General features: G+C 38.4%; 10 protein-coding genes and 1 long non-coding RNA gene across 24 annotated transcripts; 4 read left to right on the top strand and 7 right to left on the bottom strand.

The window, feature by feature from the left end:
- Nucleotides 1–4,670: 4,670 nt before the first annotated feature.
- Nucleotides 4,671–10,506, bottom strand: Gbeta13F (guanine nucleotide-binding protein subunit beta-1). 2 transcript variants are annotated; one of them, XM_067786165.1, is made up of 2 exons: nucleotides 10,279–10,506; nucleotides 4,671–9,868 (listed from the first exon to the last, which is right to left on the bottom strand). In XM_067786165.1, the coding sequence occupies exon 2, from the start codon at nucleotides 9,106–9,108 to the stop codon at nucleotides 8,086–8,088; it is 1,023 nt and encodes a 340-aa protein (XP_067642266.1). In that variant the 5' UTR covers nucleotides 9,109–9,868; nucleotides 10,279–10,506; the 3' UTR covers nucleotides 4,671–8,085. The 2 variants fall into 2 exon arrangements, with proteins under 2 accessions (XP_067642266.1, XP_067642267.1); XM_067786166.1 differs by having other exon boundaries at nucleotides 4,671–9,877.
- A 31,692-nt stretch (nucleotides 10,507–42,198) lies between these two features.
- On the bottom strand, nucleotides 42,199–159,810 carry Ranbp16 (Ran-binding protein 16). 3 transcript variants are annotated; one of them, XM_067786167.1, is made up of 20 exons: nucleotides 159,500–159,810; nucleotides 159,105–159,334; nucleotides 158,877–159,042; nucleotides 115,111–115,340; nucleotides 114,833–115,049; nucleotides 114,661–114,759; nucleotides 114,452–114,598; nucleotides 113,905–114,378; nucleotides 113,646–113,851; nucleotides 99,546–99,690; nucleotides 99,329–99,476; nucleotides 87,220–87,779; nucleotides 85,514–85,652; nucleotides 85,377–85,454; nucleotides 78,716–78,777; nucleotides 78,522–78,661; nucleotides 77,414–77,533; nucleotides 77,281–77,351; nucleotides 75,835–75,941; nucleotides 42,199–42,721 (listed from the first exon to the last, which is right to left on the bottom strand). In XM_067786167.1, the coding sequence occupies exons 1-19, from the start codon at nucleotides 159,500–159,502 to the stop codon at nucleotides 75,859–75,861; spliced, it is 3,318 nt and encodes a 1,105-aa protein (XP_067642268.1). In that variant the 5' UTR covers nucleotides 159,503–159,810; the 3' UTR covers nucleotides 42,199–42,721; nucleotides 75,835–75,858. The 3 variants fall into 3 exon arrangements, with proteins under 3 accessions (XP_067642268.1, XP_067642269.1, XP_067642270.1); XM_067786168.1 differs by lacking the exon at nucleotides 75,835–75,941 and having other exon boundaries at nucleotides 159,500–159,809; XM_067786169.1 differs by lacking the exons at nucleotides 158,877–159,042; nucleotides 159,105–159,334; nucleotides 159,500–159,810 and adding an exon at nucleotides 153,232–153,374.
- On the bottom strand, nucleotides 155,412–157,875 carry LOC137251492 (uncharacterized). Its single transcript, XM_067786170.1, has 2 exons — nucleotides 156,627–157,875; nucleotides 155,412–155,443 (listed from the first exon to the last, which is right to left on the bottom strand). The coding sequence occupies exons 1-2, from the start codon at nucleotides 156,940–156,942 to the stop codon at nucleotides 155,427–155,429; spliced, it is 333 nt and encodes a 110-aa protein (XP_067642271.1). The 5' UTR covers nucleotides 156,943–157,875; the 3' UTR covers nucleotides 155,412–155,426.
- An 8,761-nt stretch (nucleotides 159,811–168,571) lies between the features above and the next one.
- por (Protein-serine O-palmitoleoyltransferase por) lies at nucleotides 168,572–170,511 on the top strand. The gene has a single exon (XM_067781177.1). It carries the CDS (start codon nucleotides 168,977–168,979, stop codon nucleotides 170,453–170,455), a length of 1,479 nt encoding a protein of 492 aa, XP_067637278.1. The 5' UTR covers nucleotides 168,572–168,976; the 3' UTR covers nucleotides 170,456–170,511.
- A 35,118-nt stretch (nucleotides 170,512–205,629) lies between these two features.
- On the top strand, nucleotides 205,630–206,581 carry amrt (amaretto). Its single transcript, XM_067786184.1, has one exon. The coding sequence runs from the start codon at nucleotides 205,734–205,736 to the stop codon at nucleotides 206,379–206,381; it is 648 nt and encodes a 215-aa protein (XP_067642285.1). The 5' UTR covers nucleotides 205,630–205,733; the 3' UTR covers nucleotides 206,382–206,581.
- On the bottom strand, nucleotides 206,430–214,557 carry CtsB (Cathepsin B). Of its 5 annotated transcripts, none has more exons than XM_067786177.1 (5): nucleotides 214,402–214,557; nucleotides 214,151–214,288; nucleotides 213,845–214,093; nucleotides 207,086–207,253; nucleotides 206,430–207,021 (listed from the first exon to the last, which is right to left on the bottom strand). In XM_067786177.1, exons 2-5 carry the CDS (start codon nucleotides 214,274–214,276, stop codon nucleotides 206,548–206,550), a joined length of 1,017 nt encoding a protein of 338 aa, XP_067642278.1. In that variant the 5' UTR covers nucleotides 214,277–214,288; nucleotides 214,402–214,557; the 3' UTR covers nucleotides 206,430–206,547. The 5 variants fall into 5 exon arrangements, with proteins under 5 accessions (XP_067642278.1, XP_067642281.1, XP_067642277.1 ...); XM_067786180.1 differs by having other exon boundaries at nucleotides 214,427–214,547; XM_067786176.1 differs by having other exon boundaries at nucleotides 214,383–214,540.
- A 2,241-nt stretch (nucleotides 214,558–216,798) lies between these two features.
- On the bottom strand, nucleotides 216,799–218,655 carry LOC137251497 (uncharacterized). 2 transcript variants are annotated; one of them, XR_010953260.1, is made up of 5 exons: nucleotides 217,884–218,080; nucleotides 217,665–217,836; nucleotides 217,235–217,603; nucleotides 217,032–217,160; nucleotides 216,799–216,966 (listed from the first exon to the last, which is right to left on the bottom strand). XR_010953260.1 is itself a non-coding variant. In XM_067786185.1 (5 exons), the coding sequence occupies exons 1-3, from the start codon at nucleotides 218,544–218,546 to the stop codon at nucleotides 217,429–217,431; spliced, it is 435 nt and encodes a 144-aa protein (XP_067642286.1). In that variant the 5' UTR covers nucleotides 218,547–218,655; the 3' UTR covers nucleotides 216,799–216,966; nucleotides 217,032–217,160; nucleotides 217,235–217,428. The 2 variants fall into 2 exon arrangements, 1 of the variants encoding a protein (XP_067642286.1); XM_067786185.1 differs by lacking the exon at nucleotides 217,884–218,080 and adding an exon at nucleotides 218,459–218,655.
- Nucleotides 218,442–229,952, top strand: Syx16 (syntaxin 16). Of its 5 annotated transcripts, none has more exons than XM_067786174.1 (4): nucleotides 218,443–218,716; nucleotides 218,779–218,912; nucleotides 218,975–219,779; nucleotides 229,485–229,952. In XM_067786174.1, the coding sequence occupies exons 1-4, from the start codon at nucleotides 218,633–218,635 to the stop codon at nucleotides 229,524–229,526; spliced, it is 1,065 nt and encodes a 354-aa protein (XP_067642275.1). In that variant the 5' UTR covers nucleotides 218,443–218,632; the 3' UTR covers nucleotides 229,527–229,952. The 5 variants fall into 5 exon arrangements, 4 of the variants coding, with proteins under 4 accessions (XP_067642274.1, XP_067642275.1, XP_067642276.1 ...); XR_010953259.1 differs by lacking the exon at nucleotides 229,485–229,952 and adding an exon at nucleotides 220,813–226,275 and having other exon boundaries at nucleotides 218,444–218,716; nucleotides 218,975–220,738; XM_067786175.1 differs by lacking the exon at nucleotides 229,485–229,952 and adding an exon at nucleotides 220,536–226,275 and having other exon boundaries at nucleotides 218,444–218,716.
- On the bottom strand, nucleotides 219,763–228,095 carry l(1)G0004 (lethal (1) G0004). 2 transcript variants are annotated; one of them, XM_067786183.1, is made up of 4 exons: nucleotides 227,882–228,095; nucleotides 226,999–227,263; nucleotides 226,850–226,943; nucleotides 219,763–220,331 (listed from the first exon to the last, which is right to left on the bottom strand). In XM_067786183.1, the coding sequence occupies exons 2-4, from the start codon at nucleotides 227,190–227,192 to the stop codon at nucleotides 219,918–219,920; spliced, it is 702 nt and encodes a 233-aa protein (XP_067642284.1). In that variant the 5' UTR covers nucleotides 227,193–227,263; nucleotides 227,882–228,095; the 3' UTR covers nucleotides 219,763–219,917. The 2 variants fall into 2 exon arrangements, with proteins under 2 accessions (XP_067642284.1, XP_067642282.1); XM_067786181.1 differs by lacking the exon at nucleotides 227,882–228,095 and having other exon boundaries at nucleotides 226,999–227,340.
- A 1,865-nt stretch (nucleotides 229,953–231,817) lies between the features above and the next one.
- Nucleotides 231,818–235,024, top strand: ric8a (ric8 guanine nucleotide exchange factor A). Its single transcript, XM_067786186.1, has 2 exons — nucleotides 231,818–232,061; nucleotides 232,131–235,024. The coding sequence occupies exons 1-2, from the start codon at nucleotides 231,981–231,983 to the stop codon at nucleotides 233,718–233,720; spliced, it is 1,671 nt and encodes a 556-aa protein (XP_067642287.1). The 5' UTR covers nucleotides 231,818–231,980; the 3' UTR covers nucleotides 233,721–235,024.
- Nucleotides 235,025–247,708: 12,684 nt separating this feature from the next.
- On the bottom strand, nucleotides 247,709–253,253 carry LOC137251499 (uncharacterized). The gene is made up of 3 exons (XR_010953261.1): nucleotides 253,178–253,253; nucleotides 252,663–253,109; nucleotides 247,709–249,497 (listed from the first exon to the last, which is right to left on the bottom strand). It is a non-coding gene; the product is annotated as an uncharacterized lncRNA (long non-coding RNA).
- Nucleotides 253,254–280,825: the final 27,572 nt, after the last annotated feature.

Consider the following 280,825-nt stretch of genomic DNA (forward strand, 5'->3'; position numbering starts at 1 on the left):
CAGCTGTTTTGTCAATTGAAATTTCGTTGCGCATTTCTTATTTTGTTTAAAAAATTTAAAAGTTTAATTATTGTTGCGAATTTGTTTGAAATTAAGAAATAAGGTATAAACAATGCACATTATTACATTTCATGTGGTATACACTGAAATGAGTAATGAATTGGTGCCACAGCAACATCAACAGAGGAGCATAAGAAGAAGACGGCGGGTTAACACAAATCCGCCGGAGTTACCTGCTTTCATTCTGCAAAGCAATTTTCTGGCGGCCACGTCGAGTTGAGTTCGCCTTTCGCCATATGCCAAAATCTAATTAAGCCTTCTTAAAAAATCCTTGCGCAATTTTTGGATGGCTGCATCAAATATACAAAGAGCTCTTCCGTTGCTTATGATATAATTTTCGACTTAAATTAAAGAATATTGTGGTTGCTGTTGTTGTTGTATTAACAGTGAGAATATTGTGGTAGAATGTATACACATATTTTAGCGAATATAACTCGCACGGAATTTTCGTTTCAAAAACAAGTTTCACAAAAAGTTACGGGTTCTAAGAAAATAACCAATTTCAATATAAAATAAACTAAATAAGTAACCAGCTTAATGAAAGTAAAACGTTATGAAATAGTAACCGGTTCTAAAAAACCAAAAACAATTGAATGGATTTAAACATGTTAAGGGTTCCAAAGAAAAGTAGACAAGGTTGAACATTTGCGGGGATAAAAAAGTATCAAAGTACGATCTTGTTATAATGAACTTGACCGTTTTGAAACAAAATCCGTCGGCCCAATTCTTAATAAATTATCAGTTAGTGCCTTTCCGTCCAGACGATTTTTTCTGTGACGGACACCAAATGGAAACACCAAGAACGTATTTTTTTTGAAATGCTGCCAAAAGCGTTTTAGGCCGGAGGGTCTTTGTACTCTGTCCATTCGCATTCTTTGTACTGTTAAAAAATCTGCGTAAAATTCACAGAGCTCGGAGTGAGAGAGAGGACTTTTCTTCTCAATTCCCTACTCAGTCCAAAGTAACAATTCCTCGCAATGCTAGTTGTTAAAACTCTTTCCAAAATATATACAGACCAATTCTAAATATTCTCGCGGAATTTTGTTCTCGCGGATTTTTTTATTCCTGCGGAAAAATTCCTCCAATTCTTTTCTCCTAGGGAGAAGAATAATTGGGGAATAGGAATTTCGAATTTTCGAAGTCAGCTATTTTGTCAATTGAAATTTCGTTGCGCATTTCTTATTTTGCTTAAAAAATTGTAGTTTAATTATTGTTGCCAATTTGTTTGAAATTAAGAAATAAGGTATAAACAATGCACATTATTGCATTTCATGTGGTATTCACTGAAATGAGTAATGAATTGGTGCCACAGCAACATCAACAGAGGAGCATAAGAAGAAGACCGGCGGAATAACACAAATCCCCCGGAGTTGCCTGCATTCAATCTGCAAAGCAATTTTCTGGCGGCCAAGTCGAGTTGAGTTCCCCTTTTGCCATATGCCAAAATCTATATAAGGCTTATTAACAAATCCTTGCCGAATTTCTGGATGGCTGCATTAAATATGCGAAGATCTCTTCCGTTGCTTATGATATACTTTTCGACTTAAAATAAAGAATATTGTGGTTGTTGTTGTATTAACAGTGAGAATATTGTGGTAGAATGTAAATACATATTTTAGCACAAATTTGTACAAATAAGTGTTCTTTCTTAAAATAACCAATTTCCTTTAACTATTTATTTATTTATTTTGATGCATTCCCTTTAACTTAACTAGTGAAAAAACTCCCATGAAATGGCAGAGAAATCTCCATCTCCATCACATTCATAATACCTACTTTTCTCCCATAACCGGTTTCCGCTTTTTCGAACATTGTTCAGAATAGGAGGAAAGGGAGAAGTGAAAAACTCACAAGGAATTTTTATTTAGAATACGAGGAATGGGAGAAGGGAAACAATTCGCACGGAATTTTCGTTTAGAATTGTTGATATTCGTTGATAATAATCCTTCACAGTTTCTAATTTTCAATATTTATTCACTTTTCCTATATCTCGTAATATGAAAATGAAAAATACAGATGCACGCGGAAGTTCTTTTAAAATTGGGCTGTTTGTTTCTATTATTTTACTAGCAGGTGTATAGCCTTTATATCCTAAGCGGACGCCGTGGTGTGGTGGTAGCGTTCTTCGCCCACCACGTCGAAGGTTCTGGGCTCAAGTATTTAGAAAACAACTTTTTCAATTACAGAAGAATTCTTCTAAGGGTCGCTCCTCGGCAGTGATTTGGCAAACACTCCGAGTGTATTTCTGTTATTAAAAGCTTCTCAGTGAAAATTCATCTACCCTGAAGATGCCGTTCGGAGTCGGCTTAAAACATGTAGCTCCCGTCCCGATAATTTGTAGATAAAATTAAAAGGAGCACGAAGCAAATTGGTAGAGGAGCTCGGCCTAAAATCTCTTCCGAGATTAATCGTGTCACTACAATATGTACAAAATCCTTTGTAACATGAAATATTTCACAAAAAAATAGCAGAACAAACAAAGAACTATTTAATCTGTACGATAGAACTTAACAGCTGAGTATATAATGTTCGGTTACAACCGAATTTCGTATCTAATACCAATTTCAACCAGAGGCTTATTGAAATAATTAGCCAAGTTTTCTACATTAAAGCCCTAATCGAACTCAATCTTCCATACAAAATACAAATTCTTAATTATGTCATTATTGCTTTATTGAATGCTGTCGTATAGGATTGCCGCATTTTATTTTGATTGTATTTATAGTTAAGAAGCCGTTTTCTATTTAACTATTTAACTAATTTTTTTGGGGCTGCTGACAGATGGTCGCTTAATGAAGAAAAGGTCCTGTGTAGTATTGTTATAATAAACATTATTTGGACAAAATTATAATCGCGAAAAATGTTGGTCAAGACTTGACGAGGTCGGTTTCCTGATGACAACCTGGTGGAATTATTGCTGCTTTGTCTATCGGTTCCGTTTATTTCGATTTCTAAAATTGCAGGGTACTCAGCATCTTTGATTGGATCTGGATAATTTTTTAATCGGCAAATGTTATGTTACTGCAGTAGTTATTATTCCAGGTATTTTGCTAATATGAACTTGTATTCCCCTGGACAAAATCGGGAATCTTCCCTTCCAAATTCCAAAACTCCGTTCAAACGTATTTCTGCTTCTTATATGGGACTCGTTATAGAATGATTGAGGTGGTGAGGTAACACTGCTAAGTGGTGTCATCATGAAAACAGTTGGAGCATAACCACTATGCCCTAGTACACAATAGTTTCTATAAGAATCCTGAAAAAAATGTGTACGCTGATGGCAGTTAGTTATTCCAAATTGGCGAATAGTGTGCGGACCAATGCCACCTCGCAACATTATCGTTAAACATCAAACTTGCAGAGCATATTGTCTGGGTATTAAAAGAAGAGTATGCCTTCCTGTTGCGGTATGTGTCTACGTATTCCTCCTGAAAGAGTCGCTAAATGAAGACATTATTAGGCACAGTACACTAAATTTCCCTAACAAACCCTAAAATATAAAATATAGTGGTAGCGAAAACTTTCCTTGGCAGCCAAATTACTGTTAACGGATGTAAAATCGAAAATGTGTGGGACTTTGCCAACCTGGAAACCAGTATTAACCGCTAAAAATTAAACTAAATATAACTCTTGCCAACAAGAGCTAAATTGGACTAAAGGCAATTGAAAAGTAATGGAACAAAAATCAAGTTCTTAATCATGGAATATGGAGAGAAAGGTTTTTCGAAGAATTAAGATCCTGCGTGTGATGTCAAGAGTGTGTATAAAAGGAGATTTAATGTTGATCCGTGTGATCTTTATGCATACATGATCATGTGCAACGAATAAAAGCACAAAGGGTTCGCTGTCTCTCAACTGGCTTTAGTTTTCGCAAAACAAGAATAGCTTGTGTGACAATTTTGCATTGCATTGTAGACTTGTAGACATGTGTTCATTAAAAAAGCATAAGTAATCATCAATGCAATGGAAGTAAACCATGAACTAATTTTTTAAACCTGGCGATTTTATTCCTACATGAATGCAATCTATAGCTCCAATAATTCGTGGAAACCTCACGATATCGTAAAATTTCACAGCAGCTTCGCTTAGGTATTCTGGGCTATAGGGCATTTGTATGAACTCTCCGTATAAGCGAGCTATTGCGCAGTAACTTGGTGAATCGCAACGCACACAATATCTGGTTCATTGGGGATGGATGGATGCTATAATTAATCAGATATTACTTGTTAAAATAAGTATATGATTACAAAGGTATACATCCTATGGGAGCTCACTAACTGGGCACGTATTTTCGGTAACAGGAACAGGACACTCTCTTTTTCCAAACGAATTCTTCTTTGGAAGTATTTATTTGGTTGAGTTTTGAAGTGACCACTTCGTTCTTCCACTCTTCTATCAAACGATAGAGATCTAATATGTTCGATGACCTCCTCATCATCGTCCGAAAGCATTATGTTGTTCATCATCCTTATTTTTGCTTTTTTATCACAGAAAAATATTTAAAAAATTTAACTCTTGAAAATTAATATTAAACTTTTTGACTTCAATTTGTAAATTTTATAAATACAATTTCCAGTTTTTTTTTTGTTTACACTAACTAAGCAAATGTATTTTTTATTTAAATTTCAGTTTATTTTATTATAATTACAGATTTAAATATGAGTTGAGATGTTTTAAGTTTTTTATTTCATTTACGTTACATCCACCGATTTCTTTTTTAATGGTATCATTCCTTTAGGTATGTATATAAGGATATTTTCAGCTTTTTTTTACATTGCATGCTGGATTCTAAACGCAAATGTGTAGATACTAATCTCACGTTTCTCTGAGCTAAAAAAAAATTATACATATGTATTCAGATTTTCTATTTTTCTTTTCTTCTAATATTTAAACAATTAGACAAAATAATTTGCAATTATTACTGTTGTTTTATTTGGATTTTTGTATTGATGTGAGACTATAAAAAGTTGAACTTTAGTCAATACTTGGGGAGGATAAGATTATGTACTGAAAGAAAGTAGCACAGTAAAAGCAAAATTTATTTTAATATTTAAAATGGCACAAAAAGAAAAAGAAGAAAAGTATGACAAAATCATTTACGAAAGTTTAAGAATGAGGCGGCGACATCACTATTTTTTGTGATAAAGTATACTGGAAATTAAAAGCAGAAAACTTCAGAGCCCTCGTAAGCAAGTGCAACACAAAGGACAATATTACAGTAAATGCAATCAGTTTATTTTTTATTGTTGTCCTACTGTCAACGAGTTCAGTCACATCTAAAATACAAGGAACAAAACAAAACATAAATAAATAGGTTACAAGTATTTAAAGCTCAATTTAATATAGTATAATAGATACAAATTATAAAAAGAGAAAAAAAAATATATAACACACAAATTTGAACCCAAATTTATACATACATATACACATGTACATATGTGGTATGTACTAAGAATGTAAAATTCTGCTTTATATGAAGTATAAATTTTTTCACAATTTTTAAATTTAGTAATGTCTGTAGTTGTTTTCGGGTTCGTAGCGATTCGTAAAACATACATAAATACATATGCTTGAATAGATACACATATGTACATTACCCCATTTTAAAATTTTTATCAACAAAATTATCTTTTTTAATAAGTATATATACTTTAAACAAACAAAAATAAATTTATTATTAATGTTTTGTTGCATATAGTATGTGTGTGTGTATATAAACATATATATTTTCTAAACCAGTATAAATAATATATATAATTGCTATCAGCTTAAACTCATGTACATAGATTTTTCTTAATCAATTAGCAACAATAGGATCATACAGTTGAATGTGTGCGTATCAAATGTTGTACCTTTTTGCAAGTTTTGTTTTTATTTTGCATGTTTTCTGTGCGTTTGCATTGTTGGGGTGTAACATTGTTTTTTTGTTTATTCGTAAGTAAATCAGATAAATACTTTAGTTTTGTCACAAACTTGTAAAATTGTTTGTGCATGTGCTGCGATTGTGTTAAAAACTCAATACATGTATAATAAAATTGAGCTTGGACCATAAATTTATTTCGAAATTATATTACAAATTAATTCAATCATATCATAGCACTTTAGCCTTTGCCTTGTGCAAAAATCCAATGTGAAAGTTACTTCAGGCTCTTAAAATGTATGAAACATTTTTTGCATCAGGTGCAGCTACTTTATGTATGTTTCGGTATAGCGATGTGAATGTAATGTCAACATTGAAGTATACTAGTATAATCAAAATACGATAAGTTCAAATGTATGTTAGCGCAAGTACAGGGACTAAATAATTTAAGAGACCTTGAGTAGGCTTTTTCGTCGGATAGATAATATTCCACCTTTCCACTAATATTGGTACCGTGGTAACGTTATTGTATTGCTGCCATGTGATCATGAGGTGTTGTTTGCTAATTATTATACATGGTTAATTTGTATCCTCGCAAATGTGTTTGTCTGTATGTATGCCATTTCTACATCTTTTACATTTACAAATCACAGCAAGCCTAAAAAAGCAAAATTAATTATATGTATATGATTATACATTTATCTTGTTGTTGTTGTTGTAGCAGTGCTTCGCCCCATCCAATAGGTGTAACCGATCACAAATTGTCATCAATGTGCAGTGTAACCCCATGCATTTCTCTTAATAAAGGTCGGTGCATGCACTGCTATTGCTTTGTAGTGTATACATGCATACTGCATCCAGAGTCAAAATCGGATGATCGTTTTTATTGATCTGAAGTATGTGTACGTTGTGTTGTAGTACATTTTACATACATACGATCTTTTTGTTTTTAATGAGGATGTGCAACAAGTTACTCGAGTTAAGCGCTCTCTTATTGAAGTTTTATTTAAATGATTTAATCCCATTTTGTTTTTGACGTACTCGCTAATCGTGATGCATGTTATTGTTGCTTGCGTTGTGATAATAGTAATTTTTCTTTCTTCTACTTTTGCCGCTGACAATGTAATTATGTATGTCCTAAATACTTTGAATATACAAATTGCTTAACGCTCATTTTATTAGTTTTCATTCTATTTATTTTTTATTCTTGTTTTGCTCCGTTTGGTTTGTATGTATGATTTTTTCCTGTTGCATAGCTTAGATGGTCATATATAAAATTTATTTATATATTTTTTTTTGTTTAATTTTGAGTCGTATATAAATTAGGGCTTAAAATTAATAAGACAAACTTTATAAATCTTATTGTGTTTTACTAAACGTTTTCTTTGCTCCTTAAATTTTAGTGTAACTTATGTAGCTTATTTCAACTTGATTCATTTCGATTTAAGTTTCTTGCTGTGGTTTTGTAAATGCGTGTTCAACAGGTTCTTCTTTGACGTATATTTTGTCATATGTAGCTTGTGCTTTTTCAGTGGCATTGTACATTGTTTTTTACTCTCTGATCTTTGCTTTAATCTTATTTTACTGTTCCATCATGATCATATATTATTCTTAATTTCTTTATCGTTCGCTTGCTTACATATCTTTGCATATGTGGATTTATACTTTTGTTATTTTTTTGGTTCAATGCTTCTCTTATCATTTTTATCGGTCTTGCTTGTTTTCTTCTTTTTTAAATTTATTTTTCTTTAAACTTATATGCTTTGTTTATGTATATATTTTATATAAATAATTTGTTTAATGTAAGCTTGTATATAAATCGTGTTTATGTGTCAGCGTGAGCTTCCGTCTTATGTCCAATGTCCCGATGTTCCCTATCCCGGGTGTTCGATTGTTCGAGTGTTAAATTTTTTATGTATTCGTGTATTCTAGTTGGGTTTTGTGTATCATATATACGTAAAAATCTAAATTTAGTGCCGCAAAATGGAGAATAATGAGGATAGGAGCATTGGAAATGGCCGTTTTGATGTTTCTCGGTGAGTTGAGAAAGCACGTCAGTCATTAATGCCGGAATTCTATACTACATTTACATTCCGCTGCGTCCACACCTATCTCCCACCACACCACATCCACTTTTGGCTTGGTAACGCACAGTTGCCAACATCTTAATTCCACACACGCAAAAATGAATCCCAGGAACCCGTTGCAACGGCCATGCCATTTTCAGTAACACCGAGACACGAGACACGATTATCATGACCTGCTAAAATTCCGGACCGTTCTGCTTTCATTGTATCCCACACATTACAGTTGAAATCGTCGTAACCAGCAAGCAACAAGCGACCGCTCTTTGAGAACGCAACGGATGTGATACCGCAAATAATGTTGTCATGAGAGTACATAGCCAACTCCTGATCCGCGCGTATATCGAAAAGGCGGCATGTGGCGTCATCCGAACCTGTGGCAAATGCTTGTCCATTAGGGAAGAAGGTCACCGCATTAATATCCGACTCGTGTCCTGGGAAAGTTTGTTTGCATACACCTTCGCGTATATCCCATAATTTAGCTGAAGCATCGCAAGCGCCTGAAACAAATGTTTTGCATCCTGGCGCTAAAGATAATGCCATCACATCACCAGTATGACCTAAGAAAGATGTGACTTGCTGTCCAGTTTCGATATCCCAGAGTCCGCAAGTCATGTCACCTGAACTGGTAACAATTTGATTATCATCCAGAAAACGACAGCACGATAGATAACCACCATGTCCAGGCAACTCTCGCGAGACACGCACATTACCTTCGCGCGTCTTTAGGTTGTAGATTGAACACATATTGTCAAGGCCTCCACAGGCGACGTAGCTACCCGAAGGCGCATATGCGCACGTCATTACCCATGAGGACCGCAATGGTATGGCGTGCACCTTATTGGTGGTGTGTGAGTCCCATACGATCAGCTTACCATCTTGTGAGGCAGACACCAAATTACGAGAGTCGCTGCCCCAATGCATTGCATAAATCTTTGCTAAATGCCCACGCAGAGTGCGTCGGGTGCGCATCTGAATACGGCCTATTGGTTCCAAAGTGGCTGCGGCTTGCACCAAACTTGTGTCACATGCAGCCTTACGCGCATCACGTATAGCATTTTTAAGAGATTCGGCTTCTTGTCTTAAGCTATCTAATTCATTCATGTCGATGATCTTGTTGTATACGTTACTGTAGGGAAATTTTGTGTAACCTCGTCTTTTTCGAAGCTCTTAGACGAGTAAGGGTAAAGCCGAATTTACTTTTATACAAAAGTTAATTATTTGATTTTGTTTTAATGGAAATAATGGCAACGTTAACACTTAGCTTATCTCTGCTATATGTGAAAATGTATGTCATAGAATATACCTATTTTTATATCTACGTTCCCCTCACACGACGTTAGAAGGGTGTATTAAGGGTGCGGCTTGTCGCCTCTGTTTATAGGCTGCAACTTATGTGGTCGCAATCAATGGTAAGCGAAGAGGCAGTATTATATCCAGTATTAATTGGAAATTTGTGCGTGTCACTATTATTCTTGACGTAAGCTTTTTTGTTAGCGGCCTTAGGTTTTCATATATTGCTGATACCCAAATACTTTAACTTCAGTTATATTCGCTACTCGTTTATACTTTTGCAGCTGCTGTATGTATATGTATATTTCCACCTCCTGCAATTTTCTATTCTTTCGTATTGAAACGATGGTGTGGCGGTGATAAATTTTTTCTTTCCACTACTCCGTCAATTTATGCGGAACAGTATCCAACTCTTTGCCAACCCTTCAGCGATTTCGACCAACACGTTTTTTGATATATTTTCACTACACTTCTATAATTTTTAAACGTTTTTCCTTTTCCAATCGACAAATTAAAAAAATTTTTCTTTGCTGTTTCTTTCTCTTCTACTTAGCTTTACTTTTTTGGTACACTAAAATCGCTTGTAATTTGCACCACCAATAGCAGATGATAGTCGAATATGACAGTAGGGGCAGAGCCAGAGAGGATAGATATAATAAATTGTTGAACACGAAGTCGGGGCGATTTCATCGAAGAATTAACGAACAAATCAGCAATTAGCCATCCCAGTCACCCAAGTTTATTCAGCAGATGTGAAAAAGAGAAGAAAAGATTGAGAAAAGAAAAATCAATTTTGGATATCTTTTCGGACCGCATATTTTGTTTGCTTCTTTCAACTTTTTAATATGGAGTGCAATAAATATCTACTACACACCACAGGATAAAAATAAATTATTTATAAATAAAATCTATCCTTTGTGTTCACTAGAATATGCTTTCTCCTTTTGGAACAAAGCTCATTTTTCATGGATTTTTTCTTACATTTTTTCAGCTCGTTTACTCTCCACTGTCCTATGTATGATACTTAAAACACAATTCGCGATTACACACATCAATTCTTTCAACTCATTTGTGTATTAATGTAATATATGGCATATTTTCGATTTTGTAAAATTGTCCAAATATATTTTCACATTAAATAAAGTCGCACACAATTTTTATCTCAGCTTTAATTTTACTACGCTGGAAGAGAGCGGCAATATACCAAGCATTGTTTACTATATAGTTTGGCAGCTTAAGTAGAGGTTATGTTGCGAATAGAGTGGAAGGCAGTGGACTAGGCAGTCGAATGTCATATAATGAAGGAATGGTGTTCGGAGATTTTTCAAAGTTAAAAAAAAAAATGATAAAAGCTTTAATATAAATAAAAATATTGTTTTAATAACAACAAAAATGCCATATATATTCTGTATACATAAATTTGTAAGTATTATCTCACTTGAAAATTTGAATTAAATAATCTAAAGTTTTGTTTTGAAACTGAGTCGAGAACTGTGCGTGTGAATGTGCGAATTTTCACCGATCAGCTGTTAGTTGCGCTACTTGGTAAAATTTACAATGATACCAAGGATGCTGCCACTGATTTTCGCATTTTGCTGAAATTTGACAATTAAATTCGGCCAACACCTATAAAGCATGGCGGAACGATACAAGGTGGGAGCATGGCGACATACCTACAAACATAAATAAAAATTCCATGTACTTTGTTTTTGTAAATTCGATGGACAAATGTCAAAATCGTACTGCACCGGAAGTTTATGTATCAAATCAAATAAAAAAAGTTTATAATCAGCTGTCCCATGCTGCCACCTTGTATCGATCCGCCATGCTATAAAGAAGTAAACACAAGCAATCATGCGGTGGCAAAGATCCTGAGCCAGATAAATAATTTTGCATGTAAATGCAACAACAACGATTTGAGCCAGATAAATCCAGATAAAAGTCTGGTTCAATTTGTGAGCCAGATAATTTGTTAATTACTTCTTTTCTCGAGAACAATACTCCGAAGGCGGAAAAGAAAAATTGTATCTCTGTCCGGAGATATTAGTTACGTTCCATTGAGACTTGAGCGAGATACGGATAGACATTTAACATGCAAATGCAACAACAACGTTGTGATCCTGATATTTATCTGGTCCAATTTCTGATCCGTATAGCAGTTCTGTTCGTTTCGTTTTCTGTAGTAGATTTTTTGACAGCTAACCACTTTTGAGTTGGTAGCACTCATGGCTCAACTATATGGTTGGTTCATCTCTACAGCAACAACATACATTTGTTAACATTACCAAAATCAGAGTGTTGCTGTTAGACGAATGGAATGGAATGAAAACATAAAACTTAGCAGCATTTGTATGTAATAAGAAAATCTTGTAAATTAGTTGGTTTCATTTTAAGTTTGCCATCTCCTTCTGACAATCCCTACTACAGTTAAATGAAAAAAATAAAATCAGCTGGTGAGATGAGCCAACCATATAGTTGAGCCATTGTAGCACTGAACTAAATAGGGCCGTTCCATTGGTTTATCGAGCTCTCGTTCTGGCTCAAATCTCATTGGAACGATCTGGATCAACTTTATGAGAGCTGGCAGCACTAATATAAAACATCTATTTTGTTGAAAATAAGAAGAAACGTACACAAAATTTTAAGATACAGATAGAATTATTAACATTTAAATAGTTTCGCACGTAAGCAAACTATTTATTTTCCTTACATCATCTTCAAGTTGTTTACTCTTTCGGTGTTTTTGCTTTTAAATATGGCGAAATCTTTTATGTATATACAAATGTACACATATTTAGTTCAGTGCTACAATGGCTCAACTATATGGTTGGCTCATCTCACCAGGTGATTCTATTTTTTTCATTTCACTGGAATAGGGATTGTCAGAAAGAGATGGCAAACTTAAAATGAAACCAACGAATTTACAACATTTTCTTACTAACATGCCAACCTAATATAAACGCAAGCAAGTCATTTTCTGTTAAAAATGTCTCATGCACATTCAACTTATATGAGAGCAACCCAAATTGAATCTGCTGCGTGAAAACCTAACTCGATTTCCACTTTTTGTTCTGCGTGACATTTAGATTTGACGTTTGCACACATGCTTTACATTGCCGCAACGCATGCTTATTTGGGTTAGGGCAAAAAACGCTGGTTGATTGCGTGCGCTAAAAAAACGCAGTGCGGTTTTATTATGTTGGCATGTAACAAATGCTGCTAAGTTTTATGTTTTCATTCCATTTCATTCGTCTAACACCAACACGCTTATTTTGGCAATGTGAACAAAGGTATGTTGTTGCTGTAGAGGTGAGCCAACTATATAGTTGAGCCATGAGTGCTACCAGCTCAAAAGTGGTTAGCTGTCAAAAAATCTATTACAGAAAACGAAAGGAACGGAACTGCTATACGGATCAGAAATTGAACCAGATAAATAACATTTGCATGTTAAATTTCTATCCGTATCTCGCTCAAGTCTCAATGGAACGTAACTAATATGTGTACATTTGTGTATACATAAAAGAATTCGCCATATTTAAAAGGAAAAACACTGAAAGAGTAAACAACTTGAAGATGATGTAAGGAAAATAAATAGTTTACTTACGTGCGAAACTATTTAAATGTTAATAATTCTATCAGTATCTTAAAATTTTGTGTACGTTTCTTCTTATTTTCAACAAAACAGATGTTTTATATTAGTGCTGCCAGTTCTCATAAAGTTGATCCAGATCGTGCCAATGAGATTTGAGCCAGAGCTCGATAAACCAATGGAACGGCCCTATTTGCAGTTGAAAAAATATTGTGCATCGCCGGGGCGGTAGCCACGGTTATACCACACACCCGGACTTGGCATGGCGTAGCCCAGGGTTATTTTGTATAAGCGCAGCCGAAGGCCGCCAACGCAGAAAGGTGTTCTGCGCAAAAATACTTTGGATCCCACCCCCGGTTTCGGAGGTACCCGCGGGTCTTTTTTCGGTGTTTCGTTAATATCTTTTGAACGAGTTAAAATTTTTCTTTTCCACCTTCGGATTATTGTTCTCGAGATTAATACGCGTCTTTTGACAGCTCTCTTGATATTTTTTGACGCGTATTAGCAGTCGACCTCTCAACTAGACTATTACCCTGTATTCATACAAAAAATGTGCTCCAATTAACGTTGCGATGTCCTAGGAGTAGGTGCTCCCACTCTCGCTTTGTTTGTAAGTATTCCATAGAGTACATACGTGAGAGTACTTTCCGAAGTACTTTCACTGTAGTACTCCATGGAGCACCCACAGAGGATCATATGCCAAAGTACTAAAGAGGAATTGTGCCGGAAAGAAATTAATTTAAAATGAAAGTAAATGAGGATCGAGGGACAATACAACTTTTTTATTTTATACTACGAATATTCTTATCATTGTGCATGATAACTAAGTGTGATATCTTCTGCATAGACGTCAAAATTCCAAAGTGATTGGATCACCTGATTTGTAATTGACTATCTCTGTCTCATTCTGTATAGGCGACGCCATATTGAAATATCTGTCAAAACGCTAAAAAGTAGCCATATTGAACATCCTGTCAGGCAGTTGACAGATAAGATATCACACTTAGTCATCATTCACAATGATTCTTATGTTAGCATTTGCGTGAATAAAGAAACTGATATATTTCTATACATAAAACCAGTGCGCGGTTGCATTTATCAGAGTTGCCATAGTAAAATTTTATTATCAGTTATTTGTATGCAATATTTTACTTTTGGCAACTCTGTTCGATCGTCATCGTGTCGTGATCACGGTCGTTAAAAAACGAGCAATGATCGGCTGATGGTGGTCCCCAAACGCATTACAAAGGAGCATGGCGGAACGATACAAGGTGGCAGCATGGGACAGCTGACTATAAACTTTTTTATTTGATATGATACATCAACTTCCGGCGTAGTACGATTTTGACATTGGTCCATCGAATTTACAAAAACAAAGTACATGGAATTTTTATTTATGTATATAGGTATGTCACCATGCTGCCACCTTGTATCATTCCGCTATGCAAAGGAGTATTGTTAGAGTACTCCAACATGAAGAAAATGGAACACGTAATCCAACAATTTTGCAGGGGCGCTCACCCATCGATATGGGCTGTTAAGCGTCACAATTCACACACATAAGTTTGTGCATTCACGAGTTCAAAATTGCTTCGTTCTGCGTATAGTAAACAATGGTTCTGCGCATCTACGTCACACTTGACTTCTTCAGCGTCAACCTTAAAAACCGTCCTTCAAAAACAACGAATCAAATTTTAATTCTTGTATGCTGTATGAAATAATAACGCCACCAGTTGATGTTCAGCAAAAATCGATTTATTCTCTTCCTAGTTATATATTATGCGAGTGGAAACCATATTGACTTCCGAAAACGATACCATAGTTCTGTTTACTATATCCAACTTATTACGTTTTTATCAGCAAATTCTTAAACAAATTGTTAAAGGTGGTGCACTTGAACAAACTTTAATTGATTTACAAAAGACCAGTGAAGAGATTTATTTAAATTCACTTTCAAATAAAGTGCGTAACATCTTGCAACGTCCAGCTCTAACTCGCTAAAAGTTTTGTAATTCGTACCTTTAAACTAATGTGAAGTGTCCTCACTACTCGAAGAATTATCTGAAAAACAAGTTGAAAATATATACCAAATATATCGTGAACATCACAAGAGCCCTCTCTAACGCGTATTTGACGTAGATGTGGTGGTCCAAAAACTAGATTCACTTCTATAAAATTAGTTTATTTTCAACTGCACGACGTCGTCTTCGTCGTATTTTTGGATTGTCATTATTTCAGACGTTACCGCTGCATCATTAACATCAGCCTTTCAATCAAACATTGCAAGAGCAACAACAACAAAAGCTACAAATACAAAACAATTAAAGCCATTGCACAATACATTGTCTAATTTCATCAAGAGCTGTATCTAGTATTAATATTATTTATATGTATCTGTATATGTATCAAAATAGATTAATAATTTGGGTTTTGTAAACGCTCCTTTCCGGACATTTTTATTTCTTCCTATAATATAATTTTTGTAGTTATTTCTATTAACAATGTTTCATTCACCATCAAATAATATACGTACATCTACACCACGAAATCAAGTAAACGATTCACTTATTGATTTAGATAATGAAAATTATCAAAATGATTTACCAAATCCATATGTGAATCAAAATAATGAATTTTTTGCTACATCGGTAAAACTTCCCCAATTTTGGACTAATTGCCCTGAAGCATGGTTCATCCATGCTGAAATGCAATTTAGTCGAAAGAACATTACTCAGGAAGGGACAAAATATGAATATGTCATAACTGCACTTCCACAGGATGTAATTATGACAATTCTTGATTTTATTCAAAATCCTCCTGAAAATGACAAATTTTCTGCATTAAAGAAAATTTTAATTGAACGGCACTCATTAAGTGAGAATGCCAAATTAGATCGAGTGTTATCCGATTCAGAAATGGGAGATCGTAAACCTTCTGAGTTTTATCGGTCTCTAGTGCTACTCTCTGGAAACAATTTTAGCAAAGAAATTCTTAAAAAGCTTTGGATAAGGAAGTTGCTCAAAAATTTAAGTATTATTCTTACTAGTTCGAATTTGAATGAAATAAGTGAATTAGTTAAATTAGCCGATAATATTTGGGAAGTTTATAATAAAAATGAAATAGCCTCAGTTAGTAATTTTCCAAATTCTAAAAGCGAAAATGCAATTATTTCAAATTTGGTCCAAACAACTCACATGATGTGCAAAAATTTTGAAAAATTGTCATTAGAGATCAGTGAAATTAAAAATCAGATGAGTCAAAATTATTCAAGGTCCCGATCTTTTAGTAGGAATCGTTTTAGAAGTCCTTCTAGATATCGATCAAAGTCTCGTGACAACCCAAATTGGCTCTGTAGGTATCATTAAAAGTTTGGTAATCAGTCTTTGAAGTGCGAACAACCATGCGCTTTTAAAAATAATAGTTCGTCAAACTAAAGTTATCCGTTGTTACGGCGACAAACAACGGACATTTAGACACCTTTACACGTCGCTTATTTATTTTTGATAAAACAAACAAACTTAATTTTTTAATAGATAGTGGAGCAGAAATTTCAGTGCTTCCGGTTTCAAAATCTTCAAGTTCGAAAAAGTCATCTGATATTATTTTAACTGCAGCTAACGGTTCAACGATTTCGACATACGGTAAAAAACTTTTAAATATTAATTTAGTACTGCGTCGCGAATTTCCGTTCACGTTTGTAATAGCGGATATAGCTAAACCAATTATCGGTGCTGATTTTTTGTGTAAATATGGTCTCTTAGTTGATGTTAAACGCAAATGCTTAGTAGATCCGATAACAAGTCTTTCAGTTAACACAATTTCATGTGTTTGTAATGTTTCGCTACCAAAAGTTTTCGCTGTTGATAACAAATTTACAAAGTTACTAAAAGAATTTCCTTCTTTATTTTCTGAACCAGATTATTCACAACCAGTTAGACATACAACAGTTCACAGATTAGTCACTGAAGGAAATTTGCCATTTTCTAAACCAAGACGTTTAGACCCCATTAAATTCAAAGTAGCTAAAACAGAATTCGATTTTTTAGTAAAGACAGGGATATGTAGACCTTCTAATTCAGCAGTAGCATCTCCTTTACATCTTGTACCCAAGAAGGAGTTAAATGACTGGCGTCCTTGTGGAGATTTTAGAAGATTAAATGTCGTAACAGTTCCTGATCGTTATCCTTTGCCCCATGTTCATGACTTCAACATGAATCTAAGAAATAAGAAAATATTTTCAAAATTAGATTTGGTAAGAGATTATCACCAAATTCCAATGGCAGAAGAGGATATCTATAAAACTGCAATCACTACGCCTTTTGGCATGTTTGAATTTGTACGAATGCCTTTCGGGCTTAGGAACTCCGCGCAAACTTTTCAACGATTTATTAATGAAGTAGTTAATGATTTAGACTTTGTTTTTACATATATTGATGATCTCTTAGTGGCAAGCGAAAATGAGGAACAACATTTCAAAGATCTTCGCGTACTATTTCAGCGCCTAACGGAGTACGGTTTAAATATAAAACCAAGTAAATGTACTTTTCGCGTAACAAATGTTGACTTTTTAGGACATAATATTTCTGAAACGGGAATTAGACCCTCAGAAGAAAAAGTTTTAGCCATTCGAAATTTTGATCGTCCAAAATGTATTAAGCAGGCACAAAAATTTATTGGTATGGTTAATTATTGCCATCGATATATACCAAAATTAGCAGAGTTTACGACAGTTATCTATGATTTAATTAATAGAACAAATAAGAAGCGAGACAAGATTTTAATTTGGGACGATACATCTAATAAAGCTTTCGAATGCATTAAAGAAAAGTTTGCATCTGCGATATTGTTAAATCATTTTAACAAAGATGCAAAACTTTCTTTAAATGTAGATGCATCCAATACGGCAATAGGTGGTGTCATACATCAAATGTTTAATAATAGCCGTGTTTTTTAACACGCGTATATCCGTTTACGCTTAAACTTTATATTGACTGCTAAGAGACAAACTATAAATACACCTCTGAAATTGCTGCGCATAAATTTTGTCCTACTAAATTTCAATACGCATTATACTCAGATGTAACTGAAATATGTGTCTTTGTTTCACCCTGTACACTAATTCTATGTATTATATGTGTGTCCACAATTCATCGCAACTGATTCAGCTATATGTTATACCCTATGGCCATCAGAGCGTTGCGTCTCCGCTTTTCGCTACACCCTGTTGCTGTAGCTAGTTGTTTTACCACAGCCGCTAGATGGGTCTCCTAAGCATTATCTAAGCGAAGATAGGCGTTTTTTAACACGCGCAAACGAAACGTATACGCGCGTGTTAAAAAACACGGCTAATAAGTCAGAACCACTTGCATTCTTTTCAAAGAAATTGTCTCCATCCGAAATTAAATATAGTGCATTTGATAGGGAACTATTAGCTATTTATTTGAACATTAACATTTTCGTTACCTTCTAGAAGGACGTGAATTTACAGTTTTCACAGATCACAAGCCTCTTGTATTTGCTTTAAATTCAAAAACAGAACGCAGTACAAGACAGACTAGACATATGGAATTCGTTGCTCAGTTTACGAATGACATTAGGTATATTAAAGGACAAGAAAATGTTGTAGCTGATACATTATCTCGTGCGTTTGAAGTAGAAGCGATTAATAATTCGGACATTAATTTAAAAATTTTACAAAGTGAACAACAACAAGACAGTGAATTAAGCAAACTTACCTCAGAGCAAACATTTTTAAATTTGAAACTAATAAAAATTCCTGTTCTTAACTTTAATATATGGTGCGAAGTGTCAGGAGAAAATCCTAGGCCTTTCATTCCAAACAATTTAAGAAAAATAATATTTGATATGTTACATGGGATTTCACATCCTGGTAGTAGAGCTACACGTCGTTTGATAGTTAAGAAATATTTTTGGCCTAAAATGAATAAAGATATTAATACTTGGTCTAAATAATGTATAAGTTGTCAAAAATCGAAAGTACATCGTCATACAAAATCTCCAGTTGTGAAAATTCCAATTCCAAAATCTAGATTTGAACACATTCACTTAGATATTGTTGGACCCTTACCTGTTTCAAAAGGATATCGTTACATATTAACTATAATTGATAGATTTACACGTTGGCCAGAGGCATTCGCACTAAGAGATATTTCTGCAGTTACGGTTGTAAATATATTTTTTAAAGAATATATTTCACGTTTTGGAGTTCCATTAGAAATAACAACAGATCAGGGATCTCAATTTACTTCAAACTTGTTTTCAAAATTAACGAAACTTCTTGGAAGTCATCAAATAACAACTTCTCCTTATCATCCCCAAGCTAATGGAATGATATAACGTTTTCATAGACAGCTTAAATCTTCAATAATGGCTAGGAATGGATCCAGAGATTGGTATGAAGAGTTACCAATAGTACTAATGGGTTTGCGATCGATTTTTAAAGAAGATATTTCAGCAACACCGGCTGAAATGGTTTATGGACAAAATTTAATATTACCTGGTGAATTATTTGTTTCAACTACAGAGAATATATGTAACTTCAACGGATGTTTTAAGTAGTTTGCGTGAACATTTTAAAAATTTTAAATCAAATTTGGAACATCATCAAAATTCTAGTGGTATTTTTGTTCCAAAAGATTTAAAAGATTGTCATTTTGTTTTTGTACGTGTAATAAACAAACGTTCCTTGCAACATCCGTATGAAGGTCCTTATAGAGTTATTGACAAAGATATTAAAAACTTTAAAATTGAAATAAACAATGAAATTAAATCTATTCCTATTGATCGTTTAAAACCAGCAATGATTGATAAAATACAGATACCTAAGACAAAAACAAAAAAGAAAGTTACTTTTAATTTATTTAACATTAAATCTCCGGAAGGGGGAGTATTGTAGGGTTATATTTATATTCAACTTTAAATGTACCTACTTTAAATAAATTGAATTTTTTTGTTCTTGTTAATTTTTATTTTTCAATTGTAAAATATTGTCTTTCAAAAATTTTCATTCGGTTGAAATATTTAAAAACGTTTTGTAACATACTTTTAGGAGCGGTTAAATAAAAATATTTTATAAAAATAAATAGTGCTTATTATTAAATAGTGATTTATATATTAAATACCACAATTAGTACTACAAAATTTCAATAATTTACAACAGGGGTCGACTGCTAAAGGCGTCCAAAAATTGGGCGCGCGATATACGAGAAAAATAGCACAAAGCGCCCACGCTTTTTTCACAATAATACTCGTATTTTTCATTCATTATTGGTTTAAACATATTTTTAAAATTATTTTTAACTTTTTAGTTCGATATTATTTAATAGCGTGTTTTTTAGGTTTTTAAACTATATTTCTTCTTTAAATTTGTTTTTCGCCGGCTCTAGGTCAAATTTTTAATAAAAACACGTCAGTATTTTTTCTTGTCTTTCCAATATATTTCGGTTACTCAACGGTAACCGTCCGGGGGCGATTTTATTTACACGTCTGCACCGTGTGACGTGGAGTTCTGGAGTATTCAGTAACTGTGAGTTTTAAAATGTACACTTTTTCTTCATATAATTTGTATGAAAGAAAAATGTACATTTCAAAACTCATAGTTATTGAATAGGGCCTCTGTACTCGTCACCCACGTCACACGGTGTAGACATGTTAATAAAATCGCCCTGAAGACGGTTACCGTTGAGTAACCGAAATATATTGGAAATACAAGAAAAAATACTTACGTGTTTTATTAAAAATTTGACGTAGAGCCGGCGAAAAACAAATTTATATAACACAAAAAGGTCGCTAAACACTTTAATTATATTTCTTCTTGTATTTCGTAAGTTTTTTTGAATATAGCTTACACACTTACACTAATACTGAAACCGTATTAGGAGGGAGGGTGACAAAAAGAGTAAGAGAAAATAAAGATATAAAGATAGGTATGACTTAAAATCAAATTTAGCGGGGTTTGGAATGTATTATATAAAAATACATATATCGACTGCTGGGTGGAATATCACCCTAAGGAAAACTTCCTCCAAGTTGTTAAGATGTTCCTCAAATTTCTTTCCCAATACACCAAGCACGTTTTCTAATGTAGTCCTTTCAGTACCAGATCCATAAGTCTCTCAAAAGTAGCTGGTGCATTACAAAGTCCAAAGGGCATTACTGTAAACTGCCAAATACCATCTACGACACAGAACGCTGTTATGTCCTTGTATTCCTCCTTCACCTTCACTTGCCAGTAGCCACTTTTTAAGTCCAGTGTGGAAAACCATTTCGTACCAGATTGCGAGTCCATCTTATCGTCAATTCTTGGCAATGGGAAGCTATCCTTTTTCGTGACGTCCTTTAACTTCCGGAAGTCCAAGCAAAACCTCATTTTCTACCCTTCTTTTCACAAGTACTACTGGTGAGCTCCATGGACTAGCTGCTTCAATTACGCCGCTGTCGCTAATTTTTTGCTTGATTTGACTCACAACTTCCCGCTTGTAACACTGCGAGGAGCTTGACGGATTGGCCAGAGTTAATTTTATGTTGTATAACATTGGTGCAGCCTGGTTTGGAACCATACTGGTCAAATGTGCTTGCGTACTTCAGGAGAAGTTGTTTTTCTTTACTCTGATAGTCTTTTTCTAGCCCTTCTGTCCATGCAGTGATGTCATCTGAAATATACATCTTGCTATCGGGAACATTGTGTTGAAGTTGCTCGCAATTGATAACTTCCTCAGCCTCTTGGCATCTTCTTAATATAGCTTTTTTGGTAAGTTTGATTGGTGATTTGAATTTACTTTTTCAGTGAGACGTCCGTTTGTTTTGTCATAGCCAGGGTTTCTCCTACAAATATATTCGGTGTTGATGTTTTTGTTACCTCGACAACACAATTTGTTTGTCTCATAATCTCCCTTAAACTTTGGCCAGATTACTGCCCCAAATTTTGATGGTATTTCCTGAGATTCCTCCACCAGCACTCGTTTACTGCTGTAGCCTTTATCGTAGGCCAGACTTAGTGGCACATCCATTTTCTTATAACGCATGATCCGGCTTTGCATGTCGATTTTGATACCTTGGTCGGTTAAAAAGTCGACTCCTATTATGATATCATCAGTATTACCTGCCACTATAAAATTGTGTAGTACCGTCCACGACGTTACCAATTGTGAGTTCACATGTTACTTTTCCCAGAACTTGGGTACCACCGCCAATGGCCGTGTGTAATCTTGCTCCGTGCTTATCTCCTTGTTGATTAAATCGAATGATGGAATGAGATGCGCTCGTATCCACAGTCAGTAAACTTTTATTTCATTGAGTTTTCTTGGACATTTGCTTAACTCCGTCAGCTCTGCATTTACGACCACCCCCCCTTGTTGGAACTATTATGGTTGGTACTGCAATAACGTGCAGTGTGGCCTGCATTTTCACACTTGAAGCATTTGACTGCATCATTTTTCTTCTGCTGCAATCCCTTCCTTCAATGCTTCCAGAATTGTGTCTACCCTCTCTGGCCTTGCCACTTAGACTCGATTGGCTTTGTACGCTGGCTTACTCAAAAGTGAGGCTGTATCCTGAGTCAGTGCATGTTATACCGTTTCAGCAAATCTTGGCTTTGGATTTGCGTAAGTAGCTCGTTTCGTTTCGACGTCCATTAATAAAGCTCTGAATTTTTACCCTCTCGGTGTATTCCAAGGGAGCGTCCGCATTTGCGATATGAACCAATCATTCAATTCCGACGCAAACTTCTACAATGTTTCATTTGCTTTTTTGGTAGTGGTTTTGCTGTTAAATTTGGTATATCTGTATCCTATGCTCGCTTCCGTAACGTCTTTCGACAGCAGCTATCAATGCCTCATGTTCCTTCTTGATAAAAATAGTGCAGCAACTTTATCTTCAGGATTCTAGTTGTTAACTGCTGCGTTCTTCTCAACCTATAGCTTGAAGACATGGAAAGGAACAGAAGCGTCAAAGAATGGTGTTTTTACCTTTGGATTGCTCGCTAAAAGAGCTGGGCGATTTAGTTGCAACTCTTGTATACGACCTCTCAAAGCTTGTATCTCGGCATCAGTTTTGTCCTCGATTTGTACAACTTGTGTACCTTGTACCTCCAGCTTAGAAGATACCCTTGACTCCTGTGCCTCCGACTGCGAAATATGCTAGCCTTTTATGCTTTAAACTGCTTGGTCAACTGAGATGTTATACATGTCTTCTGTTCTTCCAGTTGAGATGACATTTGTGACGATATTTCTAAAATACGCCTCTCCCTTGTTTCAATCTTGGATGTTATGCGTGGTTCCTGCGATTGCAGTTGGGACGCGATTGTCAAGGTTTGTGCGGATATTGCAGCCAATATCATGTTTAAGTCTGTGCTCGTCACTGCCTGCGGTGTTTCGTTTTTCTCTTCCATTTTTGTTGTTGCCCCTTCCACTTCAGGATGAAAAGTGTGTTCATCAACGTTGATTCCTTTCGATTCCAATGCCTCTCGTAGTCGTGTTTGTAATTTGGATTTATTGTCGGTTGTATTCAACCCACGGCTCCCATCTCCTTTATGAGTTGTTGGATCTTCAAATCACTTAATTTTGCCATGTTCTTGTTGTCCTCTGGAAACTATTCAACAATTGCTTCACTGACACCAATTGTAACGAATTTTAGAGAGTTCTTGAGTATTCTGCAACTTCTGTTATCGTTCGAATTGGTAAACTGTCGAATAAATCACTTTTAATAACTATTTACCACACTACTACGGTAGTAGTACTTCACACTTAATGTACTAGCGTACTTCACTTATGACGAGTTAAATCAAACTGATTGACCATCACGTGCACTGCGCTGCTTTAATTCTCTGTTTTCGCTTCGTTCTCCTATTTCCCCCAGAGTCTAGACTTTTCACGAACAGCCGTCACGAATAGTTGCTTATTTGTTTCTCGTTTATGTTCCTCTTATTGGCTTTGGCTACATACATGTATATCTGTAGTTTAAAGCTCTGGAAAAGTTTACATACCCATATCCATATAAAACAGCTGATCCAGCCAACCTTATGGAAATCAATATTATAGGGCAATGGTGCCATACCACAACGCACTAGGCACAACCATACCATTCCAGCCAATTGGTTTTTGGTTTTTCGACATATCCATAACCTATGTATTGTGCCGAATATTACCATCTCTAAGGTTATTAAATAAAGCCACAACAGAAACATTAAGCAAGCTACATAAACACATTAATCATCATTTACCCACATACATACAAGGTAACGAAGAGATAACTTACATACAGATGTAGTCATCAGTGGAAGTAATACTCACATATACACGCGCATTTGGCTATGCGAGAGGCTATAAACGTGTATCTGTAGTTTATAGCTGGTAGCGTATAGCTGGTAACCAAGTAGAAAATTCTAGCAGAAGAAACGTCTAGACATTTGGGCACAGAGTATAAAAGCAGCGAAAGCTGGGTAATCTGTAATCAGTTTGATTTAACCATGCTATCAGTTGCGAAGTGAAGTTTAATTGCAAAGTACTTTCAAAGTAGTATAATAAAGACCATTTTGTATTACAGAATATTGGAGTGTTTTATTCAATAGTTTAGCGATACGAACGTAAGAAGAAGGTTGCAAATAAGCGGAAGTTCACTATTCGTTACGGTATAAATATTTAATTTGGTGAATTCATTAATTTTTTGGATATTGTAATTTTTGTTTTGGATACGTTTTGACTAATTTTAATTGTATATGTGGAATTTGTTTGTACTGTAACAAATTTACTGAAATTCCGCTTATTTGCAACCTTCTACTAACGTTCGTATCGCTAAACTGTTTAATAAATAACTCCAATATTGAATAATGCAAAAATGGTCTTTATTAGACTACTTGAAAGTACTTCACAATAACACTTATACTTCGCAACTGATAGCTTGCTTAAATAAAACTGATTGGTCCTGCCTCAGCTGGTACTGCTTTTATACTGTTCGTTTCCTCGTTGGCATATTTCTAGGCGTTTCTATTTATAGAATTTACTAGTTCGCTGAAGAAGGCATACTTTTGTGAGTATCTCAGAAATATGCATGTGTATGTGTGAGAACTACTTTGCTGATGATTGCATACTTTTGTGAGTAACTCTCCACTGCTGTATGTACATATGTGTAGACATAATGATTGATTTGTTTAGGTAGATACAAGTGACTGCTTAGTATCGGCTTAGAGATGATAGTATCCCTTAGAGTTGCTAATATTCGTCACAGTATTTTATTTTTTTTCATTTTCTTATGAAATTGTCACATATAATAAATAGTTTAAGGCATGGTTCCATCACTACAGGTTTGTTCTCCAATGATGACAGAACTTTGACACTCCCAAATTGAAAAATTTTGACGGGTTGCTTTTATGAAGTAAGGAAAACGGGGAATAATTCAATCCCCTTCAGTGAAAATTGTAGTAGAAAAATACCTTTAGTAGTACATTAGTAGTGATAATAAATTTGTAAGTGCCAACAGGTTTTGGGGAAAATAATTCAGTTTCTACTAAATATTTCGTGAACTGATAAAGAGCTATGTTGGTTTGGTCATTCTTTCAGAATTTGTTGATCGTAGCAACTGATGAAGACACTACGTATGTGTCGAAACAATTGTTTTGCTCTTGTATTTTTAATTTAATAAAGACAAAAACAATAAATATATTGTTTAAACGACTTTAAGGTGTATCAATTTTATATTGTCGTGTGTGTGAGTCGTTTACCGCTCTAAACTAACTATTTAGTTTTGAAGAATGACGTTAGAATTTTATTTAAAAATTCACTATCTCAAAATTTGTTTCAAAAACTCCCTATATGAGCATAAGTTCAATGCATTTTGACATAAGATGGAGTTAATGAAAAGCATTCTGAGATAAGGTGTCCTTCAATCTAATTATAATATAAGGTTTTTTTGTGATAAATCCTGAAATGGGAAATTTTTAAAAAATTTTTGGGATAGGGCAATTTTGAACAGGCAGCCGACATGGGGTTATAACCCACTCAGCAGCCGCAATAAACTGACAAAAACATAAAAGAAAATTGCTTATTTCCTTGGAACTTTATATTCCGGCCTTCACTTTGACATAAGAGTTCAGAATTTTCGCGGTCCTGCCACACACGGAGTATTCACCTTTTTATTCTGAAATTTCGGAAATCTCTTTTCCGTTAAGTATTCATCGAAGTGTTCCGGATAAAACATTAATTTAGAATATTCGGAACACCTTCGTTTGATACTACCTCACGAGGTCCGAAAATATCAAATTATTGATGTTCCGAACATACGGAATGAAAAAGTTAACATGCTCAATTAGTCCCTTTCGTTATGGCATCTCCATAACTTACTAATAACATTTTTACGTGAATCGATTTACTACTGGATTTTTTGACGTTGAATGATGAATTTTGAATTGGTTTAGGTTTCGTATGTGCATAGGTTTACGAAAGTGCACGATTCCTTGGTGTCCGTACTTTTCATAAAACCTATGTTCAGCCACACTAATAGATAGTGGCATAGTTAATTAATTCATCATAAAAATTAAAAAAAAAATTATCTAAGGAATTATGCAGTTCAGTACTTATCGGGTATTAGTAAACCGATTGCTACCTATTTCAACTACTAATATTTTTCGAAAAATCGTAAAGAAACAACATAGTTAACGGATGTCAGTTCGATTTGAGAGCAAAATGGCCGCAATTGTCAAAAAATGTGTCAGTCGAGCAAACCAATTGTGATTGAATTATGAGTTTAAGGCACCATTACCGATGCCAATTGATATGTATAACTAAAAATATGGTTATGGCGATGGGATTATGGTTAGGCCCTTTATGTAAGGCCAGCCACATACGCATTTTATTGCCGTCTTCATAAGTGTGAAATATCCCTGCAAAAACTAGTGCGACTAATCCCTAAAGAAAGCGGCCTCCGATTGATCTCTTTTGTCTATATTGGGGCATAATTAGCCCCCTCTAGTCCCTTTTGGGTACAGTTGGCATTAGTCCGGTTGAAATATACAGACATACTTAGCCCGTTTTAAGATAAATAAAAAAAGCGGCAACGAAGTGAGTTAAGAAAAATTCGGATACCTTTGCCGAACCTAACCCCGCAAAAAATGCGATTGGTCTAGGATGAGTCGTAAAGAGTATACGACTAATGTCAGTTTTGATCTCTTTGTATGCGTTGAACTGTTCTCTTTTGTTCTATGAAGAGATTAATTGTACCTATTTATACCCGAACGGGAACGATAGGACCAATCCTCTTTGTACCCATATGGGAACGAATGAAGACTAACATCTTTTTTCATCAAAAAGTGTTGGTTTTCGTATGGTACGAGGTTATGTACATTTTAAACGCAATATTAAAACTTGCAAAAAATTGACTAATACATCTATGAAAAAAAATTATTAAGTCGCCAACTCATTCCTGGATATATGTCTGGCGATAAAAGAACATATGGTCCAAGTCATTTAGGTTCGGTATAGGACTCCGCATTTTTCTTAAATAATTTGAATCAATCACCTATAATCTTTTTTATTTAACTCACTTCGTTGCCGCTTTTTTATGTTTCATAAAATGGGCTACATAGATTTCAACCTGGCTAATCCCAACTGTACCCAAAAGGGACTAGAGGAGATCAATTATGCCCTAATATAGGCAAAAGAGATCAATCGGAGACCGCTCTATTTAGGGATTAGTCGCACAATTTTTTGCAGGGAAATAACTAGGACCATATGTTTCATTATCATCGACCCATATCTCTTGGAATGAGGTGGTGACTTAAAAATTTGTTTACATAGATGTATCTAACAATTTATTGCAAGTTTTAATATTGCGTTTAAAATGTACATAACGTTGTACCATACGAAAACTAACACTTTCTGACGAGAAAACTGATGTATCGAAATTGCTAATATTCATCACTATATCGTCGCTGCGCTAACGAAAACAGTTATGTGTTTTTCTTCAAATTTTTTTTATTGCATATTTTATTATCACTATATAGAGCCCACATTTCTGCATATGCAGTTTTTTATATCTCTTTTGGTTTAGAAGTGATCGAAAACAGCTATATGCTCACAGTACTAGAAGTACTGTGAAAAACGGTTATGTACTTACTCACTGGCTTATAAGTTTTTTTAATCGCTGACGAAAGTGCTTTGATTTCAATGTAAAAAATAAGTACAAACCATCTCGCTTCCCAAGGCAGCCGGTTCTATGAACCGGAGCGACTCGGAATTTTTCCCGACCAAGGGCTGTCATTTCAGTGTAACCCCATTAAATTTGTTGCTTCCCTCCCACAAATTTTTCGACTTTGATTTCTAAGGTTTTTTTCATGGCCTACTAAAAAAATTTTCATATGTATACCCTGTCCGACCCAAAAATGTCCGCTAAAAACGTTGTCGATAACAGTTTTTTGAAAAAAATTATATTTTTTTAAAATTTTTGATATATGTATATGTTTTATATATATGTATATGTTTGCAACATCTGCCCAATGCAGCTCCTGCCTTGTACGGTGCCACTTTCCTAGATGTTCTAGTCTCAGCGTCGGCAACCCCTCGATGGGTTTCATCGCACCATACTGCCAAGCTGCAAACGCAACTACACCGGGTACCCAAATGCTTTCCCAGGGACGTCTAGTCCCAGGGCCACAACAGCAATTGCGTCCTGGCCTCCCTCAATTCAGACGTAGTAACCCATCACTTACCTCCTGAGTGACGACGTCTCCCCCCGTTGTACTTCAGAATTCTGCAGTTAAACTGTTATGGGTTAACTGGAAAGATCACAGAGATAGTTGATTTCATGAAGCGGCATAACATCCGCATTGCAGCGATCCAAGAGACCAAACAAACAGTAAGATATGCTCTGCAGACCTGCTCTGGACATAACGTCCACAGAAAAGATCGCGAGAGCGGAAATGCATGCGGTCTCGCGTTTATCACCAACACACAGTGCAATATAACCTATTTGATCCCGACATCGGCAATACGCTACCGACTGTCTTACATCCTAAAATCTAGGGTGTGACGTTCGATCAGGATCTACATTTTGGATTGTACCGAAAATCCAGAGCCGTAATAAAATCCTCAAACCCCTTTCCGGCAGCAATTGGGGTAAAGACAAAGAATCGCTCATTACTACTTACAAAGCAATTGGCCGGCCGGTTGCATGCTACGCGTCCCCGATATGGTCGCCAAGCCTAAAGGTTACTCACTGGAAGAAAATACAGGCCTGCCAGTAACGTACTTTCCATAAAATATTTCAAAAAAAAGACATTGCAAAATTTTGCAAATGGATACCAGAAATAAGTTTTTTTGATCTCCTGAAAAGTTACTGAAAAACACATAACTGTTTTTGTGAGCGCAGCGACGATATTGTAACGAATTTACTTGCAAATCCTCTTATTTGCAATCCTCTGCTAAGTTCGAATCACTAAACTGTTGAATAAATAACTCCAATATTGAATAATGGAAAAATGGCCTTTATTAAAGTACTTCACAATGACACTTATACTTTGCTACTCGCTGGCTTAATAACCAAACTGATTGATAATTCAAATTGAACTCTACTATTGGCCGCCAGATCGCGTGCTTAATCAATAACTGATTGATTGCTCAACTCAAACTGAATTACAGCGCCTCTTCATCTGTTGCCTTTTATACCCTTTGGTTTCCTCGTTCGCATTTTTCCAGAATGTACTAGCATTGTCCATGAGCTCTCAAACTTCTCAGCTATAACTAAAATTGCACAATTTTATACATCTTTTAGGCGCTTCCAGAATCTACTAGTCCATTAGCTCTCAAACTTCTCAGATATATGCATGTGTTTGCGCATTGACTCCCCGCTGCTCGTATTCGTACATGGTACATATGTGTAGACGCAATTATTTATTCGTTTATGTAGGTACATAAAGATTGAAGTATTGATGTGAATGTTTGTAGTTTACAGTCTCTCGCGCGCATATAGGCGTATAAGTAAATGCATCTGTGTGTGACATCTCTCTGGGCTGCCTTATATATGTGTATACTTGATTTGATTATTAACGTAAATACTGCTTGGCATGGCCTTAGCATCGCCTTAGTGATGGGATAATTTAGTGATGCTAATATCCGTGACACTGTCCTCCACCTAAGTCTGATCGTCCCGATCAGACAAATCTCTCGATCTAAACGTTGCCAGCCTTTCCAAATGGACCACTTTCATTTTGGTTCGTGGTTTACCAATGGTTTGTATGCGGTACACTACATCGTTGATCCGTTTTACAACTTTGTATGGGCCTTCCCAATTACACTGCAATTTCGGGGACAAACCTTTTTTTACGTTGTGGGTTGTATAACAGCACCAAATCTCCTTCCTGAAAACCTTCCGAATTATTTTCCCTGTCGTACCTGTGTTCCATCTTACTACTCATTATTCTGGATCGTTCTCTCGCACTCTGTTGCTTGGCCAATGAAGAACTACTTTGTAGAGCTTGTTCTTGACGGATTGGCTTCACATACTCAGTATCGTTCCGACGTTTCCCAACAAAAGTGCGCGCTGGCTTGAAACCATCCTTGCATTCTTTCTGAAAAATTCTTTCAGTCATTTTAGTGCGTCCATTAGGGTTTGTTGATGACGGTCTTTTCCTCGCAGGTACTTTTAATTTCGCTTTATTTGGCACATTCGATCCATCAACCTTTGCTCGATCTACTTTCCTTGACTTTCGTGGTCTCTGTCGAATCTCCTCCACCAGCACTCGCTTACTGCTGAACCCTTTTTCTAAACTGAAGTTAAGTGGCACATCTTGGTTCTCATAATGCATCACCCTTCTCTGCATATCGATCTTGATGTCATGGTCAACCAAGAAATCCACTCCCAATATAACTTTATCAACAATCTCCGCCACAACAAATTTGTGTAAAACCATGACCTTCCCAATCAATACTTCACATATCATTTCTCCCTGAACTTGGTTATACTCGCCAGTGACCGTACGCAACTTTGCTCCAGGTAACGGTTTTACTCTCCTGTTGACCAAGTCAGATCGGATCAAGGAATGAGATGCGCCCGTATCTACAGTCAGTATTCGTTCGTTGCCATCCACATTCCCTCTGACGGTAAGACTGCTCGATTTTCTACCAATTTGCGACACAGATATCACAGGGCATTCAATAGCTGGATCTAGCTCTCTACCTCTTACTCGCTTTTGCTCATCTCCTCCAGCTTTGCGTTTACGCCCACCCACATTGTTGGAACTATTAAGGCCAAGATCGCAATGACGTGCAATGTGACCGGACTTCCCGCATTTGAAGCATTTCATAACTCCGGCATTTTTCTGTTGTGATCCTTTCAGAGCTTCCAAAATTGCGTCTACCCACTCTGGCCTTTCTACTTCCACACGGCGTGCTTTGAAAACTGGCTTACACAGAAGCGACGCTGTTTCCTGAATCAGGGCTTGTGACACCGTTTCTGCGAATGTTGGCTTTGGGTTTGCGTATGTAGCCCGCTTCGTTTCCACATCTCGTATGCCATTTATGAAACTCTGGATTTTTACCCTTTCAGGGCGAGATGAGCCAACCTTTCAACATCTGAAGCAAACTCCTGCAAAGTCTCGTTAGCTTTTTGGTAGCGGTTTTGCAATTCTATTTGAAATATCTCTTTTCTGTGTTCGCTTCCGTATCGCCGTTCTACAACAGCCGTCAATGCGTCATAACTGTTCCGCTCTCCTTCGGGAATCGTCTGTAGGATTTCCGCTGCTGGCCCCTTCAATGCCACGAACAGTGCAGCAACTTTATCTTCCGCATTACAGTTGTTCACTGCTGCGGTCTTCTCAAACTGTAGCTTGAAGACCTGGAAAGGAACAGAACCGTCAAAGGATGGTGTTTTTACCTTTGGATTACTCGCTGAAACTGCTGGACGATTTAATTGTAACTGCTGAATCCGATCTTTCAAAGCATCCATCTCAGCTTCCATTTTATCTTGTCGTTCACTAAAACCCTCCAACTGCGATGATATGCGATCCTCTTGCGCTTTCAACTGCTAAGCCAACTGAGATATCATATATGTCTTCTGTTCTTCCAGTTGCGATGCCATATATGTCTTCTGTTCTTCCAGTTGAGATGACATTTGCGACGACATTTCTGAAATACGCGTTTCTTGTGCTTCCATTTGTGGACATATACGTTTTCTGTTCTTCCAGTTGAGTTTCCATCTTGGATGTTATACGGGTTTCCTGCGATTCCAGTTGTGAAAAAATTTGTGTCGACATTTCTGAAATACGTGTTTCTTGTGCTTCAATTTTCGATGTTACTGTCGACGTTTGTGCAGATATTGCAGCCAATATCACGTTCAAGTCTGTGCTGGTAACCGTTTGCGATGTTTCGTTTTTCTCTTCAATTTTTGTTGTCTCCTCGCCATCAAGATGAAAGACATACTCTTCCACATCAATTCCTTCTGCTTCCATTGCCTCTCGTAGCCGTGCCTGAAGTTCAAGTTTAACGCCGCTTGTATTCAATCCACGGGTCTCCAACTCCTTCTTTAGTTGTTGGATCTTCAATTCACTGAACTTTGCCATGTCCTTGTTGTCCTTTGGAATTTATTCAACAATTCCTCTTCTGACACCAATTGTAACGAATTTACTTGCAAATCCTCTTATTTGCAATCCTCTGCTAAGTTCGAATCACTAAACTGTTGAATAAATAACTCCAATATTGAATAATGGAAAAATTGCCTTTATTAAAGTACTTCACAATGACACTTATACTTTGCTACTCGCTGGCTTAATAACCAAACTGATTGATAATTCAAATTGAACTCTACTATTGGCCGCCAGATCGCGTGCTTAATCAATAACTGATTGATTGCTCAACTCAAACTGAATTACAGCGCCTCTTCATCTGTTGCCTTTTATACCCTTTGGTTTCCTCGTTCGCATTTTTCCAGAATGTACTAGCATTGTCCATGAGCTCTCAAACTTCTCAGCTATAACTAAAATTGCACAATTTTATACATCTTTTAGGCGCTTCCAGAATCTACTAGTCCATTAGCTCTCAAACTTCTCAGATATATGCATGTGTTTGCGCATTGACTCTCCGCTGCTCGTATTCGTACATGGTTCATATGTGTAGACGCAATTATTTATTCGTTTATGTAGATACATAAAGATTGAATTATTGATGAGAATGTTTGTAGTTTACAGTCTCTCGCGCGCATATAGGCGTATAAGTAAATGCATCTGTGTGTGACATCTCTCTGGGCTGCCTTATATATGTGTATACTTGATTTGATTATTAACGTAAATACTGCTTGGCATGGCCTTAGCATCGCCTTAGTGATGGGATAATTTAGTGATGCTAATATCCGTGACAATATGTTATTTTTCACAAAGATATTGTCCATTAATACTGGCTATGGCGCTTTTAAGATTCTTGTTTATAAAAGTGGACGTGATCCTTAACAAGGCTAATCCGTTTGCCTAAATTTGTGCAGACAACGGTTTTTGTTTCGAACTTCCAAATACCCTTGCCTAAATACTCTTCCCTAAAATATTAAATATATGTGTAAGTAGGCTTTCCAATCTATATTTTATGTGCGAATAAAACTAAATTATTCCACTGTTTTGCCAACGTTTCGCTAATATTTTTATTTTTAGCATCATCAGGGGAATATTTATTAATTTATCTGTTACAAACATATATAAAAATTATGAAAATTATCAATTAGTTTTCAAAACAGACATGAAAAACAACAAAGAAAAACAATTTGGTGAATAGTTTAACATTTAACAAGATAAACTTACGTTATTTTGTCATTAAATCAAAACTGTTGTAAAAAACATTAAAAACATAAATCATCACAATATAATCATTACCATCTGACTATCATGGTAGCTTTGTCAATACTAAAAATTATTGTTTTGTAAACAAACAATGTAAGCGGCCGCTATGTTTTCCGTATCTTCGCGTTTATTGATCGTCTTTTCTCGTCTTTCCATAATTCTCAGGCTCTCAAGTGTATATCTTGTTGCTTCTCTCTTTTCCTTATCAATAATTTTCGTGTTGGTAAAGTCAGCTGAGTGTCCACTTGTTAATATATGTTGCGCTAGTGCTGTACTTGTTTTTTGTTTTCTGATGTCCGCTTCATGCTCGCCTAGTCTAACCGAAAGAGGTCGTTTTGTAGTACCAATTAGTGGTGGGATTATTTTCGAATTATATCCGAATAAACGAATAAATTTATTAGTTTCAAATAATCCGGATAATATTTATTCGGATTTTTTATTCGTTTATCCGGATAGTACTATCCGGATAATTTTTATTCGGATAGTACTATCCGGATAGTACTATGTATGTATGTAAGTTGTATGGAAATGTTTGTTTTGATATCGTTTGGTTTGTATAAACATCTAATTGGTCACCATTAAAAAAATAAGTTTACATGTCATTGTCAACATTTTTTGCGAAGTCTGATGTATCAAAAGTTATTTAAGGTCAATGTTAACTTAATGAAAACTTTTGAAAAAATTTCCTAAAATAAAGTTTGAAGCAATCAATTTTAAACGTAACAAAATTCTAGTGGAATTAGTGACTAGTTTCAAAAACGGCTGTCTGTCTGTTTTTGTCGCTCCTTAAAATTTTGATTGTCCTTGAACGCGTTAAACGCTGTAATATAAATACCCAAATGTGCATATAAGCATATTCTAACATATGTACATGTTGTATTCTTGCAGATTCCTTTGAAATTAGATTCATATACAAGTGCATGTGTGTATCTCTATGTGTATGTATATGTATTCAAGAAAATGCGCAAAGGGTGATATGAAATAAGAATCCCACCTACTTTTACGGTTAGTGTGGGTATTATGTTTATTTTTTTTATTTAATTTTGTTGATGCTTGGACTAGCTGAGTATTTTTGCTTGCGAATGAAATTCTTTTCTTTTAAATCTTTTGGTTGTTGCAATACTTTTATGTGGGCATACTCGTGTATTCTACCTGCTACTGACTGACCTAACTACTGCTACTGACTGATCACAGTCCTACAACCATAAATACATACGTGTAGGTAATTCTAAAATAAATTTGCATATACATAGATGGAAATATTCAGGCAAACTTTTCCTTGGGTTTTTAGTTGTGGATTTTTAATCGATTATGTATATGTTCTTTGTCTTTCTTTAAATGCCGCGCTTGGAAATTTCGTTAACAATAAATATTAACCAGCATTGTCCTTTTATATCCTGCATCGCGTAACTTATTCATAAATAAAAAACGTAACAATGGAAAGTATAAAATGAGGATACCATCTTCTTTTTGTTGATGGTGTGGGTACCTATACTCCGTATTGAACAGAAGACAAATCACTTATCACAAATAATCAGTAGTATTTTGAGGCTTATTTCGAGTTATAAGACATTCAAAAAGCAAAAAACCTCAACCTTTGCCCTTCAAAGTGAACAATTTTTTTTAATTTCATGATAAAATTTTATTTATTTATTTCTTTTATATACATACTTACAATAAAAACAATCTTTGCTTAATTATTCATTTCAGTGTCACATAAAGTTGATTTTCTTATTTATATATATGTAGATGATGACTTAGTTCTAAAATCTGTGTAAATATTTAACTTTTTTTATTTTGGTGTAAAAATATTAAAGCTGATACAAGATATGGTCTAAGTTTACTTCTTGAAGGCTTAACAATATTACCAGCACTTGAGAAAACTCGCTCGGAACTTGCTGAAGTAGCTGGTATGGCAAGATATTTCTTTGCCAGCATAGAAAGTAAGCGATATTGCTTTTCATGATCCTTCCACCAAATTCTTGCCTCTAAATTGTGGTTTATCTGAGGCTCTGAAATATATCTTTCGTACTCATCCTGCATTTCGTTTATGTTGTCGCCACAAAGAAGTATATCCATCACTGTTGGTGCGTCCTGAGCGACCGAAGTTGACGGCGTGTTTATGCCGGATTTATATAGTTCTTTTGCCGTTGCACATATCTTCGCTCTGAACTCCTCTGAACTTTCAAAAAGTAAATTCTTATATCGCGGATCTAAGAATGATGCGATGTGACATGGTTCGACGGATCGTGTTTCCAACGTTGTATAAAGCCCAAACCGTTGAACCAAGTCATCCGAAATTTTGTTTTTGATATCCATTACAAAACTGGAATCATTGCAGTTTGGTCTGAGGTGTTTGTATACTAAACTATTTATAATTGGCTGAACTAAGGATATTGTTATAATAGCTTCAGAGCACAACACAGTTGTTGCTTTCTCTAAAGGCTGCAACAAATTACAGACGTCACTTAGCTTCAGCCATTCGCCCTCAAAAACTTCCATTGTTTGGGCCGTTCGACCATCAAAAAATTCTCTATCTGCGAGCACTGCTTCCAATGATGGTCTCAGGTTTATTAACCGCTCGACCATATAAAAACTGGAATTCCATCTTGTGGGGCAACTTTGTATTAGAGACAGTGCGGGTTTTCCAAGTTGCTCAAGGTGTTTCTCTAGTGCTGCAGTTATTTTCGATGAATGGTTGAAGGCACTTACTAAATTTGATGACTTTTTTAAGAGGTTGCTACAGTCTTCCATCTCCATGGCTTTTTTAATGCTTAACTGCAGCGTATGTGCTGCACAAGCCACGTTGCCTATTTCCTTGCTTTGCAAATTCCGAACCGCGTTTGTCACATTTTTTGCATTATCGTGCACTACAGCTGATATTCTTCCGGAAATTCCCCATTCCTCTATGGAGTCCAGAAGAAAGTTGTGCAAGTTTTCCGATGTGTGACTTGAACCCAATTCATCTGTTTTCAAATTCATTGAATGTAGGATCCAATCAGAATCAAAATAATGCGCTACAGACAAATATTTTTATAAAAAAAATGTATATATATGATATAAATTTTTATTTTTCCAAAAGAGTTTTTCAATTACAATATAAAAAATTTTATTTTAAGAAATTATTTTTTGGCATAACTCTTAGAACGCTCGAAAAAATGCCACGTATGAAAAAAATTATTTACATAAGACTGGCCGCAAGCCAACCATAAATAGATATATTGTAGACAACTAACCTGTTATTGTGACGTAGGAATCTAACGCCCTTGAAGTCCAGCCATCTGTGGTTAGGGCTATATATGCATTAACCTTGCCAATGACATCTTTAGCTTTGGCTAATTCGTCAAAGTACAGAGCTTCAATTCGTTTCCGAATAGTTTTCCGACAAGGAACTTTGTAGCTTGGCTCCAAAGTACTCATTAAGGACCTAAATCCTTCATTTTCAACAAACGACGTCGGCAGCATATCCAATGTCAACATTTTCGTTAACGCCTGTGTTATCAGTTCCTGCCGGTCTTGACTGATATTGCAGGAATTGCTGATTGATGTACTAATTCGTGACTGCCGTTTCCGGTTTGGTGGCAAAATTTCTCTAAAATCATCAGTAGCATTGCTGCTTGAAGTTGCTTGCTGATAATCAACTCCATAACTGAGTTTGTGCTTGAAGTTTTAATGGTTCCATAAACAAGTAGTGGATCCCATGTGTTTTAGCACAGCATTACAATAATTGCAGGCGGCTTCACCAGTGTTTTCCACGATTGTAAAATGTTGCCAAACTTTGCTTCTGGGCATTGTAATTTTTTAAATGTCTTGATTTATGCTTGGATCAACAGAACGTTCTTGCTTGAGGTGTAAAACTCTTTTACTTTACGCATCTTTTTTTTAAGCGATCTGCTGTAACGTTCGTAGTTAGGTCAGTCAGTAGCAGTTAAAGTTTTCTATTCTATTCGATGAAATACGTACATACTTATGTACATATAAACAATGCGATGCAGGATATAAAAGGACAATGCTGGTTAATATTTATTGTTAACGAAATTTCCAAGCGCGGCATTTAAAGAAAGACAAAGAACATATACATAATCGATTAAAAATCCACAACTAAAAACCCAAGGAAAAGTTTGCCTGAATATTTCCATCTATGTATATGCAAATTTATTTTAGAATTACCTACACGTATGTATTTATGGTTGTAGGACTGTGATCAGTCAGTAGCAGTAGTTAGGTCAGTCAGTAGCAGGTAGAATACACGAGTATGCCCACATAAAAGTATTGCAACAACCAAAAGATTTAAAAGAAAAGAATTTCATTCGCAAGCAAAAATACTCAGCTAGTCCAAGCATCAACAAAATTAAATAAAAAAATAAACATAATACCCACACTAACCGTAAAAGTAGGTGGGATTCTTATTTCATATCACCCTTTGCGCATTTTCTTGAATACATATACATACATACACATAGAGATACCCACATGCACTTGTATATGAATCTAATTTCAAAGGAATCTGCAAGAATACAACATGTACATATGTTAGAATATGCTTATATGCACATTTGGGTATTTATATTACAGCGTTTAACCCGTTAAAGGACAATCAAAATTTTAAGGAGCGGCAAAAACAGACAGCCGTTTTTGAAACTAGTCACTAATTCCACTAGAATTTTGTTACGTTTAAAATTGATTGCTTCAAACTTTATTTTAGGAAATTTTTTCAAAAGTTTTCATTAAGTTAACATTGACCTTAAATAACTTTTGATCCATCAGACTTCGCAAAAAATGTTGACAATGACATGTAAACTTATTTTTTTAATGGTGACCAATTAGATGTTTACACAAACCAAACGATATCAAAACAAATATTTTCCATACAACTTACATACATACATATGTATATATGTATGTATATGGGAAACAAAAATCCCTACCATATTACCATTTCCACACCTGTTTACTAATAAACAAAGTTCTATGACCAGTACAGTTGTAAACGACCCCGATAACTATTTCTAGCTTAAGCCTCAAGCACAACTGTGGTTACGTAAATATATGTAACTAAATAAATGATATTAACAAAGCAACCCCAAACAAACAAAAATATATGCATATATGCATCTATACACACATAAATATATGTACGTATAAATATATATGCATGCTCATCTGCACAAGCGATGAGCGTAACATAAACGCAATGTCTTTTATTTTACTATTCCAAGTATCCGGATAGTGCGCACTATCCGGATAGTACTATCCGAATAAAAATTATCCGGATAGTACTATCCGGATAAACGAATAAAAAATCCGAATAAATATTATTCGGATTACGAATACCTGGCGAATAAAAGAGTTTATTATTCGGATAATTTTTATTCGGATAGTCCCACCCCTAGTACCAATATATATTCTTCTACATTTGTCGTTGCCATCGCCTTTGCATGTTACCTCGTATATAACATTGTTTTGTTGTTGGTGTTCTAAGGGATGCTTTGTTCTTGTATATATTGTGGACATGGTTTGGTTCGACCTGTAAGCTAGTACTGTGTTAGGTGTTTTTGCTATGCTGTGGTAAACATTTTCGGTGAGTCGTGGTATGTATGTTGCGCTGAAGAATTTCTTTTGTGTTTGTGGTTCCGAATTTGTTATTATTTGGTTGTGGCAGTTTCTTTTCATGAGCTCCTGGTCTATTAATTCGCGTATTAAACTTTTTGGATAATTATTTTTGCTTAGAATGTTGTTTAGTTTTTCTAAGTTTGTTTCGTGAAATTTATTGTGGCTTATGGCCAACACTTTCCTTATAAGGTTCTTAGCCGTGTTAATTTTGTACTTTTTTGGTTGCGATGAAAGGTAGTTTATCAGCCGCCCGGATGAAGTGGGCTTCGCATACCAGTCAAGTAAAAGATTATGATTTTCCCTGTGTATGCAAACGTCCAGGAACGGAATTTTGGAATTCACTTCCATTTCCATCGTAAATTGTAATTTATTGTGGTACTTATTTAAAATTTTTAAAATTGTGTTCGCATCATTTCGTTTGATTACCGCGAAAATGTCATCCACGTATTTGCATATAAATTTGATGTTTACGTTGAATTGTTGTTTAAGCTCAGAAATTGTATTGTCCAGTATGTCGTCCATGATGATGTCCGCAATCGTGGGAGAAATGGGATTGCCCATGGGCATTCCAAAGGTTTGTGTGTATAAATCACCGTCAAACATAAAATAATTGTTTTCTTTCAAACAAAAATCTAAAATTTCGTTTTTGGAATATTTGTATTATCTTTTATTATGTCCCATTTATTTGTGATTATTTTTGAAGCTAACATTGTTGGTATATTTGTAAATAAAGAGATGACATCGAAAGACACTAGAACTTCTTCTTCACACACTTGTATGTTTGATAGCCTGTCTTTTAGAATAAATGAGTTTCTAATATTATATTTGTCTGAAATCAACGATTTTAAAATTTCGCCAATGTGTTTGGATAGTTTATAGCAGGGGATCATAACTGAAGAAGAAATCGGACGTAAAGGAATTTGTGGTTTGTGAATTTTCGGTAATCCGTAAATTCTTGGCGCAGCGGCTGCAGAACATACAAGCTGTTGTTTTTCCCTAAAGGTGATGTGTTTACTTTTGTACAGATCATCGACTATTTTGTTGTTTTTCTTTTGGAGAAAGTTTGTTGGGTCAATCCTTGTTTTTTTGTATGTGTATTTGTCTGAAAGGAGTTGGTTCATTTTTTCTTTGTACTCACTTTTATACATTGCCACCATTTTGTTGCCTTTGTCTGCATCGGTTATAATGAGCTCGTTTTTGTGTATTTGTATAAACCTTTTTGCCTGGTGGAAAGCTGCTAATATAAATTTTTCCGATGTGTTATGATTTATGCTGCGTTTGAATTGCATGATTCTATTGCTTACTCTGCTTCTCGCTATTTCTTTTTCTTTTTCATTGGTTAGTAATTGGATCAGTTGTTCGAGTTCGGCTATCAGGTGTATTGGTGAGAAATTTGATCTTGTTGTTGGTAAAGCAAATTTTCTTCCTAGTGAGAGTATCCACTTTACTTCTTCAGGGAATTCTAGAGTAGTTTTATTAACGAACCAATCATCGTTAGTTGTAACTCTCAGTTTTTTCATTAGTTCGTATTTTAGCTTTTTGATTTTGCCTTTTAGCGTTGATCTCTTCTGTTCTGCGATCCTTTGACTAAGTAAATTTTGTTTAGTTACGAACGAGTTGAGTTCTTCTTCACTTAACGTATATTTTAATTGTTGTTGCGCCCGAGTTAGTGTATCTTTTGTAATTTTTAAGTTTATGTTCGTTTGCGTTATTTCCAAGTTTAATATTTTTAGAAGGAAGATTTCTTTGAATTTATACATTTGTTGTATTATTCCTTCAGAGCTGGTTTTTATTTGCAAATGCTTGATCGAGTTTGTTTGTTGCAAATAAAAAACCACACAGCATAGCAAAAACACCTAACACAGTACTAGCTTACAGGTCGAACCAAACCATGTCCACAATATATACAAGAACAAAGCATCCCTTAGAACACCAACAACAAAACAATGTTATATACGAGGTAACATGCAAAGGCGATCACAACGACAAATGTAGAAGAATATATATTGGTACTACAAAACGACCTCTTTCGGTTAGACTAGGCGAGCATGAAGCGGACATCAGAAAACAAAAAACAAGTACAGCACTAGCGCAACATATATTAACAAGTGGACACTCAGCTGACTTTACCAACACGAAAATTATTGATAAGGAAAAGAGAGAAGCAACAAGATATACACTTGAGAGCCTGAGAATTATGGAAAGACGAGAAAAGACGATCAATAAACGCGAAGATACGGAAAACATAGCGGCCGCTTACATTGTTTGTTTACAAAACAATAATTTTTAGTATTGACAAAGCTACCATGATAGTCAGATGGTAATGATTATATTGTGATGATTTATGTTTTTAATGTTTTTTACAACAGTTTTGATTTAATGACAAAATAACGTAAGTTTATCTTGTTAAATGTTAAACTATTCACCAAATTGTTTTTCTTTGTTGTTTTTCATGTCTGTTTTGAAAACTAATTGATAATTTTCATAATTTTTATATATGTTTGTAACAGATAAATTAATAAATATTCCCCTGATGATGCTAAAAATAAAAATATTAGCGAAACGTTGGCAAAACAGTGGAATAATTTAGTTTTATTCGCACATAAAATATAGATTGGAAAGCCTACTTACACATATATTTAATATTAAAGAAGAACCAATCGGAATATATATAAAACTCTTCCCTAAATTTTGAGCAACTCTTTTTCAAGGGATTTTATAGTTGGGAGAATTTATTCTTGGGAGAAAAAAATTCGAGAGAAAAGATTCGAAACCACCAATATACTTGCGTATAACCGTACAAAGCCACTTAAATTATTGAAAACCAAGGGAACCCCTTATTTATATACATAGTAATGGTTTAAGTGTATATTTTTATTGCGCCCACTTAAAGGATCCTTTCTGATTGATGTGTATCTTAAAAATTAGTTATAGATTATTTCAAAGGTTTTTCTTTCATTGCAAAACATATTCATAAAATATTTTATTTTTTAAGCTATTCCAGCAACAAAAGCTATTCAAATAATACTTAAACTTGATAATATTATTTACATCAATTATGTTTATTAAAATGTTACTTTGTTCATGTACAAAATAATCAGTTACGCACAACATACGACATACTTTTTTGTTGGCAACGACTAGCGTTTTGCCAATATCTTATCATCGGTGCCACATAATTAAATGCAGCAAATTAAGGTATACATAAATATAAGTATTTCTTATTAATCTTCTTATTGTAGTTAAATTTTCCATTTCTATAAGCTTTAATTTCTGAGCCGATTAAACATAACCAGCAAGTGCAGGGCTGTCAGTGTATCAATTGATGATTTTCTTTACACAGTTTTAAACTGAAACTGAATAATTTGTCTCCGAATACACTTGGTAAGCATTATCTAAAAACAAAGAAGATGATTGTAAAATAAATTAGTTTTCCTAACATATATAAGAATTTAAGACTAAAGAGGTTATCTGTAATACGATGCAAAAGTCAAATACAATGCACGGACTTTACAGCGTAATGGTTTTACCGACTTTTTAGCTACAATTTGTTTTCTACCACTGTAGTAGCAGTATTTACGCGCTCTTTTGTGGAATGGATTTTCGGAGTCCCGAGGACGAAATCTTAAAGAGACTTTGATAAATTTTTTTAGTCTCATTTCTAAGTACCTTAATTCAAAAACCATAACAAGATAACGTAACTTTGTTATACACAAATGAAGACGCGTTTTGACGTCGGTATCAATAATCCGAAGACGAAAATAAATATTTTCCTTCTGTGTAAAATCGGGGGCCTGTTAAATAGTTTTTTTGCATAAACCCCTTTCTGCATAGGTGTCCCTTCGCCCGCGTTTTGAAATATAGACCTGGTTGGTTCAATAGTATTTCGGCAGAAAAACCATATATGTAATACTCCTATATTGCTACAAAAGGCTAGGTACATTCCCAAACATCAGAGTGCCGATATATTGCTGTTTAAACGTTTTTGTTTTTGTATTCAATAATCGAATGTACCTAAATTTAAATTTTTGCTTGTCACACTTATGCTGCTACAATCACAAAAATTTTATAGGCTGTCTTGTTTTGATTTCGAATTCAAAACACATTACGAGCATTTTCTATTAGCAATATAAGGAGTATTACATATATGAGAAAAACTCTCTTTTTGCATAAATGTGTGTGTGCACAGCAAAATCATCTATAATATAAAAATAAGTCGCTGAATTGTGAAATAAGAGCGAATCTCGAGAACGGTTGGACCGATTTCGCTAATTCTTTTTTTAGAATATTCCTTGAGGTATGAGGATTGTTTCTACGGAGAGAAAATTTCTAAAAATTGCCTAAAAGTCTAAAAACTCCACTTTTGCAGTAAAAAATCATAAACATTTTTCTTTACACAGCTATAAACTCAAAACGGATGGATCGATTGGAATACTACTTCTTTGCAATAAAACTTTGAAATATTTACCTTCGTTTTACCAAAAAATTTAGTGGTGTGGCTATTTGCGGTCAACTGCGCGCAAAGTGCTTTTGAGTGAGGCATGATGCGACACATACGTACATACATTCAGCATTCTCTGCGTTATTTAACTTAGGGCGTAGGTTTACAGCAGACATGTTGCGCTCTTTGCTTACAAGTGTCGTGTGTGGCTATCGCATGTTTGCGCAGCGAATGTTAAAATATGCATGAATGTACATATAATTTTTTTGGTTAGCATAGAAAATTGTTCGCTTTGCATATTGCGCATCAAAAAAATAGAAGTCTTTGTTAGTTGCTGTCTAACAAGTGACTGACATGAAAACTAATTGGTTCACGCAATCAATGCGCTCTCACTTACCTATACACTTGCATTTACAAATCTGCCTACGCTTGGTTTATAGCAGACGTCGGCAAATAGTGGCACAATTGTGCACACTCAGTTCACACGTATTCTTATTCCCTTTAAGCTGGAGACATTGGTGTTTTATCGGTAACCGTATCGGTAACCTTATAACGGCTGATTCGACCAACCTTATGAGAATCAATGCAATCGATTATTGGTGCCGCTAAGGTCGTAATCGTATCGTAGCCAACCAATTGGGTTTTGGTTTACCGTCGTAACGATAAACAGCTGATTACGTTAGGGATACGGATACAGCGATACGACATAGGGCACCAATGACTCCGGCTTTAAGCTGGAGACATTGGTGCTTTATCGGTAACCGTATCGGTAACCTTATAACAGCTGATTCGACCAACCTTATGAGAATCAATGCAATCGATTATTGGTGCCGCTAAGGTCGTAACCGTATCGTAGCCAACCAATTGGGTTTTGGTTTACCGTCGTAACGATAAACAGCTGATTACGTTAGGGATACGGATACAGCGATACGACATACGGCACCAATGACTCCGGCTTTAGTTTAGTAGTCGCTGAGCATTTGGCGCAGCAACATCGATTGTGTGCGTCGCTCGCAATGTTGACGAATGTTGTTAGCAAGCAACAAGCAAAGATCGTTTGTTAGTTTCTTTCAATGCGCACAACGAAAAATATTTTATATTTTTGCGCAAATGCAATGTATTTTATTGTATAAACCTTTTGCTTGTCATTGTGCGCATTAAAAAAATAATAACAAACGATCTTGTCTTGTTGCTTGCCAATTAGCGAATGAACTACGCAAAACGATGCATCAAGTGATGTGCGCGATCATCGCGCTCTCACGAACACTTCTGCATTTTCATTTTGCCGACGTCTGGTTTATAGGTATATATGGATGTATGTATGCATTTTAATTTTGTATGCATTTTAATTTTGAGATATGTATGTACATATTTATGCGTGTTGCCAAGTTAAAGCAATATACGTCAAGATGCATACATCTATTGAAAAATACTCTTTCGTTACAAATTATAAACAAAAATTATATTTTTTGGTATATTTGTATGTATATGCTAATGCTTAGTGCACAGGCGACTTAATTCTCCAATATATTTTTTTTTGCTAATTGGTATGCTGATCGTAAAGACAAAATTTCTGAGTATTTTTTTATATGTATTTTTTCATGGCAGCCCTAAATGTGTTTTGTCACGAATTTTCTTATTGAAATTTGTTCGTAATTTGTGTAAGCTGTGCTCATAGCGAATTAATTTTATCATAACAAAAGTAACAGAAATAAATAGCTCAAACGAATTGTTTACAAGTGATCAATATTTTTCGTAAATAAAGCTGAAATTATCGCGTACATTTATCAAAATAGTTGCAAAGGTGTTCAGTGAGCTTTTCTGAAAGGAAAGGAAAGGAAAGGAAAGAAAAGAAAGGGAAGTAAAGGAGCGGAAAGGAAAAGAAGAGGAAAGGAAAAGAAAGGAAAGAAAGAAAAGAAACTGAGAAACAGATCGAGTTGATGAAGAAATACAGATAGAGATAGATGGAACGGAGGAGTAAGGAGAGGGAGGTAGAGAGAAAGGAAGGGTGGGAAAGCGGAGGGGGAGAAAGAGGCTCAGAAAGAGAGAAAGGCAGAGAGAGGAGTGATAAAAGGATAGAGAAAATGGGGAAGGAGATTAAGAATAAAAACTTCCTAAAAGTTATGCATATAGATCAAAGTTAGGGTAGAACAAAGTCTGCCGGGTCTGTTAGTCCATAATATAAAAATGAGTGGCTGCTAAGCGCAAAACTCGAGAACGGTTGGACCGATTTCTTTCTTTTTTTAGAATATTCCTTTAAGTACGAGAATATTCTTACGGAGGGAAAAATTCTTTCCAAGGAGTGTACCAGAGACCGATCCATTCGATTTCTATTGACGGTTCGATTTGCCTTTTTTAGTATATAGGTAGACCTTTGCCTAGATTAGTACTAACGAAACTTTTTTTCCGGAAAGTGGAGTTGGGATTCGTTCGATTTGCCTGAAATTTAGTATATAGGCAGCCCTTTGCCTAGAACTGTAAGTGGGATTGCGACTGGAACTGAGATTGGGACTATAACTGGGTGGGGGGTGAGGTAAGAGTTAAAAACTTCTTAAGAGATATGCAGATAGACCAAGGCTAGGGAAGAACAACGTCTGCGGGGTCTGCTAGTGCAACATAAAATACATAAAAATGTACAACTTTTCTTTACAAATATTTCTTGAAAAGTAACATGAAGCAGATGTGGAAGTGTCTAAAAGATCTTGCAGAGCTTACAAATAACAAAAAGATATCACTAAAATTGTAATGGTGAATACCTAGAGAAGGAATATAATAGGTATATCATATTCCCTTTAACAACTTTTTTGTACAGCTCATGAATGAATTTAATGATAGCATCGAAGAATTACCCAGAACGGACGAAATATTCACAAATCACTCTAACACATAGTAGCATTTCATTTCATTTAATTTCAGCGATGTCGTGTTAGATGATATAATATATAATTTAAAACAAATATGGCGAAGAAAAACTTCCGGAGGAGCTACGCCCAATGTAAATAGTGCTGAAAAATAAACTGGTGGCATATCTAGGCAAACTAAAAATGATTATACAAGCTGGATTCAGATAAATCTATTCATGTGAAACGGCGCTAAACATGGGAATTGCAGAATATCAGACAAAAAAGCTGTGGCGTCTGTCTTCTTACACTTGAAACAGGCCTTCAAAACAGTTGATAGATTGGGATTGTAGGTGTATATTGGAACGATTTTCCGTCATCCCTTGTCAAATTTGGTTTTGAGACAAACGGGTTTCGGCGTTGTGCCATCATCAGTATCGATTTTCGTTCTGATCTGTTGTTGTCGTTTGTCCTGTATTTATAGTTCGTAGGTACATGAGCAGGTAGTGTCAAAATTGATGCTTGTGTATATTTAATTATGTGTATGTGCTGTGTGTCCATTCACAACCGAGGGTGGTTTACTAATCGATTTGTGTGGCTGACTGGGGTAGGTAAAAATCCGTAATTTTAGTCGTTTGACCTTCTTTGTGGGTTTGTTGTTTTGGTGTGTTAATTGTTTTGTGTTTATTTATTGTTGTGTGTTTGTCTGTTATACCTGTGTGATTACTTTGTTTCTTGTAAACAAGTTTTAAAGGCTCGAATATTGTGTTAGAAATTGTGTTTATCTGTTCTTTTATTATTCTGCCGTCGAATGTCTTCTGTTTGTAGATTTCCATGTTTTCGAGTACGTTGAGACGTCGCGCTTTTGCTTGTATGTGAAGAACCCCAACTGTTTTATTGATGTTTGCTGGGGAACATTCATTCTCGAACATGTGATTCGCGAAGTTAGACTCGGGTAGAATGTTTGGATTCCGTATTTTTTTGTTGAAATCTCTAATATGTTCTCTGAACCTCGTTCTTATTTGCCGTCCTGTTTGTCCTATGTAACTATGCTGGCATCCGCAGATAAGCTTGTATACGCCGTGGCTGCTAAACGATTCGTCTGAGTTAGTGTTAGTTCTTAGTTTTCGCCCTAGATTGTTCGATGTTTTGAATGCTGTGTTAATGTTGTTTTTAAAGAAGTTTGCCAATTTATGTGTTGCTTTTCCAGTATATGTCATAGTTGTCCAGCTATTATTTTCCTTTTCATTGTTTCTTTTTGGTTCTCCTTCTGAGCTTATCTACTAGTGCTTTTTTATATCCGTTGTTTGCAGCGATATTATATATGACCTCAAGTTCTCTCTTATATGCCTCTTGTGTAAGAGGTGTTCTTTCAAGTCTATGTACCAAGTGCCTTAATGCTGCATTTTTATGCTGTTGGGGGTGATTTAAGGTATTATGTATTGTAACGAATTTACTGCAAATCTTCTTATTTGCAACCTTCTGCTAAGTTCGAATCACTAAACTGTTGAATAAATAACTCCACTATTCAATAATGCAAAATCGCCTTTATTAAAGTTCTTCACAATATAACGTATTTCACAATAACACTACTATTGCTCGCCAAGTGGCTTCTTAAATCAAACTGATTCTCGCGCCTCTACTGTTGCTGCCTTTTATAGTGTTTGGTTTCCTCGTTGACATTTCTAGGCGGTTCTGTTCTAGAATCTACTAGTTGGTTATCTGCTATAATTATAACTATAGATGTACGTGTATAGCTCTCATACGAGCGTGTATTTGTGAGTGACACTTCCACAATTATTATTGCATATCTCAGATAAGATATCTGCATGTGTTTGTGCGTTGCTTCTCCGCTGGTTGTACGTACATATGTGTAGACATAATGATTGAATTATTGATGTGCATACAGGTACTGCTTAGCATCGGCTTAGATATGGCAGTACCCCTTAGTGTTGCTAATATTCGTAACACTGCCCTCCACCTAAGTCTGATCGTCCCGATCAGACAAATCTCTCGATCTAAAAACTGCTAGCATCTCCAAATGAACCACCCTTCTATTTCGTAGTTTCCCAATGGTTTGTATGCGGTAGATGGTATCACTGATCTTCTTCACAACTTTGTACAGGCCTTCCCAACTTCACCGAATTTTGGATGGAACACCTTTCCGCCGGTGAGGGTGGTAGAGCAGTACCAAATCTCCCTCCAAGAAACCTTCCGAATTATAGTTCTTGCCGTACCTGTGTTTCATCCTACTACTCATTACCCTGGGTCGTTCCCTCGCACTCTGTTGGCCAATGAAGAACTACTTCGCAGAGTTTGATCTTGACGGATTTACTTTGCATCATCAGTATCGTCTTGACGTTTCACAACAGTAGTGCGCGCTGGCTTGAAACCACCCTTGCATTCTTTCTGGAAAATTCCTTCATTCGTTTTAGTGCGTCCATTAGGTTTTGTCAATGCCAGTGTTTTTCTCGCAGGTACCTTTGGTTTTGATTTGTTTGGCCCATTCGTTCCATCAACCCTTGCCCGATCTGCTGCCTTTGACTTTCGTGGTTTTTGTCGAATCTCTTTCACCAGCACAGCTAAACCCTTTTTCCAAACTGAAGTTAAGTGGCACATCCTGGTTCTCATAGCGCATAATCTTTCTCGGCATATCGATCCTGATGTCATGGTCAACTAAGAAGTCCACTCCCAATATGACTTCATCAACGATCTGCGCCACAACGAATTTGTGTAGAACCATGACATTCCCAATTAAGACTTCACAGATCACTTCTCCCTGGACTTGGTTATAATCGCCAGTGACCGTACGCAACCTTGCTCCAGGTAATGGATTTACTCTCCTATTGACCAAATCAGATCGGATTAAGGAGTGAGATGCGCCCGTATCTACAGTCAGTACACGCTCCTTGCCATCCAGCCTTCCTTTGACGGCAAGACTGCTCGGGTTTCTTCCAATTTGCGAGATAGATATCACAGGACATTCAACAGCTGGAGCTAGCTCTCGATCTTTACATCTGACTCGCTCTTGCTGATCTCCTCCAGCTTTGCGTTTACGGCCAGCCAAGTTGGAACTACCAGGACCGGTGCTGCAATGACGAGCAGTGTGACCTGGGTTACCGCACTTGAAACATTTGATTACACCATTATTCTTCTGTTGCGTTCCTTTTAAAGCTTCTAAAATTGCGTCTACCCACTCTGGCCTTTCTACTTCCACACGGCGGGCTTTGAAAACTGGCTTACACAGAAGCGACGCTGTTTCCTGAATCAGAACTTGTGATACCGTTTCTGCGAATGTTGGCCTTGGGTTTGCGTATGCAGCTCGCTTTGTTTCGACGTCCCGTATGCCATTTATAAAACTCTGGATTTTTACCCTTTCGGTGTATTCCACGGGTGCGTTCGCATTTGCCAAATGAGCCAACCTTTCAACATCCGAAGCAAACTCTTGCAAAGTCTCATTAGCTTTTTGGTAACGGTTTTGCAATTCTATTTGATATATCTGTTTCCTGTGTTCGCTTCCGTATCGCCGTTCCACAGCAGCCATTAATGCGTCATAACTTTTCCGTTCGTACTCTGAAATAGTCTGTAAGATTTCGGCAGCTGGTCCTTTCAATGCTGCGAAGAATGCAGCAACTTTATCTTCAGTATTCCAGTTGTTCACTGTTGCGGTCTTCTCAAATTGAATCTTAAAGACCTGGAAAGGAACAGAACCGTCAAAGGATGGTGTTTTTACCTTTGGATTACTCGTTGAAACTGCTGGGCGATTTAGTCACTCCACCTCGGCCTCGATTTTTTTTTCAAACTGTAAAATTTTTGTATCTTGCGCCTCCAACTTCAAGGAAATACGTCCTTCTTGCTCTTCCAGTTGAGCAGAGATCTGCGATGATATCTGTGCTGAAATTTGCGCCGACATTTCGGATATTCGTGCCTCTTGTGCTTCAATCTTCGCTGTTATTTCAAATGACATTTCTGCAATACGTGTCTCCTGTGATTCCATCTTGGATGCCACATATGTCTTCTGTTCTTCCATCTTGCACGTTATGCGTGTCTCCAGCGATTCCAGTTGAGATGCAATTTGCGACGACATTGATGTTACTGTCGATGTGTGTGCAGATATTGCAGCCAATATCATGTTCAAGTCTGTGCTCGTAACTGTCTGCGATGTTTCATTTTTCTCTTCAATTTTTGTTGTCTCCTCGCCTTCAAGAGGAAAGACATACTCTTCCACGTTAATTCCTTCTGCTTCCATTGCCTCTCGTAGTCGTGCTTGAAGTTCGATTTTAATGTCGCTTGTATTCAATCCACAGCTCTCCAACTCCTTCTTCAGCTGCTGGATCTTCTATTCACTCCACTTTGCCATGTCCAAGTTGTATTCGAAGTCTTCGGAATTTATTCAACAATTCCTCTTCTGACACCAATTGTAACGAATTTACTGCAAATTCTCTTATTTGCAACCTTCTGCAAAGTTCGAATCACTAAACTGTTGAATAAATAACTCCACAATTCAATAATGCAAAATGGGCTTTATTAAAGTTCTTCACAATATAACGTATTTCACAATAACTACTATTGCTCGCCAGGTGGCTTCTTAAATCAAACTGATTCGCGCACCTCTACTGTTGCTGCCTTTTATAGTGTTTGGTTTCCTCGTTGACATTTCTAGGCGGTTCTGTTCTAGAATCTACTAGTTGGTTATCTGCTATAATTATAACTACAGATTTACGTGTATAGCTCTCATATGCGCGTGTATTTGTGAGCGACACTTCCACAATTATAATTGCATATCTCAGATAAGATATCTGCATGGGTTTGTGCGTTGCTTCTCCGCTGCGTGTACGTACATATGTGTAGATATAATGATTGAATTATTGATGTGCATACAGTCACTGCTTAGCATCGGCTTAGATATGGCAGTACCCCTTAGTGTTGCTAATATTCGTAACAGTATTATTGTGTCGGTGGCCGTTGGCTTTCGATATATGTCATAGTTAAATCTTTTGGCTTCTTTATCAATATTTATCGTGAGGTCTAGATAGTTGATTCCTCCGTCTTTTTCGGTTTCCATTGTAAATTTTATATTTCCGTGCTGCTTGTTGAGGTACTCCAGTACAAGCGTTATTCGTAGTTAAAACGCATATTATGTTATCCACGTATCTAGCATAAAATGACACGCCTAATTTGGACTTCAGCTCCTGTATGTACTTTTCTTCGAGATTTTGCATGAACACTTCCATAAGAATTGCTGATGTGGGACTTCCCATTCCAAGACCGTTTGTTTGTCTATATATTTTATTATTGAATTGAAAATAGTTTTGACGTAAAGTGGTTCTTAGCGTATTTGTGATTTACATACTTTTCACTTTGTTTTTTGTGTTATGAACTATTGTTGAGCTAACTATGTCCAAAGTCTCCGACAGTGGTATTGATGGGTATAAATCTTTTATGTCAAAAGATACCAATTTGCTGTTCTTTGTTAGCTCTACGGTCTCAAGTCTCTCTATTAGTTGTGTTGTGTTAGCTATTGCATATTCGTTCCTTAGCTCCAGAGTATCTTTCAATATCGTTTTTAAATATTTGGACAGTTTGTAACATGGTGCCGATTTAAAATTAATGATGGGCCTCATTGGCGTGTCCGGCTTGTGGATTTTTGGTAGCGCAATCAGTGGAGGAGCCGAAGGGTTCATTTGGACCAATATATTTGCCATGTTAGAATCTACTATATTTGTTGCATTTTTTATAGCAACTTTGATTTGTTTTTGGTATTCATCTGTGGGATCATCTCTCATTCTACTGTAATGATTTGTTTAGAAAAAGAAAGTGTTGCTGATACGCTGATGGATAGCGTTACAAAGCAATTGCCTTTTATTTTAACATTGTCTTCCCTTTTATACAAATTTGTCTAGTCTACACATACATAATTACACTAACACTAATAAATTGCATTCTAAATATTTACATACTGAGTCAGCATATTAGTTCGATCTATTTTTACCAATTTTAACTGTGAATATTTTGGCAGGCGTATTGACGAGTTGTCATTGACACTTGGTCACGCTATTAGCCGGCTCGTCAATACGCCAGTGTATTGTAACTAGATACGGGTCTTGCCGTCGGGGAAAATGAAATGTATTTGGGTCAACATTGTAATGTGCATACAATATGGGTGGTCTGCATAGACAGTATTAGGGTATTACAATAAACATATTGACATAAATTGGTATCATGCATAATACCACACTACGACATTTCATTTCCTCTATGAGATCTTCGGTTTTGGATATATATTTCTCTTTTTCGATTAGCACAGTGGTGTTGGACAAGGTCCGCTTTCGTTGTGACAGTATTGTTTTTCCTTAGTTTATGCCGTAGATTCTTTATTGTTTTCACCTCCCTATTAGATTTCTGTCCTTCCTGTGCTTTCACCTCCTTTTTTATGATTTCCCTGCACATGTGTCTTGCGTGCTCCTGTTCTTCCTGTGGTATCAATGATATTGCGATCTCCGCATCTACAATCGCTTGCTCCATTTTTCTTACTGTATTTTGGTCCATGATATTGTGCTTCAGGCAGGATTGTTGGAAGTTATTTCCACAATTTGCATCAAATGAAAGACCTTGCAATGGTTCCGAAGTAATTTGAGCTACAGAAAGCAAAGGACGATAATCGAAAAAGCAGTTTCATCGGTTGTGGATTTCCACAAGGTTCGATACTTGCACCAATGTTGAGTTTTGATCGATGAAATTAATATTTTGGCGAGCATATAAACTATTTTGAGAGAAAAATTACTATGAAAATAGTATTCATGTATAGAACGTGCAAACAAGTGGTTTAAAATGCTATTTTACTTTGGTGTTTTTTTTTTGCTATTTCTCCTGCTCTAAACATGAACAGAGCCAAAGCATATACAAGTGATAGCAGATTGTTTTTTCTCCCGCTACTTCTTGTCTACAACAACTTGCAATGCAACGTCGGAACAGAGGTTAGAAGCTACAACCACTTAAAGCCCGATAAATAAAACCAAAGTACATTACTCCAACAACAAAAATAAGAGAAACGACAAAGCTCTGCATAGCAATACCGAACTGAGAAAATAGCATTAAATTTTTTTTATTGCTTATTTTTCTTTGCTACTGCTGGAGTAGCAAATGCAAACGCTGGTGTAAACATATGTACTACATACAGCCAACGTCACAAAATGTTGGTGTATCCAAAGATTTTTGAAAGATAAAGATGTTGCATGCGCGAACTTCAGTGGAAAGCAGTGGAACTTCACAAAATTCTAGTAGGTCACTTCTACCACAACACAAACTTTAACACAATTTTTAACATAATTTAAGCACACAAAAAACACTGATTGGAGTTTAAGAGAGTCAAAATTAAAATTCTGAAAAGATTAGCTGAATAAAAAGTGTACAAACAATAACAAATACAGACAGTGGTAGTTTAACACATTTCAAAAATCTTTGCCTGCTGTTAGCGAGTGATATGCAAATTAAATATTAGCCACACTAAGGGATACTATCATATCTAAGCCGATACTAAGCAGTCACTTGTATCTACATACACAAATCAATCATTATGTCTACACATATGTACATACAGTAGCGGAGAGATATTCTCAAAAGTATGCAATCATTAGCAAAGTAGTCCTCACACATACACATGCATATTTCTGAAATACTCACAAAAGTATGCAATCTTCAGCGAACTAGTAAATTCTAGAAGAAGAAACGCCTATAAGCATGCGAACGAGGAAACCGAAGAGTATAAAAGCAGCACAAGCTGAGGCATGAGCGAATCAGTTTTATTTAAGCACACTATTGGTTGTGAAGTTAAGTGTTATTGTGAAGTACTTTCAAGTAGTCTAATAAAGACCATTTTTGCATTATTGAATAGTGGAGTTACTTATTCAACAGTTTAGCGATTCGAACGTTAGCAGAAGATTTGGAATAAGCGGAATTTCACTAAATTCGTTACAATATATAAGACTGCCTAGAGTAAGAACTGAGTTCGAAAAGAAGACTCTAGAAGGGTAGGTAGGGTATAAAATATACTGCGATAAAAGACTGTAAAAATATTGTGACGAATATTAGCAACACTAAGGGATACTATCATCTCTAAGCCGATGCTAAGCTGTGACTTGTATGCACATCAATAGATCAATCATTATGTCTACACATATGTATGTACACGCAGCGGAGAAGAGACGCACAAACACATGCAGATATCTTATCTGAGATGCTCCCAAAAGTATACAATTATAATTGTGGAAGTGTCGCTCACAAATACACGCGCATATGAGAAGCTATACACGTGCATCTGTAGTTATAATTTGATAGCAGTAACTAAGTAAATTCTGGAAGCGCCTAGAAGATGCAGCGGAGAAATCACAGAGTATAAAAGGCAGCAACAGTAGAGGCGCAACAATCAGTTTGGTTTAGGCAAGCGATTAGTTGCGAAGTATAAGTGTTATTGTGAAGAACTTTAATAAAGACCCTTTTGCATTATTGAAAAGTGGAGTTATTTATTCAACAGTTTAACGATACGAACGTTAGTAGAAGGTTGCGAATAAGAGGATTTGCAGTAAATTCGTTACATTTGGTGTCAGATGAGGAATTGTTGAATAAATTCCGAAGACTTTGAATACAACTTGGACATGGCAAAGTTGAGTGAATTGAAGATCCAGCAACTGAAAAAGGAGTTGGAGAACCGTGGATTGAATACAACCGGCAATAAGATCGAACTTCAAGCACGGCTACGAGAGGTAATGGAGTCGCAAGGAATTGATCTGGACGAGTATGTCTTTTATCCTGATGTGGAAGAGCCAGCAACTAAAATGGAGGAGAAGATAGATACCCCGAATCCATTGGCAAGTGTTGACACTAACGCGATACTAGCAGTGTTGAAGCAAATGTCGTCACAAATATCAACCGAAATGTCATCTCAACTGGAATCGCAGAAGACATATATGGCATCCAAGATGGAATCACAAGAAACGCGTGTATCCGAAATGTCGTCGCAAATGTCATCTCATCTGGAATCGCAGGAGAACCGTATAACAGCCAAGATTGAAGCACAGGAAACACAAATTTCATCACAGCTGGAAGAACAAAAGACATATATGGCAACTCAACTGAAAGAACAAGAGACACGCATAACAGTACAACTAGAAGCACAAGAGGCGCGTATATCATCCAAACTAGAAGCGCGCATGAACGAAAAAATAATGCAGTTTGAAGAAAAATTCGAGGCAGAGGTGGATGTTTTGAGAGATCGTATACAGGAATTGCAACTTAATCCCCCGGCTGCTTCAGCGAGTAATACGAAGGTAAAAACTCCATCTTTTGACGGTTCTGTTCCTTTTCAGGTCTTTAAGCTTCAGTTTGAGAAGACGTCAGCAGTGAACAACTGGAATGCTGGAGATAACTTTGCCGCGCTGTTCGTGGCATTGAAAGGGCCTGCAGCTGAAATCTTACAGACAATTCCAGAGTAAGAACGGAACAACTATGAAACATTGATGAGCGCTCTAGAGAGACGTTACGGAAGCGAACATGGGAAACAGATATATCAAATTGAGTTGCAAAATCGCTACCAAAAAGCGAATGAGACGTTGCAGGAGTTTGCGTCGGATGTCGAAAGACTGGCCTATCTAGCAAATGCGGACGCACCCGTGGAATACACCAAGAGGGTAAAAATCCAGAGCTTCATAAATGACATACGAGATGTGGAAGCGAAACGAGCTACATATGCGAATCCAAAACTAACATTTGCTGAAACGGTATGACTCAGGAAACAGCCTCATTTTTGAGTAAGCCAGCGTACAAAGCTCATCGCGTGGAAGTGGAAAGGCCACACTGGGTAGACACAATTTTGGAAGCACTGAAGGGGTTACAACAGAAAAATGCCGGAGTTATGAAGTGTTTCAAGTGCGGTAACCCAAGTCACATTGCACGTCATTGCAGCACCGGTCCTGGTATTTCCAACTTGGGTGGCCGTAAACACAAAGCGGGAGGAGATGAGCAACAGCGTGCCAGATGTAAAAATCGAGAGCTAGCTCCAGCTGTTAAATGTCCTGTGATATCTGTCCCGCAAATTGGAAGAAAATCGAGTAGTCTTAACGTCAGAGGAAATGTGGATGGCAAAGAACGTGTACTGACTGTCGATACGGGCGCATCTCATTCCTTGATCCGATCTGATTTGGTCAACAGGAGAGTAAAGCCATTACCTGGAGCAAGATTGCGTACGATTACTGGCGAGTGTAACCAAGTCCGAAGGAACGAATTTTCCAGAACTAGCACTACTGTTGTGAAACGTCAAGACGATATTGATGATACAAAGTCAATCCGTCAAGATCAAGCTCTGCGAAGTAGTTCTTGATTGGCCAAAGAACATAGTGTGAGGGAACGGCCCAGGGTAATGAGTAAGATGAAACACTGGCATGACAAGAACTTTAATTCGGAAGGTTTCTTGTAGGGAGATTTGGTACTGCTATACAACCCTCACCGGCGGAAAGGTGTTCCATGCAAATATCGGTGCAGTTGGGAAGGCCCGTACAGAGTTGTGAAGAGGATCGATCAGTGATGTCATCTACCGCATACAAACAATTGGGAAACCACGAAATAGAAGGGTGATTCATTTGGAAAGGCTAGCAGCGGTTAGATCGAGAGATTTGTCTGATCGGGACGATCAAACTTAGGTGGAGGGCAGTATGACGAATATTAGCAACACGAAGGGATACTATCATCTCTAAGCCGATGTTAAGCAGTGACTTGTATGCACATCAATAGAACAATCATTATGTCTACACATATGTAGGTACACGCAGCGGAGAAGAGACGCATAAACACATGCAGATATCTTATCTGAGATGCTCCCAAAAGTATGCAATTATAATTGTGGAAGTGTCGTTCACAAATACACGCGCATATGAGAAGCTATACACGTGCATATGTAGTTATAATTTTATAGCAGTAACTAAGTAAATTCTGGAAGCGCCTAGAAGATGCAACGAGGAAATCACAGAGTATAAAAGGCAGCAACAGTAGAGGCTCGACAATCAGTTTGGTTTAAGCAAGCGATTAGTTGCGAAGTATAAGTGTTATTGTGAAGAACTTTAATAAAGGCCATTTTGCATTATTGAATAGTGGAGTTAATTATTCAACAGTTTAGTGATTCGAACCTTAGTAGAAGATTTGAAATAAGCGGAATTTAAGTAAATTCGTTACAATATTAATAAATTCAAAGAAAATTTTTATTTTACTTATATAGTAAAGCACTTAATATGTAATGAAACAATTTTTTATTTAATCCAAAGTAGGTCTTAAGAACCGTAATAAATAAAAAACTATAAAAAGGAAACTCAAATGAATGCACATTTCAAACGATACTTATTAAGTTATAGCAGTTATGGAAGAATACACATGCAGCCAAAAAATCGCATTTATCGGACAACTAGATTTGATGTTAAGAGCAAGGCTGCGAACCAGTTCGATTCGAACCATCATGTGCAACTATTTCCTTTTTAGCTAGCTCACCCGCTTATTCATTTTCATCTATTCCCATTGTACCGGGGACCCAAAATAGATGTGCATTTCTCCATATCCCGACTCTGTTCCGCTCTGCGAGATTATTTAAATAATTGCGGTTTGGTAGTCAATATGAAAGTTCACGCGGCTGATGTTTAAGCTTTAACCTTCCTTCCTACTACTTCCGCCTGAAAGGTACTATAACCGCAAACCCTTTCATATCCATTAGTTTGGAACCATCGGAGTATACGTATATTGACGCGTTCCGCATTTACGGCCCTTGGCGCCATCGTTCCACCTCTACCTATTAGATCCTTCCCACCGAAGCGCTAGTTAGGTATACATTAGTCTGTTCGTCGAATGTGTGATGGCGCTATACTACTATACCCGTATGGTCTCAAGTCGTCGAACTGGCCTATAGGCTTTGAATCGCGTTGCATTTGTTAACACTATGTTCTTCACCACCAGGTCTACAGGTGGAGGATGTAATATTCCTGCCATTCAACATGCAGTCGATCGATCTTGCTAAGGCTGGAAGTACTTAGATGAAATTAAGACATTCTATGGTACCTGGCTTAGAGGGATTTCTTAAGCCCCAGCAATGTCCTATTATATTTGAAAAGAGGTTAAATCCGAAGTACCTTAGAAACAGCGATCATCTGAATGCAATATTTTCCATTAGATATCACATTAATAATGTACCACTTAGTATAAAGGCTTGAACCATTTGAACCGAACCAGTTCGGCGGCTGCCACGGAACCGGTTAAAGTTTTGCCAAAGTGGTTCAAACCACTTAACCAAACCGTTTCAATTTTCTGCAGGCGGTTTTCAGCCCTGGTTAAGACATATAGGTGTTGGTAATTATTGCGTTGTGGTCTGAAAAAATTTATTTATTACATTTTGGTTTGAAATCTTTTGGAATTATTGAGTTTTAGTTTGGATGTTATTGGATTTTATGCACTTTGTTGTGAATAATATTTGCCATTTATAGAATAGAGGGTTTCATACCATTATTTCAGCGACCCTGAAAAAATCGTTGGATCATGCGTACCATTTTTGTCATATTAGTTATCCAATATGAAGTACATAGCCCAGCTCTGGCGTTGATTGTGAGTAGTCCATTAAGTTTTTCCTAAGATTTTCTGGAAAGTTCTCGCCCGTAGGTGTTCCGTTGTAATAGTATTCCGAGCTGAAGTGCGTGATCTTGGGCCAGACATTGCAATGCACTCATATACCCCTTAAATATTCTTAAAGTACTCCTTAAATCGACCTTAAGGAGTATACATTACTAGACAGCTTATCTCCATTTTGATATTGTACCGATTTTAGTGCAATTCCCCTTATTTGCTACCTTCTGCTAACGTTGGAATCACTAAACTGTTGAATAAATAACTCCACTATTCAATAATGCAAAATGGTCTTTATTAAAGTACTTCAGAATAACACTACTATTGCTCGTCAGATATCGTCTTAAATCAAACTGATTGTCGTGCCTCCACTGTCGCTGCTTTTAAACTGTGCGGTTTCCGTTGACATATTTCTAGGCGCTTCTATTTCCAGAACTTACTAATTAGTTATCAGCTATAAAATTACTCAGCTGTAACTACAGATGCACGATTTTATAGCTTCTCTCATTGCATACTTTCGGGAGTATCTCAGATATATGCATGTGGTTGTGCGTTGCTTCTCCGCTGCGTGTACGTACAGTACGTAGACATAATGATTGATTCGTTTATGTAGATACAAGTGACTGTCTGCTTTATTGTTGTTGTGACTTCATTTACTTAGCATTAGACTAGTGATGTGTGTATCACTTAGTGACACTAATATTCGTCACACTGCCCTCCACCTAAGTCTGATCGTCCCTATCAGACAAATCACTAGATCTAAACGCTGCCAGCCTTTCCAAATGAACCACTTTCATTTTGGTTCTTGGTTTGCCAATGGTTTGGATGCGGTACACTACATCGTTGAGCTGTTTTATAACTTTGTATGAGCCTTCCCAATTACATTGCAATTTCGAGGACAAACCTTTTTTTCGTTGTGGGTTGTATAACAGCACCAAATCTCCGTCCTGAAAACCTTCCGAATTAATTGCTTTATCGTATCTGGCTTTCATCTTGTCACTCATAATCTTTGATCGTTGCCTTACAAGATCGTGTATCTCTCTCATCTCTTCTTCCAAGACACCAGTGGATTTCTTGACATTTCTCTCCGCATCGGCATCTATCCGAAACTTCAAATCAGCTGGCAGTCGAAGGTCATTGCCAAAAATTACCTTTGCGGGAGTTTCGCCCGTTGTCTCATGCACTGCCGATGGGTAAGCCATCAAGAATAATGATATGTGTGTATCCCACTCCTTATGGTATTTGTGTACTACTTTCCTTAAATGCTCTCCAAGGTTCTATTGAAACGTTCCACTATACCATCGGACTGAGGATGCAATGCAGTTGTCCGTGTTTTTCGAATGTCCAACTTCTTACACATTTCTTGGAATACAGCTGATTCAAAATTCCTGCCTTGTTCAGAATGTAACTCCATTGGTACACCATACCTTGCGACCCAATCGTTTGTAACCATTTCTGCTACTGTTTCCGCTTCTTGGTTTGGGATTGGTTATACCCCTGGCCATTTACTGAAATAATCCATAACCACCAGCACGTATTTGTTTCAGCGGTTGCTAGTAGGAAATGGATCTGGGACATCCATGGTGATCCTTTCAAATGGTGCACCGGAAATATACTGCTTCATCTGGTCATGACTTCGTGTTTCGCTCTATTGCAAACCTCGCAGCTGGCAATCCACTCGGTGACCGACTGACGGCAACCAAGCCAATAGGATCTGTGCTTAATCTTCTCGAGCGTCTCCGTGATTCTAAGATGACCTCCACTTGGATCATTATGCAGCTCGCTGAGCACGTCAGGAATCCTCTTTCTGGGAACAACTATCAGTTTCTTCTTGCATTGACCATCCTCACTCTCCCATACTCGATGCAAGCAACCGGATATCAATTCTAAATTGTTCCACTGTGCCCAATGTGACTTCGCAATGTGACTCTCTGCTGACATCTCCTCTCTGTTTGGTCTTTCGTTTCGGTCGAGCCCTTGCATAACATGTGACAGATCTGTACTTATAGCTGACACTTTCTTAGTTGTTCCTTGTCCCTTTCATCCTTACACGTTATAGTCATTAGCCGGCCATCTATAATGTCTTCTTTAGCCTCGGCCTTTGAATAGTGCTTGCATTCCAAACTACATGGTCTTCGTGACATTTCATCAGCATTTCCATGGGTACTACCTTTTCGATGCTCAATGGAAAAGTCATAGCTTTGTAGTCGCTCGATCCACCGTGCCAATTGTCCTTCCGGATGACGGAACTGCAGAAGTCATTTCAACGCTGCCTGATCTGTCCTGACGCGGAATCGCTGGCAGTAGAGGTATTTGTGAAAATGTCCAATGCCAACAGCTCTCTCCGTGTAACGCAATAGTTCCTCTCTGGTTTTCCAATCGAACGGCTGTAATATGCAACTACCTTCTCCTGTCCATCGACCAGTTGTGATAAAACGCCTCCTATAGGATATCCACTCGCATCTGTATCTAGAATAAATGTTGCTACTGGAATCAGATATGCCAACATTGGGGCAGTGCACAAACGCTCCTTCAATGTTTGGAAAGCCACTTCTTGATCCTTCTTCCATTCAAAAGCTTTATTTTTTCTTGTAAGCTCATGTAGGCTATGGGCTACGCTGGAAAAGTTTGGTACAAATCGGCGGTAATATGTGCACAGCCCAAGGAAACTTCTTAATTCATGCAAGTTCTGTGACCTTGGCCAATCCTTTACTGCCTCTATCTTTTCATTCGCTATACAGATACCTTCTGTCGTTACCTTGTGACCCAAATAATTTACTTCCTTTTTAAACAGCGATACCTTTTTGGGACTTAGTTGCACAAACGCTCCTTCAATGTTTGGAGAGCCACTTCTTGCTCCTTCTTCCATTCAAAAGCTTTATTTTTTCTTGTAAGCTCATGTAGGCTATGGGCTACGCTGGAAAAGTTTGGTACAAATCGGCGGTAATATGTGCACAGCCCAAGGAAACTTCTTAATTCATGGAAGTTCTGTGACCTTGGCCAATCCTTCACTGCCTCTATCTTTTCATTCGCTATACAGATACCTTCTGTCGTTACCTTGTGACCCAAATAATTTACTTCCTTTTTAAACAGCGATACCTTTTTGGGACTTAGTTTCAGACCAGCGCCAGCTATTCTCTGGAAAACTTCCACCAAGTTCTTAAGATCTTCATCAAAGTTCTTGCCCAATACGATGATGTCGTCCAGGTACACCAAGCATGTTAGCCAATGTAGTCCTTTCAGTACCTGGTCCATGAGTCTCTCAAAAGTAGCTGGTGCATTACAAAGTCCAAAAGGCATCACTGTAAATTGCCAAAGACCATCACCGACACTGAAGGCTGTTTTCTCTTTATCTTCCTCCTACACCTCAACTTGCCAGTAGCCGCTTTTCAAGTCCAGCGTGGAAAACTATTTCGTACCAGATAGCGAGTCCAGAGTATCGTCAATTCTTGGCAATGGGTAGCTATCCTTTTTCGTGACGTCGTTCAACTTGCGGCAGTCCACGCAAAACCTCATTTTCCCATCCTTCTTCTTCACAAGTAGCACCGGTGAGCTCCATGGACTAGGTGATGGTTCGATGACGCCGCTGTCGCTAATTTCTTGTACGATTTGACTCACAACTTCCCGCTCGCCAGTGGAACACTACGAGGAGCTTGACGTATCGGCCTCGCGTCTCCAGTGTCAATTTGATATTTCACAACATTGGTGCGGCTTGTTTTGGAACCACCCTGGTCAAATATGTTTGCGTACTTTAGGAGCAGTTGCTTTGCCTAACTCTGATAATCTTGATCCGTCCATGCCCTGATGTCATTTGAAAGATCAGTCTTGCTAGTTGAAACGTGTTCCCGGAGCTGTTCACAGTTAATAACTATTTCAGCATCTTGGCATCTTCCCAATATAGCTCCTTTTGTCAGTTTGAGTGGTGACTTGAACTCATTGAGTACTCTTACCGGAATACGTCCATCTTGTTTTGTCATAGCCAGGGTTTTTCCAACAAGTATGTTCGGTGTTGATTTGTTTGCTGCCTCGACAACCCACAATTTGTTTGTCCCACAATCTCCATCAACCTTCGCCCAGATGACTGCTTCGGATTTTGGTGGTATTTGCTGACTCTCTTCCACCAGCACTCGTTTACTGCTGTAGCCTCTCTTAAGTGGCACATCCATGTTCTTATATCGCATCGTCTTGCTTTGCATATCGATCTTGATGCCTTGGTCGATGAAGAAGTCCACTCCAATTATGATTTCATCAACAATCTCTGCCACTATAAAATTGTGTAGTACCGTGACGTTCCAAATTGCTACTTCACACGCTACAAGCAATGGTCTTATCTTCTTGTTGACTAAATCTGATCGAATGATGGAATGGGATGCACTAGTATCTACAGTCAGTAAACGTTCCTTTCCATCCACATGTCCTCCGACAGTAAGATTGCTTGACCTTCTTCCAATTTGCGAGATAGAGAGTATGGGGCATTCAATTGAGGGAGCCAGCTGTCGCCCCTTGCGGCTGACTCGCTTTAGTTTAACGATTGAGTAGATTTGGAGATTTGCTCATCCCCTTCAGCTCTGCGTTTACGGCCACCCACATTGCTGGAACTGTTAGGATTGGTACTGCAATAACGTGCAGTGTGCCCTGGCTTTGCACATTTAAAGCATTTGACGGCACCATCGTTTTTTCTGCTGCGTTCCTTTGTATGCGGGCTTACTCAAAGGTGACGCTGTTTCTTGAGTCAGTGCATGGGATACAGTTTCTGCGAATGTGGGCTTTAGGTTTGTATATGTCGCTCGCTTCGTTTCTACGTCCCGTATGCCATTTATAAAACTCTGGATTTTTACCCTCTCGGTGTACTCCACGGGTGCGTCCGCATTTGCAAGATGAGCCAATCTTTCAATGTCCGAAGCAAACTCCTGCAAAGTCTCGTTAGATTTTTGGCAGCGGTTTTGCAATTCTATTTGGTAGATTGTTTCCTGTGTTCGCTTCCGTAACGTCGTTCTACAGCGGCCATCAATGCTTCATAGTTGTTCCGCTCTCCTTCGGGAATCGTCTATAGGATTTCGACTGCTGGCCCCTTCAATGCTACGAATATAGCTGCAACTTTTTCTTCAGCATTCCAGTTGTTCACTGCTGCGGTCTTCTCAAACTGTAGCTTAAAGGAACAGAGCCGTCTAAAGATGGAGTTTTTACCTTCGTATTGCTTGCTGAAACAGCTGGGCGATTTAGTTGTAACTGCTCCATACGACCTTTTAAATAATCTACTTCTGCCTGAAATTGAGCCATTTTTGCATCCTGCGCTTCCAGTTTTGATGATACCTATTCCAAAATTTCTGCCGACATTTCAGATATACGTGCCTCTTGCGTCTCCAATTGAGATACCATATATGTCTTTTGGTCTTCCAGTTGAGATGACACTTGCGACGTCATTTCTGAAATACGTGCCTCCTGTGATTGCAGTTGGGATGCTATATATGCCTTCTGTTCTTCCAGTTGAGTTTCCATCTTGGATTTTATGCGTGTCTCCTATGATTCCAGTTGAGTTTCCACGTTATCCGTGTGTCGACATTTCTGAAATACGTGTTTCTTGTGCTTCAATCTTCGATGTTACTGTCGACGTTTGTGCAGATATTGCAGCCAATATCATGTTCAAGTCTGTGCTGGTAACTGCCTGCGATGTTTTGTTTTTCTCTTCAATTTTTGTTGTTGTCACGTCCCCATCACGATGAAAGACCTCATCGTCCACATTAATTCCTTCCGACTTCATAGCGTCTCATAGCCAAGCTTGAAGTTCGATCTTATTGCCGGTTGTATTCAAGCCACGGGCTTCCAACTCCTTTTTCAGTTGCTGGATCCTTAATTCACTTAACTTCGCCATGTCCTTGTTGTGCTCTGCAACTCTGGAATTTATTCAACAATTCCTCTTCTGACACCAATTGCAACGATTTTAGTGCAATTCACCTTATTTGCAACCTTCTGCTAACGTTCGAATCACTAAACTGTTGAATAAATAACTCCACTATTCAATAATGCAAAATGGTCTTTATTAAAGTACTTGAGAATAACACTACTATTGCTCGCCAGATAGCGTCTTAAATCAAACTGATTGTCGTGCCTCCACTGTCGCTGCTTTTATACTGTGCGGTTTCCGTTGACATATTTCTAGGCGCTTCTATTTCCAGAACTTACTAGTTAGTTATCAGCTATAAAATTACTCAGCTGTAACTACAGATGCACGATTTTATAGCTTCTCTCATTGCATACTTTCGGGAGTATCTCAGATATATACATGTGGTTGTGCGTTGCTTCTCCGCAGCGTGTACGTACATATGTGTAGACATAATGATTGATTCGTTTATGTAGATACAAGTGACTGTCTGCTTTATTGTTGTTGTGACTTCATTTACTTAGCATCAGACTAGTGTTGTCAGTATCACTTAGTGTCACTAATATTCGTCACAATATGAATAAAACTTTGAACTCAAAAATGTAAAAATTGTATGAAATTATTGCATTTTCCTATGAAACGTATTTTTTGAAACGTTCCAGGTTAGCTGTTTTTTACTTCATAGATTAGAAAGTGAAGTGAAGGTTTAGAAAGTGAAGTTAAATCCCATCTCAAAAAAAGTTTTTATACAGAAAACAATTGTTTTCAAAATTTTTTTTCAGCAAAATGTTATTTCTATATATCGAAAAATTTGTAACTTCCAATTTTCTGTATTACTGTCTTTGGATCTAAAATAGCTTTGATATAGGATTATAATTCGAGAAGATAGATCTTTTAATTTTCATCTACGATCCCTATAAAAAACTTTCAATTAAGTGGTCCTGGTCCTCAAAACGAACCCCCCCACACACACACATTACCTTTTATAACAAAAAACTGGTTGACGAGTTTTTGATGATAGCTTAACGCATTAATAGAAAGTGGTCGTGGTCGTATCGTCCGATATTTCATATATAAAATATCGATAGGATATGAGTGACAACAAACCTATATACCAAATTTAATTAAAATACCTCAAAGTTTATTCAAGCTATCGTGTTCATGCCGGACGGACGGGCATAGCTTAAAGGTTTTCTGGCGCCAGTTAGCAGAGCGAAAGAGCGACTGGCGCTCTTTTTTGCACGGCCATAACCCTTTAAACGGTTAGGTGCTAATTAAGAAACAATTTTTTTCAATTAGAGCAAATTGTTTCTAAGCGGGGCCGCGCCCCGGCAGTGATTTGGCAAGCGTTTCGAGTGTATTCCTGCCGTGAAAAGCTTATCAGTGAAAACTCATCTCATCGGAGTCGGCATAAAACATGGGACCTACCGGCCAATTTGTAGAAAAAATTAAAAGGAGGACGATGCTAAGTAGAAGAGAAGCTCGGCCAAAAATTTCTTAGGAGGTTATCGCGTCTTAAATTAATTAATTTATTTTTAAATCAATTCTCATCAAATTCCCATTATTAAAATTAAGTTTAAGGAAACCACTTCGGGGAGTTTTGGATTTTCTGAATACTTTCAAAACTCTTCATTCATTTTAACGTAGGTGACCAAGAGATTTCTTTAATTTTTTTTAAATTAACTTCATAAAGAATTTGAATTTTTAGCAAAGCTTATGTAACGATATTGTCAAGTCCAACCAATTTTAAAGTTTTTTATAGTAAATTTCACACCTTTACTTCTGGGTTTTTAAATTTTATTCTAAGCTATGACTGAGAACCAGTGTACGAACTTTTATATTGGTCGAAGTTGATAGATCTTTTTTTTTTTTCTAGAAAACAGAGGACCGTGTTAATAAAAACTGCTTAAATTCCAGACCTTTTATTCAATATTCGTATTTTTTTTCATGGTGACATACCTACAAACATAAAAAAAAGTTCCATGTACTTTGTTTTTGTAAATTCGATGGACTAATGTCAAAATCGTACTGCGCTGGAAGTTGATGTATCAAATCAAATAAAAAAAGTTTTAAATCAGCTGTCCCGTCAGCAAACTTGTAGAGTTCCGCCATGTTATTATTATTATTATTTATTAACCTTATTAAAATAAATTGTTAATATGTCATAATGTCAATTGTTAATATGTCAAATGAGCATTAGCTGCCAGGGCTATCCGCTCGATGGGAATTAGTTATATCGAATAATTTTTTTTTTTGTAAGTTTTTAAAGTAATGTTAGATGTGTGCTTTAATGGCTTTGACGAAGTTATTGATTGAAGTTACGTTCGCTTTCGTGGGTATTTTTAGTAGCTCGATCCCTTTGCTTTTTAGGTAGCGTCTTCTGGCTTCTTCGAGGTCGGGGCATTCGGTGAATATATGTTTTAGTTAATTGTATATTCCGATCAGTTCTCTTTTTAAAATAAAATCTATCAATAACAGGCTTTTCTGATCTAAGTCCAGCGTGCAAATAAAACTAGATTATTCCACTATTTTCCCAACGTTTCGCTAATCTTTGTTAGCATCTTCAGGCGGGTATTTATTTTAAAAATCCCTGCCACAAACAAAAGTTAAAATTACAAGATAGTTAAATGAGTAAAAAATTTTAACAAGAAACACTTACACTATTGGATTTCGTATCGAAAACATGAGCATAAAACAACAAAAACATTAGTCACTTAAACATATACATGAATAAACTATAATCAGTACCATCTAACCATCATGGTAGTCTTGTCAATACTAAATATTCTTATTTTTATATTTGTAAACATGCTATGTAGGCGGCAGCAATGTTTTCTGTATCCTCGCGTTTGTTCATTGTCTTTTCTCGTCTTTCCATTATTGTCAGGCTTTCCAATGAGTATCTTGTTGTTATTCTCTTTTCTTTGTCTATAATTTTCGCGTTTTTAAAATCAGCTGTATGACCCCTTGTCAACATATGCTGTGATAACGCTGTGCTGGTCTTTTGTTTTTTTATGTCAGCTTCATGTTCTCCCAGTCTAACAGCTAAGGCTCGCTTTGTTGTGCCAATATATATTTTATCGCATTTTTCATTTTCTCTTCCTTTGCATTTTATCTCGTATATAACGTTGTTTTGTTGTTGAGGCTGAATAGGATGTTTTGTTTTTGTATATATTGTAGAGACGGTGTGGTTTGATTTGTAAGCAAGGGTTGTGTGTTGTGTTGTTGCTATATTGTGATGAATATTTTCTGTCAACTTTGGAATGTATGTAACGCTGTAGAATTTCTTTTGTGTTTGTACTTAAGTACTTGTTCTTTTATCGGGTTGGTTGTTGTTTTTCATGGTCTCCTGGTCTATAAGTTCGCGTATTAAGTTTATCGGGTAATTGTTTTTTCTTAGGATTCTATATATTTTGTCTATATTAGCGTCGTGGAATTCATGGCTTATGGTCAGTATCTTGTGTATTAAATTTTTGGTTGTATTGATCTTATATTTTATGGGTTGTGATGATAAATAATTTATTAGTCGTCCAGAAGAAGTAGGTTTTGTATGCCAGTCAAGTAGAAGATTTTGATTTTCCCTGTGAATGCCTGCGTCAAGAAATGGTATTTTGGAGTTTACTTCAATTTCCATAGTAAATTTTAATTTGTCATGGTATTTATTTAAATTTTCAAGAATTGTGTTGGCATCGTTGCGTTTAATTACAGCGAAAATGTCGCCCACATATTTGCATATAAATTTTATTTCTATATTGTGTTCAGGCTTTATTTAGCTTTAGAATCGTATTGTCCTATACGTCATCCATGACGATGTCCGCAATGGTGGGAGAAATTGGATTGCCCATGGGCATACCAAAGGTTTGTGTATACAAATCGCCATCAAATATAAAATAGTTGTTTTCCTTTATGCAGAAGTCTAACATATCTTGAAATTTTGTTTTAGGAATATTAGAAATGGCTTTTATTTTATCCCATTTGTTCGAAATTATTTTAGAAGCTAACGTCGTTGGTATGTTTGTAAATAAAGATACGACGTCAAATGACACTAAAATATCTTCTTCACATACACATATTTCAGACAACCTATCTTTGAGGTTAAAAGAGTTTTTAATATTATATTTATCCGAAATTAATGTCTTTAGAATCTCTCCAATGTGTTTGGATAATTTATAACAGGGGGCCATGAATGAGCAGATAATAGGACGCAACGGAACTTCTGGCTTATGAATTTTTGGCAACCCATAAACTCTCGGTGCTGCTGCCGCTGAACATGTAAGTTGTTGCTTTTCCTTGATGTTTATGTGTTTATTTTTATACAGATCATCTGCTATTTTATTGTTTTTCTTTTGGAGAGTCGTTGTCGGGTCGTTTCTTGCTTTTCTGTATGTGTTTTTGTCTTCAATAAGTTGTTTCATTTTATCTATGTACTCACTTTTATACATTGCCACAGTTTTGTTACCTTTGTCCGCGTCAGTTATAATTATTTTGTTTTTGTATACTTTGGTAAAAGATTTTGCTTGGTAAAAAACGCGAAAATTATAGACAAAGAAAAGAGAATAACAACAAGATACACATTGGAAAGCCTGAGAATAATGGAAAGACGAGAAAAGAAAATGAACAAACGCGAGGATACAGAAAACATTGCTGCCGCCTACATAGCATGTTTACAAATATAAAAATAAGAATATTTAGTATTGACAAGACTACCATGATGGTTAGATGGTACTGATTATAGTTTATTCATGTATATGTTTAAGTGACTAATGTTTTTGTTGTTTTATGTTCATGTTTTCGATACGAAATCCAATAGTGTAAGTGTTTCTTGTTAAAAATTTTTACTCATTTAACTATCTTGTAATTTTAACTTTTGTTTGTGGCAGGGATTTTTAAAATAAATACCCCCCTGAAGATGCTAACAAAGATTAGCGAAACGTTGGGAAAATAGTGGAATAATCTAGTTTTATTTGCACGCTGGACTTAGATCAGAAAAGCTTGTTATTGATAGATATGTTTTAGTGTTAGATCCGTTTGACAAAATGGGCAAGACGGTTTTGGTTCTCCAGATAGGAGGTATTGGTGCGTGTGAAGTGTGTGACCAAGACGAATACGTGAAAAGGTTTTTATGTGCCCTTTGGGAATATCTGTTGGATAATTTGGGGTTTCCGATATTAGGTTAATGCTGCTGTAGTGGTGGTGGTGATAGTGTTGCAATTCTTGCGTGCGTTTATGGCGTAGATGATTTAAGATGAATCGCCGGCTATCTCCTTTCTCTATGATGTTGCATGTCGTTACAGGTGCCATAAGTACTGATTTAGCGGCTAGGTCTGCTGCATCGTTGCCGGGGATACCTGCATGTCCAGGTATCCATAATAGCCTGATTTTTTGCTCATTATCGATTAGCATATCTCTTATTTTGTTTATTGTCTTTGAACTAGGGATTGGATTTTGGACTGCTTTAAGAACCGAAGCACTGTCGGTACAAATCAGGATCTTAGAGGCTTTTTCTTGCGCAATCGTAATTGCGTTATAGATAGCGATGGCTTCTGCTGTGAACGAAGATGAGGTTTCTGAAAGGGTTTGCATCTTTAAAATGAGACCTTTTGCGTCGACGACGGCATAACTGGCCGGAGTGTTGTTAGTTTTGGAACCGTCTGTATACCAGAGAATCCATTCAGCCGCTTGATAATAGGCTCTGCGTTCTTGGAATTTTTGGCGGAATTCGGCGTCGGTGGTGCAACTCTTTTTTTGTGCAGATAAACTAAGATCGCAGGATATTTTTTTAATGGCCCAAGGAGGGTTTGCTGCTTGGTAATTTTCACCAATCCAGGATAGTCCCAGTTTGCTTGCGGTGTCAAGGACTAAATACAAGGTAGACGGTATTCTCGGCGTTTTATTGTTAAGAATTATGGAAGATATGTCGTCATCGATGACCGAGTTTGAACAGAAAGTTACCTTTGGTACCAGCCTAGTATGAATATCGTTTGTTCTATCCTCTAATGAGGGTATACCAGCTTCTATCAGGATGTTTTTTATTGGTGTTGTTCGGAAGGCGAAGACGCATGCCCTTGCTGCCTGGTGATAAATGGAGCTAAAGATATTCAGCGTTGATTTTGGAGACTTGCCATATAGATACAATCCATAGTCTATCTTACTTAATACTAAAATTTTTGTTACGTATCTAAGAGTGTTTATGTGTACTTGATATCTTGTACTTGAGAGGTATGTTATTAAATTTACCCTGGCAGCTAATGATTTCTTTAGTTCAATACAGTGATCTTTCCAACGGTAATCATGGGAGAATATGACACCTAATATTTTTAATTTTTTAACGTTCTCAATTTCTGAGTTGTTAACAGATATTTTGTAGTTGTGATAATCACATCTACGTCTTCTACAGACATGAAAATTTTTTGTTTTACCAAAAGATATTTTGACTCCAGAGAGGTCAGACCATTCTGATATGTTTTTTAAAATATCTTGGAATATTATTTTTGTCTCATCTTCTTTATTCCTCTTAAATAGAATATACAGATCGTCTGCGTACAGACAGTGATCTACCGAGTTGTGAAGTTTTATGATTTTGCTTATCTCGTTGAATGCTATGGAGAATAGAATAACTGACAGGGGGGAGCCTTGAGGAACTCCATTGTGTAAGGGGTAAATATTGGAGAGTGAGTTTCTAACTCGAATTCTGGAACGTCTGTTCGATAGAAAGGATTTTACAAAGTTGAAGATTTTTGGCCCTACTTTCCAGTTGTGGAGACATTTTAATACCACGTGTGAACCGATACGGTCAAATGCCTTTTCGAAATCCACGGAGAGAATTGATACATGTTGACGTGCTGATAGAGCTTTGCATATGTAGTGGTCGATGTGGAGAAGAGCGTCGGTGCAACCTTTTCCTGGCTTGAAGGCGACTTGGCAATGGTCGGTAAGTTGGAGTGTTTCTAAAAACCATGCAATGCGGTTAGCTATTATACGCTCTAAAACTTTGGATAAGCAAGGGAGCAGGGATATTGGCCTGTATCCGTTTGTGGAGAGGGGGTTATTATTTGGTTTAGGTATTGGGATTATTGTTGCAACCTTCCAGCTTTGCGGTATGACGCTGGAGTCAAAAATGGAGTTATAGAGGCTTAACAACCGGGATTTAGAATTAGGAGATAAAGACTTTATCATCTTATAGGATACACGGTCGAATCCGGGAGTTTTTCCTTTAGCTTTCCCTAGACATACATTTAATTCCGTACTAGTAATGGGCATTTCGATAAGATTTGCTTTAGGATTAGTATTTGAAAGCGATATTGACATATCTCCAATGTGGGATTTTGAGTGTCTAAATGAGTGTGAAAAATTATGATCTGACGAGTACTGAGACCAGTCGGATGCAAATTGATTCGCGATTATTTTTGGGTCAGAGGAGGTCAGAGGAGGTTTGTTGGGTTTGAATACATTTCTATTGTCAAGTCCATTGATGTTGTTCCATATTTTGGGGATTGAGGAGTTTGGGTTGATAGATTCTGTGAACTTCTCGAAGCTCTGTCTCTTTTCTATTTTCATTTCTTTTTGAAATCTAGCATTGGCTTTTTTAAAAGTTCGTAAATTTTGTGTAGTGGGTTGGGTTTTAAAATTTTTCCACGCTTTAATTTTTTCTGTTCTGAGGTTTGCAAGGTTTTTGTTCCACCAAGCAACGTTTTTTCTTTTTGAATTAGTTGCTTGTGGGATAAATTGATTTGCAGCCACTTTAATAGATTTGACTATGCTGGTGGCATTGTGGTTGGGGGATTTTGTGGGCGTACGAGCTTCTAGTTCGAGATCAACGAGTTTAGCAAAATTAGGCCACTCCCCGTGTTGTAATAGAAATTTTGGCTGAGATTTATCACTTTGGCCAGTGTTTCTGCCTAGCGAGAAAGTTAAAAGAATAGGGAAATGGTCGCTATTGTATAAGTCATCTAGAATTCCCCATGAGATTGAGGGAGAACAGAGGGATATATCTATATGAGAGTAGATCGGGTGGAGAAGTGGGTCGCACTACCATCATTCAACACGCACATGTTTGATGATGTATGATTGCATTTTCGATAAGCCGTCCGCGGTGATTAACCGTTCTTGATCCCCACAAATTGCTCCAACCATTGAAGTCACCCAGAACAATGATTGGGGTGCTAACTGATGAGAATATGTCACTGAGCTCTCTGCTGGGAAATGTTTGACTGGGGGGGATGTAAATAGACATTATGGTAAATTTTATATCCATATCTATCTCGAGTGATATTACTTGGAGGGGGAGGGAATGTGTATTCTTTTATGTCGTATGTGAGCTTTTATCAGAATGCCGGCGCCTTGTTTTGATTGAGTATTTGTTGTTGAGTTGCAAAAGTAGCCGTAGAAATTTTTTGGGAGTATTGGAGTGAAATTATTGGTGCAATGGGTTTCTTGTAGGGCGATAAAGCGTGGGTTGTGTTGATTTATAAGGATTTGAAGTTCAGAATAGTTATTTATGAGACCTTTAATATTCCACTGAAGAATACTGAGGTTCATGTTAACAGAAGTACTTAATACAATTTTTCGGTTTTACAAGAACTATATAAGAAAAGGAGGGGTGATATATAATATATATAGTATAAAAGGAGAGGGGGGAAACGAAATCAGACCTCTTCTTGCGAAGAGTCCATGGATTCGTCTAGGTTTTTGGAGTTATGGATATAGTAATTATTGCTCTTGAGCAATTTTTGTGTGAATTGAGAAATAGGAGATTAATACGATACGTTAGTGTTGGAGTAGGTTATGCTCGTTGGTTTGGAATGTGGTGCACTAGTAGTTGACGTTGAGATATATGTGGACGTTGGTTCGGTGTAAAGGTAGTTGAGGATAATTCTTTAGAATGTCTTTTGTTTAAAGAGTTTGCTGGGAGAGTGTTGTTTGTTATGTTGCTATTTGTTTCCGCTCGTGGAGTAGAAAGGGGGATTCTTGTTGTATTGGCGTAGGATGTTGCTAAATGGTTAAACGGCAGTCTTTCTCTCTGTCTACGACGAGCTTCACTAATGCTGAATTTTTCTAGAGTAGTAATTTTAAGTACTTCTTTCGCTTGAATGAATTTTGGGCAGTTTCTATCAGAGGCTGGGTGTTCACCTGAGCAATTGGCACAGAATGTTCTGCTACATATATCAGGAGTGTGTGGGGGAAGGTTGCAGTTGCAGCAAGATGGATTATTCGAACATCTTTTCAGGGTATGGCCTAGTTGCTGGCAATTCTTGCAGCGCATGGGATTGGGGACATAAGGCTGGACTTTGACCTTGTACCAGGCAACATCTACCGACTCTGGGAGGCGATATAGGTCAAATGTGAGTACCATGAGACCGGTGGGGGTTGGTTTGCCGTCAATTTGGCGGGAAAACTTGTAAACTGCGGTGACATTTTGGTTTTCCATTTCGCTTACAATCTCGTTTTCGGGCACGTGTTTAAGACAGGGCGCGTATATTACGCCTTTCACAGAATTTAGATTTTAATGTAGTTTAACATTAATTGGGCACAAGTTGGACAGGACTTTGGTTTTAAGGAATTTTTCGGCAATACGGGCATTTCGTGCTGGAATTAATAGACTTCCGTCTCTTATTTGCGAAATAGAGTCTACTTCAGTCAATATGGCAATGCATTTTTTGATAGCGAAGGGGTTTAGTTGTGAAAGGGAAATATTGCTGTCAGCAGATGAAATTAATATGAACTTTGGGCTGTTGGTTGGAGCGGATTTTTGTGGAAGAAGGGGAAAGTCGTTTGATTTAGAATTTGGTTTTTTCTTTTTTTGTGGGTTTGCGTCGAAGACCTCCAATTCAGAGAATCTGTTTGGAGGCCTATCTGGCCACGGCATGTTGAAAAAGAAAATGCACTTTACTCTAAATAACTATTTTCTTTGTTTTTAAATTATATAAATGATCAGATCCACGTGGATAGCAAAAAAGAAACGAATATCGTGTAAAGCATAATATGATTGTTTAAGGTAACGGAACTTTTCTCACTGAGTATCACTTTTTGACAAAACACGTCTGATTGCTTTGAATGATAGTCGGCGACTGTGTCCGTCATGTTATAAAACAAATCAATAAAGCTTAATTTTCCTAAAAAATATCTTTAACAAAACACGTAAACATTAACATTAATGTTTTGTTTATTAAGTACAGGGAACAAAAACCCCGTTAAACTTATAATTTATATTGTATTTAATTAAATCAATAGAAGGTTGAAATGAATAATGAATATATGTAAATAATAAATTTAATACGCACTCGTTGTGGTCAGTGTTAATTTTATTTGGGTGTGTTCAGCAATATTTGGCTTCATTTCGATTATATATTGGTAAATTTTTGGGCCTTGTTGGGCGAAGACAAAGTTTAGCTAACTTTACCAATAAAATGGTAAGGTCCGTGCACTGTTCTTAACTATTTACCAATATGTAAAATGGAAAACCGATTGAATATCCAAAAACAAATCATAAAATTTGTGTGGCATGTCGTACCTCAGTATGATCAGCATTCGAATCTGATGAGAAAACCCCCTTGGGGATTGAAATTAAACCCAATTCAGCGCACTCATTTAACACAAATTTGGTCTGATATTTAAAATTCAAATTGTTAACCGTGTTCGTTGGTCGATTTCAAGTTCTTATAACTGTTATTATAGATTTAAGTAATTAACATTTACCCTCCCAACAGCGCTGGAAAGCGTTTAGTCATCATCTCTCATGTTTTCTTTCTCGAGCTCGTTAAGCAAAAAATCGTTGATATCGATAACAGAACTGAACACATTAACTGAAAGGAATAATAAATAAACATAGATTTTCAGACCATGAAATCATGTGCTAAAAGAAGTAAATACATATGTTCGTGAATGACATTTCAAGAATTTTTACATATTTGCTTTACATTTCGCCGATGCTTTTGTAAATTCCGCCTATCTAACGGCCATATGTAGCGGGGATATGTCGCTTATTCTCACTCGCATTTCTCACATCCCTACTACTTAGGAAATAGAGCATAGCAACCGGTTCATGGCTAGCAAAGCTTGTCGGTTCGATTCTTTAATATTTCAAATATTTAAATAGGTAATACAAAATATCTTATTCTGCAAACTCAAAGTGAAACTTTTAGAAAACTGAAGAGCCCAGCTGTAAAAAAGTGGCAGCAACTTACTGTTTTTAGTGTAACTGACTAAGAATATGAAATTGAGTTTCATTTCCTTTGGATTAATATTGGGTTCCGAATTCAGATTATTAACAGTGATCTCAAAGCCTCCCAAAGATAACTTTTTTGCATTGATCTCTCTTCTTATATGTATGCAGCTTCTTTTTTATAAGATAGAAGTTCAACTATTTTAAAGTTATTTTTTTTTTTTTAATAGGATTATGTTAATTAATTTTAGTTGTTGTCCTTTTAAAAGAATGTTGTCTTACACGTACAACCGCTGTTTGTTATTAAATAAATGAATAAATAAATTGTAAGGCTCGTCGCAATACCTAGAATGACAGCGATTTTCTCCCTCCAGCGGGTTAGGGTGCTAAGAATATACCCGCAGCATTATTAAATGGGTTGTGTGGAGCGCAATCCTTTTAAGCGGTCGCCAGCTCTCCAACCCAATTGTCAACCTAGCCTACCCGTGGCGAATCTATTTCATTAGCAGGCGATGCTCTGGCGACCCAAAGTTCCTCATTAAACTATGGGGTGAGGGGCGGTATGGCTTAAAAGGTTCAATGTGGTTATATTATATCGTTCCCGAAATGGCCCCGCCTGTACCTTAATGGCGCTTGTTACCCAAAACCTTCAGGGAGTGTCCTGACCGCTACAACAACAACAGAGATTTTCTTATAAGAAAATACAGTTTTTTAAACTTTCTGTGTTATGATGACACTATAGGTTTTCTTTTCAACTTAGGATTAAATTTACAAGGTTGTTCCGCTATATTAATATATCGGAGTAAAAATTTTATTCTTATTCGTCAGGAAGATTTATAATAATGTAAATTGATGCAGTTTCTGTAACGTCCTGGATCAATATCAGGCAAAGAAGAATCAACATGCTCCCGAAAATCTTAGTGAAGTGTTTTTTATCGCTAATCAATCAATCAATCCAAATACATACATATGCAACTAACCTGTGCTATAGCTCGACGATTTTGGTAAATTAACCACATCACGACGGAAAGAGGATAGATTTTGTGTAAATCTGAAAGAAACATGAATTATAATAATAAATGTTGAATATAAAATTTGATAACCTAAACCCACTTCTCTTTATTTTTGCTTGATACGTTACGTTCGATGCCGACCATAAGATCGTCGAACCATTGGGCCATTGTTTGCTGCTTGTCTAAAGGTTGTGAACGTATTATATTGTCCTTCAATGATCTATAACAAAAACACAAATATTATACTTGATAATCTTACATATGTACATACATACATAATGAACCTCAATTTTAAATGCATTTAAAAAAATTTGTTATTTTTAAATCCCAATCGATAGTTCTCAAATGCATCTCAAATAACCGGAGATAGCATTCTCGGACTTAAAAACTCATTTTTAATATGGGATTTGCGCTGTCTCCTAAATCCATTTCAACCATGGCCGAAACTGAGCTCAAGTTGAAAATTAATATTTAAGAACTCAATTAGCCCGAAATGATAAACACAGCTGGGACTGAATTGTTACGTAAAAACATGGTTTTCGGATTAGAACTTACACATACATCATTAGGGCGGGTCGATTTAAAAATCGCTCATTGCTCTGTGAAAATCGTATTCTAGGGATCAAAATAAGAAACTTTGCCGAAGGAACCATACCTCTAAAACAAATGCCCCTACGACCCAAATTGGGAGACATCAGAATTCGTTTTAGAGGTATGGTTCCTTCGGCAAAGTTTCTTATTTTGATCCCTAAAATATGATTTTCACAGAGCAATGGGCGATTTTTTTGCCTCCCCACAAATCGACCCGGCCTAATGATCATGGTACTTAGTTGGTATTCGGCATTATGATACATGAACGAGTAATTGAACGGTATCGCTGAATTGATGATTTTTTGGTATTTTTACAACCCGAACGACGTTTTTATATCTGTTATGACTTTAAATTATGTTCGAACGTTCTTTTGGTCCGAAAAAGAGCAATTCATAAAAAATAAATCGATATGTTACAATCCAATTTAACTTATAAAAAAAAAAAAAAAAAACTTACATATCGCAATATCTTCGACTGGCGTATCACGTAATTTTCCTTCTCGATCGGTGATCGAACGTTAGGATTCCGCCCCTACTAATAAAATTGAGAGTTCACTTTTTCTCCAAACATTTGAGAATTTTTGTGTATTGGGTTATTTCATTTTAAATGCACTTACCTAAAATAATCCTCATAAAGAAGTATTAGAACTAATAAAGGTCGTGACATTGACCATTGATTTCTGCAATCCTCTGCCATAACGTTATTCAGTAATATAGACATCATGTTCTGCAGCAAATCAGAGTTCATTTCCACAACCTAAAAAGACGATATTGTATTAAATGACATTTTTAGTTAATCAATTACTGATACCTCAAGGAACTGAGCGTTTTCGGGAGTTATATTGCGCAATTTTTTATTTGGGAATGTCGAAACTGAAAGGTTTAAATAAAAAAATTAATATTGTTAAAATTAATATTGCTTTGTTTAGTTTTAAACATAATACTATAACTTAGAGCTTTATTCGAGATTTAGGCCTCTGAAAAGATTTAACGTTAAAGTTTGTTCAATCATTACAGTATTTCATATGTCATATTATTATTTTATAGGAAAATATTTAAAGAAAGGATGGCCTTTTAATGTCATGGATGACAGATGTTTTTTGAGAATGTTCAAGAGTTCCAAAGACGGATCGAAGTAACGAATCAAGCTCATACAATTTCGCATGTTCTACAAAGCAGAAACATATTTGAATATTTTATTTTCATAAATATTTTTTAAGTTTACTCACGTTTCGCAATAAAAATCTAAACTTGAAAATCTTTAAATAAACAATGTCATCCATGATTTTAAGCATTGCTCCCTAGATAAAAACACTTACGAGGTGTTGTTGTTGTATTAACGATAAAGACACTCCCTGAAAGCTTTGGGGAGTGTTATCGATGTTGATGGTCCTTTGCCGGATATAGAACCTTTACGTTCCGGTAACACAAGTCCTTAATGGGTACTAGCCCGACCATATCGGGAACGATTAATATGACCACATTAAACCTTCTAGGAAATCTCGCCCGCCCCACCTCCTGGTTCCATTAGGAACTTGGGGTGCCAGAGCCTCGGCTACTAAATATGTGTATCATACATTCATATTTGTAACAGGATTCCCTTCGCGTAGGTGATATTGACAATTGGGTTGCGGAAGCTTTGAAGCTATATTGCTTTGTATTGCGCTCATGAACCGCTTGATCCCCACTCTTACGAGGTACAACCGCTCATGATTTTTATACCTTTCATGAAAATGAAATGGTATATTAATTTCGTCACGAATCCCAAAATTGTAAGTCCTTAAAGGAAAATAGATAGACCCACCATTAAGTATACCGAAATAATCAGGATGAAGAGCTGAGTTGATGTAGCCATGTCCGTCTGTCCGCCTGTCTGTTTGTATGAAAAATAGGCCCTCAATTTTTGAGATATCCTGATAAAGTTTGGTGAGCGGGTGTATTTGGGTGTCCGATTAGACATTTGTCGGAACCGGCCGGATCGGACCACTATAGCATATATCCTCCATACAACCGATTTTTCAGAAAAAGAGGATTTTTGTCATATCTTCCTCAATTTATCAGATTGAAGCTTCAAACTTCACCATATACTTTCGTATATTGCACATATTGTTGTCTGAAAAAATTGATGATATCGGTCGTATATATAGTATATATCCCCGCAACCGATTGTTCAGATAAGAAACTTTTCGTAATTACTGCCCTATTTTAAGAGCTAGAGGCTTCAAATTTCAACGAATGCTTACGTATATAGCATATATTGTTGCCTGAAAAAATCATAAAGATCGGTGGTATATATAGTATATATATGGTAGTATATATAGCATATTCACAATTTCAGCCCCATTTTAACAGCTAGAAGCTTCAAATTTCACCAAATGCTTAGGTATGTAGCATATATTGTTGTCCGAAAAAATCATAGAGATCGGTGGTATATATAGTATATATCGCATACAACCGATTGTTCAGATTAGAAACTTTTCGCAATTTCTACCCCATTTTAACAGCTATAAGCTTCAAATTTCACCAATTGCTTACGTATATAGTATATATTGTTGTGTGAAAAAATCATAGAGATGTGATATATATGTATAATATATATATGATGGTATATATAGTATATATATATAGTAGGGCGGGTCGATTTAAAAATCGCTCATTGCTCTGTGAAAATCGTATTCTAGGGATCAAAATAAGAAACTTTGCCGAAGGAACCATACCTCTAAAACGAATTCTGATGTCCCCCCCTTTGGGTCGAACTTTTGGGTAGGGGCAATTTCAATTCTACCTGCTGTGTCTTGTGGTGGCTTAAAAAAAAACAACACAAGCAATTTTACGATTTGCAATTGTGTCACAGTGATACCTTCATTTTTTAAAACGGTTGAATAAAAACCCCACACAACTATGTTTACGACATGCAAATGCATCACAGTGATGCCTTGGTTTTAAAAGGGGGTTGTAAAAACGCTAATTTCTAATAATTTTTTTTAATTTCTTTTCTATTACCAAGTTAAATTCATTTTTGCATTTACATATGTTCTGACTAAATAAATTTCTAAAGAGAAAAATAAACTCCAAAAAGAAAAAACATAGGCATTTCAAAGTGGGATTTTTCAAAATTTGCCCCTTCGACCCAAATTGGGAGACATCAGAATTCGTTTTAGAGGTATGGTTCCTTCGGCAAAGTTTCTTATTTTGATCCCTAGAATATGATTTTCACAGAGCAATGGGCGATTTTTTTGCCTCCCCACAAATCGACCAGGCCTAATATATAGTATATTTTGTTTTTTGCAATTCCAGCCCCATTTTTACGGCTAGAAGCTTCAAATTTCACCAAATGCTTACGTATGTAGCATATATTGTTGTCCGAAAAAATCATAGAGATCGGTGGAATATATAGTATATATCGCATACAACCGATTGTTCAGATTAGAAACTTTTCGCAATTTCTACCCCATTTTAACAGCTATAAGCTTCAAATTTCACCAATTGCTTACGTATATAGTATATATTTTATGTTAATAATAATGAGCTTAAAGGCCGTGGTTAAATAAAATTAATTTGTCAATATTTCGTCTTCAGTCTGAAGCCATCTTCAGGACTGTAAGTAAACACAAATGTACAAAAGGGGGACATTCATTTCAGATACATGGTCATTAAAATTTACGTTATGCAACTAGGTATACATATAAACGAGACACAACTTACACTTGGGGTTATTCTTGATCGACTGATCATATGTTCGGAAAACAAAAGTAAAATAAACATCAAAAATTTATACAATTTTAAAGTACAGTAAGTGTAAACAAAAATATGCACAAACAAATATATAGGGATACAAACAATAGAACAAAGAATATGTCGTCATCCAACATTATGATTTGTTAATCCTAAATATGCTGCTAGCGGAATAATTTCTGTACGCTGCTTTCTTTCATGTGCGCCGTGAGACTTGCATTTTGTGTTGTTGCTTAAGCAATAAATTGCGATATGCATATGCGCATTGGTCTGTGTCACTTTTAAAATTAATTCTCTTATCATTAGGCGTGTTCATAATGTGGAGCATTTCCATGGTGAAGCGCTTATTATATTGTTTCTCTATGTCCAATATAGTAACATTCTGGAAATCGGGATAGTGGCCCGTATGCTTACAGTGGGCCGTTAAGGCCGTTTTATTTTCCGAAGCGTTGTGCCTAAGTTTAATATTGGACTTATGGCCGGAAATCCTTGTCTTTAATTTTAACCACGACCTTTAAGCTCATTATTATTAACATAACATAAACGCATAAGGCTATAAAAATTACCAAAAATATAGTATATATTGTTGTGCGAAAAAATCATAGAGATCGGTGGTATACATAGTATATATCTCATACAACCGATTGTTCAGATAAGAAACTTTGCGCAATTTCTGCCCCATTTTAACAGCTAGAAGCTTCAAATTTCACCAAAAGCACATGCAGACCACAAAAAACGTGAAGCTTTGCATACTCACACAAAGCACCTACCTATTTTTATTTTATATTTATCTTAAAAATCGTTTAGATATGTTCAAATTTCACCAAATGCTTACGTGTATAGCATATATTGTTGCCTGAAAAAATCATAGAGACCGGTGGTATATGTATATAGTATACATCTCATACAACCGATTGTTCAGATAAGAAACTTTTCGCAATTTCTACCCCGTTTTAACAGCTATAAGCTTCAAATTTCAACAATTGCTTACGTATATAGTATATATTGTTGTGTGAAAAAATCATAGAGTTCGGTGGTATATATGTATATTATATACCCCATATAAACTGTCATTTTTGTCCCTTTTTTACGGCTAGAAGCTTCAAATTTCATCAAATTTTATCAACTACTTACGTTTACGTCATATATTGTTGAAATACGTGATTCTTAGTCATAGTTTTTACATGCAGACCACAAAAAACCTGAAACTTTGCATACTCACACAAAGTACCTACCTATTTTTTATTTTATATTTATCTTAAAAATCGTTTAGGTATATACATCTGTTCACTATATATTTCTCATCTTATACATCCCATTATTTGGAGATTACGAACGGGATAAGATTATTGTTCAGCCCCATTCATGAAAGGTATGAAGTCTTCGGCACAGCCGAAGACAGTTCCGTCCTTACTTGTTTTTTTTAAACACCTGCAAGGTATAACCGTTTCTGATATTAAATTAAAAGAGTTTAAAATTTCGCAACTGCACACATATGCACATATTTATTTTTTTCTCAAACAAAAACCTATTTGAATATTTTATTTTGTTTATTTCCTTGATTTCCTTTTGTTCTGATATTGATTTTTAAATATTATATTGCGCAAAAATTAAAAAAAAAATCGTGGCCGACCAGAAGAGAGAACGGTTATACAATGTAAATGTTTTTATCATGATTGCTCCTACCTCAAAATATGTTCCTAACAAAAATTTTAATTCTTCGACCTTTCCCTTCCGACTAGAACAAGGCGCAGTGGCGTAGTGAGGGGGGAGGAGCAAGGGCATGTTGCACCGGTCGCTACTCACAGGGGGGCGCCAAATGGTCCGCAAAACAGAACTTCCTGGATAATTTGTATTTTTATTAAAACTGATTTCTGGAAAATATTGATTTCTGGAAAAAATTTTCTATACTAAAAATGCATGCATATATCCGGAACAAGTAATGGAATAATTGAAAGCATATATCTTTTTTCCTCACGTTCAACGTTACGATGGAAATTATTAAATAATGCTTTAACAAAAACTGTCAAACCTGAATCTGAAACACTATGGAACGCCAGAATACAAGCGGTTAGCGTTATCATCGATGGGCAAGGGAATGTAGTAGAACAATTAGCAGAGGACACTAACACCACAAGTGACACCAGAAGGGAAGCTACAATTCTGTTGCAAAATATACTAAGTTTTAGTTTCATAACATTAGTTCATTTCTTGTATGAAATCTTAAGGAGGATTGATCGTGTGCAGCTCAGATTACAAGATCCGGGGATGAATATTAGAGACGCGTATCATGATCTGAAATCATTAGCGACTGAACTTTCCGAAATTCGAGACACGCTCTGTGAAGAAGCAATAGATATTGATATAGTCTTGATATAGTAAAACGTGTAAGAAGGCGCCGCGAAATACCCGGAGAATTGACTACAGATGTTGGTCTTTCCGCAGAATGTGAAACTTCTCGCGTTACCGATCGTCTCCAACAAGAAATACGTACGAGATTTACACGACTAAATGACCTTAATTTTAAATTTGGATTTCTCTTAGACGTTGGAAATTTGTTAAACAAGGATAATGCTGATAACGACTTAGAAAGAAGTTGTAAGAACTTGGGTGAATTTTTATAGAACAGATTTCGATGGAACAGAACTTTTTATCGAAATATTTGACTGCAAAATATTACTTCGCAGTAGAAAATAAATTGAACCTAAAACTCTGTTAGAATTACTTACTTTTATAATCTCGTATGGAGAAGATGTTTTTCCAAACTTGCGAGTGGCACTTCAAATACTCTTGACTATGTCAGTATCAATTGCTAGATGCGAACGTTCATTCAGCAAACCAAAACTGATTTTGACATTATTAAGTGTGGAAAAGGAAAAATTTGAAATGATAAATTTTGCTGATATCATTGATGTATTTGCTTACTCAAAGGCAAGAAAAATTTGCACATAGATATTAGTTTTACTAATGTAATACTAATGTATATCAGCCTACGACTTTATTGGTTTATTAATTTTTGAGTATGTAAAATTATATTGTTTTGGTAATATAGGGGCGAATAAGTAATGCATTGCATTTGCTTTCATAACTTATGTACCTTAACGATTTCTTATCCTGTAATCCTGTTTTCTCACCACCTCCTATATTCTCTAGCGATTATAATCTATGTACATATATATATGAAAATTAATTGCTGTACGTTAGTCCCGCTAAAACTCAAAAACGGTTTGACCGATTTCGATATTTTTTTTTTCGTTCATTTTGATTAAAGGATGGTTTGAAAAAAAAAAAATTGGAAAAGTGGGCGGGCCGGCCAATATAAATTCTATTTCGCCCAAAATCAGAACCGGCTTGGGCGGGGTGGGAGCGGGAATGGGTTTCGGACTGGGGGAAGAGATAAATGGAATAACGGACGGACAAGACCAAGAAGAAAGATAGAAGATAAAGTAGAAGAGAAACGGATAGATAGGGAAGAAGGAAAGCGGGGTTAACTGGTTTAATGCACGCAAACCAATTGTCGGGCAGGACGAATTCTGCCGGGTACGCTAGTATAAAATACATATAAATGGTAGCTTGCCATACCTGAAATATTGTATTGATTGAGCAAATGAATTAAGATTAAATGAATATTTATATTAATCTTCTGCGTTTCGAGATTTAATTTTGTATGATAAAACTTGCAAAAGGCATAAATCTAGATTGAAGCTCTAAGTGGAGTTGGGGTATGATATAAATACCTTTTAATTGTAATTGTTTAAATATGTACGATACGATACTATCCAATATGGAACAACAGCTGATGTAAATCGTCGAATCTATTTCAATGCAAATATTTTGAATCATGTGGAATATTATTATTTAAGTTTGTGCTTACCTAACGCAGAGAGACCTTTTGAAAGACTTTCCAATATATAAACAAATGCACGTGGTTCCAAACTAGCTAGAAAGGTTATGTGATCTTGTGACAAGCAGTTCAGCAGTCCATAGTATGCCGAAGACAATTTTGGATATTCCTATTATTAATTATAATTTTTTCATTTAATTTAAGGTAAGCTGGAAAACATGGAATTTTGTCTAAAAATAAGTTCTAATAAATAACGCATAGAATTTAGGTAAGCGAACAAAAAAATAAAATAGATATCACCAAATGATAAATTTCAAAAAGAAAAATGTGAAAACATCAGTTTCTTTGATACGGATGCATTGATCAAAACGTACACAACTTATTTTTAGACGAAAAGCCGTATTTGTACACCTCGCAAATGAAGTTCTTTCAGAATGAATCTATGCAACTAAAATATTCGTGCTTTATTTCTAAAAAAATACGATTGTGATATTTTTTTTAGATATCATGAAATTGTACTGCGTTAATAGCAAAGAGGCAGTGCCCTTTAGCAATTTTAATGCCAATAAATTTCAACGGGTACAACAAATACTCATTCAATAATGTATAGTGAAAGATAAAGCAGGGTTTTAAATTTGATGTTTACTTGAAAATTCGTAACTTTTACAAATAAAAATTTAATTTTCTCCAAATTAACTTTTTACACTTTACTACCTTTTTGCTATGGACGGCAGTGTAGGTACGTGTTTTATGATCATCATAAACACATATAAAAAATAAATAAATAAATACACGCGCGATGACCTCAGAAGAGGTTTTAGGCCGAGCTGCTTTTCCAATTTGAGTCATGCTCCTTTTGAATTTTTCCTTCAAATTGGCGGGACGGGACCTACATGTTTTACGCCGACTCCGAACCGCATTTGCAAGCCAGATGAGTTTTCACTGAGAAGCTATCCATGGCAGAAATACGCTCGGAGTGATTGCCAAAACCTTTTCTTCTAATTGAAAAAACCTGTTTCTAAATTTTTGATTTTGCTTTGGCCGGTGATCGAACTCAGGATCTTCGGTGTGGTAGGCGGAGCACGCTACCACCACACCACGGCGGCCGCCACATATCAAAAATTAAATTAATTGACATTTACGAACCGAACACTTCAACCTAACATATATGCAATATACCTAGTCTTAAAAGAGTGCAGAGAAATTTTCTGAATTTAAATTTGATTTCTTAAATTTGAGATGGAGGTTCTCAACGTATTTTTTATTGTAATTTACTGAATATTAATAACCTTAATTTAAATTGCAAATGCTGAACTTAAATTGTAATTTTCCGAGTTTGAAATAAAAATTCGAAACTAAACTACAATTTTTGACTTGATTGTAATTTTCTGAGCTTAAGGTTAAAATTCCGAACTTGAATTGTATATTTATTAATTTTATTTGCAAAATTCTGAACTGGTATTATAAATTTCTGAATTTGAAATGCAACTTTGTGAACTTGAAAATGAAATTCTGAACTTAAATTTTAATGTTCTGGAAAAAAGAACTTGAAATTTGTATAACTGCGCTATACCAGCCATATTACTAATTTGTGAGACCCTAAGTAAGCTCCATATACACTCGATAAAAAAATGTATGGGCATATTGGCGTTTCAGAAAAATTCGATTTGAAATATCCCAGTTAATTTTAGTGTAAAAACAGCGTTATGCGCATATATAATTAAATTTAAACTAACCAATAAATCATTTTGCTGTATTGACATAATAAGCTTTGCAGCAATATTAAGAACATTGTCAAGTGTATCATCGCCGTACAGCTTAAAAACACCAAAATTTACGTAATTTCCGCCCAAAGCATTTTTCAAAATCAAAAAACATATCGAAATGCCTTTCAAGCGCATCGGATATTGTTGATCTCTGGGCACATCGATGTGTAATATACGATTACCGTATATGCATATAAGTTTTGACGCTTCACGAAATAAAAGAATTCCCATCGGGCTTGATACGTTGCCTTGAAGACGTTGTGTGCGGCAATGTACAAGCTCAGCAAATAATTTCAGTACAGGCGTTGTGACGGCGGGATCGTGGGCCCATAATTCCACAGCGCGTATTAATATAGGTAAATAATCAGCGTAGTATAACCACTCAAAAAGCATGGTATATGGTATACGAGCATTTAATGGCTGAGCTAACCCACGTAAATCTCGCGCTAAACCAATTATTGCTTTTTTGGCTTCCTCATTAGGAAAACTATTAGCATCCATTAGTACGTTGCCTAGTGACTCAAATTGATCTGAAAGTAAAAAGGTGTTGTTAATTGGTAGTTTGTTATAATCGCAATTTTAGCTTGAATGAGAAATTTCAATTAATTTACACACATGCAAAGATTCTGGTTATTATAGTACAGGAAGGGCGTAACTTCCATTTACAACATTTAAATGATAGCTATCAGGCATATTCTCAAAATCGTTTTTGATCAATATTTTCGTTTTTTTTTTTTTTGTTTTTTTGTTTTAAAGTCATTTAACATGTTCTGTAAATCCTTAAATGTTTTCTTGTCCCAATAAACCTCAAAAAAGTGGACTTCAAGAACATTTTCAAATAAGTACCGAGTTGTGTCAAAGCAATTAATACTTATAATTTTACCCAGGTACCCAGGCATTACCATTTGTAAATTATAAAGCTACAATGCTAAAACTACTATGCTCGCAAGGACGACTAAAAATATATATTTAACAAATTAAAAAATGGGGTGGCAACGCCTACCTAGGCAGCTCAAACCTTTGGAAGAAAGCCTTGCGTCGACTTAAGTTAAGATATCTCAAGACAGATAGATAGATTAGATTTGCTATGCACTTTTTTTGACAAGGGAACCGATACACAAAAAATCGGCAAATGAGAAGTTGCGTGCAAAAAGCGATCTTCTTTGAAAGTTATGTTTTGAGGTTTTCGTCTTTTAAATATTTGAGGTGGTATGGCATTTTCGTTGTTATAGTTTTTGTAACATTTTCTTAACATAAAGTTTATTTCATATATAATCCTTCCAATGTATATGTTGACAAAATCTATTTTTCACAAAAATGGCGAAATAATTTGGGATAGATGTTACCTTTTTGCATATAACATAGAAGCTACAGTGGTACATCAATGAAGTTCTTGTATTTCTCACTTCCTATGTAAAAAGGGTCAAATATAGAGTTTCAGCGAAATCGGGAGACATTTACATAAGTTGTTTGAGAAGATACACTGTATATTCGTAACTAAATTTTTTTTTGTAAGATCGAAACAAAAGCCAGCACAGAGCTCGACATTTGCGACATCACGAACTCCGTTTCAGAGCTATACAAAAAATATTTGGTGTGGGTATTAAACTGGACCTATTCTTCCTATAAGGATCTTCGTCCCTTGATTCCTTTTTGCATCCAACTCCTCAATTACGATCCAGTGAATATTGGTGAAGAACTAGATCGGAAACTTCGCAGTAAAGAAGATATTGTGACGAACATTAGCATCACTAAGCTGATACTAAATAAATAATCACGCAACAATACAAAAAAAAACATGAAGCGAGCCACTGGTGTACATGAACACATAAATCATCATTTATACACATACATTAGGCCGGGTCGATTTGTGGGGAGGCAAAAAAATCGCACATTGCTCTATGAAAATCATATTCTAGGGATCAAAATAAGAAACTTTGCCGAAGGCACCATACCTCTAAAACGAATTCTGATGTCCCCCCTTTGGGTCGCAGGGGCAAATTTTGAAAAATCCCACTTTGAAATGCCTATGTTTTTTCTTTTTGGAGTTTATTTTTCTCTTTAGGAATTTATTTAGTCAGAACATATGTAAATGAAAAAATGAATTTAACTTAGTAATAGAAAATAAATTAAAAAAAATTATTAGAAATTAGCGTTTTTACAACCCCCTTTTAAAACCAAGGCATCACTGTGATGCATTTGCATGTCGTAAACATAGTTGTGTGGGTTTTTATTCAACCGTTTTAAAAAATTAAGGTATCACTGTAACACGTAAAATTGCTTGTGTTGTTTTTTTAAGGCACCACAAGACACAGCAGTTAGAATTGAAATTGCCCCTACCCAAAAGTTCGACCCAAAGGGGGGGGGGGGGGGGGGGGGGCATCAGAATTTGTTTTAGAGGTATGGTTCCTTCGGCAAAGTTTCTTATTTTGATCCCTAGAATACGATTTTCACAGAGCAATGAGCGATTTTTAAATCGACCCGCCCTAAAATACATACTAGGCAACGAAGAGATACTCACAGACTCATGTAGCCATCAGCCGAAGTTGGTTCTCACACATGCACACGCATATATGTAGCTCAATTACCAAGCAGGAGATACAGCAGAAGGCGAAACGTCTAGACTTTAGTAGAAATATGCGAATGAAGCGACGAAATATGCGAATTATAAGTGTTATTGTGAAGTACTTTCAAAGCAGTCTAATAAAGACCATTTTGCATTATTGAATATTGGAGTCATTTATTCAACAGTTTAGCGATTCAAACGTAAGCAGAAGGTTTGGAATAAGCGGATTTTGCCAAAATTCGTTACAATATTAAACATCTGTTGTTTGTTTCTGATAAGCTGTTAATATCAAAATTCATCAACATTATGTCTGTGTTCAAGGACACATTTTTTGCTGAGCTTTGATCCACTTTTGTGAAGGAAGTGTTTAAAAAATTTTATGTTCTTTTTATTTACAGTTTAAAAGCGCTCATAAATATGAGCCCAATAGGACTCTGCAATATAGACGAAAATGAGTTTCAGAATTTAAAAAAAGTATATATCATAAATGATAACAAATTTTGAGCCTCATGCAAAGAGCGTACCAAATCCAAAATGAATCAAAAGTGGGTCCTAAATCGGAGCGTTTACGTTCTTTATGAGCTCATTTAAGAGTCAGAATTTCATATATGAGCCTGAATATGATTCATATATGACACATACTGGCGTCATAAACAGCTCATTTTCGAAACTTTTTTTTTAACCATTTATGAATCTTACAAGTCTCATACATATTTAATTCCCTCAAACATTCTAGGAGCGCTCATAATTTAGGAATCCGTTTGAGTCCGAAATATGTGAAAAATGTGAGCATCAGACATTATCAAATAGGAGCAAGGCGAATCTATACAAGGTGATGGCAAAGCGAATTCAACCAATTCGCCGTGCAGAAGAATGTCAAGTCAAAAGAAAATTGTCATTAATTTCGATTAACTGACATGTTGATGTACGTACAAAGGCGTTGTATGGAAAATAATCAAGAAGAAGCAATCAGCTGTTGGGATAGCAACACCTGGAATTGAATTCGCCTTGTATAGGAGTCTTTTATAACCCGGAAATGATGAAACATTCGAGCCTTATGCCTAGAGTGTTCAGCAAAGAAAGTAACTTCAGAAAAAGTTACTTCGCCCCCCCCCCCCCCGCGGGTTAGGGGGTTAGAATAAATCGCGGCACACCTACCGTAAGAGCCGTCGTAAGAGCCGACTAAAATACCAAATAGATTCAAGGGGTTGTGTAGCGCAACCCTTTCAAGGTGTTGCCAGCGTAAATGAAAGAAGGCGGATACCGGACGACCATTGTAAGAAAAGAAATACACTCATTTTCGGCTCTTAAATAAGCTCATAACGAGTGTAAGCACTCCAATTTAGATGTTTTTTATAACACTTTTTTAAGTCGGAATGTTTGCTGGCTCTCATTTTCGTTTCGAATTACAATTTTTTTACGTTCGGAAAGGGTTATTGAAATTAGGGAAGCATATACGAAGCGTTGATTGGAACAATGCTGCTTAGGAAAAGGCTTAAGTCTCTATATGTATGTCATAATGAGGAGGCAGTTACGCGGTCAAAATTCATCAAAAATGTCCGGAGCATTTACGCTTCTGAGAAGTAAGCAACAATAAAATGAACAAAGAATATGTCCATGTTGAACAGTGTTGCGGCCGGGGTATGCTTGAAAATTAACAGGCGTTCGAACTCGTGTTATTGACCTAATATGCCCTGAATATGCTCTGTTTTATTTCCTAAATAATTATAATGTTACAACATATGTATAAAATACAAGTACTGAAAATAAACTTACGTTTTGGTTTTTCGCCTTCCGTCTAGCTCGCCGCTCAAGTTCGTTTTAATCGATTGCAATGAAATACAAAACTTTGACAAAGGCGAAGGGAGTTGCCAGATGGGCCAAATTTATAAGATTGTTTCCATTAGTACAAAGTGTAGAGAACAGGGTAATACAAATATGAAAACAGGTAATACAAACATAAAGAACAGAATAATGCAAACATAAGTAACGACTAAACTACTTCAACGATTCTCGCCAACAAACAGGAAAGCAGGAAACGCTACAATCAATGATGTACATATTCAATTTTTATTCAAATGAAACATTTTCCATAAAAATAGAATAAAAATCTGTTCCAAACATGCTTTGTTAAATATACATTCTCAGCTATTTGCATACGGCTCATAATTTGTATCATTTTGGTGTCAGAAACCTCAATTCTTGCTCTACGATTCATGGAATAACTATATTTTCTGTTTATTACGCCTTTTTTTCCAAATTCCCAAATTTTGAGAGTGTGATATGGGGTTAAATTGAAATTAACAAAAAAAGCAAATACAACACAGTAGTCCAGCGGTAAGGAGACTGTAAGTTTCAGCAAGTTTAAAATCTTGGTGAAACCTTTGGAAAAAAATCATTACGTAATTGCCTGACGTTGAAATGGTACCATCGCAATATGCCAGTAAATGTTTCCCGGCTTTCAGTTTTCCGCAGTAGAACAAATATAATAATTGAATAACAACTATTATTAACCGGTGTTAAGCTCGTTAATTATTGAATATTAAGTAAAATTGAGCACACCATTTAACATATAAAGCAGTTATTTTCCTTTAGTCGTCTTATGATGATGTGATTGTTTTAAATTCCACACCGGCCAATATTATTGATTTTATCATTCACAAGTTTTAGTATATTTACATACATTAGGGTGGTCAATATAAACTAAATAAACGATTCCCAGTCACACCGCTTCTGCATTACTGAATGAATAATGAACTATTAAAGTCTAGAATAACTTGCGATCTGCCTTCAACTCTTGTGAATGTAAAGGCACTAAAATGAGATTTACTGCTTTTTAATTGTTTTTTCATAGAAAATTCTTTTGCTTTGAAATCTTTTTGATCGTAAAATTTTGTTATAATGGTAGTATGTTTAATGATAACTCTTATTAAGGATATTCGAAATATAAAACAGATCTTAGATGTTGTTTTATCTTTTAATTTCAATTTTTAATGATTAATTGCATAGTTAATGAGTAAATTAAAGTCACAGGAATGTATTGGCATCAAAATTCATAAAAGGCGGTAACTAAACTATGGGCGGTATAGAAGAAAATATCCAATATAAATTTTGGTCCTTATCGGAAACGTGGCAATCACGCGGACTAAAATTTATATAAGATAATTTTGATTTAGGTTTCACCGTCTGAAGTGGTGTGACTGGGTGAAATGGTTTATTGAATTTATAAGAACCACTCTTATATATATAAACTGCCGTCCTTAAAAAGAATGTGGGTATCTATATTCTTACTCAAACTGACATGTTGAACTTAACTTGATTGTAACTTTCCAACATATGCTGTTTTTTTTGTTTCAAATAAGCATAATGGACTCATTTGGATGTGATCTTTCTATTTATGCAAAAAAAATTTCAAATTTGAACACCTCATGCGCAGATGCCAACATTCTTTATTAGGACGGCGGTATACGAGTCAAAATAAGCAGGGATAATGTTCAACACAAAAAGTTATCTTAATACTTATGAAAAAAAGATTTTAATATTATTGAATTATTTTGATCACTTTTGAATTTTGAATCAAGTAAATTTTTTTGGCTTGTCTGATCTAAAGAAGAGCAAAACTGTAAAATAAAATCTTTTATTTGCACCTTAAATATACATTAGATCAGACAGCTAGAAAAAATTTACTTGATCCAAAAAGATTTTAAATCCAATATATCCTCAGATTTTTTCCTTTATATAATTATGATAGTGCTGTCTCCATTTCAAAGCACAGCACTGCATGTTTTTGGGAGTTTCCATTGTAACGGTCGCAATGTTGTGGAAATCTTTTATAATTTTAAAGAAAACTGTCAAAATTATGGTTGGATTATTATACGCAAGAATTACTGCAAGAAGTAAGAAATATATACAGCCTAATTTAAAACAAAAATTTCTTTGTGATTTTTTCCCAGCTCCCATTGCCTTTATTCTGAGTACAGCCTCCTTGGGCATTTTTTCACTTTCCCCTTTCCTCTTAATCTGAAAAATGTTCAAAAAAGTGAAAACCGATTAAGGGACAAAGTAGGTATTAAATGTGAGTGAAAGTAAGCTGTCGCTGCGAGTTTTTAGAAGTTTTTTCACTTGTTAAATTGAATCGAACGCAGCAAAAAAAGCAAATTTGTTTTATATTTAATGAAAATACACTAAAATACATTTCTATTCTAATATAATACTCATACTTTAAGGTCAGAAAGTAAACCTAAGCAACAGATAGAGCTGTTAGTTAAGGAGGGATTTCTTTTAAAGAAGGTGAAGAAAATATTTAATGAGATTTTGGCCCACAGCTACAGAAGAGCTTAACTTGTCAGGGCCGCCTGCAAAATGCATTGCTGAATGGAAGTAATTGATGCTGATGAGCATATAATTCATCATTCATTCTATCCACAACCATATAAAGCGCAATACTAAACGTTGTTTTTATATTTCTTCAATTTGATACAAAGTCGTCATAAGAATTAAACTTTTGAATTTTTTTAAACAAGAATAGAAATGCGCTATGAAGTGTCATTTGGGAAAACAGCTAACTTCGAATTTCTATTCTCATATAATTTTTCTATCTTAAAGAAAAGAATTGGAGGATTCTTCCAGCGGGAATGAAAAAAAAATCGTGAGAGCGAATGTTCAGAATTGACAGTCAGGTAAATTAAATTAAAAAAATTAATTAGTAGTGCCCGGAAGAGAGAACAGTTTCGACATTATAAAATTGATAAATTGTGGGGAACTCATTTCCATACGTACCCTGCACAATTTTTCGACTAAACTCATAACTAAATCATCCTTAACATATATTAATTTCAAATGGTTCCTATGATATTGCGTTTAAAGAAACGACACTTTTTGATCGTTTTTGTTTTATAAGCATTTTAAAATGTAACAGTTCCTTTTGTGAGATATCCATATTGGCGTAAAATATCTTTTCCTTTCACGGTCGCCACAACATGTATAGATATATAGAATATTATGTTTATTATTCTATATTTATTAACTCAAATAAAAACTAAAACTAAAAAGAACAATGTCTTATCTTAAAAGGGAAAGTCCCAAATTATATATGCGTTGAAATTCAAAGTATTACTAGACGTTGGCTGAAGTTGCTAAAACTCAGCTGTTCTATGATGTTGCCACATATTGCGGCAGTGTTCGATTTGGGTAACTACACCACCACCTTTCCAGAAAATCCGCCGATGTGCTGGCATCAATACTTGTGGCTTGTGTTATTGCTGCTAATTCATCTCTAGGGAAATAAGCTGGTTTAAGTCTATCGATGGATACGGTTACCGGCCTCGAACCAATCATTATCGTGTATGTCTTGGGGTAGATATCTGTTAACAACCAGATATGGCCCGTCGTAACGTGCTTTCAACGGCTTTTTAATTGTATCGTCGCGTAGAAAAACATGACTACAAAAGCGCAGATCCTTGGGGACAAATACTGCAGGTTTACCATGCTGTGACGTTTGTATTGGTCGAACGGTCTCGAAATGCTGTCGTAGTTCTCGTAAAAAATTATGTTGGTCCTCCTCCGAGTACATTATGTCACAAGGAAGCCGAATAAGTTGGCCATAAATCATCTGTGCCACAGATACTCCCAAGTATTCCTTAACAGCTGTTCTTAACCCCAGAAGGCAGAGAGGCACAGTTCCACCCAGTTTGCATCCGCTGCATGACATATAAGGGCTGCCTTTACAACTCGGTGCCATCTTTCCACCATACCGTTTGCTTGTGGATGGTAGCTGGTGGTATGTATAGGTTTGACTCCTAAAAGTTTGGTCAACTCCCTAAACAAAGCGCTTTCAAATTGACGTCCCTGGTCTGTGGTAATAAACTTCGGTGTACCGAACCGGCTTATCCAACCATTGAGGAACTCTCTGGCAACCGTCTCCGCTGTCATGTCCGTCAAAGGAATCACTTCCAACCACCTTGAGAACCGGTCCACACATGTGAGACAGTATGTGAAACCTCTTGACTGAGTGAAGGGTCCAACTATGTCCACGTTGACATGCTCAAATCTTCCTTTTGGAAATGCGAATTGTTCTACCTCTGCTTTCGTGTGCCGTGAGATTTTGCATCGTTGACACGCTGGGCAACTGCGTACCCAACTGCGTATGTCCGAACCCATTCTCTTCCATACATAGCTTTTCGTTATCAATTTAAAAGTTAATTTCGCTCCTGGGTGGGCCAAACCGTGACAAGCATTAAATATCACTTGTCGTAACACTTTTGGCATGTATGGTGTTGATGTCGGTGTTCCACTAACTGCAACGAGGTTTGTTCGCCATCAAGTAATCCTTTAAGTTCGTTACATTTTGTTTGCTCGTCATGCAATTGTTGTATATCTACTGGCGTCGGTAGTGAAAAGGTCTCGACCCTTGAGAGCATATCGGCTACAATATTATCCGCGCCGCTGATGTGTCGTATGTCCGAAGAAAACTGACTAATGAAATTAAGCTGTCGTGTCTGCCGTGGTGAAGGTTTCTCCCACTTCTGTTCCAATGCATGTGTCAACGGTTTGTGATCCGTGAAAATAATGAAAGCTGTTCCCTCTAAATGATAACGGAAATGCCGTATTGCCTTGTAAATTGCTGTTAGTTCACGATCGTAAGCGCTATAGCGTTGTTCTCTTGGGGTAAACTTTTGTGAGAAAAAACCTAATGGCATCCATTTACCCTTAACTAATTGCTGTAGCATTATTAAAGCTATTGTGGCACCTTTCATGGGGAACGCAAGAAGGGCCGCTTCTGACAATTGTTATTTCAGTCTCTCGAATGCTTCTGTTGTTTCTCTCGTCCAACAGATCTCGGTTTTATCTCTTTTCTTACATGGTCCCATTAATTCCTGTAAAGATGCCTCGGTGGCCGCAGCGTGGGGCAAAAATCGCCTATAAAAATTTACTGTCCCCAGAAACCTTCTCAACTCGTGCACTTCCTTCGGCTTTTTGCACTGTAGAATACCTTTGACCTTCTGTGGCAGCCGTCGGCTAAGTGTCCTAAAAACTCCACTTTTTTTAAACCTAGTTGACATTTTTCGGCGTTGATAACTAACCCCCTCTCGCGGTAACGATCAAAAAGCTGTTTGAGATGCTCCGCATGTTCCTCTAGCGACGTGGAAGCTACGAGTGCATCATCTAGGTATGGAAATACAAAAGATAAACCTTTTACTGTTTCGTCAATGTAGCGTTGGAACGTTTGGGCAGCATTCCTTAACCCGAAAATCATATATTTAAACTCAAATAGTCCGAACGGCGTTAGAATAGCTGTCTTTGGCACGTCTGCCGGGTGCACTGGGATCTGGTGGTATGCCTTCTTGCAATCTATTGCCGAAAAAAAAATTTTCCCGAACAATTCACCACTTAAGTCCTGTATATGCCGCACTGTTTTCGCGTTCAATCTCCTATAATCGCCGCAAGGCCGCCACGTCCCGTTTGATTTCTGCACCATGTGCAACGGGCTCGCCCATTGACTACTTGAGCGCTGACAAATCCCGCGTTCGATTAGGTACTCAAACTCTTTCTTCGCACATTCCAGTTTTAGAGGAGAAAGTCGCCGCACCCCTCGTGTCTCTATATGGTGATGGACTGCTTTCGTGGGTCTATTGGCCTTGGGCAAGTCATTAGTAAGATCAGGATAACGTGATAAGATCGCATGATAGGGATTAGTTCCCTTTAAAGAGAGTACACTATGTGACGGCAGTATGATTTGGCAAAGCGCCCGAGTATGCGTTGCTTGATCGATGATAGCTTTGTTTTTTAAATCCATCAACACGTCGTAGAGTCTTAGGAAATCCGCACCTTATGAAACACCACTTAAATGGCCGTTGTAGGCCGAGATCTAATGTTATCTGTCGTTTGCCAAATGTATTAATTGTGGTATTGTTCGCAGCAACCAGTTGCATTGCTTTTGGTTGCATACTCTCACCGTGACGTTTGGGTACAACCGAAACTTCGGCGCCCGTGTCGATGAGAAATTTCATTGAGGGCGTTCTGCTTCGAATGTAAAGGCGGCTGGAGTTCATATCCTCCTCCGACATAGCCGCTTTGTACGGAGGGCTGACTAGTTTTCCCAAAGCTTTTGTATGAAAGCGCATGGTGGCCGACACCGTGTTGCGTTCTTGCCGAAAATATGATGATATCAACAGATATCGCGGTTTGTATCCCGTGTGTCCTCACTGCGTGAGCTGGTCGGTCGTGCTTGTTGCCGAGGCGCTCCGATCCGTTGCTGTATATACGTTACCTCCCGCTTCTCTAAACGATCTAGCCTATCCACCAACTCTGAAATGGCTGCTGTTACATAGTCACTTGGTTTGCAAATAGCCTCGACGCTACTACTCATAGTTGGAATTACCACTATGTCGTCAGCTTTTTTGCCAACTCTTCTACTTCACCCTCCATCGTTACTAAAATTTGCTGCACATGGAGGGGCAGTCGCCGCAGCCATAAGGATTTCAACAATTCTTTACCTAGCTGCTGATTCGCCAGGTCTTTCATCTCTCGTAACAAAGCTGTAGGCTTCCTCTGGCCCGATTCACCCAACTCGCATAATCGCCTAAACTTTTTTTCTTTGATTCGCTAAATTCTTCGATCAATCGCTCTTTCAATATGCCGTACTTGTTTGCAGTGGGTGGCGAGGAAATAATGTCGCTGGAATGTGGCAGTACAGCTGAATCGATTTCGGCAATGACCGTAAAATATTTGGTATCGTCTGTAGTAATTCCCGCTCGTGCAAATAGAGCCTCCACCTGCGCAAACCATAAATGCGGATCTGGTTTCCAAAACGGTGGCGGTTTTACTGCCAACCGTGCCACTTGAAATGGAGCTACTACCTCGTGAAATGTTTCTTCGTTCTCGTTGGCCATGATGTGGAAAATGCCTCAGCAATGCTTGGTTGTACTATTCTGTTGTCGTCGGGGTCACCACTTATAGAATATTATGTTTATTATTCTATATTTATTAACTCAAATAAAAACTAAAACTAAAAAGAACAATGTCTTATCTTAAAAGGGAAAGTCCCAAATTATATATGCGTTGAAATTCAAAGTATTACTAGACGTTGGCTGTAGTTACTAAAACTCAGCTGTTCTATGATGTTGCCACATATTGCGGCAGTGTTCTATTTGGGTATTCACTACAGATATTTACTGTGAGGCGTACATACTTCCAAATATCGTGAGATTTATTTATTTCGAAATTTTAATGTTTGTAAAAGAAGGGCAACTTTGTACATAATCTTTGCAATTTCGATTAAGATTATAAAAATGACTTTACATTATCTTGATATCAACTTTAAACCGAGCTTTCGACTTTGTCACAATATCCAAATGAAAATTAATGTTAAATTATAATGGAGTAGCCTTACGTGAAAGTATATAAATTTTTTAATCGTGCAAGATTCAATTTATTTATTAGCTTAGAGAGGTCAGATTTGGTGGAAACTCCCTTATATACATAAGGTATGCATTTATATCAAAGAATTATTACTCGTAAGTGGTGTTAGAAAGTTGTAAAAACGCTCCTCATCTTCACCCAAATCAAACATGAGCAAACGTCCAAGCGATATATAAAACATTGTGCGACAACGCATCTCCGAAAGCGATGAGTTCGTACCCAAAAATGGAAAATGTTCACTCTAACAAAATGTATAAGTTAAATTAGTATAAGAATATATAACATAGAATTAATAATCACAAATACTCACTGTATGATGAGTTAGCATAAATTGTACCTCCTCCAATTTAGCCAATTTTCTAACAGAATTGAAATGCACTGATAAATCCGAAAGCAACATTAGTGTTTTAGTAATGATTTGTTCAGAATGGCCCCAAAATTTTAGATTAGTTATGCTGCAATGAAAGTAGTAAAATATTATATAGAAATAACAACCCAAATACCAAAATTTGATTATTCCAATATTTTTATGGTTTATGGACAGCATTAAACGGATTTTTTTAATATCATATTTATGTATATATATTTCATGCGATTTTTTTTACCCTCGAAGTCTCGTATCTGCCATGCCTTACAGCGGGAAGGTTCTAACCCTTGGCCCGCTGGGCAATTTACTTTCCCCATAAATCGCATGTTGACGTTGAGCCGTTACCGAACCAAATTCGAGTGCAAGTGAAACACAGAATATGTCCATATACGTTTATATATTTTGTGAGCAAGCTTATTTGTCTTTTTTGTATATCGAATTCTATTTTTATTTAACTGCCATTTTAAATGCATTCTAGCAAATTTAGATAGTGGTTCGTAATGCCGTGATGCCGACTTTATTTTATATCTCAATGACTTCATCACTGAATATGTAAAGGAATCAGAAAATAATATAATGATGGGGGATTTCAACATAAATATGAATGTATCGTCAACATACTCAAATCAGCTAACAAGTTTATTTGCCCAAATGGCTATGTTGCAGAGGATTACTTTCAATATGAGAATAATTGAGTACTTAGCTACAAAAATTTATTAACTGTTTAGTAATAACGACCAAATACTGACTGAAAATTTGAGTTATCATAGAATTTCAGATCACGAGACAATACATTTCAAGATACCAACAACAAAATTTGTCAAAATAGGAAATTCGACACCGTAACTAGTTGGGAATTCTATAGTGAGGAAAATCTGATAAGTCTGCTGCGAGCAAGCGATTTAAGTTCTTTGTATAATATTGGAGTAGAAAATAGAGTTATACAACTGAACGATATCCTTGCTGATGCCATGCAAGCATTGACGTACGAGAAGAGAATAAAAAATCGCTTCCCAAGGCAGCCGGTTCTATGTACCGGAGCGACTCGAGATTTTTCCCGACCAAGGACTGTCATTTCAGTGTAACCCCATTTAATTTGTTGCGTCCCTCCCACAAATTGTCATCCTCCCAGCAGCTTCTTGCAGCGGGACTGCTCCATATTCTCTTGCTCCGGGAAGGTAACGAACCCAATCCGGGTCCGTCTCCTGACCCCGGTCCAGAGAAATGGTTTTGCTGCGTCTGCCGGAAAATAATCTTTTTAGGACGGTCATACTCTTGTCAGTGTGACTGGTGTAAGGGATCGGACAGGTTGTTCTGGCCTATATCCCAAAACCAGACGTCCACGTAACTTCTATAAATCTTTTGTGGCTCCTTGCTGTTCACGCCCAAGGGCGTCCCGTAGTCTACGCCTTAGTACCCCCCCCCCCCCCCACACACACTACCTTCCAGCAGCCCCGCTGCTCAGCAAGCCACAATAAGTACCCGCTGCTGCTCCCACTCACGCCTGCAATCTCCATAGTAGAGTCGGTAGCAATGCCAAGAATCAGCCCCTGCCCCCGTCTTCTTCCCCCCTCTTTTCCGGCAGCAATCGTATAGGTCAGGGAAACATACTCTTAGTGCCTACCTCCTTTTGCGCCGTTTGCCAGCACAGAATATATATGTTTGCGACATCCGCTCAATGCAGCTCCTGCCTTGGACGATGCCACTTTCCTAGATGTTCTGGTCTCCGAGACAGCAACCCCCCGGCGGTTTTCATTGCGCCATGTTGCTAGGCCGCATACCCAAATACACCGGGTACCCCAATGCTTACCCAAGGACGCCCAGTCCCAGGGCCACAACAGTAGTTGCGTCCTAGCCTTTCACAAACCCGTCACTTACTCCCAGAGTGATCACTTCTCCCCCGTTGCACTTCAGAATTCTGCAGTTAAACTGTAATGGATTAACTGGAAAGATCACGGAGATAGTAGATTTCATGAAGCGGCACAACATCCGCATTGCTGCGATTCAAGAGACTAAACTCACAGCAAGATCTGCTCTGCAGACCTGTTCTGGGTATAATGTCCACAGAAAAGATCGCGAGAGCGAGCGCAGGACTCGTAAACTGCGTCAACTGGCAGCCGATGGTAACATTGGCATCTGACCACCTGCCTATACTTATTTTGTTCGAGCGTACCGCCGACTTCATCGTCACAGAAAAACGCACTTTCATAAACTTTAAAAAATGAAAGTGGGACGAATACAAATCCTTTACAGACAACCGCTTTGCTGCCCTGCCTATCCCGACTGATGCCCGCCAAGGGGAGCGTGCTTTCCGCAAGGTCATTGAATCCGCCTCGGCTCGCTTCATTCCCGCCGGTAGAATTCCCGAAATTCGGCCTCACTTTCCGGCGGAGGCCGCAAATTTAGCGAGAGAACGCGACCTTATAAGACAGCACGATCCCGGCGACCCCCAAATAAGGGATATAAACCAACGCATCACATTGCTTGTGGATGAACACATGCGGGCGAAATGGGAGGAGCACCTAAGCGGTTGTAAACTCTCTGCCGGTGTAGGTAAGCTTTGGTCCACCGTAAAGTCCCTATCGAATCCGACTAAGCACATTGACAAATTTCCATCGTCTTTGGCGATAAAGTGCTGTCGGATGCGAAAAAACGCGCGAGCGCTTTCTGCCGACAATATATGATGCATTCTACGGTCGACAAAGATAGACGGAGGGCCAACAGACACGCACATAAACATAAATTCAGCGCGTCTCCAATTACCATCACCGCCAAAGAGGTTGAGCATGTCATCGGTCATGCTAAACCATCCAAAGCAGTGGGCCCAGACAGCATAGGCATGCCGATGCTTAAAAGCCTAGGGAAAGAGGGGTTAGCACATGTCTTCAACCTGTCTCTTTCCACCTTTGTCATTCCCGTAAAATGGAACATGGCCAAGGTGGTCCCGCTACTAAGGCCTGGGAAACCAGCTAACGTAGGAGTTATATCGCCCGATATCTCTCTTATCGCCAGTAGCCAAGACGCTTGAAGCCATTTTGCTCCCCTACTTCAAAGCAAATTTGCAGCAAGCCTGTCATCAGCATGGCTTCAGAAAACTCCATAGCACCACCACCGCGCTAAATACCATTAGCACCCAGATAAATTGCGGTTTAAGTCAAAACCCAAACCATAGAACAGTAGTCGTTGCGCTAGACCTATCAAAAGTTTTGATACGGTCAACCATGGCTAGTTACTGCAAGACCTGGAAGGGTCTACCCTTCCCCCATGTCTTAGAAGGTGGACCGCAAACTATCTGGATGGTCGGCAGGCATCGGTCCAATTTAGAAAGGAAACATCAAAACCAAGAAGAATTAAACAAGGGGTGCCACAGGGTCAGGCCCGACGAGAGGGGAGGGGGAATGGGGGGGGATTCCCCGGGCCCGTGGTTTCTCAGGGGGCCCGCGATTTAGAGGTACTAAGACATTTTTTTTTAATTCAGGGAAGTCTTTAGCTGTTCCATGTTCAAATTTTAAGCCGAATTTCAAAAGCAACGAATATTGATCATGATTTTTTGCCTGGGCCTTCGAACAGTGAGGAGACAATAAAAACATCAAGTAAACATGTATGTTTACATGAATCCGAAATCGTAAAGCTTTCGTGGTGACACTGATGAAGGTTCATCTTCAAAAGTCTTTCAACAATACCACCAACTCTGTATCAAAGCCCAGATTATTTAAACGACGTCGATATCGGTACCGTGAATAATGAGTTTTTGCGATCTGAAGAAGTCAGCGAAATAATTCGTCGAGGTCATCAAAAGTGTCCTGTTGTTTTTCCACGTCATCGTCATGACGAGGCATTTCCTTCCTCGTTGTTAAACAGAATCTTGCCAAATGGAGAGAAAGTGGAGCGTGACTGGTTAGTGTGGAGTGCCAGTAGCAATGCTTTTTATTGTCGTCTGTTAAGCACCAATACTTTAAATCGACCTAAAATTTATTGTCCTGGCGGATATTTGAAATTCCAGGTATTGAACAAGCTATACGATAAACTGCCATTACACGAAAATACTCAAGATCATATTAAATGTTTTATTCAATGGCAATCTTTACAAAATCTAATGCAAAAGGAGGCTACAATTGATACACTTATCAATGAACAGCTATCCCCTGAAACTCAAAATTGGAAAGAAATTTTTTATAGAATGTTGGACACTATTTTATTTTTGGGTGAAAGAGACCTAGCTTTGAAAGGCGAAAGTATATATCTTGGTGATCGAAACAATGGACATTTTTGGGCATCTAAGATCTCATAAGCCATTATGATCCGATACTTAGAGATCATTTGGAGAAAGTTAGGATTACCCAACAGCAGCACAAATGTTTGCAAGTTCACTATCTTTCCCCAGACATTCAGAACGAGTTTATAGAAATTTGTGCTAAGCACGTGAGGGAAACTATATTAGATCAAGGCAAGAAAGCCAAGTATTTTGCTATTATCGTTGATGCTATGCCTGATGCTAGTCACGTTGATTACGTTCATTTTGCGCTAACTCCATTTCAATTCGAAAGCAACAAGTTTTACAATTCAAGAAAGGTTTTTGGCTTTCGTGATTTGTAACCACAAAACTAATCAGAAAATCGCTGATCTAATTTGCCATACTCTAGGTAAACATGAAATCCCATTAAAAGATTGTCGTGCACAAGGGTACAATAATAACGGAGCCAATATGAAAGAAGCTTACAACGGAGCACTACGTCACATTCTCGACAAAAACTCGAATGCTGATTACTCGCCTTATGCAACCAGCAGTCTCAATTTATGTGGTGTTGATGCTGCAGAATGTTGTACGGCTGCAATTAATTTCTTCGGAGTTGTACAAAAGTATTTTACAATTTTCAGCAGCACTCCACAACGATGGGACATCCTAAAAAAAAAATGTACCGAGCTCTCTTCATAGTCTTTCAGACAAAAGCCAAATTTTTACTGCGCAAGCATACGGAGATGTTACCAGCATTCTCAAGTAAATCAACAAGTTCGAATGTATATTGCTGTCCTTAATTTGGTTCAAAATACTGACTAATGACAGAAACGTGGTACTCCAAGCTAGAAACGCCAACATAGATGTTGAGGTCCGACATCTAGGTGCCTTATTAGCTGATTTGAAGTTGATCAGGAACCAATGGGAAACAACTTTAAACGAATGCAAAACAGTAGCTATTCAACTGAACATCTCGCCAAAGTTTCCGGTCATTCGAAAGAGAAAACCCAAAAGAAGTTCTGAAGATAATTTAAATGAGATGATTACGGATGATTCAGAGTCTGATTTTAAAAACAATACATTCCTGGTGATCGTTGATTCGGTAATCACTGGCATTACTGAACGATTTGCAGCTATGAGAAATTTGAGCGAGACGTTTTCCTTTTCGTGGAAATTTGAAGACATGGATGAAACTATGGTTCGGGCGAGCGCAGCAAAATTTGTCGAAAAATACAAGTCGGACATTTCTCAAAGCTTAGAGTGCGAAATAATTCACTTGAAACACATTTACGACGCGAATTTTCATAAAGGTCTGTCACCATTGGAATTGCTAAATGCCATCTATGTTCAAAATCTGTATACAATTTTTCCAACATTTGTGTTGCTTTACGTATCTTTTGCACTATACCTGTCACTGTAGCTAGTGCAGAACGTTCCTTTCAAGAACCAAAAACATTGATAGATCGTGTTCATCTAAAGAGCGAGTTTTAGGACTTGCCACGCTTCGTTTTGGCAAGACAGTTAAATTTTGATATTATTATAAAAAATTTTGCAGCGAAAAAAGCAAGAAAAGCCACTCTTTGATATCCGAACCTTCTATATTGAATAATTAAAATTTATAATCATCTTTAAATTTATCAGAAATGTATTAAAATGTTACCAGATAACTAGAAAAGATTATTTGAAACAATATGTGGCTGATTGAAGGGAATTTTGTTTATACGTTACAATAAAATAGTGTAAATAGTAAATATTCTGGGTTAATTTTATTTTCAGCTCTTAGTCCAAAAATCATTACTTGATGTGGCAAATTTTTTTTTTTTTTATGTAATCCACCAGTAATGATTAATGAATGAGACGTCATTAATTCGAATTAATGTTGTTGTTGTTGTTGTAGCAATGCTCGCCCCACCTAATAGCCGCGACCGATCACAAATTGTCATCAATATCCTCTAACGGGAGTCCAAGGAAACTTGCCGTTTCAACAGGGGTGGACCATAAGCAAAGGGGTGTTAGAGGCGTTGGTTCCACATTACAATTGAAGAGATGGTTGGAGTCATGTGGGGACACGTTGCAAGCGGGGCATACATTTTGTATGTCGGGGTTGATTCTGGATAGATAAGAGTTTAACCTGTTACAGTATCCAGACCGAAGTTGAGCAAGAGTGACACGCGTTTCCCTGGGGGGTATGCGTTCCTCTTCCGCAAGTTTTGGATAATTTTCGTTAAGCACTAGATTCACCGGGCAATTCCCGGCATAAAGGTCCGACGCCTGTTTATGGAGTTCACCAAGGACCTGCTTGTGTTTTTTCACTTCATACGGCTGGGTTATCAGGTGCCGTATTTCCTCAAAATGCTTACGGAGATGACTCCTTAAGCCCCTAGGCGGTGCCGGTTCATCAATCAGATGTCTGTTGGGATGCCCAGGTTTCTGGGTATTCAACAGGAACTGTTTGGCCAGCATCTCATTTCTCTCCCTGATGGGGAGTATTCTCGCCTCATTATGCAGATGGTATTCTGGGGACATAAGAAGACAGCCCGTGGCGATTCTGAGAGCAGTATTTTGGCAGGCCTGTAGTTTCTTCCAGTGGGTGATTTTTAGGCTTGGCGACCATATGGGTGACGCGTAGCACGTAATCGACTGGCTAATTGCTTTGTATGTAGTCATGAGCGTTTCTTTATCTTTTCCCCAAGTACTGCCAGCGAGGGATTTTAGGATTTTTTTACGGCTCTGAATTCTCGGAACAATTGCGGCTGCGTGCTCACCAAAATTTAGACCCTGATCAAACGTCACACCCAAGATTTTGGGGTGTAGGACAGACGGTAGCGTAGTGCCATCGACGTGGATGTTCAAAATGGTCGACATTTGGGGCGTCCATGTTGTAAATAAGGTCGCGGAAGATTTAGTCGGTGATAATGCCAGGTTTCGCGAGGCGAAAAACTGGAGAGATCAGGGAGGTAGCCGTTTATTTTATTGCATAGCGCATCGATCTTTGGGCCTGGGCCTGTGGCCATTATTGTGCAGTCATCGGCGTAGGAAACGATTGTGACTCCTTCCGGTGGTGAAGGTAGCTTATATATGTAGAAATTAAACAAAAGTGGGGATAGGACACCACCCTGTGGCACCCCTTGTTTAATTCTCCTTGGTTTTGATGCTTCGTTTCTAAATATCACCGATGCCTGCCGACCATATAATTTGCGGTCCACCTTTTAAGACATGGGGGAAGGGTAGACCCTTCCAGGTCCTGCAGTAACGAGCCATGGTTGACCGTATCGAAAGCTTTTGATAGATCTAGCGCTACGAGTACTGTTCTATGGTGGGGGTATTGATTTAAACCGCAATTTATCTGGGTGCTAATGGCATTTAGCGCGATGGTAGTGCTATGGAGTTTTCTGAAGCCATGCTGATGAGGGGCTAGCTGCAAATTTGCTTGGAAATAAGGGAGCAAAATGGCTTCAAGCGTCTTTGCCACTGGCGATAGGAGAGATATCGGACGATACGACTCACCTATGTTAGCTGGTTTCCCAGGCTTTAGTAGTGGGACCACCTTGGCCGAATTAATCAAATGTATTAGTGGATTTTTTATAGGGGGCCCGTAAATTGTTTAGTCCCGGGCCCGGATTTTCTCTCTACGGCCCTGCACAGGGTGGTGTCCTATCCCCACTCTTGTTTAACTTCTACATATCAAAGCTACCTTCGCCACCAGCAGGAGTTACTATCGTTTCCTACGCCGATGACTGTACAATAATGGCCACAGGCTCAGGCCCACAGATCGATGAGCTTTGCAACAGAATAAACGGCTACCTCCCTGATTTCTCCAGTTTTTTCGCCTCGCGAAACCTGGCATTATCACCGACTAAATCCTCCGCGACCTTATTTACAACATGGACATCCCAAATGTCGACCATTTTAAACATCCACGTCGATGGCACTACGGTACCGACTGTCCTACACCCCAAACTCTTGGGTGTGACGTTTGATCAGGATCTACATTTTGGCAAGCATGCAGCCGCAATTGTACCGAAAATCCAGGGCCGTAATAAAATCCTCAAATCTCTTGCTGGCAGTAATTGGGGAAAAGACAAAGAAACGCTCATTACCACTTACAAAGCAATTGGCCAGCCGATTGCATGCTACGCGTCCCCTATATGGTCGCCAAGCCTAAAAACTACTCACTGGAAGAAGCTACAGGCCTGCCAAAATACTGCTCTCAGAACCGCCACGGGCTGTCTTCTTATGTCCCCAGAACACCACCTACATAATGAGGCGAGAATACTCCCCATCAGGGAGAGAATTGAGATGCCCAGAATACCCAGAAACCTGGGCATCCCAACAGACATCTGATTGATGAGCCAACACCGCCCAGGGGCTTAAGGAGTCATCTCCGTAAGCATTATGAGGAAATACGGCACCTGAGAACTCAGCCGTATGACGCCAAAAAACACAAGCAGGTCCTCAGCGAACTCCACAAACAGGCGTCGGACCTTTATGCCAGGAATTGTCCGGTGAATCCAGTACTCAAACAACAGTACCCAAAACTAGCGGAAGAGGAACGCATACTCCCCAGGGAAACGCGAGTCACTCTAGCTTAACTTCGATCTGGATACTGTAACAGGTTAAACTCTTACCTATCCAGAATCAACCCTGACATACAAAATGTATGCCCCGCTTGCAATGTGTCCCCACATGACACCAACCATTTCTTTAAATTGTAATGTGGAACCAACGCCTCTAACAACCCTCTCATTATGGTCCCCCCTGTTGAAATTGCAAGTTTCCTTGGACTCCCGTTAGAGGATATTGATGGCAATTTGTGATCGGTCTCACCTATTGGATGGGGCGAAGCACTGCTACAACAACAACAACAACAATAAGAGAATAAAAATACAGCTAAGAAATAAGTGGTATTACCGCGAGCTGAGAATATTGCACAAAATAAAACTCGACTCCTATAATGTTGCTAAAAACACAGGATACTGGGATGATTATAATACAACTAAAAGAACATATTGTAACGAATTTACTGCAATTCCTCTTATTTCAAATCTTCTGCTAACGTTCGAATCACTAAACTGTTGAATAAATAACTCCACTATTCAATAATGCAAAATGGCCTTTATTAAAGTACTTCACAATAAATAACACTACTATTGCTCGCCAGATAGCGTCTTAAATCCAACTGATTGTCGCGCCTCTACTGTTGCTGCCTTTTATACTCTATGATTTCTAGGCGCTTCCATTTCCAGAATCTACTAGTTGGTTATCTGCTATAAATTTCTCAGCTATAACTGCAGATGCAAAATTTTTATAGCTTCTCTCACAGCTCATGCGCGTGTTTGTGAGTAATACTTGCACAATTATTGCATACTTTCAGGAGTGTCTCAGATATATGCATGTTGTTGTGCGTTGCTTCTCCGCTGTGTGTACGTACATATGTGTAGACATAATGATTAATTTGGTTATGTGCATACAAGTCACTGCTTAGCATCGGTTTAGAGATGAAAGTACCCCTTAGTGTTGCTAATATTCGTAACACTGCCCTCCACCCAAGTCTGATCGTCCTGATCAGACAAATCTCTTGATCTAAACGCTGCTAGCCTCTCCAATTGAACCACCCTTCTATTTCGTGGTTTCCCAATAGTTTGTATGCGGTAGATGACATCACTGATCCTCTTCACAACTCGGTACGGGTCTTCCCAACTGCACCAAAATTCGGATGGAACACCTTTCCGCCGGTGAGGGTTGTATAGCAGTACCAAATCTCCCTTCAAGAAACCTTCCGAATTCTTGTTCTCGTCGTACCTGTGTTTCATCGTACTACTCATTACCCTGGTTCGTTCCATCACACTCTGTTGTTTGGCCAATGAACTACTTCGTAGAGCTTGCGCTTGACGGATTTGCTTTGGATAATCAGTATCGTTCCGACGCTTCACAACAGTAGCGTGCCCTGGCTTGAAACCACCTTTACATTCTTTCTGCCAAATTCTTTCGTTCGTTTTAGTGCGTCCGTTAGGGCTTTTCAATGCCAGTGTTTCTCTCACAGGTACCTTCGGTTTTGATTTGTTTGGCCCATTTGTTCCATCAACTTTGCTCGATCTACTTCCCTTGACTTTCGTGGTCTCTGTCGAATCTCCTCCACCAGCACTCGCTTACTGCTGAACTCTTTTCCAAACTGAAGTTAAGTGGCACATCCTGGTTCTCATAACGCATCACCCTTCTCTGCATATCGATCTTGATGTCATGGTCAACCAAGAAGTCCACTCCCAATATGACTTGGTTAACAATCTCTGCCACAATGAATTTGTGTAGAACCATGACCTTCCCAATTAAGACTTCACATATCACTTCTCCCTGGACTTGGTTATACTCGCCTGTGACCGTACGCAACTTTGCTCCAGGTAACGGTTTTATTCTCCTGTTGACCAAGTCAGATCGGATTAAGGAATGAGATGCGCCCGTATCTAGAGTCAGTACACGCTCCTTGCCATCGACATTCCCTCTGATGGTAAGACTGCTTGATTTCCTTCCAATTTGCGACACAGATATCACAGGACATTCAATAGCTGGAGATAGCTCTCGATCTCTACATCTTACTCGCTCTTGCTCATCCCCTCCAGCTTTGTTATTAAAACCACTCATGCTGTTGCAACCACTAGGATCAAGATCGCAATGACGTGCAATGTGACCGGGCTTCCCGCATTTGAAGCATTTGATAACTCTCGCACTCCGCTTTTGCGATCCTTTCAGCGCCTCCAATATTGCGTCTACCCATTCTGGCCTTTCTACTTCCACACGGCGTGCTTTGAAAACTGGCTTACACAGAAGCGACGCTGTTTCCTGAATCAGAGCTTGTGAAACCGTTTCTGCGAATGTTGGCTTTGGGTTTGCGTATGTAGCTCACTTTGTTTCGACGTCCCGTATGCCATTTATAAAGCTCTGAATCTTTACCCTTTCAGTGTATTGCGCACGGGTGCGTCCGCATTTCCCTAAAAGCGGTTCAGCAACTCCATTTGGTATATCTGTCTCCTATGCTCTGTTCCGTATCGTCTCTCTAGAGCGCCCATCAATGCTTCATAACAGTTCCGTTCGCCCTCTGGAATGGTTTGTAAAATCTCAGCTGCAGGCCCTTTCAATGCCATGAACAGTGCAGCAACTTTATCTTCAGCATTCCAGTTGTTCACTGCTGCGGTCTTCTCAAACTGTAGCTTAAAGACTTGGAAAGGAACAGAACCGTCAAAAGATGGAGTTTTTACCTTCGGATTGCTTGCTGAAACAGCTGGGCGATTTAATTGCAACTCCTGTATACGACCTCTCAAAGCTTCTATCTCAGCATCAATTTTGTCCTCGAGCTGCACAATTTGTGTATCCTGTGCTTCCAGTTTTGATGTTACCCTTGCTTCCTGTGCATCCAACTGCGAAGACATCTGTGTTCGCCATTGTCTGCGGTGTTTCATTTTTCTCCTCCAATTTTGTTGTCTCATCGCCATCAAGAGGAAAGACATACTCTTCCACGTCAATTCCTTCTAATTCCATTGCCTGTCGTAGTCGTTCGTGAAGTTCTAGTTTAATGCCGGTTGTATTCAATCCACGGCTCTCCAACTCCTTCTTCAGTTGCTGGATCTTCAATTCACTTAACATTGCTATGTCCAAGTTGTATTCGAAATCTCCAGAATTTATTCAACAATTCCTCTTCTGACACCAATTGTAACGAATTTACTGCAATTCCTCTTATTTCAAGTCTTCTGCTAACGTTCGAATCACTAAACTGTTGAAAAAATAACTCCACTATTCAATAATGCAAAATGGCCTTTATTATAGTAATTCACACTAAATAACACTACTATTTCTCGCCAGATAGTGTCTTAAGTCCAACTGCCTTTTATACTCTATGATTTCTCGTTGGCATCTTCTAGGCGCTTCCATTTCCTGAATCTACTAGTTGGTTATCTGCTATAAATTTCTCAGCTATAACTACAGATGCACAATTTTTATAGCTTCTCTCACAGCTCATGCGCGTGTGTTTGTGAGTAATACTTGCACAATTATTGCATACTTTCAGGAGTGTCTCAGATATATGCATGTTGTTGTGCGTTGCTTCTCCGCTGTGTGTACGTACATATTTGTAGACATAATGATTAATTTCACAGACATAGTATTAGATGATATAATAAATATCACTAAGAAATTTAAAAACAAATATGGCGGGAAATGGCTTTTGTCGGAAGGTGTATTTAAAGTTGCCATGATATTTACTGCTCACTTCTACAAAGAAGTCATAAACGTTCATTAAACAACAGCATTGTTCCTAATTTCTGGAAAGTATCTCCAATAGTACCTGTGAAAAAATTTAAAAATACAGTGAAGCCGGACGAGCTACGTCCAATCAATACGTTACCTGCAGATGAAAAAATAATGGAAACAGTGGTTAAATATCAACTAGTTGTGTTGTGTGTGACAAAAAAGTTGTGTTATCGGTCCTCCCAGACTTAAAACGGGCTTTCGAAACAATTGATAGAGATATTCTGTTGGATGTCATGTTTAAAATTGATATAAGGGGAAAAGAGTTGGAATGGTTCCGAAGTTACTTGAGCAACAGGAAGCAAAGAACGATAATTGGAAATTCAATATCATCGGTTGTTGATGTAAACATTGGCCTACCGCAAGGCTCAGTACTGACACCAATATTGTTTACAATATACATTAGCGATATTAAATCATGCTTAAAACATAGTAAAATTCGTCTATTTGCGGATGATGCATTGATTATTATCAGTGAAAGAAATACGGATTGTGCTATGTCAAAGATGAAAGAGGATTTGGAAACTTTATACAAATGGCTGTTCCTAAGAAAGTTGAAAGTAAATGTGTATAAAACCTAAGTACCACTGTTATCAATTATCCCGCAATGTTAACTTGAAAATAAGGAACAGTGAAATTCAAAGAGTCCTCAAAATGAAGTATTTAGGAGTATTGATTGATATGAACTTGAACTTTGGAGAACATATAAGTAATTTAGAAGCTAAAATCGCAAAGAAAATAGGCTTCATGTACCGAACATGTAAATATATTAACCAACGTCATAAAATATTAGTATGCAGATCCATCATTAAACCACATTTTATCTACTGTCCTATTAGCAAATGATACACAGATAAAAAAAACTTCAAATACAGCAAAACAAGGCAATGCGATTAATTTTAAAATGTTCGAATAGAACACCTAGAAGTTCAATGTTAAATATGTTAAATTGGCTTAGCATAAAACAGTCCATAAGTTACTTTACATTGTAATTTATTCATCATGCGAAATTAGGAATACTTCCGAAGTATCTGGGCAACAAAATACATTTTAATCATGAGATTCGCAACAATGAAACTAGAAGTAGTAAAAATATAAGACTGCCTATGGTAAGAACTGAGTCCGCTAAAAATACTTTAGAATATATAGGTTATAAAATGTATAATGAATTACCAAATGTGATAAAAGGCTGTAAAAATATTAATGAGTTTAAAGAAAAATTATTTGTATAGTGTAAATCATTAAATTTGTAATAAAATTTTTCTTTTTTAATTTAAACTAGGTAAGACCGTGAATAAATACAAAAAAATTAGATACACAAAAATAAAATGAAAAGTCCGAAGTAGTTCCAAAATACATATTTCTTATTTCTGCATTTGGGACCGGTCTGTTACATATACTACCTATGTAATATTTCGAAATAATATATACATATACATATGCGATGTTAAGGTAATTTAGGTATTTGCTTCTGCTTATTTTATATGAATGAAATTCTATTAACTCACATTTTTCGGTTTATAAAACTCAAGAGCATTTGTTCATCATTCAGTCCGAACACTTCACTAAGTCGTTTGTATACATTTGCTTTCTGCGTTTGTTCGCTGATGTGCATTTTTCGCACTTGCTCCAAGAAACTTAATATAGCTAACTCAAGTTTCTCACATCCCGCTTGTGGTAATCTTGCATCAGTTAAACTCATTAGTTGTAGCACCTATTTAATATAAATTAATGTAGAAATATATATACAAACTAGGTCAAACATACCCTTATAACTAGTTCTGCATCCATTGTGTCATGATCATCGTTGGAGTTGACAGTTAGACGTCCCACAATTGCTGAACCTATTATATAAACTAACCAGGTCAGCTGTAGTTCATGAACAGTGATGTCCATAGGATTTGCGTTGGGTGTCTGAAGTAAGTTTTCGTACTCTCGAGCCTTTTGATCGAAATGTTGAACAAGCAATGTACATGTTTTGTCATATTCACAACGTTCGATCACAGACAATTGTTCCAGTTGTTGTTGAACCATACATAAATCATCTAAAGGATCTTCCATATTATCACGCACGATAACTGGAACAGCATCTAGACGGGACTCGATATAAGCTTTGGTCACTTCAGGTGTATATGTGCCCAACAAATGAGGCTCTGGAGATTTTACGTATGGTACAGAGGCCACCATACGTTGCCACAAAGTGAGCAAATAATGCACACTATTTGGTGCAAACTGCCACATCTAAAGCATTGAAAAATTAAAAAACCATTTTTGTATAACTTTTCAAAAATAATCTAAGTTTTTTAGTATATACTTGTAACGATTGCACAGTAAATTTTGCAATCAACTGGATGGCTTCTGGATAACATGGAACGGCTATGAGTTCGCCCAGCTGATAGTTAGATTTAAGCCGAGCCAAAAGGCGACAAAACTCATGATAATTATCAGGATCACTGAGACCCTACAAACAATATTTTAAGGTATTAAAAAAAACGTATGTTATTAGCATAAAAACAAATTTACATGCAGGTTCACTAGTATATTTTTTACTCCTTCCACCAAATGTGTTAGAAATTTTGTTCGCTCAGAATTGTTAAAAAGGGACCGACGCACAGAAGTCATCTATAAAAATCGAATAAACCAAAAATAATTTAATTAGTTATTGTATATGTTAAAAATATATTTTATTACTTACCTGTACAAGACATGATAGTGAATAACTAGCCAAGCCATTCGGTAGTATATGATACAAATCGAAAAACAACTTTAACGTGTTAGAATCCAGGAATGCAGGTCTCCATGAAGTGGGTATTTGCACACTGTTCATATCATCGGATGATTCATCTGTTGAGCTCCCAATAAAATCAAAGCTCAAACAATTCTTTGTTAATCGTAGTACATGTGAAATTAATCTACAGTGGCAAAATGAGTTCATATAAATAAGTGTGGAAGGAGAGTGATATTAATACGCACGCCTGTTGTGGTTCATCCATGAAATTTAAATTTTTACTATTGTCACGGGCGGTAACTAATAACGAGCAAGATAATAGGAAAATATCGTAAAGTTGCTGGTCACGAAATGAAGTGGCAATTTTGCGATTCTTTGAGAAGGATAGATTTACATCAACCTCAATTATGGAGTTCATTTCTAAAACAAGCTGCGATAAAATTTGAACGCCAATGGTACAATGTTCCACTGAGCCCTGTAAGGTAGATTTGATAAAGTTCATTTACTCCATAAGTTATAAAATACGAGGATTTTCAATATAAACTACAATAAGTGTACTTGGTAGTTTTTCGGGATAATTTCATTGAAATTACAATTAAAAATGTGTACCAAGTCATAACAGTTTTTGATTAAAATTTCTCAATTTTCTAGAAACTTCGATTGAAATTATTGCGTCTTGCCAAGAAGCTCCTCTTTGTACATACTATGTCGGTAAATCTACACCATTTTCAGATTAAAATGAGAAACCTTCAATTAAAAATCAGACTATTCAGTTTAAAATGGGGAAAATTTCAATTAAAAACTTCAACTTAAAATGAGAAAACTTCATTTAGAAACGAGAATATTCCATTTCAAAATTGGATTGTTCACTTGAAAATGAGAAAATTTCGAGTCAAAATAAGCAAAACTCATTTAAAAATCAGATTAGGAAATTCAAAATAAGAAACCTTCATTTCAAAATAGGAAATATTCATTTGAATATAGGAATAGTCATTTTAAAATGAGAAAACAACATTTAAAATTAAGAATCTTTAATTTAAAAATAAGAAAGTTTTGTTTTAAAATGAGAATATAATATCATATGTGCTTAAGTTTTAAACAAAAACAAAATACATCAAGTAGGCAACGAAAAATCAGAGTTACCTATGCGAAATATGACAGGAAACGAAAATAATAATATTATTGATCGAGTAAAACAGAGCAGCAGTAATAATGCAGTTCCAGGAAAATTGTGCTATTTGCGTTGAAAAAATTGATAGAGGAGCGATTTCGCGTATTCTACCATGTAAGCACCTATCTAACGAACACTGCATCCGTTCTGTATTGAACAGGGATGACAAAATGTGCCCAATTTGTCGCCAAGAAATACATGGTATGGTCAAATGCAGACAAGCTAAAATCTTTGTATTTGTATTTGTATTTGCATTTTATTAAATTTTTCCTAACACAACAATTTGGCAAACTTATTTTATAGTGGTAGTCAGAACGGTAACAGAGAACAAAAGCGAAAATTCAAAAATATTTCAATAACTTAGATAAACATTAGATAATTTGTAAACTAAGACATAATGGCTACAATCAATTTTATAGAGCTTAGCCTAGGGACGCAGAACAGAAATAAGAATAATGGAGACTTTGCAATGGTAGTACAGTAATAATTATTAGGTGCTGTCCTTAGAGAAAATAGGAGGTGGCAAGAAAACGGATAGAAGATCAGTAAAGAGAGTCAGTTGAAGAAGGAGAGGTGAGTCAGTTATAAAACAAGATTAATTCTTTTTTGAAATGTGCATTACTTATTTGTCTTACTCTAGCTGGAAGGGAGTTCCAAAGACGGATCGAAATAACGAAGAATTGTCGTGCAGAAATTAGCATACGGTGTTTAACATGTGCAAGAACCATTGTCCTCGTAGAAAGAAGAAATTGAAGCCTTCGATATAGGTAGTAAGCCTCCTTCGTGTAAATTATCTTATGTAAGGTAATAAGTGTTCTAACCTTTAAAAGGTTGTCAAAAGAAATGTTTAGCAACTTTTCAGAATAACACGAAACGTGATCAAGTCTATTCAGCCTGTAAACGTATCTAGCAATGTTATTATGTATGTTTATGTATATGTTTATTAAGTCTATGATCGAAAATAATCTTACAGACTAGATACAAATGAGTAGAAAGATATAAAAACTATATAGTCAAACTTATATATGTAATTACCGTGAAAATAATAAAAAAGAAAAAAGATAACAATGAGATGAATAAATAATAAAAATAAATTACAGCCGCAAATCCAGAGAAGACTTGAACGTACTTCTCGGCAAAGAGAAATCAAGAAGGAAACTCCCTGAGAGTCTATTAAATACGGTAAGTGCGCGGAAAATCGGGTCAAACATGCAATAGTTAGCTCTACCGACACGCAAGTAAAAGGGCAAGAAAGTACGAAGACACCTATTAGGTACATTAAAATTAACTTTAGCTAGAAGAGCTGAACAATCCAAAGAGCCAGTGATGAGATCATAAACAAACATTAGTAGATGCGCAGTTCTCCGGATTTCAAGAGACTGGAGATTGATAAGTATGCATCGCGAGTAATAGGATGGGGTTGGTTAATAAATAATAGAAATTAAGCAAAATCTAATGAATTTTCTTTGAACCCTCTCTATTCTGGCAGAGTGGCCACTATAGATAGGATTCCATACAACTGAGGCGTATTCTAATTTTGAGCGAACTAAAGAGATAAAAAGTGCCTTCCTGGTATAGGGATCCTTAGTCTTTTGCATATCTGCGAAGGAAGGCAAGGTTTCTGTAAGCCTTCGGAAGGACATAACAGATATGACTAACGAAGGAGAAAGAGGTGTCGAAGACAACACCAAGATCAATAACTTCTTTGACAGAAGCCAGTGGAACACCTGAAATACCGTAGGGCGTGGTATGCAGGGTAGACGACTTGGAAAAAGACATTTGAAAGCATTTTTTGACATTTAAGTAGAGACTATTGGCATTACACCAAGCAACAAGATTATTTAGATCATTTTGTAAGAGCACTGCATCTGACGGGCCATTAATTCTACGAAAAATCTTAAGATCGTCTGCATATAAAAGGAAATCAGACGAATTAAAGCAGGAACCAATGTCATTAATAAAGAGCACAAATAAAAGAGGACCAAGAATGCTACCCTGAGGTACCCCGGATGTTGCCAAGAAAGGTGGGACTTACAGTCTTCAATTTCGACGCACAAGGACCTATTTGACAAATAAGATTTTAACCATGATAGGAAAACAGAGTGAAATCCAATGCATTCCAGTTTAAATAATAAGATTTTATGAGATACTTTATCGAAAGCCTTCGTGAAATCGGTGTATACAGTATATACCTGGCAACCGTCCTGAAATGCAGAGATGCAGAAATCAGAAAACGACACTAGGTTCGTAACAGTCGAGCGACCAGCCACAAACCCATGTTGGCACGGCTCAATGACGCTTTTGATGACAAAAGTTAGCTTCTCTTTTATAATTTTCTCAAAAAGCTTCGAGCAAACTGTTAGTTTGGCGATAGGCCTATAATTAGAGACGTAATTTTTATTGCCAGCTTTAAAGATTGGACAAATGGAACTTTTTTCCACCTATCGATAAAAGTTCCGGAAGACAGGGATAAATTGAATATATGCCGAAGAGGTATGCACAAAGATAAACTACAGAACTTCAGGACAAAGGCACAGAGGCCGTCACTGTCACATTTTAACGAGGGTTTAAGGGAGGACATAGCATTGCTGACGTCATCGCCGGAGATCACGAGGGAGCCAAAATCTAGACGATCATAGAGCCCGGATCGCGAATAAGAGTCATTCAGATCTACAGTAGCATTATCAAAGTTTGATTTAAAGAAATCAGCAAACAGCTCAACTGTTTCTAGTAGGGACTGGGAGCGTACACCATTAAAGCTCATGCAGATCGGTATATTCGTCGAACCACGTTTGGATCGGATAAAGTTCCAAAAGGCTTTAGGATTTTCTTTAAGCTCATTTTCGAGCCTACCCATATAGCGATTGTAACGGAATTTGTCAAGGACATTAAATTGACGCACACTGGTAGTGAACTGTTCTCTGAGAAGGATATTATCTGAATCTGCCTTGAATAAGTTATTGAGTTTGTTACGCTTATTTTTCAACCTCTTAAGAGTTTTATTATACCATGGTAATTTATGAAGCCTGGGCCCAAAACGAGGCACTATACTTTGAAATGTTTCAGTCAAATTCGATAAGAAAATATCATAACAAACCCTGACGTCATTAGAGGAAAATATGTTTTCCCAGTTAATTTCAAATAATACATTGTTCAGCTCGCCGAAATCAGTAGATCGAAAGTTGAAAGAGGAATTATCTAAAGCAGGTGACATAGGGATAGCATCAAAGTTATGTAGATGAATACCTATTGGTATATGATGCCTATCAGATAGACATACAGGAAAAGTACTCTCAGAGAGTTGATATATTAAATTCTCGTCGACGAATATAATATCAAGTAATCGAGAGAGTATTAAATAAATTATTGATTTGAATCAAATTACAACTTAAGGTATTATCCATAAGGCTAATTTCATTAGAACGCGTGACATTGGTAGGTGTCAAAATTCCATTATATTGAAAATCTGACCAGACAATATCTGGTAGATTGAAGTCTCCAAGTATGCAGAAGTTGGCATCAGTATGAGTTTCGCATTAATGTGGGTTTTAATTAAAACACAACCGATTTCTTAGTTATTTTAACTGTTTAATTGAATTCATTTTCTTTTTAAAAAAACTGTACATTGTAATTTATTGCAAACTTATTATTACGCGGCCATATTAGCGTACGGTCGATTCGGTGGTTACATTAAAACTAACTTAACTTAATCGCCGGTATTGTTTGAACCTGCCAACCGACGCTTCGATATTTCTTCGACCAGTAACAAGGTTACCGCTTGTCTTCATTTTCGGCACCTTTTAAGAAGGTTGCCGCGTTTGAGTATTTTACTCTCTTCTGTTAATCCTATTCTTATTACTATTCCTACAATCGGCCATCCTGATCTATGATTCGACCTCGAATCCCGCCTTATGCCCATCTTTTCATATTTTCCGCTACGGTCGTGGTTCTACGCGGTCCCTCTTATCTCCTATCTTTTCGACCTCGTATCTGTCATGGCTAAGTTTGGCGACTATTTTATATGGCCCCAGATACTTCGGCCTTAGCCTCATTGCTACCCCGAATTGTGTTCTTTTAATAGCTACGAGATCATTTATCTCGTATTTAGTCCCTTCTGTTCTCCCTTTATCAAAGGTTTTCTTGTTCTCCTCCTGTATTTTTTCTATGTTTTCCCGAGCACTCTGCCTGACTGTGTCACGCTCAATGTTCAACTCTTCCACTTCTATTTCATCTAAAATTTTCTGTAAATCTGGGTAATCCGAAGTTCGCATATCCAATCCCGTTAGGATTTTAAAGGGTGTCACCTTCGTGCTACGAGGTGCGGTATTATTTAAAATTTGTTGCACTTTTGCGACTTGATTGTACCACTGGGTTGAGTTACTTTGACATTTCTTAGCTAACATTGGAACAACCGTCCTGTGAACGCGCTCTACCTGGCCATTTCCCCGAGGTATACCAGTAGCGATCAACAAGTGTTGAACATCTTCTTTCGCGCAGTAGTCCCTAAACGCATTTGCCGTAAACGCCGCCCCTCTATCCGTAATAATCCGTTTTGGGTTCCCAAAAATTGCTGATTGCTTTTCCAGCCTGTCTACGACTTCTTCTACCCCAGTTGATTTCGTTGGGTACAACCATACGAATTTTGAAAAGCCATCTATAATGACTAAGATATAGTTGTATTTTTTACGAGTTTCAGTTAGTGGACCAACATGGTCTATGTGGTAAGTCCCTAACGGTTCAGAAGCTTTGTCGATTGGCGTCAACAAACCCTCCTTTTTGCCTCTCTTAGCCTCAACTATAATGCACTCTATACACGACTTTACTACATTGTGTACCTTTTTGCTCAAATTTGGTATGTAATAACTCCTCTCAACCATCTCCTGTGTTCTTTTAGCACCAAAATGACCTTGAGTGTGTGCTAATTTTATAATTTCATCTTCCATGCTAGAATGCACGACTAATAGTTCTTTGATTGAGTCGTTGTACAAAAGGTCATTGCTTATAAAAAAGTCCTCGTACGATCCCGCTTCTAACGCTTTTCTAACTGCCCTTACCCAGCCATCCTGCATTTGCGCTTCCCTTATTCTAAACTTTAACGAGTCTTCGACTAAGAGGCAATAAACCCGACTAAGAGCGTCAACGTGCCTCATGCGCGTTCCCGACCTATGTTCCACCGTATAGTTGTACTCCTGTAAGTACATCGCCCACCTCATGATCCTATCTGGTACGTCTTGTTTCTTAACCGTCATAGCAAAAGCATTACAATCGCTTACGATTTTAAATTGCATGTCTTTTAAGTATATGCGCCACTTCTTCAATGCGTTAATAACTGCTAAGACTTCGAGCTCAAACGCACTGTACCTTTCTTCTGCTGGTGTTGTTTTGCGGCTCATGTACTCCACCGGATGCAAAAAGCGATCCTCTGAGTCTCTTTGAAGCAGCACCGCCCCATACCCAAACTTAGACGTATCCGCGTGCAGTTCTGTTTCCGCCGAAGGGTTAAACAATTTCAATGCCGGCGCACTTACCAACGCGCGCTTAAGTCCCTGGATTGCCAACAAGTGTTCGCTCTCCAGCTTGAACTTCTCATCCTTCCGCAGTAGATCTGTGAGTGGTTTAGCGACCACCGCATAATCTTGAATGAACCGCCTGAAAAAAGAAGTTAGCCCTAAGAATCGCTGTAACTCCTTCTTCCCCACGGGTACTGGAAAATTCCTAACCGCCTTAGTTTTCTCCTCTGAAGGAAGAATCCTTCCATTTTCTACTAAAAATCCCAGGAAGCTTATTTGTTTCTTTAGCACCTGACACTTTTCCCACCTGATATGTAATCCATTTTTGCTAGCATGTTTTAGCACCCTTTCCAATTTGTCCCTACCTTCTGCCATATCCTTAGCGGGAATGACGATATCGTCCATGTAGATTATAACCGTTCCTTCTGCCAACATCTGCTGGAATATTGCGCGTATGTAACGACAAAACACCGCCGGAGACTTAGTTATCCCGAATGGGACATAACAAAACTCATACTGTCCGTTTTGGGTCACGAACGACGTGTACTTCCTCGAGTTCTCGAGTTGGGTTCTACTGGAACATGGTAAAAGCCATTTTTTAAATCCAGCGTGGTGAAAATGTTCGCCCCCTCTAACCTATCCAAAGCCTCGTCTACCAACGTCATCGGAAAATTGTCTCTCGTTATCTTTTCATTCACCTTGCGGAAATCACAACAAAACCGCTTTGTCCCATTTTTTTTCGTTGTCAGTACCACTGGCGATGCGTACTCCGATACGCTGTGTTGAATGATTCCATCCTTCAACATATTTTCTACCTGTTCATCAATATATTTTTGATCCGCATAAGACACCCGACGTGGTCGTTGAAACACCGGTTTATCGTCCGTTAAAGTCAACTTCATCTGTACAGGTGTGCTACTGGGGTTTTCAGGATTATAGCTCTTTATCAAGCCCCCGACCGATTTAGCTAAGTTATCACTCAAGTGCGATAGATCCACCTCATCCTCTTCTCCGCAGGCCTCGGTTTCAACCGCACATAGTATTTGAAACTCCTTTTTAAATTTTGTCATGTCCTGCTCGACCATTCCCGTATGACCACACGCACCAGTAGTACCTATCGCAGATACTATTTCCAGACTGTCTTTGTTCTCGTGGACTGACATAACCGCTTCAGTACCACCACATGCACCAGCCATATCCATTTCAGATAGTGCGTGCTGACTTTCACTATACTCATCGTGGATTGGCACAACCACTCCAATACCACCATACGCACCAGCAATATCAGATACTACGCGCTGACCATTCTTGTCGACAGACTCATCGTGGACTGGCACAACCACTCCAGTACCACCATACGCACCAGCAATATCCATCTCAGATACTACGCGCTGACTATTTTTGTCGAAAGACTCGTCGTGGACTGGCACAACCACTCCAGTACCACCATACGCACCGGCAGAAGCTTTCTCAGTTACTGCGTGCTCAGTATTCATTTCCACTTCTCTTTTAGGTTTTCTAAACTCCACGCTACCTTTTCTAAAGACTAGCTCCACGTCTTGCAGCACATCATTTCCAATGATTGCTGCATATGGTATGTCACGCTCCTTAACCACCTGAAACGTTACCCTCATCGACAATCCATCTACTATCATATCGGCTGTAAAGCTACCTAATGTCGTAAGCTCGCCATTGCCGATACCGTGTAATTTTTGTTTATCCCTAGTTAGCTCTATATCCCCCAACGTGAACAATGTATCGTACCTCATGATGCACGCATTACATCCTGTGTCTACTAGCGCGTTAAATTTGAACCCTTCAATAAACGCATCCACAAAAATCATTCCGCCAGTTTCCAGACTTAGCTGACCCAATTGTATTTACTCGCTCGCTTTTTATTTCTTTGCCTTTTTATCTTGGCATTCGTGTGCATAATGTCCTTTCTGCTTACACTTGAAGCATGTTATACCTTTTGACCCCGACCCTGGACAATCCCTTGCTATATGCCCTTCCTTGTCGCACTTGAAACATTTTTTATTTGAGGAGCCTTTCGCCTCCGCGGAAGCTGTACCCGAACTATTTTTATTGCCAGATGTCTGTATGCCTTTTACCTTTTCGTATACGCGAATATGCTCTTTTAATTCGCTTAATGTACGAGCCTGGTACAACATGCTCTTGTTTGCCCTAACATCTGGTATACCCTCCACGAAGTATTCGACTATACTCCTTTCGTCTAATGAAATTTGTTTCCCTAACTCTACTAGTGCATACAAATATTCTTGAAATGTTTCTTTTGGCTGTTTCCGCCGGTTTCTTAGCGCACGGTGTACCTCGGACGCACATAGTTTTTTGCCAAACTCGTTGATAAGCGCTTGTTTTAAGCTGCACCAATCTCTTACTCCCACTAATCCCCTAACAAACAATTTTGCCGCTCCCTTGAGCAATTGTTTCCCATATACAAATCTTTGTAAATCATTCCAACTGACCGTGTCAGCTGTATCGTCAAACTCCTCAACCCAGTGTTCAACATCATAAGTGCCGTCACCAAAAAAGAACGAAACGCTATCTTTCACGTCGCGCAACGTAAATAACACCCTTTGCGCACGCGAGTTAGTTGCAGCTGCATCAGCGTATACCGAATTTGTCGATTCATTCCGGCTTTCAGCAGCTTCTCCTTCTTCTTCATCATCCCCCAGAATTACATGTTGCAACAAACGTAATTGCAATTCTTTTTTCCTGCCTGATACGGCTAACCCTAGCTCCCTTAACTTCTCCTCTAGCATCTCTACTGTCATCGATTTGATTGTATCCGCGTCCATCTTTTCTCTTTACTACTTCTATCAATTGCAATATCACCAACTGATAACACACTATCTTTATACTGCTCTAAACTTATATTTGTTTTAAACTGAAACGCTTATGCTTCCACCTATACTTCTCATCTTCTCTAACCGTGTTGAAAATTTAAAACACTCATGCAACTGCTTAACATGTTAACACAATGCTTGTCACTTTCTCTCTTTGCTTTTACATATATGAAAATTGTCGTTTATAGACGGCAATCATAAACTGACGAACACTGTATTTCACTGCAAGTGACTTCGGATTTTGTATTTTCTCTACGTGATCAATTCCTCTTGGTCACGAATGCATACCAGCACACATGCAACTGCTGTACATACGTATGTTTCAAACAACTTATACACTATTAATTAAATACTTTGTTTAGAACTACATACGCTAGCAAACAAGCAAACAAACTAACTATATATGGATGTGTATACGTATCTTATATTAGAAATCCTTCTGCTACGCTGCTGCTGCTCGTCATATGTTGTTGTTGTTGGTGTTGCTCTTGCTTCGCATCTATTTTGGTTTTTATCTAGTGGCTTCGTTTAACTTTGCCGTATTTGTTTTGTCTTTTTATTCAAAGATGATCTCTTTCGTTGTTGTTGTTTTTCTTTTCTTTGTAGATATAGTATACTTTCCTTTCACTTCTCATTCGCAATTATACCAAATTTTGATTTCTGTATTTCTGTTGATTTCACTTCGTGGCCTTTACTTTAATTTCTAATTTCTTCACTTCTGCTGTTTTACTTCTAGTGCCCTCTTTTTATGTATACTGTTCACACTTTCCTCTCACTTTATTTCATTGGACCTTATACCCAATTTTAATTTCTGTATTTCTCTTGATTTCACTTCGTCTCATTTACTTTAATTTCTAATTTCTTTACTTCTGTTGTTTTATTTCTAGTGCCATCTTTTTCCCACCTCTCTGTTTTCACTTGGCTCTTTGACCTCTTGCTTATATATCTTTCTCATTTTTATATTTTTAATTTATGGTTTCATCACTCTTGCTCTTCGTTTCTTTTGCCATGTAACGAATATTTCGTCGTGTCGTGTCGGATACTGTCGCGAATTATTGCCTCGGCTTTTCGAAATAACCGGCGACTTAAACTTCTCTGCCCACGCTGGCGTTGTGCCCGTTGGAGCGTTTCTTGTGAAAGCTTGCCGGGTGATCCCTTAGTGAATGCTTACGTGCACTTTTAGTTCACCATAAATTGCCAATTTTCTCTTTTTCAAAATTCTTTTGTTTTTTGGGTAATTTTCACCTTTTTCACCACATTTCTTACTATGCAGTATTTTACTTTGTGGCATTTTATTTGCATTTCACCGCCATCTTTAAAACCTTTCTGTAAAATTTCATTTTTCGCACTTAGTTTTTGTCGCGAAGTCCCGGACGAGCCGCCAATTGTGGGTTTTAATTAAAACACAACCGATTTCTTAGTTATTTTAACTGTTTAATTGAATTCATTTTCTTTTTAAAAAAACTGTACATTGTAATTTATTGCAAACTTATTATTACGCGGCCATATTAGCGTACGGTCGATTCGGTGGTTACATTAAAACTAACTTAACTTAATCGCCGGTATTGTTTGAACCTGCCAACCGACGCTTCGATATTTCTTCGACCAGTAACAAGGTTACCGCTTGTCTTCATTTTCGGCACCTTTTAAGAAGGTTGCCGCCTTTGAGTATTTTACTCTCTTCTGTTAATCCTATTCTTATTACTATTCCTACATAAATTAACGATGTTCTCCACATGACCATTATATAAGCAATCACCACTATTGGGCGGTATATAAGAGCAACAAATGAAAGTAGAGCCAAACGAACTGGAAACACAGACACACAGCTGATCGAGCAGCGTATCCTGATTATGTAGTTGAAACTTTAATGAATGCAGGCTTCTGTTAACTGCGGTGTTCGCGAAGTCTCTGTCTTTACGGAAAGTTAGGAATAACTTAGGGTCAAAGTACTCTTCATCAAAGAAGTCTTCGCTGAGCCACGTTTCAACGATGACGTATACGTCGTAGTCCAAACGAGACGTAGCTAAAAGAAAGTCTTTAGATTTGGTGCGCATGCCGCCAACATTTTGAAAGTAGACTCTCAGGCAAGACTCAGGCAACATTAAGCTTCTTTTTAAACACAGTGTCACAGTTAGAAAAAATCTCACAGCAGTAGAGGAGCGTAGGTATTAAGTACGCTTTGGATAGAAGTAGTCGAATATGTAGTGGAGTGAAATACTGTGGCAACCACAGTGTAGGGAGCATACCGTACACTTTTCCTACGGTACTAAAGATATGGTCTTTCCAGGTCAATGTTTTGTTAAAAACGATGCCAAGATTTCTTGCCGTGTCAACATATTCTATAACAGAATTTGCAAACGTAATATTGTCTAAGCCATTTGTAGCTAGCGGCTTTCTGCGAATGACAATACACTTCGAATTTCGAGGATTTAGACATAAGCCGTTCATAGAAGCCCATACACCTATTTGACTAAGGTCTTGATTCAAATTACTTATAGATGAACTCATACAATCGACAGGACAGCACGTATACAATTGAACATCGTCAGCATAAATGTAGACGTCACAATATTTAAGGACACGAGGCAGGCCATTAATGTACAGTACAAATAACAAAGGACCAAGGATTGACCCTTGGAGTACACCTCGCGAAACATTTAACAAGTTTAACTATCTACTGTCTATACAAACTGCCTGCGTTCTGTCGTCTAGATAAGATCTGATTAGGTTGGTTGCATGACTGGAAAAATTAAACATGTTTTCCAGCTTTTTACATAGTAGGGTATGGTCAACAGAGTCAAAAGCTTTGGAGTGGTCAAGAAGGGTTAGGAAAGCTGTAAAGTTGTCATCTATGCGCTCCCGTATATCTTCTACCACAGAAATAAGTGCCGTAGTACAGCTTCTTTTTGGTCTGAAACCAGGCTGATGGTTCGTTAAAAGTTTATTTACGTGCACATATGTGGCGATCTGCCCATGTAGGATGCGCTCAACGACCTTCGAAAGAAAAGGCAATATGGCTATCGGCCTGTACTCTTTGCTTTGTTTGGGAATAGGGATAACCTAAACAGCTTTCCAACATTTTGGAAAGACACAGGTGGTTAGGATAGAGTTTATTAAATAGGTTATGTGGGGAAGGATAACGGCTAGAATAATTTTCACAAATTTTGCACAAATTCCGTCTAAACCTATAGCGTTGAACTTCACAGAAAGTATGGCTTTCACAACATCACAGTCATCGACACGAACAAACTCGAGAGGACTTGCATCAGCATTAACACGATCACAGTAGTTGTCAATATTTATTTGAAAATTTGTTCCTAGCACAACAATTTTGACAAATTATTTAACAGTGCTAGTCATGAATAGCATGAGTTATAAAAATTTAACATTTATAATAATAATAAATTAGATTAATCAAATTAAATTAAATATAACGGATAATAGTGAAATATTTATGTATGTAAATGTAAATCTTAAAACTAAAGAAAAGTAATTAATAAATATTAAAAGACAGCAGTAGTGATGATAACCTTTGGCTGGTTATTAATCGAAGAAGACACAGAGAAAGGAAAAGGACTTAGAAATGAACATTTTAACAACAACAATTTGAGATCCAGTTTAAGAGTCGTTAAAAAATGATGTTAGCTCTTTTTTGAAGTGCAGAGCATTACTTAAGAGTCGAAGACTTGTAGGTAGGGAGTTCCAAAGACGTATTGCAGTAACAAAGGCTCAGAGGTTAGCGTGCGGTATCTAATGTGCTTAAGAAGAAGCACCGATCTTGATGATTGCAGAAAAATAAGCTTACGATATAGATAGTCAGGTTCCTTCGTGTGTATCAATTTATGGAGGAAGGACAGTGTTTTGACTTTTAAAAGATTTTCGAAAGAAATGTTTAGCAACCTTTCAGCATGTTGTGATACGTGGTCAAGTCTTTTCAACCCATAAACATATCTAGCAATGTTGTTGTAAACAACATTTAGTTTGTTCTTGCACAGATAGTCACAGTTTGAGTCAATCACACAACCATGGACTAGCGTAGTTATTAAGTACGCTTTAGCCAGAAGTAGTCTTATGTGCAAAGGCGTGAAATACTGTGTTAACCATAGTGTACTTTTCCAACCGTTCTAAAAATATGGTCTTTCCATGTCAATGTTTTGTTAAAAATTACACCTAAGTTTTTCGCCGTATCTACGTATTCTATAACGGAATTGTTGAACACTACATTCTCTAAATCATTAGTGGGAAAAGACCTTCTATGAATAACAATACATTTTGACTTATTCGGGTTTATACATAAGCCATTCATATTAGCCCATGAAAATATTTGATTCAAATCGTGGTTTAAGTTACTTATGCACAAGCTAGTTTGATCACGAGGACAACACGTAAACAACTGCACATCATCAGCGTAGATATGAACATTACAATACTTAAGGACATCGGGTAAGTCATTGATATACAGAACAAATAACAGAGGACCCAGGATAGAGCCTTGAGGGACGCCTCTTAAGACATGTAGGAAGTCAGACTATTCACCATCTATACATACTGCTTGAGTCCTATCGCCAAGATATGATCTTATAAGGGCAACTGCATGACCAGAGAAGTTAAATAAGTTTACCAGATTCCTACAGACCAGAGTGTGGTCTACAGAATCAAAAGTTTTAGAGTGGTCAAGAAGTGTTAAGAAGGCAATGTAACTTTCATCCACTCGCTCACGAATTTCTTCTGTCACAGATAATAGTGCCGTTGTACAGCTCCGCTTTGACCTGAAACCGGACTGACTGTCTGACAGGAGCTTGTATTCATGTACATATGATACGATTTGCCCATGTAGAATACGTTCAACGACCTTAGAGAGGAAAGGGAGTATGGCTATTGGTCGATACTCATTATTTTGTTTACGGATAGGAATAACTTTTGCAGCTTTCCAGTATATTGGGAAGACACCGGTCGTCAAAATTGAGTTGACCAAGTAAGTAATGTGGGGAAGAATTTTGGGAAGAATGACTTTTAAAAACTTTGAATATATACCATCAAGCCCCATTGCGTTAGACTTCACAGAAAGTATGGCTTGGACAACATCACAATTATCGACACAAACAAACTCGAAAGGGCTTGTGCCAACATTAACACGCACGGAGTAGTTATCAATACACACATTTTCGGCTGAGTTTGGTAGTCTTACAAAAGTATTATTTATTTCGTTGATGTCGATATCAGGGGGATAAGACAGGTCACTTTTGGGCTTACCAATTCCTATTTGTTTGATTTTGTCCCACTTTTCTTTTGTATTCAAAGCAGAACTAAACTTGTACTTAAAATAATTTGCCTTGGCCAGCCTTATGGCTTTGTTTGCAGTAAGCCGAGCTGTTTTAAAGCAGCTATGCGCTTCGACTGTTTTGTACCTTTTCCACCGTGAGTAGGCTTGAATACGAAGGTGGATAAGGTGTTTTAATGTAGCATTGAACCAAGAGCTATTCTTGTATTTAGGTGTTTTTATTTTTAGTGGAACGTGATCATCGAATAACTTATTTATGTTATCCTGCAGAAACTTTGTCTGGTCATCAACCGATGTTAACGTACGAATCAAGCTCCATTCAACCGACTCAACGGACTCAGCAAGAGAATAATAATCTATACTTCTGTAATCCAGATACGCGAACGAACTTGGCCTACATGATGTTTGGAAGTTGCAGTTTAGGAATATCAGGTCGTGTTTTGAGAAGCAGGAGGCGGATAGTTGCGTGTAGTGAATCATTTTATGAAGATCATTGGCAAAAAATAAATCTAATAAGTAGAGAAGAGTTAGTATTTGTGAACTGGGTTGGTATAGCACAGTTTGTGGGAAAAAGTTCCAGAGATTCCATGCTTTGTTTTAAAGTGGCATCCACCACTATTAAAATCTCCAGCGATTATAATATTGTCGTAGTCTATTAGTAACGATTGAAGAAATTCAATAAACGTGGAAAAATCTACTAGTCTATTCGGTCTGTATGCACAGCCGATACGAAGCTGAGAAAACATATGAACAAACACATATTCCACAGGATCACCTGGACTAGAACAACAACACAATAAACAGGACATACTACTGTTTACATATATCGCAACACCACCGCCATGACCACTTGAAACCATGTTTCTGAAGAAAACCATGTTTCTGAAACACATATGACATCAATATCGGAGCCTTCTGACAGAAACCTCAACTCGTCAAGCTTTTTATAAAGGCTTTGCGCATTGATATGAACAACTTTCAGCCCGTTGGCTTTTTTGCTGACTATGCGCAACAAAGTAGATAGACAGTCTTTGGAACTCGGGTTTCCTTTGAATTTAAATCGGTGCTGAACTTATTTTCGTAGAAATGTACTTAAGCCGATCTTATGGCTTTATTGGCAGTGAGTCGTGCAGCTTTGAAGCCCATGTGCATTTCCACTGTTCTATATCTTTTCCACCGAGAGTAAGCTAGGTTATGCAAATGAATTAGATGCTTGATACTGGCGTCAAACCATGGATTGCCATTGTGTTTCGTCACCTTAAGTTTCGTTGGAACGTGGTCGTCAAAGAGCTTATTTATGCTGTCTTGAAGGAAATTAGTTTGCCCATCCACCGATGCCATCGTTTGAATCATTCTCCAGTCGACAGACTCCACTGCTTCAGCAAGTGCACTATAATTAATACTTTTAAAACGAGCTGTAAACAAGCTCGGTGTACGCAACGTTTGAAAGTTGTAAGTAACGAATAGGAGGTCGTGTTTAGAAAAATTGGGAACGAACAGCTGGTCGTAAAGAAGTACTTTCTCTGAGTCGTTTACAAAGAAGAGGTCTAGCAGCGAGGAACTAGTGTTGGTAAAATGTGTTGGTGTAGTAATGTTAGCTGGGAAGAGTCCCAGAGATTCCATACTTAGCTTAAGACTAGAATCTACGAGCAGGTTGCTGTTGAAGTCACCAGCTAGGACAATATTTTCGTAATTTAAGAGTAGAGGTTTCAGAAAATCAGTAAAGCCAGCAAATTTACTTGGCGATTAGGTCTGTATGCACAGCCGACAAGGAGCTTATCACCTTTTGATGAAAAAACATCAACGAACACAAATTCTACAGAATCACCGGTACAAGAACTACAACATAATTTACAGGACAAACTACTTTTAACGTATATAGCGACACCACCACCATGACCACATCTGTCAGCTCTGAAATGTCGATAGCCATTTAGTTTCACTAACTCATCGTTATGGCCTGAAGAAAACCATGTTTCGGAAATGCAGATAATATCTATATTGGAGGCCTCGCAAAGATATCTTAACTCATCAAGTTTTCTATAGAGGCTTTGCGCGTTTATGTGTATGATATTTATACCTTTAGCACGCCTGCTAAGTATGCGCAGCAACGTTCGAAAGCGGTCTTTGAAACTCGAGGACTTATAATAATTTAGCACCAGAGTAATAAAAAGGTTTGGAAATCAGCTTTGCACTGCCCTCACTAGGGTAGGCACCTTGTCGTTGGTGTGAGTGCTTAGCCGAACTCCATAGCGCCCGACTATGAGGCGGAGCTGTTAAGGACTGACATCTAGGCCATTTTGCCTCATTGGAGGGCGGCGGGATGTCGGTGACCAAGAACTGTCAACCCCTAATCCAGGGAGTTATGCGAACCGTGCCTATTGGACGATTTGCAGCCAGGGGATAAATTCGGCTGTATTCGAACGGAGCCTTCCCGATACCGGGCCACCTCGGGAAGTATTTATGGCCTTACCACAGTAAGGGGCGCTGCTGTGGCGGACGGTTCTTTCCCCGTATATAATACTGGACCGCTGAGCCCGCCTTGTCGGGCAGGTGGTCGTACGACCAAGATGAACGACTCATTACCTGATTGTAATAAGGACGATGTAAAGAGGAGGACTGAGTCGCAATCCAAGGACGACAAATACGAATTAAGCGATGCGTCGGACTCGGGGAGCGAGAGTAGTGCTGATTCAATGAACTCCGTGTTGGAGAAGCACACAAATGAAAACGGAGTGGAAGAGTGAAGGGTACGGAGCAGAGGAAGTAAAAGAGCCCTCTCGCAGTACCGTGCAGCACTAAGAATTGCACAACGCTTGGGAGCAGTGGTCGACCCAACAGAAGTGGATATCGAGCGCTTGGAATGGGCCAATGAAGCGGTAGAAGTAGGTCGAAGGCTGTTCAAAAGGTTTGCTGCGAGAAATCCTCAGTTCTGCAACCGGTACGAGGAGGAAGAAGCGTTGAATGGCAGAATGAAGAGGCAACGTTCGGCGGAAGGCGACAAGCCTGCTTTCAAGAGGCAGAAAGGACCCAGTCCTAGAGCATAGACAAGACAAGTAGGCCCAAAGCTGTAAGACAGATGGGCTCTAATAGCGAGGTAGCAACTATCTCGATAGCTGCGAGTCAGAGGGAAGTTCCAACTACGGAAGTAGGAGATAAGCCATAGGGAGATAACGCTAAGACTCTGGCTTTCTCGGAGGCGCTAAAGGGAGTTAACGCTAAGGCTCCGGCTTTCTCGGAGGTGCCAAAGGGAGATAACACTAAGACTCCTGCTTTTTCCCGAGAAGATGAGTGATGTGGCAAAGCAGTCACTGACTGTGGCGCTGGTTGATCGTAGCAGTCCTTTCGGACAAATGACTACTGAAAGGTGGAGATCTATTATTATTTTTATTTATTTTATTATTTATTTTTATACAGTCTTGTAGACCTAAATATTTGTATATCTATGAGATCATTATCTAAAAGGTAGTGCTTTACAGTAATTATACAGTAGTTTCTTAAATTCATTGATGTTTTGCCATTGTTTTATTTCAATTGGAAGATCGTTATATTCTCTCAATCCTGCGTAGTATATATTTTTCTTGTCGAACTCCGATCGTACTGCTGGCAGGCGAAAGTTGTTTCTGTTTCTTGTTTGGTAATCGTGAACCTCGTTATTGTATATCAGTCAGTGTGGAAAGGGAGCTTATTAGCTTAATGCTAAAGATGATGCGGGAACAACCAAGTAAGCCCCTTCCAACCTTTGATTCGGGGGGATGGTATAATGGTGTGAAGATGATAGCGTGCGACAACATCGCGAGCTTGCGGTGGCTGGAGGAAGTGGTTCCAAACCTCCAAAGGCAAGGCACGAACGCGTGGTTTGAGGTGGTGGATAAAGCGCAAATCCCTACGGTACTAAAAGTTAAGGTATGGATACCATGCGTGATGAAGTCGAAGGATACACTGCGACTTCTGCAGAATCAGAATCCGAACATACCGACACAGGATTGAAAGGTACTTACTGTATCTCGGCCTACCGAGGATGGTCAGTTCTACATCTTCCAAATAAACTAGCAGGCGGAGGATATTTGTCCTTTGTCACTGGCAAAATGTACATGCGACTTAGGAAAAGAAGTCCCGAGGATAAAAACCCTAACACGCTAGAGGTGGGCGAAGTCGAAAAGGACCTCAAAAGCCTAAGGGAAAAAAGACTGGTGGAGGTCCCTGACGTCACCACGAACTAGAAGAAGGAGCTAGAAGAGGACCAACCGCTAAATGATGCTGTGACTCGCACAGAGGAACACCCGGCGCAACAGTTACGAGAGGCTGAAGGGGGCCTCGAATACTCTAAACCAAAAGGGCAAGGGGAGGACGACGACGTCAAGACGAAGGTGCTGGAGGGGGACAAACAGCCCAATGGTGCTGCGAGTCCTACAGATAAACCTCCAACACAGTAAAGTGGCGTTGAGCGAACTCCTCCTAACCCTTGAGGAGGGTTCGTTTGACGTGGCGCTGATCCAGGAGCCGTGGCTCTCATTGGGAGGAAAGGTTTCTGGACTTAGCGCGCGCGGGTTTGGCGTTTACTACGCGCAAACGGAAGGACGGGTGCGAGCTGTAGTAATGGTAGGGAAACAACTGCATTCATATATGCTTCCTAATTACACCACTGAGGATCTCGTAGCGGTGGCCGTTGAGCAAAAGAATAAGCAGGCATTTATCCTGGCGTCCTGCTACATGGCCCATGCTGCGGAGGTTCCACCGATGGAGTGCAAAAGGCTAGTACAGGAGGAAGGGCGCAAAGGGCGGTTGGTCATAGGCGCAGATGCAAATGTGCACCACAATGCGTGACGAGGAGCAGATACGAACGAGAGAGGCGAATCTCTATTTTGTTACATCCTGCAAACCAATTTGCAGATAGCCAACAGGGGAAATGTCCCTACATGCATTGGTCCAACATCCAGCAATGTTCTGGATATTACATTGAGCTCCGAGCGTGATATATCAAGGTATGATTGGATGGTTCTTGATAGACCATCCTTCTCCGACCATGCGTATATCAGCTTCAGCATCCCCCTAAAGAGGGTAGAGAAGGAAGGAACCTTTAGAAACCCTAGGTCAACGAACTGGACTAAATTCCAGAAACATGAAGAAACAAAACTGGGACAACCCAAAGAGGTTGCTAATGTAGAGGAACTGGAGGAGTCGAATGAATTCCTAACAAGGACGCTTATGACTGCGTATAACAAAGCTCGCCCTCTAAGAAGATTCAGAGGAAAAGCAAAGCCGCCATGGTGGAGCAATGTGCTGAGTCTTCTAAGAAGACAGGTAAAAGAAATGTTTAAGCTCGCAAAGACCGCAGAAAGCGAAGCGTGTCGGGACGAGTGCAGGGATCTACTGAGGATCTACAAGCGTGAAATTACCAGGGTGAAGAGAAACTCATGGAAAAGTTTCTGTACGGACATAGAGTGTTCCAGCGAAACAGCACGGCTGAAAAAAGTCCTAGCAAAGGGAAACATAGTCCAGGGACTAATAAAGAAGGAGAACGGTGAATGGTCACGTAATAGTGAGGAATCCCTTGAGGTGCTTCTCGATACTTATTTCCCATCGGGAGACGGTTTAGAAGAGCCAGCAGACATCACTCACACTTCGATCACGGAACTAGTAGTGCCGGGCTTGGTGACCGATACCAAGATCGAGTGGGCAGTGAAGACGTTTTCTAAGTTTAAATCGCCGGGCCCAGATGGTATATTCCCGGCCATGCTGCAAGTCTCAAGTAGGGCGGTCGTGGAATGGCTTAAAATAATATTCGATGGGTGCATAAGACTGAATCATGTACCGCACTCTTGGAGAACTGCTCGTGTAGCTTTTCTACCAAGGGCGGGGAAGATCGGTCACGTGTATCCCAAAGAATATAGACCCATTAGCTTAACATCATTTCTGCTCAAAACCTTTGGGAGGCTGATAGATGTGTACATAAAATCCAACGTGGATGAAAAGCTGCTCTCCACAACACAGCATGCGTACACCAAAGGCAAGTCGGTAGACACCGCATTGCATAGGGTGGTAATAAGCATAGAGAAATCCCTGGAATATAAGGAGTATGCTCTAGGAGTCTTCTTGGACATTGCCGGGGCTTTCAATAATGTTGCAAAATGGGCGATTATGGATGGTCTTAATTACATTAAAGTACATCCTGCCTTAATCAGATGGATCGGCTGCATGTTAAATTGCAGAAAGATTACATCACAATGGGGATTGTACGAGGCCACGAAATCAGTGGACATGGGCACGCCGCAGGGAGGGGTGCTATCTGTGGACGCTGGTCATCAACCAACTGCTCAGGCAATTCGATGAGGGACCCATAAAACTTACGGCTTACGCAGATGACGTTGCAATTGTAATAAGTGGAAAGTGCCTTCCAACTATTAGTTCTTTAATGGATCGGGCGCTTCGGGATATTCATACCTGGGCACCTAATGTCGGGTTGAAAGTCAATGCGGAGAAGACGGATATGGTCTTGTTTACAAAGAGGTACAAGGTCCCAAATTGGACCAGGCCTAATTAGGGGTGACCTTACAGGAGAAACCTTGCACAAAATATCTAGGTATCATCCTAGACAGTAAGCCGTCATGGAACCTCAACGTGGAGGAGAGGGGCAAGAAGGCCTCAACGGCACTCTATGCATGTAAAAGAATGCTGGGGTGTACGTGGGGCCTATCGCCCTCTCTTTCTCATTGGGTTTTTACAGCGATTGTAAGCACTATTCTATACTATGGAGTTCTTGTTTGGTGGAAAGCCACACAAAAAACAACATACCTCAAAAAATTAGAGGTGGTATGCAGACTATCGATGCTTAGCATTACGGGAGCCCTGAAAACAACCCCGACGGCTGCACTGTATGCCATTCTGCACATTCCACCTGTAGACCTGGTAGCAAAGAACAAAGCATTAACGACCGCAACCAGGCTCGGTGCTTCGGGGCAGCTTGAGCGCCGACCATATGGACATAGTAGTATAGCGTCATCAATCACAAGACAAACGCTTCCCAAGGCATTCGGTTCTATGTACCGGAGCGACTCGGGATTTTTCCCGACCAAAGACTGTCATTTCAGTTTGACCCCATTTAATTTGTTGCGCCCCTCCCACAAATTGTCATCCTCCCAGCAGCTCCTTGCAGCAGGACTGCTCCATATTCTCTTACTCCGGGAAGGCATCGAATCCAATCCGGGTCCGTCTCCTGACCCCGGTCCTGAGAAATGGTTTTGCTGCATCTGCCGGAAAAGAATCTTTTTAGGACGGTCATAATCTGTTCAGTGTGTCTCGTGTAAGGGATGGTTGCATCGGACAGGTTGATCTGGGCTTGATCCCAAAACCCGACGTCCACGTAACTTTTATAAATCTTTTGTGGCTCCTTGCTGTTCACGCCCAAGGGGTCCCGTAGTCTACGCCTAAGCGCCGCCCCCCACTACCTTCCAGCTGCCCCGCTGCTCAGCAAGCCACAACAAGTACCCGCTGCTGCTCGCGCCCCACGGCGCCAACAACTCAAACAGCTGCTACCACTCATAACTACTACCTTCGTAGTAGAGTCGGTAGCAATGCTAAGCATCAGCCCCTGCCCCCGTCTTCTCCCCCCCCCCCCCCCCCCCTCTTTTCCGGCAGCAATCGTGTAGGTCAGGGAAACAGACTCTTAGTCCCTACCTCCGTTTGCACCGCTTGCCAGCACAGAATATATAGTTTTGCGACATCCGCCCAATGCAGCTCCTGCCTTGGGTGGTGCCACTTTCCTAAATGTTCTGGTCTCCGCGACGGCAACCACCCGACGGGTTTCATCGCGCCATGTTGCCAGGTCGCAAACCCAAATCATCCGGGTATCCCAATGCTTGCCCAAGCACGCCCAGTCCCAGGGCCACAACAGCAATTGCGTCCTGGCCTTCCACAACCCAGGCGTAGTCAGCCGTCACTTACCCCCAGAGTGGCGGCGTCTCCCTTTATGCACTTCAGAATTCTGCAGTTAAACTGTAATGGACTAACTGGAAAGATTACGGAGATAGTCGATTTCATGAAGCGGCACAACATCCGCATTGCTGCGATTCAAGAGACTAAACTCACAGCAAGATCTGCATTGCAGACCTGCTCTGGGTATAATGTCCACAGGAAAGACCGCGAGAGCGGAAAAGGAGGCGGCCTCGCGTTTATCATACACCACTCTGTGCAGTATTATATATTTGATCCTGGCATCGACCGCAGGGACAATGTCTTAGATCGTCTAGGCCTATCTGTCCGGTCAGGCGATGTAAACCTAGAGATCATCAACATCTACATCCCTCCTGCCACCTGTTGCCCCAGTGGATACCGCCCTAATATCAGAGCCTTACTCACTGGCAAAAATCGCATTATCTTAGGCGATTTCAATGCCCTTCACGATCTATAGCACTCAAACTTGTGGGCGGACAGTAGGGGTGAGATGTTGGCGGATCAAATAGAAGAAACGACGTTCTGCACAATAAACGGAGACGCCCCCACACGTATGGTAGGAAGCTGTCACAGTTCGCCAGATATCTCAATCGTGAGCGCAGAACTCGTAAACTGCGTCAACTGGCAGCCGATGGTAACATTGGCATCCGACCACCTGCCTATACTTATTTCGCTCGAGCGTACCGCCGATTTCATCGTCACCGAAACACGAACTTTCATAAATTTCAAAAAAGGAAAGTGGGAAGAATATAAATCTCTTACAGACAACCGCTTTGCTGCCCTCCCTATCCCGACTGATGCCCACCAAGGGGAGCGTGCCTTCCGTAAGGTCATTGAATCCGCCTCGGCACGTTTCATTCCCGCCGGGAGAATTCCCGAAATCCGGCCCACTTCCCGGCGGAGGCCGCAAACCTAGCGAGAGAACGTGACCTTATAAGACAGCTTGATCCAGGCGACCCCCAAATAAGGGATATAAACCAACGCATCAGATTGCTTGTGGACGAACACAAGCGTGCGAAATGGGAGGAGCACCTAAGAGGTTGTAACCTCTCTACCGGTGTGGGTAAACTTTGGTCCACCGTAAAGTCCCTATCGAATCCGACTAAGCACAAAGACAAAGTTTCCATCGCCTTTGGCGACAAAGTGCTTTCGGATGCGAAAAAATGCGCGAGCGCTTTCTGCCGACAATATATAATGCATCCTACGGTCGACAAAGATAGACGGAGAGCCAATAGACACGCACATAAACACAAATTCAGCGCGTCACCAATCACCATCACCGGTAAAGAGGTTGAGGACGCCATTGGTCGCCATTGGTCGCGTTAAACCATCCAAAGCAGTGGGCCCAGACGGCATAGCCATGCCGATGCTTAAAAGCCTAGGGAAAGAGGGTTTCAAATATTTAGCGCATGTCTTCAATCTGTCTCTTTCCACCTTTGTCATACCCGAGAAATGGAAAATGGCCAAAGTGGTCGCGCTACTAAAGCTTGGGAAACCACCTAACATAGGAGAGTGGTATCGTCCGATATCTCTCCTATCGCCAGTAGCAAAGACGCTTGAAGCCATTTTGCTCCCTTATTTCCAAGCAAATTTGCAGCTAGCCTCTCATCAGCATGGCTTCAGAAAACTTCATAGCACTACCAGCGCGCTAAATGCCATTAGCACCCAGATAAATTGCGGTTTAAATCAATACCCCCACCATAGAACAGTACTCGTAGCGCTAGACCTATCAAAAGGTTTTGATACGGTCAACCATGGCTCGTTACTGCAAGACCTGGAAGGGAATACCCTTCCCCCATGTCTTAAAAGGTGGACCGCAAATTATCTGGGTGGTCGGCAGGCATCGGTGCAATTTAGAAACGAAACATCAAAACCAAGGAGAATTAAACAAGGGGTGCCACAGGGTGGTGTCCTATCGCCACTTTTGTTTAATTTCTACATATCTAAGCAACCTTCACCACCGGAAGGAGTCACAATCGTTTCCTACGCCGATGACTGCACACTAATGGCCACAGACCCAGGCCCAAAGATCGATGAGCTATGCAATAAAATAAACGGCTACCTTCCTGATCTCTCCAGTTTTTTCGCCTCGCGAATCCTGGCCGACTAAATCTTCCGCGACCTTATTTACAACATGGACGTCCCAAATGTCAACCATTTTGAACATCCACGTCGATGGCACTACGCTACCGACTGTCCTACACCCCAAAATCTTGGGTGTGACGTTTGATCAGGATCTACATTTTGGTGAGCAAGCAGCCGCAATTGTTCCGAGAATTCAGGGCCGTAACAAAATCCTCAAATCCCTCGCTGGCAGTACCTGGGGAAAAGATAAAGAAACGCTCATGACTACATACAAAGCAATTAGCCACCCGATTACGTGCTACGCATCACCCATATGGTCACCAAGCCTAAAAATTACCCACTGGAAGAAGGTACAGGCCTGCCAAAATACTGCTCTCAGAATTGCCACGGGCTGTCTTCTTATGTCCCCAGAATACCATCTGCATAATGAGGCGAGAATACTCCCCATCAGGGGGAGAAATGAGATGCTGACCAAACAGTTCCTGTTGAATACCCAGAAACCTGAGCATCCCAACAGAATCTGATTGATGGCCCAGCACCGCCTAGGGGCTTAAGTAGTCATCTCCGTAAGCATTTTGAGGAAATACGGCACCTGAGAACGCAGCCGTATGAAGCGAAAAAACACAAGCAGGTCCTTGGTGAACTCCATATACAGGCGTCGGACCTTTATGCCAGGAATTGCCTGGTGAATCCAGTACTTAAAGAAAAGTATCCAAATCTCGCGGAAGAGGAACGCATACTCCCCAGGGAAACGCGTGTCACTCTTGCTCAACTTCGTTCTGGATACTGAAACAGGTTAAACTCTTACCTATCCAGAACCAACCCCGACATACAAAATGTATGCCCCGCCTGCAATGTGTCCCCACATGACACCAACCATCTCTTTAATTGTAATGTGGAACCAACGCCTCTAACACCCCTTTCCTTATGGTCCACCCCTGTTGAAACGGCAAGTTTCCTTGGACTCCCGTTAGAGGATATTGATGGCAACTTGTGATCGGCCGCGGCTGTTAGGTGGGGCGAAGCCAGGCATGCTTAACGAACGAAACGATATCATTTCGTTACGATAATCAACGTTAATAAACGAAACGAAGTCATTTCGTTTCGTTTATTAACGTTAAGAACGCCAAATTAACGTTAATTTGACGATCTTAACGTTAATAAACGAAACGAAGTGACTTCGTTTCGTTTATTAACGTTGATTATCGTAACGAAATGATATCGTTTCGTTCGTTAAGCATGCCTGGGCGAAGCATTGCTACAACAACAACAACAACAACAACAACAAGACGAACAGACTGCGGTGCGCAAATGGCAGACGAGGCGATACATGTATACACCGATGGTTCCAAAGTAGTGGAAGGAGTAGGGTCTGCGGTATACTGCGCTGATCCGGAAATAAGCAGATCCTACAGGCTGCCGGATTACTGTAGCGTTTTCCAATCGGAAATATTAGCCGTAACCAAAGCAGTAGAAACCCTGGAAGAGAATAGCTTAAGCTGCAACCGTGTTAACTTTTATATTGACAGTCAAGCAGCAATTAAGGCAATAATCTCGCATAGCACAGCATCTAAATGCGTGTTAGAGTGTAAGCAGTCTCTGGAGAGAATCGGGACAGGGAGAAGCATACATCTATATTGGGTCCCGGGCCATATGGGAATAGATGGGAATAAAAAGCGTACGAACTAGCTAAAAAGGGAGCATCCCTTGAAGCTTGCTCCGTAGACGTCCCAATTAGATTGGGCGAGATTAAGCGAAGGCGAGAGGTGCACATGATCGACCAAGCGGGAAAGGCGTGGGTTCAAGCGCGGGGCTGTAAAGTGTCGAAGATTATGTGTAGGTCTAACAACCTTAGACTAACACAGTTGCTTCTATCATTAAAAAGAGAGGACTGTAGACTCATGACGGGTATTCTGACTGGACACTGCCTTATGGCGTCACATGCCTTTAAGTTAGGCTTGGTCAGTGATAGCAGATATAGGAAGTGCGGGTTGGAGGAGGAAACGATCGAGCACGTTCTGTGCTCGTGCCATGCACTTGCCAGGCTAAGACTCCAGCTATTAGGAGTGATACAGCTGTCAGATCTAGAAGCAGCAAGTGGCTTAGTCCTAGGAAGCTTCTAGTATTTGCCAAGAGGACGGAGTTATTTTATAACATAGGTCCTGGTTTTTGATAGGATTTTCAGTTTGGTCGTTAAAACAAACTTCTGGTAACACTACGGACTCAATCAGTCTATGTGAGGTCCTCATGGGCCGGCCAGTTCAACCTAACCTAACCTAACCTAAGCTTTGCACTGCTGTTGATTAAAGACAATTTGCTATGGCATATGAAGGTGAAAGATGAAAGACTGAAAGGAAAGAAATAAATTAAATAATATACTTAATACACTAAATACGTAGAACGATCTACGAGCACTCTTGTAGCCCGTTCTGTGCATTAATAGATTCATCTCGAAAGGAGCTACCATCATCTGGGCTTGAATTCTCAAGGTCCTTGAGTGAATCCAAGCTAAGGATTGTTTCGGGGTTATCGTTGGCTTTACGCTTTATGAGAACTATGCCCTGATAGTGAACACCGGGCTTCTTTTTTCCTTCTTTTAAGGCGGATCGCTGCCTTGAATATTTCATAATTCCGTTTCGTATATTTATTATTATTTATATATATATAATATATATATATAATATACCAATATTTATTATTATTTATGTATATAATTTTTCAGATACCGAAGAATGTTCGAGAAAAGTTTATAAGAAAAACTCAAAGGAAGACCGAAACAGAGTTGTGATCACTTCTGCACGTGGGGAAGACTGGGTATCTCTCGCAGCACAATTAGCTGTCTCGTACAAAACTGCTTGGGGCTGGATAAAGTCTGGACGCACCAAACATGAAGCAAGAGGCGGTTACAAACCCAAACTTCTTTCTCGGTCGATGTCATGGTTTGGTGGTTAGAGCAGAACTGCAGTATTACCCTTACAGCAGTTCAGACGCGAGTTTGTGCTGAGTCCAACGTGTCCCTGGCTCTGTCAACGTTTAGCAATTACCTTGACGGTAAATTGTACACACAGAGCCAATAACCATGAACAGCAGGGAAACAGAGAGTATTCATCGACGAAAAGAATTTTAAATTATTTTGTCGTCATACCAAAGGTCGCTCCAAAGCAGCAACATCCTGCAGCAAGATGGGCAAATATTCTTCTCGTTGCAGCTATTTCTGCATCTGATGTTGTTGCAATGAATAGGCAGCGGGTCCGATTAGAAAAGAGACTTGTGGCGCATGGATAGCTAATGTATTACAGCGAAGAGAAAGGCAAGGCAACAACTTAGCAGACTTAGTCCTAATTTGCGACAATGCTACATGTCACTCTACAATAAAAAGCTTGGAAGTACGTGGAAAATTTGGTGGACGAAGCTAAAGTAACCATAACTGGCGGTGATTGTGCACGAGCGTTTCAACACTCATCCTCTTTCCATACAAATGCTGCAGCTTTAGAAAATATGCCTGTAGACAATTAGTTATAATATAATTGTTATAATATTTTTTTCTTATTTTCAATTGGTGGATTCCTATTTTAAAATGAAACATTCTTATTTTGAAGTGACTATTCTGATCATCAAATGAAAGTGTCTCATTTTAAACTGAAGTTTTCTTATTTTAAATTGACTAATCTGATTTTGAAATGAAATTTTCTTACATTAAAATGAACCTTTCGCATTTCTATTCTGATGTTCAAATGAAGTTTTCTTATTTAAAGTTGAAGTTTTCTGATTTGAATATGAAAATGGTGTAGTCGTACATAAGTATCTACACCATTTCCAGTTGTAAATGAGAAAGCGTCATTTGAAAATGAGAATAGTTACTTTAAAATGAGAAAGCGTCAAATGAGAATAGTTACTTGAAAATGAGAAAGCGTAATTTGAAAATAAGATTTGTAAATTGTAAATGAGATTAATCAGTTGTAAATTAGAAAGCGTGAAATGTAAATGCGAAAGCGTTATATGGAATTGAGAATAGTCAATTGTAAATGCGAAAGCAGCACTTCGATATGAGAATAGTCACTTGTAAATAAAAATAGTCAATGGTAAATGCGAAAACGACACTTGTTATTGAGAATAGTGCGTTGTAAGTGAGATTAGTAAATTGGAAATGCGAAAGCGACACAGGGAAATGAGAACAGTCGCTTGTAAATGAGAAAGCGTTATTTCAAAATTAGAAAGAGTCAATCGTAATTGAGAATAGTCACTTGTAAATGAGAATAGTCAAATGTAAATGCAAAGGCGTCATATGTAAATGAGAATAGTCCTTGTAAATGAGAAAGCATTAAGCTTGAAACACAATGCCCTGACGCCGCGAAATAAACGCGACGAACATCGCCTTGTCAATAATAGAATCCCCATAATTACATGATTCACCTTCACCACAATGAACGCCAATAGCGAAATTTACGCAACGACATTTTGCGACGATAGATTTATTTCTATAGTCGCTGCCGGGCGATGACGACAAACATCCCAAGGGTTGCTTCTGTTCAATTTTTTAAGTATAAAAAAAGTATTATTTTTTCTTTTTACAAAGACAATTTTTTTTCCTTTACATATAATTTTTAATTTAATTTCTTAATAGTTTTGTTTTCTTTTGTTAATTTCTTAACATTTTGGGTGTGTTTTAGCAGTCAAGTGCTAAAGCAGAGAATTAAAAAAAAGTTTTGTTTTCATCTTTATTTCTAATCTTGGCCACTTAATAATGGCCACTCTGAATAAACAGCGTCAATTTCGCCCGGCATTGTGTGTGGGCGTAATTTGAAACAGGTCATCGCCCGACGCAGCGTATATCGTCATCGCTCGGCATTGTGTTTCAAGCATCAAATGAAAATGAGAAAGCGTCATTTGTAATTGAGAATACGTAGTCAATTATAAATAAGAAAGTTTCACTTAAAAATGCGAAAGCGTAATATAGAAATGAGAAGTCAATTGTAAATGCGAAATCGTTATATAGAAATGAGAAAAGTAAGTTAATTTTGAATGAGAAAGCATTAAATGAAAATTCGAAAGACTTATTTGTTGTAAAGAATAAAATTTGTCAATTTTATGTAAAAGAATAATGTAATGGTTCCCTCTAATTACCCATTTCCCACCACTGGACAAGAACTTGGACCTCTCGCCCCAGCTGGTTAGGGGGCTTAGAATATACCCGCGGTAGGTATGCCTGTCGTAAGAGGCGACTAAAATACCAAACTGATTCAAGGTGTTGTGTAGCGCAACCCTCTCAAGGGGTTGCCAGCGCAATAGATTAGATTAGATTAGATTATTTATTTATTACGGCCAGAAGCCTAATTCTTAAATTTGAAAATATTACAGTTTTTTATCTTATAGCTAAGGTTTTACAATATTCATATAATTTTGTTTTAAATACTGTTATTTGGTTGCAACTTTTTATATCCATAGGCAGTTCATTGTAACTTTTCAGACCCTTGTAGAAAATGTTCTGTTGATCAATTTCAGTTCTAAAAAACGGTAATTTGAAATTATGTTTGCTCATCGTATTTATGTTGTGAGTTTGCTCAACTAATGCTATATTTTTATTTAAATACTCAGGTACATTTCCATGTTTAATATTAAATATGAATTTCATGGAGTGGAAAAAAATATTTTGTTTCACACTTAACCAGTCTAAAGTCTTCAACATGTCAGCCGTTCGTGTATCTCTAGGATTCTGAAGAATAAATCTCATGCATCTATTTTGAAGCTTTTGGAGCTTGTCTACTTCTTTATCCGATATTATGAATAGAATGGACGGGCAGTACACGAAGTGCGGTTCTATAACTGATTTATATAAGATTATTTTGTACTTTTTCTGAATGAATTTCGTTGTTCTCTGCATCACTCCTATTTTATTAGCAACTTTTTTAATTGTATAATTTATATGATCTTCAAATTTGAGTTTATTATCAATTATTATTCCTAAGTATTTTATACTGTTAACTCTTTGTATGATTTCATCATTTATTTTTAGCTCGGCTATATCCTCTTCATTGATATTCCTCCTTGTTATTATCATATATTTAGTTTTATTTATGTTTAGTTTCAGTCTATTACCACACAACCATTTATACAAGTTATTTATTTCATGTTGCATTTTGGCGAGTGCAGTATTAATATTATTTTCACTTATCATAATTAATGCATCATCCGCAAAAAGTCTAATTTCACAACCTTCGATAGCATTGACTATGTCATTTATGTATATAAGAAATAATATAGGTGCCAATACTGAGCCTTGAGGTAACCCCATGGGTACCTCTAATTCATCCGACGTCACAGCATTTATTTATAACTGTTTTCTGCTTGTTGCGGAACCATTTAAGTTCAATATCAGTTATGCCAATCCGCTGCATTTTTTTTTATTAATATCTCTCTATCCACCGTTTCAAAAGCTCTTTTGAGGTCAAGGAAAACTGAAACCACTACTTTTTTGTTGTTTAGCTCTTCTTTCCAATCAGATATCACCAAGTTCAGCGCTGTCTCACAGGAGTGTTTTTTCCTAAATCCTGACTGTTGGTAGACTAGTATATTATTTACTTCAAGATGATTCACCAACTGATTCTTAACAACGACTTCGAGAATTTTAGCATCACTTGGCAGGGTATTTATGGGTCTAAGCTCTTCAGGTTGCATTGTCTTTTTAACTTTTTCCACAGGTATTATTGTTGACGTTTTCCACATTTCAGGTACTACACCATCTTCTAAGCTGTTATTAATTATTTGAGCATAGAAATATCCGGTATACGATATACAATCTTTTAGTACACCTTCGGATAGCAGTTTTCTTCCACCTATTTTATATTTAAAGTCTGTTAAGATATTAATAACATCATCGATGGTAATTTCAGCAAACTTTAATTTTGAATGGACTTGTGTATCCTCTAGTGCTACTTGACAGGTTTCGATGTTATTATTAATTTCAATCACACTGTTTATGTAAAGTGGCATTCTGATGCCACTTATTTTTGGGCATTTAGCCACACGCACACACACAAACCTTCTTTACTTTCTTCTTTAGTTTTTAAATTAGTAAACTTAGTTTGTTTTATTGTTCAATTACACTTTATTTAAAATTCTTATTTCCTAACAATTTCGTCTCTTGTTAAGTTTCACTTTCATTTTTAAAATGTATAATTTTTTATATTTTACACGCGCGGCTCAAGTGACGCGTTTGCCGGCTCATTTCAAACTCAAAACTGTAGCAAAATACTGACGCTTCAAAGCGGCCCTGCCGCTATGCCAAAAGTGCATAGCGGTAAAATCGCATGATGCAGTGGCGTGATAGAGTCGAGTAACGGAAGATTCAGCCAATCAGAATTCTCTCCGTCATTCGACTCTCTCACCCAGTAACACCAAGTGCATACATGCATGGTTGCATGTGGGGGTGATGCCAGCTATTTTAGTTTTTAGTTTTATTTTTAGTTTTTAGTTGGCTGGCACTACATGACGCTACATCATCCCCCTTTGGAAAAGAAGAATTTGGCAAGGTGATCAGTCTTGCCACATTCTTCTTTAGGCTTTACTAGGGTTAAGATATAAATTTATAAGAAAATGAAATATGTAAAAAATAATGTTTTTAGTTTGAAGTGAACCGTTACTATTTATATGCTTATTATTAAATTGAGTAAATATATATTTATTAAGTATTTCAATCTAACATATGAATTTTGTACATTAGGCCGTATTAAGAATTAACATTAATAGTTTGTTTAGTTTGGCCTTCATTGGCGTGTTCTTAAAGTAGGTTTATATTTAAAGATTATTTTCGGCTATCAATTTAATTAATTTTTTGTATACGATTTTTGTGTACAATTTTTTCAATTTTATTAGTTTCATCAAAAATTTTTACATTTGGTCCATCGATATTCTTTATTATGTAGGGACCTTGATATATATTTCTATGTTTATTTCTCGGTTCTGTTTCCACTAAAACCCTATCATTAATTTTAATTTCTAAAGGCTTAGCAGTTTTATCGTATAATTCTTTATTTCTAATTTTATGTTTATTAATCAAATTTCTTGCCATTTTATGAGATTTTTGCATTCTATATTTTAGTTCTTTTGTATAATTTTCTACATTATAGATCGGATCGATTTGTTCCTTTTGTAATTCATGTGGCATTGTAGATTTTCTGCCAAATATTAATTCGAAAGGAGTAAATTTATTATCAAAAACCGAACTACTTGTAGTATTATGTAAAAATGTAAAATACTTCAAATACGTATCCCAATCTGAATACGTTTCATCTAGATATGCACGTAAATATTCGTTAAAGACTCTATGGTTTCTTTCAACAGTACCAACAGTTTCGTGGTGATAAGCTGTTGAGAAATCATGATTAATTTTTAAAAGTTTTGTTAATTCCGAGAATAATTCATTTTTGTATTCCGTCCCTAAATCGGATCTAATGGCTCTCATTGTACCATATGTTAGTATAAAGGTTTCAAAAATAGCACATGCGATAGTTTTTGCTGATTTATCTGGTACAGCTACTGTTACCAGGTATTTAGAAAAGTCACAAATCATAGTAACAGCGAACTTGTTACCATAGTTTGATTCTGGAAGTGGACCTATTGTATCGATAATCACTATGTCAAATGGTTTACAGGGTGTTGGAGTAAGGACAAGATTTTCTTTTGTTTTTGGTCTCGCTTTATTTAAAAGACATTTATTGCAATTTTTCACGAATTTCGCTATATCACCTGTCATGTTTTTCCAGTAATATTTAGTTCTTAATTTGGCATATAACCTTTTTGTTCCGCAATGGCCTCCTAACAGTGGATCTTCGTGATAAATTGTCATAAGTTTTTGTTTCTGTTCATTGTCTGTTACGGTCTCTACAGGGTCCGTCAATATTATTTGTAATGATTTTAAAATTTCATTTCCGCGGATTTTAAAATTCGTAATTGAAAAATTATTGAAAAATATATCATTTTTTGGCCATTCTAATTGTTTAATATTGTGATTGTCGGCTGCTTTTTCCAGCCTCGAAAGTAACTCATCTAAATTCGTTATTTCGTTAACAGTCACGAGATTAAGCAAATTGTATTTTTTGTGTTTTAAATGCGCATAAATTTGTAAATTGAAGATCTCCTTATGTTTATTATATTGTATTGTTGATTTTACTCGCGGTATCTTTTTTGAAAAATCGTATGAAAATTTATCATAAACTTGTACTTTATTATCGTTAGAGGTCGTATCATTTAAACTTATTTTTTCATTTTGTAATTCTTGTTGTTTAATTTGTGATCGCGTTTTAACGGCTAAAACGTGTTTTGTCGAATCTTTAATCTCGTCTATACTTATATGCGAAAGAGCATCAGCCACAACATTCGATTTTCCTTTAATATATTCAATTGTAAAATTGTATTCTGATAAATCTAATCTGATTCTAGAGAGTTTCGAGGAAGGATCTTTCATATTGAATAGATAAACTAATGGTCTATGGTCTGATTTTACCGTGAAATGTGTACCGTAGACATACGGCCGAAAATGTTTTATAGCAAAATGTATTGCTAAAAGTTCTAATTCTATGATTGCCTTTTTCTGTTCGGCTTTATTGAAAGATTTTGATGCAAAGCAAATCGGTAAGTCATTATCTCCATGCTTTTGGCTTAATATAGCGCCACAACCACTCTTAGATGCATCTACAGTGATAATAAATTCTTTTGAAAAATCAGGGTATTGTAATAATTGAGGAGACATTAATGATAATCTTAATTTTTCGAAAGCATTTTCGCAAGCATCATCCCAAACAAATTCAACTTTTTTCCGATTTAGACGATTTAAAGGGGCTGCCAGTGACGCAAAGTTAGGTATAAAACGCCTATAATAATTTGCAAATGCAACGAACCGCCTAACAGCGTCCTTGTCTTTAGGCTTAGTGTATTTTTTAATTGCGTCTATTTTTGAGTCATCTGGCAGCAGGCCTTTGGAGGTGCATTTATGGCCTAAAAAAGTTACTTCAGAACGAAGGAAATTGCATTTGTTGGGATTTAACTTTAAATTGAATTTTCTACAAGTTTCGAAAACTTTTTCTAAATTTTTGAGGTGATGTGTCTCGCTACATCCGATGACGATAACATCGTCAATGTACATAAAAGCTTGATTTGGCGAAATGCCTGAAAATGCTAATGACATCATACGTGAAAAAGAGTTTGGTGCTATATTTAAACCGAAAGGTAAAACTTTCCAACGAAAAGCTCCTCGATCTGTACTGAAAGATGTAACGTCTCTAGAATTAACATGAAGTGGTATTTGGTGAAAACCAGAAAAAAGATCTAAAGTCGAAAAATATTTGGCTCTGCCAAGATTGTCGAGTATGTCGTCTACGCGTGCCAACGGAAATTTGTCTGCGATAAGCTTTTTGTTGACTGCTCTGAAATCAACACACATACGGTAAGACTTTTGGCCTGTAGGATCCTTTTTCGGCACCAAAATTAAAGGGCTGTTATAATTAGAAAAGCTGGGTTCTATTAAATCATTTCGCATTAAATTTTCGACTTGTTTATTAATTTCTTCCCGTTGTGTATATGGTAAACGATAATTTTTTATATAGACTGGATTTTTATCAGTTAAACGTAGCTTTTGTTCGTAAAAGTTATTTAAAGTCATACGATCAGTTTTTAAAGCGAATACATCGGCATATTTTAAGCATAAATCTAGTAATTGTTTTTGAGCATAACCCGGCATTTGATTTTTCAAAATTTTCGTTAATTCCTCTAAGCGTTTTTGATCTTTTGAAGTTTCATTGATTTTGTAGACATTGTAGTTGGTGATATCTTCCGTTACGATATTGCAATTGTTGACATGTTTTACTTCGTCAGTAATATTTAAAATTTTTATAACTGGATTATTTGTGTCAACAATGCACTTTGCCGTAAAAACACCATTACAGATTTCTTGCGAGTCTACAAAAACAGGATTATCGCATTTTGGTAATTTAAATAACCGATAAACTTCACATCTCGGAGGAATAACTAAAGAATCGGTACTTGTGCCGTGTAAAATTGGTATATTTGCGTTATCTAATCCGGTATTAATAGTTATGCTATCGCTCGCGTAATTAATAATGCATTTATTTACTTTTAAAAAGTCTTTGCCGAGTATTCCGTCTGAAGGTATATTGAAATCGTCGTTAACTACATGTAAAGTATGCGGTATTAAGAATTTATATGCAATTAAGTTGGTTTTTAAGGTTCCTAAAGTTGAAATTGTTTCAGGCGTTACGCCTGTTATGTTTGTTATTTCGTTAGTATTAAAGTTACAATTTTGAGATAAACTTGAAATTTTGATTAAAGAAATATCTGCTTGAGAATCTACTAGAAAAGTACATGGTTTGTAGGAATCGCTACATTGAAGTTCAATAAAATCTGAATAATTAAGGTTCAAGCAGTAGATGGATTTTAATATTTTTGAAGAAGATTCGTTTAATTGTCTAAATCGTGATTCCGATCCCCCAGTGTTCGCTCCTGAGGGTCGTTCACGTTTAAAGCGCGTACATTGGCATTACTTCGTGAATTTGAACGTCTATTATTATTAGCCAGATCGTTACTACTACTAGGCTGATTGTTTCTATTAGTGCTATATCTGTCATTATTACCTCTATTAGAATTATTGTACCCGTAATTATTATTGTTGTAATTATTTCTATTTTTATTGTTGAATCTCGCGTTTGGATTGTTGTATCTATTATTGAAATTATTACCTCTATAATTTCCTCGAAAACTATTTTGCCAATTACCACGAGTACGGAATGCTAGTACTTGTCTCTCCTTTACCTCATTATTACGTTCGACTATCATTTTTGCAACTACGTCTTTTGAATCACTGAAGGTAGTTGAAGCCAGGATGGATTTGACCAATTCTGAACGAGTGTTCAACCTGCACACATTCACTGTTTGCTCTACGGCCATTTCATGTGCCTTGGCTTGTGTCATACCTTCAATAATCAAAGAACGTTCCAATGCGTCGGATAGTTCTTCAACGCGCTTAGCAAAGTCTGAGTAATTATTATTGATGACATGTAAAGACGCGATTTTACCAGAAACAACTTTCGAGTTGTCGGGTTTTATTCTATTTCTCAAGGCAGTCTTTATGTCATCGACTGAATTTATTACGGTTGGTAATGCTTCGCGTGCTTTTCCCTCAAGTTTGGATTTCAAAAATGCAATAAAAGTACTATTTAAATTTTCATCTGAGAAGATTTCAATTAATTTTATTTTGTCGATAAAAGATTCTAATGCCAGTGGATCGCCGCTGTAGTTGTCCCTAATAATTGAGGCGCAACTGGTAATGAACACCTTTTTCTGTTCTGAGGTTGCCATGATTGAAATATTGTTATTCGATTGTAAATCTGAAGAATTATTTGTTGAAGGCAAATTAGAAGAATTTGAAGTAGAGTGAGAATTGGAAAAGTCAGTTCCTGACTGAAAATTGGAAGTGCTAGTTAGTAGGTTGTCTGAATTATTAGACGAATTTGCTGAAGGCTGAGTGTTTATAATATTAGTTACTGAGTGAAAATTTGAAGTATTATTTTCTGCGATATCTGAGTCATTAAATCCTAAAAAATCTTCTTGACGAGCTAGTGAACACCTTCCTTTAGGGCTTGATTTATCGCTGGAATTGCCCTCAGAATCGGACATGTGTTTGAAACAGGGTAATTTTATTGAAAATTATTTTAAAAGAGAAAAAAAAATTTTGTAAATCAGGTAAATATTTTGTAAATATTATTTGAAAATCCGGTTAATATTTGTCGCGTGTATTTTATAAAATGGTAAGTCTGGTTAAGAAAATTATATAATTAGTTTTTTTTTGAAAAGAAAGGAACATCCGCACCGCTTCTAATAAAATTTCCAAAATGTTTCTAGAATTCCCATAGCAATCGAACAAAATGAATGAAAATATTTTATTGTTTCCAAGTTAAAATCAGTTTTTGTATATGAAGGCAAAAATTTCATTTCCTGGCATGTCAGAGGACGATTTTATTATAAAAATAATAAATTTTTGATTTAAAGAGGCTTAGAAACGGATTTGCTGTGATAAATTCAATATTATTTTAATTTTTCTCAAAACCATTTCGTAGGCGTTTCTAAATGATTTATAAACAAAAATTCACGGTTTTATAAGCTTAATGCAATTTCCATATTATTATAACCAATAAATTTCAAATATTTCCGAAAAGTAACTGATTTAAATATTGCCAAAACACTAAAGTTTCAAGTAAATTTGCAACGCAAATCAATAGCTGAATATTTGTATCGTTAGGGCATTTGAAATTTATTAGTAGGCACCTTAAAATATATAGTTGTTTATTGCTATGATCGGCCTTATGGCAAAACGCAAAACTCGAAATTTAAAATTTAGTTTACTTTGAATTATTATTCAAATTTTAATCAATGTTGGTAGAAATATATGTAAGAATAATTAGAAATAGAAATAAATGGTTACATACATACATTGACGGCAGTTACCCCTTCCTGCTGCCGTTCTGGTACTGCTTTTTCATGGTGCTGCACTGCTGCCAATATACCTTCCGCTGCTGCTTTTTTGTTGGAGATGCCTCTGTCGGCGTTTGCTATCCCGGATTTTTCTTTCTCTGCTGATAAAGTTGATTTCACGGCTTTAGCGCCGTTATTTATTCGCCGTTATATTAAATGGTTTCTGGCGTGATTATGTGCCGTTAACCATGCGATTGGCTTTAGCGCTTTTGTTAGCTGTACACACCAGCATATATGTATATGTATATAAGCCAAAACTGCCGTGGCTTTATTATATTTAAAAGTTTTACGAAAATTTGTTTGTAGATAATTTTTTTAAGTAGTTTGTATAAATTTCGTGATATTTATGACATATTTGCATTTTTTTTGCGTAGGGTTAAGTTTCCATGTATTTAGTTGAAAATGTCGAAATTTGTTAGGATTTAATATTAAGTAATGTAGTAAATTTTCGTAGTTTGAGTAGAAATTTTGATTTGTTTTCGCCAGTATTTCGAACTTGAACAATTTTTGTAATTTATTGATTTTATGCTTTTGTAGTAATTTTTTGAATTAGTTGAAAAAAATGTTTGAATTTAATGTGTGTATTTCGTAAAGATTTGTTTTGCAAATACTTAGCTTAAAATTGTTTGTGGTATTTTTTTGTTCAGAATTAATGGTGTTTACTAAATTTGTCCATACAGTTATGGTTCTTCACTTTGAAAAAAATTTGTGTTTAAAGAATTTTAGACTTTGAATTTTTATGTAATTTTTTCATTTCGTACTTTTTGTAGTTTTTCCTTCGTTTTAACATTTTTATATTTTTCTTTTATTTAAAACGACCCATGCACTATAGACTTTTGCCTTTTCACACTTATGCTGCTTCTTCCAGAATTTTGTCAAAATGGTCCAATAAAGGAGTCCAATGATGAGGCATATACCCACACATTTTGGGTTTCACTCTACGGCACTTCATAGTGTTTTTTTTTTTTTTTCAGCAAATTTATTACAATCTTCACGCATTTTACATATGTAAAATTTAGACTGTCCAATTTTTCCACTATATTACAATCTGCAGATTGTGTCACGGTCGCCATGTAAAGTGGCATTCTGATGCCACTTATTTTTGGGCATTTAGCCACACGCACACACACAAACCTTCTTTACTTTCTTCTTTAGTTTTTAAATTAGTAAACTTAGTTTGTTTTATTGTTCAATTACACTTTATTTAAAATTCTTATTTCCTAACAATTTCGTCTCTTGTTAAGTTTCACTTTCATTTTTAAAATGTATAATTTTTTATATTTTACACGCGCGGCTCAAGTGACGCGTTTGCCGGCTCATTTCAAACTCAAAACTGTAGCAAAATACTGACGCTTCAAAGCGGCCCTGCCGCTATGCCAAAAGTGCATAGCGGTAAAATCGCATGATGCAGTGGCGTGATAGAGTCGAGTAACGGAAGATTCAGCCAATCAGAATTCTCTCCGTCATTCGACTCTCTCACCCAGTAACACCAAGTGCATACATGCATGGTTGCATGTGGGGGTGATGCCAGCTATTTTAGTTTTCAGTTTTATTTTTAGTTTTTAGTTGGCTGGCACTACATGACGCTACATTTACAAAAAATCTATTTAAACCATTCGCCAGATCGGTTTCGTTTTCAACCAGTATGCCATCCAGTATCACCTTTTTTATCCCTTCGTTATCTTTAGTTTGGTTGACCGTTTGTTTGAGATATTTCCACATTTCTTTAGCATTATATTCATTCAAAATGAGTTTATTCTCCATATACTTTATTTTTTTCAATTTGACTAATTTTTTGTAAGACCTATTTATATTTTTATATTCATCCCACTCTCCAGTTTGTAACGCACGCGTGTACATATTGTATTTATATTTATTCATTTGTGCCAATTCTCTATCATACCATTTATTCATTAACTTGATATGCACTTCTTTCTCGTAGGTTAAACTTTCCATAGCCTGAATCATTATATTATTAATTAATTCGACTTTTACATCAATTGATAAGTTTATAGTAAAGTTGAAGTTAAATGATCTAAGGACGCTTATTAAAATATCACTATTATATTTGTCCCATGCTATGATTTTCTTGGTCAGTCTCATCTTGTATACTTTGGACGTTATAATATTAAATTTTATAGTTTCATGATCAGATATTTTGTATTCCTGCAAATTATTACAGAGAATTTCATCCGAGTTTGAAAATAATAGATCAATTTTCGATTCACTTGTATCTGTGATTCACGTATTAAATTCTATTTTTTGGCTCATCCCCATCACAGCAAATATCTCATTTAATTTAGTACTATATGTTGAAATGCAGTTCATGTTAATATTAAAATCACCGACTACTATATTATGGTTACTTTTTTCATATTTATCAATTAGAATTTCATTTAGGTATTCATCAAAAGCTGCATCACTAGTGCTCGGCGAGTGGTACAGAACTCCAATCTGCCACTTTTTATCAACCTTCTTCAGTTTTTTACAATGCACCAAACGTTTTCATTTATGTTATCATTATAGATTACTTTAACATCAATTGTACTATGTACATAAACTAACATACCCCCTGTGTGCCTACTATGGGAATCACATCTTATCATTTTATAGGTTACTATTTTTAATTCATTGTCTAGAATATCTTTGTTTGTACAAGTTTCAGAGCACAGTATAATGCCTGGTCTATGAACTTCCGCCAACACTTCCAACTCTGATTTGTCAGCTACTAGGCTATTTATGTTTAAATAGATGCATTTAAAGTCATTGTTGATGTCCTTTGTCGATCGTTTTTGGTACTTTGATACTCTACGTTGCATAACATTAGCATGGTCCAGGTGAGCCAGTGGCCTGATTGTTAGTTGCTAGTATCCTAGCCTTTGTTTTTTTACATTTAAGTGTTTTAAGTAGACAGGGCAATGTCTGCTATTGCAAGGGTGATTGGTATCAAGCCCTAGATTTAATTTCTCATTAGCCCTAATACAATTTATGCACATGTTTTTTGGTTGTTCCTTGCACTCCATGGGTTTATGTTTACCCACGCATTTGCTACAAACATCTTCATTTTTGCATTCACTAGCTTTATGGTTGTATCCTTTACATTTAAAACACATGGTTATATCAACACCATCGTATACTTTGCACCTTTCCCATCCTATATTCAGTTTATCTAATTTTAACGCTTCAGTGAATATTTCCACATCCACCTCAACTATTGCATTATAATAATTTTTGTGACTAACTTTAACATTATATTGCTTAATAATTTTTACTTCACCCTGTTCAAAGCATTTATTTTGTTTTCGTAGACATTCAGTTAATTCATCACCATTCTTTTCAAATTGCATACCTGTTATAAATAGTCTTGGTTTATATTCACGAGGTATCTTTATCTCATATTCATTGCTAATTTCTTTGTCCATTATTTCTTTTATTTTGTCTCTTTCATTTTCATCAACACTATCGATCACCATAATACCATTATTACCAGCTTTAATATATGTTATCTTTAGTTCCTTAGGATTAATTTTATTGTTTAAATCTTTCTTGGTTTTTTCACACGATTGTTTTACTTTCGGTTTAACAATAATAGGAGTACGTTTCTTTAATTCAGGCACTGTAGTAACTTTGCTTTTGTTTTCATCTTTTTTATTATTATTTTTCATTACTTCTGCATATGACAGCCCTTTTTCCTTATTATTACTACTAATTTTCTTTATTTCGTTGCATGCCTTTACCGATTATTTCAGTTTTATTTTTCACTTCTTCTATCATTTCATATAAGCTTTTTATCTCACCAATTTTTTTCTCAAACAGCTTTTGTGATCTTTCCATAGTTGCTACTCTTTGAGTATATCGACCCTCTACAGCTTCCAATAAAGCCTTTATTTCATTTTGGCTTTTCTTCATCACCTCTTCAAACTCATATTTATACTCATTTAATATTGTATTGTTTTTCTTCACACTCATTTGCATTTCTTGTAGCACCAAGTCTACATTCTGAATATATGTAACACATTCATCACACATAAATCGTGCCATAGGTTTTTCCTCAAACATTTTAACACAATATTTATCAACACCTGCACATGCAAGGCTTAAATGGTACACTTTATTACACACACCCTCGCATCGTATACCTGTCTCTCATCTTATAGAGTGATTGCATTTCGCGCACATACCCATTTTGCTTTTGCCTTATTTCGATTTACGTTTATTAGTATATGTATGTGTTTAAATTTGTTTATTAAATAAATTTATTTGAGTCTTTTTTCTCAAAGTTAACTCCTATTATATTAGGAATTCAATACCGTATTATTACATTATTTGTTACATTTTGTGAAGCGCGAACAAAACACTTTATTTTGCACAACTTTTTATTAATTTTTTAAAATGTTTTACCACAATTTTCCTGCTCGAAAAATGTGCAAAAGGTTTTCACGTCTGCTCACGTCAACTCACGCCAATATATAGCTTCTCCAACCCAATTGTCAACCTCACCTACCCATGGCGAATACTGTTTCATTAACAGCCGAGGCTCTGGCGACCCCGAACTCCTGATGGATCTAGGGGATAGGAGGGCGGGATAGCCTAGAAGGTTGTATGTGGTCATACCAAACCGTTCCCGAGATGGTCGGGCTAGTACCTTTTTGTGGCTTGTTCCGGAACGTACCTGATCTGCATCCGGCAAAGGACAATCCACATCGATAACACTCCACAAGACCTTCGGGTAGTGTCCTTATCGCTACAACAACTTGGACTTCTCCTCAAAAAATGCATAAGGAGTCCGAAGTCCGAGGGACACAATGGGAATAATCAATAAATCCTTATTAATACCTAGGTTTATTTTAGTGTAGTAAATAGTGGTTAAATACCATCCTAAAAGTTAACCATGGTTTCAAGTTATTTAAGCAATTAGTTTGGATCTGCTTTCTCATTTACAAGTGACTATTCTCATTTCCATATGACGCTTTCGAATTTTCAAGTGATACTTCCTTATTTATAATTGAGTAAGTCTTCTCAATTACCAATGACGCTTTCGCATTTTCTTTTCATGCTTTCTCATTTACAAGTAAGTGACTATTCTCATTTCCATATGACGTTTTCGCATTTACAATTGACTATTCGTATTTACAGCCGACGCTTTCGAAATTTCATCTGACACTTTCTAATTTTCAAATGACTCCTTCTCATTTACAAGTGACTATTCGCATTTACAATTGACTAATCTCATTTGCAAATGACGCTTTCGCAATTGCAATTCAATGTTCTCATTTACAACTGATTATTCTCATTTGCAAGTGACTATTCGCATTTCCATATGATGCTTTCTCATTTACAATTGTCTGTACTCATTTCCAAATGACGCTTTCGGACTTTCAATTCACTATTCTCATTTAAAACTGACTATTCTCAATTACAATTGACGCTTTCGAAAATTCATATACAGTTTTCTCATATATAAGAAACTATGCTCATATCGAAGTGTCACTTTCGCATTTACAATTGACTATTCTCATTTCCATATGACGGTTTCGCATTTATATCTGAGGCTTTCTCATTTACAACTGGAAATGGTGTAGATGTAGAAAATATTTACCTGTAAGAATTTTTTTACATCTTCGAATAAGTTTTGAAAAATTAACTCGCTCTTGTACATGTCGAACCATCCATATTTTGTTATCTTTGCAAGCAGTGTCACAAGTGCTTGCACTACAAAATGCTGCAAGCTGGGCCGATTGGCTAAATAATTCAACACATAGCTTCTACAAAGGAAACAAAAGGTCCTATATTTACATATAATAAGGGTTATTATAAATTACGATACCTGATATCTATACGCTGTTCTAAATTCAGTCCTTGTATTAATTTTGTCAGCGTGGTTGCAGCTAACAGCTGTGCGTAACTGGAATCAGCCCGTTCTAAGAGCATTTGACATTTGGGCAGAGCATCCTGGCTACTGACAAAAGCTACCAACGCCTTTTCAGCATCAGAACGAATCACTGAATCAGTGGCTTCATACAGTTGCTTACAAAGTATTTCTAGCTGGTGTATTTCCTGCGGTAAACATTAAAGTCACATATATATATACACAAATAAACGATACGATACACATATACATATCCAAAACGCAAACATAACCTTAAGTCAATCTGAGGTTGGAAAAACAAAAATACCACCTACTAAGCTTACGAAATATGTATGTAACCCCACAAAGCTTACCATTATTTTTTATAATTACAAATAAAAATGTTATCCCCTATGATGATTTCTAATTTGGTTTCCAACGATGAGGTCCACCGCTTGTCAACTTTATTTCAAAGCACAATTCTATTCGGCTTTAACTAACGAACCATTCGAAATTATCCTTCTACGACTAACTAAAGCTCTTGAATCAATGTCGTGTGGTTTATTATTAGAAATTTAAAAATATGCGGCGATTTTAGCAAATTTCTTTTAAAAATCGCAAATTTACGCTTCTCTGTATTTTTCTTGTTTTTCAACAGCGGCCATTGACAGCTAAAATGTGGTTGCCACACAAAAAATATAGCGTTGTCCTGAACATCCCGCCATTAGAGTGTCCAAAAATTTTAAAATCATGTTGCGAAAAAGTTACACCACTATTATGAATTTTCATACGATAGCCGATAAACGCTTGCTAGCGTATCGTAAAAAATCAGCTTTCATATTGCGATTTCCACACGCCCGATAAATGTACTATTGTGAATGACGGCAGAGTTTTGTTTACACATTTTTGTGAATCTATACGAAACAGATAGCAAAACAAAACGCAAATACTAACGATTCATTTGTCTTGTACGTAAAGTGGCAAAAGTTTTTAAAAGCTGTAACAAAGAGGATAAATATAATAAGAGCCGTCACTCGTTATTTTTTAGGCATTTACTCGATGTAAACTATGAGGGTAGTCGCTACTTTTTTTTTGGCGAGATGTTTATAAATGTCTTCTATACATTTGCATGGGGTACTTGTGTTTATTTTTCCGACTGTATTTTATTAATTATTTAATTCTCTTTCCAAAAAACACGATTGCATAAAGTGACAACACCGCATGGATAAAGGGAAGGCAATTCAAAAATGTCCCTCATAAAACAAAAGTAGCAACTACCTCACAGTTTACATCGAGTAAATGCCTAAAAAATAACGAGTGACGGCTCTTATTATATTTATCCTCTTTGGCTGTAATAATAAAATGTTTTTTGCAACCTCTGTTACCTTTTATATAAACTTAAATGAACAAATTGACGAAACTTGCATAGATGCCACAAAAAGAAAAAAATTGAGCGATGCTTCCAATCTTATTGAAATGAACTCTACACTGTAAGTACTTGATATACTAAAAGTAAAGAAAAAGTTGAATAAACAAAATTGATGTCAGAGTATGTCTTAACAGAGATAGAAGGCATTTTGCGCGCCCGTAAAAATAGGTCACCCATCCCAAATATTTTGAAGGTTTGTGCCACTTTAAGGCTTCTTGCCCAGGGTGTTGCAACAGAGTGTTGGGCTATAGTTAGATTCTTTTGGATTATGTAATAGATTTGTATTTACTTTTATTAAAATAGTTCCCAACGTATCGTGGAAAAATTTATCAACGATAGCTAGCGTAGAAAATTTAACAGATTATGCGATAGTTAGCGTATGGCAATACCACGATAAACGATAAACGCTAACGATCGGGTTTCACACGATAGAATTAATTTCATAATACGATAGAACAGATTGCAAGCGTTTACCATTTATCGTATGAGTTCATAATAGGGGTGTTAATTGGTTTATTTTCGAGACCTATTATCCCAACAAAGCCATTCAGGCCGTTTTCGATATCTTCGGTTAATGCTAACTGGCACTTCATTTGGCAGCTCACCGAATGGTTTATGCTAACGTCAACTGGAGATGGTGACGAACCAAGACCGCATCTTTTTTTTATTTTATTTTTTTTTGCGGGGAGGCTGAAAAATGCCTAATGCACCATAATTTCTGCCGTCGCAGCAACCGTGTGTCCGTAGACTAAAAAACAGCCCCGTTCTGGAACCGTCGCCCACCCCGGCACCACTTTCGCATTACTTTAGGGTGGCGTTCCATATTTCTCATTTTTTAAGAGCTTACTGTTTGTAACCGCCATGTCCACTCATTATCTGCGTGAGATGGTAGTTCAGTTCGCCGTGCTTCCGCTCATTCCATTGAGCTACGTTCCAAACTAGTGTGAAAGTCCAACGCCCTTTACTCGAGGCCTCCCACCGTTCTTGCCACTTAGCTATTGTTTGTGTCCTTGCTCTTTTCTTGTCTTCTTCAGATGGTCGCTCGATATTAGTGTTATACAGATCGGCCATTTCGCTTGCCAGTAAGTCCACTGGGATTTTCCGGGTTAGAACCAGGATCGCGTTGTCGGACACCGTCCGATAAGCACTTGCTATTCTTAAAGAAGCAAGTCGGTACGCTGCTAATATATATTTTTGATGGGTCTGTTTAGATCCATACCACGCTGGTGCTGCGTGTAGTATTATTGAGCTGGTTACTGTGGACAATAGCTGACGTATAGCTTCGCTCGGACCACCAATGTTAGGCATTATTCGCATAAGTGATCCATTAACTTTGGTAATTTTCTCCCCACCGCTCTGAAGTGCTCTTTGAAAGTTAACTTAGAGTCAATGTGCACTCCTAAGTATTTTAAGGAATCCTTTGAGGTAATTTGATGATCCCCGACAGTTAAGACTAACTCGTTCGCCGACCGTTTGGAGCTTACTAATACCACTTCCGTCTTTTGGCTAGCCAACTCCAGTCCTGTATTGGTCAGCCATTCCTTTATTCTTGCTACGGCGTCATTACATAATGCTTGAAGCAGGTCCAGTTTCTTGGCCACTACTACCACTGCAGTATCATCAGCATATCCCACAATTTGCGTGTTTTCTGGTAGATCAATCTTTAGCACCCCGTCATACATTACATTCCAAAGCGTTGGACCGAGAACAGATCCCTGTGGGACGCCTGCTGTGATTTTGTACTCTTTTGCTCCTTGATTCGTGTCAAAAAGAAGTAATCTGTCTTTAAGATAGCTACCTATAATTCTGCGTAAGTAAGCTGGAGTGCCGAAGCTTTACAGCGCTGCCCGTATCTGCATCAAGTTCGCAGTGCTAAAAGCATTCTTGATGTCCAACATAATCAGTGCACAGAACTTCCTTTTATTTTGGCCTCCAGAGATCGCTATGTATGCTAAGTATTGGTAATGCACTGAACATACCAAAAACTAAGAAGTGGAACGCTGCCAACAGAGTTGCATTGTGCTTTTGATTTCATTAGGCATTCGATTAGCTACTAATGAAATAATTATATATTCGAATTTTATAGGGAAGATTGAGCGGAATAAGCGTCTTAATGTAGAAAACTGCCTTTATTATTCAATAAGCCGTCTGTGTTAAAACAGTATAATCGTGGCTAAGTTGCCAAGTTTACGCCAAGTCAAGTCAAGTATATGCTAAGTATCAGTAATGGAGCCTTTACACCCCTATTATGAATTTTCATACGATAGTCGATAAACGCTTGCTAGCGTATCGTAAAAAATTAGCTTTCATATTGCGATTTCCATACGCCCGATAGATGTACTATTGTGAATGACAGCAGAGTTTTGTTTACAAATTTTTGTGAATCTATACGAAACAGATAGCAAAACAAAACGCAAATACTAACGATTCATTTGTCTTGTACGTAAAGTGGCAAAAGTTTTTAAAAGCTGTAATAATAAAATGTTTTTTGCAACCTCTGTTACCTTTTATATAAACTCAAATGAACAAATTGACGAAACTTGCATAGATTGCACAGAAAGAAGAAAATTGAGAGATGCTTCCAATCTTCTTGAAATGAACTCTACACTGTAAGTACTTGACATACTAAAAGTAAAAAAATTAATTAAACAAAATTGATGTCAGAGTATGTCTTAACAGAAATAGAAGGCAGTTTGCGCGCCCGTAAAAATCTATGGCATCTATGCAAATTTCGTCAATTTGTTCATTTGAGTTTATATAAAAGGTAACAGAGGTTGCATAAAACATTTTATTATTACTGCTTTTAAAAACTTTTACCACTTTCACGTACAAGACAAATGAACTGTTAGTATTTACGTTTTGTTTTGCTATCTGTTTCGTATAGATTCACAAAAATTTGTAAACAAAACTCTGCTGTCATTCACAATAGCACATCTATCGGGCGTATGGAAATCGCAATATGAAAGCTAATTTTTTACGATACGCTAGCAAGCGTTTATCGTCTATCGTATGAAAATTCATAATAGGGGTGCTAGTTTACAAATAAGGAGAATATTTTCATACCTAACTCCTAATCGTTTATTATTTAACTAGCTTTCCCATAAACATTTTTCGCTTCAAAAAACGGTAATTATGATAAAGGTTTAGAGCCGCGAATTTTTTTCATAAAAAAAGTTCCACCTCTGAAGTGTAATCTCTAATTGGAAGCACAAATTAAAAGAGAAATTTGAAAATTTGACAGAAAATAATCTAGTTCCTAGTATGTCCGTATCTACAATAACTCGTCGTAAAAATATGTGAATAAAAGTAGTTTTAGACGTTAACATATGTCCCTTCTTTAGGAACTGGATTTTTAGCTATCAAATCTGTCGCTCGGACATATTGTTTGCATGAAAAATTATCAGCATTAGTGCCTATGTAAAGGTGGTCTTATGCGGCAGTTACCACGAACGTACATAGAAAAAACGTGTCAGCTGACACGACCTATCTTATGAATGTGCAATGTAAACGAAAAATCACCGACGTGCAACGCCCGCACGTACGTAGCCCGGAACGTAGAAATCAAAACAATTTTGATTTTTTCCGTAAGAACGTGTCAGCTGATCGCTCTCTCACTGGACAAAGTTGCCTAGTAAACTTTTGTGCGCTAATTTTTGGCCGTTTGAAGTTTTATGCAAAAACACCTAATTAAAGTTTGAAAAATTGTGAAAATAATTCGAAATAATTATGTAAAAGTGGAGATTATAAATATGTTATCTATTTATATTTATTTAATATTAATTCCAGCCTTTTACAACATCAAAAATTAAATTGGAAAAAATTGATGTTTCCGTAAGCATGCATGCAAAATGGTCAATGGCAACAGTGCTTATCTGTAAACAATGCACACACAAATATGTTATGTACATGTACACAGACGCACACATTGATTTTCACGGGCTTGAGGGTTAGGTCAAATGTGTTTCGTACGACAAACGTCCGTACGTACGGCACACGTCGGTGGGTAATTGCCGCTTAAGACAACGTTGACACATGCCTTAAGGGTCCATTACTGACACTTAGCATATACTTGACTTGACTTGAGAACTGTCGCTTACAGTTCTGTTAAATCAACATTGCATGTTACTGATTAATCAAAACTTAGCAACACTTGACTTAGAAGTCTGTTGAATTTTGATTTTCTATTTAAGTTCTAAGTGATGTTTACATTTTGAGATGCCATTTGTTTGTTTCCATTTCATTTTGACATTTTGTCATACAAATTGACATATATTGATTATGATGCCAGATTGTATGAGCTAAGTGGAGTATAATCGTGGCTAAAGCGGCAATTACCCACCGATGTGTGTCGTACGTACGGAGGTTTGTCGTACGAAACACGTTTGACCAAACTCTCAAGCCCGTAGGAATCAATGTGTGCGTCTGTGTACCTGTACATAACATATTTGTGTGTTTATTGTTTACAGATAAGCACTGGTGCCATTGACCATTTTGCATGCATGCTTATAGGGCGGATTAATGGTGACTTATAACCATAAAGCCATAACCAGATAAAATAGCTGATCACACCTACCTTATGCAAATCAATGTAATCGAGTTAGCGTTAAGCGCCAAATACACGACACGAACATTTCCGCGAACATTCCCGTTATGTCATGTTTCTGCGACCTTTTCTGTCGTGTATGGTGGTATTTGCCAGTTCGCGCAAATGTTCGCCAAAAACCAAAATATTTTAATTTTTGGCGAACATTTGCGCGAACTGTTCGTGCGTGTATGGCGAAATAGCTCATCATCGTAGTAATTTCTGAACGGAACAGAAGTGCGCGGAAAAGTAAAATGGACAATAAAAAATTTCTGAGTGAATTTATTGAAATGTATAAACCTTTGCCATCATTGTGGCAAGTAAAAAGCAAAGATTATTGTAATAGAATGCCACAGCGAGCAATATTGCTGCAGCACAATTGTTCTCCGTATTCATCGCTGTCTGAAAGAGAACTAATGTTCGGCCAAAAGTTCGTATGGTGTATGGCCAAAGCTGCGAACAAGATTGCGGAATGTACGCGGAAATGTTCGTGTCGTGTATTTGGCGCTTTATGGTATGGTACGATTAATCGATTACATTGATCTCCATAAGGTAGGTGTGATCAGCTGTTTTATCTGGTTATGGCTTTATGGTTATAAGTCACCATAAATTCGCCCTTATGGAAACATCAACTTTTTCCAATTTAATTTTTGATGTTTTAAAAGGCTGGCATTAATATTAAATAAATATAAATAGATGACATATTTATAATCTGCACTTTTGCATAATTATTTCGAATTATTTTCACAATTTTTCAAACTTTAATTAGGTGTTTAGCATAAAACTGCAAACGGCCAAAAATTAGCGCACAAAAGTTTACTAGGCAACTCTGTCTATTGAGAGAGCGATCAGCTGACACGTTCTTATGGATAAAATCAAAATTGCTTTGATTTCTACGTTCCGGGCTACGTTTGTACGTCTGTGAGTTTTCGTTTACATTGCACACTCATAAGATAGGTCGTGTCAGCTGACACGTTTTTGGTACGTACGTTCGTGAGTAACTGCCGCATAAGTTGCCAAGTTTACGCCAAGTCAAGTCAAGTCTATGCTAAGTATCAGTAATGGGTCCTTTAATCTACGCTAAATCCTCAACAACGCATTTACATTAGTTCCATTCCTGGGAACCGTAATACTTTCTGTCAGATTTTGCTGTTTCTGTTTTATTTTGTGCTTCCATGTGGAGATTATCCTCTAGAGGTGGAACTTTTTCTATGAAAATAAATCCGATTCTTTATAAAATTTTCTAGGGGAAAATATATTTGGGAAATCTAGTTATATAATTAACGATTAGGAGTGAAGAACGAATATGAAGATAATCCCGTAAACTATGTCTTAGTTTCCACATAACTACTATACATTTTTTTCGCTGCATTCGCTCAACGTTTTTATTCGTCTTTCTTACAGTCATTTTATCGTGATGATTTTGAATACAATTTTTCATCATCAAAATCAAAAGGAAACTATAATTTATTTAATAATTTGGGAAAAATTTAAACAACGTGACATCAGGACGGACAAGGCGACAGCTGTTTCGATTATACCTTGTAAAAAATTGCTGCAAATAAATGTTTTCATACATTTAAAAAAAAAGCAATATGGGCAATCCCCGATTATTAAAAATCATACAAACAGAAAATTGGTTAATTCGTTGTAGTTCTATAAATAGAACGAAAACAGCAACAAAACCAAAGTTTCTTTGAAAACCGCCGTATCAAGCATAGCTTTAACACATAATTCCATACGAAGTATGCAATGTGTAAAAGATTAAAATATGCAAAAAGAAGGCAATTGGGAAAGACTTCACAACAGGCATGACGTAGCTGAATGCGTTTACAACCATTTCAACTATCGTAGGGGTGCGAGTTCGACTCCCACTCCCGGGAGAAAAGGCTTTGAAGAGATTTACAAGGTATAATCGAAACAGCTGTCGCCTTGTCCGTCCTGATGTCACGTTGTTTAAATTTTTCCCAAATTATTAAATAAATTATAAAAATTAAAAAATTGCTTCAAATAAATGTTTTTATACATTTAAAAAAAAAAGCAATATGGGCAATCCCCGATTATTAAAAATCATACAAACAGACAAAATTGGTTAATTCGTTGTAGTTCTATAAATAGAACGAAAACAGCAACAAAACCAAAGTTTCTTTGAAAACCGCCGTACCAAGCATAGCTTTAACACATAATTGCATACGAAGTATGCTATGTGTAAAAGATTAAAATATGCAAAAAGAAGGCAATTGGGAAAGACTTCACAACAGGCATGACGTAGCTGAATGCGTTTACAACCATTTCAACTATCGTAGGGGTGCGAGTTCGACTCCCACTCCCGGGAGAAAAGGCTTTGAAGAGATTTACAAGGTATAATCGAAACAGCTGTCGCCTTGTCCGTCCTGATGTCACGTTGTTTAAATTTTTCCCAAATTATTAAATAAATTATAAAAATTAAAAAATTGCTTCAAATAAATGTTTTCATACATTTAAAAGAAAAGCAATATGGGCAATCCCCGATTATTAAAAATCATACAAACAGACAAAATTGGTTAATTCGTTGTAGTTCTATAAATAGAACGAAAACAGCAACAAAACCAAAGTTTCTTTGAAAACCGCCGTATCAAGCATAGCTTTAACACATAATTCCATACGAAGTATGCAATGTGTAAAAGATTAAAATATGCAAAAAGAAGGCAATTGGGAAAGACTTCACAACAGGCATGACGTAGCTGAATGCGTTTACAACCATTTCAACTATCGTAGGGGTGCGAGTTCGACTCCCACTCCCGGGAGAAAAGGCTTTGAAGAGATTTACAAGGTATAATCGAAACAGCTGTCGCCTTGTCCGTCCTGATGTCACGTTGTTTAAATTTTTCCCAAATTATTAAATAAATTATAAAAATTAAAAAATTGCTTCAAATAAATGTTTTCATACATTTAAAAGAAAAGCAATATGGGCAATCCCCGATTATTAAAAATCATACAAACAGACAAAATTGGTTAATTCGTTGTAGTTCTATAAATAGAACGAAAACAGCAACAAAACCAAAGTTTCTTTGAAAACCGCCGTATCAAGCATAGCTTTAACACATAATTCCATACGAAGTATGCAATGTGTAAAAGATTAAAATATGCAAAAAGAAGGCAATTGGGAAAGACTTCACAACAGGCATGACGTAGCTGAATGCGTTTACAACCATTTCAACTATCGTAGGGGTGCGAGTTCGACTCCCACTCCCGGGAGAAAAGGCTTTGAAGAGATTTACAAGGTATAATCGAAACAGCTGTCGCCTTGTCCGTCCTGATGTCACGTTGTTTAAATTTTTCCCAAATTATTAAATAAATTATAAAAATTAAAAAATTGCTTCAAATAAATGTTTTCATACATTTAAAAAAAAAAAGCAATATGGGCAATCCCCGATTATTAAAAATCATGGAAACTATAATATGCAAAAATGTACCAGTGTAAGAATAAATATTGAAGAGAAAAGGTTTTGTGAAAAGAAAGAAGGCAGCACAAAGCAACTTAAACAAGTAACGAGTTTCAACAACAAAAATATTCGTGCTTAAACAGCGACGTAGTGTTCGATGAAAGCGCCCTTTGTCAGGCCCTTTAAAATATCGATAATGCTTGTAATTTTAAACTTTCGATAATAAATAAAAAGAAAATTTTATTCCAGCTCTAACCGCCGGCTGCCGCTATTTATGTCAATCATTCTTGGTAAACATATTTTTTGCCATTTATTATGGCTAAAAAACATATCTAGTTGTCAGTGGATTTGGTACACATGAACGATAGCAAGTTCTATATGTGAAACAGGCAGAGGCTAATCGCCGTTTACAAACATGTCGTATTACTATTATAACTATGACGATGATGATGAACAAATAGATGTGGATGCAGATTACGATGCCATATTTGAGGAGAATCAACCAATTTTTGAGTGGGAAAGCTTATATGAAACCTGCATATTACCATCAACACTGCAAATTTCCTGGTACATAAGCGTTTTGCTTGGTTGGAGCTTAATTGGCCATATAGGAATAACAATATGTTCGCGATTGAAAACGAAAGGCGACTGGCTAATACACACAATCTCTATTCTAACAGGATATGGTGTGCTTATCATGACAGTGGGGAAGAAATCATATATTGTTGTAGGTATTACTGTTGTTTCTTTCATAATTTTGCATTTAATATATCAGTTTGAGGTTTGTAAAAGAAACATTGGATTTATAATGCTTTTATTTATACTATCAACACATTTAAGTTATGAGCTTATATGGAAAAGGCAGATGGCTTGGGAGGTTATTCAGGGACCAATTATGATAACTAACATGAAAACTATTTCAATAGCCTTCGAAATGGAAGAGTCGACTTTAATGAATCGACATGTTCGCGTATTTCCCTCTGTATTTTCCTTTTTTGGGTATATTTTTATGCCAACAAATTTGATAATTGGCCCTTGGGTTCCTTATAGCACCTATTTGTATAGCATACGTACAGATCCATTACGACGATTGTGTAGGCGCTGGATAATGTGGTGCTTCTTGTGTAGTATAATTTCCTTAAGTTTTCTCAATTTATCAAATTGCATTGTGCCGCTGGTTTTTACAGAGAGATCGCCTATTTGGTTAAGAATATTTCGTGATGCACTCTCTGTACGCTGTAGTCATTACTTCGTTAGCTTCCTGTCGCAAGCGTCAATAGCCATAGGTGGTATTACACTAAGCAAATATGAAAATCCCAATGCGTACCTAGGTTACATGATAACACAGCCACTACAAATCGAATTTCCACGATCTTTGAGCACGGTGGTGCGGACATGGAACTTACCAACTCATTGCTTCTTGAAAGAATATATATTTCGTAGAGTTTACCGCCGCTTTGGTAGCCATTTGATAGCAATTTTCGCCACATATTTAGTTTCCTCCCTTTTGCATGGAGAATATTTAAAAATTTATTTAGTTTTACTATCATTGGCAAGTTTTGCTTATGTGGAATATAAACTTCGGGACAAGGTAGCAAACGCATTTAACGCCTGTGTCAGCGCAAATATGTGTCGAAAGCCATGTCGTTTTAAATTTTGCCCTAGTCACGGCTGGCTCAGCGATGGAGCAATTTTGGTAATCTTAACAAATGTTTTATTTTCCTTACTTACCATATTCCATTTGGCCTACCTCGGCGCAATTATGACTGAGGCGACGGTAGAAGACGAACCGGAAAGTATAGGTTTCTTTGACGATTTAAATTTATGGTCGTCAGTTAGTTACGTAAATCATTGGACTGCGCTATTTACTTTCTTTTTATATTTAGTAAGTTAAGTCCTTAAAATTTGTAAAGAAAAAATAGCTCTATAAACATAAATACATAGCTACAAAAACAAAAGTATTTTTGTTTTTAATTTATATCTAGTTTAGTTTTGTATCATTTTAGCAGTTGGCCCTACTTTATCGCTACAACAAGAACTAGCTCACAAATAAAAAGGTAGGAAATAGGGCAGATTTATTTGCGGCACATTTATCGATATCTTGGGAAGAAGAGTTGGACAGTCCAAACAGCCACGATTAGGTTGTTGTTGTTACAGCGATAAGGACACTCCCCGAAGGCCTTGGGGAGTGTTATCGATGTTGATGGTCCTTTGCCGGCTGCATATCCGGTACGTTCCGGTACCAAGCCCGACCATCCCCTGCGAGGACAGGCACCTTGTAGTGGCACCTTAGCTATGCTAAGAGCGGCGGTAACAACAAACGCCGAAGAGAGAAACAGGGCGAGAGACCTTACTCCCTGAGTCATCTAAACCCGACGGCGGAGGAACTTGCCTTTTCGAGGAGCATGCCAGAGACGACGATGATCAAACGTCCGGACGCTTCCCAAGGCACCGGAGCGACTCGGGATTTTTCCCGACCAAGGACTGTCATTTCAGTGTAACCCCATTTAATTTGTTGCGTCCCTCCCACAAATTGTCATCCTCCCAGCAGCTCCTTGCACCGGGACTGCTCCATATTCTCTTGCTACGGGAAGGTATCGAATCCAATCCGGGTCCGTCTCCTGACCCCGGTCCTGAGAAATGGTTTTGCTGCATCTGCCGGAAAAGAATCTTTTTAGGACGGTCATACTGTTGTTGTTGTTGTTGTTGTTGTAGCAATGCTCGCCCCACCTAATAGCCGCGACCGATCACAAATTGTCATCAATATCCTCTAACGGGAGTCCAAGGAAACTTGCCGTTTCAACAGGGGTGGACCATAAGGAAAGGGGTGTTAGAGGCGTTGGTTCCACATTACAATTGAAGAGATGGTTGGTGTCATGTGGGGACACATTGCAAGCGGGGCATACATTTTGTATGTCAGGGTTGATTCTGGATAGGTAAGAGTTTAACCTGTTACAGTATCCAGAACGAAGTTGAGCAAGAGTGACACGCGTTTCCCTGGGGAGTATGCGTTCCTCTTCCGCAAGTTTTGGATAATTTTCGTTAAGTACTGGATTCACCGGGCAATTCCCGGCATAAAGGTCCGACGCCTGTTTATGGAGTTCACCAAGGACCTGCTTGTGTTTTTTCACTTCATACGGCTGGGTTCTCAGGTGCCGTATTTCCTCAAAATGCTTACGGAGATGACTCCTTAAGCCCCTAGGCGGTGCTGGTTCATCAATCAGATGTCTGTTGGGATGCCCAGGTTTCTGGGTATTCAACAGGAACTGTTTGGTCAGCATCTCATTTCTCTCCCTGATGGGGAGTATTCTCGCCTCATTATGCAGATGGTTTTCTGGGGACATAAGAAGACAGCCCGTGGCGATTCTGAGAGCAGTATTTTGGCAGGCCTGTAGTTTCTTCCAGTGGATGATTTTTAGGCTTGGCGACCATATGGGTGACGCATAGCACGTAATCGGCTGGCTAATTGCTTTGTATGTAGTCATGAGCGTTTCTTTATGTTGTTGTTGTTGTTGTAGCAATGCTCGCCCCACCTAATAGCCGCGACCGATCACAAATTGTCATCAATATCCTCTAACGGGAGTCCAAGGAAACTTGCCGTTTCAACAGGGGTGGACCATAAGGAAAGGGGTGTTAGAGGCGTTGGTTCCACATTACAATTAAAGAGATGGTTGGTGTCATGTGGGGACACATTGCAAGCAGGGTATACATTTTGTATGTCGGGGTTGATTCTGGATAGGTAAGAGTTTAACCTGTTACAGTATCCAGAACGAAGTTGAGCAAGAGTGACACGCGTTTCCCTGGGGAGTATGCGTTCCTCTTCTGCGAGTTCTGGATATTTTTCTTCAAGTACTGGATTCACCGGGCAATTCCCGGCATAAAGGTCCGACGCCTGTCTATGGAGTTCACCAAGGACCTGCTTGTGTTTTTCCGCTTCATACGGCTGGGTTCTCAGGTGCCGTATTTCCTCAAAATGCTTACGGAGATGACTCCTTAGGCCCCTAGGCGGTGCTGGTTCGTCAATTAGATGTCTGTTGGGATGCCCAGGTTTCTGGGTATTCAACAGAAACTGTTTGGTCAGCATCTCATTTCTCTCCCTGATGGGGAATATTCTCGCCTCATTATGCAGATGGTGTTCTGGGGACATAAGAAGACAGCCCGTGGCGATTCTGAGAGCAGTATTTTGGCAGGCCTGTAGTTTCTTCCAGTGGGTGGTTTTTAGGCTTGGCGACCATATGGGTGACGCGTAGCACGTAATCGGCTGGCTAATTGCTTTGTATGTGGTCAAGAGCGTTTCCTTATCTTTTCCCCAGGTACTGCCAGCAAGGGATTTGAGGATTTTATTACGGCTCTGAATTCTTGGAACAATTGCGGTTGCGTGCGCACCAAAATGTAGATCCTGATCAAACGTCACACCCAAGATTTTGGGGTGTAGGACAGTCGGTAGCGTAGTGCCATCGACGTGGATGTTCAATATGGTCGACATTTGGGGCGTCCATGTTGTAAATAAGGTCGCGGAAGATTTAGTCGGTGACAATGACAGGTTTCGCGAGGCGAAAAAACTGGAGAGATCAGGGAGATAGCCGTTTATTTTATTGCATAGCTTATCGATCTTTGGGCCTGGGCCTGTGGCCATTATTGTGCAGTCATCGGCGTAGGAAACGATTGTGACTCCTTCCGGTGGTGAAGGTAGCTTAGATATGTAGAAATTAAACAAAAGCGGGGATAGGACACCACACTGTGGCACCCCTTGTTTAATTCTCCTTTGTTTTGATGTTTCGTTTCTGAATTGCACCGATGCCTGCCGACCACCCAGGTAATTTGCGGTCCACCTTTTAAGACATGGGGGAAGGGTAGACCCTTCCAGGTCTTCCAGTAACGAGCCATGGTTGACCGTATCAAAAGCTTTTGATAGGTCTAACGCTACGAGTACTGTTCTATGGTGGGGATATTGATTCAAACCGCAATTTATCTGGGTGCTAATGACATTTAGCGCGGAGGTAGTGTTATGGAGTTTTCTGAAGCCATGCTGATGAGGGGCTAGCTGCAAATGTGCTTGGAAATGAGGGAGCAAAATGGCTTCAAGCGTCTTTGCCACTGGCGATAGGAGAGATATCGGACGATATGACTCACTTACGTTAGCTGGTTTCCCAGGCTTTAGTAGCGGGACCACCTTGGCCATTTTCCATTTCTCGGGTATGACAAAGGTGGAAAGAGACAGGTTGAAGACATGCGCTAAATATTTGAAACCCTCTTTCCCTAGGTTTTTAAGCATCGGCATGGCTATGCCGTCTGGGCCCACTGCTTTGGATGGTTTAGCGCGACCAATGGCGTCCTCAACCTCTCTAGCGGTGATGGTAATTGGTGACGCGCTGAGTTTGTGTTTATGTGCACGTCTATTGGCTCTCCGTCTATCTTTGTCGACCGTAGGATGCATTATATATTGTCGGCAGAAAGCGCTCGCGCATTTTTTCGCATCCGACAGCACCTTATCGCCAAAGGCGATGGAAACTTTGTCTTTGTGCTTAGTCGGATTCAATAGGGACTTTACGGTGGACCAAAGTTTACCTACACCGGTAGAGAGGTTACAACCTCTTAGGTGCTCTTCCCATTTCGCCCGCTTGTGTTCATCCACAAGCGATCTGATGCGTTGGTTTATATCCCTTATTTGGGGGTCGCCTGGATCAAGCTGTCTTATAAGGTCGCGTTCCCTCGCTAAGCTCGCGGCCTCCGCCTGGAAGTGGGGCCGGATTTCGGGAATTCTCCCGGCGGGAATGAAATGTGCCGAGGCGGATTCAATGACCTTACGGAAGACACGCTCCCCTTGGCGGGCATCAGTCGGGATAGGGAGGGCAGCAAAGCTGCTGTCTGTTGCAGATTTATATTCTTCCCACTTTCCTTTTTTGAAGTTTATGAAAGTGCGTTTTTCGGTGACGATGAAGTCGGCGGTACGCTCGAACGAAATAAGTATGGGCAGGTGGTCGGATGCCAATGTTACCATCGGCTGCCAGTTGACGCAGTTTACGAGTTCTGCGCTCACGATTGAGATATCTGTCGAGCTATGACAGCTTCCTACCATACGTGTGGGGGCGTCTCCGTTAATTGTGCAGAACGTCGTTTCGTCTATTTGATCCGCCAACATCTCACCCCTACTGTCCGCCCGCAAGTTTGAATGCCATAGGTCGTGATGGGCATTGAAATCGCCTAAGATAATGCGATTGTTGCCAGTGAGTAAGGCTCTGATATTAGGGCGGTATCCACTGGGGCAACAGGTGGCAGGAGGGATGTAGATGTTGATGATCTCTAGGTTTGCATCGCCTGACCGGACAGATAGGCCTAGACGATCTAAGACATTGTCCCTGCGGTCGATGCCAGGATCAAATATATAATACTGCACAGAGTGGTGTATGATAAACGCGAGGCCGCCTCCATTTCCGCTCTCGCGGTCTTTCCTGTGGACATTATACCCAGAGCAGGTCTGCAATGCAGATCTTGCTGTGAGTTTAGTCTCTTGAATCGCAGCAATGCGGATGTTGTGCCGCTTCATGAAATCGACTATCTCCGTAATCTTTCCAGTTAGTCCATTACAGTTTAACTGCAGAATTCTGAAGTGCATGAGGGGTGACGCCGCCACTCTAGGGATAAGTGAGGGGTGACTACGCCTAGGTTGTGGAAGGCCAGGACGCAATTGCTGTTGTGGCCTTGGGACTGGGCGCCCTTGGGCAAGCATTGGGGTACCCGGATGATTTGGGTTTGCGACCTGGCAACATGGCGCGATGAAACCCGTCGAGGGGTTGCCGTCGCGGAGACCAGAACATCTAGGAAAGTGGCACCACCCAAGGCAGGAGCTGCATTGAACGGATGTCGCAAACCTATATATTCTGTGCTGGCAGACGATGCAAACGGAGGCAGGGACTAAGAGTCTGTTTCCCTGACCTGCACGATTGCTGCCAGAAAAGAGGGGAGGAGAAGAAGACGGGGGCAGGGGCTGATGCTCAGCATTGCTACCAGCTCTACTACGAAGGTAGTAGTTATGAGTGGTATCAGCTGTTTGAGTTGTTGGCGCCGTGGGGCGCGAGCAGCAGCGGGTACTTGTTGTGGCTTGCTGAGCAGCGAAGCTGCTGGAAGGTAGTGGGGATACGCTTAGGCGTAGACTACGGGACGCCCTTGGGCGTGAGCAGCAAGGAGCCACAAAAGATTTATAAAAGTTACGTAGACGTCGGGTTTTGGGATCAAGCCCAGAACAACCTGTCCGATGCAACCATCCCTTGCACGAGACACACTGAACAGAGTATGACCGTCCTAAAAAGATTCTTTTCTGGCAAATGCAGCAAAACCATTTCTCAGGACCGGGGTGAGGAGACGGACCCGGATTGGGTTCGATACCTTCCCGGAGTAAGAGAATATGTAGCAGTCCTGCTGCAAGGAGCTGCTGGGAGGATGACAATTTGTGGGAGAGACGAAACAAATTAAATGGGGTCACACTGAAATGACAGTCCTTGGTCGGGAAAAATCCCGAGTCGCTCCGGTACATAGAACCGACTGCCTTGGGAAGCGTTTCTTTATCTTTCCCCCAAGTACTGCCAGCGAGGGATTTGAGGATTTTGTTACGGCTCTGAATTCTCGGAATAATTGCGGCTGCGTGCTCACCAAAATGTAGATCCTGATCAAACGTCACACCCAAGATTTTGGGGTGTCGGACAGTCGGTCAAAATGGTCGACATTTGGGGCGTCCATGTTGTAAATAAGGTCGCGGAAGATTTAGTCGGTGATAATGCCAGGTTTCGCGAGGCTAAAAAACTGGAGAGATCAGGGCGGTATCCGTTTATTCTATTGCATAGCTCATCGATCTGTGGGCCTGGGCCTGTGGCCATTATTGTGCAGTCATCGGCGTAGGAAACGATTGTGACTCCTTCCGGTGGTAAAGGTAGCTTAGATATGTAGAAATTAAACAAAAGTGGGGATAGGACACCACCCTGTGGCACCCCCTGTTTAATTCTCCTTGGTTTTGATGTTTCGTTTCTAAATTGCACCGATGCCTGCCGACCACCCAGATAATTTGCGGTCCACCTTTTAAGACATGGGGGAAGGGTAGACCCATCCAGGTCCTGCAGTAACGAGCCATGGTTGACCGTATCAAAAGCTTTTGATAGGTCTAGCGCTACGAGTACTGCTCTATGGTGGGGGTATTGATTTAAACCGCAATTTATCTGGGTGCTAATGGCATTCAGCGCGGTGGTAGTGCTATGAAGTTTTCTGAAGCCATGCTGATGAGGGGCTAGCTGCAAATTTGCTTGGAAATAAGGGAGCAGAATGGCTTCAAGCGTCTTTGCCACTGGCGATAGGAGAGATATCGGACGATACGACTCACCTATGTTAGCTGGTTTCCCAGGCTTTAGTAGCGGGACCACCTTGGCCATTTTCCATTTCTCAGGTATGACAAAGGTGGAAAGAGACACATTGAAGACATGTGCTAAATATTTGAACCCCTCTTTCCCTAGGTTTTTAAGCATCGGCATGGCTATGCCGTCTGGGCCCACTGCTTTGGATGGTTTAGCACGACCAATGGCGTCCTCAACCTCTTTAGCGGTGATGGTGATTGGTGACGCGCTGAATTTGTGTTTATGTGCGCGTCTATTGGCTCTCCGTCTATCTTTGTCGACCGTAGGATGCATTATATATTGTCGGCAGAAAGCGCTCGCGCATTTTTTCGCGTCCGACAGCACTTTGTCCCCAAAGGCGATGGAAACTTTGTCTTTGTGCTTAGTCGGATTCGATAGGGACTTTACGGTGGACCAAAGTTTACCCACACCGGTAGAGAGGTTACAACCTCTTAGGTGCTCATCCCATTTCGCCTGCTTGTGTTCATCTACAAGCAATCTGATGCGTTGGATTATATCCCTTATTTGGGGGTCGCCTGGGTCAAGCTGTCTTATAAGGTCACGTTCTCTCGCTAAGTTTGCGGCCTCCGCCGGGAAGTGGGGCCGGATTTCGGGAATTCTCCCGGCGGGAATGAAATGTGCCGAGGCGGATTTGATGACCTTACGGCAGGCACGCTCCCCTTGGCGGACATCAGTCGGGATAGGGAGGGCAGTTAGGCGGCTGTCTGTAAAGGATTTATATTCTTCCCACTTTCCTTTTTTGAAGTTTATGAAAGTGAATTTTTCAGTGACGATGAAGTCGGCGTTACGCTCAAGCGAAATAAGTATGGGCAGGTGGTCGGATGCCAATGTTACCATCGGCTGCCAGTTGACGCAGTTTACGAGTTCTGCGCTCACGATTGAGATATCTGGCGAGCTGTGACAGCTTCCTACCATACGTGTGGGGGCGTCTCCGTTTATTGTGCAGAACGTCGTTTCTTCTATTTGATCCGCCAACATCTCACCCCTACTGTCCGCCCGTAAGTTTGAATGCCATAGATCATGATGGGCATTGAAATCGCCTAAGATAATGCGATTGTTGCCAGTGAGTAAGGCCCTGATATTAGGGCGGTATCCACTGGGGCAACAGGTGGCAGGAGGGATGTAGATGTTGATGATTTCTAGGTTTGCATCGCCTGACCGGACAGATAGGCCTTGACGTTCTAAGACATTGTCCCTGCGGTCGATGCCAGGATCAAATATACAATATTGCACAGAGTGGTGTATGATAAACGCGAGACCGCCTCCATTTTCGCTTTCGCGGTCTTTCCTGTGGACGTTATACCCAGAACAGGTCTGCAATGCAGATCTTGCTGTGAGTTTAGTCTCTTGAATCGCAGCAATGCGGATGTTGCCGCTTCATGAAATCGACTATCTCCGTAATCTTCCCAGTTAGTCCATTACAGTTTAACTGCAGAATTCTGAAGTGCATAAGGGGAGACGTCGCCACTCTGGGGGTAAGTGACGGGTGACTACGCCTGGGTTGGGGAAGGCCAGGACGCAATTGCTGTTGTGGCCCTAGGACTGGGCGTCCTTGGGCAAGCATTGGGGTACCCGGATGATTTGGGTTTGCGGTCTGGCAACATGGCGCGATGAAACCCGTCGGGGGGTTGCCGTCGAGGAGACCAGAACATCTAGGGAAGTGGCACCACCGAAGGCAGGAGCTGCATTGGGGGGATGTCACAAACATATATATTCTGTGCTGGCAAGCGGTGCAAACGGAGGTAGGGACTAAGAGTCTGTTTCCCTGTTGTTGTTGTTGTTGTTGTTGTTGTAGCGATAAGGTTGCTCCCCGAAGGCTTTGGGGAGTGTTATCGATGTGATGGTCCTTTGCCGGATACAAATCCGGTACGCTTCGGTACCATAGCACCATTAAGGTGCTAGCCCGACCATCTCGGGAACGATTTATGTGGCCACATTAAACCTTCAGGCCATTCCCTCCCTCCCTCCCTACCCCCAAGTTCCATGAGGAGCTTGGGGTCGCCAGAGCCTCGTCTGTTAGTGAAACAGGATTCGCCGCGGATAGGTGAGGTTGACAATTTGGTTTGGAGAAGCTATATATTGCGCTGGGAACCTAAAAGGTTGCGCTACGCAGCCCTTTGAATCTGGTATTTTAGTCGCCTCTTACGACAGGCATACCTACCGCGGGTATATTCTGATACCCTAACCCGCTGGGGTAGTCTGTTTCCCTGACCTACACGATTGCTGCCGGAAAAGAGGGGGAGAAGACGGGGGCAGGGGCTGATGCTCAGCATTGCTACCGACTCTACTACGAAGATAGTAGTTATGAGTGGTAGCAGCTGTTTGAGTTGTTGGCGCCGTGGGGCGCGAGCAGCAGCAGGTACTTGTTGTGGCTTGATGAGTAGCGGGGCTGCTGGCAGGTAGTGGGGGGACGCTTAGGCGTATACTACGGGACGCCCTTGGGCGTGAACAGCAAGGAGCCACAAAAGATTTATAAAAGTTACGTGGACGTCGGGTTATGGGATCAAGCCTAGAACCTGTCCGATGCAACCACCCTTGCACGAGACACACTGAACAGAGTATGACCGTCCGCTTCCCAAGGCAGTCGGTTCTATGTACCGGAGCGACTCGGGATTTTTTCCGACCAAGGACTGTCATTTCAGTGTGACCCCATCTAATTTGTTTCGTCCCTCCCACAAATTGTCATCCTCCCAGCAGCTCCTTGCAGCAGGACTGCTCCATATTCTTTTACTCCGGGAAGGCATCGAATCCAATCCGGGTCCGTCTCCTGACCCCGGTCCTAAGAAATGGTTTTGCTGCATCTGCTGGAAAATAATCTTTTTAGGACGGTCATACTCTGTTCAGTGTGTCTCGTGCAAGGGATGGTTGCATCGGATAGGTTGTTCTGGGCTTGATCCCAAAACCCGACGTCCACGTAACTTTTATAAATATTTTGTGGCTCCTTGCTGATCACGCCCAAGGGCGTACCGTAGTCTACGTCTAAGCGCCCCCCACTACCTTCCAGCAGCCCCGCTGCTCAGCAAGCCACAACAAGTACCCGCTGCTGCTCGCGCCCCACGGCGCCAACAACTCAAACAGCTGCTACCACTCATAACTACAATCTTCGTTGTAGAGTCGGAAGCAATGCTGAGTAGCAGCCCCTGCCCCCGTCTTCTCCCCCCTCTTTTCCGGCAGCAATCATGTAGGTCAGGGAAACAGACTCTTAGTCCCTACCTCCGTTTGCACCGTTTGCCAGCACAGAATATATATGTTTGCGACATCCGCCTAATGCAGCTCCTGCCTTGGGTGGTGCCACTTCCCTAGATGTTCTGGTCTCCTCGACGGCAACCCCCCGACGGGTTTCATCGCGCCATGTTGCTAGGCCGCAAACCCAAATCATCCGGGTACCCCAATGCTTGCCCAAGGACGCCCAGTCCTAGGGCCACAACAGCAATTGCGTCCTGGCCTTCCCCAACCCAGGCGTAGTCATCCGTCACTTACCTCCAGAGTGGCGACGTCTCCCCTTATGCACTTCAGAATTCTGCAGTTAAACTGTAATGGACTAACTGGGAAGATTACGGAGATAGTCGATTTCATGAAGCGGCACAACATCCGCATTGCTGCGATTCAAGAGACTAAACTCACAGCAAGATCTGCATTGCAGACCTGCTCTGGGTATAATGTCCACAGAAAAGATCGCGAGAGCGGAAATGGAGGCGGACTCGCGTTTATCATACACCACTCTGTGCAATATTATATATTTCATCTTGGCATCGAGTGCAGGGACAATGTCTTAGAACGTCAAGGCCTATCTGTCCGGTCAGGCGATGCAAACCAAGAAATCATTAATATCTACATCCCTCCTGCCACCTGTTGCCCCAGTGGATACCGCCCTAATATCAGCGCCTTACTCACTGGCAACAATCGCATTATATTAGGCGATTTCAATGCCCATCACGATCTATGGCAGGCGGACAGTAGGGGTGAGATGTTGGCGGATCAAATAGAAGGAACGACGTTCTGCACAATAAACGGAGACGCCCCCACACGTATGGTAGGAAGCTGTCACAGTTCGCCAGATATCTCAATCGTGAGCGCAGAACTCGTAAACTGCGTCAACTGGCAGCCGATGGTAACATTGGCATCCGACCACCTGCCTATACTTATTTCGCTCGAGCGTACTGCCGACTTCATCGTCACAGAAAAACGCACTTTCATAAACTTCAAAAAAGGAAAGTGGGAAGAATATAAATCTTTTACAGACAACCTCTTTGTTGCCCTCCCTATCCCGACTGATGCCCGCCAAGGGGAGCGTGCCTTCCGCAAGGTCATTGAATCCGCCTGGGCACGTTTCATTCCCGCTGGGAGAATTCCCGAAATTCGGCCCTACTTCCCGGCGGAGGCCGCAAACTTAGCGAAAGAACGTAACCTTCTAAGACAGCTTGATCCAGGCGACCCCCAAATAAGGGATATAAACCAACGCATCAGATTGCTTCCCAAGGCAGTCGGTTCTATGTACCGGAGCGACTCGGGATTTTTCCCGACCAAGGACTGTCATTTCAGTGTGGCCCCATCTAATTTGTTTTTACTCACTGGCAACAATCGCATTATCTTAGGCGATTTCAATGCCCATCATGGTCTATGGCATTCAAACTTGCGGGCGTACAGTAGGGGTGAGATGTTGGCGGATCAAATAGAAGAAACGACGTTCTGCACAATAAACGGAGACGCCCCCACACGTATGGTAGGAAGCTGTCACAGCTCGCCAGATATCTCAATCGTGAGCGCAGAACTCGTAAACTGCGTTAACTGGCAGCCGATGGTTACATTGGCATCCGACCACCTGCCCATACTTATTTCGCTTGAGCGTAACGCCGACTTCATCGTCACTGAAAAACGTACTTTCATAAACTTCAAAAAGGAAAGTGGGAAGAATATAAATCCTTTACAGACAGCCGCCTAGCTGCCCTCCCTATCCCGACTAATGCCCGCCAAGGGGAGCGTGCCTTCCGTAAGGTCGTTAAATCCGCCTCGGCACATTTCATTCCCGCCGGGAGAATTCCCGAAATCCGGCCCCACTTCCCGACGGAGGCCGCAAACTTAGCGTGACCTTATAAGACAGCTTGACCCAGGCGACCCCCAAATAAGGGATATAAACCAACGCATCAGATTGCTTGTAGATGAACACAAGCGGGCGAAATGGGAGGAGCACCTAAGAGGTTGTAACCTCTCTACCGGTGTGGGTAAACTTTGGTCCACCGTAAAGTCCCTATCGAATCCGACTAAGCACAAAGACAAAGTTTCCATCGCCTTTGGCGACAAAGTGCTGTCGGACGCGAAAAAATGCGCGAGCGCTTTCTGCCGACAATATATAATGCATCCTACGGTCGACAAAGATAGACGGAGAGCCAATAGACGCGCACATAAACACAAATTCAGCGCGTCACCAATCGCCATCACCGCTAAAGAGGTTGAGGACGCCATTGGCCGTGCTAAACCATCCAAAGCAGTGGGCCCAGACGGCATAGCCATGCCGATGCTTAAAAACCTAGGGAAAGAGGGGTTCAAATATTTAGCACATGTCTTCAATCTGTCTCTTTCCACCTTTGTCATACCTGGGAAATGGAAAATGGCCAAGGTGGTCCCGCTACTAAAGCCTGGGAAACCAGCTAACATAGGTGAGTCGTATCGTCCGATATCTCTCCTATCGCCAGTGGCAAAGACGCTTGAAGCCATTTTGCTCCCTTATTTCCAAGCAAATTTGCAGCTAGCCCCTCATCAGCATGGCTTCAGAAAACTCCATAGCACTACCACCGCGCTGAATGCCATTAGCACCCAGATAAATTGGGGTTTAAATCAATACCCCCACCATAGAACAGTACTCGTAGCGCTAGACCTATCAAAAGCTTTTGATACGGTCAACCATGGCTCGTTACTGCAGGTCCTGGAAGGGCCTACCCTTCCCCCATGTCTCAAAAGGTGCACCGCAAATTATCTGGGTGGTCGGCAGGCATCGGTGCAATTTAGAAACGAAACATCAAAACCAAGGAGAATTAAACAGGGGGTGCCACAGGGTGGTGTCCTATCCCCACTTTTGTTTAATTTCTACATATCTAAGCTACCTTCACCACCGGAAGGAGTCACAATCGTTTCCTACGCCGATGACTGCACAATAATGGCCACAGGCCCAGGCCCAAAGATCGATGCGCTATGCAATAAAATAAACGGCTACCTCCCTGATCTCTCCAGTTTTTTCGCCTCGCGAAACCTGGAATTATCACCGACTAAATCTTCCACGACCTTATTTAGAACATGGACGCCCCAAATGTCGACCATTTTGAACATCCACGTCGATGGCACTACGCTACCGACTGTCCGACACCCCAAAATCTTGGGTGTGACGTTTGATCAGGATCTACATTTTGGTGAGCACGCAGCCGCAATTGTTCCGAGAATTCAGAGCCGTAACAAAATCCTCAAATCCCTCACTGGCAGTACTTGGGGAAAAGATAAAGAAACGCTCATGACTACATACAAAGCAATTAGCCAGCCGATTACGTGCTACGCGTCACCCATATGGTCGCCAAGCCTAAAAATCACCCACTGGAAGAAACTACAGGCCTGCCAAAATACTGCTCTCAGAATCGCCACGGGCTGTCTTCTTATGTCCACAGAACACCATCTGCATAATGAGGCGAGAATACTTCCCATCAGGGAGAGAAATGAGATGCTGACCAAACAGTTCCTGTTGAATACCCAGAAACCTGGGCATCGCAACAGACATCTGATTGATGAACCAGCACCGCCTAGGGGCTTAAGGAGTCATCTCCGTAAGCATTTTGAGGAAATACGGCACCTGAGAACCCAGCCGTATGAAGTGAAAAAACACAAGCAAGTCCTTGGTGAACTCCATAAACAGGCGTCGGACCTTTATGCCGGGAATTTCCCGGTGAATCCAGTACTTAACGAAAATTATCCAAAACTTGCGGAAGAGGAACGCATACTCCCCAGGGAAACGCGTGTCACTCTTGCTCAACTTCTCTACCGGTGTGGGTCAACTTCGGTCCACCGTAAAGCCCCTATCGAATCCGTCTAAGCAGAAAGACAAAGTTTCCATCGCCTTTGGCGATAAAGTGCTGTCGGATGCGAAAAAATGCGCGAGCGCTTTCTGCCGATAATATATAATGCATTCTACGGTCGACAAAGATAGAAGGAGGGCCAACAGACACGCACATAAACACAAATTCAGCGCGTCACCAATCACCATCACCGCTAAAGAGGTTGAGGACGCCATTGGTCACGCTAAACCATCCAAAGCAGTGGGCCCAGACGGCATAGCCATGCCGATGCTTAAAAGCGTAGGGAAAGAGGGTTTCAAATATTTAGCGCATGTCTTCAACCTGTCTCTTTCCACCTTTGTCATACCCGAAAAATGGAAAATGGCTAAGGTGGTCCCGCTACTAAAGCCCGGGAAACCAGCTAACATAGGAGAGTCGTATCGTCCGATATCTCTCCTATCGCCAGTAGCAAAGCCGCTTGAAGCCATTTTGCTCCCCTATTTCCAAGCAAATTTGCAACTAGCCTGTCATCAGCATGGCTTCAGAAAACTCCATAGCACTACCACCGCGCTAAATGCCATTAGCACCCAGATAAATTGGGGTTTAAATCAAAAGCCCCACCATAGAACAGTACTCGTAGCGCTAGACCTATCAAAAGCTTTCGATACAGTCAACCATGGCTCGTTACTGCAAGAACTGGAAGGGTCTACCCTTCCCCCATGTCTTAAAAGGTGGACAGCAAATTATCTGGGTGGTCGGCATGCATCGGTGCAATTTAGAAACGAAACATCAAAACCAAGAAGAATTAAACAAGGGGTGCCACAAGGTGGTGTCCTGTCCCCACTTTTGATTAATTTCTACATATCTAAGCTACCTTCACCACCGGAAGGAGTCACAATCGTTTCCTACGCCGATGACTGCACAATAATGGCCACAGGCCCAGGCCCACAGATCGATGAGCTATGCAATATAATAAACGGCTACCTCCCTGATCTCTCCAGTTTTTTCGCCTCGCGACACCTGGCATTATCACCGAATAAATCTTCCGCGACCTTATTTACAACATGGACGTCCCAAATGTGAAACCTGGCATCACCGAATAAATCTTCCGCGACCTTATTTACAACATGGACGTCCCAAATGTCGACCTTTTTGAACATCCACGTCGATGGCACTACGCTACCGACTGCCCTACACCCCAAAATTTTGGGTGTGACGTTTGATCAGGATCTACATTTTGGTGAGCACGCAGCCGCAATTGTTCCGAGAATTCAGAGCCGTAACAAAATCCTCAAATCCCTCGCTGGCAGTACTTGGGGAAATGATAAAGAAACGCTCATGACTACATACAAAGCAATTAGCCAGCCGATTATGTGCTACGCGTCACCCATATGGTCGCCAAGCCTAAAAATTACCCACCGGAAGAAGCTACAGGCCTGCCAAAATACTGCTCTCAGAATCGCCCCTCTCGCTGTCTTCTTATGTCCCCAGAACACCATCTGCATAATGAGGCGAGAATACTCCCCATCAGGGAGAGAAATGAGATGCTGACCAAACAGTTCCTGTTGAATACCCAGAAACCTGAGCATCCCAACAGACATCTGATTGATGAACCAGCACCGCCTAGGGGCTTAGGGAGTCATCTCCGTAAGCATTTTGAGGAAATACGGCACCTGAGAACCCAGCCGTATGAAGCGAAAAAACACAAGCAGGTCCTTGGTGAACTCCACAAACAGGTGTCGGACCGTTGTGCCGGGAATTTCCCGGTGAATCCTGTACTCAAAGAAAAGTATCCAAAACTCGCGGAAGAGGAACGCATACTCCCCAGGGAAACACGTGTCACTCTTACTCAACTTCGTTCTGAATACTGTAACAGGTTAAACTCTTACCTATCCAGAATCAACCCCGACATACAAAATGTATGCCCCGCCTGCAATGTGTCCCCACATCACACCAACCATCTCTTTAATTGTAATGTGGAACCAACGCCTCTAACACCCCTTTCCTAATGATCCACCCCTGTTGAAACAGCAAGTTTCCTTGGACTCCCGTTAGAGGATATTGATGACAATTTGTGATCGGTCGCCGCTGTTAGGTGTGGCGAAGCAATGCTACAACAACAACAACAACCAAACGTCCGGGAGCGAGACGGTTAAAAAGGTAAAGAAGGACACGGCGGCCAGATTCCAGCGCCAGAGTGGGCAGAGCACCACCAAGACGGTCAGCGAGGACAAACAACACCACGGTGGGTCAACCACCACCGTGAAGAATGATATGGCCAGCATAAGTCAACAGCACAGTGGGCATAGCACCACGAAACCAGAGAGCAGCGCCAAACCACACCATGGTGGGTTAATCACCACCAGTGGGCCAAGCCGAGTAGAGGCTAAGAAAAGCGGCAGGAGCCCGGAAAAGGGGCACCCATCCACCCAAGAAAAAAGCGCACTCAGCTACAGCCATTGCGAAAACCTAAAAAGCAGACCCAGAGTGGATATGGAAGAGCGGCGGGAGAGTCGCAAACGCTCACCCTCAAGAGAGAGGCATCGACACAGCAGTAGAGAATCAGCGGCCAAAAGACATCTGGGTGAACAATATGACCGCGAGTACCCATGAGAACGAAGACGATCCAGGAGACAGAGGAAGGAAGAGGTTACACACGGGACAAGAAATACGATCGCCGAATAAGAATGCAAATGCCAGAGCAAGGTCATCGTCGTTCGAGGACTCTGGCACAGAGCAGCATCATGGTGCAAGCTGGCCCGAACTGGGAGAGCCAGGTGGCTTTGACGTCCCTAGAAGAATCGGGCTAAGTGGAGCGGGTAAAAAGTGGTATCTTCGGTACCTAAATCAGGGAAGGACTCCGGACAGTGCACGCGAGAAGGCACTGCAGCACATGAGGCCGAGCAAGAAAAACCCATCCGCCTGGAAATCAAGGCGGGCGAGCGAGAAACGGCGAGGGGCGAGCATGCATCGCATCACCGCGGGTCACATAACCGCGGGCACCAACAAAGCCGTAACAGGAAACAGAGCGCTCCCGCTGACAACCTGAGAGGAGGTCAGGCAAGACAGAAGGACGCACCACAGTCCAGGGGACAGAGAGCTTACCCCACACCTTCTACCTCGAGGAGGGCGAATGCGCCGCCGCCAGCACCTGGCGCATCACCTTCGCAAGTGAGGCCATGAATGCAAGGCTACTCGGTTGCCTTAAAGGGCATACGAATGGCGGTGCTTCCAAGGCAATATCCGGCGGAGGTCCTGAGCCAGGAAGAGCTGACGCGGCTGCAGGATACCATAATGATTGAGGTATCGAAGGGTTGGGGAAAGCAATCTCTAGTCTTCTGCGATGTATATTTTAGACCAGGATTACTCTTTGTAGACTGCAAGGTATCAAACAAATGTGAACTGGAAGTGTTGGCTGAAGTACATACACCAAGTATCATATTATGTTCGGAAACGTGTACAACGAAAGATGTTGAAGACAGCGAATTAGAAATAGCATCGTATAATATGGTTAGATGCGACTCGCACAGCAGGCATACAGGAGGAGTACTAGTGTATGTTCATAGGATAGTGGAGATAAATGTAATTTATAATGCTAGTGTCAATATGAACTTATGGTGCATTATAATAAAATTGAAAAAGGTCGATAAAAAGTGGCAAATAGGGGTTCTGTATCATTCGCCAAGCACAAGTGATGCAGCGTTTATCGAGTACCTAAATGAAATATTAATCGATAAATTTGAAAGAAGTAAATGTAATATACTAATCGGGGATTTTAATATAAACATGAAACTACATATCAACATATCCCTACAAGAAACGCTGATAGTTTTACTAATGCACTCACACTTGTAATTGACAATGCTGATCCTGCGATGACGTAAACATTGATACTCAAATTTATGTATGTTCCTTTGTTCGCTCACGCATGTCCGCATGTTCCCAACGACAGCCTATAATCATGAAAAAGGACTGAAACTGGGAAGGCTTCGGACACCTGGTACAGAACAAAAGAACATACAGCAGATACCATAATGCATGTGAGACAGATACATAATTCTCAACGGAATTTTATGTATGCGAGAACAGATTATCCGATTTGATCATGTTGTCACTACTGACTGTCATATGACATTCAAATGATTATCACGGTTGTTTTGTTATTTTTTAAAGTCCGCCATTTTCAACCGACGAAAACCATATAAAAAATAAGTTTAAAAAATGAAAAAGAAAGCATTTCAAAGCTCCATGCTAAAAGAAAAAAATCGAAAATAATATTAAAAAATACCAAAAGCTGGCGGAATGTATGGGGCGCACTCAAAAATTGATACGCAAAAAATAATAGTGGTTAGTGTTGATTCATTTTTAAATGTGTTTCCGCATGAGGAAAGCGCTCTTCTGTTGTTTTGTTATTTTCTGAATTTATATTGAACAATCTGAACTCGAATTCTTATAAAACTATTTATTTAAACAAATAAGAAACGAAATGAAATAAAGTAAATAAAAAGCAAAAAGCATTGTTTCATTTTTGGCGGATTATAACAATGGTCATTTATGATAGTATAACAGTCAAACCTGATATCTACAGTAAACTATCATTTATGACACTTTTTGATAGTTAGAGTGTCAGCACTGATCCAGAAAAAGGAATGAGAGTGAGCAGTACGGCTATATACTTAATCAGTAGGCGATGTTGGTGTATAAGAAGGAGACAAAAACTCACACGTACACAGTTGTTTACATCACATTTGCGCAAGTCCCCTTAAGTTTGTGATAGAAAGTTTGTATGAGGCGCTGATCGTTAGGTTGACATTGCTGACAATCAGATGATAGTCATATGATAGTCAGTGTTCTTGTAGGGATATAGTACAAATTGAATGAGATATTTTCTGTGATGGGTATGACCCAAAAAATAGAATTTAATACTCGAATTACAGATACAAGTGCATCTAAAATTTATTTATTATATTCAAATTTAGATGAAATTCAGTGCAAAAATTTCAGATCATGAAACAATAATGTTCAATATTAAAACGTCTAAATCATACCAGATGAGAATGACCAAGAAAATCACAGCTTGGGATAAATATAATAGTGAAATCTTAATCCTCTAACCGGCCAATTTTTGTTTTCAATAAAAAAATTCATACCTATTAATTCTAGTGCGATAAACTCGAATTTGATGTCAGATTGCCAAAACAGTTAATAATTTTCCCCCCAGGGCTGAAAAACCCCACCCCGCCTTTAGGCGGACCTGCCTGTTTACGGGTACTTGAAATGAACGAGAAAGAATTTTCTTATGTATTTTTATTAACAAAAAAAGTTAAAAGAGTATTGAATTATTGTTTATGGAATAGTTGGAAATATTTATTTTTAGCTGATAAGCATACGTAAGATTACATTTTGTGCAAAATATTTCAGTTTCTGATTTACAACCAGGCATTTTGTACATCCTTTATTGCTCCGATCCAAAGAATCAGGTATATGATCAATGCCATCGTAAAGAATATCAATCGGTGGTGCGTTGGTTTTTTTATTTGGCTTCCATTGGTCACTTGGAGAAGCACTAACTGGTCGCCCCACTGGTCTCCTTAAAAGTTTTTGAGAGCTACAAAGTATCTTAGCTACTTCAACTCGAAAATCCGGGAGTTTCACATTTGTAAGCTGATGATTTGCGGTAATTCGACGATAGAGCAGGTATGCCTATACCATTGCCATATCTATAAGATGATAAAATATATTTAGCGTCCACTTCCTCGTTTTCATCCGAATAGCGTCCTAGTAAAGCGCCCATGAGATCAACTCCCCCCATATGATAGTTGTGTAATAATATTAGGGCAGGCCATTTAAATATATTGCTTATCCTTCTTGTCGTATCTAATTGTCTTTCTTGGTGGCGTTTCATCATATGCCTCTCTAAACTGCTTTACACCTGCGTATGTTGAAGCCAAGACAACGGCTTTTGTGTCCTTCCATACAACAGTAGTTATTTCAATACCATAAGCAGTACCCAGAAACTCTTCTGAATAACCTCGATCTTTTTTGCAAACATCTTTATCCTTAGACAGCTTGCAGGTTGGAATTCGATTGGCACCTTCCTACCTAGGGATAGAATTCCTCGACTTCGCAAGTAACCCAAAAGTGGAAGCGATGTGTAAAAGTTATCAAAATACAATTTGTAGTTCTTAAAATCAGGGATCGTTTGTGACAAACGAACAACGGCATTTGAGGTTGCCCCCAAATCAGGGACGCCTTCAAATACATCATTGTCGCCTGCACCTTTACAAACTTCAAAGCTGTACGCGAACCCGTATGAGTCGCCTGGGCAAATAACTTTTTTCCATATTTGTGTGGTTTAGCTGGCATGTATTGTCGCAAAGCACACATCATCTTCATATGAGCTGCATTCGGTTAGTATATAACTTACTCTTCAGTTTCACTCCCGTCTTCGCTTATCTCATCTTCAGAACGGCCATCGTCGTCACCTAAAGCTTCCATGAATTCTGCAGTTTCTTCATCAGCCAACTGTGACAACTTGAGCCTTTTGGAGTAATCCATTTCAGTAATATAAGTTCGTCTACTGAAGAACAAACGTATGGTTAGTATGATTTTCGCTATAAAAAAAAACAGCGGAATAGGCAACTCCGCCTTTAGGCAGACTATACGTTTTGGCCAATAATACTATAATCTTTTTTTATAATTCCACATCATATTCACATATTTCAATCTTTAACAATTAGTCTACTTACCAATAATTTTTTTTTGATGATCGAAACATGTTTTATCACTTATATTATAGTTACCAAAACCACTTCTTGCAAAAATAATATTTGTAGTCAGTGCACTCTATTTTTCCAACTAGAATGATTATAACGGCACCCTGCTAACACTTACAGCTTTAAAATCAAGGCAGCCGCATTGATCTAATAATTAGCGAACATGATGCATTAAAAATTGTACGAAAAAATTGGGGGTACACATGTTTTACCAGTTTAATCTAACCCCGCCTAAAGGCGGGCTTGCCGGCTAGAGGGTTAATAAGCACCCTGAGATCATGTAACTTCAACATAAATGAAAACCTACTAATTGATGAAACTTCTGGATGGTTTTCGGAATCATTTCGGGACTATTAGGGGATCATTTGAAGACCTTTCCGGCATCATATCTGCATAGTTTCCGGGATCCGTCGGGGATCATTTCGGGATTATTAGGGGATCATTTGAAGACCTTTCCGGTATCATTTCTGCATAGTTTCCGGGATCCGTCGGGATCTCGACGGGGTCATTTCGGGACTTTTTCTCGACTAATGCGGAATCATTTGGGACACCCTTTCGGCATCATTTCTGGATGGTTTTCGGGATCATTTCGGGACTATTAGGGAATCATTTGAAGACCTTTCCGGCATCATTTCTGCATAGTTTCCGGGATCCGTCGGGGATCTCGACGGGGTCATTTCGGGACTATTTCGGGATCATTTCTGCAGTTTCCGGGGTTCGTCCGGGATCCCGTCGGAGTCATTTCGGGACTTTTTCTCGACAAATACGGGATCATTTGGGACACCCTTTCGACATCATTTCTGGATGGTCTTCGGGATACGTATGGGATCCCGTCAGGGTAATACCAGGACTTTTTCTCGACTAATAGGGGATTATTTGGGGACCCTTTCGGCACCATTTCGGGATCGTTTCGGGACTATTAGGGGATCATTTGAAGACCTTTCCGGCATCATTTCTGCATAGTTTCCGAGATCCGTCGGGGATCTCGACGGGGTCATTTCGGGACTATTTCGGGATCATTTGAGGTACCTACCGGGATCACATCTGAATGGTTTTCGGTATCCGCCCGGGATCCTGTCGGGATCATTTGGGGTCCCTTCCGGCTTCATTTCTGGATGGTTTTCGGGATCCGTCCGGGATCCCGTCGGGGTCATTTCGGGACTTTCTCTCCACTAATACGGGATTATTTGGGGACCCTTTCGGCATCATTTCTGGATGGTTTTCGGGATCCGTCCAGGATCCGCCCGCGATCATTTCGGGACTATTAGGGGATCATTTGAGGACCTTTCCGGCATCGTTTCTGCATAGTTTCCGGGATCCGTCGGGGATCTCGACGGGGTCATTTCGGGACTATTTCGGGATCATTTGGGGTACCTACCGGGATCACATCTGGATGGTTTTCGGTATCCGTCCGGGATGCCGCTGGGATCATTTCGGGACTTTTTCGGGATCATTTGGGGTCCCTTCCGGCATCATTTCTGAATGGTTTTCGGGATCCGTCCGGGATCCCGTCGGCGTCATTTTGATACTTTTTCGGGATCATTTGGGGTCCCCTCCGGGATCATTTCTGGATGGTTTTCGGGACTCGTCCGGGATCCCGTTGGGGTCATTTCGGGACTTTTTCTCCACTAATACGGGATATTTCGGGGACCCTTTCGGCATCATTTCTGAATGGATTTCGGGATCTGTACGGGAACCCATCAGAGTAATTTCGGGACTTTTCCGCGCCTATTTCTGGACCATTTGGGCACCCTTTAGGGGTAATTTCGTGACTTTTTTGGATTATTACGGGATCATATGGGGCCCCTCTCGACATCATTTCTGGATGGGTTTCGGGATCCGTTCGGGATCCCATCAGGGTTATTTCGCGACTTTTCGACAATATTTCGGGATCATTTTGGGACCATTACGAGATAATTTGTGGATGGGTTTCGGGATCCGTCCGGGATCCCGTCGGAGTTTTTTCTGGACTATTTCGGGATCATTTTGGGACCATTTCGGGATATATTTTATTTTCTCCTTGCGGACGGGGCCGCGGGTAAAGGCTAGTATTATATTATAATTGGGAAAGTTTGGATGTTTGTCTTTGTGACTCAATCACGCAAGAACGGCTGTACCGATTTGGATGAAATTTTGCACACATATAGCCAATAGTCTAGAAAGATCTACCAGCTATATGTTTTTCAAAAGGGGGGAGGTCCCCGCCCCCTAGGAACAGTTATAATTTAATTATCATATTTTTTAGTCTTTGCGACTGGCTCACGCCAGAACGGCTTCACGAATTTTGATGAAATTTGGGACACAGACAGTAGTCTACTAGAGAAATTTTTTTCGAACATGGATAGAGGGGTGGGGGTCCCACGACTCCTTCGAGCAATTACTTTTTAATAATTTTTACACATAACTTTACGTATACTGACTCAAGGGGTCAAATAAGTCGAGTGCTTACAAAGTGAGCAGTGACCCCCTCCTTCCCCCCTTTATCTTCCCCTCTGGTGTAAAATCTATAAATTGTTATAACCCAATATAAATTTTCTCCTAAATCAATAGTTTTTGGTATCTGGCACATACAGATCGAGATCTAGACAATTTTTGAAAAAAGAGCAGCGGTCCTTCTCCTCCCTCCATCCGCCCTCCTTCAATTGTTTTTATTAGCACGCTTTTATTAGCTTTACCTGTATGTTTCTTTGTAACTCTTCATTCGCTCCAACGCGCCTGCTGCCTTATTAAAATGGTTCTACAATTAGCTTCGCCTTATTTGTAATCCCGTTGGGTTCATATCGAGGCCCTTCAGGGATCATTTTTGGATGGTTTTCGGGATCCGTCCTTGATCCCGCCGGGGTCATTTCGGGACTTTTTCGGGATCATTTTGGGTTCCTTCCGGGATCATTTCTGTATAGTTTTCGGGATCCGTCCGGGATCACGTCAGGGTTATTTTGGGATATTTTCGGGACTATTCCGGGATCATTTCGGGACTATTTCGCGATCATTTAGGAACCTTTCCGGCATCATTTCTGTATAGGTTTCGGGATCCGTTCGGCATCTCGTCGGGGTATTTTCGGGATCACATGCGTACCTTTGAAAGATAAATTCTTGATGGTTTCCGGGATCATTTCGGAATTTTTTCGGGGTCATTTTGGGTCCCTTCCGCCATCATTTCTGGATGGTTTTCGGGATCCTTCCGGGATCCCGTCGGGGTCATTTCGGACTTTTTCGGGATCATTTGGGGTACTTTCCGGCATCATTTCTGGATGGTTTTCGGTATCCGTCCGGGATCATTTCAGGAATATTAGGGGATCATTTGAAGACCATTCCGGCATCATTTCTGTATAGTTTCCGGGATCCGTCGGGGATCATTCCGGGATTATTAGGGGATCATTTGAAGACCTTTCCGGTATCATTTCTGCAGAGTTTCCGGGATCCGTCGGGGATCATTTCGGGATTATTAGGGGATCATTTGAAGACCTTTCCGGCATCATTTCTGCATAGTTTCCGGGATCCGTCGGGGATCTCGACGGGGTCATTTCGGGACTATTTCGGGATCATTTCTGCATAGTTTCCGGGGTTCGTCCGGGATCCCGTCGGAGTCATTTCGGGACTTTTTCTCGACAAATACGGGATAATTTGGGACACCCTTTCGACATCATTTCTGGATGGTCTTCGGGATACGTACGGGATCCCGTCGGGTCATTTCGGGACTTTTTCTCGACTAATAGGGGATTATTTGGGGACCCTTTCGGCACCATTTCTGGATGGTTTTCGGGATTGTCCGGGATCGTTTCGGGACTATTAGGGGATCATTTGAAGACCTTTCCGGCATCATTTCTGCATAGTTTCCGAGATCCGTCGGGGATCTCGACGAGGTCATTTCGGGATTATTTCGGGATCATTTGGGGTACCTTCACATCTGAATGGTTTTCGGTATCCGTCCGGGATCCTGTCGGGATCATTTTGGGATCATTTGGGGTCCCTTCCGGCATCATTTCTGGATGGTTTTCGGGATCCGTCCGGGATCCCGTCAGTGTCATTTCGGGACTTTTTCGGAACTATTTCGGAATCATTTTGGGACCCCTCCTTGATAATTTCTGCATGATTATCGGGATCTGTCCGTGATCCCGTCGGTGTTATTTCGGGACTATTTCGGGATCATTTGGGGACCTTTAGGGGTCATTTCGCGACTTTTTCTGTATTATTTCGGGATCATTTGGGGACCCTCTCGGCATCGTTTCTGGATGGCTTTCGGGATCCGTCCGGGATCCCGTCAGGGTAATTTCGGGACTATTTCGGAATCATTTTCCGACCATTCAGAGATCAATTCTGGATGGTTTTCGGGATCCCGTCAGGGTCATTTCAGGAATTTTTCGGGTCTATTTCGGAATCATTTTGGGACCCCTCCTGGTTAATTTCTGGATGATTTTCGGGATCTGTCCGGAAATTTTAGTATCATCTTGGGACCCTTCCGGGATCATTTTAGGTCTCTTCACAACCGGTAGTTCAGCACACGTGCCTTTTTAAATTATGAGCTTTTATGGCCGGGGATTTGCTGCTAATTATTCGTAATTAAAATTCGGTATTTTAAAAATAATTATTTTTGAGTTTTTAAATGAATCGTGTAACGAACTGTTATAACTATAATTACACTGTTTGTAATATTTTAACCAACTAAATACCCGAAAAAGCAACACTATTTTCATCTAAAAAATTCTCTTTGGTTTTAGCTAATTGTAGTTTCACTCCTTTGTTCTATGAGTAGTAATTCTTTCACCCCTCTCATATCAGTTAATATAATTTAAAACAAAATGTATTTTTTTTTTTTAATTCGAGAAAACTGTATTGTACTATTCATGAAAGCGTACCTTTCAGCTTATCTTCTCATTTAGTTCTTTTTTTTTACTAAATTACAAAAATAAAATACATTAGACAAAAATAATTTCTATTCATTGTGTCAGACAAAGAAATAGATAAACTTCAAAAGATGCAAAACAGATGTACGAGATTCATTCTTAAAAAACATAGAGATACTCGTACGGCTGATATGCTGAGAAGTTTGAACTGGTTAAGTGTCAAGCAAAAGATTTTTTTTCACACTATGAAGTTTATGTTTAATATTAAAAGTGAAAATGTACCTGAATAGCTAAGTAAAAACGTAGTATTAGTTAAGCAAACACATAACATTAATACAAGGAATAAACATAATTTCAAACTGCCTTTGTTCAGAACTGAAATAGATCAGCAAAATATTTTTTATAAAGGCCTAAAAAGTTTCAATGAACTGCCTATAGACACTAAAAGTTGTAATGAAATCGTAGCTTTTAAAGTAAAGCTTTACGAATATTGTAAAACCTTAGCAATAAGATAGTAAATTGTAATCTAATTTAATTTATGAATTAGGCTTTTTTTCTGTAATAAATAAATGAAATGAAATGAAAGGATGAGCAAACAGCCGAACGGCTGACCAATATCACACCAACACTACACGGTTGGGTGGGCCCTGCCCTTATTACGAGGAAAGGGGATGATATACCGCCGACGTATACCGTCACTATGTATCTACCCAGGAGCAATGACCAGGAATTCGCACGTAAACTGCTGAAGGCACAGAACACATTCTTCAATGTCGCGTTGTGGCGTATAATCAGCAGTACTTCCAAGGAGGGAGGCTTACGGGTAAACGTAGCAATCGGCGAGGTATCGTTTATCAAAATAAAGTAAGCTGGTTTCAAGGTGAATTACCGGTTTAGCTTTGTGCCGGTCAGACCCTGGAAACAAAAAGCCCCAGCTAGTGTGGAACAAACCCACTCACAAGCGCAGAGCACTGGTGAGCAAATCGCAGAGGCAGCAACAACTTCCACCCAGTGCCCAGCCAACGTCTCCTCAGCCACAGGCGCAACACCCGGGTAAATCACCGGTCAGGAGCCTACGCAAGCTCCCTCAACACAGGAGCTACTAGAAGGGCTGAATTTAGAAAACCTAGGGTTGGAGGACAAAGGAGAGGTGAGGACGAGCCGTTAAGGTTTCAGCTCTGACCGACCCACACACAAAGGTTGCCCAGATCAACCTGCACCATGCTAAAGCTGCTTCGGCAGTAATAGCACGCAGGTTCGCCTCGGAAGATCTGAGCATAGCACTCATCCAAGAAACTGGGGTGTATAAGGGTCAGGTGAGAGGCCTAAAGGAGAGAAATAATAAGGTAATTTGGGATCTTTCTCAGGAAAGACCAAGAGCGTATGTAGTGCTTAACAATTCCATTAACTACTTTTGCATTACAGAGTTTATGAGTCAAGACCTCGTAGCAGTTCAGGCGTTGACGGAAATACAGGGATAGTCAAGGAACATCGTCTTCGCAGCGGCCTATTTTGCTGGAGATAGCCACGAGGTACCTCCAGAGGGTGTGAAGAAACTGACGGAATATTGCAGACGAGCAAAATTAACGTTAATCATGGGATGCGACGCCAATGCGCACCACAAGGTATGGAACAGCACAGACACCAATTCAAGGGGTGATTCCGTTCTTGAATTTATTATTAGTAATGACCTAAGTATATACAACGTTGGGAATTCTCCAACCTTCATCACAAGGTCTAGAGAGGAAGTCCTGGATATAACCCTGAGTAAGGATCTGGCTGATGAGCTAGTCTCTGGAGGGGGGTTTCCTCTGAACCCTCCATGTCGGACCATCTTATTATCCAGTTTGTCATGAAATCCCAGGAACACAAACTGGAATATTTTCAGAAATACAATACAGGAAAATCTGGCTACTATAGAGAGTAGGAACAGAAAACTAGTTATATGGAATTAGAGACCAGGGTTAATAACTTCAACAGTGTGATTATTGAAGCGTATAACTCTAGCTGTCGTGAATCAAATGGCCCGGGGAATAAAACCCCCTGGTGGTCGGGGAAGCTCTCGGAAATGAGGAAAACCCATCGCAAACTCTTCAACCAAGCGAGACGCACGGGAAACTGGGAGCAGTACACAGCTAATCTAACAACATATAACAAGGGGATTAGGAAAACTAAAAGAAAGAGATTCAGGAAATTTTGCGAGGGTATAACAGAAGTTCCAGAGGCAGCAAGGCTTCACAAAGCCCTACTCAAGGACCAAAGGGAGACGCGATTATCGATGAAACTTCCCGATTGAACCTACACAAGGACAGAGGAGAAAGAGCACATGCCCTGCTTGCAGCACACTTCCCGGACGCATCCTCGGAAACCTCGCCGGAGGAGGTTCGAGAGATAAGACCGACACCCACAGATGGGAACCTCGCCAAAGGACTCTTCAGCGACAGCACGGTTAAGTGAGCAGTAAGGTCTTTCCAGAACTACAAATCTCCAGGAGTGGATAGCATATATCCAGCCTTTCTGCAGCAGGGTGAGGAATTGATCCCACACCTGGCCAGGATTATGAGGGATAGCCTCGCACTGGCATACATCCCAACAGAGTGGAGAAGAGCAAAAGTGGTCTTTATACCTAATGGCTAAAAAGGACTACTCTAGTCCACAGTCATTTAGGCCTATAAGCCTGACATCCTTTGCTCTGAAAGCAATGGAGAAAATGGTAGACCACGAGATTAGATCAAAGGGTCTCGATAGAATGCCACTAAATCGAGGTCAGCATGCATATAGGACAGGCAGGTCGACAGAAACTGCATTGTATCAACTGTCCACAGAAATCCAAAGTGCGTTCGAGTGCAGGGAGATAACGCTATGCGCATTTTTGGACATAGAGGGGGCTTTGGACAACACGACACACGAAAGTGTGAATCGGGCACTCGAGAGAAGAGAGATACAACGTCCAATCCGTACGTGGATAAACGCCTTATTGCGTACGAGGATTGCCGAAACCTCAAGTGGGGACGGTACAGTAGAGATCAAAACAACGAAAGGATGTCCACAAGGGGCGTCCTGTCACCCATGCTGTGGAGCCTGGCAGACCTGTAAAGAAAAAGTACCAGTACAAGTACAAGTATCAGTACTTCAGTACTTCGAAAAATTAGTACAACTTATACTTGTACTCGAGGTACTTGTACTTGAATTGTTGAAGTACAAGTAAAGTACTTGTAAGTACTTTCGAAGTACTTTGATAAGAATTGAACGGTTTTGAAGCGGATCAGCCAGCACCCTTACGATCACCTAACTTTGGCAAAATGGCTGAAGAAGAGTTTTACGTTGTTTTAATGATACATCAACAGATTTCAACATGCTTCAGAGTTATCCTCTTATGAAGGACCTATCACTCAAAATGAATACGTCCTCAGCTTCCTCCGACCCAGTAGAGCCTTTATTTTCCTTAGCAGGCGTAGTTTATAGTCCTAGAAAGCAATCAGTGGCGGTCTTTTCGTTTGAAAAGCTAGTACTAATAAAGGTAAATACAAAACTACTTTAATATTGTTAGCTGCTGTACAATTTATACTTATTTAATATGTTGTTTTACTTCTTGTTGCTTTCTAATATGAATTTCACTCATATTTTTAATTTCCATTTATGAATCAAACTGACATATTTTATCAGAAAAAGTACTTTCGTGTACTTGCAAGTATTTCGTAAGTATATCTACTTGTTCTTTCGGATTCGAAGTACAAGTACTGTAGTACTTATACTTTGTACTTAGATTTGAAATACTTGAGTACTTGTACTTATTTGATACTAGTACAAGTATGTACTCAGTGCTTTACAGGTCTGGAGCCTGGTAGTAGATGAACTTCTACAGAGGCTCTCAGAAAACGGAATCCGATGTCAGGGGTATGCGGATGATATTGTTATCATTGTAAGGGGCAAATTTAAGAGCACCCTTTGCGACATAATGCAAAGGGCATTGAGGTTAACGAAAGAATTGTGTACTGAGGTAGGGCTAAGTATCAACCCTAACAAGACATCCATTTTGCCCTTCACGAGGAAAAGAAAACTGGAAGGGATTAGGCAAATCACAATGGATGGAGTGCAGATGGAGTACACGACTGAGGTGAAGTACTTGGGAGTCACGTTTGACTCTAAGCTCTTATGGAAGAAACACGTCGACAATGCCATATCAAAGACCACAAGAGCAATAATGGTGTGCAGACGTATTGCAGGAAGATCCTGGGGATGCAGCCCAAAGATGGATGTACACTATGATAGTAAGACCCATCATAGTGTACGGACCAGTTGCGTAGGCATCAAGGACAACCATATCGGCCCGAACCAAAATATCCCTACAAAATATCCGAGCATCTTCCAAGCCGAAGTTGTCGCCATAAGTCGGTGTGTAGAGATAAATTTACAGCGGGGATATACCAACGAGAAAATCGCTATACTCAGCGACAGTCAAGCTGCACTCAAGGCATTATCTTCAGTTGAGATTAAATCATCAACAGTCCTTGAATGCGTAGAGAGGTTAAACATTCTAGGAGTTAATAAAACCATCCGTCTAGCATGGGTACCTGGACACAGACGAGTAGCTGGTAACGAGCGAGCGGACGAGCTTGCCATGTTGGCAGCGGCCGGAAAGCCGATAGGTCCCGATCCTATGGTCCCAATAGGGTCACATACAATAAGGGAGGAATTTAGACAAAAGGAGGCGTGCCTCAGAGAACAACACTGGTGCTAAAGTCCAGGACTTCGGCAGGCAAAGGCACTAAAAGGAGGGTACAACTCAAAGCGATATAAGGTTATGATTAACCTCCCAAAAAGTAGCCTTATGGTTTTAACAGGTATACTCACAGGTCACTGTAGGCTAAAGAGCCATATGAATAAATTGGGCATATCGGCTAGTAGCCTCTGTCGATTCTGTGATGTCGAAGATGAGTCTGCATAACACATCCTAAAGGAATGCGTTGCAGTCGCGAGACGAAGACCTAGGATCCTAGGATAATCCAAATTAGAAAACAGTCACATACACTCTCTGAAGCCGAGAGCCATTCTGAATTTTCTCAGAGAACTCAGCTTGGATGAAGTGCTGCAAAGAGAATGAGGGCACAATAGACCAATATGTCGCAGTGCTTAACCTCACAATATCTATCTATCTAAGCCCGACCATCTCGGGAACGATTTATTTTGACCACATGGGCTTGGTAGCGGACCGTGCCGATTCTGCATCCGGCAAAGGACCATCAATATCGATAACACTCCCCAAGGCCTTCGGGGAGTGTCCTTATCGCTACAATAACAACAACATTCAATTTAATGTTAGAGGCTATGATTAAGAGTATAATAAACAATTAAAGGTGTCTAAGTTCGGGTGTAACCGAACATTATACACTCAGCGTGAGCTTTAATTGCACATTTCATTTCAGATAAATTACTTTTCTACATAACACGTGGCATCGCCCGTTTAAAAAAAATGTCTCCCCATTACCTCTTACAATAAAATTTGATAAGTGAAATACCATTGATATAAAGCTCTTTTTTGCAAAGATATAGCTTATTTTATTCGTCCACGACCCTTTTAAAAATCTTTTGCATAAAAGTGGGCGTGGTCCTTAACCGAATTCGTTAATTTTTCTTTGAAGCATTCCCTATAGTAAAGGCAATCTCTCTGCCGAATTTTGTTACGATAGGTTTAACGATTTTTCATTTATGATTAATAATATTTGTGAATTGATTTTATCACAAGTGGGCGGTGCCACGCCCATTTAAAAAAAATTTCAAATTTTTATCAAGAGTCTCAATTTCAACATTCTAGCTGTATTATTTACTAAATAATCAGGTTTTTTGTGTTTTCCAAAATGTTATATATATATGTAAAAAGTGGGCGCGGTTATCATCCGATTTCGCTCATTTTCAATACCAATCTATTCTGGGTCCATATAAGCTAGTGTACCACATTTGGTGACGATATCTCAATATTTACTCAAGTTATCGTGTTAACGGACAGACGGACGGACGGTCGGACATGGCTCAATCAAATTTTTTTTCGACACTGATGATTTTGATATATGGAAGTCTATATCTATCTCGATTCCTTTATACCTGTACAACCAACCGTTATCCAATCAATGTTAATATACTCTGTGTGCAAAGTACGCTGAGTATAAAAATATTTATTTAGATGTATAATAGACCGTTGGTTATATATACTTTTTTGCAAATATTAAGTTTGCCGGCGGAATATAACAAAATATGGGGTAATAATGAGCTGTGCAAAATTTCACTCGATTTGGACAACTCTTGGAACTGCCACGTTGCATCAAAAAGGATATATATAATAAGAGCCGTCACTCGTTATTTTTTTAGGCATTTACTCGATGTAAACTGTGAGGTAGTCGCTACTTGAAAATTTTTAAAACCACATGCATTCAGGGTGCAACAGTAATTATAAAATAATTGATTAGTTAATCATTTACTACTTAATTTTAGCACTACTCAAAAAATCTCCAGATTTTGGTATGGAGCTGTGAAAACGATTTTCACCCTTGTTGGTCCACCACCTTCTAAGAGCAACTGTCACACCAGAAATAAAACGCAAATTTGTGTTTACAGAAGCTTTAAAAAACTGTTTAATAAAAGAAAAATGGTTACAATGTTTCCATATTATAATAAAACATTTTCTTACTTTAGTTTTCCGTTAAAATGAATAATATTGAAAAAAAAAGAGAAATATTTGTTTAATTCAGTCGTTCTGGCGTTGATATACGTCTTCATTACAAAATGGTTGTCCTTTCATTTATGGTTGTCATTCTCATTTTAGTGTTACCACACTTCTTGTTTTAAATGTAAGGTGGTGTTGCAACAACCATATTCAAGTTTTTCTTTCGCCCTATCATTCCGCCATATAAGGTTTTTTAATCAGAGCAATGGCAAAGAGACTAAATATAATAACAGCCGCCACTCGTTATTTTTTAGGCATTTACTCGATGTTGACTGAGAGGTAATCGCTACTTTTTTTGGGCGAGATGTTTATAAATGTCTTCTATACATTTTCATGGGTAATTGTGTTTATTTTTCCGACTGTATTCAATTAATTATTTAATTATCTTTCCAAAAATCACGTTTGCATGAAGTGCCTACACCGCATGGATAAATGGGAGGCAATTCAGAAGTGTCGCTCATAGAAAACATTCGGCATAAATTTTTTGATTTCCAGCGAGTTACTCGCCACAAAATAACGAGTGACGGCTCTTATTATATTTATCTTTTGGCAATGGTTTATAAGTTATTTCTAGACATTTGCGAGAAATAGAGCACAACTCGAAATTGATTCGTGATATGTTGCTAATTACAACAATAGGGAACAATTATTTGATTTTTATTTTGGTGAAGTAGTAAAGCTGAAACATTTTCATCATTGTTTACATGGTTGAGATCATATAAGCGCAATCAGAAACCAAATTGGTTATAAATGCAGGAAACCTATATCGACTACATAGGACTTATGCTAAACTTCAGTTAAAGTGGACTAGAATTTAGGGCCCATTACTAATACTTAGCATAGACTTGACTTGACTTGGCGTAAACTTGGCAACTTAGCCGCGATTATACTCCACTTAGCGCATACAATGTGGCATCATTATCAGCGTTGACATTTTTTTTTAAATAAATGTCAATTTGTATGTCAAAATGTCAAAATGAAATGGAAACAAACAAATGGCATCTCAATTTGTAAACGTCACTTAGAACTTACATAGAAAATCAAAATTCAACAGACTTCTAAAGGCTCCCATTACTGATACTTAGCATAGACTTGACTTGACTTGAGAACTGTCACTTACAGTTCTGTTAAATGAACAGTGCATGTTACTGATTACTCAGAACTTGGCAACACTTAACTTGACTTAAGGCTCCATTACTGATACTTAGCATAGACTTGACTTGACTTGGCGTAAACTTGGCAACTTAGCCACGATTATACTCCACTTAGCGCATACAATCTGGCATCATAATCAGGTTTGAAATTTACTTTTAAATAAATGTCAATTTGTATGACAAAATGTCAAAATGACATGGAAACAAACAAATGGCATCTCAAAATGTAAACGTCACTTAGAACTTACATAGAAAATCAAAATTCAACAGACTTCTAAAGCTCCCATTACTGATACTTAGCATAGACTTGACTTGACTTGGCGTAAACTTGGCAACTTAGCCACGATTATACTCCACTTGGCGCATACAACCTGGCATCATAATCAGCGTTGAAATTTACTTTTAAATAAATGTCAATATGTATGACAAAATGTCAAAATGAAATGGAAACAAACAAATGGCATCTCAAGAAGTAAACGTCACTTAGAACTTACATAGAAAATCAAAATTCAACAGACTTCTAATTCAAGTTAAGTGTTGCTAAGTTTTGAGTAATCAGTAACATGCAATGTTCATTTAACAGAACTGTAAGTGACAGTTCGCAAGCCAAGTCAAGTCTATGCTAAGTATCAGTAATGGAGCCTTAAGTCAAGTTAAGTGTTGCCAAGTTTTGAGTAATCAGTAACATGCACTGTTCATTTAACAGAACTGTAAGTGACAGTTCTCAAGTCAAGTCAAGTCTATGCTAAGTATCAGTAATGGGGGCATCTCAAAATGTAAACGTCACTTAGAACTTACATAGAAAATCAAAATTCAACAGACTTCTAAGTCAAGTTAAGTGTTGCCAAGTTTTGAGTAATCAGTAACATGCACTGTTCATTTAACAGAACTGTAAGTGACAGTTCTCAAGTCAAGTCAAGTCTATGCTAAGTATCAGTAATGGGGGCTTTAGAAGTCTGTTGAATTTTGATTTTCTATGTAAGTTCTAAGTGACGTTTACATTTTGAGATGCCATTTGTTTGTTTCCATTTCATTTTGACATACAAATTGACATTTATTTAAAAAAAAATGTCAACGCTGATAATGATGCCACATTGTATGCGCTAAGTGGAGTATAATCGCGGCTAAGTTGCCAAGTTTACGTCAAGTCAAGTCAAGTCTATGCTAAGTATCAGTAATGGAGCCTTAAGTCAAATTAAGTTTTGCTAAGTTTTGAGTAATCAGTAACATTCAATGTTCATTTAACAGAACTGTAAGTGACAGTTCTCAAGTCAAGTCAAGTCTATGCTAAGTATCAGTAATGGGCCCTTTAAACGTTAGCCAAGGCTTGAATTTGGCGGATGCACGGTTATAGTACAAAAAATAAAAGCCACGTCTGTTTATCATATAGATGCGTTCAAAGCATTCGTTTGCAAGCCAGTAACATCACTCCAATCACGCAAACAGAGAATAAAGCTCCCATTACTGATACTTAGCATAGACTTGACTTGACTTGGCGTAAACTTGGCAACTTAGCCACGATTATACTCCATTTGGCGCATACAACCTGGCATCATAATCAGCGTTGAAATTTACTTTTAAATAAATGTCAATTTGTATGACAAAATGTCAAAATGAAATGGAAACAAACAAATGGCATCTCAAGATGTAAACGTCACTTAGAACTTACATAGAAAATCAAAATTCAACAGACTTCTAATTCAAGTTAAGTGTTGCTAAGTTTTGAGTAATCAGTAACATGCAATGTTCATTTAACAGAACTGTAAGTGACAGTTCGCAAGCCAAGTCAAGTCTATACTAAGTATCAGTAATGGAGCCTTAAATATCGAGTAGTTGCACTTATCGTATCATCATCACAAATCACCTACCCAGATTGCGCATTCACGAGTTCAAAATTGCTTGGTTCCGCGCATCTACGTCACACTTGACTGCTTGAGCGAATGAAAGAGAAAAAAACAAGAGCTAAAGGAAAATGACGTAAAATTGCCCATAAAAACAGCTGATCTACTGTTTACATGCGCAATCTTCATTTGTGTGATTTGTGTCTTATCATTGTGTACTCACAAATCAACTACCCTTGTGTGATTTTTGTTGTTTACTTATCCACAATGTATCGTCATCTATGGTATCAATGATCATCATTGTATGGTATCGTATCGTATCAACCTTCAATTTACACATCACTATTAGTTTTTTTTCTTGGAATTTGTTTACCAACTAAAGTCATCGTAAATTAAAATGGTAATGAAAATAATTCACATTATGCGCAATCCCTTGGCATATTTAATAGCATTAGATTTAATTTCACCTATGAGAGTGGTTAGCGCTATTCAAGCGCGCAGTGAAAAGGAACTACAAACAACAGCTGTTCAATCAGTAGTACCGATTATGTCTCCGTCTTCTTCATCTGGATCAACACCCGCTTCAGACTTCAACCCGCTTGGACCAATGGTAATGTGCTCTTTTTTACCGCGCGACTTTTTGGAATGTAAAGAACCGATTGATCATGATAACAATCAAACAGCAAAAGCTGTAAAGGGTTTTGGCTGTTTACGATTTGGTGGATCAACATACGACGAAGTCGAGCATACAGAAGTTCAATGCACAGTATTTCCTGATATTGACTGTTATGGTCCACGAACTTTTTTGCGTGATGGAGTACCATGTGTGCGTTATACAGATCATTATTTTGTGACAACTCTAATATACAGTATACTCTTGGGTTTCTTGGGGATGGATAGATTCTGCTTGGGTCAAACAGGCACTGCTGTTGGGAAACTATTAACAATTGGCGGTGTTGGTGTATGGTGGGTCATAGATGTTATACTGCTTATCACAAACAATTTACTTCCAGAAGACGGAAGCAACTGGAATCCGTATGTTTAGGATAATTCTTTGAACCAAATGTGATATTAGTTCAAATAAAAAATTAAGTTTATTTCCTAAAGTTGTAGACATATTTATTTTTCTTCTCAAAATATTTTACAACTTTAAAGAAAATACATCATCAGATTAACATATTTATTAAAACATCGATTAGAAAGATATGATCTTAATCAATTTTTGGGAGACCGGCAGATATGGAACTCTCAATTCCACAGTGGTCTTCTCCACGCAAAATTTTAAAGTACCCATTGTTACCCCAGTCGGTATTCCATGAATTCGCTATTAACCAGTATGGTGTTCCCTTTTCCACACCCCAGCCTAAGATGCGAATGGCGTGACCTCCGAGTGGTTTTCCTACGACGTGTTGATAAACTCCTTCTTTGTATAATATTAAGTCTTCGTAAACGGTGAATGCACCTTCAACAGGACCATTTTTGTATATCTCTTCCTGGATATCACGCGGATTGCGTCCGATAGAATATGATTTTGAGCCATAATGTTTATCCTTTGAATAGTCCACATTATAACTAGATTCGCATTTATGTTGACACCGTGGCGTTTTGCCATGTTCGCCGTCGCAAGTTGGACGCGTACCATTTACGTGATGTTCACAAGGAGCTATTTCATATGGCCGGCATCCCTGAGTTAAAGAAGATTTATAAGTAACGAGCTTGGTCTGTTTCAAGAGAATTTTGAATGTTTACCTGCTTGGAACCAAATGGACCACCGCTTACTATACCCTTGCGAGTCCAGTAACTCCAGGCCGCTCCAGGAAAGCCCCCATTGCAGCCGAACCCGCAAGTATGACAACATGAAACCAAATCGTCAGCCGAAAAACGGAAATTAAGTTTGCCTTGGGAGTGAATGCATACCTTTAAAAAAAAAATATATATGTTGACTATGATATAAAACTACTCACAGCGTATGTACAATGGACATTGCACATATGACTGGGTGAAGACTCCTTACTTATCAAACCTGGAAAAGTTCGGTCAATAAAGACTTCACATAGACTGAATGTATTTATGTATGTACAATTTATTCAGTCTATGATTAAACAATCTTACAGACTAGAATACAAAAGCAAATAAATACTTAAACAAACAATCAACTGAAAACCACAACGAATAACGTAAGTAACATGAATAGCGAAAACAAAAAGTAAAAAGATAATGCAAGTAAAGATTATAGGAACTCTTGCAAAGTTGGCTTGAAGATGCTTCTCGACAAAGAAAAATCAATAAAAAAACCTCCTTGAGAGTCTATTAAATTCATTTAGAGAGCCAACTATTAGATCATAGAAGAACATTAGCAGATGTTCTATCCTTCTGGATTCGAGAGGTTGGAGATTTATGAGTAAGCAGCGCGAGTGATAGGATGGAATTGGGTCGTCAAAGTTGAGTGAAAATAGACAAAAACGAGTAAATTTTCTTTGAACCCTTTCAATTCTGGCAGCATAGCAGCTATAGATAGGATTCCAAACAATTGAGGCGTATTATAGTTTTGAACGAACGAGAGAGGTATAAAGAGCCTTCCTTGTATAAGGATCCTTAAAGTCTTTTGCATATCTACAAAGAAAGGCAAGGTTTCTGTAAGCCTTGGGAAGCATATAAGAGATATGATTGACAAAAGAGAAAGAGGAATCAAAAACAACACCTAAGTCAATAAATTCATTAACCGAAACCAGTCGACCACTTGCGATATCGTAGAGAGTGGAATATAAGTTAGATGATTTAGTAAAAGACATGTGGAAACATTTATTCACATTGAGGAAGAGGTTATTGGTATTACACCATTCAATAAGATTATTTAGGTCATTTTGTAGGAGTAGGGAATCCGACTCGCCATTAACTCTATGAAATAACTTTAAATCATCTGCATATAGAAGGAAAGAGGACGAAAAAAAACAGGAACCTATATCATTTATAAAAAGCACAAACAACAAAGGCCCGAGAATGCTACCCAGAGGAACTCCAGACGTTGCAAAAAAAGGTAGGGACTTGCAGCCCTCGATTTCAACACATAGAGACCGGTTCGATAGATACGATTTTAACCAAGATAAGAATACAGAGTGAAATCCAATATACTCAAGTTTAGATAGTAAGATTTGATGTGAAACTTTATCAAAAGCCTTTGAGAAGTCGGTATATATGGTATCAACCTGGCAGCCATCCTTAAATGCAGAGATACAGAAATCAGAAAACGACCCTAAATTAGTGACAGTAGAGCGACCAGCAACAAATCCATGTTGACGCGGGTCAATCACCCTTTTAATGATAAAAGACAACTTCTCCTTTATAATTTTTTCGAAAAGCTTTGAGCATAATGTGAGTTTGGCAATCGGCCTATAGTTAGAGATGTCATTTTTATTACCAGATTTAAAAATAGGACAAATTGAGCTCCTTTTCCATCTATCGATAAAAGTTCCAGAGGACAGAGATAAATTGAAGATATGGCAAATGGGAGCGTAGAGAGTTAAACTACAGTGCTTCAGTACAAAGGCGCAAAGGTCATCAGTGTCACAACTTAGCGAGGGTTTAAGGGAAAGCATAGCATTGCGAACATCATCCTCTGAGATAATGAGGGAGCCAAAACTAATCTGATCACAAAGTCCCGAGCGCGAATGAGAGCCAGCCAAACCTAAATTGGCATCATCAAAGTTACATTTAAAGAATTCCGCAAAAAGATCAACTGTTTCAGTTAGCGACTGGGAGCTTACCCCATTAAAGGTCATACAGATCGGAATAGTCGTTGAACCACGTTTGGAGCGGGTAAAGTTCCAAAAGGCTATTGGATTTTCTTTAAGCTCATCTTCGAGCCTACGCATGTAGAGATTATAAAGAAATTTATCGAGAACATTAAACTGCCGCACACTATTAATGTACTGTTCCCTAAGAGAAATGTTTTCCCTATTTGCCTTATATAATTTATTGAATTTTTTACGCTTGTTTTTCAACCTCTTAAGCGTTATGTTATACCAAGGTAATTTATGCAACCTAGGCCTAAAACGAGGCACTGTACTATGAAATATCTCAGACAACTTCGATAAGAAAAGGTTATAACACATGCTGACGTCATTAGAGAGTAATATATTTGCCCAGTTAAGTGCAACCCAGCCAGCATTTTTTGAAAATTTTGATAAAAAAATATTCAAATATCATACCCCAATGTGATTAAAAACGTTCAAATTTAAAAGCATTTTCTGTTCGAAAATTAACGTATCGTCGGGAGAAAAATGTACCATAAATGTGATTATTCTTGAATAATCATTTATAATTCATATTTCGAAACACGTTTTATTCATCTTTTTATCATACTTGATATTACTGGAAGATTGTACTTTACTTCTTTTGGAATAACATTTGATTACTTTTCACAGTCATTTTTTGATCACATTTAAGAACAATTTTCAATCATATTATATGATGGTTTGGAATCATTTGTGAATAAGATTGTGATTCATTTTTCCATCATACTAATACATAACTAAATACTATATAAAGATCATATTTCATCAGGGGGTGAAAGCATCTGGAAGCTCGGAAGTAAGCTTTTTGAACCGCAGGTAGTAATTAACTTGACCGTTGTACACACACGCATCTTAGATCATGGTAACGATGTCACTTTAAAAATCACGATTTTACTATGTCTCATATCATTCTTTAAATATAACTAGATGTTTTCGACAACCATAGCTCATGGAGGATGTTGAAGCCGGGTCCAGGCGTGTCGATCAATCTTAACTTACCAGCGGTTAAACAGCTTACAACTTCCGTACATCGGTTCCATCCAGTATGTCTTTTCTGGGAAGACGCATCTAGGGAAATGCTAGAAGACATCTTAGGTTAGCAGCAGAACTTATATTACTTTTAATCTTGAATATGTGTTGTATATTTGTAATTTTTTTGGATTTTATGATTGAAAAATTGTGAGCTAATTAAGAAAAATCAAGTTTTCAATGAGAAGTATAGTTTTAACAAGTAAAAAATTCATCATTTATTCAAGAAAGGTAGTCTGCAAATATTAAGAAAGTTGATTGAAAAATGATTTTAAATTTTTGATCACCGAAGTTAAAGAAATTAAATTCAAAAATGATTCCAAATTGTGATTGAAAAATTGTTCTCAGTTATTGATCATCAAAAGCAAACAAGTTTTATTATCCTCTATGTTCATTTTTATAAAATCTTAAAATTTATTCATCAAAGTTATTCGAAAATTATTTCAAAAAGTGATCGAAAAATGATTTTGAGTTTTTGATCATTAAAAGTAATCTTATTTTATTATTTATTTTGTTCAACTGTATGAAAACTCAGTATTTATTCGAAAGGAGTAGTCAAATTGTATTGATATGAAGGAAAGTTCAAAAATGTATCATCTAAATGTTGTGTGGGAAGTAAGACATTGTTCAACTCACTGAAATCAGTAAGTCGAAAGTTAAAAGGAGAGTTATCCAATGGCGTCAGCGTAGGGATAGCAGCAAAGGTATTTAATTGAATGACAAGCGGTAAGTGATATCTATCGGATGGACACACAGGAAGAGTACTCTCAGAGAGATCAAATATTAAATTCTCATCGACAAACACTAGATCAAGCAACCTCGAAAGAGTATTAAATAAATTATTGATTTGAATCAAATCGCCACTTAAAATATTATCTATAAGATTGATTTCATAAGAACGGGTGAAATTCGTAGGAGTTAGTATACCATTACATTGAAAGTCTGTCCAACCAATATTAGGCAGATTGAAATCACCAAGTATGCAAAAACTCGCATCAGGGTGTCTTTCGCATAGATTGACGATGCTCTCGACATGAGATGAGTATAATGAATCACCACTGTTCTGCGGTATGTACGAGCAACATATGAAAGTTGAACTAGAGGAACTGGAAATACAGACGCACAGCTGATCTAGTAATGAATCATGATGTAGAAGTTGAAACCTCGATGAATGCAGGTTTCTGTTAACTGCAATCAACACCCACCCCCTTTCTTTTGACCAGTTTTCACGGAGTCTCGATCTTTCCGGAAGGTTAGGAATAACTTAGAGTCAAAGTATTCTTCATCAAAGAAGTCTTCATTGAGCCACGTTTCCACAATGACATAAACGTCATAGTCCATATGAGACGAAGACAAAAGAAAATCATTAGATTTGGTGCGCATGCCGCCAACATTTTGAAAGTAGACTCCCAAACGTGCATTCGATGAGCAAGTGTGGATATTATGATTGTTGTTGAGTTGAACATTACGTGAACATACGATACCGATGGGTTTTCTCCGATTTTTGGAAAAAACCGAAATGGCTTGATAGTGACATTAGAGGGCCACAGAGCAGGATCAAATATCTTATTATAATCTGCTGAGCGCACACGAACTTTAAACGAAACTCTCACCAAAGAGTTGATGTCAGCATCCCTCCTTACTAACTTAAAACAAGCCAACGCTGATGTATCAATTTTGATATGCTCGGATATATATTTAACAATTTTTTCCTCTGTGACCGAGGGTCTGAAAGATGTAATATGGATCCATTTATATGGTACAAAAACATCCAGCTCAGCATTGTTATTATTGCCATCAACATTTAATTCGTTTGGAGCACGTGCGGTTCGAATAACTGTGGTAGGAGACTTAGGTGATTTGCTAGTAGGGCAAGCAGTGACAGTGGCATATGATAGAGTATTTACTAACTCACTATTAGTAGCAAGTGTCGAATAATTAGAATGAGTAATAACAAATCCGCTCTGTATGGAATCGCCCGCTGGGGGTGCAGAACCTTTCGATCTCACCTTATTTTTTGTTTACGTATTTGAAGAATTGATTATGTTAGATGTCAGAGCATTTGACAATGATGATTGTGTAATAGTTGCAGGTGAAGAAGTAAATGCATTATTAATGTTGGTTGTAAGAGCATTTGACAATGTTGACTGAGGATTAATTGTAGGTGAGGTTGCCAATGTATTTGACAATAATGATTGTGTGATAGTTGCAGGTGTAGAAGTAGATGAATTGTTGTTAGTTGTCAGAGCATTTGACAATGATGATTGTGTATTAGTTGCGACTGTAGAAGTAGATGAGGCTGCCAATGTATAAGTGGATTCAGAAACATTATAAGCCAGAGCAAACGAAGATTGTGTTTCTTTATTTGCAAATGTAGATGTGAAAGAAGATGGATGTTGAGAAGAGGCAAATGTAGACAGAGCGCGAAAATTATTAGAATAGGAACCGTTTGATGGCTGCATAGAAATTGTTAGTGGACTATGAACATTAGAGTTGTTATTATTTCTGATGTTGAGATCCGGAGAATATGCAGGAACACTCAAATTATTGTTGGACGAATACAAAGAATTGATTAGTTCTTCCTTTAGGGAGTCAAATTGTTTAGAAAACTTTAGGAATTTATTATCAATAGCACTTGTGATTAGCTCAAAACCAAGCTTTTGAGCGGTGAGCACAGAATCAAGAGCTTTACAGAGCTTATCCGGCATATCTACACACTCTTCACACACGTACAACAAATGACGATTAGATTTAATTAGTCTAATATCATAATCAGAGATATTTTTGCAACAAGCACGATGAAATATTTTTTTGCAAAAGCCGTTACACGGCACAATATTAGAATCCGACTTGGAAAAACATTTATTGCACTTTGCACAGAAATCATCCATGACAAAAAATACAAACAATTAAAGTAAAATTGAGTGAGCGGTAAACAAAAACACGACCGCACACAATGAATATCTACAATGTGTCCATAGTGTTACCAGAATTTGTTTGACGACCTAACGGAAGAACCCCAATCAGGTGCCAGGACATACGTTATAGAATATCTCTGTCCTCTTGACAAATACTAGCAGTTTTCTGGGACCCAGCATAATTGTTGCCTCGAGATCTGGCAACTGTGCCGCCCCTAATAGCTGGATCCTTGACCTGGCGAGCGCAGGACACGAATACAGAACGTGTTCAACCGTTTCTTCCTGCAGTTCACACTTCCTAGACTTGCTGTTACTGACGAGGCCTAACTTACAGGCATATGACGCCAGAAGGCAGTGTCCAGTCTGTATGCCCATCGGGAGCGTTAACTCTTCTCTCTTCAGGGATAATAGCCACTTTGTCAGTCTAATATATAAACTAAGCTAATTTCGATTTAACTTTATTTGCATTAATTAGTGGCATTTGCTTTTAACTATTGATTTTTGTTGCATTGTATCGTGAACCTAGAAAAATGCCATCTGTGGACTTAGCACGTTTTTATATATAAATAAGAGGCTTTTCGCAGTGGTAATTTTGCTTTCGATAACGATCAATAATGACTAACACCATAACACCGAACAATGAATGAAATTAAATACATACAAAAAATACATACGCAATCTGATGAGCAGATAAGAGTATTTTAAACAAAGAAAAGTGCATCTATGTACGTATGACTGTACAACTTAAACTGAGTTTTTTCACTTACTCTATCTGACATTGCTTCTACTGCTCCAAATGCCCAGCATGATCCACACGAGCCTTGATCCCGTATTTCTGAAATAGTCGGACAGTCAGGCCATTGCTCACGGGCATCAAATTTTTCGGGCAATTCAGTTTCCTCTTCACCAGATTCTTTTAATAATTCAGGTAATGCGAATTTATGCGAATCTGGATGCACACCCAATAAGCGACGCACATAGCTTTCACTAACAGATTTAGCGAAATTTCGTCCAGGCTAAATAAAAAAAAACTTTACTAAAAAATAAAACAAAATATAGCTACACATTCTCACCGTCCAAGTTTTTGCTGTATTACGCACCAATTCAATAAATTCATCTGAAAGAAAATATGGCTGAGTTTCCGCCCCTTCTGCAGATATGGCTCCAATAGCCAAAAACAAGATCGCTACAATCTTCATTGTCTCTAAAACCTGTAAGAAAATTATTACGCATTCGCATTAAGAATATCACTATCAAAAAATATGGAATGAAATACATATACGAACAAATAAAACAAAGTCCTACAAATTTAATATAGACACACCACTGCACAATGCACACAAATTTACAAAATGAATCAAACTGCTACGCTGCCACTTCTTTGATTGACATTAGTGAACAGTCTGTTCTCTTTGGAGTACAATGTATTCCACGTCACAGCGGGAACTCTTCCGGTGTTATTTTTAATACGTCTTGGGTGACAGAATGACGCTGTATGTGTCATTGTGAATCAAACTATGTGTGATATCTTCTGCATAGACGTCAAAATTCCAAAGTGGGGGAACATTTAGAATAAGGTGCCACGATTTTCCAACTTTTCTTTTTTTCGAAGGGTGGCGGGGGTCCTAAAAATCACAAAATTATCATCCGCAACTCTAGGAAACTCTTTGTTTATGAAATATAAGCCTTTTAATTTCCAAATTTGGTAAAATTTCAACTTGTCCTGCATTTAAAATACGGGTCGCACATGTCGGTAGCGATATCAAAAGACGCGTATTTGTGTCAAGATTCAGAATCCGAAAGCAGAAACTACATTTTTTTATCTCGTTTAAAAGTTATTCGCGAAAAACCCGTCGGTACTATTGTCGCTTTTTTCGTAGTTGCAATTAAACGAACGAAAACAAATGAAGGTGGTGAATAGTGTTGCCAGCTCCGCAACAATATCTTTTTAACTTGTTAGAAGATTATAAGGTGGTGACACGTCGACATAAATGCAAACAAACATACACTATCAATGTATTTTGTTTTGTAATTCTCTGAATAATTTGAAATTAATGTATTTAATTGGAACAAGTGCAGAATACATACACTTGTCAAAAAAAAAAATAAAAAATTGGACTTTATAGAGATTTTTATGCTGATGCCAACGGTAATTCTGCGTAGAACAAATAACCCTAGGCTACGCCATGCCAAGTCCGGGCATGTGGTATAACCGTGGCTACCGCCACGGTGATGTCCTTCTGCGTAGTACACCCTTCTGCGCAGCACCCCAAATAATATTAGACTACAATTATTAAAAGTGTTTTACAAAAACAAAATACATTAATAGTGTATGTTTGTTTGCATTTATGTCAACGTGCCACCACCTTATAATGTTCTACCAAGATAAAAAGATATGTTTTAATTTATGGCCACAAATGCTCATTTTAGCAAACTAAAAAGATATTGTTGCGGAGCTGGCAACACTATTCACCACCGTCATTTGTTTAATTGCAACAACGAAAAAAGCGACAATAGTACGGACGGGTTTTCCGCGAATAACTTTTAAACGAGATAAAAAATGTAGTTTCTGCTTTCGGATTCTGAATCTTGACGCAAATACGCGTCTTTTGATACCGCTATCATGTGCGACCCGAATTTTAAGTGCAGGACTTAAGTTGAAATTTTACTAAATCTGGAAATTAAAAAGTTTATATTTCATAAACTAAGAGTTTCCTAGAGTTGCGGATGATAATTTTGTGATTTTTAGGACCCCCTCTTCCCCTGCAAATCAGCAAAAGATTGAAAATCGGGGCACCTTTATAAAATCCAACCCGAATTAATCATTGTGAATGATAACTAAGTGTGATATATTATCTATCAACTGCCTGAAAGGATGTTTAATATGGCTACTTTTTAGCGTTTTGACAAGGTGTTCAATATGGCGGCGCATATCTTCAGCGGGTGATAGAAAGAGATGCAGAATGAGATAGCGATAGTCAATTACAAATCAGGTGATCCAATCATTTTGGAATTTTGACGTCTATGCAGAAGACATCACACTTAGTTATCATTCACAATGGAATTAATGGTGACTTATAACCATAAAGCCATAACCAGATAAAACAGCTGATCGAACCTACCTTATGAAAATCAATGTAAGTAGCTGTGATCAGCTGTTATATCTGGTTATGGCTTTATGGTTAGACGTCACCATTAATTCGCCCTTTAGTTTGATTCACAATGGTATGTATGCTTTGTTGCGTTGCGTGGCTTAACAGATCAGTTCAATGTATGGCCACAAAACAAAAAAAAGGCGCATCGCGCATTAGCTCTTTTTTCTCGCTCAACAATCAACTATGACGTAGTCGCGCAGAACGAAGCAATTTTGAAGTTGTGAATGCGCTACACGTATTCTTTGCTTTACAAGGTTCTTCGAATGTAAAGCGAGCGAAAAGTTAAAATATTCTTTAATTATGGCGCTGCGACATTGCGAAAAAAAAATTGTGTGTAAATATGGTTGTTGTTGTTAGTGCTGTAGCGATAAAGGGCTCATTAATCTTCCTTAAAGCGAAATTAAACTTCCTTAACCCTAACGCCATAGTCGTAACCATACCCATATTCATAACCATCTCAATGTGATCGATTAATGGTGCCTTAACCTAAAAATCGTGAAAAATTAATAAAAATGAAGAAAACGCAAAAAATTACATATTCCACAAAAAATAAGTCTCTTAGTCATAACGTATTCAAAACAATGAAGAAAATCTACAAAAAGTTATTAAATTCACCAACTCAAATATTTTTAAGTTATGGATATGGCGAGAAACCAAAAGCCAATTGATTGGCTATGGCGTTTACGTTCATGAACTGATTTTGTCTTACTGACGTCCGTTATAGTGGAATTCTCCTGTAAAACCAAAATGAATATTATCTTTTTTTTTATTATTTATGCAATTTTGTGTTACAACTCACTTCAAAAGGTCTTTCTTCTTTTGTTTTGCCACCAATTTCACCAGCGCATTTAACAGCACCACATAAACAAACTTTTATCTCATTACCCAACAGATCATCCCAATGATAATTGAAGGTAACCTCTGTGTCCTACAAAATAAATTTTAAACAATAACTTTTAACACTCTTAATATATATTTGAAGCTAGAGATAAGCGCTCTTACCGCTGGTATATCTTTTATAGCAAAAAGTCCAATGCGATTTAATTCATTCTCACAATTTCGCACAAGTAATTTCTCAATAGGACTTATAAACTTTTTACTTGCTACAGCTAATGTAGTCGGTGAAGGCTATACTGCCTGGTTACGTGTACGTCTCGTATTCGTTGCATCAGTCAAAAGCTCACTATCGCTACCGCCTATATCTGGACTTGTAGTATGTATAAGCAATTCGCGGCGCCGTGTACTTCTTTTTGAAGTCCGCCATCACTTTCGCTACCGTTATATGCAGCACCAGTTCCTGTTGGCGGTGTTGTAAATCCAATATATTTTGGGCTTAAATCCGAATACAATTCGGCCAGTAGGTCACGTTTTCTTTAAAAGCCAAAACAAATATCAGAAAGATAACTACAAATTGTTAAGGCAAATAGCTTACATGCAGGACCAAATCAGTACAGGTACATTACCACTACGTATACCACGCTCTTGTCCAGATCCACTCTGTATATAAAGTGCCCAAATACCCTTTGGACCATATAATTTATGGCCAAATATTGACATTAAATCAATGTTAATTGTATTAATTGGAATTTTGCCAACTGCGTGTGCTGCTTCGGTGTGAAAGAATATATATGGGCAGAAAACCAACTTTTACCAGTTAATTTTCTGTTTTAGTTTTCGGTTTGTTGACAAAAATTACAAATGACATTTCTTCTTCCATCACTTTTGACAGCAAAAATTGATAGACCGATTGACAGTTTATGTTCCAGCGGCAACAACAAAATGCACGGGAGGGTTGCATTTTTGCTAATGCTTCTACCTGGTAATTGTACCATGATCCCGACCATCTCGGAACGATTTAGTATGACCATATAAAACCTCCAATGTAATCCCGACCTCCCACTCCCTAGATCAATTAGGAGCTTGGGGTCGCCGGAGCCTATGGCACTGCCAAAGAGTTTGATGTGATTCCGGTATAAATGAACCCGCGGGCCTGTGGGTTGCATCGAATGCATGGTGGAACGATACAAGGTGCTAGCATGGGAAAGCTGATCATACTCCTTTTTTATTTGATTTGATACATCAACTTTCGGCGAAGTACGATTTTGACATTCCTCCATCGAATTTACAGAAACAAAATACTTTGAATTTTTATTTATCTTTGTAGGTATGTCACCATGCTGCCACCTTGTATCGTTCCGCCATGATCGAATGGGTGTGTTTTTTTACCTTCAGATATATTGCAATGCTGACTATTGGGCTTTAAAACAGAAAAGTATTCACGATTGTCGATTAATTGTGAGGAATAGAACACCATTAAGTATAATAATTCGATAAAAATATCAGCACTTGGCAAATTATTAATAAACAATTTTAGAAAGAATTGTTTTAAAACTTGATAAAATGACGTCGCGCAACCTAACCGAAGTTTTTGTGATTATGCGCAACAATGCGTGTAAAAACAGACGCTTGTACTCCGATAATAGGGTTTGTTGAATTGTTATGTTTAAATGCAAATATCAAGTTGATAATTGCCTTTGAATTTACAGCAGGACGAGGATGCCGAACGTTTGCTGAAGCTCACATTACGGGATGCTGAGGAAGGTTTGGAGATGCGAGATGACTATGGCACCCAACCCATATGGATAGATAAATTGGAGGAAGCTCAATACACACTATCAAAGTACTATTCCCTCCATGCTAAATATATGTCTTTACTACTTTATGACTATTCATATATTTTAGAATTAAACCTAAGCTTGATGAACTTGGTTCGTTGCATGCAAGACACCTGTTGCAGCCTACATTTGATGAGAGTTGTGAGGAAGAAGCAGAAATAGAAAGCCTTAGTCAAGAGATATCAAAGCTTATTACTTCAACTCATCGACATATACAATGCATTCGTTCGAGTCTCGGTATCGGATCTAAGATGGAACAGCGGCTTACGGAAAATGTCGTGAATTGTCTATTGCTTCAACTGCAAGACTTAACTTTCAAATTTCGTAGTAGTCAAAGTGCTTATATACGCCAGTTGAATTCGCGGGAGGAACGTTCCCAAAAATATTTTGAACATGAGGATTTTACTAACATTGAACTGGTTTCGGGAAACACTGATGATCGCGGCAATTATGTCGACACATTTGATAACTTTCTGCAGCCTACGACTTCTATTTTAAATTCAACAGTTTCGATTAGAAACAAAAGGTTTCTGTATGATGACCAGTCGGCTCAACAGATAGATGAAGATTTTCAGCGTCCGGTATCAAGTCGCATGACTCAACAGCAGCTACTGCTATTCGAAGAAGAAAATACACGTTTGGCAATAACGCGCGATGAAGAGGTCACTAAAGTTGTTAAATCTATTCACGATCTGAATGATATATTCAAAGATCTTAGTCACATGGTGCACGAGCAGGGCACTGTACTAGATCGCATTGATTACAATGTAGAGCAGACGCAAACTAGAGTCTGTGAGGGTCTGCGACAATTACAAAAAGCAGAAATGTATCAGCGAAAGAATCGAAAAATGTGTGTTATAATGGTCTTAACGGTAATAACTTTATTCATGCTTATTCTTCTGATTTTTACAAAATTGTAATTAACAGAACTAAACTAAAATATATATGTCATTAATTCAATAGTAGTAATAAGCATTATGTATATATGCGCTGGAGAATAGAGCAGGCAATTACATTCTTTCTGATAAGCGGCTGGCCACAGATCGAAGGTTTCCATAAACTTTACTAGGCGGTGAACCAAGAATAAGATTGCAAATTGCTCTTCTTGCTAATTGAATATTTTGATAGCTGCCCAAAATATGAATTTTACTATCTGCCAGAACTATACGTGTTTTTGTTACATTCTCTATGGTGAATTTTGTGCGTCCGCCCTTACCAGCCAATCGTCCAATTGCACGACTCAGGTGATCACCTCTTAGTGTTTTCACATCTTTTATTTCAAATGTTTCCACGAATAAGTCCTCTAAACGAAGCAGTGCTAAGGCGTCATCTACTTCAAAGCCACATAGGAATGCTTTAACAAAATCTGCACCTTTTTGTAGGTTCGATATATCAGGTGTTTCTGGACTTAACCGAAGCTCCACCTTAAACAAAATATAATACAATATTTGCACATTATTTGCATTGTTTCAATTGATTACATTCGTAAATTTAATGAGTTTAAGACGTATTCACAATAATTTCTCTTATTAAATTATTGTATTTTTATTATGATGGAATGATGTTAACTACCTTTACATTTGTTTTATTGAAGCGTAATTTAATGATATCATGCTTTTTAAATATAGTTTTTTCAGTGAGGTACACATAAGTTAATTGTTCGCTGCTATGTACGAATTCCGACTCTCTGCAAAGCTAATAAGGCTTTGCCAAATGACGTAGAACAAACCACCAACTCCACAAGGAGGGAAGGGCCTCCGAGCCATTAGAAACCAAACGAAGCTTAAGACAAGGACTTCCATTGTACGACTCCTTTAACCTAATACTGACCGTAAGTTCTGCCGCCTTGGCAGCCACAGTACTGGTGGCGGAAATAAATTCAAGACTGTATTTTGTATTTATTAGGCAATTCATCCCAGCACAACAATTTGGCAAAAATTATTTTATAGTCGGTAAAAGGCATAAAATAGGAACAATTTAAACTTGAAACTTAAAGCTAATGACTATGGCTAAGAAAAGGTTACAATAAATAATATGTTTAATAAATAAATAAATAAACGAATGATAGAGTACATTTGCTTAGAAGAAATCAGTATTTTAATTGTCTAGGTTATTATAGAAACTTGTTAATTCTTTATTGAAGAGCAGAGCATTGCTTATAAGCCTAAGTCTAGAAGGGAGCGAGTTCCAAAGACGTATGGAAGTAATGAAGAACTGGCGATCAGATATTAGCATACGATGTCTGAAGTGGGTAAGGAGAACAGATATAGAAGACTGGAGAAAATTTAGCCTCCGATACAGGTACAGGTTCCTTCATATATATTAATTTTGTAGCGTAGTGAGCGTTTTAAGTTTAATAAGGTTATCGAAAGAAATGTTTAGCAACCTGTAGGCATTATGAGAGACGTGGTCAAGTCTTTGCAACCCATAGAAGTATCTATCAATGTTGTTATAAACATCATTAAGTTTCCTATTACATACATAGTCACAATTAGAGTTAATCTCACAACCATAAAGGAGCGTGGGTATTAAGTACGCTTTTGCTATTAGTATACGAATATGTAACGGAGTAAATTATTGTGTAAGCCAGAGTGTACGAAGCATCCCATACACTTTTCCCACTGTGCGGAAGATGTGATCTTTCCATGTCAAGGTTTTGTTAAAAACTACACCTAGATTTTTTGCCGTGTCAACGTATTCTATAATAGTGTTGTCTAAAATTAAATTTTCCATTCCACTTTTATCTAGTGACCTTCTATGAATGGCTATACATTTCGACTTCTTAGGGTTAAGACATAAGCCGTTCATAGAAGCCCACGTACCAATTTGACACAAATTGTAATTTAAGTTATTAATACACGAACTGGTACGATCACTAGGACAGCACATATACAATTGTACGTCGTCAGCATAAATGTGAATATTACAATACTTGAGAACACCAGGCAAATCGTTTATATACAAAACAAATAACAGGGGACCAAGGATTGAGCTTTGTGGGACGCCTCTTAGCTACCAACACTTACTGCCTGAGTTCGGTCGGCCAAATACGATCTGATTAGGGCTGTTGCACAGTTGGAGAAATTAAATAGGTTGTCCAGCTTTTTGCAGAGAACGGTGTGGTCTACCGAGTCAAACGCTTTTGAATGGTCGAGAAGAGTTAGGAAAGCAGTAAAATTTTTGTCAACTTGTTCTCGAATATCCTCTATCACTGATAGGAGCGCCGTTTTACAGCTACGATTTGACCTGAATCCAGACTGGGAATCTGTGAGAAGGTTATTATCCTACACATAAGTATTTATCTGGCAGTGCAAAATTCATTCGACGACCTTTGAAAGGAAAGGCAGAATAGCTATAGGTCTATACTCTTTGTTTTGCTTGGGGATTGGGATTACCTTAGCAACTTTCCAACATTTGGGAAATACACAGGACGTCAGCACAGAGTTAACCAAGTAGGTTAAGTGAGGAAGGATTTTAGGAAGAATTATTTTTAAAAATTTCGGACATATAACATCGAACCCATTAGCATTAGACTTTACTGAAAGAATGGCTTGAACGACATCACAATCATCGACACTAGCAAACTCAAGAGGACCAAAATCAACATTAGCGCGAATACAATAATTGTCAGCACATATATTGTCAGTTGAGATTGGCAGATTTACAAAATTTATATTTATCTCGTAAATGTCTACATCAGGGAGGACAGAAATATCACATTTGCATTTTCCGATAGCAATATCTTTAACCGACTTCCAGGTTTCCTTCGAACCCAAAGCAGCACTAAACTTGTTATTATAAAATTTCTGCTTAGCTGACCTAATGGCTTTGTTTGCAGCGATCCTAGCTGCTTTGAAGCAGTTGTGAGCCTCCAAGGTTTTGTATCTTTTCCATCGTGAGTAGGCAAGGTTACGCAGGTGAATTAAGTGTTTTAGATTGGCACTAGACCAAGGGGTATTATTGTGTGTAGCAGCTTTGAGTTTCACTGGCACATGGTTGTCGAAAAGCCTAATAATATGGTTCTGTAGGAATAATGCCTGATCATCGACAGATGTCTGTGTAGGACTTTAACCATTCTCTCTCCACGAAAAAAATCCAGCTGTTCAAGTTCCTCTAAATAACTGTCCTGATTTATGTCTGGGAAATATGGACAGTGTCAAGAGAAAATTGGAAAGCCCTTTAGTCCTGTCCGTGATACCGACGGCGAGTACCGAAGGATGCATAATGATGAGCTTTACGCAGATATGAAGATAGTGCAGCGAATAAAAGCCCAAACGGTTCGCTGGCTAGGTGATGTGCGAATAGATAAAGACGAAAAAGGCCAGCAAGTACTCCTCATTGGTGTCAGTTATCCCGAAACAGGGTTAGGTAGCGTGACTTGCTACGAAAGGGCCAAAATTTCTTAGGCGGTAAAGCGCCATTTAATGACGATAATGAATTGCTCAACAATTCTTTAGACCTGTGCCATAAGGGTTACATTGCAATGTTACACAAATTACAAAACAAAGCTAAGTGATGCATACTAAGATGCAATAAATACACACCTGGCAGCTCAAAACACCATATTTTACAAAGGACTAAACTTATTTAATGCAATGGCATCGAATATAAAAAAAGAAAGCAGTTATCACCTAAATACAACGAAATTTATATAGAATTATAAATCTACAGGACGCAAATGCTTGCTGTGATGTCGCGAACCAAAAAAAAAGTGATAGTTCGACTTTATTTATCGGTTGATGACCAGACAAAGTTTCTGCAGGATAATATAAATAAGTTATTCGATGATCACGTTCCACTAAAAATAAAAACACCTAAATACAAGAATAGCCCTTGGTTCAATGCTACATTAAAACACCTTATCCACCTTCGTAACCAAGCCTACTCACGGTGGAAAAGGTACAAAACAGTCGAAACGCATAGCTGCTTTAAAACAGCTCGGCTTACTGCAAACAAAGCCATAAGGCTGGCCAAGGCAAATGATTTTAAGTACAAGTTTAGTTCTGCTTTGAATACAAAAGACAAGTGGAACAAAATCAAACAAATAGGAATTGGTAAGCCCAAAAGTTACCTGTCTCATCCCCCTGATGTCGATATCAACGAAATAAATAATACTTTTGTAAGACTACCAAACTCAGCCGACAATGTGTGTATTGATAACTACTCCGTGCGTGTTAATGTTGACACTAGCCCTTTCGAGTTTGTTTGTGTCGATAATTGTGATGTTGTCTAAGCCATACTTTCTGTGAAGTCTAACGCAATGGGGCTTGATGGTATATGTTCAAAGTTTTTAAAAGTCATTCTTCCCAAAATCCTTCCCCACATTACTTACTTGGTCAACTCAATTTTGACGACCGGTGTCTTCCCAATATACTGGAAAGCTGCAAAAGTTATTCCAATCCGTAAACAAAATAATGAGTATCGACCAATAGCCATACTCCCTTTCCTCTCTAAGTTCGTTGAACGTATACTACATGGGCAAATCGTATCATATGTACATGAATACAAGCTCCTGTCAGACAGTCAGTCCGGTTTCAGGTCAAAGCGGAGCTGTACAACGGCACTATTATCTGTGACAGAAGTAATTCGTGAGCGAGTGGATGAAAGTTACATTGCCTTCTTAACACTTCTTGACCACTCTAAAGCTTTTGATTCTGTAGACCACACTCTGCTCTGTAGGAAGCTGGTAAACTTATTTAACTTCTCTGGTCATGCAGTTGCCCTTATAAATAAGATCATATCTTGGTGATAGGACGCAAGCAGTATGTATAGATGGTGAAAAGTCTGGCTTCCTACATGTCTTAAGAGGCGTCCCTCAAGGCTCTATCCTGGGTCCTCTGTTATTTGTTCTGTATATCAATGACTTACCCGATGTCCTTAAGTATTGTAATGTTCATATCTACGCTGATGATGTGCAATTGTTTACGTGTTGTCCTCGTGATCAAACTAGCTTGTGCATAAGTAACTTAAACCACGATTTTAATCAAATATTTTCATGGGCTAATATGAATGGCTTATGTATAAACCCGAATAAGTCAAAATGTATTGTTATTCATAGAAGGTCTTTTCCCACTAATGATTTAGAGAATGTAGTGTTCGACAATTCCGTTATAGAATACGTAGATACGGCGAAAAACTTAGGTGTAATTTTTAACAAAACATTGACATGGAAAGACCATATTTTTAGAACGGTTGGGAAAGTGTATGGAATGCTTCGTACACTATGGTTAACACAGTATTTCACGCCTTTGCACATAAGACTACTTCTGGCTAAAGCGTACTTAATACCTACGCTACTCCATGGTTGTGTGATTTACTCAAACTGTGACTATCTGTGCAAGAACAAACTAAATGTTGTTTACAACAACATTGCTAGATATGTTTATGGGTTGAAAAGACTTGACCACGTATCTCAACATGCTGAAAGGTTGCTAAACATTTCTTTCGAAAATCTTTTAAAAGTCAAAACACTGTCCTTCCTCCATAAATTGATACACACGAAGGAACCTGACTATCTATATCGTAAGCTTCTTCATGTTGTTGTTGTTGTTGTAGCGATTAGGTTGCTCCCCAAAGGCTTTGGGGAGTTATCGATGTGATGGTCCTTTGTCGGATACAGATCCGATACGCTCCGGTAACACAGCACCATTAAGGTGCTGGCCCGACCATCTCGGGAACGATTTATATGGCCACATTGAACCTTCAGGCCATCCCTCCCTCCCCACCCCCAAGTTCCATGAGGAGCTTGGGGTCGCCAGAGCCTCGTCTGTTAGTGAAACGGGATTCGCCGCTCGAAGGTGAGGTTGACAATTAAATTAAATTACAATTAAGCTTCTTCATCAAGATCGGTGCTTCTTCTTAAGCACATCAGATACCGCACGCTAACCTCTGAGCGCCAATTCTTTGTTACTGCAATACGTCTTTGGAACTCGCTACCTACAAGTCTTCGACTCTTAAGTAATGCTCTGCACTTCAAAAAAGAGCTAACATCATTTTTTAACGACTCTTAAACTGGATCTCAAATTGTTGTTGTTAAAATGTTCATTTCTAAGTCCTTTTCCTTTCTCTGTGTCTTATTTCTTTATTTGTTAAATACTATTCAATCTATAGCCAGCCAAAGGTTATCATCACTACTGCTGTCTTTTAATATTTATTAATTACTTTTCTTTAGTTTTAAGATTTACATTTACATACATAAATATTTCACTATTGTCCGTTATATTTAATTTAATTTGATTAATCTAATTTATTATTATTATAAATGTTCAATTTTTATAGCTCATGCTATTCATGACTAGCACTGTTAAATAATTTGTCAAAATTGTTGTGCTAGGAACAAATTTTCAAATAAATACATACATACATACATACATACATTAAGAGGAGTCAAATATGACTTAGAAAGATGTCCTTATTGGGAGCACATTTTAGAGTCAGAACTGATTCCCGATATGCCTCATATTTCATACTTCATATGAGCCTAAAAAAAGAGTTCGATATGACTTTTAAAAGCCTTTTTTGTTTTTTGTATGGTTTTCTTGTAGTTTTTGTTTTTATTGTTGCTGATTCTTTTGGCGTTGCTTTCACTGTGAATAATTTCACCCCACTTATGAGGCATTGGGAATGCATATCTGAAACTTACGGGAAGAAATTTTTCAACGAAGATTCAGGAGGAATGCTTGCACCAACATGACAGGAATGCCACAAAGGACAAAGCAAAAGATAAGTAAAACAATAACATTGAAAATCAGTGATATAACTCATAATAATAAGCAGCAGAATTCGGCAATTACATTGGAGAAGCTAGTTTGTGTGCTTATAAATCGATTCGTTTAATGTCTCTTGTAGTATCCAGGAAACGGCTACGTGTTTTAACCACGAAGTTGTTCAGAGTTCTTATTCCGCGTAGTTATAGGTAAGCAATTCTTATTTACATACATACCTGTTTTGCTTTCATGTTAAATCTTATTTGGAGTTTCATATGCTCAACAACTGGGGTAAATATTTTCATCCAATGTTCCTTAAGTGATGAATATCTAATGCAGTTAATAAATAATTAAATAAATGAGATAAAGAATTATTCGAAGTTACCTGTGGGGAGGAACTGATATTTTCCTAACATCGTTTTTTTGTCGTTTGGCTTGATGGTTAAGACTTCTCTGTTTTGTCTGTTGTAATGGAGATTCTTCATCAATTTGCATTGCGTTGTTATCCGCCAGCCGCTTGGTTGCCTTCTTAACACCGGTTGGTAAAAAAACATCGCCTTTTATATTCTCAACCTCCATTTTTTATTAATTTTTAAAATGCGTTTGTGTTAAATATAAGCAATTTCTAAAATTCTAAACACGTGGCTCGCCTTCGAAGAAATTACACAGGGAAAAAGTGTCAAGAAATTTGTGATGAGAAATAATGCGGCAGTTACCCACCGACGTGTGCCGTACGTAAGCACGTTTGTTGTACGAAGCACGTTTGACCGAACTCTCAAGCCCGTAGGAATCAATGTGTGCGTCCGTGTACATGTACATAACATATTTGTGTGTGTATTGTTTACAGATAAGCACTGTTGCCACTGACCATTTTGCATGTATGCTTATGGAAACATCAACTTTTTCCAATTTAATTTTTGATATTGTAAAAGGCCGGAATACATATTAAATAAGTATAAATAGATTAAATATTTATAATCAGCACTTTTACATAATTATTTCGAATTATTTCCACAATTTTTCAAACTTTAATTAGGCGTTTTTGCATAAAATTGCAAACGGTCAAAAATTAGCGCACAAAAGTTTACTAGGCAACTCTGTCTAGTGAGAGAGCGATCAGCTGACACGTTCTTACGGAAAAAATCAAAATTGTTTTGATTTCTACGTTCCGGGCTACGTACGTACGGGCGTTGCACGTCGGTGAGTTTTCGTTTACATTGCACACTCATAAGATAGGTCGTGTCAGCTGACACGTTTTTTCTACGTACGTTCGTGGGTAACTGCCGCATAAGTCACAGTAACATATTCCTCGTGTTCCAATGTGATCCATATCGATCAATTTGTTGTTGCATGTTAATGTTTAACAAATCATTAACATTTTCGATAAATATAACACATTTTTAGAAAGTTTGAAACTAAATGTCGAATTGATACGCAACTCCAAAAGAGAAGTTGCCGAAAATCAACCACCAAACTTTTCGTCTGTAAACTGCGATTAACGGGCCGATTCTGAGCGTTACCGGTAAAATAGTACCCAGAACATTATGTAACCGAAAATCGTTACCAGTTCTTTTATTCGCGATTCTGGCCAAAGTGGAAACGCTGTCATCACCGAAGAACTCACCAATGTCTGTGGTGAAATTTAAAAGTTGGGTTTCTTCGCTTTATCCATGGCGGAACGATACAAAGTGGCAGCATGCGACAGCTGAACATAAACTTTTTTATTTGTTTTGATACATCAACTTCCGGCGCAGTACGATTTTGACATTCGTCCATCGAATTTACAAAAACAAAGTACATGCAATTTTTATTTATGTTTGTAGGTATGTCACCATGCTGCCACCTTGTATGGTTCCGCCATGGCTTTACCGAAAATGTGTCACTCGTAGATACGAGGTTAACGAATAAACGAGACGATGTGTATATATGTACACACATGCATAAGATTTTACATAGTTATATTGTAATTTATTCTGTAAAAGAACATAAGGTAAGCAAATATATAATATATAGCAAGAGGCAACACTTTTTTACTATTAACTTTACTTATTTCCGCTTACAATTCGTTATTTTTCAGTTTTGCCTTTTTCTAAACAACAGCTGTTGTGTGGTTATTTCAATGTAACCACCTACTTTTGTGGGTAAAAAATTATCCGGCTACTTTCGCGAATAGAATACCAAAAGGGTGTAAAAGTTTCCACATGATTTCGTTACCGTGGCGAAGAATGTTGTTACCACACCAGAATCGGGGCGTTATGTAACAAATTGTAGACTTAATTATTAAGAAAAGATTAATTTTGGTACCGGTTTACATGACGGTGTACCACCTAATTTTTATCAAAAATTATCAAAGGTGGTATCAAAAGACGCGTATCTACCTCCGTATCCGGAAGAATTAAAATTTTTATTTCTGTCAAAAGATATAAGCAAAAAATCGGTTGTAATTTTCATGTGGTTGTTGTTTTTTGTCAGATTTGTTGTACACACATACACACTAATGCAAAAAGTGTTCTGCGCGTATTTAGTTTTGATCGCCAAATCGGTGTCGGACCCACCCAGGGTAATTTTGTATAAGCGCTGCCGAAGTCCGCCAACGCAGAAAGGTGTCCTATGCAAAAAAAACTATGGATCGGGCCCCATATTTCGAGCCCTCTCGGGGTCATTTTGCGGTGTTGTGCGAATAACTTTCGACAGAAATAAAATTTTTGATTTCCGCTTTCGGATTCTTAAAACGGAGGTCGATACGCGTTTTTTGATACCAACTTGGACAATTTTTTATAAAAATTTGGTGGTGCACCGTCTTGTAAAACGTGACCTTAATTTTTGCTAAATTTTACACACCAATTATTCACGGACGAGTTCTTTAAATAGCACAAAATTAAGTTCAACATACATGACGGTGCTCAAAAGTAGAAAATTGGCAAAGTATGACGCATTCGACAACTGATACGTTGCAATGAGTACCAGCAATGGCGCGCCATCAAAACTCTTTGAAGCTTTTTAACCGTGGTACCTACGTAGTTTGTGAACATTTGGGAAAATATTGTGAAAAAATGCTCTAACGTAATTGAATTACGTCAAATAAACAAATTGGCGAATATAATGAAACCGTTTTTTGATAAAAGGAAACAAAACAGACGATTTATTGCAGTTGTAGCTGCACGCAGTTTATGAATATGGAACTACAGTTATACTAGTTTTTAGATTTAATATAAACAAAGATGAAACAAAGATGTTAATCAGCATAAACAATAATTTGATTTTATCTAAAAAATTAAAATGTTTAATATCTAATTTGTTTAAGATTATGAAATTGCAATAAATGTTTTGTATGAAAAACAGTGGCGCATAGTCATAGTCAAAATAAAATAGGTTTTAATTTTAGTTACAGCTTTTTGACATAACTTTCTATGAGCTATCTATAAAAAAGCCTCAACTAAATATAAAACCTATTTTATTTTGACTATGACTATGCGCCAATCACTACACGTGTTTTTTTTTACACGCGTATACGTTTACGTTTGCGCGTAACAGCTATTATATAATTTAAGCAGATTATGACATTGATCAGTTGTGAAAATAGCTACCCTACAAGAAACGCTGATAGTTTTACTAATGCACTCACACTTGTAATTGACAATGCTGATCCTACGATGATGTAAACATTGATACTCAAATTTATGTATGTTCCTTTGTTCGCTCACGCATGTCCGCATGTTCCCAACGACAGCCTGTAATCATGAAAAAGGACTCAAACTGGGAAAGCTTCGGGCACCTGGTACAGAACAAAAGAACATACAGCAGATACCATTATGCATGTGAGACAGATACATAATTCTCAACGGAATTTTATGTATGCGAGAACAGTTTATCCAATTTAATCATGTTGTCACTACTGACTGTCATATGACAATCAAATGATTATCACGGTTGTTTTGTTATTTTTTAAATTCCGCCATTTTCAACCGACGAAAAGCATATAAAAAATAAGTTTGAAAAATGAAAAAGAGAGCATTTCAAAGCACCATGCTAAAAGAAAAAAATTGAAAATAATATTAAAAAATACCAAAAGCTGTCGGAATGTGTGGGGTGCACTCAAAAAATTGATACGCGATAAATAATAGTGGTTAGTGGTGATTCATTTTTAAATGTGTTTCCGCATGAGGAAAGCGCTCTTCTGTTGTTTTGTTATTTTCTGAATTTAAATTGGACATTCTGAACTCGACATATTATAAAACTATTTACTTTAAACAAATAAGAAACACGTATGCTTTTATCACGTACAAAATTAAAAACGTAATGAAATAAAGTAAATAAAAAGCAAAAAGCATTCTTTCATTTTTGGCGGAATATAACAATGGTCATTTATGATAGTATAACAGTCAAACCTATCAGTTATGACACTTTTTGATAGTTAGAGTGCCAGCACTGATCCAGGAAAAGAATGAGAGTGAGCAGTACGGCTAAATACTTAATCAGTAGGCCATGTTGGTGTATAAGAACGAGACAAAAACTCACACGTACGCAATTGTTAACATCACATTTGCGCAAGTCCCCTTAAGTTTGTGATAGAAAGTTTGTATGAGGCGCTGATCTTTAGGTTGACATAGCTGACAATCAGATGATAGTCATATGATAGTCAGTATTCTTGTAGGGTAAAAGTAAACACAAATGGAGAAATGCTGCCAGAGGTGGTTGTCATTCAAAAGAATCGAATGAAGGAAAATCGCCAATCACTGATTATTTGGAAAATAATAGTTATCACTCACCACAAATCACAAACACAAGTTTGCGCATGTAAACAAAGGATCAGCTGTTTTTTATGGGTAATTCATACGTCAATTTCCTTTAGCTCTTGTTTTTTCTCTCTTTCTTTCATTCGCTCAAGCAGTTAACTGTGACGTAGTTGCGAAGAACGAAGCAATTTTGAACTCGTGTATGCGCAATGGTAGTTGATTTGTGGCTATTACCATGGTTCAATTATGTACAGGTTGGCTCATCTCATCAGCTGATTTTATTTATGTCATTGCATGGTCGAAGGGATTGTCAAAAGGAGATGGCAAACTCAAAATGAAACCAACACATTGGCAACATTTTACTTACACATACAAAAACTGCTAAGTTGTCTGTTTCCATTCCATACCATTCGCACCAACACCAATACACAGATTTTGACTATTTGAACAGACATATTTTGTTGCTTTACAGATGAGCCAACCTGTATATAGTTGAACCATGGCTATTACTATAGATATTTTTCATTCGCGGCGATACAATCACCGATAATGAAATGTCGTTCCATCACTATTAGTTTGGTTTTTGTTTTTAATCCAATTTTGTTAGATATACAGCTTACGTTTGCACACAATGGAGGCAAAAAAACTCGAAGATCTACGGAGTAAAGATGTGGATAAAATTAAACTTGTATTATCCGAATTTAATAAAAAGGTATCTCTATTTTCGTTCTTTCTGATATAAATATGCCATAAATTACATATGTTAATTCTCGAATTTTAGAATGATGAACTCTTTAACTTTTCAACGTTTCATGTAGACGGGTGTTGGCATGACATATGGCGTGCTCTTTTTGCCATACTTAACAATGATTCTTTATACGATGTCCATGCCCTAACTTTAAATAGTGTCCGCATACTCACCCGTGACAAATGTAGTTTGCAAACAGAGGATTTGGAAAACGACGTTATATGTTTGCTTAAATTGGCACATTTAGAACATTCTGAAGCTATTGACCTTTCTGAGGCTTGCGGTCCAGAACCGTGGTCAAACACAGATGAAGCAACAATTCATGGTGTCAAAGTAAATTGGAGTGATAATAACACAAGACAGATTGTTGTCGAGTCCCTAAAGTGTTTATGCAATTTAATATTTCAATGTGCCGACCTACGCCGCCAATGTCTTAAACTGAATGCTATTGATGCCATACTTAAACGAGTATCATCAGCAGTACAACACCCATTAACTGTTGAGTTTTTCGACATGAAACTTTTATTTTTAATAACAGCAATGGAGCCTGCCGCACGTACACGAGTGCAACTTGATTTAAATGGTGTTACCTATATGACAGAATGGCTTGATGAGAAACTTGCTGAACAAGATCTTACATCCGAATATTTGGATTTATTATGTGAAATATTGAAGGTAATGTTTAATATAACAACCAGTTCTGATAAAAGCCCAAACGAGAACGAAATTCAGAGTCGCCATTTGACTGGGGTTATACGGAATTTATTATTGAAATTCGGTGAAATGATTAGAGAACGCGAACGAAACGTTGTTATGCATGCCATAAACCTTTTGACAAACATCTCCAGCAGTTGCTTAAATGAGTTATTGATTAAAAGTGAATCAAGTGCACCAAACACTTCAATAACTGTAATGTATGAAGGATATAATGTACGCGCTTTAGAAGTAATTTTAAGATATCTGAAAATTGTATTAGATAAACAGGAGAAGTCTGCTACTTCTAACGAGCTAGTTTCACCGGTTTTAACATTGTTGGTCAAATGTGTGCGCGGTGATAGAATAATGCAACATTACATTAGAAGCGTAATCTTACCACCCTTACGTGATGTCTATAAACGTCCCGAGGAAGGCAATGAACTGAGAAATCATCTTTGCCGTTTCTTGACACTACCTGAAATGGTATTGCGGGATTTGGCTACAGAATTGCTATTTGTATGCTGTAAGGAGAATGTGGCCCGCATGATTAAGCACACTGGATATGGTAATGCCGCTGGTCTGTTTGCGAAGCGTGGCCTTTTAGGCGGTCGACAAATGGAAAATACTGATTATTCCTCCGACAGTGAAGATAGTGATACAGACGAATATAAACATTTACAACAAAATATTAATCCAGTTATTGGTTGTTATGAATCACCCAAGAAAAGTCCTTTCGAGGGTATGTCAGAGGAGCAAAAAGAATATGAGGCCATGAAGATAGTAGATCTAATGAATAAACTACATAAAAGTGGTGTAGTTCAACCATGCCGTATTGGTGAGGATGGTAAACCGCAACCAGTTGACCATATTTTGCAACTACAGGAGGAATTGCCGCAACAGCAACCTGATCAAAAACGCAAAACATAAGAATATTTGTAACGAAAGAAATGATTCACTAGAACTTGCTATAATTATGCATATGGAGAAATTATCTTAGGTCATAAGAATCATAAGCTTCATGCGTTAAGTACTGTTATTATTAACCATAGACTATTCTAGTATTACTAAATGTGTATGTACTACTTAAATTTCATATGTAACAAATATACTAAGTATGTTAAAACCAAATCGTAAAAAATTCTCGCAATATAAACTTAATAGAGCTTATCATGAAATTACTGCATATTTTATTCTTTGTTGCAGGTTTAACTATCTGCAGTCAAAATATTGGAATGCATATCTCGCACTTTTTAGTGTAAAGAGGTGTAAGCAAAATTTTAGTTTTCGGAAAAATTTAGTTAAAGTGTTGTTATTTTATTATCCGTCTATGATGATAAAGATGTAGGTTTAATCATGATAAAAATATGAGAAGGTAAAACCATTTACTCTTCTTGACGGCCATAATGGTTTTTTGATTTTTAAACAAATTTTAAAATCTCTCACAAAAACTTTGTGGAAATGCCAATCCAAAGAATACAAACCGAAATTTTGAAATATTTTACTTTTATAAAAAAATTAAAAAAAACAATCGAAAATTTGTTATGAAATTTTTCACGATTCGCCCTTAATATGTATTTTTTTAATTTCGAGTATTTAACCGTGAATTTTAACTTGGCATCAACAACAGTTTTTTGTTGTTAGTGTTTGTTCAACATTTGTGCCATACACCAAATGGTCGAGGTTGGGCCAGGATGACGCACATCTCTTTGGAAAGTGAGCTTTCTTCTGCGATTGCTTTGAAGACAACCACAGATTCTGTGTAGATACTTTTGCAGGCCAGCTAATTTTTCTCTGCATCATACGCCAGATCTCCCCATAGGGTGTAATAGACGTAGACTTATGTGCATTGGCGGCGCACTACATTAAGCAGATGTGTTCTGAGATGGTTCGATGTTCAACCGCCTTAAGAAGACATCCCGTTTAAGTGCTAAGACTGGAGGATTTTGTTGCATCTCTGTGTCTTGTAATCAATTTCGGATACATTTCTATTGACCCTTTCTCTCTTGCTATTCTTCCAAAGCGTGGTAAATGTTTCCCACAATTCAGGACTATAGTGACAGAATCTGGATCGCGCGTGGCGTTCCCAGAAAACATAATTACTTTGCAATGATAAATATTCGGGGGGATCAGCACAAAAAATTGAAAACTTTATGTAAAAATATTTAATACAATATAATTAAAGTAAATGTGTTTATGTTTTTTACATATGTATGCTTACTTTTTTGTTATGTAAACACAATCAAAATAAAAAAATTTCAGAAACATGAGAATTTAAATTTTGTTTTTTTTTAAACGTAATTTGTCACTCACCGGTTTTACCTTGTAATATTTTTATAATGGGTTTAATAATGAGCCTACATCGTTAATTTTCTTGCAAAGTATATACATAACTCGTAGCATTTTCTTTTCTAAAAAAAAGTTTTGTTTTTGATATTAATTCAAGTTAACCTTTTTAAGCGTGGTGACCGATAAGAAAACAAATTTTTTACTTTTATTGAATAAATGAGAAGTTAATATTTAACTTTCACTTTAACTTTATTTTTAACTTTTACTTTCACTTTAACTTTAACATTCACTTTAACTTTAACTTTAACTTTATTTTTAACTTTAACTTTAACTTTAACTTTAATTTTAACTTTAACTTTAACCTTAACTTTAACTTTAACTGTAACTTTAACTTTAACTTTAACTTTAACCTTAACCTTAACTCTAACTTTGACTTTAACTTTAACTTTGACTTTAACTTTAACTTTCATTTTAACTTTAACTTCATTTTTTACTTTAACTTTCGCTTTAACTTTAACATTCACTTTAACTTTAACTTTAACTATAACTTTAACTTTAACTTTAACTTTAACTTTAACTTTAACTTTAACCTTAACTTTAACTTTAACTTTATTTGTAACTTTAACTTTAACTTTCGCTTTAACTTTAACATTCACTTTAACTTTAACTTTAACTTTAACATTAACTTTAACTTTAACTTTGTCTTTGACTTTAACTTTAACTTTAAGTTTAACCTTAACTTTAACTTTAACTTTCACTTTCTCTTTCACTTTCACTTTCACTTTAACTTTCACTTTCACTTTAACTTTCACTTTAACTTTATTTTTATCTTTAACTGTAACTTTCGTTTTAACTTTAACATTCACTTTAACTTTAACTTTCACTTTCACTTACACTTTCACTTTCACCTTCACTTTCACTTTCACTTTCACTTACACTTTCACTTTCACTTCAACTTTCACTTTATTTTTAACTTTAACTTTAACTTTCGCTTTAACTTTAACATTCACTTTAACTTTAACTTTGTCTTTGACTTTAACTTTAACTTTAACTTTGTCTTTGACTTTAGCTTTAACTTTGACCTTAACCTTAACTTTAACTTTAACTTTCACTTTCACTTTAACTTTCACATTAACTTTATTTTTAACTTTAACTTTAACATTCACTTTAACCTTAACTTTCACTTTCACTTTCACTTACAATTTCACTTTCACCTTCATTTTCACTTTCACTTTCACTTACACTTTCACTTTCACTTCAACTTTCACTTTATTTTTAACTTTAACTTTAACTTTCGCTTTAACTTTAACATTCACTTTCACTTTATTTTTAGCTTTAACTTTCGCTTTAACTTTAACCTTAACTTTAACTTTAACTTTGTCTTTGACTTTAGCTTTAACTTTAACTTTAACCTTAACTTTAACTTTAACTTTCACTTTAACTTTCACATTAACTTTATTTTTAACTTTAACTTTAACATTCACTTTAACTTTAACTTTCACTTTCACTTACACTTTCACTTTCACCTTCACTTTCACTTTCACTTTCACTTACACTTTCACTTTCACTTCAACTTTCACTTTATTTTTAACTTTAACTTTAACTTTCGCTTTAACTTTAACATTCACTTTAACTTTAACTTTAACTTTGTCTTTGACTTTAACTTTAACTTTAACTTTAACCTTAACTTTAACTTTAACTTTCACTTTCACTTTAACTTTCACATTAACTTTATTTTTAACTTTAACTTTAACATTCACTTTAACTTTAACTTTAGCTTTCACTTTCACTTTAACTTTAACTTTATTTTTAACTTTAACTTTAACTTTAACATTCACATTAACTTTAACTTTAACTTTAACCTTAACTTTAATTTTAACTTTGACTTTAACTTTAACTTTAACCTTAACTTTAACTTTAACTTTCACTTTAACTTTAACTTTAGTTTTAACTTTAACTTTAACTTTCCTTTAACTTTAACATTCACTTTAACTTTAACTTTAACCTTAACTTTAACTTTCACTTTAACTTTAACTTTATTTTTAACTTTAACTTTCGCTTTAACTTTAACATTCACTTTAACTTTGACTTTAACTTTAACTTTAACTTTAACCTTAACTTTAACTAACTTTATTTTTAATATTATTTTTAACTTCAACTTTCGCTTTAACTATAACATTCACTTTAACTTTAACTTTAACTTTATGATCCGGGGTGGCCGTGAGCTTAGCACCTGCTAACAAGCCAACCTAATATAAACGCACGCAAGTCATTTTCTGTCAAAAATGTCTCATGCACATACAACTTGTATGAGAGCAACTCAAATTGAATTTGCTGCATGAAAACCTAACTCGATTTCCAATTTTTGTTCTGCGTGACATTTAGATTTGACGTTTGCACACATGCTTTACATTGTCGCAACGCATGCTTATTTGGGTTAGGGCAAAAAACGCCGGTTGTTTACGTGCGCTAAAAAAACGCAGTGCGGTTTTATTAGTTTGGCTTGTAAGCGACCATATATGTATACGACATGGCGTAACGATACAAGGTGGTAGCACGGGACAGCTGATTATAAACTTTTTTTATTTGATTTGATACATCAACTTTCGTCGCAGTACGATTTTGACATTTGTCCATCGAATTTACAAAAACCAAGTACATGGAACTTTAATCTACGTTTGTAGGTATGTCATCATGCTGCCACCTTGTATCGTTCCGTCATGGTATACGATAAGCGATAGGACAATGGCTACTTCGTGAAAACCAACGACAGCTCTTTTAGCTTGATCATAGTACAGGTCATAGTACAGGTCTACAAGTAGGATATGTAGCAGCGCGCTCACCTGATAAAATGCTTGTTCTTGTTAGTTTTTTGTGTGGATGCTATTTGGCACTGTTGTACTTCTTAGGTCCATGAAAAGTGTAGTAGCTGCTAACGAAAACTGTGTAAAATTTTTATTGCAAAATTACAAAGAAATATCCTTATTTATTTTCAAAGGAGCACTTAATTACATCTCTCTTTAAAATCCATATGTTTTGGACAATTATAATTAACAAATTGTGATACTTTATTACCGGGGACGATTGCCAAAACACGACCAAAACCGTCGGGGGAGGTATTAATAGACGCATTTTTGCCTCGCTTCCAATAATTCGAATACTTTTCCGCCTTTGGACTATTGATAACAGGACAAAACGCGTCTTTTCATTTTTCTTTCCGCTTTTTTGGACGGGTTATTGCAGTCGACCTCGGTTTCAAACTGTTTTTCGCGGAGAACTTTTGAACGGGTAGAAAAACTTAACTCCCGTGTTTCTATTCTTAATACTGGAATAACTACGCGTCCTCAGATACCCCAATTGAAGACTTTTTTTATAATTTTCTGAAGGACCCATATGGGTGCACTTAAAATTTCCTACTAAATTCGTTCAAAAAAATTTACCATCACAGCAACCCATATCTGATATTCCGATCCCTTTTTTGCTTCCCTGTGTTGCTTTCGACGAAGCAACACCGGTAATTTTGACACTTCGTTCAGTGTCAAAACTCATGTTCCACGCTAGTTTAACACTGACCGAAATGTCAAACTGCCGTGTGTTAGAAAGGGAAAGAAATTGTTTCCCTCTCATACATATCATACTTGTAAACCTGTACAATGGTACAGGTCTACAAGTAGGATATGTAGCAGCGCGCACATACACAGTCACGCTCACCTGATAAAATGCTTGTTCTTGTTCGTTTTTTGTGTGGATGCTATTTGACACTGTTGTACTTCTTAGGTCCAGGAAAAGTTAAGTAGCTACTAGCGAAATCTGTGTAAAATTTTTATTGTAAAATTACAAAGAAATACCTTGTTTACTTTCAAATGAGCACTTAATTACATCTCTCCTTAAAATCCATATGTTTTGGACAATTTTAATTAACAAATTGTGATACTTTATTAACGGGGACGATTGCTAAAACACGACCAAAACCGGCGGGGGAGGTATTTATAGACGCCTTTTTGCCTCGCTCCCAATAATTCGAATACTTTTTCGCCTTTAAACTATTGATAACAGTCTTTTCATTTCTCTTTCCACATTTTTGGACGGGTTATTGCAGTCGACCTTGGTTTCAAACTGTTTTTCGCGGAAAACTTTTGAACGGGTACAAAAACTTAGCACTCGTGTTTGTATTCTTCCCATATCCCACTTCGTTCAGTGTCAAACGCATGTTCCACTGAGTTCCACACTAGTTTGACAATGACCGAAATGTCAAACGGCAGTGTGTTAGAAAGAGAAAGGAATTGTTTCCTTCTCATACATATCATACTTGTAAACCTGTACTATGGAGAATTAAACAAGGGGTGCCACAGGGTGGTGTCCTATCCCCACTTTTGTTTAATTTCTACATATCTAAGCTACCTTCACCACCGGAAGGAGTCACAATCGTTTCCTACGCCAGTGACTGCACAATAATGGCCACAGGCCCAGGCCCAAAGATCGATGAGCTATGCAATAAAATAAACGGCTACCTCCCTGAAATCTCCAGTTTTTTCGCCTCGCGAAACCTGGCATTATCACCGACTAAATCTTCCGCAACCTTATTTGCAACATGAACGTCCCAAATGTCGACCATTTTGAACATCCACGTCGATGGCACTACGCTACCGACTGTCCTACACCCAAAAATCTTGGGTGTGACGTTTGATCAGGATCTACATTTTGGTGAGCACGCAGCCGCAATTGTTCCGAGAATTCAGAGCCGTAACAAAATCCTCAAATCCCTCGCTGGCAGTACCTGGGGGAAAGATAAAGAAACGCTCATGACTACATACAAAGCAATCACCCATATGGTCGCCAAGCCTAAAAATTACCCACTGGAAGAAGCTACATGCCTGCCAAAATACTGCTCTCAGAATTGCCACGGGCTGTCTTCTTATGTCCCCAGAACACCATCTGCATAATGAGGCGAGAATACTCCCCATCAGGGAGAGAAATGAGATGCTGACCAAACAGTTCCTGTTGAATACCCAGAAACCTGAGCATCCCAACAGACATCTGATTGATGAACCAGCACCGCCTAGGGGCTTAAGGAGTCATCTCCGTAAGCATTTTGAGGAAATACGGCACCTGAGAACCCAGCCGTATGAAGCGAAAAAACACAAGCAGGTCCTTGGTGAACTCCATAAACAGGCGTCGGACCTTTATGCCGGAAATTGCCCGGTGAATCTAGTACTCAAAGAAAAGTATCCAAAACTCGCGGAAGAGGAACGCATACTCCCCAGGGAAACGCGTGTCACTCTTGCTCAACTTCGTTCTGGATACTGTAACAGGTTAAACTCTTACCTATCCAGAATCAACCCCGACATAGAAAATGTATGCCCCGCTTGCAATGTGTCCCCACATGACACCAACCATCTCTTTAATTGTAATGTGGAACCAACGCCTCTAACACCCCTTTCCTTATGGTCCACCCCTGTTGAAACAGCAAGTTTCCTTGGACTCCCGTTAGAGGATATTGATGACAATTTGTGATCGGTCGCGGCTGTTAGGTGGGGCGAAGCATTGCTACAAAAACAACAACAACAACATAGGCAATAGTACCCCGTTTTTTGGCTAGGGCTTTGTTGGCGATCCAACCAATTGTTTAGCACAGCGTATTTATCGTATAAAATAGCCGAAGGCTTTTAAATCTTTATTTAATAAATTAAAGAAGAAAATTGTTGCATATTGAAGAGTTTGAAATAAAATACCTACTTACATTTGGTTTCCGCCCTCAAGAGCTGGCCTCTACATTATAGCCAGCATGCCTACAGAGCGGGTAGGTCCACGGACATAGCTCTGTACCAACTAACAACTGAAATACAGAGGGCGTTCGAAACAGAGGAAATAGTGCTTTGCGCTTTCCTTGATATCGAGGGTGCCTTTGACAACACATCTCACGAAAGCGTAAACAAAGCACTGCAGAGAAGAGGAATTCAGATGCCTATCTAGAGATGGATTGACAATCTACTCCGTACAAGAATCGCTCAATCCCATATAGGCAACAGCACAGTTAAGGTTAATAACACGAGGGGATGCTCCCAAGGAGATGTCCTGTCACCCCTTCTGTGGAGCCTAGTAGTAGATGACATCCTGCAAGAGCTATCAAACATAATTGCAAGGGGTAAATTCGAGAGCACGCTCTGTGACATATTACAAAGAGCATTGAACATTACAAGGGGATGGTGCGCTAGTGTGGGGCTTAACATCAACCCATCTAAGACAACCATCATCCCCTTCACTAGAAGAAGGGTCCTACTAGCCCTGAGAGCAATAACAATAGATGGCGTGGCACTAGAATATGGAACCGCTGTGAACTACTTGGGGGTAATTTTTGACACCAAGCTGATATGGACACAACACTTCGACTCCATGAAAACTAGGGCCACGAGGTACATCATGGTATGCAAACGTCTAGCAGGCAAATCATGGGGCTGTAGCCCACATGTGCTAAGATGGGTGTATACCATGATAGTAAAACCTATGATAACATATAGCTCGATAGCCTGGGCATCGGGAACAACTCGAACGACGACGAGGAAAGCACTGACAAAACTTCAGCGACTGGCATGTGTGTGCATCACGGGAGCTATGCGCACATGCCCTACAACAGCGCTGGAAGCAATCCTCGATCTAACCCCGCTGCATATATCGATAGAGCAGTCAGCCAAGCGAACCCTCCTGAATATCGTCAAGGAGGGCTCGGGCAAAGGTAAAGTCATATCGTCCCGGAATATGGAGGAATTGAGAGAGAAGATCCCAATCTCTCAACTCCCGAGGGATGATATCCTCAGGCAGATAGTTTTTGAGAAAAGGTATAAAGTAGAACTCGGAGACAAGGGTACATGGGAGGAAAGTAGAATTGAGAGCATTCAGCAGCTAAATAGAATAGTATGGTATACCGATGGCTCGAAGACACCAGAGGGGATTGGATCTGGAATCGTTGGACCCAGAGCCAAGACATCAACACCCCTGGGAGCTAGAGGTTTACGCCGATCACTTTATCGGCGGCGGCGGCGTAGACTGGTGTTCTTACTTTAAAAGCTTGATTTTTCTATTTAAAAAAATAATATTAAGTCAAGTTTTTGTTTATATGTATTTAAGGAAATCAACGTGTTGGCCATTTCGGAAAGATCCGGGGTTTTTGCATCAAAATCTCGCAGGCCGTTCAACAAATTTCAGGAGTAGCTCCTTGCGAAGGTATTGTCCCTCGTTCGCATGCTCCAGAGAAGCTTCGAACCTAACCCCGGTCTTTGGAATTGGGTACTGCTGCGTCTGCTGAAAAGAAATAGAGATACATAAAATAGTCACACTTTTGCCTGTATATCTCGTGCAAAGCGTAGTTTCACCTAGGGTTAACTCCTAATAATCGTCGCGAACACAATTTCTTTAAATCATTTGTCGCTCCTTGGCGGTCACGCATAAAGGCGACTGAGGGTTGCTATGAATTAATACTAATGACTATCGTGGCACAGGGCGCCTCCAGTTTTTTCGGCTGTTTTTAAGAGCTAAAATTTCCGATGTGCGAACAGTAGGAATCCCTACCACCAGTAGCTACCACGCCTCCTGAGCCTCACACCATATGCCAGTACAGAAGCTATACGACTGCGACTTCGAACTCATACCTTCGTTGACGTCACTTTCCTAGAAGCTCTAGGTGTAGCTCCGAAGACTTTCCAATGGATGCTTTTGTTGCGCTATGCTACACTTTGAAACGTTAGGGAGTGACTATTCGGCCAAAGATGTCGCCCTCGAAATCATAAGCAGTCTAAGTCGATGTCATTGCGTCACGGGTGAAAATCCGTATAATCCTCGGCGCATCTACATAATTAAAATTTTACAAGGACCCTGGATAAAATTTTTAAAATGTAGTCAATAGTCAATAGTCTTCGTTAAATCAAATTTAGAATGAAAGTCGACGGATTTTAAGTTGAAAGTTGTTAACTACTGTTTTCCGGCCTTACGATATAGGAGCTCATTATGGATGACCGCGTAGCTTCAGTTTTCAGACAAGTTCGACTGTCCACTACGTTAGGGTAGTATCACACACGGTCATTAGTTCCACTGTTTTGGGAAAGCTTTTGCTTCACCACTTTGAGTGTTCTTGCGAAGGAAAAAGCCTCACCTGGTAGATATATGTAAGCAATTGTAAAAGGAGCCGTAACGTGTAGGTGATATTTAAACTTGGTTGATAGGCTATAATCAATGTGATTCACTCCAAGGGACTAGTTTTGGATAGGGCCGCCAACTTTAGGAAATGTCAAACCGGGAGACTTGGGTGTTGAAGGATGAAGTGTGAAAATCAAAATTAACATTTCAGACGCTATTGTATAGTTTCGCAAATAAACAACAGATGTTTGAATGTAAGCCCAAGCGATTTTTCAAACCCTTCTCATATGTACATATAACCTCAACTTAAGTATGAGGTAAGAATAATTTCAAAGGAGTGTTTATGCCCCTAGAACCTACTAAAGGATTTTGCACCACTGATTTCGCTTATTCTTGAAGACAGTTTAAAAACATGTTCGCCTTGGGTCATTTTATTTGAATTAATTGTTCATTATTAATTTTTTCAAAAATGCAAAGTGAGCATATAAATTTATTATATAACTTTTCTTTTAGTATTTTGTTTTAATAACTTGCTGAATTGGGTGATGGAAAGTCCGTGTTAAGCTGACATCGAAAGCGCCTGTTATTTTAAATAACTTTTGAATAGTTATAAAGAGTTAAATTTCGCGATTAGTTTCTTATAACTGGCAGTGATGCGCATCCGTTGATACCACTTTCGACCATATCCGACCAATTTTCGACATGAACAATAAATGGCCTAAACAGTCTTAAACGAGTAGAAAATATAGTAACGCGCCAGACGCCGCGCCGCCCCCCCCAAATTTTTTGACATTCGGCGGCGGCTTTTATCGGCGGCGTATATCTCTACTGGGAGCATACCCAAGCATTTTTCAAGCGGAAGTATTTGCCAGAATCCAGTGCGCTGACATACTCAGTGACAGTCAATCCAATCTCAGCGTTTGAAATAAAATCAGCACTGGTCCTTGAGTGCTAAATCAAATAGCAGCACACAACGAACTACTGTTGGCCTGGGTTCCTGGCCATAGGGGAGTTGAGGGTAACGAGCAGGCGGTCAGCCTGGCCAGAGAGGCAGCAACGACACGACCTATTGGTTCCGAGCCGTTCCTGCCAGTAGGCCCGCAGGAAATTAGGGGGAACAAATTAGAAGTTAGTTAGTTATTTATTTATTACGGCCTAAAGCCTAATTCAAGATACAAATAGTACTATTCTATCTTATAGGTAGAGTTTTGCAAAATTCATATAATTTTGCCTTAAAAACTAAGATTTCATTGCAGTTTTTAATTTCGAATGGGAGCTCGTTGTAACCCTTTAATCCTTTGTAAAAAATGTTTTGCTTATCTATTTCTGTTCGAAAAAATGGCAATTTAAAATTATGTCTATTTCTAGTATTTATATTGTGTGTTTGCTCCACTAGAACTACGTTACTACTTAAATATTCAGGTACATTTCCATGTTTTATATTAAATATCAATTTCATGGTATGAAAATAAATTTTTTGCTTGACACTCAACCAGTTCAACTTTTTTAACATATCAGCCGGTCTAACATCTCTATGTTTTTTAAGAATAAACCTCATACATCTATTTTGAAGCTTTTTTAGCTTATCAATTTCTTTGTCCGCTATTATGAATAATATCGATGGGCAATACACAAAATGTGGTTCAATAATAGTTTTATAAATAATTATTTTATATTTTTCTTGTATATACTTGGTAGATCTCTGCACAACACCAATCTTTTTCACGACTTTCGCAACTGTGTAGTTTATATGTTCTTCAAATTTAAGTTTGTTATTAATTATAATCCCTAAATATTTTATGCTATTAACTTTTTGTATGGTTTCATTATTTAGAAGAAAGAAGACTGGCGCAATATGCCAGGCCTGAGACAATCTAAGTTACTGTTAGGGGGTTACAGCACAACTCGATATAGGGCATTAATAGGCCTCTCGAAAGATAACCTAAGAATTCTAACGGCTATTCTTACAGGACACTGTAGACTGAACAGTCACATGCAAAAGCTGGGTATAATATCCAACAACACATGGCATCACACCGTGGTGTGATGGTAGCGTGCTCCGCCTATCACACCGTATGCCCTGGGTTCAACTCCCGGGCAAAAGCAACATCAAAATTTTAGAAATAAGATTTTTCAATTAGAAGAAAATTTTTCTAAGCGGGGTCGCCCCTCGGCAGTGTCTGGCAAGCGCTCCGATTGTATTTCTGCCATGAAAAGCTCTCAGTGAAAACTCATCTGCCTTGCAGATGCCGTTCGGAGTCGGCATAAAACATGTAGGTCCCGTCCGGCCAATTTGTAGGGAAAAATCAAGAGGAGCACGACGCAAATTGGAAGAGAAGCTCGGCCTTAGATCTCTTCGGAGGTTATCGCGCCTTACATTTATTTTATTTACATGCCGATTTTGTGATCGATCAGCGGAGACGGCGGACCATATCCTCCTGGAGTGTGACGCAATCTCAAGACGTAAGGCTAAGTTTATGGGTTAACCATGGCCAGAGCATTCTCACATCAATTCCTTCAAGCCAGGTGAACTGCTAGGGTTCATCAGAGATGTCGGCTTGGATGAGGTACTGTGAAGTAGCTGAGGGCACAATAGTCCAATGGTCGCAGTGCGATCCTCAATTAATTATCTATCTATCTATCTACATTTGGTTTTTTTCCAACCGCTCTCATTGCTTGCACTTAATGACACAATGACATTTTTCATATAGATGCGTTTAACACAAGCTTATGCATTCCAATAACATCGCCACAATCAACCAAGATGTTGCGTTTGTAAATATGAAGCATGTTTATTTAAGTTTATTTCGCCAAGCCATTCACATACAAAATTTCGCGAAGCACTGTTATAAACATTTTCCCTATACAACAAAAATACTTGCTAATATATTTTGTGTCGTAATCGATTGTTATATTGCAGTTTTTAATTACGAAAAATGTTAGAAAATTTACCAACCAATGGGAAAAATAATTTCACTTGCATAGTGTGCCAACACCCTCAGCCAAAGCAAATGTAAAATTTTACTCCATAAAAATACGTGCAAGCTACTCATAATGCATAAGCTTTTGTTAAACTCATCTATATGAAAAACTGCTTATGTGTCGGAGCTATTATTAGAATATTGATGAAACAATTCGAACAAGTTTACATTCTGAGCGAGGGTTGCCAATAGAGATGAATAAAACCAAATGTATGCTTATACTACGTTAACATTCTTGGGATTAAAATTATTGGTGGCAGAGTTTCTAACATTCTCCCCCCGGTATCTCCCACAAAGTGGGAATACCTAACAATCTTGAAAGCCGTCACCTCGCACATCCAGTACTGCTATCTTCGTAGTGGGTCGATGGTACTGTCCTTGACTTGTCTTGATAACAGCGCTTCTTACTTGACCATCTCTTGCTGGTACGGTTGAAACGACAACTCCTTTAGGCCAGGTATACAGTGGTAGTTTCCGATCGACAATCACGACCACGTCACCAACGTTGATAGGGTTCACTTTTTCATGCCTCACTAAGGTTCTTTACACATCGCTGGTTCGTCCAATACTTGAGTATTGCTCAAGCGTTTGCTCCCCTGTTTCTCAAAAGCATATAAAGCGCCTTGAGTCAGTTCAAAAGCAATTTTTGATATTTGCATTGCGCGGCCTTAATTGGGACTCAAGTCTCCACCTTCCTCCATACAGAAGTAGACTTCTTCTTATTAACTTACCCACTCTGGAAAATCGGAGAATTTTACTGGGGATATTGTTCATCCATAAGCTCATTATTGGAGAAATTGATTCTGCGGACCTTCTCAGCCGCTTGTTTTTTGCGGTTCCCCCTAGAGTATCCAGACACTACGTTCCTTTCTATTTACCCCTTTGTCGACGAAACTTTGCTAAAAATAATCCTCTTCTTATCTGGTGCGCGCACTACAATGACTTGTATAGCTGTATCAGTCTTGAATGTACTTTTGCCACTATACATAATGCAACACTTGCCTATCTAATTTAAGAGATACAAGATAATTTAATTTAATTTGGCAGCATTTTATTTATTCCATAAAAACAGGAACTGTCTCGTTTAAGGATGGAGGAACATTTATCAACATGTATTATTAAGAAGGAACAAGACAGTACTGTGTTGATTGGAATCTGGTGCATTCCAACAACGTAAAAAACATGCTTTTTCATGAGTCACTGGCCGGAATCGTATGCATTCCGGCAGTATAATCTTATGGGTCAGGCATCGAGCTGATTGGAATCCGGTGCATTCCAACAACATAGGTCATGTTACTTTTTTATGCCTTGTGATGGCGTATCCTCGTTACACTACTCTTAGCACTGCCGGATTCCCATGACATTCTGATTGGAATCTTGTTGCATTCCAACAGGAAGATTGGAATCCACTGCATTCCGAAATCATGCTGAGCGGAATCTGATGCATTCCGCCAGTATAAGATTTCGGTATAAGATATTATTTCTGCTCATATTTCTTATTATTGTTATATTCTGAAATTAAAGTGTAATGTTCATTAATATATCTTTGTTTGTAATATAACATTGTTGAAATCTCGATATATCTTAAATTTTATCTTTTGAGTTGTATATTTATATATCTTTTATATTATGCAGTCGACCATAGTTTGTCGTCGACTTCAAATAATAAATAAATAAATAAAAATAAATAAACCTAGTTCTTCTAGTGGGTAGTGGTAGTACTTCTACAACCCATCTTTTCCAGAATTGTTCAGCGAGATACATACGAGTGTCTCCATGATGCGCGCACATATGGATCAGTGGGATTGAATTCGCCTACTGGCTTAGGTCCGGAAGATGAACCCAACAAAAAATGATTTGGCGTTAGGGCCTCTTACTCTGCGGTGTCTAACGAGAGATAAGTGAGTGGTCGACTATTAATAATTTGCTCTACTTCAATCAGCAGATTAGATAACTTTTCGTCGGTGAGCTTTGTTTCGGGTGTTACTATGTTGTACAGAACGGTCTTAATTGAACGAATGAGACGCTCCCAGGCTCCCCCATATGCGGAGCGGCTGGAGGAATAAATGTCCAGGCGGTGGTACAGCTGGTGAATTTGGCTGTTAAATCTTAATTTCCTTGGTACAAGGCATTACGAAGCTCTTTTTCAGTTACCTTTAGGTTAGTCTCGTTATCGCTAAAAAATGTTCTAGGCGATCCTCTTCGTGCGATGAAGTAACGCACTACTATACAACAAGAGCTAGTCGTCAGGCTATACGCCATTTCGATATGGACTGCTGGGCATGTGAGGCACGTAAACAGTACACCGTAACGCTTTTCAGTTCTTCTGCCAACTGTCACCAGTAGTGGTCCAAAAAAGTCCACTCCTACATTTGTAAACGGTCGCGTATATGCAGACAATCGCTCCTCTGGTAAATCGGCCATCTCGGGTGGACGAGGGCTTGCCATGAGATTCTTGTAAAGTTGGCAACTAAATCGCACGGAACGAAGTAGTGCTCGTAGTCCGGGTATATAAAACTTCTGATAGTTCGTTTATCACGGTTTCGTGATTTATCTGTTTCCACTTTCGGTGGTACCAGTCAACTATGAGCCTAGTTAAATGACTAGTTTTAGGCAGTATTATCGGGTTCTTTGTAGCATCACCTATAAATGACGGCTGCGCATACGTAAGGTTCCGGTTTCATCTAGAAACGGAGAGAGTTTTCCCAAAGGACCTGCCTTTGGCAATGGGCTTTAGAAATTTTTAGATAGTACTAGCTTTACCAGGCGTACGTTGTAACGCCCAAGATAGAATGAATGTTGCGTTATTGTTTCTGTTTTCTTTTCTGATAATTTAATTTATTGTTCTGTAAATTGAATTGAATTTTGTACGCATATTTGGTGAAATTTAGTTTAAAACATTTTATTATTGTATCTTATTGTATGCAAGTGGGTACATAATATTTTTGGTTTTTTCGTTCGGTGCAAAGATAAGCAAATTTTTTGGTTTTCCAACTCCAGAGCAAGCAACATATAGCTGGTCATGGGAAAAGCACGGACTCTCTAAATTTAAGCATGCAATTGTAAGCGATTGTCCTTGTGCTTGCAAAAGCAAGGCGTACAGGAAACTGTAAGCGCTTAAAATTGAATGGCAAATCTGTAGGAATGATTGGGATCCGTGGTATGATCACATCTTCACCTTTGCTTGTACCGCTGATGACCGTTGCTTCGATTAAATTCGGTATTAATTTCTAAACGCAAAGTCGAAGAAGCATGATTGGTGAGCCAATTTTCAAAGTTGATATATGCGCAGGCATTCCAGGTGGTTCTAAAGAGTTTAGAAATTCAATTGGATAATTCACAATTTTATCTTCATCTGTGACTGTGTCGATCGATTTATATTTCGTCGCTTCACCAGGAAATTGGTATTGAATGCGATCATTGATTTTGTTAACATGATCATTTTTGGGAGCGAAGATAGTTCGTTCGCATAGCCAAAAAACAAAAACATTTAAATTTAAAATTCTTAATTCTGAAATATGAAAAACTTTCGTCTTGATCGAAGGAACCTACAGCCAAAATTTGGTGATGATTGATGTATGGGAAACACGTTTTCATAGGGAACACACACACAGAATTTGATTTTTATATATGTATATAGATAGACTGAAGCTAACAAATTTTTTTAACGGCGGCAGATTACTAAACGTGCCACGCCCCTTTTTCCCCATTCCACATTTTACTGGAGGTTTTAGGACTTAACGTCATATAGCTCCTTACCACTTTTCATTATCGTACCATTACTACATCAAGAGATATGCAGTATGATATATTCCATTTGTATTGGAGGTGCCACGCCCCGTTTTCGCAATCCCACATTTTCTTGGTGGTGTTAGGGATTGACCTCATATAACTCCATATTTCAATGTTCTGGCATGTATACCTTCAAAGTTATGCAGTACCAAATATACCATTTGTGTGGGAGGTGCCACGTCCCTTTTATATATCGAAACTATTTTTAGCCTAAAACCTTCCCGTTGATCGAAGGAACCTATAACCAAAATTTGGTGAAGATTGAAGTGTGGGAAATACGTTTCCATAGCGAACATACACACATACACAGAATTTGATTTTTATATTCTTATGGCGATTTGGGATTTCAAAATCAACTAACCATCGTCTCTCCTTCCTGTATCTTTCCTAAAAATTTCATGGCAATCTTTCTACCCGTTTTCGAGTTATGGAGTGACAATCAAAATGTACACATCTTTTTATATATATAGATTTGGATTTCATTGGGAAAGGCTTGGGCTTGAGCAAGGCGATACAAATAGTTCTGACTCCAAGCAAGTTCTTCTGTTGTCAGGCTAACCCTAACTGGAGCCCCTGTAGCTTAGTAACAAAGCGTTTAACGTACGCTATGACTCGTAAAATTCTCTCCCATTTCGAAAATCGTCTTACGTCTATGATCGGTGATTTGTCTTGTATACAAACTGCAACTAATTGTGTCTCTTGTTGTGCATTTTCTTCTAGATCTGTTTGAGCATTGGGCCAAGTCGTCCTTGGTTGGCGTAGGTATACAGGGCCTGTAATCCACCTGCTATTCGCTGAAAAGTCTGGTGCAGTGTTATGTTTTGTTCCTAATTCTGCTACATTCAACTTCGACGGAACGTACCTCCACTGCGACACCTCCGTGGTTTCCTGTATTTCTCCCACTCGAAACATGATGGAATCCGTCCAATAATAGACACGGTCAATTTTTAAGTCAAGCGCCCTTTTTACTGTATTGCCGAGACGTGCTCCCAACACTGCGGCAAGCAGCTCCATACGAGGAATCGATATAGGTCGTAGAGGTGCGATTTTCGATTTGGAACATATAAGGGATACTTCTACTTTACCTCTATCCTCGAGCCGCAGATAGGCCACTGCTGCGTAAGCATTTTCTCCGGCATCTACGAACACGTCGCTCTTGCATGCGAGCTCGCAAACTGTAATGCATTTCGGTTTTTCACGTACTGTGCTAACGATGGCGAACAGCTTGCTCCAAAGCTCAATACCTGAAGCGAGTATACATCAGGCGCGCGACTATCATCGCAGTCTCTCCACAAGAATCGCTGAGCTTGTTGATCGCTTCCCAAGGCAGTCGGTTCTAACCGGAGCGACTCGGGATTTTTCCCGATTAACGACTGTCATTTCAGTGTAACCCCATTTAATTTGTATCTCCGGGAAGGTATCGAACCCAATCCGGGTCCGTCTCCTGACCCCGGTCCTGAGAAATGGTTTTGCTGCATCTGCCGGAAAAGAATCTTTTTAGGACGGTCATACTCTGTTCAGTGTGTCTCGTGTAAGGGATGGTTGCATCGGACAGGTTGTTCTGGGCTTGATCCCAAAACCCGACGTCCACGTAACTTTTATAAATCTTTTGTGGCTCCTTGCTGTTGCTCGCGCTCCACGGCGCCAACAACTCAAACGGCTGCTATGAACGCCAGCTTCTGTTTTGCTGTTCCCACGGACTTATGCCTAGTCTCTGGATCTTCGGTATGAAAGCTCACGCGCGGAACCTTACGTTTTTCTGTGTCAATACCAGCGGTTAAGGTAACTGAGGTAACACTGCTAGCTGTTTCAGCTAAATCAAAAAGCCACTCACTAAATAATTTCGCAGTAGCGTTTAGGTACGAGCGGGAGAACAACGCCCAATGAAGGCGCATTTGAGCAGGCAGCTTCCAATATGCTCCTGTATCAATAGCGGGTTATTCATGTGCGAATGAAGACCAGACGCTTCCATAGTCGCCGTTAAATTTTTTACCTCAAACGCAAAAGTCACCAAAGTATCCAATTTGTTTACATTGACAGGTGCCGAGGCACGTAACTTAGTCAACAACCTATTTATTATTTGTTCTGGCTTGCCGAACACCATTCGTAAAGTTGCAATTATCTCCGATACAAGAGCCGGAATCATCAACTTGCTGCTTACGTATTCAAGCGCTTTCCCCTTTAAAGCGCGTTGCAATCGCATTAGATTTTCGTCGTAACTAAATCCACACAAACGTGTTGAGTTCTCAAAGTTACTTAGGAATATCGGCCATTCTTCTGGCTTGCCACCAAAGACCGGCAGATCCTTTGGCACCACATGTCTCGAGTTTATTTGTTCCGGTCTCAAACCGGCAACACTCACTGCAGAAGTTTTGCGAGCCTGCATCCTTGCCCAATCTTCCTTACCTATAGCCCCATTACATTGCCTTTCCTCATCCCTACCTACATCGCCTTGAGCCTCACCGGCTGCCCATTCCCTAATTCGACATTCCGTTAGTGCCCCTACACTATCTTCGTCCATTGTTTCATGAGTGTCCTCGTACCTGCATATAATTTCAAATTTTTGTTCTAAATACGCTAACCCAGCCTTTTTCCTTTCCTCCAAGAGCATCATTTCTAATTGCATGCCTCTCTTTGATTTCCCCGAACTACAACTTTTACCATCAGATTTATTACATACCTTATTGTGTATAAGCGTGCCAGCTGTACTTGATTTTGTTGTTGCTGCTTGCACTGTCTTTGAAGTGCTATTTGACGAGTTTAGACAGTTATCGCAATTCCACTTTCTTTTGGCTACATGATCAGAGACACCTGCGCACATAAAATGTGTCCAGCTATCACAAATGTCGCACTGTACCATCTCATCGCTGTTTGCCTCCGTACACATGTTACAACTTGCCATCGCGATTGCTTCTTGAAAATAACTGTTGTTGCTGTCTGCAACACGTTCGCTTTACACCGATTCTTAGAACTTCGTAAAGTTCTTGCTGTTGCACCATTTCGGCTTTCTACAAAGCACGCCACATATATTTCAGATTCAGTCAAATATTTAAAAGAAATGTTGGCGATCCAACCAATTGTTTAGCACAGCGTATTTATCGTATAAAATAGCCGAGGGATTTTAAATCTTTATTTAATAAATTAAAGAAGAAAATTGTTACATATTGAAGAGTTTGAAATAAAATACCTACTTACATTTAATTTTTCCCAACCGATCTCTTTGCTTGCACTTATTAGAATAGTGATGAAACAATTCGAACAAGTTTACATTCTGACATGAGCGAGGGTTGCCAATAGAGACGAATAAAACCAAATTATGCTTATATTACTTTAACATTTTTGGGATTAATATTACTGGTGGCGGAGTTTCTAACATAAACATCTTTTCAATATTTTTTACTTAATTAAATGTAATGTAATATACCAAGTTATCATGGTTCAACAGGGAGTCCCCAAAAAGATCCCGAAATGACCCCAGGATGACCCCGAGACTCCAAAATCATCCCGGAATGACTCCCAAATGACCCCGAGGGAGTCCCCAAAATCATCCCGGAATGACCCCCAAATGACCCCGCGGGAGTCCCAAAAAGGTCACGGAATGACCCCGGGAGGACCCCGAGGTACTCCCCTAAACCATGCCAAAATGATCTCCAAAAGACCCCGAGGGAGTCGCAAAAGCCATCCCGAAATGACCCCAAAACCCTAGGAGGATCGCGAGGGAGCCCCTGGAATGGACCCCGGGAGGATTCCCAGGGTGTCCCAGAAATTATCCCCAAACTGCCCCCAAAAAACCCCAGGAATACTCCCCAAAATCATCTCAATATTACCCTAAGAAGCTTCAGAACTACACGCGAACTGGTTACGCATATGGGTATATATTCAGGGCATCTCGATGGTTTATTTTTTTATTTTTGAATAACTGAATAAAAACTAAAATTTTATTGTTATTCCATATTTTGCAAAAATAAGAATGGGCGGTTATCATCAATTAGAATATTTTGAATAACGAGAAAATGTTATTCATTATTGAAGAAATGCTTGAATAAAAAATATCATGTTATTCATCACTCAAGTTTTCTTGAATAATGAATAAAAATTTATTTTTTATTTTTTCGTCAATGGTTATTCAAATTTGTTGATAACGCCCATCCCTGGTTCAACTATATGGTTGGCTCATCTGTACAGCAACAAATTATGTCTGTTCAAATTATCAAAATCGGTATTAGATGAATGGAATGAAATGAAAACATAAAACATAGCAGTTTTTGTGTGTGGTAAGAAAATGTTGTCAATGTGTTGGTTTCATTTTAAGTTTGCCATCTCCTTTTGACAATCCTATCGACCATGCTATGATGAAAATAAAATCAGCTGATGAGATGAGCCAACCATATAATTGAGCCATGCCAAGTTATCAAAGTAAACGAAATTTTTCTTTCTTTGATATAACAATTCAAAAATAACTTAAATCTATATTTTTCTAATTTAACAAAGTTGAAATAAGTAAAGTAGAATTATAAACCCTACATCTAGCCGTCCCACATTCCTTTTTGAACTTGATGAAAGTATGTTTTTCAGTAGTGAAAATTCGGCTGATCGCTCGAGCAAAAGGAGTATGGGTAAGTGATCGGATACGGTGGAAATGTCTGTCGAGTTCTGACAGCATCCTTTCATACATGCGGCGGCGTCCCCGTTTATCGTGCAGAACGCCGTTCCTTCTATTTGGTTCGCTAGCATCTCACCTCTGCTGTTTGCCTGTAGAATGCCACAGATCGTGGTGGGCATTGAAATCGCCTAGAAAAAGGCAGATTTTCACCAGTGAGTAGTGCGCTGATGTGAGACTACGGGCGCGCTTATGAGTGAACAGCAAGGTGGCACAAAATATTTATATTTTTTAAAAAATAAATTTCAAAATATTTATAAAAAATACCGGGCTTGCATGTTTTGGGATCTACCCTAGAACACCCCGTGGAAACTTAAATTGTTATCAAATTACACAATACAATACATCAATTTATTGTTTTATCATAAGTCGAATCTATGCTAATCTTTCTTTGTTACAGCGGTCGACGACATGTAACATAAATTTGTCAACGTACAGTCGCCGCCGTATAGAATCGTTCAGAAATTCAATTTGCAAATCACCATCACCGATTTCGTAGCAGCCATTTTGCAACTTCGGCTCCGAACAGTTTAAGCCGAATTTGTGGAAAGGGTTATGCAGTACCTTGCCGCCATCCAATAAGAAAATTAGAATTTTCGCCAATCATTGCCGACGATCATTTATAGCCATAATTCTCCACCTAACCTTAACTAACACAAACACAATATTTTACGCCAACAAATCGTCAACGATTGCAAACGTTGGCGATTCAATATACGCCAAAGCATACAATTGGTTAAATTCGCGGCCATAAAATTGTCCAACTACAATAGTTGTTTATAACGCGCCATCGATGCAGACATTTGATTAATGCTAACTACATTGAAAATGAGTCAACAACGTCGAGCGAATTCGGAGGGAGAGTCAGAACTGAACGAAACTGTCATACCAGCAGCGGAATCTCCCACAGTTCAATATCAAAGGGAGCCCAGTGATATAGCAGCGCTAATCGCTTCCATAACAGCGTTACGAGATTCAGTCAGCGATCTCCGAAACGATACAAATATTCAGCGAGCGGACATTCAACAATTACGTGAACGTATTGAAGTCGACCAAGCGGAAGCTGCGCCACAAGGAACACAGACGATCCAGTCAGGGCAGGGACAGGAAGTCGGTGTTTCTGCACATCGCCATCAATCATCGTCTTCAATAACGTCTCAGCCACAGCCACAGCCACATCCAAATTACGCACCAGTCCTAATGGATTGCGCCGCAACAAGATTATACCCACTACCTATATTTGGAGGGAGTGCAGAGGACTGGCCCTTGTTTATTGCTTGCTATAACGGTACTACGCCCAAGTTTAATTACAACCACAGACAAAACCTTATTCGACTCCCAAAAGGCATTGCGAGGTGAAGCAAGGCACACGACCCGCATGTCAATCAGCCAATAACAGGCAAGCCATAGCAGGAGGTGGTAATCGCCGACTACTATATATGTACACCGGAGATGCCAATTGCTCGTAATCAACAACGGTGCATTAAGTGTAGTCAAATGCAACAGTTAACAGAATGTCGTCAGTTTGCGTCCAATAATGTCAATAAAAGGTGGGCTGTGGTAAAACGTCACTATAGTTGATAATACAACTATATATTTTTTTAAATTTTATTTATTTCTTATTTTAAAATTTTATATTAACATTGAAAATTTATAATTACACTGACACTAAAATTTTCCTTTTGAAATGATATTCAAAAATAAAGTAATTCAAAAATAATTTACAAAAATAAAGTATATTTAAATAAAGTAGATAATTCCACATTTACTCCCCCTCCAGTGAAACGAAAAATTTATTTTTATACTCAGTTGAGCAGAGCTCACAGAGTATATTAAGTTTGATTGGATAACGGTTGGTTCTACATATATAAAGGAATCGAGATAGTTATAGACTTCCATATATCAAAACAATCAGGATCGAAAAAAAATTTGATTAAGGCATGTCCGTCCGTCCGTCCGTCCGTTAACACGATAACTTGAGTAAATTTTGAGATATCTTGATGAAATTTGGTATGTAGGTTCCTGAGCACTCATCTCAGATCGCTATTTAAAATGAACGATATCGGACTATAACCACGCCCACTTTTTCGATATCGAAAATTTCGAAAAACCGAAAAAGTGCGATAATTCAATACAAAAGACAGATAAAGCGACGAAACTTGGTAGATGAGTTGATCTTATGACGCAGAATAGAAAATTAGTAAAATTTTGGACAATGGGCGTGGCACCGCCCACTTTTAAAAGAAGGTAATTTAAAATTTTTGCATGCTGTAATTTGTTAGTCGTTGAAGATATGATGAAATTTGGCAGGAACGTTACTCCTATTACTATATGTACGCTTAATAAAAATTAGCAAAATCGGAGAAGGACTACGCCCACTTTAAAAAAAATTTTTTTAAAGTAAAATTTTAACAAAAAATTTAATATCTTTACAGTATATAAGTAAATTATATCAACATTCAACTCCAGTAATGATATGGTGCAACAAAATACAAAAATAAAAGAAAAATTCAAAATGGGCGTGGCTCCGCCCTTTTTCATTTAATTTGTCTAGAATACTTTTAACGCCATAAGTCGAACAAAAATTAACCAATCCTTTTGAAATTTGGTAGGGGCATAGATTTTATGACGCTAACTATTTTCTGTGAAAATGGGCGAAATCGGTTGATGCCACGCCCAGTTTTTATACACAGTCGTCCGTCTGTCCTTCTGCATGGCCGTTAACACGATAACTTGAGCAAAAATCGACATATCTTTAATGAACTTAGTTCACGTGCTTACTGGAACTCACTTTATCTTGGTATGAAAAATGAACGAAATCCGACAATGAACACTCCCACTTTTTCGATATCGAAAATTACGAAAAATGAAAAAAATGCCATAATTCTATACCAAATACGATAAAAGGGATGAAACATGGTAATTGGATTGGTTTGTTGACGCGAAATATAACTTTGGAAAAAACTTTGTAAAATGGTTGTGACACCTACCATATTAAGTAGAAGAAAACGAAAAAGTTCTGCAGGGCGAAATAAAAAACCCTAGAAATCTTTGCAGGTATTACATATATAAATAAATTAGCGGTATCCAACAGATGATGTTCTGGGTCACCCTGGTCCACATTTTGGTCGATATCTGGAAAACGCCTTAACATATACAACTACCACCACTCCCTTTTAAAACTCTCATTAATACCTTTAATTTGATACCAATATCGTACAAACACATTCTAGAGTCACCCCTGGTCCACCTTTATGGCGATATCTCGAAAAGACGTCCACCTATAGAACTAAGCCCCACGCCCTTTTAAAATATTCATTAACACAAATATTCATTAACAAACATATTCTAGAGTCACCCCTGGTTCACCTTTATGGCGATATCTCGAAAAGGCGACCAGCTATAGAACAAAGGCCCACCCCTTTTAAAAATACGCATTAACACCTTTCATTCGATACCCATATCGTACAAACAAAGTCTAGAGTCACCCCTGGCCCACCTTTATTGCGATATCCCGAAAAGGCGTCCACCTATAGAACTAAGGCCCACTCCCTTTTAAAATACTCATTAACACCTTTCATTTGATACCCATATCATATAAATTAATTCTAGAGTCACCCCTGGTCCACCTTTATGGCGATATCTCGAAAAGGCGTCCACCTATAGAACTAAGGCCCACTCCCTTTTATAATACTCATTAACACTTTTCATTTGATACCCATATCGTACAAATTAATTCTAGAGTCACCCCTGGTCCACCTTTATGGCGATATCTCGAAAAGGCGTCCACCTATAGAACTAAGGCCCACTCCCTTTTAAAATACCCATTAACACCTTTCGTTTGACACCCATATTGTACAAACTCATTCTAGAGTCATCCCTGGTCCACCTTTATGGCGATATCTCGAAAAGGCGTCCACCCATAGAACTAAAGCCCACACACTTTTAAAATACTCATTAACACTTTTCATTTGATACCCATATCGTACAAATTAATTCTAGAGTCACCCCTGGTCCACCTTTATGGCAATATCTCGAAAAGGCGTCCACCCATAGAACTAAGGCCCACTCCCTTTTAAAATACTCATTAACACCTTTTATTTGGTACCCATATCGTACAAACTAATTCTAGAGTCACCGTTGGTCCACCTTTATAACGATATCCCGAAAAGGCGTCCACCTATAGAACTAAGGCCCAGTCCCTTTTAAAATACTCATTAACACCTTTCATTTGATACCCATATCGTACAAACAAATTCTAGAGTCACCCCTGGTCCACCTTTATGGCAATATCTCGAAAAGGCGTCAACCCATAGAACTAAGGCCCACTCCATTTTAAAACACTCATCAACATCTTTCATTTGATACCCATATCATACAAATTAATTCTAGAGTCACCCCTGGTCCACCTTTATGGCGATATCTCGAAAAAGCGTCCACCTATAGAACTAAGGCCCACTCCCTTTTATAATAATCATTAAAACCTTTCATTTGATACCCATATCGTACAAATTAATTCTAGAGTCACCCCTGGTCCACCTTTATGGCGATATCTCGAAAAGGCGTCCACCTATAGAACTAAGGCCCACTCCCTTTTATAATACTCATTAACACCTTTCATTTGATACCCATATCGTACAAATTAATTCTAGAGTCACCCCTGGTCCACCTTTATGGCGATATCTCGAAAAGGCGTCCACCCATAGAACTAAGGCCCACCCACTTTTAAAATACTCAATAACACCTTTCATTTGATACCCGTATCGTACAAATTAATTCTAGAGTCACCCCTGGTCCACCTTTATGGCAATATCTCGAAAAGGCGTCCACCCATAGAACTAAGGCCCACCCACTTTTAAAATACTCATTAACACCTTTCATTTGATACCCATATCGTACAAATTAATTCTAGAGTCACCCCTGGTCCACCTTTATGGCGATATCTCGAAAAGGCGTCCACCCATAGAACTAAGGCCCACCCACTTTTAAAATACTCATTAACACCTTTCATTTGATACCCGTATCGTACAAATTAATTCTAGAGTCACCCCTGGTCCACCTTTATGGCAATATCTCGAAAAGGCGTCCACCCGTAGAACTAAGGGCCACTCCCTTTTATAATACTCATTAAAACCTTTCATTTTATACCCATATCGTACAAATTAATTCTAGAGTCACCCCTGGTCCACCTTTATGGCGATATCTCGAAAAGGCGTCCACCTATAGAACTAAGGCCCACCCCCTTTTAAAATACTCATTAACACCTTTCATTTGATACCCGTATCGTACAAAGTAATTCTAGAGTCACCCCTGGTCCACCTTTATGGCAATATCTCGAAAAGGCGTCCACCCATAGAACTAAGGGCCACCCACTTTTAAAATACTCATTAACACCTTTCATTTGATACCCATATCGTACAAATTAATTCTAGAGTCACCCCTGGTCCACCTTTATGGCGATATCTCGAAAAGGCGTCCACCCATAGAACTAAGGCCTACCCACTTTTAAAATACTCATTAACACCTTTCATTTGATACCCGTATCGTACAAATTAATTCTAGAGTCACCCCTGGTCCACCTTTATGGCAATATCTCGAAAAGGCGTCCACCCATAGAACTAAGGCCCTCCCACTTTTAAAATACTCATTAACACCTTTCATTTGATACCCATATCGTAAAAATTAATTCTAGAGTCACCCCTGGTCCACCTTTATGGCGATATCTCGAAAAGGCGTCCACCCATAGAACTAAGGCCCACCCACTTTTAAAATACTCATTAACACCTTTCATTTGATACCCGTATCGTACAAATTAATTCTAGAGTCACCCCTGGTCCACCTTTATGGCAATACCTCGAAAAGGCGTCCACCCATAGAACTAAGGCCTACTCCCTTTTATAATACTCATTAAAACCTTTCATTTGATACCCATATCGTACAAATTAATTCTAGAGTCACCCCTGGTCCACCTTTATGGCGATATCTCGAAAAGGCGTCCACCTATAGAACTAAGGCCCACTCCCTTTTATAATACTCATTAGCACCTTTCATTTGATACCCATATCGTACAAATTAATTCTAGAGTCACCCCTGGTCCTCCTTTATGGCGATATCTCGAAAAGGCGTCCACCCATAGAACTAAGGCCCACCCACTTTTAAAATACTCATTAACACCTTTCATTTGATACCCGTATCGTACAAATTAATTCTAGAGTCACCCCTGGTCCACCTTTATGGCAATATCTCGAAAAGGCGTCCACCCATAGAACTAAGGCCCACCCACTTTTAAAATACTCATTAACACCTTTCATTTGATACCCATATTGTACAAACGCATTCTAGAGTCATCCCTGGTCCACCTTTATGGCGATATCTCGAAAAGGCGTCCACCCATAGAACTAAGGCCCACCCACTTTTAAAATACTCATTAACACCTTTCATTTGATACCCACATCGTACAAATTAATTCTAGAGTCACCCCTGGTCCACCTTTATGGCAATATCTCGAAAAGGCGTCCAGCCATAGAACTAAGACCCACTCCCTTTTAAAATACTCATTAACACCTTTTATTTGGTACCCATATCGTACAAACTAATTCTAGAGTCACCGCTGGTCCACCTTTATAACGATATCCCGAAAAGGCGTCCACCTATTGAACTAAGGCCCACTCCCTTTTAAAATACTCATTAACACCTTTCATTTGATACCCATATCGTACAAACAAATTCTAGAGTCACCCCTGGTCCACCTTTATGGCAATATCTCGAAAAGGCGTCAACCCATAGAACTAAGGCCCACTCCATTTTAAAACACTCATTAAGACCTTTCGCTTGATACCCATATCGTACAAACGCATTCTAGAGTCACCCCTGGTCCACCTTTATAACGATATCCCGAAAAGGCGTCCACAGATAGAACTAAGGCCCACTCCCTTTTAAAATACTCATTAACACCTTTCATTTGATACCAATATTGTACAAATAAATTCCAGAGTGACCCCTGGTCCACCTTTATGGCGATATGTCGAAAAGGCGTCCACCTATAGAACTAAGCCCCACTCCCTTTTAAAATACTCATTAACACCTTTCATTTGATACCCATATCGTACAAACAAATTCTAGAGTCACCCATGGTCCACCTGTATGGCGATATCTCGAAAAGCCGTCCACCTATAGAACTAAGGCCCACTCCGTTTTAAAATACTGATTAACACCTTTCATTTGATACCCATATCGTACAAACAAATTCTAGAGTCAGCCCTGGTCCACCTTTATGGCGATATCTCGAAAAGGTTTCCACCTATAGAACTATGGCCCACACCCTCTTAAAATACTCTTTAATACCTGCCATTTGATACGCATGTCATACAAACACATTCCAGGGTTACCCGAGGTTCATTTTCCTATATGGTGATTTTCCCTTATTTTGTCTCCATAGCTCTCAACTGAGTATGTAATGTTCGGTTACACCCGAACTTAGCCTTCCTTACTTGTTAATTCATATGTTAGATTTTTTATACCGCATGTTTTAACTGATTTATTCTACTTGAAATACTACAACTTTTCAATATTAAATTTTTTAGAAACCTTGCAAACAAAAAGATATATCTTTTTTTCATGGCATATCATGTCAGTAATTTTTTGGCAATACATTAGCTTGTGTTTGTTTCAAAGTTTAATAACAAAAACAGCCCGCGATTTTTTGAGTGGTGATCAATTTTGTAAGAGATTGATACTCCTATTGGCAAAAGGTGGCAACCTTGTGAAAACATCCTCAGTGGCAACACCTAGGCGAAAATTCTTAAAATGTAATACTATATCGATGTACCAAATTTGATTCAAATCGGTTAAGCCGTTTCCGAGATGATAGTGGATTTACAAAGAAATGTAAAAAAGGTGAGGTGGGAACCTTAAGTGGCAACCCTACATAAAAGTATCAATAGAAATGCGGAGTAAAATATTTTTCGTTTGATACCCATATTGATATACATATCTCATGTAATGCCAAAAAATTACCCCGGGTCCCTCCGAAACCGGGGGCTCGATCCATAGTAATTCTACGCGGAACACCGTGAATTTACTGTCAAATAATTCCTTTCATAACAATGAAGTGAGACAACTACTTTTTTAATAGAAATAACTGCTGTTTTAGTTTTGGCCAGCTAGATTGATCAAACATCCCACCGTGCGATGTCTGTATATTGAAGGTATAAAAGAAAAATGTATGCCAGTGGTCATTATTAGAGCAACTGAGTCCAAATCAACAGTTTTTAAAATTTTTGTCTGTCTGTTTGTTTGTATGTAGTTTGAACCGGGCATCACTCCAAAAACCACTGCATCGAATTTAATGCGACTTTCACCGTTGTGAAAATTTAGGGTCCATTTTAATCCAGTAGGTCACTAGGATATAGATTCCAAAATATGGACACCGGTAGCCCTAGAATGTGTTTGCACAATATGGATATCAAACGAAAGCTCCTTACAATCCTAATAGAGATATCACTTTTTTACGTCCAGTAGAAATTTTAATCAAAATACGACATCTATGAAGTACATTTTTGCATGATCCTTGAATCTGATCCAAACGCTTAGATAGTTAAAATTCTTAAAATTTTCCGTACCCTAAATTTATTTAGCCCATGACTTATATATAATATATTGAATTTTCGGCATACAACATGTACTATTAATAAGTTCACAAGGTCTTTAACTCGAACATGTCCCACGCGCGAAAAATGCCCACCTGTGACAGTATAAAACTTTTTATAATTTGCATATGCATATGCTAATATATTGAGAGGTTTTTTAACATAAAAGTACTGATTCAGTGTTAAGTTTTCAATATTTATTAAAATCTGAAATCTCTGAGAGTACTTAAGCTACAGTCTTTAAAACCTTTCGACATCCGCTGGTTTTATGGTGCAGTTATTGGGCGATATTCTTGTCACCACAGATCTCGAATTCCGAACTCACGCCATGCGAACTCTTATTTCTTATTCCTTACAATGTGGCTATCATCTGACTTATTTCTCTGACTTATTTCCGTCCTACTTTCGTATGGGGCACAACATTTTTCATCGTATCAGTCATACTTCTAGCTTCGCTATAGGATACTACAGTGTTGTCAACTAGTTTCCATGGAATTATCTTTAGAAAAGTTCTGTGTAAATGGTGTTTTGCAAAAAAAAAAAAAAATGTATAGATAAGGAGAGTCTGCACCATATTAAAAGTAAAATATTAGTAAATAAAGTTAATGAATTATTCGAAGATTGTTTTGCTTGGCATAATATGTAAATAATAAAATAATTAAAAAAAAATTTTAGTTAAACGACTTTTTTGAAAACAATACTTACATGAAGTAATAATAATACTAAAAGCTAGAAAATAATTAGGTAGCTCCTAGGTACTAGTCATCACACTCCTCATCAATCTAGGGCATTGATCAGACAATTAAATAAAAGCGTTGGGCGCGTGAAATTTCTAAAAATGTGAGGTGTAGCATAACCTGATTAAGGTTCAGTTGGTCTTACTAATGACAATCAATAGAAATTTCACGCGTCCAACGCTTTTATTTAATTGTCTGATAACGAGATTGATTATCTTCTAGCTTTTAGTATTATTATTACTTAATGTAAGTATTGTTTTCAAAAAAGTCGTTTAACTTAAAAAATTTTTTTTAATTATTTTATTTTCATGCCTATTATTTATCATTCTGCTTAGTTCATTTAGTGAATCATTATTACAAGGACTCTTTCCTGACAAATTGTTGCAATCTAAGTCCTCAATACATAATCCTTCCAAAGACTTTACTCGACTCGGCGCCACGTATGCTTGTCCCTTCACGAACTCCAAAGTATTTTGATGTCTCTTCTACCGCACTGTATTTAATATTTGTTCCAAATATGAGCCTAACGGAGTTTTTTATCTTTTTATTGCATTGTCATCGGGTTCTGAACTATATTTCAAGTTTCAAGCTTGTAGCTTATCGGGAAGTTACGTACATTTTAATTACAAAATTCGTTCACAGCGGCCGCCCTGTCAAGTCAAGCTAAATAAAACCGTTTATAAACCAGCATTGTCGTTGATCAGCTGCTTCGAGACGGTAAAGGGGCGGTAATATTTCGAAAAAGCACATAGGGGGCATGCACGAAAACTGCATGCACTTTTCGTGGTTAGTCTAATATAGAGCTGTTGTGATTTATTGCCGCTGCAAGTATTTATCGACGTGAGTATATTAGACCGTAAGAAAAAAATCGTTAAACATATTTTTGGAAAAACTATAACTTTTATCTGGTCATCCATTTAAAAAGTTTTATTCGGATTCTAAATAAGTTATGTATATAATGCTATTTCATTCCATGTTCATTGAACTGACGTGAGAATTTGATTCTGATACATTTTTTTTTAAATTATTGGCAAAAAAACAACCACGGCAAACTAGTTGAAAAGAGTCTAACATATAAACTGCTGCTTTGGTCGCTTGGTTCGAAGGTATGGTCGTAAATCGTTGGCATGTCATTGGTATGAAAAACGGTACACCATGCAACATATTCCGTACAGCTTCCAAATTTTTACTTTGTTGCTGACAATTCACTGTAGGTACATAAAATGCCGTTAAATTGGTTAACGCCAACAAACACGAATTTTTTCCTTGATATTTTTTTTTGGCCACATTCAATTTCACTGAAATTCAGGTGATATTTCGTGTTGTTGTTTGTTGTGTTCCAATGATTGGTGTCAATGCATTTGTATGTAGCTAATGACCACGATTTAAGAAATAAATTAACGAAATAAACAACGAAAAAAAAGTATTCACTGACATTTATGCGAAATAAATTTATTTCGTGGCACTCGTGGAATTAGAAGAAACCCCGTTGTTAATTTTTTTTCTATGACATCAAATTTTTTTCAAACGTTTTTGAAATTTGAAGGGGAGGGTTGTTTTATGGATGCCAACAAGAGGCAAAAAGTATTGGAAATGTCCTGTTGAACACAAAGATCTCTAGGAAGGGTAAAGGCGCTTTTAGTCCGGCAATACACTTTTTTATACTTTGCATTATATTTAAAGTTATTTTTCTACGAATATAATATGCCCACGTTTGAATTCTGTGAGCCAGTTAAATTAGAATAGTATCTATTTTTAGTTACATATATATTTCCAAATTGCAGTTACTAGTAGATAATTCCAATTTGCTCTTGTTGTAGACCCTTCCTCCTAATACCTCTTTTTGTTGGCACCTAATATGGGTTTGGAGGCCTCTTTCTACCTAACCTGACAATTATTGTGTTTTTGAGTTTCCTTCCTTAGGGATAGAAAAATATTGTTCCAGGGCATTTCCCAAAACCCGGGTGTAGCATTTCCTCCACCCCCTTGTCGATAGTGCTGATCCTACACCCAAGGCCAAGATACCCAAAACATGCGATTCAAGGGGTTGTTAAATGCAATATAAAGTTTTACAGGTTACCATACCCAATTTTAAACATCACCCACCCGCAGCGAATTCTGTTACAAATATGAATGTATCTAACACATATATATATAGCAAACGAGTCGTTGGTGACCCCAAGTTCCTCATGAAATATATGATTTAGAAGGCTCACCGTGGTCACACTAAACCATCCCCGAGGTGGTCGGGTCAGTAGGCTAATGGTGCTTGCTACTGAAACATACCGGACCTATGTACATATATCCGGAAAAGGACCACCAACATCGATTGCATTCCCCAAAACCTGAAAAGGAGCGTTCCATCTACCGCATCGACCTTAGCGCCATCCAAAATGTCATGTGGCCTCTTATACGATACGAGTTTGACTCCGTTGTATCTTCTCTTTAAATCGAAAGATGGCACAGAGTACTTGCTGCACCGAGTAAACCATAGATTAATTGAGAGAGATAACAACAAGACTATCCGAATAGTCTCTTTTGTTATTGGTGTGATATTACTAATTTGTAGCTGTCCCTGCATTGCAACTCTCGATGTGAAGAGTTCATCGTCATTGCGGCTCCGTCTATACTTCGCAGATCACTGCCTCCTACTGTCACCTGTGGCCCCTTCCTTTTCGAATCTGTAGCAGTATCGGGGGTAACTCGCTGTATCTTTCTTCGAAGAACCTTCGACCTCCTTTCACCACTTCAAGGGCTCTCTCTCCTGGTCTCCCTTTAGTGCTTTCGGATACTCCGATTAGGCTCTTTTCCCCTTTCTATTGCGTTAGGTTCTTGCCTACCTATCGTTATTCTGGTAAGCACACAGTCCCCGTTTCCACACCGAGCTAAGTGAAGATGCACTATTATTACATCCTTTTGTAGAGTTCTCTCCATAATTTTCCTCTTCCTTATTATACTCAGCTGAGCAGAGCTCACAGAGTATATTAACTTTGTTCGCATAACGGTAATCCATAACGGCATAAACTAATCGAGATAGATATAGGCTTCTATATATCAATGATCTGGGTGAAAAAAGAAATTCATTTAGCCATGTCCGTCCGTCCGTCCGTCCGTCTGTAAACACGATAGCTTGAGTAAATTTTGAGGTATCTTGATGAAATTTGGTATGTAGGTTCCTGGGCGCTCATCTCATATCGCTATTTAAAATTGACGAAATTGGACTACAACCACGCCCATTTTTTCGATATCGAAAATTTCGAAAAACCGAAAAAGTGCGATAATTCATTACCAAAGACGGATAAAGCGATGAAGCTTGGTAGGTGCGTTGACCTTATGACGCAAAATAGAAAATTAGTAAACTTTTGGACAATGGGCGTGGCACCGCCCACTTTTAAAAGAAGGTAATTTAAAAGTTTTGCAAGCTGTAATTTCGCAGTCGTTGAAGATATCATGATGAAGTTTGGCAGGCACGTTACTCCTATTACTATATCTACGCTAAATAAAAAATAGCAAAATCGGATGCCGAACACGCCCACTTTTAAAAAAAAAAATTTTTAAAGCCAAATTTTAACAAAAAATTTAAAATCTTTACAGTGATGATATGGTGCAACAAAATACAAAAATAAAACAAAATTTAAAAAGTGGGCGTGGCTCCACCCTTTTTCATTTAATTCATCTAGAATACTTTTAAGGCCATAAGTCGAACAAAAATTTACCAATCCTTGTGAAAATGGGCGAAATCGGTTGAAGCCACGCCCAGTTTTTATACACAGTCGACCGTCTGTCATTCCGCTCGGCCTTTAACACGACAACTTGAGCAAAAAACCATATATCTTAACTAAACTTAGTTCACGTACTTATGTGAAGTCACTTTATCTTGGTATGAAATATGGCCGAAATCCGACTATGACCACGCCCACTTTTCCGATATCGAAAATTACGAAAAATGAAACAAATGCCATAATTCTGTACCAAATATGAAAAAAGAGATGAAACATGGTAATTGGATTGGTTTATTGACGCAAAATATAACTTTAGAAAAAACGGGTGTGACACCTACCATAATAAGTTAAAGAAAATGAAAAAGTTCTGCAGGACGAAATCAAAAGCCCTTGGAACCTTGGCAGGAATACTGTTTGTGGTATGGTATATATAAATAAATTAGCGGTACCCGACAGAAGATGTTCTGGGCCACCCTGGTCCACATTTTGGTCGATATCTCGAAAACGCCTTCACATATACAACTAAGGGCTACTCTCTTTTAAAACCCTCATTAATAGTTTTATTTTGATACCCATATCGTACAAACACATTCTAGAGTCACCCCTGGTCCACCCTTATTACGATATCTCGAAAAGGCGTCCACCTATAGAACTAAGGCCCACTACGTTTTAAATAATCATTAACACCTTTCATTTGATACACATGTCATACAAACACATTCCAGGGTTACCCTAGGTTCATTTTGCTAAATGGTGATTTTCCCTTATTTTGTCTCCAAAGCTCTCAGCTGAGTATGTAATGTTCGGTTACACCCGAACTTAGCCTTCCTTACTTGTTTAATGTTAATTTACATTGTATATTAAGTAATGTAAGAATTTTGTGTTATAGTTTGAAAAACATTTGAATTATGTGTTAATTGCGTTAAAAGCTTATGTTAGTATTGATGTAGGTACCCAATCTTTTGATGATTTGATGTACTTCATAGCTTATTTTTAGTTGTTGTTATTCTTTACTTATTGTATTAATATTTTATGTATATTAATATTTGCTTGTGTTATTGCTATGTTGTTTGTGAAATATTGTTATTTATCATGATGTGATTGAAGAATCTAGAATTAGGTTGAGTAATAGATGGCAACTTTGTGTGCACAATTACACAAAAAATTAAAAACTTGTATTATGCAGAATATATGTTCAGTATATAATTGTACTCTGCATAATGTATGTCCAAGTTGTTGATAAGGAATGAGAAGTTGATTCCTTTAATTGTTTGAGGGTGAAATTGTCATTGATTCATATGATGTTAATGAGTATAAATTGAGTTTTTTATATGATTTTAATTTCAATGTGAAAGAATTGATATTTGAGAAAAATATTTCGTTAAGATGTCAGAAGCGTAATGCATGTGGTATTAACGGATGCGAACGTAAGCACCACCAGCTCCTACATGCCCAAAACGAGTCTTGCCATAATGCTGGCGAAGGCCAAGCAGAACATATAAAAAACTCAAGAGCCCCCAAATTTAGTTGCCAAATGCCGAAAGGTGTTGACGCAGCCTTGAACAAAGGTTACGTTGATGACCTTGTCATTAGTTTTAACGATGTTAAAGAAGCCGAAGCAATCGTTCGTGAAGCCATTGAAATCAACGCCGCAGCCGGGTTCCGACTACGGAAGTTCATAACCAACGATAAATTGTTGCAAGCCAGCCTTAATGGTGAAAGTAATACGCAGGGAACGGTTGTCAATACGGAAAAACAAGCAGCCACCGATAAAATACTCGGCATGTTTTGGAATACAGCAACAGATACGTTGAAATTTGAGTTTAAATTCGTAAAAGTAGCCAAAGATATTCTGCGTTGCCAGCGGCCGCCGACGAAGAGAAAATTGTTGGGCATTGTAATGCCCATTTACGATCCATTCGGATTTTTGTCACATGTCACTAGAATGACAAAATTAATTTTACAATCAGCATGGAAAGAAAACATAACGTGGGATGAGGAACTGCCTCCACAGCTTTCCACACAGTGGAATAGCTGGTGGTCGAAGTTCCAGTCTGTCAGCTCATTATCGATTCCGTGCTGTTGTTCGAAATTGTTACCAAAAGCCGAAAACATTCAGTTGCATATTTTTGTTGATGCAAGTACAAGTGCGTACGCTGCTGTCGCTTACTTACGTGTGGAATTGGAAGATACAGTAGAGGTGTCATTGGTGTGCGCCAAGTCGGTATGTGCTCCAATCAAGCCAATGACAGTTCCACGATTGGAACTGCAAGCAGCAGTTCTCGGGTGCCGCCTAAAACATTAATAGAATATAGTCACGAGTTTCGAATCAACAGTGCGTCATTTTGGTCGGATTCACAGACAGTTATTCTGTGGATACGTTCGCACTCACGATCATATAAGCCATTCGTAAAACATAGGATTGCAGAAATTCTGACAACAACAACAGTCAGTCAATGGCACTGGGTGGCAATAGCTGTGATTGTAGCAGACGATGCCACACGAGTCATGTCAATACATACGTTCCCGCAGAACACCCGTTGGTTTCGCGGACCTGAATTTTTACAGCAGGATGAGGAACAATGGCCTCAAGAAACTACGCTTACGTCCGTCGAAAGTAGCAGCGAAGAACAAACTAGGCGACACTTGTTATTTCGTGGAACAGGTAAGAAGTTTATCAATTTCACTAATTTCTCGTATTTTCTTAAACTAGTGAGAGTGGTTGCCTGGGTACGCCGTTTCATTAACAACGCCAGAGGTGATAAGCTTACAGACGAACTACGAGCCGACGAGTTAATCGCTGCCGAAAATCTTATATGCAAATTGGTACAAAGGGAATTGCTGCAAAAGAAAACGGGTCATACTTAAAGTAATTACTCTATACGCATTGACGCCATATTTGGATGATGATGGTTTACTACGAATCTATGGAAGAATCGATGCAGCTTACTGTTTGCCAATGTCTGCGCGTCGTCCGATTATTTTGCCATCGAACCACTACGTCACTAAATTAATTGTTACGCAACATCACATAAAGCGACACCACCAGAACGAATGTCTAACAATCAACGAAATTCGTCAGCGATATTGGATCCCAGCAATTCGCAACATTTTAAAGTCTGTCAAAAAAAGATGCCCAGAGTGCATATACGATACCGGCCGCACCACTAATGGGTCAGCTGCCAGTGGACCGTTTAACACCGTATATTCGGCCTTTTACATACAGTGGAGCCGACTATTGTGGACCGTTTCATGTTGCCATTCGTCGCAGGAGAGAAAAACGCTGGATTGCCTTATTTACGTGTATGACAACGAGGGCGGTGCACCTGGAGCTATCAGAGTGCCTGTCTACGGATGCCTTCATCCTATGTCTTCGCAATTTCATAAATCGTCGTGGGGTGCCAGTACGTATGCGCAGCGACTATGGCACTAATTTCGTTGGGGCGCAAAGGGAGATGCGAGAAGCTGACAGAATGTTTGATTTCAACTCCATTGATCGTGAAATGGCTAAACAATCATCCGCAGACCGATCCGCAGGCAAGCCGCCTTAAATATTTGCAAACCCTCAGATGATTCGCAAGGAGGTGGAATGTTGTAGCAACGTAATAAAACGACACGGTCTGGCAGCGTCAACGATTATACAAAATAAACGAACAATCTGGTAGCGCCCGTATAGTGAACAGCAGCCAACTTAACAGAATTGAAGAAAAAAGCCACCGAAAAAGACACCAAATTTTCAGTACTCAGTTTATTTGCCTTTTACTTGCCTTTTTCGATTTTATTGTACTTTGACTAATCTAAATGTTTTATAAGCGTTATAAATGTAACTTCAATTGTATAAGTGAAATTAATTCGTTTCGTTTCATTAAATGTATTAAAAAACTAAGTGTGAAGTCTTCATTTGCCGGTCGTCACATAACAGTAGTGTTACCAGAAGTTTATTTAACGACCAAACTGAAAAAACCCTATCAAAAACCAGGACCTATGTTATAAAATAACTCCGTCGGGGCAAATACTCGAAGCTTTCTAGGACCTATGCCACCTGCTGCTTCTAGATTTGACAGCTGTATCACTTCTAATAGCTGGAGTCTTAGTGTGGAAAGCGCAGGACACAAGCACAAAAGTGCTCACACTTTGCTGATTACGACGATGCTGAGTTTCTTTGCGTATGAGTAAAACTTACCTCAACCTACAAATATTTTATAGCAAGTTACATTCCCCCAAAATTCTGTCATTGTACTTGGCGATTTTAATCTGCCATGTGTGACGTGGAGTCTTATAGAAGGGATGCTTGTCCCTACTTCATATCGCGCTATCTTCTGTGAGTTCCTAAATGAATTAGCGGGTGTTGGACTTTTTCAAGTGAACAACATTCTGAATAAATTTGGTAATTGCTTGGATTTAATTTTTACAGACAATTCATCAAATTGTTTTGTAAAACGATGCGATCCCTTTGCCCTACGTGAAGATGTATGTATATCATCCAGCTCTTGCGATATTTATGGAATCTCACAATCTATCTGAGCTTACCTCCAACGTAGTGCGAAAGACTCCTCACCGATTTCTGTTTAGAAAGGCTAATTGGCCTAAAGTAATACTCGAAATATCGAAAATAAATTGGCCAGAGTACGATGAGGATATTGACTAAAGTATATCTCATTTTAATAATGTATTATACGGAATATTCCAAAAATGCATGCCATGTCCGAAACCACTGCAATTGCATCATCGGCTTGGAGCACTAAAGAATCGATACAAACAATCTGTATCAATGACTGCCTATGCAGCCTACTCAATTTTACGTTACAAGTATAACTCGTTAAATAGAAGTTGTTACAAGAACTATATCTGTAGAATTAAGAGCCAAATTTTTGACAATCCTAAGTCGTTTTATAGCTTCGTGAATTCGAAAAGGAAGATAAAAGGTTTCCATCTACAATGAAGCTAAATGATGAGATTTCAAATTTCTAATATGTTTGCACATTTCTTCGAATCTAATTATTCAAACACCTCTGATTACCCGCCATTGAATTATCCTTTCAGATTGTCTCCCCTGAATCCCCAGGCAGTCCCATATATATGTACTGATGATGTTTTAACTCATCTGGAAAATCTAAAAATTTCTAGTTGTCTAGTCGTCCGACCATTAATTGTGCTGAAATCTTGTGCTCGATACTTATACCGACCTCTAGCCTGTGTGTTCAATGCCTCCCTGAAGCAAGGGATATTTCCCAAGAAGTGGAAAGAATCATTCATAATACCACTGCATAAAAATGGAATCGAAGTAAAACATGTGTTATAAATTATAGTGGAATAGCTAAACTAACACTATTCCTAAGCTACTTGAATCGATAATCAAAGAACAACTTGCTTTTAGAGCATCTTCATTAGTTGACTTTTCACAACATGGCTTTTGCAAGGGTAAGTCTAGGGTGTCCAACTTGCTTGAGTTTACAACCTTTGTATTTGTGCGAAGTTGATGTTATTTATACTGATTTTAGTAAGGCATTTGATAAAGTTTCTCTTTTCCATGCTTTTATTCAAAATTGCTCGGTTAGGATTTCCTCCATTGGTCCTCTCTTGGGTTTCTTCTTATTTGAAGGAAAGAAAACAGTTACATATATTCAATAATTGCTGGTCTCGCTTCATAACATAACATCTAATATTCCACAAGGCAGCCAAATCGGTACAGTTTTTTCCCAAGTGTTTTGAAGTGCTGCAAGCCGTTGATGTACGCCGATGATGTCCAACTTGTAATGCATATCTGCTTACCCGTGGATGGGGAATTTCTTCAGGCGGATCTGAATAGTCTAGTTGATTGGTGTAATGTAAACGCCATGTCACTAAACCTTCCTAAGTGTAAGTTCATGTGTTTTACAAGGAAGTCCTTCCAATCCCATGATTATGCTATTGGCGATTATATAATCAAGCAAGTCACTAACTTTATTGATCTAGGCGTTACAATGGACACAAACTGGATTTTAAATTTCATATTGAATCTTGCGTGATTAGAGCTAAAGGTACTTTGGCTTTCGTTAAACGTTGGTCTAAGGAATTCAACAACCCATACGTTACAAAAACTCTTTTTATATCATTGGTCGGGCCTATTTTGGAATACGCTGCAATAATTTGCATTCCACGTTATCAGGTTCATTCTGACAAGCTGGAATCGGTCCAGAAACAATTTTTGCTTTAAAACACCATGGGATCCTTCCAAAAATCTTCCCCCCTACTGCAACCGGTTAAAACTGCTACAGTTGCGCACGTTACAGAGCCGCAGGGAAATGCTTGGGGTCTTATTTATTCTAAAATTAATAAGAGGGTCGATAAATAGTCCATTTTTGCTTGGTGAAATCAAGCTTAATGTTCGAATTAGGCCATCTAAACATTTTCACTCATGCAGAACGAATTATGAAATGCATGAACCACTTCGCTGTTTATGTAATGTCTATTTCAAATATGAAAGTACCAGTTATTGGAAACTTGCTTGCAAAATTGTGATTTGATCATAATTTTTATACAGATCCCGCATTAAAAATTGAGAGAGCAAAACATCATAGTTGTCTGGGAAATAAATTTTCTCGGCATGACGTCACGCTTTTGACATGTTTCATTGCTGACGCAGTGTTCAGACTTTATTCCAATCGGAGTATTTTGCTCCGCTCTTACCTTCTGCTACATTTTTTATCTCAAAGGTTTATTTGGGTCAAGTTGAAAACGAAATAGTATTACCTACTACCTAATATCTTTTGGTTGAAGTTTTCATTGCATACGTATGAAAAGCTGATTGTTTACAAGTGACGATTGGATGAAATGACGTGAATTCATTGTTCGTGTCTTAAGGAATGTTTGTTCACATTTTACTCACAGTTTTTGTACATCTTTCGTACAGAATGAGAATAGAAGGAGTAAAATGGAAAAAAATGTGTCCGAACGCGATCGGTAAATCCTGCCAAAATTCAACATACAGCACTTCTTGAGGTTTTATATGAAAATGAAGTACGTTGAGTCAGTGAGGTCAGCTAACCCTGTTTTGGGATAACAGTCGCCAATTGGGAGCACCAAGCAAGGTCAAAGCTTCCTCCAACTGTCTCTTCAAACTCAGTGAAGGTCTTCTCTTTCTTCTGTTTAAAAACTGCGGGAGCGTATTCGTTTATCCGCATAACATGACCTAGCTAGCGTAGCTTTGTTTTTATTCGCTGCACTATCGTCATATCTGCGAAAAGCTCATATAGCTCGTCATTATACCTCTTTCGATACTCACCGTCGACACACGGATAGGACTATAAATCTTCCGTAGAACTTTTCTCTCGAATACTCCAAGAGCCATCTCATCTTCTCTCGACACCTTCCATGATTCCGAACCATACATCAGGACAGTTATGATAAGTGACTTGTAGATCGAGAATTTTGTTCGTTGAGAGAGGACTTTACTTTTCAATTGATTAAAGAAACACTTGTTGACAAGGGTTATTCTCCGTTTGATTTCTAGGCCATTGCTTTTGCTTTTAATGCTACTTCCCAAATAGACGAAATCCGTCTGGCTCGAATTTATATCCGTCAACAGTGACGTGGATACAAAGGCCACGATGACAGTAAGTACTTCGTCTTGCCCACATTTACTTCAAGACCCACTTTTTTTTCTTCTTTATCTTATACCAACTCTTCGTCACCGTGGTGTGATGGCAGCGTGCTCCGCCTACCACACCGAATGCCCTGGGTTCACACCCCGTGCAAAGCAACATCAAAATTTTAGAAATAAGGGTTTTCAATTAGAAGAAAATTTTTCTAAGCGGGGTTGTCCGTCGGCAGTGTTTGGCAAGCACACCGAGTGTATTTTTGCCATGAAAAGCTCTCAGTGAAAACTCATCGGCCCCGCAGATGCCGTTCGGAGTCGGCATAAAACAAGTAGGTCCCGTCCCGCCAATTTGTAGGAAAAATTAAAAAGGGGCACGACGCAAATTGGAAGAGAAGCTCGGCCTAAAATCTCTTCGGAGGTTATCGCGCCTTACATTTATTTAGTTTTAACTCTTCGCCTCCATGTTTGAACAGCCCGGCGGGTATCCCGTCATTACTTAGCACCTTCTGATTTTTTAGCCGTGATATTGCCATTCTCACTTCGCCATAGTTGGATGCCAGAGCGTGTTTTTCATCATCGGCAATCGGGGTATCGGGTTCGTTTTCCCCTCACTCTGTACGTCAGTTAATAGGTCCCCATTATCGTTCCTACAGGAACCTACTCCGGTCTAGAACCTTCTGTCATTAAAAGAGCATGAAATATGTATGGTAAAACTTTTCTTCCAGAATGTGGTGTGCTAATAGGAGCATTAATTGGTCATCCTACACGTTGCACGTTGTGCATCTGATTATGCAGACAACTTTTTTTGCTGAGAAACATTACTTGGCAAAAATACAGTCGAAGGGAGAGAGGAAGAAAAGATATACTACGAAAATTTAATTTTAACTCCGCCGTATTCGTTTACTCAGGTAACGGTTTTAAATACTCCGAACACTGGTAGCGAAATATGAAAGAAATGTAATTGTCGACGACGATGAATAAAAGGCGAGAGGTTTTTAATATGTATTTAAATTACATTTAATTAAACACGATAAAATTTAAAATAAAATACAACAAATTTAAAGGTAAGTTAATTTGACATGACGCGTTAAAAAAATGGCTGCCCTTGCTGGCCACTCGATTCGTCTTCTTGTCGATAACTGTGCTGCTGTTCAATTTGGTCCCTGCATAAATACAAATGTGCACAATGAAAGAACAGCAAAATCATACGATTATGCCGCTATGCATTGAAATTGCAGTAATGTTCAAAGCAATAAACAACATTAGCATGTATTTGTTATTGTATGGTTTTCTATGTTGGAAAGTGCACCGTAACTTGTATTAAAAAGGTAAATAACTGAGCAAACCCAGCAGACAAGTAGATCAGCTCAGTAATATATTTTAATTTGCGTTGTTTGCTGAATTTATTATGAAATGACATCCCTGTGGATCCGCATGAGGATTCACCAACCATTAAAGCGGCTAGCTTACTGGCTGGTCGACGTATTAATCCGGATGCGGTTCGAACCACAACTCTCCGTACTTGGCCGTCTTTCGCAGCGAATACCTCCGTCACCCGACCTCGCATCCACTTGCTTCGTGATACAGTGTGATCACATACAATCACTAATTGCCCCGGTTTTAAAGGCGTTGCCTGATCTCTCCATTTAGAGCGTCGTAAAAGTTGAGGCAAGTATTCGGTGGTCCATCTCTTCGACAGTCGATCTTTTATATTTTGCGATATTCGCCGTTGTTTTCGAAGGCACACATGCTGGTCGTTTATACTAGGAGTTTGCGTTGAGTTGAGGCATCCCAGCAGAAAGTGGTTGGGTGTCAAGGGCTCCTCGTCTTGTGGCGTTACAGGCAGTTCAGTTAGCGGGCGGCTGTTTACGATGTTTTCGGCTTCTATCAGTACGCTTCTGAACGTTTCTTGTCGCGGAGTTTCTTCCTTTAAGACCCGTTGTAATAACCTTTTGGTACATTGTATGAGGCGCTCGCAGAAACCTCCTGCTGATGGGTTAGATGGACAATTGAATACCCACTGAATATTTTGGCGAGCCATTTCCTGTTCAATAAGATTAAAGTCAAATAAACGGTTTTCTTCATTAAGTTCTTTTTGGGCTCCCACGAAGTTAGTACCGTTGTCGCTTCTAATCTTCACTGGCATTCCTCGGCGGTTGACAAAATTTCTAAAGGTAATAATAAATGCGTCAGTCGATAGATTTTCCGCTATTTCTAAGTGTATGGCTCGTGTTGTCAGGCACGTGAATAGTGCAACCCATCGCTTCTCCCTTCTTCGACCAATTGCAACAAAAAATGGCCCACAATAGTCGACGCCGGCGTAAGAAAATGGGCGAACGTATGGTGTAAGGCGATCTGTTGGCAACTGACCCATGAGTGGTGTAACTGGCTTCGCATTGTTGTAAATGCACACTGGACACTCCCTCTTGATGGATTTCAACACGGCACTTAGGCGTGGAACCCAAAATTTTTGGCGTATTTCATTTATTGCCAGACGATCATTTTGGTGATGCAGCTTACTATGGTATTGTTGGACGATTAGACGCGTGATGTGGTGATTTTGTGGCAGAATTACAGGACAACGGGCGGAAACAGGTAAACAATAGGCGGCATCAATTCTACCGTTGACCTTCAACAAACAATCATCGTCTAAAAACGGCGTTAGCTGATATATGGCTGATGACTTCGATATTGACTTCTTCGTTTTAATGGAATGTATTTCTTCGGGCGTTTAATTCCCCCTTGTGACGAATATTACATATAGTGTTTTTAGCGAACTTTAGTACCCAGGCCAGAACTCTGGTGAGCTTTAAATATAAAGAAAAATTACAAAATTTGATTGGATACTCCCCTTGGTTTGTAAGAATGTCTCTTTTAGGTGCTTCCTCCACGGCACATTGTTCAGACATCAATTCGCATGTTTCCCGCAGCCAGCGTACTTCTTCTTCATAGAGAAAGGATGGACCATTCAGCCATATTGACCGTGTACTGTACTGAAATGTTGTGGACGTTCTCGTTGCTTCGTCTGCTACGTTAAGCGCTGTAGGAACCCATCGCCATTGATCTGATGTTGTCGTACTTAAAATCTCAGCTATGCGGAATGCGACAAACTGTTTGTACGTTCTGCTAGTTGAACGAATCCACAATATGACAGTTTTTGAATCGCTCCAAAATGTTGTACTATTGATGCGAAAGTCATGACAGTGGACCAATGATTCTTTTAGGCGACACCCCAAAACTGCGGCTTGTAGCTCTAAACGTGGTATTGTCATACCCTTGAGTGGTGTGCATCTTGCTTTGGCCGAAACCAGCGTAACATCGACCTCGTTCCCTCGTTTTATTCGGCGATATCCGACGGCGGCGTATGCCGAGGAACTTGCATCCACAAAAATATGTAATTGAATATCATCAGCAACAGACAATAATTCAGAATAACAGCGCGGCACCGTGAAATTCTTCACCGACTGAAAATTGTCCCACCATGTCTTCCATTGATGTGCCAAGTCTTGAGGTACTACCTCATCCCACTCGATTTCTAGTCGCCATAATGACTGAACTAACAGCTTCAAAAATATGGTGATGTTTGCCAGAAGTCCGAATGGGTCATAAATTGACATAGATATGCCTAACAATTCTCGCTGTTGGCGTTCGCGTGCCATTCAGAACATCCCGGGCGATTTTGTAAAACTGAAATTGAAATTCAAGAGCATCATTAGTGGTATTCCAATACACACCAAGCACCTTTTCAGTTTTTGTATTGCGATCCATTTTGACGAGTTCCGAGTTACTATCTAAATTTTCCCCATTTAATTTGTATTGAACCTCTTTATTGTTACATATAAAATTGCGTAATTTAAAACCCGCGGTGGTATTTATTTTAATGGCTTCTTTTGTGATATTTAGAGCTTCTTCGGCGCTATCAAAGCTTATGACCAGATCGTCAACGTATGTGTTAGCTATGACAGCATGGCTACTACCTGGCATGGCGGTCTCAAATTTAGCGGCATTGACGTTCTTTATATATTCGGCGCAGCAAGGTGAACAAATAGCTCCAAATATCATCGACGACATTACATAGGTAGAGACTGATTCATTTGACTTACCATCTCGCCACAAAAAACGTTGAGAATCTTGATCTTTATCAATTATTCGTGCCTGAGAGAACATCTCTTGTATATCTCCGGCTACTGCAACAATACCTTGACGAAATTTATGGATGATCGCTATAAGCGGTTGCGCTTGTTCCGGGCCCTTCAGTAGTGCGGAGTTTAATGATGTAGAACTTGTGACGGCGGCTGCGTCAAAGACAATACGCAGTTTTCCCGGCTTCGATTGAGGGAGATACCATGTTTTGGGATTTTTTTTGTGTCAGCTTTCTAGCATACCCCTTTTCTATATATTTGGCGATTTCCTTTTTATAATTTTCAGCATAAGTACTCAATAAGCGCTGCTTCGCCATTGCATAACTCGACGGGAGTTCGGTAAAATCTTGTCTCCAAAGCAATCCTACTTCATACCTCTGGCCGATGTTTTTTGTGGTTTCTAACAAGATTTTCCTGGCTCGTTGATTTTTATCCGATTCCAATACGATTTTGGTACTCCGGACTCCGAAGCTCTCATTTGAAAAATACTCCTCCATTAAATTGTTTAATTGTTTATATGATTCCGACTTACGTATATGAAGCACCCTGGGCATGTCAACTCTTTCTTGTTGGTGTGGTCCGTATACCACCCAACCCAACTTAGTTTCCGCTGCTACTGGTTGATCATGTCCGGCTTCGACGACTTTGTTGGACAAACACAAATGACAATTGTCCAAACCCAACATTTTAAATGATTAAACTTACTTTTTTCAAATGATTGCTTTGGCAAATGGAGACCCTTTATCGCATGGACGTTTTTCAGTGAGTATGTATGGCGACTATTTACTTCTCCTATTTCAAGAGACACTTTCCTGGAGATTTCTGTTGTCTGGCTGTCAACGTACCATTGAAGAGTGAGAGGCATGACCCGACCTCGTAAACCTAACTGTGTTGCGACATCTTCTTCCAAAAGCGACACTGATGACCCTTCATCGAACATCGCGTAGACAGACATTTTTCCTCTAGGATCTGACAATGTAACTGGGACAACTTTAAAAAGACTGGTTACCTGGTCCTTTCGACAATTCAAAATTCGTTCCCGGTCGGACGACGACGTAGAGGATGATCCTATATCCTTGTGCAACATCTTATGATGCATACGTTTGCAACCGTTGATGGAACATTGCTTGCGGCGACGACAATTTAAAAGGCTGTGACCTTTTACCAGGCATCCAAAACAAAGGCGATGTTGTTTAACCAATGACCACTTGTTGACAAGGTCGAGCGACTGAAATCTTCGGCATTCTGGCAAAGTGTGAGCTTCGTTGCTTGAAGGACATGCCAGTTGTTCGTGGTTGCTATGAAGAACTCTGCGAGCCGACCCTCCATTTGGACCGGTCTGACGATTAGTTTGT

The sequence above is a fragment of the Eurosta solidaginis genome, chromosome 4, assembly GCF_040869045.1.
Source record: "Eurosta solidaginis isolate ZX-2024a chromosome 4, ASM4086904v1, whole genome shotgun sequence".
NCBI classification, from domain to species: domain Eukaryota; kingdom Metazoa; phylum Arthropoda; class Insecta; order Diptera; family Tephritidae; genus Eurosta; species Eurosta solidaginis.

Excerpts from the sequence above, each read along its gene's own strand:
- por (XM_067781177.1), top strand. The coding sequence starts at position 168,977 with ATGTCGTATTACTATTATAACTATGACGATGATGATGAACAAATAGAT.
- Gbeta13F (XM_067786165.1), bottom strand. The coding sequence starts at position 9,108 with ATGAATGAATTAGATAGCTTAAGACAAGAAGCCGAATCTCTTAAAAAT.
- LOC137251497 (XM_067786185.1), bottom strand. The coding sequence starts at position 218,546 with ATGGTGTTCTATTCCTCACAATTAATCGACAATCGTGAATACTTTTCT. Across the intron at positions 217,837-218,458 it reads GCATTGCAATATATCTGAAG|CACACGCAGTTGGCAAAATT; the intron begins GTAAAAAAACAC and ends ACACCGAAGCAG. Across the intron at positions 217,604-217,664 it reads GTACTGATTTGGTCCTGCAT|AAAACGTGACCTACTGGCCG; the intron begins GTAAGCTATTTG and ends TGGCTTTTAAAG.
- CtsB (XM_067786177.1), bottom strand. The coding sequence starts at position 214,276 with ATGAAGATTGTAGCGATCTTGTTTTTGGCTATTGGAGCCATATCTGCA. Across the intron at positions 214,094-214,150 it reads ATACAGCAAAAACTTGGACG|CCTGGACGAAATTTCGCTAA; the intron begins GTGAGAATGTGT and ends TTTTTTATTTAG. Across the intron at positions 207,022-207,085 it reads GTCCATTTGGTTCCAAGCAG|GGATGCCGGCCATATGAAAT; the intron begins GTAAACATTCAA and ends TCTTTAACTCAG.
- LOC137251492 (XM_067786170.1), bottom strand. The coding sequence starts at position 156,942 with ATGAAAAATAATAATAAAAAAGATGAAAACAAAAGCAAAGTTACTACA.
- Ranbp16 (XM_067786167.1), bottom strand. Across the intron at positions 113,852-113,904 it reads ATGCAGAACTAGTTATAAGG|GTGCTACAACTAATGAGTTT; the intron begins GTATGTTTGACC and ends TATATTAAATAG. Across the intron at positions 99,477-99,545 it reads TTATGCTAACTCATCATACA|AGTGAACATTTTCCATTTTT; the intron begins GTGAGTATTTGT and ends ACATTTTGTTAG.
- ric8a (XM_067786186.1), top strand. The coding sequence starts at position 231,981 with ATGGAGGCAAAAAAACTCGAAGATCTACGGAGTAAAGATGTGGATAAA. Across the intron at positions 232,062-232,130 it reads TATCCGAATTTAATAAAAAG|AATGATGAACTCTTTAACTT; the intron begins GTATCTCTATTT and ends CTCGAATTTTAG.
- Syx16 (XM_067786171.1), top strand. The coding sequence starts at position 218,633 with ATGACGTCGCGCAACCTAACCGAAGTTTTTGTGATTATGCGCAACAAT. Across the intron at positions 218,717-218,778 it reads GCTTGTACTCCGATAATAGG|CAGGACGAGGATGCCGAACG; the intron begins GTTTGTTGAATT and ends TTGAATTTACAG. Across the intron at positions 218,913-218,974 it reads GCTCAATACACACTATCAAA|AATTAAACCTAAGCTTGATG; the intron begins GTACTATTCCCT and ends CATATATTTTAG.
- amrt (XM_067786184.1), top strand. The coding sequence starts at position 205,734 with ATGGTAATGAAAATAATTCACATTATGCGCAATCCCTTGGCATATTTA.